The following is a 288,358-nucleotide window of genomic DNA, read 5'->3' as shown; positions in this document are numbered from 1 at the left end:
CCCTCCTACCTTGATGCGACCCTATCATTTTTGCGGCCCGAGAAAACATTTTGCACTTTAAATCGAATCACATCAACCCCTACAGTTACTCAGCAGAGGCGTCCAGAGCTTGAGTGACTAGAATATCAACCCTTGGTACATCCTTCCACTTCGAATAGCTGCATAGTAAACAGTGATAGTAAACAGATGCAAATGGCCTGGACCACTTATTCCGATTCAGGTTTTTATTTCCCAGCTAAGGGTACAAGTGGCACCCACAGAGCCATCCATGTCTGAAAGGGGAGGAATACAAGATCGGTCTGGAAAAAGTCCAACCACTGTTAATATAATGAGAATGGTTTGCACGACATCGAGGTAACCTGGCAGCCAAGGAGCGTGGACTGGAAGGCGCATGTGTGAACAATGACGACTTCACTGTATTAGTCAGTGGGGGCAGGAGACACCATTGAGTGAGCGTGTGTAACGTGTGGCCACTGCATTCAAAATGACTGAGTGAGTAGATGACGAATCTGCATCAGATTTTGCACTAAGTTGGAACATTCCTCTGCAGAAACTATTTGGATGACTCAGAAGGCCACAGGTACCGGCGGCTGGTGATTGGCAGCTTCATCACAATAATGAGCCTGTTCGTACGTCACGTCTCACGCAGAGTTTTTTGGTGAAACATCAAATCACCCAAGTAACTCAGCCCCCCTACAGCCCAGATTTGGTGCCATGTGACTTCTGGCTTTTCCCCAAATGAAAATCACCTTTGAAAGGGAAGAGATTTCAGACCATGGATGAGATTCAAGAAAATACAATGGGGCAGCTGATGGTGATTGGGAGAACTGTGTGAGGTCCCAAGGTGCCTGCTTTGAGGAAGATTAAGGCATCATTGTGCAATATTTCTTGTATCTTGTATCTTCTTCAATAAATAAACGTCTCTATTCTTCATCCCACGTGGCTGAATACTTCCTGGACAGACTCCACACTTCTGCACAAAGACAGACATCAGTTGACCATGCGTTGGCAGGCAAAGCACCGTTGTCTCTGAATGGCTGCTACTCTGGAATGAATGAAAAAACAATGGTTTGTAGGAGCTAAAAATCCTTAATTATTCATGAATAACAGTTTCAATCTTTTCTGGTAGATCAATGCTTTACCATTATATTAGGAAGTAGAACTAGTAACAATAACAGCAGCAGAAACATAAGTTGAATATTTTATGTTTATCATCTCATTTGGTCTTTACGATGACCCTTAGAGGCAAATATTATTGTTCCTATAATTTCATAAATGCAGAAATGGAACATCAGAAAGCTCAGGTGAATTGCTTAGACATTTACAGTAACCTGTGTCTTCTGATGCCCAAGTTCACTTTCCGTCTGTACGACTACGTGGCCACTCAGGCTTGGAGAGCTGGGTCACAGGCACTTGCCCCCAGCACAGGGCAGGAGGGCAATGACCAAGCAGGGCTAAGGAGCCTCAGACCCCTGGGTACTCGCCGAGGGTCTCTGAGAAGTGCCGAACTGTTCTGTGCCCTTGCTCATCTCAGAAATGGACTTGGGAGCATAACTTAGTTAACACATGTGAAGTACTTGGTCTCAGAATGGCTCGACAATTAGTTACTATTTCAAAACAGTCATGCCATCTTTTATAGCCACATAGTCTTTCTAGTTATTTAAATGAGTCCTATAGTCCTTACAATCATTATCATCATTAACAGAGAATAACAATAAAAGAAGGATAAAGTCAGCTCCAGGAAAACTCCAAAGAACACTTCTTGGTGGCTAGTAAGTTATTTGTCGTCAAGGTCCGAATTTACACTTGTGGATCCTGTGGACGCTTCCCTGACTGCAGCCCACTGAGTCGGGTGGCAACCCCCGATGTGCCACAGCTCACCTTGCTTCCCTCCCTGGTGGCCTTTACTATTCTCTATCGCGATACTATAGTTTCCTCCTCAGCATCCTTCCTCCTTCCAACAGAGCTCTTCCTATGGGCAGGAGTCCCCCAGCTTCGCACCTGGCAGAGGACAGACGCTCAGCTGATGCCATTTGTCAACACAAATTAATTAGAGATGACCACATGGCAATAATTAATTACTGCAGCTGCCCATGGGGGTGGCCTGATGATGGCTGGACCATGGGGACGGTTTTCAGTGATGTCATGTACAGGGTATTGGGTGGAAGAGAACCCAGAGAAGCAAGGAGTGCAGATAAGAAGATGCTACAAGCGCCAGGGTGATGTGGAATTCAAAACTAGCATCATGGGCAAAAGATCCAACTGACCGAAGGTGGAGTTGAACCCAGCGAGTTGGAATGACGTGGGCTTGGGGAACGAAGGGGAGGAAGCAGCTTACGTCATGGTAAGTAGGGGGACAAGGACACTGGTGGTGTTATCAACCCAACTGGGGATCAAGGGAAGTTTGCAATGGGTAATTGATCATGACAATTTCGAACATTATCATGATTTCTTTAATGCCATTAACAATTCTATACCTTTGTTTGCCAGCATTATGATGAAAGTTCACATATGGGCTTAAATATAACTAATAAGAGCAAATACTTATCCTGTATAACAACACACCGCATACAGAAAACTCTAACTTTTTCAAATCATCCTCAAAACCCAAATGGATTCCCACCCATGTACCCTTGAACTTGGAAAAGTATTTAAAGCTGTCAACAATGTTTCCATTAAAAAACATACTCCTCTTGAACTAAGTCACAGAGGTAACCGAATAGAGAGGCAGGGTTTTTTTCAATATTATCTAATGAAAAAGTAAAACTATCTAGACATTTTAGATATCACTTTCTGACTCAATTCTCCATCCCTCTGGTTTTATTGTTTGAAACAATAAAGAACTGATGGAAGGATTTTATTTGGAAATGGAAGTATGTACGTTTTACTTAAGGGAGATTACAAAGCTTTAAAATTCACCATCCGTCTATGATCAAGTACACAGAAAAAAATAGTTTTAAAATTGCCAAAACCTAACACACTAGGAAAAGGAAAGTATTCACATCAGCCTACAGAGTATTTGTTAAAAATATAATGGATTACTTATCAAGCTATTAAACAAAGTCCTTCATAATTTAATGGTTGAGAATAGACCTATTAGTAAGCAACAGGGAAATCGTCCATTATACACTCAAAACATTTATTTTGAAATCCAAAGACACAGCAAGAATCAGAAAAAATGATTAAGAAGTAGGAAAAGCAACGTGGAACCCTGGCCAATCTCTTTTCTCCACATCCGTGAGCCAATTGTGGGGAAAGAGAGCTTTCGCTGCTTTTCTTTCTGCTCTCCATAAAAGAATACATTTCACAGCTGCTTGAAGGCACGTTTCCTCAAAGCATCTGCGTAATGAGGTGGTCTGGGCAAAATAGGCCGTCGTGCTCGAACCAGGCAACTGCAGCCACGCTGCCCACAGCACCCTTGTCTGCCCGCGGCAGGTCTCAGCCACAGCCCAGCGGGGCATCCACCCACTGGCACTGGCCCCCACCTGCTCCCCGACGTGATAGGAAGTCAGGGTGTTCGCATTTCAAACACCAAGGAATGGATCGTTTGACCCCTACCCACGTGACTGGGAAGTTACTGATGGAGAGTCACCTAAGAAACCTCAGTCTTAAGGAAGCTGGACACTGCAGGGCAGAATTTGCCACAGCCTCCTCCCTGGCCCTCCTTCAGCCTTGCACGAGAGGAGGAAGCTGCTCACACCTCTGAAGGGATGCCACAGCCAGTCTCCTTAGGTTCCCGAGGCATCGCTCAGATGCTCAGTGTAGAGCCACAGGTTCTCCTGGAAAAAGAACTGGCACATGTACATGCATGACTACAGAAATGCACACATATCTGCTGCATACATAACACCCCCTTGCACATGCACCTGTATATGTGTGTGCACATATGCCCACACGTGGATACATGTCTATACTATATACACATGTGTGCACACATACACCTGAATATTTATCCACATGCATAGATATATACACACAGAGATAGTCATGCAAGCATGCATCTATATGCACATTTCCTTACATGCAACTATGCATATATTTATACACATGCTTTAGCAATGAATATACACATACTTAAGTGTACAAAGGCCTCAATGCTGACACATGTAAATATACATACATGCATGTCTTTATGCATGTATTATATATATGTATAGACACAGGCAATACACAGCTTATGAGAACCACTATTGTTTACAAAATCCCTAAATGAGAATTATTCCTCTCTTCTTGGAAGTGTAAAACTATGTGCACGGAACAGTTATTGGCCCAGATGGAGCAGAGAGTAAAATCAGGAACAGGAAAACCTCCATGGAAACCATGCATGTGGATGGTACTCAAATATTTTAAAGAAAATGGAAGTAGAGATTTGAGTTATGAATGATCAGAGCAGTATATCATATATATATATATTCATGTATATACACATATATATTTTTAAACACAGACCCCTTTGCAATCCAATGAAACCCCTTGCCCATAGAAAAAGAATGTAACACGCACAGCTCTGTGTATGAACCCAGTCTGTCCCCATCTCCATCTCCAAACGTTAAGAACCCCTGGCCTACAGATCTTGTAATTAGACTTTTCTAACTTCAATCTCCAAGGAGCACTGATTCATCAGAAAACATGAGATTTGTTCATCGTACTGACCCTCCCCTCACTTGCAATTTAGAAGTCTGTAAATTTTATTTTTATAACTTTCTAGTACTGAAATACATTCAATAGACTCAGAAATATCATATAAACTAGTAATTTTTTTAAAACCTGGGACTAGAGACTGTAGTCAAATTTCCAACTCAAATTTCAAACATTCCTTATGAAGTGGACAAGAACGAGAAGAAAGAAGCCAATGGCACACACATGAAGGCACGCAGGACCCATGCGTGAGGAGGTATTTTGTAACCTCAGCACCAAATCACAGACAGACAGACACGTTGAGACAGACACGTTGAGACTGACCTGAGTGGGCAAGTCTTAGCGCTTTGCAAAGGGAACGACGCGAATATTAGTTTTTGCAAATGCAATTCTTTTCTTTTCAGTAAAACACACCTCTTCACTTTTGAAATTTGGGTCTGATTGTACTTCAAAGCCTTCTCTCTGAGAGACTTCTAACTTGAAAGAAAAATCAAACCATTCGAGCACAAGAGAAAAAGATTCTGTGATGAGATTTGAAAAGAGCTACCAGGCAGAACCACACATTTGAGGAGAGAAATAAGGAAGGGGCACCAGCGCCTGACACTGTCAACACCACCCGTGACTGCCAATTTCAGAAGGCGACAGCAACAATCTTTAGCTTCCAGGGCCCAAACAGGGCTCTCTTGTCCAGCTCTGCAGCGCACTATACGAGTAAGAGGAACGACAGAGAAGCAACGTCTTTGGCTGCTTCAGAAAAGAGCTGCACACAGACCAGGAGAAAGGTTCGGCCCCAGAGAGGAGGTGGGCGGCATGGGGCCAGCTGGATGGATGGAGAACCCTGTGATGTGCGGGCTTGCTCTTCCCCCATCACTCCATCTCTCATCCGCAGCTCCTGCCAGACAGGTACCTGGAAAGCGAATGTGTACCCGCTACCCAGATGTAATGAAATGCAATTTAGAATTTATCTTTCTCTGACAATTATAAGAGCGATCTTCAGAGGAAACCATCCAAACACACAAGGATCCTGCTCCATCTTAGAGTTTCGTCTTTAACTAACGGTTTCGAAATTACTTGAGTGGAAAATTAAGAATGCAATACTTCACTTAAGGATGCATTAGGAACGAAGGGCGTTTGCCGTAAAACTTTCATTAAGGAAGCCAGGTACGCGTGCATTTAAAAATGCACATCAGTTTCTTAGGAATATAGGTAAAGAGATAAAGCAATCTCTTTGAATTATGTCTGGGAGCATGACTGTGTTTAGACTCCTCCGATAGATGAATTCAGGGTTTCTTATAATTGTGACTATCCAACGTTAAGTTCCAAACGCCACGGTGTCCTCCCCATGCTCTCACTTTGGGTCTGAATGATGCCTGCTTCAAAAACCATGAGGATTTTTGGGTGGAGGGAGGGCGGGAAGGTACTCTTTGTCACAGAACCACAATGGAAATGGGCAAATAAAAGGTAAAGTGTGCAAAAACCCCGATGCCTTCTAAAAGCCATAAACACCTCCAGAGCAGCACTCCTGAGTTTTAAGTGTACGATGCACACGTCAGTCACCTGGCGATCTTCTTGAAACACAGATTTGGATTCATAGGTTTGGGGAGGGGCCCGAGACTTGGCACCCCTAGCAAGCTCCAAGGAGCAAACAACGCTGCCTGTCCTCCCAACCATACTTCCCAACTCAAGGGACCAGACAAACAGGCCGCACTCAGCCTGTCCTCTGTCACATAACACACAAAGAACCCCAATCCCCAGGGGAGGCGGTGACATCGTACCTCTGTGCCTGCGAGAGAGGACATGTGATGGAGATGGAGTTATAAGTTAAGTCGTGCACTGGCACTAACGTACAACCACAGAAGTCACTCATTTGTAAAACTTGCTACTTCATTACCACCGACTGGGTTGCCTCCTGGCCATCGCTGTTTCCTGGGAAAACGAGGGTCCTTATTAAATAAGTAAGTACATCCTTGCGGCCATTCATCCATGTGCCGTTCAGCGGCTGCCCGTGGGAGAGGCAGCTGGTTAACCAACCGGTTTTTGAAAGCAGGGGCGAACACCCACATGAGTGCTCACTGGAGTCTCAGATAGAAGCCGGGGGTTCGCTCCCTTTTCTGGAGTCACGGAAGCAGCATGGCCTCCTGCAACTGGCAGCCAGTGGCTTTTCCATCAGCGACACAGGAGGAGGACGGCTGCACTGAGAAACCTCCCAAAACACTCCACTTCGACCATTTTCAAAATTACCTGCCCTAAAAATGTTCTCCGAGACTGATGAAAATGACTCTGGCCTTGTATATACGGAAGCAGGCGTAGAAACTTCCTTCGGCTTATCTCTCAGCTCGCCTCCCCTCCCCGGGACGGGGCGATGATGCCGGCAACACTGTGATGACAGCCACTGTTGTTCACAGAAAATGACATGTCCTCTCACGACTGTGTCCTTTCAGGGTTAAGTTTTACCATGGAACGTCGGTCCAATATTAACATGCCCGAGCCTGGCACACAGTAGGCACATGCACAGAGATGTTGAATTGTCAGAGAACTCCAGCCACTCGGTGAACAATTCCCCCTGAGCAAACATCAGCACGCCCCCCAGAGCGCCGTCTCAGCTCACAGCGAGTGCATGTCAGCCACGGCACTGAGCAAATCGGAGTGTTCGCTTCGAGCCTGCCTTCTCCGTGCGGGAAGCCGGGGTGGGGAATGACAACGGGCTCCTCCAGGTCCTTCGCCCCAACAGCCCGGAACTAAAAAGATGACGTGAAAATTTACTCCAGATGTATTTGTCCACGCCACAACACCACTGACCGTGGCCTGTGTGGTGATGGCATTTCATTCTTTGTGTTAAATCCATCGTGATATTGTACTGTATTTCCATCTACGATGAAACAGACGGATGGTGATTTGAGAAAATGGGGGTGCCCAGAACGTAATACCTTCCCATTGATTGGCAAACTGGCCCCCAAAGAGAACGGGGAGGGAAGCAGATCACTCCAGATTGGTAGGTGGCTGTTCTAATAAGACAGATATATAAGGCTGATCTTGGGAGACAGCAAGATGACTAGGTCCCACAGCCAGTGTGAGAATCCTAAATGTCTGCACAGAGGCCTTAACGAGGTTCGGCCAGGTGCGCAGTCCAGATGGTCTCAACCGCACACTGCTCTCTCGAGGCTGTGTCCTTGACAATGGCCCCAGCTACGGGAACGGTGGGTGGGTGCATTCCAGGTGCGGGGAGACGGAGAGGGACCTCGACTGCCCAGGTTTAGCTGGTGGGTCATCCAGCGGTCTCGTTCCCGGGATGCCCTCCACTGACACTTCAGCTTCCAGCAAAGGCACGGGGCTACCAATGTCACAGCCACGGACTCCTGGGGGGTATTCACTGGACACGCCGGGGGTTCCGTAAAAAGTGACCCACGGGCCACTGAGTGGTGGAGAAAAATAGGAGAAGTGAAAAGAAACATCAAGAAATGGCAATTTTAAAAAGGAATGAGGTAATTTTAGATGCAGGAGGCGAGGCTGATATTTAATCCTGCTGAGCCTGTTTTGTTCTGTGTCCCTGTGAAACCCAAGTGACTAGTGAGTTACAGGCCTCAATGACAGTAACAGCACAATGGAAGCAGCCGGGACCCTCCCCTCCCTTCTGTGGATGGACACGTGTCCCCACCAGCCCTGCTGGCTTGGCTTGGCACCTCCTGAGCTACCCATTCAAACGGTCATGCATAAAATGAACACAGGCCAAGGTGCCGGACATGAGGACGACCTTGACCTTGAAACACAACACCCAAACTCCGCCTCTGGTGGAGGGCTTCCCATTTCTGCTCTGACGGCCACTCCGCATGGCCTCTGTTTCTTCTCCTTCTCCTCCAGCCCCTCAAGGGGAGGGGAATCCTGGCCTGCGCTTCTCCCTGGAGACTCCAGCTGACCCTCAGGCTGACGCTGAGCCACCCTGCCAGCTCAGCTCCACGGCAACCCTGGATTCTGGAAGGACCGACAGGCCCTCCACGTCAGGAACCACATGCGGCGGGGGAGAGTGTGTTCATTTTTTCCAGGCAGCCTCTTGTCTTTGAAGGAAGAACAGCTCACTCGAAAGAAACACTGCAGAAAACCACTGTTGGAAAAAAGAGGGTTTTCCCTCCGGTTTTTTTTTTTTCATTTTGTTTTTGCCTTTGTAGTTGTCCACGTAGTGTCATTGCTTTTTTAGTTCTTAAAACAAAACTGAAAAAACAAAACAACGCAGCACATCTTCTAGATGGGGGCTGGACAAGAACTGCAATTTGAGCATGGAGAAACAGGCGCTGACTATGTGCGAAAAACTTAACTGAACTAAATGGCTGGCCCGGCTAAAATTCAGGGCTTTTGAAACACTGAGTAGCGGACAGTTTCCGCTTCACGAAGGGCCTGTGGGGACTCGGTGGCATCGCCGGGAGCAGGGGAATGATGGGCCACGTGGCAAGACAAGCAGACGCCGCTGCCATGGGACCTCTTCCACCTGCACCTGCCCTTCCTGACCGGAGGAGCCGGCCCACAGGGGACCGCACCTGCCCTCTCAGTGCCGCTGGGGGAGGCTCGGCAGGGCGACTAGGGCCTCTTCCGTGCTGGCTCCTTTACCGCACGCAGCTCGGCTAGGGAATGAGGACGGAAGTGTTGCCAGGACACCCCACGGGGCCCCCCCATAGAGTCGGGTAGCAGTAAGGGTTCTGAAAACACGTCCCTAGGGTTTCCACATACAATATCCTTCGGCGTCCGAAGAAGGGGCGAAAATCAAAGGAAGCCCATTTTACCAGCTTGAGGAATATTTTAGCGGCAATTTGAGAGGCATTGAAAAAAGTCTCATAAATAATCAGAATCAATAACCATTAAACAACATGTAACCTCCTTCTTGGTCCATATTTTAAATAATTTGTTGTCTTTTTTAAAAAAATCCTCACCTGAGGATATGCTTATTGCTTTTTTAAGGTGGGGGGGGGATGGCGGGAAGAGGGAGAGAGGGAGAGGGACAGAGAGAGAGAAAAAGAGAGAGAGATCGGTTGCCTCCCATCCACGCCCCGACCGGGGACCAAAGCCACAACCTGTGGTGTATGGGACGAAGCGCCGACCAACTGTGCCGCTGCCCAGGGCAAACCACGTGCTGTTTTGAACGTGAGCGTAACGCAGACGCCCACAGAGCTAGTTGCGATGTGATGTCTTACGGACACGGAGTCAGGAACTTCGGTGCCCATCTCAGTGCCTTTCCTTCCCTCACCTTCCCGGGTTCAGTCAAGTCCACGGTTCACCGACTGATTTGATCTAACCTGTCTTCTCTGCCTTCTCTACCCGCCCCATCTGGGCTCCAGACCCCATCACTCCTTCCAGTCTAGGACTAATGCCCCTTGTGGGCCCATTGCACCTGTGCCCCTCCTGCCTGCGGGCTCCCTTCCTCTCTTTAGGGTGTTCTGCCTTGAGGGGGTACAGGCACCATCCAACTACAGCTTTCCTCTCCCTCTGCCTTAAATCATGAATCCGGGCACCAGGCTCTGCGGGCTCCCTGGACTCAAAGGCACATTTGTGAAACCTATCAATCACTCAGTATGTGCTAATATTGGCCCTCGTTTCCATCAAAGCGCCTTTTCGAAAAGACAACCGTCTGGCGTTAGCCCCGTGCTCAAAACCTTTTATTTCAGAGGCTCTGATGCCGCTGCTCTTAGAATAAAAGGGAATAAAACCCACACTTCCTTTTAACATGGATCATAAAGCTTCTAAAGACATTTTCAACCACATTTCCTCGCCTTCGCCCACCACAATTCACGCTGTAGTCCTACGAAACGAACTTCAGGGACCCAACCCAACCTCCTGCCCCATGACTCAACGCACCACGAACCTCGCACCTTGGACCTTGAACGCACGCCCTTCTATGCTCTTAGTGGAGGGACACGACCCACGTGGGATTCATCTGGGAGCCCCCGCCATCTGCTGCGCACCTCAGTACCCGGGAGACATCCAACAGAGATGGGGGCGGGGCATTTTAATTGGACGTCAGACGTCACGGGTGTGTCCCTCTGCTGACGTTCCGTGTCTCCCAGGTACTGGAGCGCAGGGAGTCAACTGGAGCGGAGGCAGGCGACTGTAAAGGCCCAGGCTCTAACACGCACGTTAAAATCTGTCGTGAGAGGGAATGAGAGGCGTGTGAGCTGCGCTGACTGCACTGTGACTTTGAGTGATAGCCTTGTCAAAGGAAGCATGCAGAGAACCGCACAGGGTAAAACTGTAAAAGAGACCCGAGCGCTAGCAAGAAGTTTGTTTTGTTTTCAAATACTTGGTTAACTTTTGAGTTCGTTTTGGTATGTTCATATGCCTCTCTCTTTCATAGAAAAACTTCACAAGAAATGTGACAGGTGTGGAAACGTAAGGAAAGAGCTCTGTGGTGGAATACGGTGATTCTCATGTGATGTATGTCCACCACACTCATGCACACACAAGTTTTCATCAAGTGAAATAAAATTTTGCTGTAGGTCGTCTTGGTTTTCCAGATCTCCTGGACCTCAGCCTCCGCACCCCCTCCCCGGTACCCTGGGCGCATGAGCACAATTAGAAATTGTGTTTCTACCTCATGGCCTCCCCAGTCCTGGGTCCTGAGCTGCCATGTCACCCAATACCCAGGCCATGCCCACCTCTCCAGGCACACCAGTACCACCACCCTTTCCTCCATCGCAGAAGCTCCTTGCAGTCCCCAAATAGGCCTCGCTGGCTTTTGCTGGCCCAGCAGCCCTTTTGTGCAGATTTGTGGGAAAACCATTCTCTGTTGTTTGTTACGACTGGATTTCCCCTCCCCCGGCTATGGACAAAACTCAAGCCTGCAAGTCAGAGACCTCAGCCCCTGGGCACCTTGCTGAGCCAGTCCCAGGAGGAGACCCATCCAGGTTTCAAAGAACACCTGGAACAGAGGGACTGGCGAACGGGGCGCAAGATGTGAAAGGCATGGAAAACGAGGTGACTTGAGCGGTGACTTGCAATGTGACTGAGAAGCAGGAATTTCGTCCTAACAAATAAGGCAAAGGTGCAGCTTCTGGACCCAGAGCCAGAAGTCAGGGAAAGGCCTTCCAGGCTGGCTTGACGGGCAGCTGTTAAGCTAAAGATCGGGAGGCCCTGCCCTGTCTTCGTCGTGTGACACGCTGCAGGTGCCACGGCAGTGATCGTCCTGTAGTGTGTAAGCGTGTTGTTGAACATGCTGTGCCCCCGAAATGCGACAGTGTCGTGTGTCAGTTATATCCCAGTGAAGCTGGAAACCACTTTTAAAATAAAGTCCTTTGTTTCCCAGCCACACAAAGAAGAGATGCAGCGTCTTTGTATTCCTCCAGCCTGGCCTTGGTTGGACCTCAGATCCTAGGCCATGGCTCAGCCCCCCAAATCCTCAGGCTAAGCTGAATGATGGTGGGCTGAATGACCTCACTTTAGAGAGTGACAAATGAACAGGAAGGCAGCAGGTCTTTACACAGGGAGGCACAGCACGGCCTGGTGGGAAGGGGGCCGGCTTTAGGACAGACACAGTCAGGCTGTGGATGGCACAGTCAGCTTCAGTGCCTTGACTGAGATGTGTGAATGACCTGAATTTCCTGGGCCTCAGTTTGCTCATCATTAAGTGGGGACAACAATGATGATCTGGCAGAGCTTTTGGGGGGGGGTGCACATGACATACACTGAGCATTGAGCTGAGTGTCTGCAGCAGAGCGGTGTCTCCATGAACCCTGAGTTTCAGGGCTGTGACCTTCTCAAAAGGCAGAGCGTGTGACAGTGCAGTCTTCCTGGGGGGCTCCTGCAATGCCAGCTCCTGAGTCCCACAACCAACCGCTGAGCCCACTGAACCAGGACGGGGCCCCAACTCTGCACGTTAACACACTTCCCAGGCTATTCTTGTATAAGAAACTAAGACAGAACAGAAGAGGGTAGGAGGCCAGAAAGGCAGGAGGGACATGAAGCTTATTGCTGCAATTAACACCACCACCAATAAGAAGAACACCCACATGAATGACAGCAGTAACAGCAGCAGTAACAGCAGCGGTAGCTACAAAACACTGTATGCCAGATTGTTCTAAGTGTGTTACCTGCATTGTTTAATCTTCACAACAACCCCATGAAATACATCCTATTGTTATCCTCACATTTCAGATGAAGACAGGGAAGTTTAAAGAGATTGAGTCACAGCCAAGGTCACACAGTGAGTTCACAGTGAGGCTATGAACAGACCCAGGCAGGTTGTTTCCAGAGGACAAGCTCCCGGCCACCGCACTGTGACAGGAAGAGATGCCCCAGTGCTGCCGTGAGTGGGACCGTTGGCCCCAAGCATGTCATAGCAAACACAAGCCCCAGCACCACCAGCATCCCTGCTTTCGGTCTGGCCCACGCAAGCACAGTGCCTCGCACACGTCCGGCCCGATGTGGTGGCACCCACCCATTCCCACCCCTGCACCCCACCGGGGCAGGGCCAGCCCTCTGTTCTCACCCAACCACCCCAGGGCCCCTAGCACGCAAGGCCTCAAAGGCATTCTGTAGGTAGGCGTTGAGCAACCGAGTCCCCAGGGCTGGCTCAGACCCCCCACCTTCTGTAAGTTCTCCAAACCACAGGAATAAATATTTGCAAACTCATGTCTCACTCCTGGAAGCTCAAGCTCCTCATATAAACATCATCTCACCTGTAACCACAGCTCCCCTTGCTGGACTAGGAAGATCGGCAGAGGTGCCCCTGAGTCAGGTTCCTTCAGTAGTTACTGCAGACCTACTGTGAACTGGGCACCTGGCGGACAGTGTGACTCATGCTTTCCACAGGGTGCAAACAGTAGGTGCTTCATTGATATTTGATCAACTCTCAAGCTCATGTTCGGCGCCCACTGAACAGGAGATGGAACTGAGTCTCAGGTGATTTGGTAATTTACAAGACCCTTCAGGGTGCAAGTTCAAAGCCCTCTCCACCAGGTGACAGGGAGGCAGACCCACGCACAGAGGGGTCAGCGCCAAAGCACTTCAGCTCCGAGTGAATCTAACCGCAGTGGTTTACACTTTCTCTCAGCCTTGGTAGCGTGAAAAATTAATTATAAGCTAACAATACCTTACATTTGTTGTAGCACTTATTATCTCTCGGCTGGATTTCATATGAATTAATTTTAAAAGGGTATTCATTCTTTGAGAAAGGTGTCAAGTGCTTTGTTCAAATCTTCTCTCCATATGTTCTCTACTGCCTTAAATTTGCAGAAGGTAGAGAGGGAGAAACACTCAAAGTTTGACAAGGAAAACATGTAATGTAACATTTCTTCACCACATGAGCCGAGGCTCAGCTGTCAGATGCGGATAACAGACGCAGAGGGGGCGTAAGCGTCAGGACACAGGAACCCGGCTCTCCCAAAGGATGGCCAGACCTGGCGGCTCCTTGCGTGACTAGGATGCTGCAGAGCGAAGAAATGTCGCATCCGAGGGCAGGTCACGGAGGCCTGAGACCATCAGCCAGGATGGTCACCCGGCCTCAGGCCGGCCCTCTCTGCTGAAGCCAGCCACCGTGCTCTAGAAAACCCTCTGGGGGGGGGGGGCACATGCCATGGGCCCTGGGGAGGCCTCTGGGCAGCAGCCAGTGAGGGGCGGAGGCCCTCAGTCCGATGTGCACGCTGCCCGCGCTCCGGGAGTGAGCCAGGGAGCCAGTCCTTCCTAGTCCAGCCTGGAGGTGACAGAGCCCCGTAGGAGCCCGAGCTGAAGCCACCCAGCTGAACACACCCGATTCCTGCCCCCTGGAAACTGAGAGGTCATCCCTGTGGGTTGTTACAGCCGCACACTTCGTTACGGGAGTGCCCTGTTACTGGCACCACCAGGGGGCGTGTGCGCAGGGAGCAGGGCTGCGGCCTGGGCCCACCCCAGAGCCCACCGCAACCCTGACCTCAGGCTCACCTCCCGTGGCACAGTCCCACCCGGAGCCTGTACTCGGCTGCTGCCCACCCTCTGCCAGGGCCTGCTTCAATGCCACAGGATCCCTCACCGGGACGAATGAGGCGGTTAAAGGCCCTGTAGTCACCGGAGCAGGCAGACGAATGCCCCGATGTCCACCCTTCAGGTGGATGGCTTTGCCAGCTTCCTGCACACTCCTTAGGAGGCTGTCAAGGAGCCAGCAGCATTGAACTTGCCCTGCCGACAGCCATGACCTTGATAAAGAATCCCCATGTGGTCCTTCCTGCCGTTCCCTGGCTCACTTCACCCCTGTGCTCCTCTCTTTTATGGTCACACCTCAGATAAGCCACCTGCATTCAAAGCCTCGCCTTGGGCTCTTCTTGGGGGGAAACCCACACTGAATCGCCCACTGTGGCAGGATTTCAATCAGCAAGATGGTTCATGGTATGCAAAGGGCATGGGGGAGGGGAAGTAGGAGTCATGTTTAGGGGCTGACGAAGGTGTTTGGCTTGGAACAGAATTTCCCAACTTGTCAGAAAGATTTAGGTTACTTGGTACAATAATGATCCTAAGTCCCTTTTCCTAGAGAATTTGATCCCTGGGAAAGAGCCTAGGAATCTGAATTTTCAACTCCTAAGTGTCCAATGAATGTTTTTTAACGGTCAAATCTGGAGAACCATGGGTTTCTGGAAGATTGGCTTTGGGGGCAAAAGGGAACGGAACAAAGCAAATTTGGTGCCGGCAGTGAAGAATCTCGAAATGCTTCTCTGAAGAACTGGAATGTGTTCTGAAGGTAACAGGGACCCGCTGAAGGCTTCGGAGCCAAGAATTAGGGCTACGGAGTGATTGTGAAATTATCAGAGCGAGTGAGACATAAAGGGATTTCCCAAGAGTTTAGTTGAGATATGCTATCAAGAACTTGAAGGCCAATAGAGAGGTTATTGCAAGTATTCAGACAACATGGAATAGAGATTCAACTGAGAAACTTGATCGAAAAAAAAAATCAGAAAGAGCCTTTTGTGAAATAAGCCTGAAATCTGAATTAAGTAGGTTCAATGCACATTTCCTTCTGTGTGCTGCCTGCAGAGTATGTAGGGCCTCTATGCATTTTGGGAGGGGGGGGAAGACTGTAAGATACTTTTTTATTTTTTACTCTCTGTGCATTTCTTTATCATTCTTGGCATGCAGTATTAATCTCTTTCTGGTAATTAATTACCATTACATTACTATCAAAGTTATGGCATTTTCTCAGGGGAAAAAGTCTACTGCATACTTAAGAAATGGATGGTTATTTATGCAGCTAGACCACTTGGAAACATTTACATTTTTCTTTTATGATGATTAAAGCGTAATGCAAATCAAGTTTTTAGCATAGATTCCAAACATATTTTTTACGTGTATAATTGGAAGCTTGACACTTTACCTGTGTGCAAGTTTAGAATTAAAGCAGATTTTCTAATTAAATCAAAAAAGAAATTCATTACTGCCTTCAAACAAAATGTTATAACTAAGAGAAAGAAAAAAAATACCAACATCGTCTTTTTGTTGGGGAAGAATTATGCTTTTATTTTTGTTTGTCTTTGGGGCAAAAGAATTAAGCAGTAACTATCACAATATGACTATCTACAAATGTTGCTATTTGAATAACAAACCCATCTCCCTCTCTGTCTTCCCTCCACTCTTTCTCCGCCTTCTCCCTCACTCACTTTACAAGGGCTCTTGTAAGTATAGGACACAAGAATATCCCATTAACCACAGATGACATGGAACCCTTCTTCTCATGGCATGTGTCCCAAGTACGCTGTAGGAGCGTAGACGGCAGGGTATGGAGTCAACCTACCGGTTTTTATCCAGGCTGCAGCGTTTGCATGCGCCTTTGGGTAGTAAGAGTCAGTTCCAAGCTCATGGGGTATCCATACGGGTTAACCTACACGACATGGAGGAAAGAAAGGCTTTTCTTTCTTTCCTGAAAGAAAACCTGAGGCCTGACAGGACCCATATGAGGAGCGCTCTCTCTCTATTATACCTCACACCTGCCACAGAGGAATCGGGCCACCCTCCGTGATGTAGGTGGAGGTGGTGGAGGTGGTGGGTCACATCGGCTGCCCTATGGTCTCTCATGGCCACCCTGTTCACAGACTCTCCTTCACCATCTTCATGAATGATGTTAAGTCCCCATTGTCAAGAACTCATTGTGTGTATTGTCAGAAAAATGGAAGTACGTTTATCTACTACAAATGAGAAAATTTAGGTCTTGCATGGATCCCTAACCCTTGAACTGCACAGAAATAGGCTGTACCTTTCTTCTCCATCAATCCAGAGGGTGCTCTTTCCTCACTCGCCCGCTGCGATGGATGGCCAAGAGGATGCCGAAAGTAGGCAGTACTTTATTTCTTCTTCGAAAGTGTTCTTGTTTGGGGGGAGCGTGGGAACCAGGATGCCACTATTTTTGTGTCTAATTTGATTATCTTTGAACAAGGCTCAGAAGAAAGCCTCAAAAGTTTAATCAGAAGGATCTGTACCTTCTTCTAATCGTATAGAGCCGCCTAATCGTAAACATGAATGATCTCACGAACCCTCGGCTTGTCCCCAGGAGACTGACTAGTCAACCTATGAATGGAACACAGTATTAATAAGCATTTGGTGGGATTCGTGGAGGTATAGAACCTAATGGAAACCATAAGATATTCCAAAAAGGAAGATAAAGTCAAGAAAATTGAGAGACAAAGAGGGATGGAGACAAAGAGAGAGAGAGAGAGGGAGAGGGACAGAGATGACTGCACACAGTAGGAAAATGATCAGCAGAATAATTCGTTTGGGGTGCAGCATGTCATGCTCAGTTAATAACTAAAGAAAGCATCAAGCTAGCAAAATTGGGCAAACATATATTTAGGAAAGCAGCCAAAGAAATGGGTAAGACTTCACGAAGTTTGCATCACGCAACCACAGAAGATAGCTGAGCCAAGAACACAACTGGAATCCAGTCAAGCGAAGTGAAGAAGGTCACTAAGAGGAGGACGCCCACACCACTGCTGGGAGCCTCGGCAACCAGACCTCTTCTCCATAAAAACGATACAGAAATGAAAAATAAAATCAACCTTCCTCTGAGAAAGGGCAGGAGGAGGTGTAACCAGTGCCATATGGGGAATGATCCAGAGAGGAATCTGGGACGTGTGTCTGCAGTTGTCAGAGAATGAAATCTTGAGCAGGTGAAGTAGGGTTGACAATGCAAGGGATTGGATTAAGCCCCCAAATCTAAGAGATGGAAGTGTTCATCTCCTAGCTTTTGGGCTCTGAATGTGTTGACTTACTTCTACTCCACATGCTGAAAATAAGTTTGGCGAATCAACGGTCCCTGCTTCACAGAAACAAAGTCTGTGGAATAAGTCGGGGGAACACCGGGGCGCATTTTCTTAGCATCAAAAATTTGCTGGACTTCCAATGAATATCTTCCCGGCTGCATTGTCCCATAAGGGAATTGGGGTAGACAGACAGGGACATTCATAAAAAGATGGGGACAGACTAGATTGCGGGAGGTTGAGCTCCTGATGGCTATCCCTGTGCATTTGGGAAGGGAGCCGGGGATGTGAAGGGGCTGGAATAAAAATGCACCAATCCCCTCAGCCACCAGGATCAATGCCATACTAGGACTTGATGACAAAGGAAACGGTCATTTGCCACTGTCACATAAAAAGCAGTACAGAAATATCCGTGTTGCTGCTGCTTGCCAGTTTTGAGCCTATGTGTCCTACTCAGTGCTAAACTCCTATGCAAAGTGTCATTGAGTTGTCCCTACAAATATAAAAGACAATGCTCGTATAATACCAGCTTTGCAAACAAGGACAACCGGAGCTCAGGAAGTTTACTACCTTGGCCAAAGTCGTCAAGTCCATTGTGAATGGAGGCACCAGGTACAAGTCATGCCACGCTTAGCTCAAAGCTCATTCTCTTAGCTTCCCTGCTATACTCCCTCCCAACTTAATTCTGCTAAATACATGTATTAATGTGATCTGCAGTGGGTGTCTACACCGCCTGTGTCAGATTCATCTGTGATAAGCAACCCTGAAAGACCGAGGGGTAAAAAATGACCACATTCACATTCCATGAAACCGACCACCTGGAGACACGTGTGAGGAGGAGGGTGTTGTTTGGGGAAGAAAACAACGAAGAAACAAGGAAGCAGAGATAAGGGCCATTGACTTGGGGAAGCACCTTGATCTCTATGAGAATGTAAAAGAGTCCCGTATGTTTGTTACTACAGCTTTCCTCAAGTCACCTCCTCTTGGAGACCTGCTGGATGCGTACCTCTATCTCGTAGTTTCCAGGGAAAGGAGAGGAGGCGGGCCCTCAGTGGAGAGAGAAGAAGAGAGCCACCGAAGGTAGATGGAGAGAGAGGCAATGCCCACAAGGGTAGGACGGAAGGAGTCCATTTCAAACGACATTTTCTTTGAATACCGAGCCCACCATCATGACAAATTGGATTCTACTTCCAAAGAACAAATTTAATCTAGAGAAACCAAAGTTGCTGTTTTTCTTTTTTGAAGCCATGCCTGTATTGACTTCTAGACAGGTTTGGCTTGCTCTTATAATCATGGAAACCACAGGGATGGCTTATTTTATTAGCTAAAAAAGTATGAAGCACAATATCAGCGCAGGCTTCGCTGTCACTAGGAAATAAAGGGAAAGAAAAATAACAGTATTATTGGAAGAAATGTCATAGTGTGTCTCCGCTCAAAGTGGCGGTGAGCTCACCGGTTTACCTACCCTCCTTACTCAAATTCCCAATTCAAATTACCAAAACCAAATAAAAATAATCTATTTCACGACAGAAACCATAAAGGAATCAGTCAAGTTTCTGCAATTTTGAGAAAAGCTGGCCCTGGCGGCTTAGCTCAGTTGGTTAGAGCATCATCCCAATACGCCAGGGATGCAGGTTTGGTCTCTGGTTAGGGCACATATAAGAAGCAACCAATGAGCACATAGGAAAAGGAAAACCTTGTCAAGTCATTAAAGATATCCTTCTCCCCTCCTCAAAAAAAAATCTTATGGCATGTTAATTTGTTAAGGAATATAAAACTGTGAAATTAATATAAGTAAAGGATGAGGCTTTTAACTAGGAGTTATTAAAATAAACAGCCTTGTCTCTATAATTGCCTTTAAGGATACATTTTTTGAGGGACAAAGTATTACAGATGATATTTATTCATTTTTACATCCCAATATAGTGTGAAGGGAAAAAATACTTTTTCGCCTAGTTTAAAAGTTAATTACTGCTCTGTAATTATAAAGTTTGCTTGCTTTAAAAAAAAATCTATCGCTTAACTTTTAAGTTTAAAATAGCTGGATGACAGAAGTACTCATTACATCCCCCAGAGTCAGAGTCCCAGATGGTGCGGTAAAAAAGGAATAATCAATAACAATTTAGCACTCATTATGTTTATAAAAATTATAATGCAGATTCAGCTTTCGGACATATTTTCCAAAAATGCATTTATGCATAAATTTATATTTTGTTTAGTTTTAATTAAATGTTATGTTCTTTTTAAATGTAATTATCAAGGTATATTCTTCAATGTTCTAAAAACCATTCAAAGTACCATTTAAAAGGCACAAGTGACCTGGCTGGTGTAGCTCAGTGGATTGAGTGTGGGCCTGTGAACCAGAGGATCGCGGTTCAATTCCCAGTCAGGGCACATGCCTGGGTTGCAGGCCACTTCCCAGCAGGAGACACACAGGGCAACCATACATTGATATTTCTCTCCCTCTCTCCTTCCCTTCCCCTCTAAAGATAAATAAATTTTAAAAAATAAATAATAAAAGGCACAAGTGAGGGTCACTACAGGATCCAGGAGGAGAGGCCCTTAGGGCTTCATAAAGGGGCTTGCCATTGTTATGCAGATGAACGATGACCCCAATCCCCAAGAATAAAGAGAGGAATGAGGACAAAGCTGTGTCCTATAGATCACTCGGGATGGGGGATGGGATTTAGTCTGTCCACAGAAAATTATTTGTCCTGGAATCATGTGATTTGAACAAAATTTTAAAGAAGAATTCAGCTAAGAGGGCATTTTCAACTTTGAATAACTCAGATGCTTTTACTCAATTCAATAGGTGAGAGGGAGTCATGACAGTTGTTTTAACAAAAAAAGAAAAGAAAAAGTCTTGGCTGGTGTGGTTCAGTGGATTGAGCAACAGCCTGTGGACCAGAGGGTTGCAGGTTTGATTCTCAGTCAGAGTACATGCCTGAGTTGCGGGCCAGGTCCCCAGTAGGGGGCACACAAGAGGCAATCACACATTGATGTTTCTCTCCCTCTTTCTCCTTCCCTTCCCCTTGCTCTAAAAATAAATATTTTTAAAAGAAATATAAATACAGATATAGATATCTACCTATACCCATATATATCTTCACTTGAGGGATCTGTATGTGATAATGTCCTATGAAAGGTCAAAGAAAAATATTTCCTAAATGCAATACATTCAATTGAATCCTTACTCTATGCCAGTGGTTCTCAAACCACTGGTGTGTGCAGCAGAATTATCTGGAAGGCTTATCAAAACACAGATTTCTAGGAGCGGTCCCCAGAATGTCAGATTTAGTAGGTCTTCCATTTCCGTAAGTTCCCGGGTGGTGTTGGTCCGTGAACTATGCCTGGGGAACTACTGATATGAGCGCTGAGGCACACCTGACCTACCGCGTGTCATTGGGATCATGTTACACCAGAAATGGCAGAAAACCTTACAGTGGCTTGATTAGTGGGCGTTTATTTTCCTCTTATAAGTTCTAGAGGAATGTCTGGAGACCGTGGGGCTCATGCAGTTGCTAGATAATGTCACTAAAGGCCAGGCTGCTTCTACATTTCAGACCTGGTTGGTATATGCTTCTATCCTCATGGTCTCAGGATGGCTGCTGCACCTCCAGGCATCCAGTCCCTGTTCCAGGCATGAACAAGGCAAAGAATCGAGTACTCTCTCCTAGAGAAGCTTTTTATTTTTGTGTACAAGGACTATCTTCCCCAGGGATTCATATCAACATCTCAAGAACCAAGTGCGTTACAGGACTTCATCTCTCCAGCTCTAGGGGTGGATGGACAGAAAACAAAAACAAAGTACCGGCCAGCATCGTTGTCCCTGTGAACAAAGTCAGGGTTCTGCTAACAAACCTATGGTCAAGGGCATGAGGTAGGTGACTGCCAGTGTCTGCCGCAAAGGAGTGGAACAGTGAGAATGTGTAGACTTCCGAATCGATTTCTAAAGCTCCCCCATTTCCTCCAACCTCAGCTTGCATACAATTCCTCTGGGAAGCTGTACTTGACCTATAATTCTCAGATTACATCAAAGGCTACTATTATTTAACCCTATGGCCACTGCAGTAATTCCTTACTAGGTGATTCATTGAAGAACAGCATTTGGAACATGCAGGGGAGACGGAAGGGTTACTGCAGCAGTTTTGGCCTCAGGACGAGTGATGTCCAGGAGAGGAGTGATCTGCCTGGGGAAGGCGCCAGGCGAGCATGTTGGAGCCTGGGAGGGAAGTGGTGAGCGGCTTGATGCCAGGTGTGCAGGAAAAATGAACATAAGGAAGCTCTGCCCATGAGGGAAAGCCATCCATTGATCTTAGGAGAAATACTGCATCTATTAAGAACGAACAGGCGACTATTACAAGGAGCTATGAGAACATTTTTTAAAAGACAGAGTTTGGAAATTAAAAATATGACGCAGGAATAAACCATTCCATGGAGAAACTAAGGGAAAAAAAGGGGCAGAGCTTGGAGTCACAATGACGTACTCAAGAAAGCTAGAGAAAGTTGAGCACGTTTCTACGTAAGAGAGCTAAGGGGAAAAAGATCCACATTAAAAAGTTTAAGACGGGAATAAGAAAATGTCCAAGAGGCCCAGCATTCAACTAACAAGAGTTAGAAAAAGAAGAGAACGGAAATAATGAGGGAGAGAAAATAATCAAAGAATAATAGAGTACAATGTCCCTAGTTGAAAAAGAAGCTGAAGTCCACCGACCGAAAGGACGTTTTAAGGCGCCGAGTAGAAATATAATATGTGCAGAATGCCAATCACAAAGAAGATTTAAAAATATTTACACGAAAGAGAAAACAAAAGGAAACAGAAGTCTACCTTCGAAGGAACAAAATGAGACCAAGTGTCAAAATTCACTCAAACACTTCAGAGGTTGGAAGGGAATAGAATTCAATGCCTCAAAGTTCTGAGGGGAAAAGATACTGAATTCGGAATTCTATAAACATTCAAACTGATAACAGAAATTTATAGCCAACTAAATTGCCATTTGGGAGGAAGGACAGAGGACAGATGCCACCAAACCTGTAAGAATTCAAAAAGTTGTGATGGATGCCCCCGACGTTGTAAAATAGAAAACACTCAAAGAGATGCCCCCTGAGAAATCAAAGGAACTCAAAAAACTACCATAAAATATCCATTGTACTTTTTAATTTTATTATGTACATGGGTTAGTTTCATATTTTTCATAACTGCTTAATAATAAATAACTAGACAGCTATTTGCATGTAGGAAAGGCAGGAGCGTTAGAGGAACCAAGAGAAACCAGTCACAGAAACCAGGAGAGGAGACGATTTCGGACAGTGGTGGGGGGTGGCATTTTTAGAAGTCGGGGGGAGGAAACAACTGTACTCGAGGGGCTGCAGTGACTTGGGTGAGCGAGGACATTAAAAGTGGGGAAACTGAGTCTAGAGTTTTCCAGGGCGGGGTTTGAGGAAAGACAAAGGGGAAGAAGGGGAAGAGGCAAAGGGAAGCCGGTGCTGACTCTGGAAAGTGTCATCACGGACAGAAACTGACCTCGAGGGAGGCGGCGTGGGTCGGTGGAAGAGCCTCGTGGAGCTCTGGACCCCAAGGATCGTGCATTCAGACCTGACTCCACCACGTACTAGCCGGGTGGCCGTAGGGAAGGTCCACTGTGAACCTCAGTTTACTAACCTGCGAAACAGGACTAACACGGTGCTGAGAGAAGAACTAAGACACGGTGAGATTCCATTAATGAACACACAGCCACCCGCCCATCACCCACCCCCACCCCGGTGGGCCCTCAGGCGACCCTCGCTGAGGAAAGACATGTTATTCATCAGAAGCAGCCCTGCTGGGAAGCCCACTTTTGAGGATGTGAACAAGAGCATACGTAGGGAATTTGACTTTTTTTTTAGATATTATTTTTTTATTTAATTCTTGTTCAAGTACAGTTTTCTGTCTTACATTCCCAGCCCTGCCCCACCCTGTGCTCCCCACTTCCCTCCCATTTCCGCCCCCCACCTTAAGTTATTGTCCATGTGTCCTTTATACTTGTTCATGTGAGTCCATCCCCTTTTAGAAAAGAAAATGCATTTCTTCTTCAAATATAACACAAAGAGGAACGAAGGGCACAGATGCAGCTGAGTGTTGGGACGGTGGACAGACAGCAATATTGAAACAAAGGTGGGAGTGATTCGGGGGGTCCTGCAGAGAGCTGAGCTTCGAGTCCCGCAGAGAGAGGGTCGCCGTGGGTCAGGGGTGAGGACAGACTGTGTAACGCTCTCCACTCCGCACCCCAGGTGGGCGCGCCTCTCCCCTGCCCCACTCGCCATGAAATACTTCCAGCCCCTGGGGACGAGAGCAATATTTAATTCGGTCTTGCAGATTTGCGGCTTGCAGAGCCTGACAAGGGACTATTCAGTAAATGTCTGGTGAAGAGGGGAAGGAAAATGGGGGCAAAAGAGAGAAAAGCAGCTGCATGTCCAGGGACTGATCCCATTGGCACCTCCCATAGACACATGGAACAGACAATGCGCCTGTCCAGGGTGGATCGCCGCCGCCCCTCCAGACGCTCCTGTTCCCGCCCACCGCCTCTGGGAGCAAACGCCGCCCTTGCGGCTCTGCCTCACCCCAGCGTGTGCACGCCAGCGACGCCAGCACACAGACAGGGCTGGCAGAGAGCCGCACTGAGGGTCCTGGCCTCCAAGAGTGGGGAGCCAGCTCCAGACGGATGACTGTCTTCACACCCGTACTTTCAGACAGAAACCCCCCAGATGGCACAATTTCATGTTGATTCGCCACGGATTGCGTGGTCGTTCCAGGCAGAAAGCATGGAGCCCACCGGAAGGAGCTGGGAGAACAGAGTGTCCCGAGTAAAGGGACGGTCATCAGCATGGGCGCCCACGCTCTGTGGTTGCACACGTTCCGATGCCCCATGAGAACACAGCACACCTGACCTCACAATCCCCTGGTTTAAAACCCGTCAACAGCTTCCCACAGGTTTTTATGTCTTAATTGCATTTATTGGGGTGACGCTGGCTAATAAAACTGCACAGGTTTCAGGTACACAGCTCTATAACACACAATCTGCTGATACTATCGTGTGTTCACCACCCCAGTCACGTCTCCTTCCATGTTAAGATGCAACCTGTAACTGTTACCACCACCACACAGCCAGCAGTCTCCAGCAGCCCCTATACCCGGGTATTCCCAGTAGCAACTCTGGCTGAAAAACTGACCTCCCCACTGGAGCCCAGCGGCTCCTTGCCGCTCCCAGGGGCTGGGAGACGCCACTCATTCTTCCGCCTCCGCTGAAACGCTCCCTTCTACACTTGGCCTTCCCTGGTGCCCTGGCAGACCAGGTCTCCGCAGGTCACGCCCCTCCACCTGCCCAGGCCATTGTAACTAGAGTCACCTGTCCACCTGTTCAGAGGTTCTCATCTCCTCTGGATTTGCATCCTTTGAGGGGAGAGGCTGGTCTGTCTCTGTACCCCGCACCGTGTCCAGCCCCTGGATTCTCAATGGCAGCTGCGTCACCCCAAGGGGCAAAAGTCGGTTCCTCGGGGAGGTGAGAACGACCTTGCTCCGTGTATGCTTGGAGCACAGATTATAGCATAAAAACAGACACAGCCTATACTTAGTAGCATTAAAATTTCATTAGGAAAAATGTCTTACAAGGTCCCTTAGGTAGATGATAATGAACACAAAACATGAGGATGAGAAACGCTACTCAAGAACAATGCCCGGCCACAGGTGACCTGCCAGGATTCTCGAGTTTATAAATATTGAGTGAAAAAGAGTCCGGACAGAAAGAAATCATCAGTTTTGATGGGGGGGGGGGCGGAGCAAAAGGGAGACTAACCAAGCAGAGCCCCTTGTGAATCTGGGCGAAGTATCTTCACTTACTGTCCCCCCATCCCCCGACTAGGGGCAGTGGGTGGCCAGGGCGAGGCCTCTGGGGAGCATCGCGTTGCCCTTCTTGTCGCAGGTGTCTGCAGTCTTAGTGCAAAAAGAGAAACACTACAAACAGACCAAAGAAGAACTGGATCCCCCAAACGTACACAGCCTGCTGCATAACTCAGGTTTGCAAATTTGGTCAGTGAACAAGGTTGCGTTCAAGATCACTTTTTGATTTGGAGGCTGACCTTGCTCAATGTCTTTCACACAGCATTTTTTTTGTGTATTATGTCTGTTTCCTCTCACAAAAGTTCCAGGCATTATTATTATTATTCGTGTAACTCTCCCACTAGTCAGAAATCTTCACGTGAGCTATGCCTCGCTAATTACACGGGATAAAGCCTATTGAGAGAGTCTCGCACGAACCGGGCCCTCTGTGATCATTAGTCACAATCGTCGTCGTTCTGATAGGAGTGGTGTCCTTAGAGTCATTATCTTGCATCTCCCCTGCCTCTGTCTTCCACACCTGACGCTGCACTAGGCGCCGCACTAACATCTGACGAAGAAATAAAGTCAAATTCTAGCCAGGAAATGCCTCTCCTCTCCACTTTGACCCTTTCACTTTTGAAACTAATATCAGATTTTTAAAAAAAAGAAAGAGAGAGAGAGAAAGGAGGAAGGAAGGAAGGAAGGAAGGAAGGAAGGAAGGAAGGAAGGAAGGAAGGAAGGAAGGAAGGAAGGAAGGTCCAAACACTGTTTCAAAATTCTCACCCAAGGACATGCTTGTTGATTTTAGAGAGAAGGGGAGGGAGGAAGGAAGAGAGGGAGAGAAACACTGATGGGGAAACAGCAATCGGTTGCCTCTGGAACACGCCCCAACAAGGGACTAAACCCATAACCCAGATAAGTGCCTTGGCCGGGAATCAAACCCGCCACCTTTTGGTTTCCAGGACGATGCTCCAACCAACGGAGCCACACCAGCCAGGGCCACCCAGGCACTTGCGATTAACATTTTTAAGACTATGTGATACACCTAGGTTTGAGTTTCTTTTCACTTGATCTCAGATTCCACTGAATATGTATGATTCTCAAAATTAACTCAGAACTTATCACTACATTATCTCGTTTTCACCCGATGAGCATACTCCTTACCAAATCACCCTTCCTGGGTGGACACAGCCCCCTGGTAAAGTCCACACCTGACCCAGCATAGTCGTCACCGCTTATTCACCACGAGGCTGTCCTCAAAGAAGCCACCAAATGTCGATGAGGAGGGACTCGGGCCCTGGGCACTCAGAGAGCACGCAGGGTGGAACACCCATCTCAGCGCGGCCTCGGTGGGGACGAACAGCGGCGTCCGTGCCGCCTGGGCCGCGGCGACAATGCTTTTTACTTGTCACAGAGGACAGCCGACCCACGATGAAGCACGTCTGCCAGATTTCCACAGCTCCGCTCAAGCACCCAGCTCCAAAGTGCGATAATTATCCAGGAGCGCGGGACACCACCTAGAGTCCGGGAAACAGACGGTCACTTGCAGATTACACGTGACAGAAGAAAGGCACGGTGTCCGTTGTTTGTGTATAAACACAGCCTCCACACGTCCTGTTCTTAAAGCACGCACGTGAGCCCTCCAGGTGGAGGGGCCAGGCATCAGCCAGGTGGGCTCAGTGTCCCCTGCTCGGCTCCCTCACAAAAACACTATTCCCTGGAGGGACATCTATTGCCACATGGTGCAGCGGGAACGCCGAACACCGGGGACAAAGCCGCTCGCTGAGCCCCCTCCGTGCATCCGTCCTACCACGTTTAATCCTCCAACCGTCCAGTGAGGAGGAATTGCCATCCCTGTTCGGGAGACGGGCGAACCACAGCAGGAGGGACGCGGGCCGCAGATGGCCGACGTGAGCCTGGCTTCGTCTGTCTTGGGAATCGTGGGCCTAATAACTGCATTCTACGGAGCCCTCCAGGAAAAAAAAAAAAAAGGCACTGTTCCACAATGAGCAAATACAAAGAACATGTGAACACCTGGCCTGTAAACATCTTCTATTTAGTAATAGAATGTAAAGGAGGTTTAATTTGCTTCATCTCTGAAGCTTCCTCTGTCTTTGAGACATTGTCCAATGGCCCGAAACCTGGTGAAGACTATGCCGCCGTGAAGGACCACGTCGGCTGCTCCTCGGAAACACGGGGCTCCGACCCGCCTCCAACCGGCAGTGCATCGGGAGTGGATTCCCAACGTGTTTCCTCCAAGAGGCACTTTTTTTCCTTTTCTTTTATTTCACTTTTTCCATCACCGTTTATCCCCTTTATCCCCTCTTCGACCTCTACCCTTCGCCACCCCCCCCAGTCACCACCCTGCTGACCACATCCTTTCTCTCTGCTTCCCTGTTTGCGCAACCCCCCCACCCTGCCCCCATCAGCCCCCTACCAGAGCTGCCAGCCTGCTCTCTGTTTTCACAAAAGGCAACATTTTTCTTCTTTTTTACAGCCAAGTAGTGCTCCATCCGTAAACGCATCAACGCTGTTTTACCCACTCAATAAAAACGTACTTATTAAGTCTATGTCAAACAGGTGATGAAAACAAACGAACAAAATATAATTCTTACTTTTTTGGTATTTCAAAGTTCTTCCAATATGACTATCACTTACTCCTTCATATGTTGCCAATATGCAAAAGTGCCTTGCAGATGCCCAGGCAACCCTTGTTCAACTGAATTATCAAGTGTTTTAACAACCAGCTTCCATGTGAGTTAAGGCTGTAGTACTTGATTTTACAAGAACGCGAATGTAGGTTATAGAGATCTGTCTGGAATTTCAAAAAGCTTCAGTAAAAAAAAAAAAAAAACCCTGAACGTTAGAGATCACAGTTCTTGATTCACAAGTAAAAATTTACTCCAAAAGACACACTCTCCTTAAATTATACATAGTCGGCCTCTCATGATACCTCACAATATTAACCTACTGCGTTATTCGTGGGAGCCACGATTTACTGCCCACCATCACTTTCCAGCTGGTTAGCACAGAGCCAGCCTCGGGGCTGGCGGGACAGAGCCCGCATTCGGAAAGAGGAGGAGGGTGCCCGAGCTGCTGTCCTCGGAAAGAACAATGTGTTCTGTGCCGGGCACTGTGCTGGGCCTTTTCAGTCGCACACAGTCATTTCATGCTGCCACGAGCCTTTGGGAAAAGGCGCCAGCGTTATAATTAAGGTGCGGGTCTGGGGTGCAAACCTGGTCCCTGTCCTGCCTCTACCGGGCCGTGCTGTGTCCTCTGCAGCTTTGCAGGTCTGATGGCCCCTGGACTGGCATCGTCGCTGTTCCCTGGGAGCTTATCACGGAACCGCCGCAGCAGCAGACCCCAGGCTGCAGACCCCGAAGCTGCGTTTACCAGAATCACAGGCGATCCGGGCTCGGAGCGGTCTGAGAGGCACTGCCCCAGGGCCGGCTCCCAGGCTCTACCCAAGCTCTGCAATAATAATGCCTGTGCTTTATGGACATTTTTCTGTCTTTCAACAGAGATGGAAACCAAGAATCGGCTGCTGATAATCAGAAAGTTCCATGGCCAACCTAGCCGCAAGTTGTGGGGCATCTCCCCTGAGCCTGACTGTGTCTCTGTATCGGGGACAGAGACACAAACAGCAGCAAGGACAGTCCCTGCCCTTAGGGAGGCGAAGGGCCAGGGTGGGGCTCCACCATGGGACCCGCAGACAGACTCCATCCACCACCGGCCACCTGCCCTGTTATCACGGAAACGCTGCATTTTGCACTGTGTGTGTGTGGAAACATGAGCACTTCTCATGTGTAATGGTTCACAGCTCTCGTCAGATTTACAGGGTACCTAAAGCTCACCTCTTTAGTATCAGAAATAAAAATTGAAATGCACCATTAATGTTCGTGTAGAGGAAAATCACTTACAGTTTTTCACTTGAGTCAAGTGCAATGACAGGTACATATACACACATACATCACACACACGTGTTATACAGACATGGATGTGACCTTTAACTATGTCTGCTTAGCCAGTAGTCTTTATGAGGAATAACACAACAGCAATAATAGCTAATACTTATTGCAACGCTACTATGCACCAGGCAGAATTTTAAGCCCTGAATGAACGTGTGTAATCACCATGGCGATCAGTCACCTGAGGCTGTGGAAGTGCGCAAACCGCCCGAGGTCACAGAACTGAAGAAGAGAGCACCAGGGCTCAACCTGAATCAGTCTGGCTGCAGAGCCCAGGTCCCTGGCCACCACCCAGCCTAGGGATACAGGGACGTGGGCTCCATCTCCTCAGCAGAGGAAACCGTGATGCTGCTGATCAAACCTGGGGAGGAGGAGAAGGAGGGATCCGGGAGTGGTGTGTACCCAGTCCCCACAGACCTATTATAAGCTGAGCTTCGGCTGTTTAAACGGGTCACATCAATGTGCCAGACACATGTGCATACGCAGACATAGACAACATGTTTGTGTGTGTGCATAAGACAATTCTGATTACAGATGCACACATACAAGTACCCACATGCCTGTATGCACTCGGGTGAATGCATGCACAAACGCGCAAACCCACGCACGCACGATTGGTGGTCTTAACCCCGGGGGGAGAAATCATTTCCATTCCTATTTCTTTTGCTAAACTCTTCTGCACAACCCACAGTAGCCAGACCACCTGCTCTGGAGTGCTGCTCAGCCACATGTATTTAAAATGCTGGAGGGGCTCGTTAATAATTCAAACACCCGAAACCCTTCCTAACCTGCTGAAAACAGTGTCTGCAGGGCAAGAGCCCACCTAATGATAATTTTCCACAAGCCTGGGGAGTATACATTGTTTAAATGAGCTCCTCGGGTGGTTGTAGTTCTCAGCTGATTCTCATGGGGAAACCCATGCTCTTTCATGACCCTTCCCAGTTTTTAAAGTGCCTGAAATTAGCTACAATGGAATCAAAATGCAGCTTCTGGTTCAGCCAACCTGGGCTCAGGCCCGAGACTCTGCATTTCGAACCTGCTGCTGCTGCTGCTGCTAGCCTGTGAAACACACTTGGAAGAGCGAGGCCCTGGATAACTTGTTTCCACCATTATGTTCTGTACGCACCTGGGGCCTGACTCCTGTGCTCTGCACACCTAGACACCGCACCAGCTGGGGGACCAAGCCCACTTCGCAGGACAGGGGCATCCTGGGCTCCTGAGGAGCAGATGGATGGGTTTTTGGCTCTGGCGGGGATTTTATAGAAACCGAATGAAAACAGGTTATTCCCTCCAGGCAGGAGGACGGGGCCGTGTCTCTATGCCGAGGTTCCCTTTGTAGCCCGCCAGCGCGAGAACACAAAGATGATCATCTAAGTGCGAACGAGTTGTCATTAAAGAGTGATGACCCCTCTGCAAGTACAAGTAACCCCGACATCCTTATAAAGAGGTGATGGAAGACATGATGTTTTATTCATTTCAAGGCTTCATTCATTACAGTTCTTGTTTGAGGAGGCTGGGACTCCAGTGCCTTAGCTGGAGATAGGCTTTGCCACTGACTGGTGTAGCAGTTACTCCGACCTAAACATTGTGAGGCTGAATTCGCAAGGGGTAGATCTTTGTGAAGCCAAGAGGCCCTTTGTGAGTGGAATCGTGCGGACTTTCTCTTCCTGATTGTACACACGGAGGTGTGAAGTCTGGAGGCGTCCTGACAGAGCCGCCTGCTCTTTGTGCGGGGTCAGAGAACAGAAGGTAAGCAATCTAGCCCTGGCTGGCGTCGCTCAGCGGGTTGGGCACTGGCCTGCGAACCAAAAGGTTGACAGTTCGATTCCCAGTCATCGCCCATGCCTGGGTTGTGGGCCAGGTCCCCAGTGGCGGGGCGTGTGAAGAGGTGACTGATCAATGGTTCTCTCACATGTCAATGTTTTTCTTCCTCTCTTTCCCTCTCTCTAAAAAAACTAGAAAAAAATTTTTAAAGGAAGCAACCCAGTAATCACATAACCATTATCATAGCAACATATAATAGCAACCAGCAGCCACAGATATTAAAAGTGGTAAAAGCCAATGCAAATTGTTTTAAGAAAAAAATAATAATTTGTTGATTTACATAATTTTTAAATGCCTAAGTGGGTTGAGGATCTTTAATGAGTAGGAAGCGTTTTGCTTTCACGTCGCCTGCCCCCTGGTGGTGGAGACTGGCCTAGGCAGGCCGTCCTCAGGAGGAAGCCTGCGGGAACAGCCTGTCTGTTCCCGGACACTCCCAGAGGAAGCCCCCGTAACTACCGCAGATTTCCTGGGCGTCCTCTCTCAGGGGAGCAGCCTGCACCGCACGCTCATCCTTGAGCCCCTCAGTTTGGTCAGGAGATGGGAGGTGCTGATGGCGTGGGTCACATGACCACCTTGTGCCTCTGGCAGGTGAGAGTAAGGCTGGGCATTTCAAATCAACCAAATGACAGAAAGGGAAAGAAGAAAGTTAGCAGCAGCGAGAGTGGCTTATAGGGCATGTGTTCCGGTCGATGCTCGGGGCACTGCGAGATGCAGGTGCAGATACATTACGGACACGTTGTGTCCACAGAGATGTATCCTGTGTAAATGGAAAATAGAGCTGAGAGAGAGATATGTGAGTTAGCAGGATTCCTTTGCTTTCAAGAGATGGTGTCTTCATTCAAAACAAAAGAGGGGAAAAGAACAAAAGAACAGAGGAGAAATGTGTATGGGCTCACACACTCAGAAAACAGCAAGTTCTGTCTCCTGTCCAGCTGAGTCCGTAGGGCTGTGCCCCTCTCCCCGGTCGCCTCTGCACTTCGGTGGGAGGAGGTGGTCCCAGCAACTCCATGACAACATCATTCTTGCGAAGATGGGAGAGGGGGGTCTTCTTAACACAGCGTTAGTCAAATTTCCTGGAAGGACCAGGATTTGTGGGGTTACAATCTACAGCGACCTTTATACCAACCACTGCAGACATGAATCGTCCTGACTGGCAGCCTGGGGCCATGTGTTTACTCTGTCGCAGGAAACACAGGGATGTGACTATCACTTCCATCGGGTGAGCAAGGGGCAGTTACGAAACATAAAAAAGGAGAAACTGCCCCCCCAAATTTAAAAACCACCCCTGGTGTTTACTCTCCAAGAGATTATCAGCCTACTCAAAGCCAAACCACAAGGAAGAACTTCTTTTACCAGCCAAGACGGAGTAACAGGGACCAGACTGTCCCACCTAAAGCCACCGCAACCCAAACATCTAATTATCTAACGTACGAAACAACAGCTTGCACGATGCCAAACTCGGGCGACAGAGGGCTGTGATTCTCTGGAAGGTGGGAACAAGTGAGAGAAGCCTGTGACGGCCCCGGTTCTCCGGGCTGAGGGGGACCCTAATCCTGGTACAGGGGAGGCAACCTGGCTGAGGCCAGTGGACTCCCTGAGTTGAGGAATAGAGATATGAGCCAAGGAGGTGAAGGGGCCAAAGTTCACGAGACCCAAGAGCAGGGAGGAGAGGGAGGCACATGGTCAGAGGTTCTGGGATCTGCAGAGGGCCCGTCCCCAGTGGCCACCAGCCCCGGGCACGCACACTCGTGAGGACATGCTACTGAAAGGTGGGGAAGGGGTGCCTGTCTCCCTGGGTTCAGAAACTGCCTGTTCTCAGAACCCTGACCTTACTCACAGGCCCTTGGATAGAGTCCTCGCAAGGGTCTTGATTCAGGAACTGTGAAAAATTAGCCCTGGGCAAAAACAGTCCAACCATTCGTACAAATCTTAAACATCAGACTTGAACAAATCAAACTTCTCCAAGTAATTTAACTTAATGCCAGGACTGAGCTCAAGAATACACTATGTAGAAGTACAAAAATATGCAATGTCCAACGAGATAAAAATCGTCTGACATTGCTTTTTCCTTTGGGGCACATAACGCAAGGTTGTGTATTTTAATAAGTGGCATCAGAGACTTGAGGAAATAGGCCCTCGTTGTACGTTAGTCTTCCCCATTTTTCAAACCATGCTGTCCATTGTCTCTCTCACAACACCCAAAAAACAAAAATAAAATAAAACAAAGCCCATGACGCTTCGTTCCACACAGAGTTCTCTGTCTCACCCACTCTGTTTCTGACACTCGCCTGTGCATCTTGACATGACAGAATGTTCCAACTCCTTCTTCTATCAACCACTTCAGACCCCAGCTCAGGTGCCTAAACAGGACAAAAGGAAAAGTACATTCGGGAGAGAAATCCCTGGGGAAACTGGCATAGAAGAACTAAACCGGAGTAAACGGACTGGCAGAGAGCCCGTCCGTGGTACCGCTGCCTTTGTTCTGCAAGTCAGCGTGGGGGCCAGGTCCCCGTCGTCAAAAACAGAAAACCCCCTCGTTCATGTCACAGACGGCTCCTCTTAAAACCTTCAAAAAGACCAGCACCCATCAGTGAGTCTCCTTTCAGTCCATTCCAGAGAAAAGACAGGGCAGGAGCCCTTCCAATTTGTCCATTTCTATAGCGCGCGGGTGTCAAAACACTTCACACACCGTGAAAGAGGCTGACACCTGTCTCATTGTGTGTGTGTGTGTGTGTGTGTGTGTGTGTGTGTGTTTACATCCTCTTCTCTCCACCCCTCCCTTCCACACGTCTTCCCCTGAGTCATCATTTCAGTGCCTGGTGGCTTAGGGGCCCTAAATGGATAAAAGTGAAGTTTAAAATAATTAGTTAAAACCTCAACATTTTCCTGGTGATGATAAAACTAAGCTTCATGCAAGTGTTGACAAAATATTCCCCCCGGAATTAGATTCATGAACAGTGTGGGATGAGGCGGCTAATTAGCAAAGTAACGAGGGTGGGGAGGGTGTGGGGGCGGCTGCTTCCCACGTGAAGGTTCCGGAAGCGCCAGGGTGGAGTGTGTTCCCCACACACGCACACCGATGGTGGGTCTGAGAACACGTGGCGAGTGAACCTAATCGAAAGCATGCTGCCTGTCACAGGCGAGGGGCAGATCAAGACCCCGAAGATAAACTCTGGGCTTCTTTAGAAGCTCTGCATGCCAGATGTCACTTAGCTGGCATTCCATGAAGTCCACTGCGTCTCTGGGGAAGGGGACCCCCTTCACCTCCACATTAGGAGGTGACCCAGCAGGAGCGTGGGTTTGCAGCTCCCAGGAATTGGCTCGCCAGAGAAAATCAGGTTGTCTGTACAACGCGAATCTTTGCAGGCTCCCCTGGCAGGGAGACAGAAACACAATGGTGCATACGTTCCTTCCCAAAACAACTTGACCGCGGTTTCCGTGTGCTTGTCCTCACCTTGGTGCTTTACAAATGCTTGAGCCTAGGAGGGCGGCACTGTCGTTACCCACGTTTTACCCACGAGGAAACTGGGCTGCGAAGGCACAAATCTCAGCCCCACCGAGGGCAGCAACGGCTTGTGGATGCGCTACTTAACGTCGCAAACGCCAGCGTCTTCACCGATGCCACAGGCCTGGTCTGGCCCGCTAAGTCAGGTTGGTTTCCAACTGGGAACCCCAGCCTTAACCGTCCCCAGCAATACTGTCTGTGTTGAGACGCAGCCAGACTCCTCGGGGAGCCAGCTTCAGCGACCCAACCGTCAGCTCTCCCTTCCCCCAGGCCCAGAGGCAGGGAGACTCAGTCCCCGGGGTTCTGTGGAACCACAGGCGTTAAGAGAGGGACATGAGAGCCAGCCTGTGTCCCCTCCGATTCATCTGCGGAAGTCCACCCTCAACTGTGATGATGGAGTTTGGAGGTGATTAAGTGTGGATGAGGCCGTAAGGGTGCCCCTCCGGGCGGGGGTCAGCGCCTGCTGTGCCCCCCGGGCCTGGTGAGGGCAGATCAGGATCGAGGCTGCCTGCAATCAGGAAGCAGGTTCTCGCCAGACACCGAATGTGTGGCGACCTTGATCTTGGACTTGCCAGCCTCCAGACCTGTCAGAAATAAACGTCTGCTGCATGAGACCCCCGTGTGGGGTACGCTGCTGTAGCAGCCTGAACTGAACGAGAAAGACCAAGGCTCTCTCTCTTCCCTGGGGGCTGCTGAGAGAGGACCCCAAGAAGGCCTGGTGTATGACAGTCACCACCTGCAGGACAGCCTGCCTGGGCATGAGCCCAGCCTGAGAAAGGTTGGGGGGGAAGAGATGGGGGGAAGAGATGGGGGGAAGAGAGGAGAAGAGATGGGGAGGGGGTGTTAGGGTCTCCCATCTCAGCCTCCTCACTCCTCCCACCCTCCATTCGGACTGGCTGGTAACGTCGGTCCCTAATGGAACCTTATTGTCAGCCTGGGCTGCAGGCCCACTTTCTGGCTGATGGAGCATCTGCTTTTTTAATTCATTTTTTTTCTTCTTAATGCTCAGTTGTCCTTCTCATGTAACCTCTCCGTTATCTGGGACAAGTATCACCAGATCAAAGTTTGCCGATACCTTTCATTAAACTTCGGGAACTACTTCTTCCCAGAGAATTTCACCCAGCCACGGCGGTCAGGTAGTTTATGGCCTTCCCAGGGCCGGGCGTGCGGAGAGAGGAAGATGAAGGGGCACCGTAAACGAGCCATGGCCCATGGCCCTCGATGTGGGAGATGGGGCTGTCAAGGAAGAAATAGTGCGCATAAAAGTGAGAAACGGCCTTGAAGCCACGCAGAGAGTTTGTGCGGAACTTCTACCGGGGATGTGGAATGGCTCCGCGGACACTTGGAACCGGGAAGAAACGCCACGGTGTGCAAGATGCCCCCTCTGCTGATGTGCTCTTGGCTTTGAAGGTGCGTCTGTGCACACTGGGCCGCCCGAGGAGGCTGCTGAGAACCTTTGCCCATTATTTACACACCCCTCGGGGGGCGGTCAAAGTACCCCGAAGGTGTGCATTGCTCTCGGGAACCTCAAGATACAGCATACTCGTGACAGTTCCCATTGCCCTGTCTTTAGGTACCATCACTTATGGAGCACTGACCAGGCGCAGACCCTGGGTTAAACACTTTGCATCCAGGCCTCACAAACATCCGCGGAGGTGGGCAAACCAGCATTCCCTCTGACAAGTTGCCAGCAGGTTAAGATCCTCACGTCGGTTTGCTAGACTGCGCTTGGGTCCCAGTTTAACCTAAGTCTCTGACTCCAAAGTCCTTTTGGCGGAGGGGACCCACTCACACATGACATGTGTATAGCAAGGCTGTCTTTTCCTAACTCAAGCCATCCATCACCTTCTCCACACACACACACACACACACACACACACACACACACACACACTTCTCTGCTGCAAGGGCTCCGATTTTGTTTATCCTCATTCCCAGAACTCGGTGTTCTAAGGAGGAGACCCTAGACACAGCCCCGAAGCTAAGTACTGAGCTACCTGAATCTGGCAATTTCTCCTCCTTCGCTGATGGGCTTGGGAAGGGCACTAGGGCCCAAAGCTGTCACAAGACACGCAGTGAGAATCTAGGCCTGAGCTTCATGGACATGTTTCCTAAGGAAGAAGAAGAGGAGGAGGAGAGGAGATACGAGGAAAGGGCAGGCCCTTTTCCCTGCTTCCGGGCAGCGACGCAAGCTCCGGAACCGCTGCAGCAATTCTGTGATCATGAGGGAAGTGAGTTGGCCTGCCAGCGATGACAAAGCAGAAAGTCAGAAAGGATTCCAGTTCCTGATAGCATCAGTGAATGTCTGAATCAGCCAAGCTAGGAGCTGCCCCAGCTTGGGGTTTAGGATTTGAAATACAAATGCCTTCACTCACTGAGTCATGGTGAGTTGGGTCTTGTGGGACTCGCAGTCAGGCATGGTACAGATCTCCCCAATATTTCACTGCACATGTACAAGGATTCCAGTAAATAAAGTGTCCCTGGATTTACGTTCTCTGCCCTCTTCTCCTCACTTTTGATTCTCCCTATCTGCAAGGGCACGATGGCCTGTCATTCGCTAAAACTAGGGGATTTTTCCCCTACAAAAACAGAAGAACACAACAGCCCAGCCTAACACATGATGACGTGCTAGACTCTTACTCCTACGATGGCTGTGAGGAAGCAAGCTCCGTGTTGGGGACCCCCAGATGGCATGGGACTTAAGGGACCTCTAAGAGCTCACGGTGACTTCCAGTAGGCAGGGGACAGCATGCAGCCCTCAGGGCTATAGCAGCAGGAAAAAGAATTCTGCCAACGGAGTGACTTTGGCAGTGAATTCTTCCACAGCTGGGCTTCTAGACAGACCCTCAGCCCTGCCTGGCCCCTTACAGAGGACTGGGCCACACTGCGCTGGGACTCCTGTCCCCAGAAACTGCGGGGCGATGAATGTGTTCTTTAAAACCTTGGTTGGCATTTGGGCAGTGGTAGGAAACGGACACAGATTTTGGTACCTGCACAGCCTTACGGGCAAGCACCTCCTTGAACTGTGCACGGTGGGCCCTTGGCTTGCGCCCCCCAGTGCCAGCTTTCAGAGAACGTGTTTTTGTCTTGGGGAGCTGGGGAGGAGGGTTTGACAGAGCAGAGCCGTGTCTCAGCTTGCCTGATTCAGTTCACAGGAGCTGGCATTGTTGCTTTTTCTCCCTCTATAAAGCGTTAAACACAAAATGATTTAAAAATTCAGGGCTTGGTCGTGTCGAACTAATTACACTATATAGAAAGCATACTTCTCTTGGAAATCCTGGAATTCCTGAGTTTCGTCCACACCTGTTTTCACAACCCACTCGTGCATCCAGCCTGAGCAACACCAGTGCTGGCTTCTCGCCATGTCTGCAGGCCCATGGGAGAAGCCAGCCCTCAGGGGCAGCGCTCCACCGCGATCGGGACGCCCGCCACCACGGGTTCCCAGGGTTATGGTTCCTTTCCAAAGCAAAGACCCTGGGAGATCTGCAGGCAGAGAAACGTGAGCTGGATTCTGGCTGCTCCGTCACTTACCAGGCGTGTGATGTGAGAATATTACGTTTAGCCCCATGCGCCTTCTCCGGAAAATGTGGAGACTAACGATACCGACCCGGTCGGAATGTCTTAATGAAATCATGCCAGGTATGTTACTGGCACAGAAGACGCAGGCAAAAAATAAATGACAATGATAGAAAACCATCAATCAACATCAACTCTGTTAGATACTGAAGCTTTGTCACAGGGTGTGGTTCTATTACACACCTTGTACAGGTGGGAACGGCGGTCCCCGAACACAGGAAGCAGCTTGTCCAACGTTCCGTAGATCAAAGTGACACAAAGGAAGCCATCTGAGGCCACAGCCCCCTCCACCACACTCCCCTCGCCTACCCTGCCCACGCCTAACTACCAACCACCGCTCTTTGGCAAAAGTTTGGTTTCCCTGAACTTTTTATTTTAAGAATGAACCTATCTGCTAACATCAGGTACCCAGTGCTGTCAGGTTATAAGACAAGGAAAATGTGTCTCAGATTATCTTTTGAGATTACGCTGTGCAACAAGTCACACTGAGGTCCCCATGGTCCCCTAAGGTCCCCATAGGCCTTTTTTTTTAAAGAGATCTGGGCTTCTCAATTCTCTTCACTGTTCATCTCACCCGATACATTCTCTTCAAAATAAAGTTACAAAGCAGCACGGTATAAGTTGCGGGAGTCACTGGGCACTCTGACAGGCTGTCCCCGTTCTCTATGACAACAGGCACGATCCCTCCAGAAGACCACCCCTCCTGCCCTTCCTCTCGCCCCCGCTCTGGTGGCCCTCGCGAAGCCGGAAGAGGGTTTCACCCTGTGCTATATACTTACACTTGAATAAACAGGTGGGTCCTAAGTGGACTTTGAAGACCAAAACACTGCCGGCCACTGAGGTCGGGAGAGACCAAAGCCCCTGATTACGAACGGGAGTGGGCAGAGAGCCCGGTCCAGACAACGTGCATTAGTCACGAGTTCTACGTGCATCGGCACTGCCCCCTTCTGCCGCTGTGGCCCGCCGCGGCGGGGAATCGACTGACCCGCTCTGCCACGGGGCGCTGTCTGTCCTCCATCAACCACCGGGATCTTCACTGATGTCCCACGGCCTGTCTCTGGGTGGACACACAATCACAACCTCCTTTCTGTGAAGGATTTTCTGCTGTCGGAGGATAAGCAAAACGATCTACAGGTGTCACGTTGTCGAACCCCATTCAATTCTCTCCCACCTGCCCTGGAACCAAGCCCGTGGCTTCCTAATTTTGCACACCTGGACATGCCTATTAAGGGGAGATGATCGGGTATCAAACTCCACTGATCGTACAGACGGGGGAAATTTAGAGGGAGTTGAATGATTTCCCCGCCGAAATTATACTCAGAACTTGAAATGACTTTGCAGCTCAGCCCTCAGCCACCTGCCTTTTCCCAGACATCTCTGGCTTTTCAAAGACCCATCCTCCGCCTGTCTGACCAACCCCAGGACGGAGCCAGCTGGCCAACAAGGTGTCTGAACGTGCTCAGGAGAGGGCATGTTACCTAAGCTGGACCGGAGAAACTGGCACTTTCCCCAGAAATATTGGAGGAAACCACCTCACTCTTCACCTCTGGATTTAACCTTCAAGGAATTTAGCCTCGTAGTGTCCCGGCAGCCGTGCGGAAAATATCAAAGGAGAGGATGGAACCCACATGAGAAAATCCAGTGTGGAGTAACGGAAAAGGAGAAGCAAGCCACCTGTGGCAGCCTGACCTGTGCTCCCCCCACCGACCTGGGGCCCTTGGACATCTCACCCCGTTCTGTCCACTGGTGCGAACCAGTAAATTAATTTTTCTCTGTCTAGGACATGTTGGAATATTTCAACCCCTGCCACTAACGGAGAGCTAAAAGGTACAGGCCCCAATCGTTGTCAAAGGAACACGGATCATTGCCTTGTTCATTTTGAGCAAAACTAACAAAAAAAGAGGCCCCATCGTACCATAGATAGGCGTGGCTGGAAGCACGTTTTGTCAGAGGCTCCAGGACCTCCGTTCTGCCTGTTTCGTCCCCTCCCACACCCCTCATGCACGTGGCCCTGAGCAGGAGCTGAGAGCTCAGTCTATGCAGCCAAACTGCTGGATTCAAATCGGCCTCACTGCCACCGGCCCCACAGAAGGGGCCAGCCCTCTCGGCCCCCTCGCTCAGTCGCCCTCCCCGTCTGGGAAAACGGCACCCCCCTGCGGGGTGTCAGAGGGCTGTAAGCGGGCAGTCCTGAGTGGTGGCAGGACAGCGTCCGGTGAGCTCCTGAAGATAAAGGAAGGAAATGTCCGTTTTCAAACCTCCTTCAGCTGAGTGCTGTCGTGTGTCTCACAGATGTTCTGTCTGAACGGCCATCAATACATTTCAACTGTGCACAGACCAATTTTTAATTTTTTAAAAATGTACCTTCCTTTCTTCCACGCTAAGCTCCAACTGCCGTTTTGGTGAACAGACCCCCACATATGAGAACAGCTCCCACACGTGTAAAAACAGCTCATTATGATGAATGTGTTGATCCCGCTTGATCTGATATGTCAGTAAAATGAAAAACATGCTCTAACACGGAACAGGTCATTTAACGCACACGACAAGGACGTGGCAGTATCTCGCATAGCTTTAAGGCAGAACATTTTTCTTATGCTTATTTGCCATCTACATATCTTCTTTTCCCATTTTTGGCTATTATAAACAATGTTGCACCCTGGCTGGTGTGACTCAGTGGATTGAGCGCAGGCTGCAAACCACAGGGTGGCTGGTTTGATTCCCAGGCAGGACATGTGTCTGGGTTGCAGGCCAGGTCCCCAGTAGGGGGCACGTGAGAGGCAACCACACATCGATGTTTCTCTCCCTCGTCTTCTCCCTCCCTTCCCCTCTCTCTAAAAAATAAAACCTTTTTAAGGAATGTTTAAAAAACAATGTTGCTAAAACATTCACATGAAAATCTTCACATGGCCATGTTTTTTAAATTCTCTTGGGTATATACCTAAAAGTAAAAATGCTGAGTTCCATGGTAACTTGATTATTTTTTTTAGCATCTTGAGAAACTACCAACTGTTTCCAGAGTGGCAGTCCCATTTTTACCTTCCCGCCAGCGGTAGGTGAGAGTTTCACCATATTTTTTGGACCATAAGATGCGCCTAGGTTTTAAAGGAGGAAAATAGGGGGAAAAATTGAAGCAAAAAAAGTGGTAAAATATTCAATACAATAAATAACATAATATTTCACCAATGTAAATGTAAACAGAATTCAACAGCAGCCATTATTAACAACCATTATTCCTCCCGAATTTGGGGGGGAAATGGATGTGTTACAGTCCGAAAAATACGCTAATTCCTTCAGGTCCTCACCAGACCTTTTCACTGCCTGTCTTCTGATTGTCTGCTCTCTTGGTGTGTGTGATGTGGGGCCTTGCTATGCTTTTAATTTGCATTTGCCTCGTGACCAGTGATGGGGAACGTATTTTCACGTGCTTACTGCTTATTTACACATCTTCACTGCTGAAATAATCATTCAGGCGCTTTGCCCACTGTACTGTCATCTTATTACTGACTTCTAAGGGTGTGTGTGTGTGTGCATGTGTGTGTGTGTGTATTCTGGATACAGGTCCTTTAGACATTTGATTTGTAAATATTTTCTTCCAGGCTATGGGTTCTTTTATTTCACGGTCTCGATTTTTGCTCTTTGAAAGGCAAGCGTTTTGATTTTTTTTTTTAAATAAAACTCACAGGTATTTTCGTAGAAAAGACCTATAATTGAGAAAAATTACTACTTGGAAAAGATAAAGCCCAATAAAAACGCATGTTTTTGTCACAAACTCAGCTCGGGGTCACGGAGACAAAGGGAGTGAACAGGACACAGGGGCGAAGGAAGCAGCCATAAACAGTGTATGGGAACAGCCATTGGGAGCCCCAGTGTAAAATGGGTGGCAGTGCCCTTCACACACACGAAGCCCTGAGTCCGATTTAATAGCATTGTCCTACCAGCTCCCACGAGGTCTGACCCAGCTAAAACGCCAGTCTCCTTAAGTTGACCGTAAGGAGTGACGTTAATGGTGCCCATCTGGAATATGACTAAGTTGATAGAGCGAAGACAGATACTTTTGCTATATATAATGGAAATCCACTGAGACTTTCTTATTAAACCTGAAATTTATTATACAGGGAATCTTTCTAGTATTCCTTAGGTCTTTTTTTTGAAAAGTGTTGTATCAAGTTAAAAAAGACACATACGCACACATTTCTCCCCTCAAGATATTAAATTAATTCAGCCAAGACGTCGAGCTTTTGCTCTTCTAGATTATTTGAAAATTTACCCTGACAAGGAAACACACTTATTACAAATAAATGCCTGACCAATAAAAAGATTATATGTCGAGTCCAATTTATGAAAGTCTCTACAGAGAAAATGTTATTGACTTTTTAAAACTGTTTCAAATACTTCACTTATTTTCAGCAAAGCTATATATTTAAGAATAGGAACATTGAAAATAACAGAAAGGGGGTGTTTAAAAAGCACATTTAGAAAATTAACCTTTAAAACAGCTTTTTCTGAGAAGAATCATCTCAAACTAGCAACAGAGAAACAGTATGTCAACCCGTCTTTCCCTGGTACCTGGGGAGCACAGAATTAAGCCAATGTCAGTTCTGTGTAATAGGTACAGGGAGGCCGTAGAGAAGAAACTGGCCACCTAGAGGTGGCTTTATCTAGATTCTGGAAGAAGGATACGGTGCCTTAAAAAATGAAACTCAAACTGGAATTCCACTAGGAAAGTGTTAAAATGATTCCATCAATAATTGATGCACTACGATGCTGAATGAAATCCTTTATTTTAACAAAGAACCTTTGGTGTTGCATGTTAATAAAGAGTAAACATTTCTGGATGCATTATAAAATGTCATTCTGCATCGTCTTGCTTCTTCCTTTTCAAGGAGTTATTAATAAATTATCACACTCGGTTAAATTGAACGTCAGTTTATAAAGCCCCAATTACCAGAGTAATTACTCCGGGATAATCCCTGAAAATTTGCTGACCTGGAGATTCAATATTTGTCCAGAGACACAGAGTAGTGCTGTCCTCGGGCATGTCTTTCATTTATTTTTTAATATTTTATTTATTTATTTTTAGAGAGAGGGGAAGGGAAGGAGAAAGAGTGGGAGAGAAACATCCACATGTGGTTGCCTCTCATGTGCCCCCTGGTGGGAACTGGCCTGCAACCCAGGCATGTACCCTGACTGGGAATCGAACCAGCGACCCTTTGCTTCACAGGTTGAAGCTCAATGCACTGAGCTACACCAGCCAGGGCTCGGCATGTCTTTTAAATGACGGGACTTCGAAGTGAAGCCTTCCCCCATCAGACGATCGCCTCTGGAGTGGTAAACGCCACACCGAGCATTAGTCCAACTTGCCCCCATCCAATTCAGGAAGCCAACAGATACGGAAAACACTGCTCGCCTGGAAGTGTACGTGTTGCCGGTACTCAATGAGGACTAACAAAAGCATCAGGCTCAGTACTACATACAAACTCACCCTTGGGAGCAGAATTAGGTACCGGCACCGACTTCATTTCAGAGAGGAGCAGTCGGAAGCAAAGAGTAGCGGCAGCCTTCTCAGGACTCAGACCTGGTACTCGGCACCTCGGCTTTTCAAGCCTGACTCTTCACTACTACCCCATACTGTCTCCTTGTTAAAAATGTCTTTCCAAGCAAAGGCACGACTGCAATCTCATATCTGAAGCCTGAGGGGCAGAGTTTGATTCCGCATAGAGAGCGTTTCCATTCCAGAGGGGTAAATGCCACCACCCCTGGGATTGATCATGGTACAATTTCTTCCGTCCAGTGTACGAAGGAGGTCCCTGCTTGCCTGGACTCAGATACTCTCTGTGTTGCTAACACAGTGATGTTGGCTGTCATTTGACCACAACCAAAAAGGCAGACGTGCAAGACTTTTTGGACTTTAGAATTGCCAATTAGGGATCTGTGCTTCTGTGGTTTGAGTCAGAGCTAGGGTCGACTTGGTGCTGCCCCAAGCTGGCCCTGAAGCAGAAGACACACCCTCTGGCCCTCAGCCTGAATGAGGGGCCGCCCTGCCAGCCAGAGCCCTGTCTGGAGAGGCAGCTCCCACACAGACTCACACTCCGTGTTTGCACGGCCCGGGGACAGCCTGGTCTCTCACCCTCAGGGTGGCGGCCTCTGGAGAACGTGAATGCGGTGAAACAAATGTCATCATTCAACGGCTTTTGAGTTCAAGGCTTCGAACGTTTTTTAAAAATCTTTTCTTAGCAGTAAAGAAAGCTGCTTACTCTTTTATATACAAAGAATTAATCCCGTGTAAGTGGAAAAGCATACTCACAATAAAAAAAGGGTGGCAGGAAAAAAATAGTAAGTTGTCAGCAGGGTGTTATTAACTGAAAAGTTTACCCTTCCACATACATTTTTGTTACATTTTCTACACATATTTTCACTTATTTACTCAAAGAACACGTTTGTGACCCTGGTTCTACCACTTGTCACTCAGTGAATGGGTGAATGAATATCGGATGCTCGGGATACAATGGAAGGTTTATGATTTCTTAATGCCCACAGCTTAGTGGAGAACCGTGAATGAATCTGTTAACATACAGAAAAAAATGCAAACAGCATTTTAAAGTAGATATCCTAAAATCTCACCAAATGACTCAAATTAGGACAAATGTAAAGATGAATGTGAACTAATTTAAATTTATGTTTCTTAGAACTTAGATTTGCTTTTAGAATTTTATAACTTTCAACAGTCTGTAACAAGGCAATGGAGGAAAGAAAGCTAAACATTCTCAGTGCACCTTATAAAAGTTTTAGTACATGAACAGAATATAAAGTTACAGTATGGAGAAGTGTGCTATAATTCACTTTTAGTTATTGAACTCCTTTTCAATATTAATTTCCTTTACAAATCCCCCTTTTTAAAAATTGCGCCAAGATATTTCACCACAGGCCTGAAACACAGTTTCCAAAAGAAGAGATTCCAAACTGATGTGAAACCCGGGGTCTACAATCAGCCTCATCCCAGTAAGTAATCAGCACTTAAAACCCAGGACAGCGGGAGCAGAACACGTACAGTGGACAGTGTGGAGGGGACAGCTGGAGAGTATGCGACACGGATGTATCATGAAAGCGACTGCAGTTCACCACAGTGAGTGGCGTCTGGAATAGTCTCCCGAGTAACAGTCCCTTCGGCCAAACCAGAAAGGGAGTCTGTCCCTCTAGAGTTCGTAACACCCGATGGGGAAATTCAGTCAAAACCCCATCTTTGATCTCAAACGAAATACTTAGACTGACTGATGTTTTTCTCACTGAACTGATGTCGGTGTACCCCTGTGGTGAACGGCACAATAGAAACAATTGTCTCAGGTGATGAACTAACGGGAAAATGTGGATATTATTTCTTTTTTCCTGAGCAATTACTACATGTCAGGAACGATATCACAGGGGGTTATTTCATTCCGTCTACAACGTCACTCTAGCACACCACAGGCACTATTATAAACCCTGTTCTATAGTCAAGGAAACCAAGACACACAGAACTTAAATAACTTACCCAAATTGTATAGCTAATAAATTGTGGAACTGGGCTTAGCTTCTAAACAGGGTACCATATTTTACCATGTATGGTGCACACTTTTTGCTTGGATTTTCCAGGGGAAAATAGGAATATGTGTTATACTGGAGTATAATGATTACATCCCATGGGTATAATAATTGCACACACCATGCACACAAACATATGGGTGTGCATTTGATTCTAGCAAAACAAGGCAATTATAAGTACATTATTTACTTAATTTGTTAGCCTACTGAGAAGAGCTGAAAACAGGAACTTAAAATGAGGTTACTGCAATCCCGTTAGAGGGCTGTCCGGGCACCCCCAGTACGCTCCCCAGGGACATGCTTTCCAAACAAGAGCAGAGCTTCACACTGGTAAAACCCACCCCCCCCCCCCGCCCCAAAATCCAATGCTCACAGCAGAATGCCAATTTATTCTCTTCAGAGGAAAATCCAGCTGCCAAGTGCATGGTGAGTACCTGGGTTGGCAGGCTGAGAATATGTCCCCCCGGTTGTTACGCAAAGTCAAGTCTTAATCAGAAAAGTAGGTGATGGCTACTCCACGGAACAGCGCCCTTGTGTACACTGGAATTGCCCGAAGGCCATTGGTTGAGGCCTTTAGCAGATTACATACAAATCCTAACAGTGACAGGCATACAACAAACGAGAGAGCTTACTGGACCGAAGATGCCATCAGCCAGGGTTCACTCACTCATCCACTGAGCATTGCGTGAACGCCACAACATGCCAGAGACTGGCATGTCCAGTGATACACAGGACTCACTAAATCCGATAGAGATTTAACTCGGTGTCTGACAAAGACACAGCTCAATGAACCCCTTCCACCATGCAGAGCGTTTTCTTATTTCACAGCCACCGTGGAAACGGCAGTGTGCTGGGTACTTCACACACAGCAGCCTGTTCATCGCACCACCCCATGAGATAGTGTTCAAGAAAAATGGTTCATAACGTTGCAAAAATGGTAAAACAGACTCAATCTATTGCTGCAGTATGGGGACCACTCAATAAAGTTTGTGGGGGAGAGGGATCGGGCTCGATTTATTCTTTAAAAAAATGGGGATTAATAGCCAAGAACCAGAGTAGGGAAGGGGCTGGTAAATGGAAAATCACTAAAGGGTTTTCACGCTCAGTCACCCGTCTGGCAAGGACAGGCCAGGATGGGAGACTCTAGCGATAACCCCTGGGGGATGAGAATTTGGTCAGGCATCCAGGGAGCCCGTATATCAGGTAGGGAGATTCTGGCTAAACTGGTTTAGCAGGATTTTCACCCAAACTGGACTTCACAAGTGCAGAAACTGAAGCTCAAGGTTGGGCCTAGCTGGGCAGAGGACTTCAGGGAGGCTGACCAACATTTGGGCAGGGAGGTGACCTCTGTCGGTGGGTATTAAATTAACCCCCATTTCACAGATGGGAAGGCCAAGGAAAAATGTGGTTAAGTGACTAGCTTAACATTGTACAGTATAGTGGGGCCAATAAGTCACTACCGAGGCTCCTTGAAGAAGTACAGATTCTCTTGATTCCCTCCCCTGCCCCGACACCTCCCCCCATGCTGCGTCATCCTCACATAAATACACAAAACCCTTTAAGTCGGTTTCTCCCCTTGACAACGTTGTAATGAAAATGGCCAACATTTCTCAGACACGTGCTTTTACTATGCTTCTTCTGCTCATTGGCATTTTCTTTATCTAATGTATGAGATACATCAGGGGCCTAATCTGAAATGAGTTGGTGTTTTTTTCTGCCCTGACAAATAGCATGTTATTTCTATATGTTAAGAAGGCGCTATTAGTTGAATACAATTATCTGCTCACTGAAGTTGTTCTAAACAGAAATATACTCAGGTAAAATCTTCACCTCCCCCAGACTTCTGGGTCACCAGGGTGTCCCTCTCACCACGTTCTCATCTATCAAATGTAAGTGAGCATCTGCTGCATGGACACTAGTATTTTCCAGAAAGAGGTAACAGACCTGCCTGGCACTCTGCCTTGTAAGCTTTGCCTTTCCTTCTTCCTGTGTGGAATATAGATGTGATGGCAGGAGCTTCAACAGCCATGCTGACACTATGGGTGGAACCGCATGGCTGAGGAAAGCAAAGCATAAGTATCGATGCAACGTGGATCTACGCCAGCTACATGGAGCTACCACTTCACTCTTGGATTTCTTCACCAGCCCACTGAATGGGTGAGAAAAACAAATGCTCACGTGGTTCCTCTACTGAAGAAGTTTATGTTCCGTGCCTCCGAAACCAATCATAAGCTGCAGACTAACTTTCCAAGGGCAGTTACTGACGCTGTTGCCTCACTCTTGGTGAACACCTCACTGTAACAACGAAGTATTCATGGTAAACTTTATCATGGATAAAATTGCACTGAATAAAGCACAAGGTACATATTTTAAGCAATAACATGAAAAAAATAAAAACGTGACTCAGAAACTGCTTTCCTCGTTCTTTCTAGTGCTCTTTTTTTCCTCCTGGTTATTCCCCTCCCAATCACAGTGTAACAAATGACTGCCTGAGAAATGAAAGTTGCGTTCTGAATTCAGGCACCTTTGATATCGATCTGTTATTTGGAACAATAGGTGCCCTGAAAGTAGGAAAACGGAGGTGGGGGAGAAGAGTATTCTGAAATACCCAAAGAATAAAACGCCATTATACAAATGAAATCTCGGATAACTGATCCAAACTCAAAGATCCTGCATTGCTACTTTTTTCTTTATGACAAGGAGTGTGAGGTTTTCCAAATATAATACGTTCAAGTACATCCTTGGTTTTCTGAAAACCCCCTCACTACTTTTCAGTCATCTTGGCTGAAAACCAGCCACTTCCAGAAACGTAATCTTCACTTGTAACTGGTTTTTGCAGTGATGATCAAGGAGAGAAGATTGAAAAAACCCAGTGGTCCAGATTATTTGGGGCACAGGCAGTGTGAAAAATGGTCACTGGCATATAATTTCACTTTTGACAAAGAGAAAACCTAGAAGGGAAAATTCAGATGCCGAGGCCTCTGAACTGCTTTGGTCAGAGAAAAGCCGTTTAGATGGCTTGGCACCGTAACAAGCCTCAGAGTTGATTGTTTCGTTAGCAGACTGGAGTCTGCAAGAAATAGATACCCATGGCTGAGGGCATCGAGGGCTAATGAACATCCAGAGTATGAATATATAAACATTTTTATGTCGACACAGAGAAATATAAAAAGCAAGTGACACAGATTTCTAAATGTACATATTTATATGATATCAATACCTATGTCAATATACAGATAGATAGATAAAAACAGAGAGAGAGACAGAAATACACATAAAGGCGCAGCTGGCTGGCTGGCTGGCTGTCTCCGGGGAAGGGGTGGGGGTTAACGGTACAGACCAGGCGTGCACAGTGGTACTGCAACCGTACAAATGAAGTTCGGTAACTCTTGGGACCAAATCATGGGACTTCAAACCAGACAGCACTAAAAGTACAGATTTCTGAGAAGGAAATTTACATCAGAACACTCACAGAGTGTCAAGAACATACAAAGATACATAAATCAAACCAAAAATGATCTTGGTTAGTGCTACATGGGAGACAAAATGCCGATTGAATTCAAAATATCCCCAATTTAAGTGCTAATCAACACGCATGCCTATATACAAAAATGTATACATTGATTTTAACTCGAGAGGGTTTGGAAGGAGGTCCTACAGTTGCCTCGTCAGGAAATCCTAGAGTAGCGCTGTAAGATTTTCCAGGTGAAAAGAGAGCCATCCACACAACCAGCTGCCTGCCTCGCCGAGCAATCGTTTTAGCCTTTTGGGCAGGAGACTGCTCCCCAGAGAACAGACTGACGGCCTTTTTTGTTTTAGTAAAATGACCATGTGAGCACTGAGTTCCAGCAAACAGGCACAAATGACCACCGCTTACAGTCAAGGCCCAGCGTCCACGTGCAAACACTCTGCAGTGTGCTCGGGCCCCCGGTCTGCCAACACCCTTCTGCCCAGCAGAGTTTTCTAGGCCAGTGTTCCCCACCGCCAACTGGGACCCACTTAGGACACTCCCAGCTGCTTCTGCAGAAGCCTCAGCAAACCAGAACGAGGGGAGCCTGCTGGAACAAAACACAGTTCAAACTGTCCAACGCATTTCAAGACCAAGTATCAATTACGGTAGATGAAATACGCCTCGGGGCAGCCAGCCATTGGTACAAATGAATGAAAACTACATTTTATCTTCATTTTATTCTTGTGTCTGTATGAAAATAGTTAAATGAAGCAGTCCAGTCTCACACCTGCCCTTTCCATCCTCGGTTCTCACAGAAAAAAAGGTAGTCAAGAAAGTACGGGTGTGCCCACAGGCAGTGTGTCCGTCCACGATGTCGAAAAACCTGATTTGCTATTCTTGTTTTCCATTACCATCTAATTAAGGAGATCATAACTTTCTCCACTTCCATTCTTTATCACCTCTTTCCCAGGGGAAATAAAAGCCAAAGAGGAAGCATCCCACTGTGATCAGATGAGTTTATGAGTCACAGGTTAATCAGCACTCGGCTTGTCCAGCCAGTGTCTCTAATTGAAGGGACGCTGACGAGGCCCTTAATTGGAAAAGTACATAGTCCTCTAATTATAGCAACCTGCATTTTCGTAGTATTGTCTGAGTATTCGATATGTGCCAGACACTTTGCTAAGTGCTGGTAAAATAAATCGTGTTACATAACACAGCACTGTAAGGTTGGGACTGTAGATTCCTCACTTTCCCCATAAGGAACCATTCAAAGCGGCTCAGTCCCTTGTCCCCAGACACAGTAAGCAAGTGTTGGAGGCACAGCTCATACCCCGGTGTGCCTGGCTGCAGGGCCTCTGTTTTTTGTCGCTTTGCTCCCTACCCCCTTTTCTGTTTGCAGATCTGTAGACGCGATAACACTAAACATCACCATGTTCTTGAGCCAGGGACATTCAGGAAGACCAGCGACACTTCAGCTCAGAGACTTGAACCCTCAGATGTGATTGCAGCTCCAAATCTCAGAGCGCAAAAGCAAAGGCTGGAAACGAGCTGGTGGCTGGAAGGCAATGAAGCCAAGGCCAGACAGAGGCCTGGGGGCGTAGAATCCTCAGTACAGAAGTCTCTGTTGGCTGTGCCAAGGTCGCTGCTTAAAGATGTTGTCTTTCCTAATTTACTTACTCAAAACAAGGTCATTTCAAACCCCGTGTCTTCTTTGTGGTGACGAACTGATTTTTATCAGAATTTCCAACTGGACCGACCCGAGAAGGTCAATGGCAAAGAGTCCGAGGCTCTGACGACACAGGAGCTGAGACGGTGCCTGGCCAGCAGCTCTTTGGTCTTTCACTGATCACTCCCACTATTAGAGTAAGCTGGTGCTTCATCAGACAAAATCCCTTCGTGAGGCTGAAGGACTAAAAGACTCAATACCGTCTCCCATGCAATGCCTACGACGACCAAGTTTCAGTGAAGTAAAAGGCACTGGGAAAGCAAAAATGCCGTATTTTGTGTAAGAAGAATCTTAGGCACTGAATTCATTTCTTAAAACTGCCAAAGTAGGTTTGCCAGCAGTAGTTTGCCACTAAGCTAGAGGGACCGGGCTCTGTTCCCCCCCCCACCCCGAACACTGGGGAGGGCACTCCTTGCTGGGCATGCCCAGCCCCCTTTCCTGCTTGTTCCGGTGACCGGAAACATTGCCCTTTGAGGGACCGCCACTCCAGCTCTCCGGGTCCATGTGGTTTGTGCAGATTCGGCCCGACCCTGGCTGCCAGGTGGGTAAAGAAAGAGGAAGCACATGACCCATCCCTGGCCAGTCACCCTGGCATTCCATTAGCCTGGCTGACAGGTTCCAAGATGTGCGTATGACCCAGGTGAGGCCACTTTGGCACACCGGTAGGACTTTTCTGGAATTTTGGAAAAGTGACTCCGTGATAGGATGGTAGAATGCAATCCTGGAGCAGCTGGTAGCCATCTTTCCACCACAAGGAAAGAAAAGCCTAAGAAAGAAGTAGCCAACACACGTGTACTCATGTGTACACACCTACACGCACCCATACACAAAGTAAAGAGGAGAAAAAATGCGTATGATGCTATTTGAGCCCACGGTGCCTATAATGCGTGCATCTGTGTGTGTGTTCCTCTCCCATGTACACTTGTATATGAACACACACACCCCACTAATACTTTCCCTCAAGCCCTGGGGGAAAGGCCCAAAAAGAAACTAGTTCAGAGACATTTCAGTTCAGAAACAAGTTCTTCTTAGGTGAGGTTTGGGAGACCTAAAAAAAGGAATTACAAATGAAAGAAGAACAAAATCTTGTGCTTGAACATGTATTAGGAATCGGTCTCCTATTTCCACCTAGGCCAGGTATGCCAATGATTTTTAAAAAGTGACTTTCTAGAGAATACGTTTAATGTCACAAACTAACAATGTTCATTCACAGGATCAGCTGTCTTTCTCCACATGTAAGGTTATCAGAATTATATGGACACTGTAGAATTCCCATTGGTTTGCCACTTTTTTAGACTCTTGTTTCTTCTCATTTTTCTGATTGGCTGTTCTTTGCTTCCTCGAGTTCTATCCCATTGATTTGATTCTCAGCTCCATCCACTCTACTGTTGTTTCCCTGTGAACTGTTCTTTGTTTCAATTAGTGAATTCTTCATTTCTGACTAGATCTTTCTTATGCTGCTGAGGTCCTCACTAAGTCCCTTGAGCACCCTTATAACCAATGCTTTGAAATCTGCATCTGATAAATCGCTTATCTCCATTTTGTGTAGCCCTTTTTGGTGTATTGATCTGTCCTTTCATTTGGGCCACGTTTCTTTGTCTCCTCATTTTGGCAGCCTCCCTGTGTTTGTTTCTACAGATTGGATAGAGCTTCTATGACTCCATGTCTTGGGAGTTTAGCCTTATGTAGTGGGTGTCCTGTAGGGTCCAGTGGCACAGCCTCCCTTACCACCCAAGCTGGGCACTTGAGGTGCGCCCTTTGTATGGGCTGAGTACAACCTCCTATTGTAGTTGAGCTTTGGTTGCTGTTTGCAGATCAATGGGAGGGATGTACCCAGGCCAGTCTGAGACAAGAATTGGCAGTGACCACTGACCACCAACCTCCGCCCTCCATGGAGGATCAGCTGTGCAGGGGCAGGTGGTGGTGCTCCAACATGGTCTGTAGCTGTCCCCTGGGTGCGCTGGCCCTGGGGGCTTCCTGGGTGGTGCGGGCCGAGGTCAGCCTCCACCTATGTTTTGCCAGCAGCCACCCTGCCTAAGCTATAAAGCAATCTGAGATGCTGCTGCTTGTGCTGGGCTTCGAGATCCCCAGGCAAAGCCAAGCTGTGAATCTAGGCTGGTTGCTGCTAGTGCCAGGCCTGGGGCTCACGGAGGCCGGCTGTTGCTTGTTTGATAGGATTTAGAAGTTGTATGAGCCAGGACCAGACAGCCATCTGGAAAAGCAGCCTGGGTAGACCTGTTAGTTGGGTGGGGCAGAGTCTCTGGGGATCTCCAAGGTGGATCAAACAGTGTAGGCAGGTGGATGGAGTCTCAGATATAGCACCAGCTTGCCAGCTCTGTGGCTCACTGGCTCTGTGTGTGGAGGATTTAGGAAAGGAACAATGGCCTCTGCTCATCTTGATGCCCGACACTTCAGTTCCTCCCTGTGAACCACTGGTACCTTTTAAGCTGCTACCCCATCACCAGAGCCCAGAGGGAGGGAGTCAGAGTCATTAAGTTCATGTGTGGGTTCTTTAAGAGGAAATTCTTGAGACTCCAGAAGTGTCTTCCACCGACTTAATCCCCACTTGTTTTTGCAGCCAGAAGTTGTGGGGGCTTATCTTCCAGGCACTGGGTTCCTGGGCTGGGGGCCTGGTGTGGAGGCCTGGGGGCTGGGACTCCTTGCTCCAGAGATCTCTCTCCTGAGTTTTTATACATCACGTGTGGGTGAAGGACCAGCCCATTCCACATCTGAACCCCTCCTACCAGTCCAGACGGATGTGGTTTCTCTCATTCTATAGTCAGACTTCCACTCAACTCGATTTCTGAAGCTTTTGAGTGATGGTTATTCTGTGTTTTAGTTGTAATTTTGATGCGGTTCTGCAAAGAGGTGAGCCATGTCTACCTACACTGCCATCTTGAGTGGAAGTTCCCCATTAATTCTTAATTTTGCCTCTGGGGGTCAGACACATATGATTTTGGTCCTGGTTTCACCATTCTCTGACTATGCGCCCCATGCAACTTCCTGAAATTCTCTGGGCATCAGGTGCTCAAGAGAAACATGGGGATAATGGCATCTTCCTTTCTGTTCTCCCCGCAGCAGACCTTGAGACACAGCTTGAGTGCAGTTTCAAGGGAAAGAGGCTGGAGCACCGTGGGGAAATGGAGATGGGCTGTAGGAAAGGGAGGTGGCCTGGAGTGGGTGTGCTCCTGGACCCGCTGCCACGCACCATGGGCAATGGGAGCTTGGTCCCCACCGAAAGTAGTAGCACAATCGCGTCCAAATTACCCCAGCTCATGAGAGTCAATGGTCAAGGGCTGCTATCCAGGACCATTAAACCCCAGCCACATCTGGCCTGCTCTGTCCCCATGTGGCCAGCAAGACTTTCTGCAGCTGGGTGGGGGATGTGGGCATGGCTCAGCGCAAGGATGGGGCACACCAAACGGTCCAAGCGACAGGGGCATGGGTCTGAGAGCACACGCCACAGACAGAATTCCAAAGGAGGCGTTGGTGATGAATAAGGAGATGAAGCCTAACACGTACTCAGCATTCTAAGTCAAGTTCTAGCACACAGTTCGCCTCATTAAGGTAGCACAGAGAGATTTGTGGTCTGGGGTCTGCACCCATTTTCACGTGAGGCAACATCGTTTCTCCTGTGCACGCCCAGGGTGAGATCATCCTCTCTTGCCAATCACACCCAGTGAAGACAATGAGAAAACCTAAAGGGTGTCCTAAACTTTTCATCAATAACCCTATCAAAAGGTCCCCCTTGCCCTGGCTGGTGTAGCTCAGTGGATTGAGCGCGGGCCTGCGAACCAGAGGATCGCGGTTCGATTCCCAGTCGGGGCACATGCCTGGGTTGCAAGCTGGTTCCCTACAGGCCATTTCCCAGCAGGGGACGCACAAAAGGCAACCATACATTGATTTTTCTCTCCCTCTCTCCTTCCCCTCAAAAGATAAATAAATAAAGTCTTTAAAAATGTCCCCCAAGCTATAACCAAGCAACCGTTTCGAACAGTACCATCTTTCCATGCTAAGATATCAAGTTTTCCATGCTAAGATATCATGCTAAGATATCAAAACAGAGCTTCTCTGATGTGTCATTGCATCTGCCATAGGTCAGGTTTCGAGTTCAGCACGTTGGGAGATCTGAGTTCCAATTCCTTTCAACACCACACAGATTCATTGAGGACCTACTCTGTGTAAGGCAACATGCTAGGTCTTAGGGACACAGACATGAAGGTGACCCAATGCCTGTTTTCTGAAGGATTACTGAGAGTGCTATATTCTTAAAACCTTCTGGGAGGGTGGGTGATGGTACATTCTTTGCCCACAGTTTCTTCTCCTTCAGAAAGACGGACTTCCAGTGAACACAGCATTCCAGCCACACAACAACAGTATAATAATATTGATTAATTAAGAAATGAACAATTGTTTAGCTGCATTTTAAGCAAAGCTTTACCAACCACACAACGAAACATATTCTGTTATCAGAGCTCATCTCCTCAAAATCATTAAAGCCAAATGGAAAGAAAAACAAAGACATTTCTAGGCGCTCATATGTTTGCTTTTATCAGATTGAAAGGAAATAAAACTTGATATCTAAATTAAATTCTACTAAGGAAAAGGACATCTGTAGGTGATTTTGCCCATTATTTGATTTCAAAATAACCCAAAGTTTATTTCTGCTGCAAGTTAAAAACTGCCTTTAGTACTTATGGAAAAACAAAACTTAGCCAGTTATTTTTCAGTGAGTCATTTGAACTCACTGAAGGCCTCAGCGAAAGCATGGGACTGACCTCCACTGTCAGGAGAATAGAACTGAGGACAGTGCAAAACTCATGATTAAATGCATCCTTCGCTTCCAGCAAGAATCAGGGATCAGCTCTCTCAGTGATGCTCTGAACAAGCAAGAGAAGTCAAAGCCGAGAGGGACATGGCGTGGGTTGCCCGGATGCAGAGCAGAGATTCGCAGATCACAAAGACTGCGCTTCGCTCTCAGAGTTACAATCGGCCTAATTGGGCCAAGTGCTCCTGAGAGGGAGGGTGGGGGGACAACACCTTGGGGGCACCTGCCCCGCCCCAGACTCCACAGACGGTCTTTCCTCTCATCAACAGCGTGCCGGATGGACAAGAGCGCCAGCCACCTCTTCATACTAAAATGCCCAACATGTTTGACCCACATTTTTTTTTATTTAAAATGACCCACTGCCTTTATAATGACTGCAGTTGGGTTTTCTCTATCCCTTAGCAAAGCTTGATCCTCTTTGGGCACAGCCAAGAGTTGGGAAGATCATAAATTAAGGTAGAAATGGCCACAGTGAAAGGAACTCAGGGAACATAAAAAGCCACGAAGATACAGAGACGTTGTGTCTTCCAAACTAGAATCCTCCCACCGCGTGGCAGAGCCCCTGGTTGGAACCAATAAAGCTTCAAGTCCAAACGCACCCTTATATTTGCAACTAAACCCTCTGGACTTCACCCTGTGTCCTCCACCCAAACGTCCTCCCAGCTTCCCCCAATCTTCCTCCGACGCAGTGTTAGCCAGAATCCCTGCCGCTCTCCCAGATCACAGCACTTAATTTGCAGGCGGCATTGCTCACGATCACATGGACGTGAAGGGAAGAGGAAGGGCAGCCCGTAACCCGGGGCAGCATGGAGTGGGCCGCCAGGTCTGAGCACCGCTGGCCCTTCGTCCCACCCAGCGGGTGGAACCACTTCCTTGTCATCAGACCGGGACTGCTCTGTTGGGACTGCTCTGTCGTCTGCTCTTTCTCATCTGATTTGCTTTCCTCTTGGTGCTTCACGCATGCTCTCTTTAATTCCTGGATTTTTAATTTCGATCGACTAATATGCAAAAGTCCCTACACATGTTTAATCTTATAATTACAAAATCTCATAATTTACAAAATCTCTTGCCGAACAACTCTACTGAGAACCCTACATGACTGTTCTAAATCACCCAGGTATGCAAACAGTGACTCCCTATGAAACTTCTATAAAGCCGTTATCAATAGCCGTTATCAACAGCGGCTAAACTGCTCTCCTGACGTCTCATGGCGAGTAAGCTCTGGTGCTGGGGTGCAGATCCGAGCACTTCAAATTTCAAAATCCACACTCGTCATCATGACATGTCACATGGCATGGATCAGATCCCCCGATTCTAACGCAAAGGGAGATCCTAAGGAGCGTCATTCATCAGACCACAGGAAATCCTCACTTGGAAAGCCAGGCTGGGGAGCACATGAGAACAAGTACCAATCAAATTCCTGCAAGGCGATGTCTAGACGGGGCCCAGAGCTGCTGTCGTCACCTGCTCTGAACACTGTCCCCCTCCTGTTTCCAGTGGTGTGGCAGGTGGGGGACCTTTCCCACCCTGGCCCTGGTTTATTTCCAACAGGCCCTGCTGACAGAGCACAGCCCCATCTGACCGCATGGTCCCAGGGTCATCAGAGATCCAAGGTAGGGCTTTCGGATGCCCCAGAGATTCGGGAATTGGAGGTTGGAATCTTGCCTGGGCCCTGAATTGGAAGAGGGATGTACCGGTGGGTCAGGCCAGCTGTTTTCTGCCCCGCGCCTGCAGAAACACAGGTGGTCTGGCTACAGAGACCGAGAGGAACAGGCCACCTCCGCAGAGACGGGCAGAAATGAGGTGCCATTCAACTCCTGAGAGACAAAAAGATTACTTTCATTTTTATTTTATTTTTTTTTAATTTTGGTTATTTTTTTACTATTTTATTTATTTATTTAAATTTAGAGGGGAAGGAGAGAGGGAAAGAAACATCAATGTATGGTTGCCCTTTGTGCATCCCCTGCTGGGAGTTGGCCTGCAGGGAACTGGCCTGCAACCCAGGCATGTGCCCTGACTGGGAATCGAACCGCAATCCTCTGGTTCGAAGGCCTGTGCTCAATCCACTGAGCTACGCCAGCCAAGGCTACTTTCATTTTTAAATGGATAGTTTCCACTTTCAGTTCCTCAAAACTCTGCATATGTCCTGCCCGAGTTCTTAAGCTACCCTGATCTTCCCAACACAGTTACACACACACTTTGTTTTTTAAAACTTAAGTTTCACCGAGTTTTGTTACTTGGAACCAAACTTATTAATCAAAATTACTATACCAAAAATTGCAACAGAGCCAGCTGCTCAGCTGGGACCACTCAGCGCTCCTGAACTATCAATTCAGTCGACAAAGATGACACAAAGTAATCAGACACCCTACAATTTACTTGGGCACCTAGGTTGGCCACACATCCTACTGACCCTCATTTCATGATCTGAACAAACGTGTGTGCTTTGCTTGTGCTGGTCCGCAGGGGCTGAGGAGTCACAGATTGGGACCAGGAGACGATGGCACTGGGCCTCGCAGACCACAGACGAGCCATAACACTCACAGGGCCAAGATCTGATGGGTCGGAAACCTGAAATCAGAATCCAAGTCAGCCGCGGGGGTCCTGGGGCCCCACCTCTACGAGACCACGTATATGTCTGGTTCCTAAGGTCCCTGGCAGATATCTCAGGAGAGACGTGTGTTCCCTAGGGAAAAACACAAACTTCTCTCAGCCACATGTTGTTCTTCCAGCCACTAAATGGCTCAGACTGTTGCCTGATCCCTGGGTCCGAAGGTGCTGTGGTGGTCTGGAACCAGATGTTGATAAAGCTGCCCCCCCAGTAGCTGTATGAACCTCAGCGAGTTACAAAACGACCCTGAGCCTCAGTGTCCCAGTTCAGAAACAAGGGCAACAGCAGCATCCCTTTCTCAGGCTGCTGCGGAGATGCGATGAGATGATGCTTTGAAAGTGCCTGGAGGAGCCACAGGCGCCGAGTAAGCACTCATCAGAGTGAGTCATCACCACCACCTGCCCTGCTGGGAGGTCCCCACCACTTACTTTTCCATGTGGTTTGTCAGATTCAGGTGACACAAAGGACCCCCTTCCTGCCGTTCATCCATTTTTATCCGCTTACCCATCCTGTAATCAGCGGTCCCCAACCTTTTGGCCCCAGGGACCCGTTTCATAGAAGACAATTTTTTCCAGGGAGCTGGTCAGGGGGGATGATTCACACGCTTACATTCACACTCACCTCCTGCTGTGTGGCCTCATTCCCAAGGGGCCCCTGATCAGTGGCACGGGGGTGGGGGACCCCAGTTGTAAGTGATTTATTTAAGAGTTATAATCCAGTCTTTTCTCAATCTAAACCTTTACTACCAAAGGCTTTCTTTTTTGTATATGTGCTGCCGAAGCGAGCACATAGGCTTTCTTTTTTGAGTTCACTTGTTATACAGACCTTATTTCCTCCCCATTGAAATCCTTGACTCCGAGCAATTTGGGTCTCACGAGACCGAGAATCCTAGGGGACCAATATGGAAGTACCCAGGCTTTCTTGGTCTCCTTTTGAGAGGCACCTTGCCATTCAAAAAGCAGATGGGCCCCACAGACCATCTCCTGAGCAAATGTCTGATTGGATTAACCCGTTGCTGGCTCTCCAACTAACAAACATGCTGGATCCATGAGGTGTGAGGTTTGAGACCTGAGAAGGGAAACCTAAAACCACTTAGCTGTGTACAGATCAAAATAACAGCTGGGTCAGGTTGCCCTTGGGACCACAAAACAGGCCTTAGGACAGGAAGTCCCAGAGCAGAGAAAACACATCCTTTTGGAGACTAAACCTCCAAGTGGTACTGACTGTGTTCAAACTTTGTTACACAACAGCTCTCCCCCGACCCCCACTTCCCTGTGGGGGTGTCCTGTGGTTAACGATGGTACAGTTTCAGCTGCTATCCTGCAAAGCACGATAACAATGACATTTTGTGGCTTTAATCTCCAGCATATTCTCTAATTAACATGACATGTTTGGTAAGCGAGAGGATATTTTCTAAACCAAACTAGTGATACTCATTTCAGAGATCTGAAAGCCCATTCGCTTTATCTCTTTTGAATTAACTCTTTTGCTTTTTTCCTCCCCTATTGTTTCCAAAGAGAATTCATTTCTTGGAGTTGGCACAGAAGATGATGCTTCCGCCCTGTGAAAGCTCCTCTGTTTATACTCTACATCAATATCAACAGCATCTCCCTTTGGTTCTCGCCGTTCAGCATTTGTCTGCCCATGAGTGTTTATCACAGGTGCCTTGTCAAAGGCAGGAAACTATCCGGAGGAAGGAACGGACCACTGGAAGAGGGACCAAGCTCCCGGGGAAGAATTCCATTCCTGAAAAACAATGACCCAACTTCTTAACGTGGCACATCCCTCACTTCCATTTCTATTTGGACAAACATAGAAGACGGCTAAGTTCTGTTTCCATTCTGAAGCAGCTGATGTTTATGTATAGAAATAAACAGCTATCAGAGTTACATCCAGGAATAGACAATGCTGCGACCCTTGCGAAGGTCCATCTTTAAAAGATATTACCAGGCTTAGGGTCTCATCTAATTAAACAGAGTGTGTCCATGGGGCCACTTAGAAGAGTCACTGCAGGTCAGAATTTAGGGTCCGTGACAATGGCCATGAAGAATAAGGGCTCCAAAGTAGAGCCTAAATCTTGCCTAGGAATGCAGAGGAACAGAAATTCGAGAGTCTTTTTCTTCTTCTGTTATTCACGTTTCAAATATAAATATGTATTGTCAAAATAAAAATCTAATCCAGACATACAAAGTCCATTGTGCATGGCATAATGGTACTTTATATGCATTGCAATGGCTTTGAAGAGGGCACCATATTCACACTGGTGATTAGAAATGGCAACTCTAGTCTCCTATGATCTTCTTCATCCAGTTTGTTTCTGTTTGTGTTTGTTTGCTTGCTTTTTGCATTGCATACCCTACCCATAGCATCAAGTAGCTCCTGGGTCATGTGGATGAGCAGATCCGAATGCTAAGCCTTTTTCAGTCTTTCTTGGAAACTTCAGTCTTCAAGTGACTCAGAAGTGGGAGAGTGAGGTAGTAATTGTATTTGTTTTAAAGCTGAAAATTAAGACTAGCCAATGAATGCTTGAGTTTTAATATATAAAATGTGGGTAAATACCTAAGGCTCACCCCTTACTACATAACAGGTGTGCCAAGACAAAAAAAATATGGCTCAAATGAGAGAACAGATCAAAGCTCCAGAAAAAAAAAATGCAACTAAGCAACGAAGAGATAGCCAACCTATCAAATGCAGAGTTCAAGACACTGGTAATCAGGATACTCACAGAATTGACTGAGTATGGTCACAAAATAGAGGAAAAAGTGAAGGCTATGAAAAGTGAAATAAAGGAAAATGTACAGGAAACCAACAGTGATGGGAAGGAATCCTGGAATCAAATTAATGGTTTGGATCAAAAGGAAAAAATAAACATTCAACCAGAGCAGAATGAAGAAATAAGAATTTAAAAAAATAAGGAGAAGCTAGAGAACCTCCAGGACAACCTTAAACACTTCAACATCCGAATTATAGGGTTGCCAGAAGGAGAAGAGGAAGAGCAAGAAATTGAAAACTTATTTGAACAAATAATGAAGGAGAATTTCTCTAATCTGGCAAAGGAAATAAATTTCTAGGAAGTCCAGGAAGCTCAGAGACTCCCACAGAAGTTGGACCCAAGAAAGCACACACCAAGGCACATAATAATTACAGTACCCAAGATCAAAGATAAGGAGAATTTCTTAAAAGCATTAAGAGAAAAGGAGACAGTTACCTACAAAGAAGTTCCCATAAGACTGCCAGCTGATTTCTCAAAAGAAACCTTGCAGGCCAGAAGGGGCTGAAAAGAAGTATTCCAAGTCATGAAAGGCAAGGACCTACATCCAAGATTGCTCTATCCCGCAAAGCTATCATTTAGAATGGAAGGGCAGAGAAAATGCTTCCCAGATAAGATCAAGTTAAAAGAGTTCATCATCACCAAGCCATTATTACATGAAATGTTAAAGGGACTTATCTAAAAAAAGAAGAAGATAAAAAATATGAACAGTAAAATGACAACAAACACAACTTTCAACAACAGAACTTAAAAAAAGAAACAAAGAAAATGAACTAAGCAAACAACTAGAACAGGAACAGAATCACAGAAATGGAGATCACATGGAGGGTTATCAGTGGGGAAGGGGAATGGGGTAAAGGTACAGGGAACAAGTAGCATAAATGGTAGGTACCAAATAGACAGGGTGGAGGTTAAGTACAGAATAGGAAATGTAGAAACTAAAGAACTTGTATGTATGACCCTTGCACATGAACTAAGGGGAGGGGGAGTGGGGTGGGAGGGGCTGTGCAGGGCAGAGGGGAATAAAGGAGGGAAAATGGGACAACTGTAATAGCATAATCAATAACAATATACTAAAAAAAGAAAAATATTACTGCGTCATAATTAAAAAATCAAATAAAATATATATAAAAAGTGAGATCAGGAATCATAGCCTGCAAATTGCATTCTCCCACATTTGCCTAAGAATGTGGTTGGCACAACCACACACACTGCACCGTTCCTTGTAAGACTGAAAGGCTGTAAACAATGTCTATACACATCTCTGGAGAGATGGGTAGATTCACTGTGATAAATTTTTACCACACCATTACTGAACAGCAATTAAATCAATGAAATGGGGATCATTTATCAGCATAAATAAGTCTCAAAAAGGAAGTTGAGTGAATAAAGGTACAAAAATACGTTTATAAAAATATTATTTACAGTGATTTTTAACAATGAAAATACCATGTTGTCTTTTAAATATTGTCCTGAGAAACAGACGCTTGTGCTGAAATATTAAAATAACAGCTATGTAAGATACACAGCAGCTTCACAATAGGATTGGTTGGAGGTGGGGAGAAGATGCAGCACACAGAAAAGGAAATGGAATGGAGAAGGGGGTAATTGTATCCGTAGTGTTTTATTTCTTTCAAAAGTTAAGATTTTAAAAGTTGGTATCTATTATATCTAGGTAGTAGATACATAGGTGCTGATTATACCAGTATCTGTACCTTTCTCTATTTTCAGATATTTTATTATATAAATATGATTTTAAAATATTTCTATAATATACACATAAAACACCTGTACCTAAATATTTTTACAACTGCATATATTGTAAAACTACAAAGATATTATAGGTGTTCATTTGTAAATATGTAGCCGTGCATTTATAACATACTTATGATATTTTACATGTCAAATATATAACACATGCTACATGTACACTTCCAAACCAGAGGCAGTTACAGAATATATTACATGTATGTTATAATCAGCTAAGAAACAATAAGGGACGTCTCCAAAATAACATATAGCGTCCCCATACGATGTGATTCACTTCTGCATTATTGCCTATCCTTGCCTAGTCATCTATAATGTAGGTAGAATGTGGCTAAGGCAGAGCTTCCACCCTTCCAAAGTAATGATGTCTTCCTAAGAAGTTCCAGCGGAGGAAGGAGACGACAGGAGAGGGCTAATTCTGAGCTCAGCGCAGCAGCAGTGACATTGCCAACAATTAGGAACTGACGCTGATTGTGTGCTTTCCACGTGCCCGTCACTCTTGCGCCCATTGCACAGAGAAAGTGGGTCACGAAGAATGCAAGCAACTCGTCAAGTCAGACAGGGAGGCAGTGCTGCAGGTGGCGTGTGAGCCGGGCGCCCTGCCCTGGCTGCCAGGTCTGTGTTCCCAGCTGAAGAGTTACTTTGGAAACAGAAGCCAATACCCCTATATTCTCCAGTGGGGAGGGGTTTCAAACACCCATTGAGGATACTTGTTTTCCTTGGTGCTTTGAAGCTATTTTATATGAGTCATGAAAAAATAAATAGATTCGGTCTTCACAGTTCCCCTTAAACGATTCTTAAAGAAATCTGGGGGCCCTGGCTGGTGTAGCTCAGTGGATTGAGCGCGGGCCTGCGAACAATAAGATTTGCGGTTTGATTCCCAATCAGGGCACATGCCTGGGTTGCAGGCCAGTTCCCAGCTGGGGACTCACGAGAGGCAACCATACATTGATATTTCCTTCTCTCCTTCCCTTTCCCTCTAAAAATAAATAAAATTAAAAGTATTTTAAAAAAAAGAAATCTGGGGGTCTGCAGGAAAACCCGCTGCAGGAATCCTCAATATCCGGGCCATGTGGACCCTGAGACCTGCAGAAACCCTGTTTTCAAGCAAACCCATTAGCATGTAAGACCTGCCACAAGCCAAAAACAAACGGAGCCCAGCAGAGAACCCTCGGCTTGTCACACATGCTCACTGGGTGCCCACATGCCCTTCCTGCCCTGCTCAGGCTCCGCGTCCTCCAGCCTCACTTCCAGCTCCAGCCAAGCAGCCACGGCTACACCCCAAAGCCTGTTGGAGCGGCTGACAGTGTGCCGGAGACTGGTTCAAGTCTCAGGAGAAAGCCATGTTTGCAAACGTTGGCAGAGGTCATTAAGAAGGCGTGACCTCCCACTGGTCCCTGACAAGGAGAGGCTCCTCCTCCCCTTCCCTGGCCTGTGGAATGTACGTTCCACCCATGTTCGTTCCCACGGCCAGAACCATATCCAAGAACACAGCCTGATACACTGGGGACATGGCACTCCACCCGTGGCCGAACTTCACTGAGGTGTCTCTATAAACGTTTAAGATTCTGGAGGAGAGTACAGAGATCTCCTTTACGGAGCCCAAGACAAGCTTAGAATGTGAGTCCCTTGATTCTTAAATTGCCACCTGCCACCCTGGACTGGACTTTCTTGGTCTGTCTCTGGTCCTGTACCCAAGGACCAGGGTCAGATTTCACCAGGAAACTCCCCCAGGTGGTGACTGGCACCGAGTTACCTCGGGTGGAGCCCATGCCCTGAAGCAATAAAGAAAGGCAGCCGCTCTTAGCAGGTCAGTCGAGTTCGGGGACACCAGGACCACTGTCCTTCAGAAGCCCTCCCAGGTGACCGCGTCATCTTCTAATGACTGCCCATGCTGACACTCTTCTCTTCTTCCAGTCTCAGGGGACATGCCTTCTTGCCGAGTACCCCAACTTTTATTTTATCCCCTTCCCCACCCCCCGCTTTATCTCATGTCTCTCTCTGCCCTGCCAAACCTTCTGAGAACAAGAATCTGGTGGGAGTGGTCACTAACTCAACACCAACAGCCTTCCCAGCCCTAGGCCCTCGCCAGGGGGCCTTGACTAACATGGCAGGCCTTTCTCTTGACTTTCTCTCCTTGCAGATTTACGTGGATTTAGGGGGTTATTTAACCGCTCTGTGCCTCCGTCTCCCTGGATGTCAAAGAGGTACTATTAGAGCATATTGCATTAAGTAGAGGGATACATGGGGTAGTACTTAGAACAGCCTCCAGGTGGCATCTGCTGCTGGTATTCAGTGCCTGTGCCCAGGTTGCCCTGCCAGGTCCCAGTTCCTGGCAGTAAGAGACCTCTTCCCCCCTCTCCATACCGACCTCATTTTGACTGTAAATGACCTGGGTGTCCTACCTATGCCTGTCTTACAGATGTTTACGTTTAGATCAGATGACAACCTCCCATCCAAATTGAGATGGCACGGTGGCATGGTTCCCTGGCTCCACGCATGACTCGCCCGGTGCCAGAAACCCTGCTGGTGTTCCTTTCTGTCACTAGGCTGCTCGGTGCTGGGGAGTCAGTGACCAGTCCCATCAGAGTCTTGTTCTCAGAAGGCTCAGCAAAGAGAGACACAAAATAAAAGGCTGGGGTGTGTGGGCGTAACAGGCTCGGCACACTCCTCTGACGCCTCTCTGACACCCCCATGGGTCGTCTCAACCACTGATCCCAGCTCTCCAAGAGCAAGCATTTCCTACAGAGAAGGAACAAAACTGCATGTATCCCACAGACCACATCATTTAGGGCATTACATTTATTTAATCCCTCGACTTTTTTGTTAACACCCAAAACTGGGTTGCCTTGGTTTCCCTTGGTCGAGCTGAAAAACAGCCAACTATGGCTGGGTTTTCTCGTCTTTCCGAGAGGTCGGCTCTGGCTCTTCCCGAGGCAGAGCTCAGAGCCAGGTGACCTTTCTCCCAGCCCTGGGTTTTCACAGATGCAGCGTGTAAGACATCAAAAGCAGAGGAGAAAATGTAACTTGACAGTCTCTCCATGCAAAATGCTGAGGGGTACTCTGAGTTCCTTTTCAACCGTTAAGGGCTCCAGGACTCCAAACGGCCAGATCTGTGCAAAGCAGTCTTGTTAGACACTTACCTTGCCATGGTCCTTAGGGTCAAAGGAAGAGTCCAGGGAGAGGTCAGCAAAGTCAGCACCTTCCGTGACATGCTGCAAGGTACCAGGGTGAGCAGAACCATCTGAACCTTTTTCCTGGGCTGGGGGAAGGGGCAGAAGGAGGAAGTGACAAGTACATCTGTTGTCTAGAATTTATGAAGCCAGCATACTCCTAGAGAGAGCCTTGGAGTTTATTTTTCTCGTGACTGACACACGCTATAATGGTATCCTACATTTAATAGAATGCAATAGCGGAGTTCATGTAGACCTTGAATGAATTTCACCCACCAGACAAATTTCTGAAAGGGGGGGGGGAGAACAGACAAGTCCCAGAAGCATGTATTCAGCAGCTAAAACAGCCGCTAAAATAATTGAAAGAGGATATTTTTATGCATCTTGAAAGAAGTATCGAAAACTCTATGCATTATTTATTTTTTAAATGGTCTATTTTTTATGGTGTCAGCTGAAAACATTTTCTTCATACCGCTGGAAAGTAACAAGCACCACCATAAAAAGGATCTTGCACGAAATCACTCGCAGAAGGAGCAGGGAAGTCTGACTATGGTGCCTGGCTTTCAAATCCTCACCCGAAGACTGCCCTTGGGTGCCTTCACACGATCTACATTCAAGCAAACAGAACCCAAACACGAGGAATTGGAAGGACTGGCTTTCGGCCATTTGTGGTGCAACGTTGAGATTCTGCTCCTCGCCGTGTTACTGGTGTAGGCCTTGAAGAATTCCAGCTGCCACTCTCTTTGAGGGGGAAATGAAAGAGGGTGAGGAAATCTTAATATGAAGGTCAAGATGCGCAAGGAGGCGGTTGCGGCACTGTTTGGGATGTTATTAAAGTTCCTCAAAAGATGCCCAAAATAGCAGTGGCTTCAACATTCAAGTTTTGGGGGGTTTTTTAGATATATTTTATTGATTATGCTATTACAGTTGTCCCATTTCCCCCCTTCACTCCCCTCCACCCTGCACACCCCCTCCCACATTCCCCCCTTTAGTTCGTGTCCATGTGTCACAAGTTCTTTAGCTTCTACATTTCCCACACTATTCTTGCCCTCCCCCTGTCTATTTTCTACCTACCATCTATGTTACTTATTCTCTGTACCTTCTCCCCCCTTCTCCTCCTCCCACTCTCCCGTTGCTAACCCTCCATGTGATCTCCATTTCTATGGTTCTGCTCCTGATCTAGCTGTCCTCTTAGTTTGCTTTTGTTTTAGGTGTGGTTGTTAATAACTGTGAGTTTGCTGTCTTTTCACTGTTCATATTTTTTATCTTTTTTATTAGTCTCTTTAACATTTCATGTAGTTAAGGGCTTGGTGATAATGAACTCCTTGAACTTGACCTTATCTGAGGAGCACTTTATCTGCCCTTCCATTCTAAATGGAGGCCTTATTTCTCCCTTTGTGTATCCAAACGCCTTCCTATTATAAAGACACCAGTCAGGTTGGATGAGGGCCCAACCTGGGGATCTCATTTTAACTTCATCTGCTCCTCAAACAGTCACATTCTGAGGTACCAGGGGTTAGGGCTTCAACACAGAGATTTGGGGGGCCAGGAGGCACAGTTCAGCTTGGGTACAATGTAAGCACTAGACATGCATTGTTAGCCTCCCATTCTTCAGCAAAAGAAAGGACTTTTGTTTGGAATCTATTTTCTGCCACTTTGAGTCTAGCCGGATTGAGGACACTGCGTTCTGCAGGCCACAGCGCAGGTTCAGGAACTAGTTCAGCCAGACCCAGAGGAATGGGCGGGATGGAGGCTTCCTGTTTCCGGCTTGGCTTGAATCCATGAGGCTGTGCTGCAGCCCCGTTCCCGTGGTTGGGAGACACCCTGGAAAAGAGGTGAGAGGCAGGGCCTGGTGCCCCAGCCCTAGTTATAGCATCGGTCCCACTGAAGTGAGTGACGGAGCGGGAGGGAAAGTTCTATTGAGATCACGCGCATCCAAAATCGGCCCTATTTTGCTTTGTAGAATGCGCTCCCGTGTACACTACACACTCACATTTTTGCACCAAAGTTTCAGGGGGAAAAATGTTTCAATTTTTTTTAATATGGCTTTTTATTTATTTATACTTAGAAACACAACTGATTATTGTGTTCCACGGTACTGCTTTGCATATGGATATCATTATTGCTTTCTAGAGTTACACTTTAAACGCAGAAGCATAAATGAGAGAATTAAAAACATTTACATAGGTACGGAATTAATACGACCCACGTACAATGTGTGTCCTCAGAAATGTGGGCAACACTGTGCGCATTCTACGCGGCTAAATCCAGGGGCCGTGGGCCTGGACCCAGCATGCCCCTCAGACTCTGCAGCAGCATTTGTGTCCGAGTGTGAACTTGGGTGGTGTTTCTTTCCCCCTGGAGCTGAAAAAGTCCCAGACGATCTCACAGACGCTCGACATTCTGAAGATGTTGAGACTCCCTCAGTCATCACACTGACATATCCTCTCTTAGAAACAAGAGGGGGGAAAAATAACGAGGTGCCCATGACACAGGGCAAGTGTAGGCACTAGCAGTGATGCCAAACGTTCACTGCCAGAGTCACCTTGACCTCTTTGAAGCCAGGTGAGACCACAGGCCCTATCTTACTAGTAAGCAACCAGCATCCACTGACCAGACATTAAAATATTCCCATGACAGGAAGACGTCCCAACAGCCACTTCTGCTGTCCCCCACGTGATCAGCGTTTCTGTCATTCTCCTCGGAGGATTCTGCAGTTCAGAATGTAGCACCATGTTATTCTCTTACCGAGGTGACATTATAAGCAAATACATTGAGGCCAACATTCCAGAAACCTCAGGAGCAAGGACACCTCCCTTCACAATGAATAGGTAGTACTGTGCCCACATTTCTAGCCGGCTGCTTTGGAAACTTAATGAAGATGAATGTCGTTGGCATCTCCACGTGGCACCCAACAAGCAAGACAAGCAGCTTCTGCACCAGCCAAGCCCTAAGCACACACTGTAAAAGCAGGTTTACGTAGGACGCATCTTCAGCAGTCGGAACGCGGCCCGGGCACAGCCAGAGTCTCCAGGAGAGAGAGCCCCCAAAGTAGTTGGCTTCTACAGACTCGACATAGAAAATGACATTAAAATGAAATCCTAGGGTTTCTGCATAACGCATGTGCGTTAGGGAGAAAACACGCCCATTAAACTACAGCCCTCTGGAGCATGATGTCACACGTCGGCTCCTATTAAAGGGAGCAGAAGATGAATGTTCGCTCCAGGCAGCTGGAGGCCGTCCAGGAGGGACGGCGTAAATCTCTCCCTGGCACGTCTGCGTTGTAAAGGATGACTCTGGGCACCACGCAGACTTCTTCCAGTGAGAAGCTCCCCTGGGAAGTGATTCCAAGCAGTCAGTAAACATAACGTATGGACGGTCTGGTTAGCAGAGGGGGACTTGTGTGGGAGGCAAAGTCCCGATTGAAACCTGACTGAATTTTGAAACCTGACGGATACGTTGGTCTCTGGGGAGTGAGTGACCAGTCAGGCATTAAGAGTCCCCACCAGGCAAAGAGGCTGGGTAAAGAATTCAAAATAAATGAATGAATAAATAACTGGACCCACATAAGCACCCTCACTGAACACATCATTTTCTCCAGGAGTGGGGCCGGGCCGTGTGTAAGACCACCCGGGCAGCCGGGGTCACATACGCTGCCCTAGACCCAGAGCATGGGTCTCGTTATCTGTAAATCATGTTATTGACATTTTCTTTGGGGAATCCCAGACCAGATTTAAATGAAGAATGACCTCGGACCTGCCCTCCAGCACAATTTCATAAGCGCACACAGAGACAAGGCACGCACCGAGGGAAGGAAGACGGAAACCTTCTTTGGACTAAGTCCGTCCAAGGACCCCAAATCAACGCTGCAGGGTAACTTCACAATAGTGCTCAATGTGTCTCGTCCAGGGTCCCCAGACATCGGTGTGCATCTGGGCAGGCAGCCACAGCACACGCGTCTATTTTACAAGTGCACCGTCGTGAGGATGCCACAAAGCGGCCGAGGTGACTGGGAAGCAACGGGAACACTTAAAGAGTGGGGAGGGGAAGAAGAGGGACCTGAAGGCAGGAGGCGGAGAGGACACGACGGAGAAGGGAAGTGCTGAGAAAGCAGGCGGGTGGGAGATGGCGGGGCCGTGCAGGCTCCGTGAAGTGTCGTTTGGCCCCGATCCAAATTAGAACCCCCCCGGCCCGCGCCCCCGACTGGAAAGTAAGGAAGACTGCCACACTGAGTTGCAGAGACAGTGAGTATTGGACAGAAAGGTTGTTTGGATTCAGGATGAGAAACTAATGCTCCAATGTATCATTCTAAGAAAACAGAATTACCCTCATCTCCTGGATGCATTGATTGACCTTGACATCTTTTGAGAGGAGGAATTCTACATTATAGGTTTTCATATCATATTGATGACAACAGCTTTCTAGATATCGGTCTTCAGATATTAGAATGGTTACAAGAAAAGACTCGGAGGGTCTGATTTATGCAAAACTCCCAAAGACTATCTTAGCAAATCCAGAACTATTTCCGGAGCAATACTAACATCCATGATACTGATATGTTTATCAAAAACTGGGAAACTATAAGGATTTACTGTATAATATTTGATGAAGAGTGACATGGGGAGATGTCAAACTACAAAACAGCAATAAAATATTAAAACTCCCAAATTTGGAAATCATCTATAGACTCAAGTGGAAAGAAACCCCACGCGCCCTTTCACCGGGCATGACAAATGTTCTCCACACTCCACGTCTGATCTGACTCCGACTCGCCGTCTGTGCCGAGAAGGATCCTGAGTCTAAAGGGAAAAACTTGTTTCCTTTGCTCACGTCACTTCTGACACCCAACGTGTGGGTTTTTCCCCCACACTGACCACTTCTCCAGCACCCCCGGGTGTCCCACCGTTCAGTGCAATTCTGACATTACCTACCTAAAATTAACATCCAATCCCACAGTTTGAGAGCTTGATCCCAAAAGACGGCGCCCACTTCAGATGTCAGCTGCCTCTGACGGACCACCCATAAATCAGAAGTTCTTTCCTCCTCAGGTTCAATCACTTGCTACAACATCCCACAACACTACTCAGGAAGACATACTTCTATTTACCAGTCTGTGGTATAATAAAGGGTATCATAAAGGATAGAGATGAACAGCCAGAGGAAGAGGTCAAGGGCGAGGTCCGGAAGGGTCCCCAGCACAGGAGCCACAGTCCCTGTGGAGCTGGGGTGCAGTACCCTCCTGCCACCATGTGGGTGCGCCCACCTCCCTGGAAGCTCTCTGAACCCTGTGCTTTAGGAACTTTTATAGAGGCTTCACCTCAAAGTCATAACTAAGCATTGACTCCACTTCCAGCCCTGCCCCACTGTCAGGAAGAGAGGTCGGGCTGAAAGTTCCAAGCTTCTTATCATGCTTGGTCTCTCAGTGTGCACCCTGACCCTGAAGCTATTCAGGGGTCACCTCATTCAAACGAAAAAGGCTGCTATCACCCAGGAAATTTAGGAGTTCTAAGATATTCCAATCACCCCACATCACTCAGGAAATTACGAGGGTGGTAGGGGCTCTATGTCGAGATCCATGGTCAAAGTCGAATATTAGGACAAAAGATGCTCCCAGCACCTCTGTCCCTCAGGCTTCAAAGGTCAGGAGACCTGAGTCCAGAACTGGGGACAGAGAGTCTCAGCAGGAAAGAACAGAATCGTGAATATAGGGAAGGTGACACCCCACCTTATCCCCAATTACACACCTATTTGTGTTTATGATAAAGCAGCCCTTTACCTCAGAGACGGAATAATTTGCACAGCGCTGCAAACTGAAGTATTCGAAGCTCCATTACTAGATCCTAAATTTGTGATATCCTCACTCTCATCTGTACCTCATGTATGGCCTCCTACATTGATGGTCTAGTGCATTTAATACGGGTCGAAAAAGGAAAGCAACGGAATGCTTAAGGCTGCAGATGGCCCAGGATAAGCAATCTGGTAAGTTATGAAAATGTGACCCAAACAAACTGTCCAAAACATGATCTCAGTCAACAGAGTGGTTACCAAGAATGTCCCCAAGTTGTCATCATCGTGACATGGAAAATCCTCAAACCCCAGAGGAAGCTAAGAGTCCCTTTACCTTGCAGTTTCCCAAATTGCAACCCAAGGGTTGGAGAGCGGAAAGGAGGCACATTTACGTGCAGAAACATCGGACCATCAGATAATTGTGAGTCTGTGATGTGAGTCATCATTTTTGGAAATGCACGCACACACACACACACACACACACACACACACACTCTCTCTCAAAAGAGAAAACAAAAGTATTTATGCTATGCATTTTGCCATTTATACTCATTAATAAAGGGCCTAGTTTTAACGTAACAGAACTTTGTCTTTTTGGTTTGGACGTATCATTTCACAATCTGATATACTTTTTCAGTGTCATTCCATTGGAAGTCCTGGTAGTCTCGGGTCATTTGAAAATTTGAAGAGCATGGCTTTAGCCATGTTCACATTGACTCCAGGTGAAAGGCAGCTGGGAATGCTGAGCTGCCATTTAGGCCTACAGTGAGCATTTAGCAACATGAAATTAAGGGCTTTATCTCCTCCAGTAAAGCCAGTATGGACTCAGCGGTTAGTGCACGCTGCCATTGTGAAAATAATCACAACATGTGATTATCAAAGTGTGCCTTCCCTCAGCCTGGTACTGTGCATGCTGAAAGATCGGTGCCAAACATTTTCCTGCACACTCAGTATGTCCTCTATGTGTGCCATGCATCTGTTTTAATAACTTGATCTACCCATGTTTTTAAGTTTTATATTTATTTTTGTTAACTTGCAGTAGGGAGTAATTAATTCATAGCGCATCTGACCGTTTGATAACACGTTCCCACATATTTCTGTGACGGATCTCCAACGTTCCCATCTGTGGTTCCCAGAATCGGTCATTTACCACCTTTTAGAGAATTAGTACACGTGTCTGTCTCCAAATTTGATCCCTCACTCAGCCAGTGCCATCTGTTATGGATGGTAACGGCAGTTGCTCAGTCCTCATGGTATACTTCATTTAATAGTAGAGAACGCCATTGTTAAAGTCAGGAAGTGGCCTCTTATTTCAAGGTGGGCAGGCAATGGCCTCCGGGCCAACTCTGGCCCAACAAATTCTTCAGGAGGGCTCAAACTCTGAACCTTCTTAGAAATATTTTTGAATGGTTGGAAAAAATCAAAACTAGATTCACATCCCGGGGCAGATGAAAATCACATGAAATTCAAACTTCAGTGTCTGTAAATTAAGTTCTATTAGAACACAGCCACGCCCACTCATTTGCATATGTGGCTGATCCTGGGCAACCTGGGCAGCCTGAGTAGTTGCCATGGAGACCAGAAGTCTCCACGAGCCCAATGTAGTAAAAGGTTCTGGGCCTTGTCGGAAACCATTTGCCCACCCCTGCTCCTTCTGGTGTCTTTAATTCCCCTCTTCAGGATGCTTGCCGGACACTCTCAGATTGAAGATCAGGTTTCCAGGTAAAGAAGATTAAGAGGGGAGGAGGATCACGTGGCCGTGACAACAGTCAACTTCCTCACTCTGTCCCCAGCAGACAGGCCACCTCTTCCCGGTTCCTCTTGTCTGACAGACGGCTGCAACGGCTTTTCCCCTTTAGGTAATGTTTCCACCAGCCTCAAGGCACCCTGATCTTCGGCCTTCCTAAAACCAGCCGCCCCCTGCAGGTCCCTGACATTGTATCTTTTGTCTTCGACCTTGATTTCCTTCCACTCCCATCCTGTGTTCATGTCTGCGAGGAGGCCAGGAATTTACCCCTGGCAGACGCATCGGCTTTCACAGACGCTTCTTTCCCACGGGACCAGATGGTCACATATTAAATCTAAATAACCGACCACCTTCCACCAGTATGTTTTAGTGTCTCTTTTCAGGTAATGTTACTATTTGTACTCTTAAAATCTGATTTTACAAAAGCAAGGGCAAGGATTGAACTTACGGGATCCCAGGCCTCCTGTCTGTCATTCTTCATACGTGGAAGACATTCCTAGGAGGCGACACGCTGTCCTCCAGCCCCCAGCCCCAAGGTGACCTCAGACTGAGTAGGAGACTAAGCAGCCCTTGGGGTCTGGAACCAGAGCTGGGTCCCTCTCAAAGCCCGCCCACGAAGCAGAAATTTCTCCTTCAGAACTGAACACCAGCTCTTTCCTCCTGTGAAGGGACCGATACTAGGTTCTGAAAGTTGCAAAGTTTCTGAATTACACATCTAGTTCACTAAAACTCTTTATTCTCGGGAGGTTAAAAAATGTGTAGGGGAAATGCCAGGTCAGGCTCTGCTCTGTGGTCGGTGTGAATTTTAAGAATGAAAATGTAATTTGTTAGAAATACCGCCTTTATCTCTCAGTGTAAGAACATGAGAAAATGAATTCTGATAAGAGACTTCTCCTAGATTGCATGTATTTTTCCTGGTAAAGAAGAAAGAAGACATTTGAGGCAGACTTGATCCCAATTCTCAGGTCATTACTGAGAAAAGGCGTCACCCAGCTGCCCATCTGGGGAGCGTACCATCGGCTTATACAACATTCTAGAAAAAGTGAATGATAAAGCTTTCATTTTCCTTTTTTAAAAGATGTGTGATATGATTGCTAAAAGGTACATATGACAAAGATCTTAGTTGAACATCTGAACTTGCTGATATTTGACAATTTTTGTCACAAACTATAATTTCATGTTTGACTAATATTTTAGAATGATACAAGTTTTGTATGTCAATTATATCTAAGTATTTTTCTTGTTTTGTTTTCTTTTTTAACATCAGTGTGTGGTTGCCTCTTGCACGCCCCACACCAGGGACCTGGCCCACCACCCAGACACGTGCCCTGACTGGGAATCAAACTGGCAACCCTTTGGTTCTTGGCCAGTGCTCAGTCCACTGAGCCACACCAGCCAGCTATATCTAAAAAAAATTTTTTAAGAGCAAAAGATAAAATCTAAAATGACCCAAATCTGAAACACAATCAAACATAAAAATCATTACAAATGGAACTCCAGGTGAGAAATCCTGAGGACTGCAATATTGAAATAGATTTTTTAACCAGAGAAAAACTTGGAAGCTCTGCTTGCTCCCAACACTTTTCAAAAGTCCCATTTTCAATCATTAGTATTAAACAGACCCCTTCTCTGTCAGTTCAGCTACTCCAAATAACAGTTGGTGGGGTTTTTTAATGTATGAGGATTTAAGTTTATTGGGGGGCCATTTAGGGTCTTTGGAATATCCTAAAAAAGTGATAACGGGCCTCCAGGTAAATATGTATACTAATGGCAAGCACCAGGCATTCTCCCTGATCTGTGCAGAATGAGCCAAGGAACCCAAAGGCAGCTTCAGAGTCGGAACTAAAGAGGTTTGCCATGGAAATGCCCATAGTCCCCAAAAGTTACTTGGAGAGAGTTCATGGAATAAACTACAGAAGACTTAGAAAACCCTTCCGCTTCAGCAAAAGAGTAAATTGCCCAGATATACCAGGAGGAGTTCCCAAAGAAACCCCACGAAGATGAAGTCACATCATGTGCGTGCCGAACTACACAACTTAAATACACCTGCTGGACGGAAGATGGAGAGGAAGAGAGCGAACTAGAGAGAGAAAGAGAGAACAGTACAAAGAGAGAAAAGAAAGGGCTACATGAATCACAGCACCGAAAGGAACTGAAATAAAGGGGTTATATAGGAGACGATGTCGTTTACAGAAAAGACTACAAAAGGTTAGAGAGAGAAATCAAGGAAGATTGAAATACACGAGTAGAAATACCACCATGGGGTCGAATAACTCAATAATATTACAACAACCTCAACTCTATTCAGTTGTTTTTTTTAGAAATTGAGAAGCTTGTTCCAAATTTTATATGGAAATGCAAGAAACTTAGACTATTCAAATAAATATTTAAAATGGACAAAGTTAGAGAAGTTACACCAGCCGACTGCAAGGCTTACTGCCAAGCGCGAGTTCTCAAGTCAGTGCTGTACGGGCCAAGGGCAGATCAGCAGTCCTTCACTGATAACGGGTCACATGGCCATTAAGTCACCTACCCACCCACCCAGTTACCATTTACTGTAATCCGTGCGCCAAGCTGGGCATTGGCTATATTGGGTTGGCCAAATTTTCCTTCAATTTCTTCTGTACAAGGACTCTAGCAATGCTTAGTTGTCTTTAACTTCATTCAAAACTGTTTTTGTTAGATTGTGTTGGGGCAGCTATCCAATCAGCATGCATTTAAAAATGTTTTAGGGAATATAAGACAGAAAACTTTCTTATATTAAATTAGGAATTTAATATAAGAACAAGAATTAAATTTTTAAAATAAAATAAATGAAAATAACGTTTTAAAATTGGTGAACTTGGGGTCAGCCATTTTAATATTGAAGATGGAGGAAAATAGGCTACATTTTCAGCATATTATGCTTTACTATTTCAAGAAAGGTGAAAACAACTGAAGTGCAAAAAAATAATTCGTGCAGTGTATGGAGAAGGTTCTGGGGCTGATTGAACATGTCAAAAGTGATTTGCCAAGTTTCTTTTTACTCCTGACAATTTGGCCAAATAATTCCTTGCTGTGGGGTTGCCTTCTGCATTGGAAGATATTCAGCAGCGCCCCTGGCCTCTACCCACTAGAAGCCAGTTGTGGGAGACAGCTGACATACTCAACATATCCAAATCAGTAAAGTTACAGGTTAAAATGAAAAATGTGCCTTTTCATGTATGGAAAACACAAATGGAAAAAAGTGTGCCATGACCTTTTGGCCAACCCAATACAAAGAGGAACTAGACATGACCTGATGGTCAGAGTTCCCCCAGTTGAAATGGTACTTTAAACATGGACAAAATGATTAAAATACGAGTGTATATATTTCTGTGTCTAATCATTGGGTTGTTGGAATACAGAGGAAGTAAAAGAAGCGTCTTAAAGTGTGTCGAGGAAACCCAATAGGCATATAGGATGTGGATGATGGAGAGAAGGCACTTCTCAACTAGGCATGAGCACGGGCAGGGTTTTGACGGACCCCGAGACACCTGTGTTCTCGCGGCGTCTGAGAACCCTGAAACTGGCAGAAAGAAGACGAGATTAGGCAGCAGGACGAGGTTAAGACCCAGAAGTCTGCAGAGGTCCTCCAAGAAGCTTTCCGTGAGAAGGGAACTCATGTTTAGTTCGTTTTGCTTTTAGGACGAGGTGGTTAGTTCTGTGCAGAGGTAACTCAGCTGGAAATGGGGAAGAGGAACAAACTTTGCATGGAATGGTTAGAAGCAGGAAACCAGTTATTTCATTCAATGTGTAAAAATATTTCCCAGATGTATTTTCTCGCTGGAACCCTGGCGGGACAACTGATACCCACCCAGAATGCGGGACGAGTTTCTGTTTTCCTAAAATGTGTTAATGTGCCCTGCCGTCGGCAAATGGGATATTAAATAATCGATTGTATTTTTGAGATATTCGGCTGCCATGCAGCCGTCAGAAGGCGTTTCTGGACCTCATTCCCATCCGGGGCTCAGGACAGGGGATTCGTGGGTTAGCACACGGCAGCAGCCGCTTCCTCCCCCGGCTCCAGCGAGGCTCTGGTGAGCGACAGGTGCTCACTCCACCACCGATGCTTAGGGGCCAATGCCAGGGAGGAAATACTACATGGAAATGCAGAGCAGTTCAGAAAATAAGTTCCAAACTATTCCATTCGCATTTCTCATCTGCCTCTGGACTCAAGTTTTGTATTTTTTAATATGAGACCTTACATAAATAAGCACCGCAATATGAAATGTAACTTGCCACTCCCAGCCCCCACATAGGCCCTAGACAGAGCACAGGCCTGGATGTTCACATGTGAAATTTAAATAACTGAGCTTCCTGTGTGTGGCAGAACCATCGCATTCCATCTGTAAGCCTTCCAGCAAGGGTGCTGGGGGCTCATCGCTGACATCCCTCCTTAAAGGTAAGAAACGGAAGCCTAGGCCCAGTTCAGACACTTGTCCACAGTCTCACCACTAACGGAGCTGGAAGCCTGGATTACGCCTCTGTGGTCTCACTCTGAATTCATGCCTTTGATCATCTGTGGTTTTTCAGGAAAGCATTCTCCAGATTCAGCAGGGGGCTTCCCAAAGATGTAAACATTGTAGCTGGCAGAAATAAGGCAGTCAAGTCATACCTCTTGAGCCAGATGTACCCAGAAGGCGGTGCATTTATTTCTGCATTCGAAGACATGTGAGAAAAACTGGACCAGGGACCGTGCCCACAGCAAAGGCTGCACCCACCCAAAACCGGGGCTCCCATCATCCAGCATCCTCGTCAGATACCTGTTTCTAGTGTGTCAATGTTTAAAAGCTGATGTGCTTGAAAGGCTCTGAAACTGACACTGAAATGTACAGATAATGCAAATAGAGAAAAATCAATCTCGTGGCTGAGGCACGTTCTTAGTTTTAGAATACTCCAGCACAGTTCTAGAAATTCCATGAAGTCTGTGGCTCACGGGCTCCTCTGTCCAGAGTTAGCCACAAGAATACCGTTGGTCTTCTCATAACACTAATCGCTGTGTCCCCGGCGCGGTGGGCTAAATAGCGGCCCCCCAAAGTGGTAGCAGCCCAGTCCCTAGAACCTCTGGATGTATTACTTGATGTGAAAAGGGGGCTTTGCAGATGTGACTAAGCTGCAGACCTTGAGAGACCACCCTGGATTATCCAGGTGGGTCCAGTGCTGGGCCAGAGGCAAAGATAGGCAACAGCAGGAGAGGTCAGAGGAGGAGACTTGAAGACCCAAAGTTGCTGGGTGTGAAGACGGAGGAGGTGGCTGGAAGCTGAGAGAAACTAGAGAAGACAAGGAACCACATTCTCCCCTGGAGCCCCCAGAAGGAATGCAGCGGTGCCCACCCACTGATTTTAGGGTGGGCACCGCTGCGTTGTTCCAGGTCCCGAAACATGGTGCTGCTTCTAGCCACATCCAGCCGCGTGCTAGCTGGGCAAGCTCCCGAGCTGCTCTCGTCCTCGGTTTTTCCCTTTATTAGGATGGGGACACTCCTCCTCCTCCTTCACGAGATGATCATGAAGATGGACTAGGACCAGGTGGGCCTGAGACGGAATGCGTTCCCTCACCTGTCACCGTCAGCGCCCATTGGAAAGAGGCTCCCTGCCCCTCTGGGGGGCATTTCTTTCTCTTTTATAGCTGGGTTTCTGGTAAAGTGCCAACACCGAGGATGGAGACCACACTCCAGAAGTGTGTCATTCATTGGCAGTGTTTCCATGGAGTCTGCCATTTGTGTTTCGTGCGGGAAACCCTAAATCAGGGGGTCAATCTGAGTAAGCTGGAGATGGGTTTGTGCACATAAAATAATGGGAAATTAATGCTTTATGAAAAGCTGGCAGCCGAGCACTAAATATTTGCAAAGTCACAGGCCCTAACGCTTGCAGTGGGACACCACCAGGCTGCTTACTCGGGAATGCAATTGCCAAGTCTGGAAGCAGAAGCTGGAAAAAGAAGCCGTGTTTCCAAAGGTAATCCTGTTGGAGCTCGCTGCCATAGCTTCCCGCCCCTCTGGTGGTTAAACGTCTGTCCTGAATCTTGAGGAGTCATTTAGATTTCACTGCTTTTTGTCTCTGCCTCCGACTTACGGTCCCGGGGTAGCAGAAGCATAGTGACAAGCGTGGCTCCGGCGGCTGCGCCTCACACCCGGCAGAAACTGATGCACCGTCGCTGGAACTTTCTCAGTCTGCTCAGGGCGCCATCACACTTTCCTGCACACCACGCAGCAGTCACAAATAGAAATGCAGCCCAGGCTCTGTGAAATGACATTGTATCCTTCGGCTCTTCCCCCTGATAACTGTTTCTGTTATCCTATTAGCCAGATGCGGGCAGACTGTGAAGTCACCCACGCGATGCTTTGTATCTTTGCACCTTCTTTTTATGAAAAAGGTTTTTACTCCCTCTCTGGGTGTGAGGGGGAAAAATTGCATTAACCATTAAGACAACTCTGCAGCAAAAAAAATGCAAAGAGGCCACAATTTCACGCCAGGCCAGGATAATAGTATCATCTGGAAGTTGCAAACACACAATAACACCAGACAACATGGATAAGGAACTGAGGTTGCCCCACGAATGTCCTGTCAGTTGCATTCTCCTACCTTGGGCCAGACCAAAACCATGATCCACGAAAGCCTTGGACTTTAAAAGCAACGAATGTCTCCGTTTATAGGACCCGGGAAACTATCACCAGAGAATCTGATTAGGGTACAAACAAGTGTGTGCTCTCAAAAACTGCAGCCAGACACCCCAGATGCTGCAAATGCCCACCCATCAGCCCAGCCGCCCCTGAACTCCCCGGGTGCAAGATAATGAACTTGTAATTAACTGCTCTGTCCCACTTTAGGCAACGGATCACGCAGTTTAAGCACCCTCTGCTGGGACTCGACGGTCACGTGGCCTGGGGAAAACCTGACTTTGGATTGCTGTTGTTCCCCTGGGAAAACAAGTAACAGAAAGAACCACTGGAGAAGGAAAGGGCAGAGTAAGCGTCCTGCGGCCTCCCCACACCAGGTCTACACGGAATTTGCACGCACACGGCTGCCTAAGATCCGGTCCACAAGGGCGCAGTAGGAGAAACACCACGGGCCCAGGAAGGGTTGGTGTGGTTGACCCTGAGAACAGACCCCCAGTTTCTCAAGAAAGTGATAGTGAAGGGAAGCAGATTTGGAAAGGACGACAGGCACCTTTTCCCTTGCAGCAACGCGCAATCACCCCCGTGTGCACCTGCCCTCGACTGCGCAAGCACAGGCACGACTTCTCTCTTCGGTCTCAGAGAGGGTGGGGAGAGGCTGTGATTTGCCAGGAGTCAGGCCTCCCGGGTCCAGAAACGGAGCTGCCTGTCCCTGACCTGCCGTGTCGGCTCCTACATCCACACTCTGTGTCCCCGAGACTGCTTCTCCCAGCTCCAAAATGTAAGCGTTGTTGGAAACACGAGACGAACAGATTTGGGTCGTTAATTATGAAAGGGCACACAGAAATAGCAGCGATCCTTCCAAGCCTACGTGTCGCGTTTTGTTCTAAAGGCCTGGTGTGCTCAGTTAGTCCTCATTACCACCCGATACAGCAGGTTCAGCCTCCGGTTTTACCTCCTCCAGAGGAGGAGGGAAAGGGCCCTCCCACTAATCCACTAACCCTCTGCACCCAGCGCATGCCTGCATTCCCACTCCCCAGGGCCTGGCATCGTGCCATCCGAGTACCTGTTAGCTCTTTATAGCCACTCTCTCTCTCTGCCTGGGACACTGAAGGTCTTGGAAGTCACAGACTTACTTGATTCACTGAGTATTTGTCAACTCTCGTGGCTCCAAAACGCACAGTCACTTGCCACAGTCAGCACTGTTCATGGCGGACCTGGGATCCGCATCAGAGTCCATCTGAACGGGAGCCCACATCTTCGGCCAGTGTTTTAAGTTACCAACCAGACAGAGGCCTTCTCTCCCCGTGCTGCTCTGCACAGTCACGCTTTTCATCAATATGGCTGGAAACCAGTCAAGAAGCAAGGTTTCAGGAGGCCAGAGACCCACGTTCTGTTCCAACTCCTGGTGTCCTCAGTCTCACTCTTTAGCTCACTGCCTAGAATCATGTAGGACGAGAAATATACACATACATTTCTTATTCTGTCATTCGCTATTTTCGCCACCTGCCCATATGAAACCCAAGTCTGCGCGTCATAAATGGTCAGCAGACTAAAAGGGCGCGCCAAGTACGTTAGGTTTCCCTCTCGGATTCAGTCTGGGGCATCGCTTCCAGGTAATTAATACACAACGAGGGTCCGCAAACTCCCCAAATAACCTCGCGGGGACTCTGAGGGATTATGGAACAGAGGGGAAATTGAATTTCAAAAAAGAAAATAGGGAAACAGGGCTTCAAGTGCATTCGGATATTCAAGACCCTTTGATGGCCAAGAAGGGCTTCTCAATATCACTAAATATAAAAGTGCTTAAAAACCTGTCTTGAAAATACCACTCATGGCCCTGCCTCTGTGGCTCGGTTGCCTGGAGCATCATCCCCTGCACCAAAAGGTTGTGGGTTCAATTCCCAGTCAGGGCACATGCCTAGGCGGTGGGTTCAGTCCCCTGCCAGGGTACATACAGGAGGCAACCAATCAATGTCTGTCTGTCTGTCTGTCTCTCTCACATCAATGTTTCTCTCCTTTTCTCTCTCCCTTACCCTCTCTCTCTAAAATCAATAATCATATCCTCGGGTGAGGATTAAAAAGAGTACCACATATGTCTTTCTCGGTACAGTTGGCACTTAAGGGACATGTGAGCCTATAAATGGTGGTTCCTCTCAGTGCGCAGGCCCTCTCATTAGACAGTTGAGGCCCAGGAGAACCAGGCACCCAGCACTGGTCAAGAAGGTGTAGCCAACCGATTTGTAGTGGTGCCGAAGGTTCTGTGGCTGCTGGCAGTGGCATCCTTAGTTCTGGCCAAGCATCACAGTAGCCATCCAGTAAACCCGGAGCCACGTGCCAGGCACTAGGTGAAGCAGTGGACATGTGCGATCTCACGGATCAGGCCGCCGATGTTCTGGACGGACACCGCGGAACCAGAGGCAGGTTCTGTGACATTTCTTCCTGGTGACGTCTTGCCTCTGCTCTCCCGGGCAGACACACAGAGCCCTGCGATTCTGAGTGGCAGGCATCTGAAGGAGGTCTTCCTTTTCTGTCAGGATTTCTGATAAACATTTTCTAGAGGAGTGTGTTTAGTCTTAAAGATAAAGAAAGAAAAACAGGAATGACAAGACGTGCCGGCCCTGGGAAGGGTTAACTAGACCTTCTCCTAACTCACAGAGCTCTGCAGGACTCACGCACCCCCCCCCTCCACCCCCAGGGGTGAGGATGACCACAGCACTGGGGGCTGTTGCAGGAAACAGGAGGGGATGGGAGACATCCCTGCGGCCAAAACATAGACCTGACAAAGGAGAGAGGCTCAAGATGGTGCTGAAGAAGTCGGGGGAGGGGGGGTGACAACCGCAAAGGTCCTCTTAGGAACTTGGTCATCCAAGCCTTCTAGGGGCGCCAGCAGTGGCCAGTGTGGTCAAGGGACTGAAGCCCAGGACTGGGCAAGCGTCACTGCAGGACCGAGGGGAAGCTGCTCCCAAAGCCGCCTTTCACGTTGCCTCCGTCTTCTCCCCTAGTTCTCCCAGGGGATGAGTTGATACACAGGGTCCCAAAGAAACTTTGTTTGGCCGATGCCCTGGAGGAGGCTGACTCAGACCCCCATTAGGGCGGAATCAGAACTAGAGTCTGCTGAGCAAGTCTGACATGTAAAGCATTTGAATCTGGGTGAACTTGACCCAAGGACCCTCGGGTTGATCCCGTGGCTGAAAGATTTCAAACGAAGTCTCCTAAAATTTCTCCCACAGTTTTATGAAACACCCTTTAAGAGGAATCCAATATCCCCAGTAAGTTACTGCCAACTTTTAGAAGGGTCATCACCAGGATAGCAATGAGGGAGTGTCTAGGCTTGCGGGCTGGCCGATGGGATCTTGGCCAGAGGTACCTGGGGAGATCCTTGACTTGGACAAAAAAGGCTCCTCAGACTCTTAGAGAAAAAAAATAACATCAGATTAGTTCTAGGAGAATCTGAAAAATCCATTTTTGATAGAAGTTACCTTGAAGAAATCTTGATTTCAAACACATGCACACACACAGTCTATCTGAAATATCCTGTGGTCTTATTGTGAGTCACCTCTTTTATTCTTCTAAAAATACACGCAGTGCTTCATTAACACCAGCAGGCTCTCTCTCGGTTCATCTTACATGTGTGGAGAGACAGGGGTTCTGTGTAATGAGGGCGCCAGTGTTCCCCAGTGCCATCTTATAGAGCCACAGGGCCGCCTGGGACATCTAGCTATCATTGTCCCTTGTGTGGGTCCCTTCTCCAAGCATCCCCTGGCATCTCGAACATCTCCACTTCCAGGTGCCACCAAGAAAAGGGGGGCTGTGGGCACCGCTCTCTAAGATCGACACCCAGGGAGCTTCTGGGGGGGTGGGGTGGGACTCCAGGGGGCTTCTGGGCTTCCCCTTGCTCTCCCAAGTGAATTCCCTGCTTTAGAGGCAAATAAATGAAGAAACAGGGACCTGCATGCAGTGGACATTTAGCAGAAAGGGGGTTCGCGGACAGAGTCTCCAAACCTGTACAGCACACACGCACAACTCTATGTATGGATGGATGTACATATATATGTACATCTGGTTACACACATAACTTTATACACGCACATTTCCCTTTAGAAAAGTGAATAAAATGAATGAGCCTTTTAAACTGCTAAAGGTGTATTAGGTACCATCTCTACTCAAAAGCCTCAGGAAATGTCACATTTCATTCAGGACCCTCTCTCTCCAGGGTCCACAAAGTCCTATAGATTCTGGAAATCCCCACCTTTACCCCACCAGCCACCTTTTCTACCATTTCCCCTTGCCCACTTCCTTAAAGCCACACTGGATTCCTCACTGTTCCTCAAGCACGTTCCCCCCACCTCTACCACAGGCCCTTTGTACATGCTGTTCTCTGGAATGTGCTTTCCCCAAAGCACACGCCCTCAGCTCTCTGCCAAGTACTTCCATCACCCACGTTTCCCTGGGCACCCCATCTCGCTCCCTGAACTTTCCTTCCCAGCCCTGTACCACCTGACACATTTTTGATGCATCTTTTACTGCAGGTTATCTACCCCAGTCCTGATTTCTCCTGGACCGCAGAACTGCGGCTTCCTGGTCTTAGAGCCCTCATTCCTGGAACTGAGTTGGGAGGCTCTGACTTGGTGGTTGAATGAACAAGGCTGGTCTGATCCCATTGGACTACACTGCTGCCAATCACAAAGCTTAGAGCTGGAGGGACTTGGAAATGGTGACTCTTCCATTCTCCTTGCCCACCAACAAGGGGACAAGACGACACCCAACACACCACACACAGGGGCACCTGAGCCCCGAAATGCAAGTCAGGAGGAACATTGCAGTCCAGAGTGGGCAGCTCAGAGGCAAGCTGGTGGGGAAGGTTCTAGATGCCAAATCTTTACCAAGCAGGGGAGTGAGGCTGTCGGAGCTGGGGCCGCAGTGCCCAGTGAGGAGATCAAGCAAGGCCAGGCAGGTGGCAGGTGGCTGCATGCTCCTTTGTAACAGGGAACTCATTCCTGGTTCTCAGGTTTGGAATCTCTCCGGGCAGGTCAGCTGAAACCTCCAGAAAGTAGGCCCACTAATTATAACCAAACAAACAAACAACCTAGAGCCTAAATGTCAGCGTCAACCAGCTCCCTGCAGACCCGATGGAGTCTTGCAGACACAGCCCACGGCCAAGTGATTCCGGCGGTGGCCACAGCTGAAGCTCCTGGGGCAGACTGCGGCTGAGAGGAGCAGCCCGGCCGCCTGGGCCTGAACTGACCACCCAGCAGGGCCTGTTGGGAAGGGGACTTCGGTGGAGTGGTGCTCAAAGCAGGTCTCCCAGTCTGTGCCTCTCACTCAGCCCCCCATTGTTCTCGCCCACTCAGGGTCCAGGAGAAGACTTTACCCAACTTTTCATGGCGGGGCATCCAGCAGGTTTACCTGCGGCAAATGCACAACCTCGCTGTTCCAGAAATTAGAGGGGGAGAGAGGTGGAGAGGTGGGCGCCAGCAGGGGCCCAGTGGGAAGGGAAGGCCCTGTGCTGAGAGAGGGTATGTGTTCATTCCCGTGAGGGGAAGGCAGGTTCTGAAGCCACCAGGACAGGAAATGGGCCCGGGAAGAAGGAACAGAATGAGAGAAAAGATCTCGGGAAGTAAAACATCTAGAGAGGAGGAGGAGGAGCAAAGTGAGCCTGAGTAGGATGCATGGATGACATCACACTAACACCCAGTCTTGACCTCAGGGAGCCATTGCTGAGCAGGCGACCGACCTAGGGGCCGCTGTAGCTGTTTCCTGCAGCCAGAGCTGACAATGAACTCCTGGTCCACTGTCCTGGGTCAACCCTGTCTTGGGGTGGGGGTGGGGGTGGGGGCTGTTGAGAAATAAATAAAGACTATAAACCCTGCTCATCCGTTGCCCCCCACCCCTGTCTCATCTGCCCCCTCCCCAGTCCTTCACAGCCCCGGTGACTGTCCTTCACAAGCAGCCATCCACCCAGGGTGGGCATCCTTGCCCTGAGCTTCCCCGGGGTGGCCATGCTCAGAAATGGTTCCAGGTTCTCTTTCTTAAAAAACGGTCTTTCCGCAGGCGATCTGCTATCTAAATCACACATCTTGGAAAGCTGGAGTGAAAGCCACCGCTTTTCCCCCGTCCCTCCCCTCCCCGGAGACGGAGCCGTCCCCTCCCACGTGCTGCCCCAGCCACTTGCTTTCGGCTGTGCCTCGGCCTCTCCGGAGGATGCCCGCAGGGTCCGCGTGCACTCTGCGTAGCAGTCGCCACAGAAATAAATATTGTGGGCGTGGCGTGGCGTGGAGGTTCCATGGAAAGTGCCAGAGATGAATTAAAACAAGGGAGAGTGTGCACGCTGTTTTTGCTTTATTAACTATCAACTCAGGCTTAGGCAGGGATCAGAGAACCCAGCAGACAGCAGGAAACAAAAAGTTGCTCTCTCTTTGGCGTCCTTCTCCGTTTTTTTTTCTGAATGAGAACATCGCCCCCTAGTGGGGATATCTCTGTATCGCCACCAGCAACGTCAAAGGGAACCTGGAGACAATTCACAACCAAACCTGAGCGCAGAGGTGGGTCAGCGGCTGACAGAAAGAACTGTAGATAATAGAAGGAGCACAGATTTCAAATTACTTGCTGACCCCCTAGAGTCCCTTATATATGACTCGTTCCCAGGAGACCAAACCTCTTACACACCCTTCCTTGTTTCACAGCTCATCGGCCCCAAATATGGTTTCTAGGTCTTCCACTGCTCCTGGCTGCAGCTCACTCAGATTGCAGCCATATGGAACTGATTTATTTAGTTAAATGAATACTTTTTAAAATCAGTTAATGGAAACCCAGCTTCTCAGAGACCCATCCGGACCACTCCAAGCAGCTGGGATTTCTCCCTTCTCTGGCTTCCCCGTGCACCTTGGGTGATACAAAATATACAGATTGATAAAACAATCTGCTCATGGCTCTGGGTGTTCCAACTTTCTCCCCAACTAACATCGGAGCCCCCGGTCTACACCAAGGTCTCCAGCCGGATGCCACAGACACAATCCAACCTGGAGAAAGGTTTGGATTTGTGTGCGCATCGTGAAAACAAAATAAAAGCCATTGTCTCAACATTGGGAGATTTCACATAAAAATTTGGATTCCAGAATTCCTAAGACCACGGGGCAGCAGGTTCCTCTGCACACAAGGCCGTGTAGGAGACAAGCTGTGGGGCACAAAGGTGTTCCGAGCAAGTGCAAATCCTTCAGCATTTGGGGGCTGGAACATCTTCCACAGCTGCCCGAACAAACTCACTCCTCTCCAGCCACACGCCGGGTGTCCCCCACTTGCTCCTCAGCATTCCTGCCTTACGGCGTTCGCCCTCGCCGTGAGCCTTTTTACAATGCTTTTCCCCCAGACTCTCTGGGTCTGACCCACTTCGGCAGTTTTCCTCCAAATCACCTTATTGTTGTGGCCTCCTTGACCACCCTACATAAACTTACAACACCCCCCTCAGAACTCCCTACACCCACCCGTTCCTGCCTGGTTTTCTGAAAAACACTGTCAATGACAGGCCTAACCCAAATATTACCTGTTCTCCACTTCACCTGGCAGAACTCACATGCCAGGAGGGTGGAGAGTCATATCTGTTATATTTACTGCTGTATCTCCAATGTCTAAAGCACATAATAGATGTTCAATGAACTTCAGGTGGGCGAATGAATGCCTGAACGGCTGTAGGAGGCATGCCTTATGCAAGTTTGTCTCTTTCGTGTCTTGTTACAGCATCTGCTCTTTAGAAAAAAATCACAGTGGCCTGTCCAACAGTCACGAGAAACGGGGGCAACAGGGGCTTCTATGCGAGGAGATGAAGCCGGCAGGCATCTGGCATGCCACACCAGAAAGATGGCAATTGGGAGCCAGAAGGCAATCATCGGCCATGCTGGACTCTCTGGGCAAAACAGCTAGGTCTACCTAATTGTCTTTTTCACCTTTTCTTTCCATCACTTTCACACTTTCCTTCTCTTTAATGGCCGTGCCCTCCTTCAAAGTCCCATCATGCTCTGGGGTGTCTCCTGTCTTCCTACAGATTGGTCCATCTCCCTCTGCTATGCCTGCATGCTCAGTGAGCAATGTCTGTTTAAGCATCTATACACTTCTTCACTCATTCTCCAGGCATCACCTCCTCCAGGAAGCCCTCCATGACTATCCCATTGAGGATTAGGTTCCCCCTACTCTAGGTTCCCAAGCACTCAGCACTTGCCTATCACCACACCAAACTCGAATCTCTGTCCTCTCAAACTCTCCCACACAGTGCCAAGCTGCTTGAGAAAAAACACTTCCATGTCTAGTTCCCCTTATTTCCTAGAAGCAGACATCAAGGCCATTAGTCACGTTGGAGGACGGCATCAGTGGACGAATGTACACCTGTGCATCACTCTGGGCTTTGGTTGACGGAGAGGACATGCTTCCTCAATGGAGTATCATCCCTGGTTCCCCGGGGGAGGTTCAGCTTCAGGCACAAGCATGCACAGAGAGAGGACAAGAGGGAAGATGTGACTGGGAGCACCTTTGGGGGTTCTGGCAGTCTTCGCCTCCCCAAACTATCTGTACACACAGCTCAACAACACGTGGCTGTGTTTGGGACTCCACACTGCTGGTTTCCCAGTGCGAGTGCCCTGTGCACCGCTGGGCACATAGTAGGCCTCTCCCATCACAGGTGAAACAAGGAGTGTCCGGTCACCAGCGTGGCACCATGAGATCGTACCCAGTGCTTCTCTCCACAGCAGGAAAGGGGACATGATTGGGCAACCGTCCTGTCAACTGGCACCAGGATAGGAGGTATCGGGCCCCTGAGTTCTCTCTGGTCCCTCTTCGGAACTCCTGGACCAGGCGAGGGTGGCGGGGAAGGCCAACTGGTTGGAAATGGGCACATTTGATAGCAGAGAAAATCGAATCCCGAGTCTGTCTCCTGGGGGGATGACCTGCCACTTCTTCTGCTGAATCTGAAGAAGTTGATTCAAGGGACACCCCCTTTCTTCCCCCTAGGACGCTTCTTATCACAGCGGGGTCGGCCATGGGTTTGCCTCCAATTCACTCGGTGTGTTTTTCTGCATGCAATCAAAGAATATAAACTCAAAATAATCCCAGAAGATATTTGCATAGAAATTATATTTGGCACTTTTATAACATACTAGGCAATCTTCAGTGCATTCTGATGTGGCCCGGTAGAGTATAATGGGGAAATACACATTTTTCTAATCAACAGTTGCTTTTCTTTCCACAGATGAATCAGCAAGGGAGTTATAATGAGGTGGGGAGAAAAAAGGAGGAGGAGGGAAAAAAATCGCACAACAACAAAAAATAAACCAGGTCTGAAATTCTGACAGCTTCCTCCACAGAAAGGTGGCCTTGGAATTATCCCGTGTCACGCTGCTGCCCGTCCGCTTCACTTGGAGGAGGAGTTGCACAAACAGAACGAAATCAAGCGAGACCAGATGCTGGCCCACGATGGGACTGGTTGTGGGAGGGAGCACAGGGCCTCAATTAAAGTCGAATGAAAAGCATTGCTCTTTTGCAAAAGGTAGAAGCCCCCCATCTCGGGGAGAAGCCGCTTCCACAATCCCAGCGTTCAGCACAGCGAGGGAGAGCGTAAGGCTGAGCACAGCAACGGGCTGGGAGCTCACAGGCCAGGGGCAGGGGACGGAAAGTGGTACTGAGTGCCAGAGAGTATTTTCATAGGCACCTATTTCTATCACCCGCCAACGGTCACTGCCCTCCAGACAGTGCCAGCCATCTCATGGGCATTCACATCAGCGCTGGGTCAATACGCAAACCAATCAATCCTTTTCATAAAGCCCATGCCGAGAGAAATTCAGAAACGTGCCTCACGTCAGGCTGGGGCAGAAACACAGCTCCACTGACATGGAAGCCATTCCACTGTGCCTCGACCCCTCGGCTGGATGGAAGCGGGGCCCTCGCACCCACACGAGGAAGACTTGGGCGTGGCACACAGGCGGCAAGAAAGGAGCCCGATTCCTTTCCGAGGTGAGGAGGCATCTGGACCACAAAAGGGCCCTTCCTCCATGGATAGAGCCGCACTGAGGAGTATAGCATACGACTGAGTTCACATAAAGACCAATATAATCCAAGGTGGATTTTTCTTCTGACTTTAAAGGAAAGTAAAAGATCTTTATGAGCCTCTCAGAGTAGCCTGGGTTGTGGGTACTTGCACCTTCTGTGCCTGAGAAAGAAGGCAGCCCTGACAGTACCATGTGAAAATCCCATGGGCTAGAAACATCACACACACACACACTACACCAAGTCCACATGTCTGCCAGTTTTGATGCTCACAACATTTGTCAGACACGATTGAGATAAGTGCCTAACAGTTTCATTAGGGTTACATTTGGCCACACACCCTGGAGCCCCATCTACAGTGGTTTACCCAAACAGAAATTTGTCATGTGACATAGGTCCAGACATGGGCAGTCCAGGGCTGGTACAGATACTCATGGGGAGTCCTAAGGGCTCAGGCTCCTTCTAGCTTCCTCTCGGACACCCTCACCAAGTGTTTCTGCTCCTCATGGGAGTAAAATAACCATTCCACATCCAGCCATCACATCTGCATTCCAGGCAGGAAGAAGGGAGAGTGCCGAGGAGGAGAGATAAAAGCCTTCATTTCTAGCAGCTTTGTTTGCTGGGGGAAAGGAAGCCTCCATGGGAACTTCGGCCTACATCTCTCTGGCCAGGACTGGGTGCCCTGACACTGCGGACAAGTGGGAGGAATAGGTTGTTTCAGGTAGAATCCTTGCTTCCCCCAAACAGAGCCAGGGTTGTTAGTGAGAAAAAAAGTTGGGTAAAGACAATAAAAAAAAAAAGATTGAGTATCTGCTTCAACAGCCATAATTTCTATTTAAAAACTTGACTCCCCAGGCCTAAGGGATGGCCCAATCTTTGCAAACAGGACTCCATTCAGGGAAGTTTCAGCCCAGCGGGAAACTTGGAGCGTTCTTAGGTTGTCACCAGAGGCGACCCCCCAGGCCGCTGTGCCCGCCGTGAGCACCTTGGCGAGCCAAGGGGTGGATGAAATGCTGAGCTACTTGCTAATAACACACCCGCAGGAAACACTTGCCCGGGCAGAATTTATTCTCGTAAACACGGTTCCTAGTACAAACACGGAGTTGTCTTTCTAGGCCAATAGAAAGAGGTGTGTCTTTCGCACCTGCTTCCACTGGCTGCATCTCAGCCGCTCGCTGGTTTTTAGCCGAAGGGCTGGTTTCTCAGTAGAGACATCGCCGCACACCCAGCAGGCTGACTGCGCCCATCCGTGCTGACCTGGCCGAGCCGCCTGAGACTCGGCTCCTGGGTGCCTTTCCCACAGGACAGTGAGCTGCGCTGAACCCTCACTGCTAGGCACAATTCTCGGTAATTTCAAAGCACACAGTGTGTGTGGACTAAACTAATGACCGTAACTCCACATCATCTTCAGCTGTCAGCTGGGGCTCGCCAGAGACCCGGGGGCTTCCCAGGACGTGGGACTTTGCATGTCAACACTGGGAAAGTCCCGGGCAAGCTGAGACAAGTTGGTCACCACGGGAGACCTTGATATTCCATTGCCTGATGACCACCACACTGTGAGTCAGGAATCAGTCCAACCATTGCAGACATGAGGAAACCAAGGCCTGGCCAGGTACCAGTCCTTGTCCAGGTCCAAGCAGCCAACCAACAGCAGAAGGTGAGGTGACATCTTAGGGCTGCCTGTGATGTAAGAGGAAAGACCCATTTGGCCTTCATTTAGGTTCCTGGCACTGAGCTACTGAAACTGGGGGTCTCAGAGTGATAAGAGTGTGTCTGGGGTGTCTCGGTGGCTTCAGCATGGGGCTGGTTGCCAGAGACACCGAGGCATGATGAGAAAATGGGGTCTCTCATCTTCACCCCTGGACTCGGGGGATGGGAGAGGGGGTGGAGATGGAGTTCGATCACTAATGGCCAAGCACTGATGTTTAGTCAGTCACTGCCTACGTAACAAAACCTCCTCGGAAACTGCCAACTGACAGCATTGGGAAAGGGATGGTGGGCCCGTGCAGGTGCGGGGAAGGCGGTGTGCCCACAGAGGCGTGGCAGTTTCACGCCCTTACCTTCACCTTGCCTGGTGCCTCTCTCCCCTGAGGCTGGCTCCTGTCTGCATCCTTTATGATAAACTGGTAACAGTAGGTACAGCACCTTCCTAAGGCCCATGCGCTGTTCCAGCAAGCTACCGAACCTGAAAAGAGGGTCATGGAACCCTTGGTTCCTAGCCAGGGGATCAGAAGCACAGGCAGCCACCTGATGTGGGGTGGCCTTGGGGGACTGAGCCCCCCGCTACCTGTGGGGTCTGTGTTCACTCCACGTAGTCAGCCTCAGAATCGGGTTGAATTGTAGGACCCTGGGGGGTGTCAGAACCTGTTGTCGGTGCAGAAAACAATCCGCACATTGGGTGTCAGACGGGCTGTGAGTGAAAATAACGCAGACAGCCTGAGTCCGCACCCACCATGTTAACCCCCATGGGCATGACCTCCCGTTCTGCGGAGTGGCCGTGTTTTCTCCCTGCCCCTCAAGTTCTCGCCGAGCCTTGGCATCAGCAACTCTTGGTCATTGCTTAAAGGGTGACTCCACTCTGCCACTGCCGCTCAAAGAGCTATATCTCACATATTTAGATGACGTTGGATGTCATGTATCAGCTAATACACCAGCACCAAAGCGGTGTTCCATCAGTTTGGTTTTCTGTAAGAATGCTGATGAATAAGAACAAAAAATATCTAAAACATAATACAACAAATTTAAGGGAAACTTCTGCAAAGACCAGGGTCAGAGTATTTTCGGTCTTTCCAGATAACTGGGGTCAAGTTTCATCACGCCCAGCAGCCCATTAATAACACCTGGACAGAGGTACGTAGCGCTCAGTCACGTGTGTGATAAAACTTCCCGTGCCATTCTTGCTAAAGGGGACAAATGAAGGGATCAGAGCTTTAAAGCCCCCGCGTGGCTCAAGGGAAAACAAAGCAACAAAAATATCAAATGGCTAGAAGAACAACACTCACAGGAAGTCCCCTCCCACGACCCCAAGACGCCTGCTAACGGTATCAGGGAGAGCTAATAGCAATAGCTAATAAAGTCGAAGGCAACCCAGTTTAATCAGGGGGGCTTCAGTGGAAGGTCTATCACTGATTTTAGCCCATCAGCCTTTTTCTCTGTTCTTTGACCTACAAGGCACTGACACACACAGATTCTTTTCTCGTCACTTTTCCTCGGTTTCCTGACTGTTTCTCTTTCCAGTCGGTGGCTGTGGGGGACCGCACCTCTCCCCCCTAGAACCTTAGCTCGGCCTTGCTGCTAGAATATTATTGTCCTGTCTGCTTCAGGGAGACCTTCACCATCAAACACAGTCACGGCACCTGGGGGTGCAGGGGCTTGTGACGGGGCCCCCATCAGTGTTTTTGCACCTGCCGGCCAACAATTGTTAACAGGTATCCGGATGCAACCAAACTGCAAACAGCCCTCTGATGGCCTGTTTGAGGGTAAGGAGCCCTGCACTGCCCTGCCTCTCCTCCCTAGAAGCTACTGACTCCATAACCACCAGCCAAACCAGTGTAAGTCAGGTTGCACCAGACATTCTGCCCCCGCGGAGCACACTCTTGGCAACTCCATCGTGTTTATTTACTGAATGGGAGGCCCCAAAAGTCTGCAAAGTAAAGGAACTCATCGCCGGAACACTGACGAAAAATTCGCTTAGGGACCAAACTGTTCTCCCACCCCGACCCGACCTGGGCCCGCAAACCTTAATTGGCATGTCACGGAATGCACCTGTGGAAATCGCAGTCTAGCCCTGTTCCGCTCCTTCGCTGTCAACCCGCATTTCCTCCAACCAACCCGAGGACCGGAATTACACACTGGGCTTTTGTGCCTTCTGAGCCCAGTCCTGCCCATTGTTCTCTGCTCTTTTCTTCCTTCCCCAAGAAAATCACAGGGTCCTCAGAAATGTGACTGAAGTGTCTCCAGAATGCACCGTGATCCTTATCTTCAAAGCCAGCCAGCGAGGCCTCTGGCTTGAAAGTTGCGTGACAGTTAAAGGAAAGTAAATTTGCGGGCTGGCTTCCTTTGATAACCGCTCGCTTTTCTTTTTTTGTTCTGATGGTACAATTTTAAAAGGGATTCAGTGATGAGGAAAATAGTTCTGTGCTGTTTGGCTCTTGTGCAGGCTCCGTGGTGGTGCTTGGGGCCTCGGCTTCATATAGGAAGTGTGTGGCTTGTCTTCAGCAGAGGTCAATTATTCCGTGTCTGGACTGGAAGGACTTTAAATGATGAGCCACAGGCCTTGGTGGGAGCCGTGCGGGAAAGCAGGGAGGAGGCAGCTGGAACACGATCCCCAGCCCCACTCGGCCCACCTGCTCTTTAAGGACCACCTGCCACACAGGATGTGGGAGACACATACATTTCACTGGTCACTCTTATGGTGTGTGGTGTCCGCTTTAAACGTTAACCTAAGAACATTTTCACCTACTCGTTCACGGAAGTCACACAGCCCGCACTCTGGAGCCCACACACGCAGGTGTATATTGTTCTTGCCTGAACGAGAGCCACGCCACTGCACACAGCAAATATGGCTGCTTTCCTTTCACTTCTCCACGGGAGCGCTTTCTGCCCACGCCCTCGGCCTTGGGCTTGTTGACGAAGAAGGAAAGCCTGAAAGAACCAGCTGTGGGCGTCCCCGTCTTTCCTTCCTTTCCATGTCTCGCAGGGAGGGAAGGGACGTCGTGCATGAGGACAGGACGTCTGTTTGAGATACCAAGCAGCCCAAGTGCAGCGAGTTCTGGGTCAGAGGGAGAGCCTCTCGCACTGGCTGTGGAGCAGGACCTCTGCTTGCCGACAGGTGGACGTGACACACTTAACCTTGTCCTTGCTTTGGGGCTCAGGCAACGCCCATACATCATGGGTCCTCAGGAAATCTGTGTTCACAGGCATCGGGAACGCCACAGGGGACAACGAAGGGCACACTCCCACTCAGGTACCTGCTCTGCTCACACGCCTGCTCCATGGGCTGTCAGAGTTCATGTACAAACACAAGTTCAAAATAAAAATAGCAAGGATTTCAAGATGATGGCCACGGAGCTTGAAACCAGGGGTGGGGCCCGGTCAGTGGGGAGCCTGTGGGAACACACAGGTTGCACCCATGAAACCAGGTAGCGGGGCAGGCAAACACAGCTCCTGTCCACAGGGCTCTCCATAGCTCAATACTTACGTCACGGCGCCCTTCGGTCAGAAGAAATACCTAGTGGTTCCATTGAAGAAATAATTACACCCTAACAAATTAGGAGCTGTTAAAACCTACAGTAAAATCCAAGGAAAGACTAGTTTCACCTTATTCTTAAGTAACCACAAATCCTTGATAAAGGTGTGTGTCGGTTGGCACTGACCCTCCCCAAATCTGGGTGTCGGGCTAGACCCCCCCACCTCCCATTTCCTAGGCCACACTGATTTTCATGTGGTGCTTTCGCTTTTTATCACAGCAACTGCCAAACGCCTCACTTCACAAAAATGACATCGTAGACATGAATGGAGCATGATCCAATGCTGACCCTGAACAGCCTCCAGCCAGGGGTCCCCAAAGATCCACTAGGTGATGAGTATTGCCGTCTCCTGAAAAAATTCCGTGTGTCCCACAGCGCCTCTGCGGACTCACTCTGGCACCCGTGGTGCCTTGGCACCCAGTTTGGGACCTGCAGTGTGGAAGCCAAGTGCGTGGGTTCGGGAGTCATCAGCCTCACTGGGATGATCTAGGGATTACACTCAACACGCGGCAGGATTCCCAGAAAAGTTAGGGGTTCCCGTGTTCCCTGCCACGGTGACTTCACGGTACATCTGTTACCATCTCTCCTTCTATTGAACTCTGACATGATTATTGAACAAGCGCCCGCAAAGTTCAACAGCTATGTTGTTTGGTGCTATTTTGCTGGTGACATTGAGCTGGCCAAAAAGTTTATGTGGTTTTTTTCCTATAAAATGAAAGGCACATTTTTCATTTTCACCAATAACTTTATTGATCTGGATGTTTTGAGTATGTTGGCCATCTCCTGCTATTGGCTTCTAGTGGGTAGAGGCCAGGGGTGCCGCTCAAAATCTTCCAATGCATAGGACAGTCCCACAGCAAAGAGTCACTTGGTTACAATGTCAACAATGCAAAGACACTTCTCAAATCACTTCTGACACATTCGATCAGTCACAAATCCTTTTTTGCATTTCAGTTACATTCTCACCTTTCTTGAAATACTAAAGCATAATATGCCGAAAATGTTGCATACCTTCTTTCATCTTCGATATTAAAATGGCTGCACAGAAATTCACCAATTTTGAAAAATTTTTAGATGCATGCTGATAGGACAACTAACAAAATTGTTTCAGATGAAGTTCAAGGCCACTAAGCACTACTACAGCCATCAGTATGGAAAAACAAACAAACAACTAAACGAACTTTTTAGCCAACTCCCTACAAAGTTTAACAGAACAGATACAGCACACACCCTCTGGGAGGGCTATCCACAACCACAGGAAAACGCCATCAACTGTAATGAACACTGTGCAGGCACCTGTCCGAGTATTTTCAACACTTGCCACCAGGGGCTTCATCTGGTCGGGGGGAGGGGGCATGGGTCTCGGCAAGTACGCCAAGAGCCTGATATCTAGGTTGGAACCTGAAGGACCTTCCAGTTTTGCAAACTGTTTGGAGAAGGGCTAAGGGTTCCCTTCCTCCCTTCCAGGAATCACGTTAGTTTCACAGGTGACGCTAAAGCCGGGAAGCCTGCCTGGCCCTCTGGTTCCTGAGGGCAGGGGTCCTAAGAGCCGAGGGAAGCCAACCTTTCCTGGAGGGGACACGTGGCCCTGCTCTGCAGGTCCACTCAACTCTGCAGCTGTGCCCCCAAGGCAGGCATAGGTATAGAATACATAAACAACTGTGCCCAGTAAAACTCCAGTTTCACAAGCATAGGGTAGGTCAGCTTGGGGCGGGCCCCATGGACTCTTACGAGAGAGGATTTCCACATGCGCCTCATCAGTTGGGCCGGAACAAAGGAACTATCTACTGGGAAAAAAAAACCACGATTAAACCAAGTTCTTGGCCTCTTGTTCTCCCACATAAACCAGCAACAAAACACACAGGTCGGCAGAACAGAGAGATGCACGCAAGAGGACTCAGAGCCCAAAAACCATTGTTACCCAAATCCAGTGGCTTTAAATCCACCCAAGCGGCCGCTGCTTTTCAGCCGGGGAGGGAAGGCCAGAATGGCTAAGAAAATCAAGTCCGGGTTTCAATAAGGAGGGGGAAACGCGGAGAAGGGAGTGGGGGTGGGAGAGAGTCTGGTGAACTCGACGCTGCCTGCCTCCCTTCCCTCCCGCTCCCCACTCCCTCGAGCGCACGTCCTCCGCAGTCCGCCCCTCGGAGTCGTCCGCACGCAGCTCCTGGCTGGCTTTTTCTAAGAAGAGCCCTTCACGCCACTCAGAGAAACAAAGGAGGTCAAACCGAATGTCCTTCTCAGTTGTTATAGCAACAATGAAAATATTGCAGAGGCACCGAAAACGCCACTGGGGAGCCCCTTTTCCGCGTGTGACCCGCGCGGAGCGCATTTGTACCTGTGTGCCCTTCGCCGGTGGCTCCTGGTGGCTCCTGGCGGCTCCTGGCGGCTCCTGGAGGCTCCTGGAGGCTCCTGGCAGCCCCCCTTGGCCTGCTCACTCCAGCACGCTGTCTTGCTTAAGAACACCTTACCGACCGCCCTCAGGTGCCAAGTCTCACCTGATGGGAACCTCTCTCCAGTCAAGGTTTCCTAAAATAGGGTTGATTGTATGCCGCTTGCATTGGGAAAACCTGGGGACTCTGAATGCGCAGATCCACGGGGCCCACCCCAGCCCTACTGGGTGGGCGTCGTCTGCCAACATCTGATAACTAGGGGCTCAGAGAGCCGGACCTGGGGGCGCCGTATCTCATTCAGCACAGATGCAGGCCAATGGTTATCCCCGAGTCCTGCCTCAGGATGGGTGGAATCGCCGGGGCTGGAGCCGACAATCTGCTTTAAAATCAGCTGTTGACTCTCATCAGAGGATTGGCCCACTGACCTCCAATATCTAACCAAAAGGACTTGCAACCTTTACAGGAGTGGAAAGTATAGAGTTGGAGTTGGCAGTCCTCACTGAAAGCTGAAAATGGAGGCTTTTTTTTTTTCCTTCGGAACTACGGGGAAGCAGGTTTTGTTACGAATTGGTGCTTTATTCCCCTCTCAAAGTCAAGATTGTTCCCGAGAGAAATCATAATCAGGTGTGCTCTCTTCTGTGCAGGGAAGGTGGGGCCGCTGCTCCCGCAGGCGTTTCCAGGAACAACTACCGCNCGTATCTCATTCAGCACAGATGCAGGCCAATGGTTATCCCCGAGTCCTGCCTCAGGATGGGTGGAATCGCCGGGGCTGGAGCCGACAATCTGCTTTAAAATCAGCTGTTGACTCTCATCAGAGGATTGGCCCACTGACCTCCAATATCTAACCAAAAGGACTTGCAACCTTTACAGGAGTGGAAAGTATGGAGTTGGAGTTAGCAGTCCTCACTGAAAGCTGAAAATGGAGGCTTTTTTTTTTTCCTTCGGAACTACCGGGAAGCAGGTTTTGTTATGAGGTGGTGCTTTATTCCCCTCTCAAAGTCAAGATTGTTCCCAAGAGAAATCATAATCAGGTGTGCTCTCTTCTGTGCAGGGAAGGTGGGGCTGCTGCTCCCGCAGGCGTTTCCAGGAACAACTACCTACCGCACAGCCCCGCCCACCCAGAGGACTCAGCGAGTGAACTCGTGGGAAACCCGTGAACTTCAGAAACCCGGGCTGTCCTCCTGGAGGAAGCGGTTTAGCACCGGCTGCATCCTCCTGCCTCCAACGGAGCCAGAGGTCTTTTTGGCATTGGCTTGATGGTGCGAACAGAAATATGGAATTTTTCTGGAATTTTCTCCTCTATGCTCCACCCCACCTCCCACCAAAAAAAAAATTGTCCTTTTTTTTATCAGAACATAATCAAAACTGAAATGACTATGTCTGAGACACAGTCTGCAGTTTAGTCCCCAGATTTCAGTGTATTTGCAACATTGGCAAAGTATTTAGCATGTAGTTTGGATTGTGCACAAATCCGCTGCAGCTTTGAAATCCAACGCGCCCCCCCCCCCTCTTTCTCCTACTTGTGTGTTCAACACTCAGGTTAGGGACAAAGTCACTTCCAATTGTGTTTCCCCTTAGTTAACGCCAGGGATTGAAGTGTTTCCATTTCTCCTGGCCTCTACCAAAACCCTGAAACTAACAAAAGATTGTTTTTGTGGTTCTTATCATCTACAGTGTGGGCAGATTCAGCCTGCCACTTGCTTTTGCAAAATAAAGTTTTATTGGCACACAGCCATCCCCATAAATTTATTATGTATTACCTGTGGCTGCTTTAGTGATATAATAGCAAGAGAGAACATGTTCTGGCTCTTAAAAGGAAAGTTTGCTGCCCCCTAGGGTAGCACATGGTACAACGGGCTCAGGAATCAGAACGCCCTGGGCCAAGGGTGAGTCTGCCCTGGAATAGCTGTTAAAGAAACTGAACAAAGAAGCCATCAGTCTGGGTGGTGCTAATGCCTTGTTAGCCCACGTGCACAAACCAGACTGTAAGCCAGCACCAGGGCCCCGGAATGCAAGGAAATGAAGCAACGTAACAGCCGAAGCTGCAGCCAATAATAGGCTTTCTCAAGTAAGGAAACCACTCACGCTCCCGGCAAACAATGCCCTGGCTTTGCTTCCATCTGCGTCTCCCACAGCTCCCGTCCCTGAGGCCTTCCAACCATAGCAAATCCATGTACGCTCAAATAAACTCTGAAAAATAATTTTTTCAATGTGTATTTTTTCAATTTTTTTTTCAGAGAGAGGGGAAAAAGGAGGGAGAAAGAGAGGCAGAGAAACATCAGTGCAAGAGACAAACATTGACTAGTTGGATGCCTTCCATATGAGCCCCAACCGGGACCAAACCCTCAACCAACCCAGGCTTGTGCCCTGACCGGGAATGGAACCGGCGACCCTTGGGTTTGTGGGACAATGCCCAACCGGCTGAGCCACACTGGCCAAGGCTAAACTGTTAAAATTTTTAATGTGCCCCAGTTTACCTTTTAACAGAGCTAAGAGATCTTGGGCATCTTATTTAGAGTTATCAAAACTCCTGAAGGCTCAGTGTCCTCATCTGTAAAATGGGAACAATAATACTTACCTCCTAGAGCTGAGGTGGGGGTCCAGTGAGATAACACAAGTGCCTGGAGCAGAGCCTGACATAAAGGCCCTTAGAATCACCTCATTATAGAACGCACACTCTTTTTTGAGAATATGTTTCTCTTTTAAAATGTTCTAAAAGGGGTCTGACTGGTGGTTAACTACACTCAGCAACATTTCTTTACCCATTCATTAGCTTTAGACTTGCTTCAGCAATTCTGACTTCATTAAAATTATAATTATTCCTTTAATTCCATTTCCTTTATCTCCTCCTTCAACTTAATCCCTGACGTGGGCTGCCAGGGCCCTGGGACTCTCAGGGAGCCTCTTGTGAGAAGGTTTTAGAAGAGAAAGAAGATAAAACAAGAGCCAGGCAGAGTCAGGAAAATGAACAGTGGGCGAATTAGCAAACACGCGTGGGGAACCAAATCTGTGCTCCATGAATCGGAATGCACCCGGGGGAAGGAGGAGGAGCTAAACCATGTGAAAAGCAGCTAAAACACGAATGCAGGCCAGCAAAGCCATTAGCAACAAGTCATTTGCATATCCTTAATCCACTAATTAACTCTCAGCTCAGTGTAACCCTCCTTCCCCAATATTTCTGCACCGCTGTCCAGCAGTGTCTTTGGAAATCCCAAGTAACTCAGATACAGTGGGATTTGAGCCGGGCCTTTGGGGTTTCACGGGTCAATCTCTACTCTGAGAAAATGTATACTTTTTGGAAAGACCACAAATGATAAAACAAACCTATTTATGGCCCTTTCTGGGGGTTTAGTAAAAAAATGTTTTCCTAGAAAATAAAAGATAATATGTTCTGGTGAAAATCATGAATTTGGAAAGGCGTATCCCTGTGGTTGGCACTGAGAAAGCATATCCCAGTAATCAGTGTTCACTTGCCTCCTTTAGAAGGCATTCTCTCCCCAAGATAGAAGTTCATTTGTTTACCCACCTGTTCAATATGTGTTTTTCAAGCAGAGGCCGTGAGTCAGGCACAGTTCTAGGGCCTGGGAAATAGGGTCACCAGGCTTAGCAAAGAAAAACAGACCAGCCAGTCAAACTCGAAGTGAAGATACACAATGAAAACTCTTAAAAAGTGTAATGATGTTCCACGCAACACACTTACACGAAAAGATTATTCATTGCACAACTGAAATCCAAATTTAACTGGATATCCCCTGTTTGACCTGCATGCAACAGGGCCATGACCTTGGCCATGACCTTGGCAGACGCCATCCCTACGCTCTTGTGAAGCTGTGTACCCACTCCAACGTGAGGACCCCGCAAGAGTCAGTTCCCTGGTGAGGCAGCCCAGGGGACTGTGTGGCCCTGTCGCTTCCTCTGGGGGCCCATTAGCAGGTGGCACACTGGATGGGAACGGCCACCTCATTTTCTTGTCAGACGCCTCTGCAGTTCAGGTCCTTGGGGACAGGGCCTGTGTCTCTTTATCTCCAGGTATGTGGGCTCTACCTGTACAGAGCCCCGGACGAGTAGGTGCTCAGCACAGACCCGGTTAATGAACGAGGCCCACTCTGTAAATGGTCGTCCTTAGATCAAAGGCAGGCCCAACCGTGCCCAGGGCTGGAGAGGAAAAGACCTGCGTCCCTTCAGAGATACAGAAGATACGGGGGAAACCATACTTTGCCAGAATCCACACAGCACCTGGGGGAAGAATGATCTTTTCTTTTAAAACGTTTGGTGAAGGTACTTCAAACAACATAAAGGCTTTCCAAAAAGCGAAGGGGGGAAGATTGGGGAAAAAACTGTCACCGTGTAAAGAATGCCAAAGGGTCCTTTGAAAAGCAATTTCTTAACATAATAGTAAGGGGGAGCCAGAGCGTGGGTTTAACTACCTGCTGGTTTAACTGACCGGCAATACAATCAAACACAATTACCAGTCATTGACCGGAGCCGGGACACTGTGTGTTAAGGGAGGAACACCACATACACAAATAACAAGTAATGAAGAGGCCTTTTATTGTCAGTACCGACTGTCACACAACTGAAACACCGAAGGAAAGGTCACAAGAATCCACAAAAGGACAGATTCTGAGAAGTGCAAGGGACACAGGGTCTATAATAGAAAATCATTGCGTGACAGTGACTCCTTCCTGCCCAGCTGTGAAAGGGGAACAAGAAGCCGGTATCTGCAGAGCGTGTTTCAATTACACGAAGCTTGTTTTTTGTTTTTTTTTTTAACAAAAAGAAAGAACAAACAGAAAAGAGGAAGAACAGAGAGACAGGTTTTGTATTGCAGTTTCCCAATGAGAGCACAGGATGACCCAGGGCCGGAAGCTTCTCTCCTTCACCCCTCTCTCGCTGCGGGTCCCGTGACGTCCTGGGGGATCGGTGGCTGGTGTGTCCCACGAGTGTCACCAGGACAACTGGACAGTGACTGTCAGTGCTCCGATCGGTAGGCGGGAAAAGTCTCTGTTCGGTGAAGCTTCAAGGGACTGGTGACATCTTTTCCAAAGAGAAAGTGAAAAACAGTGGTTACACATCAAGAAAGCCCACAATCAGATTAGCAAGTCACCAGTGTCTAGGGAACAGAAAATAGGTAACAAAGGACCCTGACTGTTCCCAGAGGCCCTCACAGTGATATGCAAATGAGAGCCATGAGAGCCTGTGTGATTAACATGTCATTTGCATGTGGCTTTTGCAGGGAGCTATACTCGGACCACTAGGTTTCTCGTTTCCATTAACACCCAGGGCACTTAGGAAAAGTGAGGCAAAAATCACAGGACAGTGGAAACTTTTGGCTTAGGCACTCTTTGTAAACCTGACCAGAAATAAGACAGTATTATACTCATTATACCTAGGAAATCTTGCTACAAAGGACTTGTTAAAATCCACTTGGGCCTTTATGATTTCAGGTTTAGGTACCAACCAAGAAAGTGAGGAAGGCGGCCCACATGGCCACTGTCAGTCCCCGTCTGTGACACAGACAGGCAGATGGCAAACTTTCTCCACGAAGACCCAGATGTGAAAAATTGTGCATTTTGCAGACCACGTGGTCTCATGGCGGCTGTGCCGCCGGGAGCACGCAAAGACAGCCTCACTGGACGTGGATTGAACAAGTGGGTGTCCGCGTTCCCAACACACCTTTGTTGACAGACGCGGGAGAGGCTGGAAAGGCCCAGCAGGCCCGGGTTTGCTGATCCATCAGTGGGGAGAGCCCTTGATGTTACAAAAATGAGGGGTTTTACTGCCACCTCCTGGCGCAGGTTAGCAGGGGCCTAGAGACGCACACGGTGCGAGTAAAACCTACACCTGAGCAGAATGACCTGGGGTCACCGGGTGCAGGCCTAAGAGGAACCAGATGCGCGGGTCACGCTGGGTATCACGGAGACAGGACCGCAGCTAAGAGGGCGTGCCCGCCCCGCCCAATCACACCCAGAGCAGTCCAACACTGGCCCGACAGAGAAAGCAAAAGCGGAAGGCGGCCTGTGGCCCTCAAGTTTATTCTCTGACCTCTGACAGACCTCAGTCCACACCCCCTTAACGTCCTATGTAGTCCTGACCAGTGTGGCTCAGTGGGTTGAAGCACCATCCCACAAACAGGAAGGTCACCGGTTCGATTCTCAGTCAGGGCGCATGCCTGAGTTGTCCGCTGGGTCCCCAGTCGGGACTTATACTAGAGGCGACCGATCAGTGTTTCTCTTTCACATCAATGTTTCTTTTCCTCTGCTTCTCCCTCTCTTCCCCTCTCTCTAAAAATAAATAAATAAAATCTTTAAAAAAACAAAGTTCTACATAAGTTACTGTGGGTATAACACTAAAACACAAGGAAAACAAAAATCACAGATTTGGGTACTCACATACCTCAGATCTGAACCATAAGAAACTCATACGTCTAGTCACACGGTCAGTGGCACACAACAGCAGAGAATGTCAGAGAAATCCTGAATACCAAAATACCCTCCATCACCAGAAAATCGCTTCTTCCAGCCGCCCAGCCACCCAGCCACCAGGAACAGGGACTCTGTGCTCTTTCCCCCACACATGTCCGCACCAGCAATAATGAGTTTTACTACAAATGAACAGCCAGGTACGGCTTGACGAGAGCTTGATAAAATTTCCTGCAGGGAGCGGACAACATGCCACCAGTATCAACGCAAAATCCAAATCCTCGGTCAAGTGCAAAGCCCTTCTCTGTGCCATTAACTGTGGCTCCTTAGACTCCCCGAGTTTGCGAGGAAAGCGACCGAGAGCGTGCACTTGGAATCAGCCTGTAACAAAAACACTGCAGCTTCCATCTCGATGGCTGACCAAACCCCTCCACCGTGGCTTGGATGCTGTGTTTAGCTTAAAGCTGGGAAATGGACTGAAAGATTTTCTGACGTTTTCGCAGTTCACAGAAAGGGCAGGAGCTGGCACTGGCCCACAGCCCCATCCTGGCCAGACCTGTTCTGTGGCCTCTACAGGTCATAAAACTAGCTTGTCGCTATTTAAGCAACCGTGGACTTCCCCACAGAGGTGCTCACTCACCTGCTCTCTTGTAACACTGGGAGGTACCACTGGCCTATGTTCTGCCCCAGCAGGGCGGACAGGAGGTGACTGCAAATGGCCCCTGGCAACTGAGGCCGGTGGCTCACCAGGGACCCACCTCTCCCCCCACCCCACCTTGTTTCCCTCTTGGCACGTCCCCCTGGCTCAGGGGACCGGCAAGTTTGAGAGCCTGGTTTCTTCATCATCTTTTCACTTTGGCTCAGATCTTCACCGTGACTTACTTCGGTCTCAACCGCTGCAGACATGACGTCTGTGACTAGGTTGGGGTGGATATCGAAAACCCACATGTTAACACCTCCCAACTGGCCACATGCTCCCAGAACCTATCATCCTTAAAACACGTATGTAAATCACACGGGCCGGACCCAGTCCTGTGGAGGAGCTATTCCCACAGCATGGTGCATGCTGGGAGACACTCGCAGACGAGGCCCTCTGAGACAAGGAGCAGCCCTGGACCAGGCGTCAGAGCCCTGGAGTTTGGATGCCACCTCCGCCACTCCCCAGTCACGTGATCATGAGCAAATACCAACCTCCAAGCATCTCGGTTTCTGCCTTCACTGAAATAAAGTCCTGCTCTTGCCAACTCAGTCTGTTGGCAGGAAAACCAACCAGCACCCAGCTGTCTCCTAAAGCCCTTTATGTACCGGCCACATTGCCTGCCTTCTGCTCTTTAAATCTCCCCGCTTATTTCTGCCTCAGGGCCTTTGCACTTGCTGCTGTCCCCAGAGGGATTCATGTTCCCCCACTCTCAGTGTGGCTGCTCTTCTCAGACTGCCGGTCTTGGGCGAGACGAGGACAGCCCTCTGTGACCTCCTCATTTAAAGGAGTTCCTTTATGGTCCTCTGCAACCCAACAGCTCAGCTTCCCTATTCCCTACAATAAATACTTTCTTTTCAAAGTGGCGTGTGTCAAGTTTGAATTTAATTATCGACTGTGACCCTTGTTTAGACCACAAGGTCCAGGAGGGCAGAAACATGCGCATCTAATAATCCCACTCTCTCCCCATCATCTAGAACCATGCTTGGCACAAAGTAGTTGCTCAATAAACATTTACTGACAAAATAAATGAGTGAGTGGATGAATGATAGAGAGGTGAAAATCTCAGCTACTGACTATTGTACATAGGTGATCTTGGACACAGTACCAGCCCTTCAAATTTTCAGGTTCTTCACTGTAAATGGGTATGACCCACTGTCAGGTGGCTGTTCCAAGGATGACATGAGATCATGTGTCTTGAGGCCTCACGCAAAGCCTGCAACACAGTAGGTCTTCAAGAAAGGGTAGCTTTTATAAAGACACTCATCAAGAATGCCTTGTCTCCTTGTAAGGAACAAATCCAGCCCCTCACTAGTGGTACGTTTGTACAAAAAAGGAAAGAAGAGGTTTCTTAGTCAGCAAATTTGCAGATCTCTGGTTTAAACAACGTTAAACAGATTCTTTGCTGCAAGATATCTCCGAGCCTCGGGAACGTTGATTGCCACAATGAATTTTGAAAAGGAGAATTAACACACGGCATTTCCTCCAAACTTGTTAGACATCAGTACTTTTAGGAAGTAGGGGGGTGTCTGCCAGGGTTGGGATGACATAGAACACAACTGGGAAAAGATGAGTCCGCAGTTACATTATTCAAGGCATTCCCTAAAGAAATCTTGTAGATACAGTGTCAATATAACCCTTGCCAAGTGCTTCTCTCTCATAAATTTCTTCCAGTTTTCATGGTAAACCTCCTTGACATGTTGGTTCTGTGTACACCTAAGCATAGCAGGGGGGTTCTATAGGACAACGGGAAAATGGGATGAGAGAAGGGGTCAAAGTGCATTAAACACGTCTTAGCAGTCATTCCTCTCAGCCACCAAAAACTAATAATAAAACGACAACTCCAAAGTCAGCCAGCAGGGGACACCGTAAGACTAGCTTTAGGGAGGAAATGAAAAGTTTCTCAAATCAGATAAATTCTCCCATACCAAGACTACATGAAGGTGGGTGAATCAGCCAGGGCAATTACAAGCCATAAACAAACACCAGCAAAACCAGAAGAAACTACATACGATGCAGTTTCACCATGGGGCACACACAGGGCCCTGATGTAACTAGTTTTCCCTGGTTGCAGTTCCCTCCCCCACCACCAGGGGGTGGGGAAGGAAAGGAGAAAGGCAGGTAGCCTGGGTGGAACAACAAAATAGATCCACTTACCCCATTCAGGTGTCGTGTAAGTGGCCACCCCCAGTAAGCAAAACCATTTTAGACAGTCTGTGAACTATATTTTTGTAACAGAACAAATTACGGAAAAACTGTGTCCCCTGCAACACAGACCACACATCGGCACTGCCTCAAGGAACTCTGGCGACTGCACAGCCACGTCCACGATGAAAGAAATGTGGCCCTGCTCCACACAGAATACGCAGGCGAGGACCTAGCTCAGTAAAAATTGGTACAAATTAAACATAAGATACTACACATTTCCACGAATTCCTACACCAGTAACAAAAACATGTGAAAACGAATCATTGGATGAAATAACTAGTACAAACCACAAAGCAAAAAAAATAATTTGGAGGCAAAGACAACGCCATTCTCCTGCATTAACAGCTTCAAGGTCATGGCGTATTTCATGGTGTATGTTCTGCACCCGAAACAGGAATAAGGTAAGAATTCTGATTTAAAAAATGGGCGCGTTCAATGAAGATCATAGCATGCGTCAAAAAGTCAACAATTAAAGTTTTCGTCGCCTTCTTCAAAGCCGAGGACAAGATTATCCCTAAAGCCCTGTGATGGTCAGTCACGTGGCTTGATGACCCATCGCCTCTGCGGGAACCCTGTGACAGTCACCCTCATCCTCGCTGATTTCTTCCGAACCTGAACCACCACTCACTTCCCGTGACTGTCTCGTAGGTCATTACCGCCACAGTATTCATTTGGAAAACCTGAACCCACAAGAGCTTGACCCTGATTTATAGCAATCCCTCATTACTTTTGAATGACGGGTAACACCATGACAAATAATAAACCTGACGATAAAGGTTTAAACCCAAATTGTGAGGAGTTGTTCAGTTGGTAGCTGGCTATTTTTGATAGAAACAGCAGCAGGACCAACTTAAACAATGGGGGTTTCTGTTTGATGGTCTGGATCCCCCTGCCTCACTCCCCAGGGGGCGCGGTCCCTGTTTTTAGTTTGGAATGTGTGGGTTTCGACTCCCCGAGGGTCCTCCCAGACCTGTGCACCTCGTAGAGGCCCTCCCACCACGACAAGGGCTCTGTGCGTGCAGGAAAATGTGCAAATCCGGCTGCTGTTGCTGCTAAAACACTGCATCACTGTGCTGAGAAACGAGTGTGTCCAGGCATGAACGGGGTGGGGTAGTCATGGATACCTCCGGAGCACACAAACCACATGCTAACAGCAGTTAAAACATCCGCTTTCAATTTTAAAAAGACTTTTAAAATATTATTATGCAACCAGGACCCCGATAAGACCCTACTTGGCCTCGGAGTATGTCTCAGGAATATGTACTTATTTCGGCTAAGGATAGTTGGATTAGTTAAGGATTGTAACCTGAGTGTCTTCTTCATAGGACATTTTCTGTCCAAATTGTCCCGAAGAGTGTGAAGCTCTGGGTTGCCCACTAATCAATCCAGAAATCGCAACTTGGGGTAAGTGCTCAGGACTCCGAGTGCTCTGGACTCCAAGGCTCAAGCGCTCTGGGCGTGTCTTTGCAGACTTGGTGATTATTCTGGGAAACACAGCGGCTGGTCACCGCTGGTGCGCGTGGGCGAGTCTCAAAGGGCCACGCTGCATCTCAGGAATTAAGGCCATTTGCCAACTTCCTCTCTGTGACGCCTGCATCCCACTGGTTCTCAACTTTCTTTTGCGCTCAGGACAAGTGGGGTGTGAAAAGACCTTCCTTTTCTGTAAAGGTTATCTTGGTGTGTGTAGAAAGTCAAGTTGTACAGCCATTCGGTAGGTTGGGGTGAGCATAAGTTCATGTGCTTTACCTTATTATATATCAGAAGTTGCTATAACAGCAGACGGTAGTGAAATACACTTTTAAAAAAGTAAATGTACTTAAGTAGATGAGACTGAACAAGATTGAATAAACAATGTAAGGGGTATGTATGTATATGGCCAAAACTGTGATAGTGTGACTCAAACATTGTAAGTTTCTGAAGATGACATGGGACAGAGGACATCTGTGACACCCGACTCTAACCCAACTCTGGGCGTGGCCCGGTCTCAGGAGGCGAGCGCAGGTGTCGGTTGCTCCGCAATGCACTCACCCACACACCTGCATTCGGGACTTCAAGCTACTTCCGAGCTCTCCCACGTCCCCTGCCCTGCCCTAGTGACCAGAGACTGGCGTCCTGCAGAAGACACGGGAAATTCCCCTGGTGCCCTCTTCACACCACGCCTCGTGGCTGCCCCCCGCACGGCCCTGGGAGGATAAAAAAGATGCGGCTGTCCTGCCCTCCTTGGCATTGCGGCTTCTCGGAGAAGCTGGTGGTAGGTCAAGGGGCCTCGCAATTAAATACGAAACGAAAACGGTGAAAACAGCTATAAAGGGGGGTGTCCTCCGCCACATCTCAGGAGTGCCTGTCACCAGAGAGTCCCACGCTGGTTACAATCAAGTCTGGGAGGCACTGGAGAGCCATGGGGAAGAGCTCTGCGGGGGCAGAAATGCCCAGCGGGAGGGCTGGGGGACAGGCTGGGTGACCAGGGCTCGAAGCTCGCACTGCCCCCAGGACCCCTGGTTTCCGACGCCCCCACTCACTCGCTCACTCACTGCTCAGCGCGCCCGTGTCTGAATGGGGAGCAGCCGAGAGCGTGGGGGCCGCAAGGGCCTGGCGTCTAGTGCCCATGGGTGCGAAGTCCTTCCACAGGGCTGCCCCACAGGCCTCTTCACTTCCAAACGATGCCTGCACCGCTATTCCTATAGACTACCCTTTGCCACAGCACGGATGGAACTGGAGAGCATTACACTGAGTGAACTAAGCCAGGCGGTGAAAGACAAATACCATATGATCTCACCTTTAACAGGAATCTAAACAACAAAACAAACAAGCAAGCAAAATATGACCAATGACACTCAAATACAGAACAGGCTGACAGGGTCCAGAGGGGAGAGGGGAGAGAATCACAGGGGAACAGGAGAAGGACTCACATGAACAAGTATAAAGGACACATGGACCAAAACTAAGGGGGGTAGAAATGGGAGGGAGGTGGGGAGCACTGGGGGGGGGCTGCTATGGAGTAAAAGACAGAAAACTGTAAATAGTGATTAAACAATTAAAATAAATTTTTTTAAAAAAACATGAAAAGCTGCTTCTGGGTGTCTAAGAAAATGTTAGTTGAATTTTCCTGTTGGCGCCTTCTGTACCCTGGTGCTGGGACGGCGTTTTTGGAAGAGGGGCATCTTAGGATTTGCATAGAGTCACCTTGGATCGGAACCCAGGACTCCTGGCCTCAGCTTGTTCTCTCCCCCTAGACGCAGTTCCTAAATCTGAGACTCACCTGGGGGACCAGGATGGCTGGTCCACACCCTCAGAGCTCCTGACTCCTTAGGTTTGGCCAGGGGGGGGGGGGTGCGCAACAATCTGCGCTTCTCGAAAGTTCCCAAGTAATGCCGACACAGTTGGTGGTCCATCCACCAGACTATTTCTCCGAATGGACCCCCGACCTCTTGCCCAGGCCATGAAGGCATCTGTGCGGAGTGTAGATTGCTCAGCCACATCCTTCAGCTCTTAATCCCCCAGGTGCAGGCCCGAGAATCTGCATGCGAACCATTTCTCCCAGGATGTGTGATAGAGCTGGTGCCTGGGGGGTGAGACCCTGGTGCACCCCTGGCCCAGGAGCCTGGCATCCAGCAGCAGAGGGCCGACTGGAGCCCCCCTCAATCGTAGGGCGGCGGGTGCTGGCACCCTCACTCGGGCGCAGTTCTCCTCCCACACACCATGGCCCCTGCACAGTCCGGCAGCCGGCACTTACCTTGCAGGCGGTAGAGCTGGCCGGTGCTGTGCTGCCGGGTGATGTGCTGCCAGTAGGCGCTGCGAGGCACCATGGTGCTCAGCGAGGCGGCCCGCTCGCCCATCTTCATCTGCAGCTGTGTCAAGGCGAGAAAGCCGCGGGTCAGTTACCGGGGTGGAAAGAGATCGCACCGTGCACCACGGGACTCCCCATGGGTGCTCTAGACACACGGAGGCCACGTAAGTCTCCATTGCTCGGCTCCTGGTCTAGCTGCACAAACACGCAACGGAACACTCGGCAACGGCAAACCACAGGAAGGCAGGGTTAATCAACAAAGAAGGAACCCACCACTCAATCTGGGGAAAGGCCATTTTAATTGCTTGTATGAGTGTTGTGTGAGATGGTACCTGCTTAGCATTTTGCTTAGCACAGACTGGCTACAGGGGGAAAGATGGAGGATATTATTATTAATACTTAATTGCAAAGCCCATTTAAAGTTTTCTGGTTTTCTTTTTTTAAGAAAACTCCCCACTCTACACAAGTCATCAGCATGGTAGTTCTAGGAAAAATATCTGTACAGTCATTCAATACAGCCAAAATAATATGAGACTTCATACCCTGGAGACCAAAATCTTTGTAGTTGACGAGACTGAAGTTGGAAAAAAAAGGTTATAACCGTTTGCTCCAAAGATAATTTAATTTATGGCTGCATTTAGGTGTGATGATCGAACGTTTCAGTCCTTATCACAAGAACAATTACCAAAATGTGTCCCAAGAAGAATTACACAGCACTAGGTTTCATGAGGCCATTTGACTTTCTTGCACATACCCTTTCCGTTGAAAAGGGCAAGACGCTGAGAACAAAGCTAGCAGAAAAGTTCCATGCCTATTTATTTCTCTCTGTCTGTGGATGACAAGTCTCAGAACCCAAGAGCAACAAGCGAACAAACCAAAAAACCCAGCGACTCCCGCTTACATTCGACCACCTTTGCACGGATGCAAGAAAATAAAGACAGAAAAAGGACCGCACTTCCAAGGTATGCTTACCTGGCCTCCCCGCAATAGAGAGATTATATTTAATATAATAAGGGATTTACTATGAGAACCACACTTGGGAAGAAGCCATCCCTTCGAGTTGTTCGAGTTGTTCGCCACGTGCCTGTGACTACACATTTCCGCGGCGCCGCTCGCGGCGGCTGCATTTTTAGGAAGCTTATGGAAGGAGGAGGAGACGACGGCAATGTCATGTCTCATAGGGACCGTGGCAAGGCCTGGCTCCCAGCTTCTTTGTCAACCTTTTGAAAGCACAGCTTATTTGGTGAAAGAAGCATTCGCATTGTCTTTGGAGAAAAATGAAAAAGTCTTGCTTTATGCAAGAATGTCCGAATTCTTAAAGGATGAGATGACTTGGGAAGTAGATTGGATGAAAACAACGAGAGTATCCACCCTCGTTTTTCTTTATTGTTGTCGAGTAGCTCCACCTAGCGAAGGGGACAGGAACGGGGCTCATGAACGCCCCCTGGTGGAAATATAAATCAACACTACATTTCTGGAGGAGTTCAATTTGGGTAACCTGGGGTATCTGGAGAGAAGAATCATATTCTTCCTTCCCCCACTCTCCTCCTGTTTTAAAAACCTGACACACTTTTACACACTTTTTTCCTTTAAAATAAATGTAGTATTTTCACATTCAAAGAGAAAAATAAAAATTACCCCAACCACAACATGTGTAAGTAGAGGTATTTCTACCATAACGTGATAGAGACATTCTTGGGAAACCTCCCGTTTGGCAAATTGTTAGAAAAACTGGGTTATGGGGACACCACTCGAAATATACGCCCATTTATAACCACAGGCACTGTCACTTTGGGAGATAGCTTGGAGGCTGGAGGGTCACGGCGGTTATAGAAAATGCAGAAACATATTTGGGTGGCAACGCTGGCTCCCGGTCTCGGGGGTCCAGTCACCTCCAGCCACCAGGGGGCGCCCACTCTCACACCTCAGTGCTATCGAAAACACGGCTCCCAGAGCCAAAGACCCATCCCCACAGGCCACCGGGTTAAGACCTCCCTTCTCTTCAGGAGTCAGCTTGGGAATCACCTCCCTGTGACGTTTTATTGACATCTCTTCTCCCTTAATGACACCAGACGCTGCTCCCAGACACAAAGTCCCGCTCGAAGTCTGATCACTGACTGTTTTGGGGCGGCTTCTACACTAACCTGCCCCCAAGGACAGGCATGAACTCCCCCAAAGTGGGGGTTGTATCTTTAATTTCTATCCCCAGCACCTAGCTAGGGCCTCTGGAGACTTAACAAACAAAGGGTGGGTGGATGAATGAATGGATGAATGAATGAATGAACGAACGAACCCAGCCTCTGCCAGGGTGGCGGGGAATACTTCACGGAAATAAATCCTAATCAATTCAGAAAACGAGAAGCCCCCGGGAGCCCAAGGCTGATTCCTGCTGAAGCTGCAGGTCCAGGCGAAATGGACGTGGCTCTCCCTGGCCATGGACGTCGTGGTAACAAGACGCTTCCTCATTCTACTTGGTCATTCACGTGATGAGCAGAAGCGTGGCCTCGGGAAGATCCGCTTCCATGCACAGGCAGGGTGAGGGCGGCCGGTCCCCCCGGGGGCGAGCGCAGCGTGACATCTATGCATTCGATGAGCAGTGTGAGCTCAGGATCCCACCAGGGAAGAAAGACGAGCCTTCCCTGAAAGTCTAATGCCTTCTTACCCTCTAGTCCTCAAACTGTGCCCCTAACCAGCAGTGACGCACCCGGGTCTCTTCCTGACCCAGCCTACGTGAGTTCAGAAACTGCCCAGTGGCCTAAATAATCAATGGCTCTAATGGGCTGGGCTTTGAAGGCCCAGGGATCACGGCGCTGCCAGGGAAAGAAAGTAACCAGTGGGTCAGAGACCCGTTTCCCGGTTTAGGGAGCTCTCCCTGCCTGGGCTCCGTGATGTGGGACACACCCCTCCCCTTCTCTGAGCCTGGAAGTCTCCTTTCTCGCAGAACTTCCCCGTCTAATGAGACAGATAATTAAACTACACAAATAAGAGTAATCGGATTACCATAAAAAGGAATGAGGTTCGGATGTGTGCTAAGATGCCAGGAACGAAGGCCACACAGCATGTGCTTCTGTTGCATGAAATGTCCAGAAAAGGTGGGGGGGGGGGGGGTCCAGATGCAGAGAAGCTAAATCTGCGGTTGCCCAAGGCCAGGTGATGGCTGAAGGGAACGCGTTTCTGTTGGGGGTGATGAGAGCGCTCTGGAATCCAGTGTGGTGGCGCCCTCACAATTCCGAGAATACATGAAAACCTCCAAATCGTCCGGTTTAAAGGGCGCGCTGTATGTTAAGTGAAATTATCTCCATAAAATTGTCACCATAAATATAAAATCAGATAGCAGCATGTGCTGTGCAAAGGATTTTTTAAAAAGCATGACATAATATGAGTTAGTGGGTGGCTCCCAGTCCCAGGGGAAGTAACGTTTAAACGTGAGTGACCAATGACCCAAGCATGGCCCCCTGTCACCATCACTGCCAACGACACGGACAGATCCTTTGTCACACCTCCCAGCACCCACAGGGAGGGGAACGCGGATCGCCAAGTCCCTCCCCTGAGAATGGCAGGCACGTGGGACCCATCCACCCACCCTCTTGAGAGAGAAAAGTTCTCAGGGGCGCTGTGCACAGCTTCTCTGTGCTGGATGGAAAACCAGACATCCTCCCCAGAGCCACGTGCTCTCTCGGTTCCTATACTCGGGATTGGCTGACGGTTTCTGTACTCTGCATCGGGATTGGCTGACGGTTTCTGTACTCTACACCAGGATTGGCTGACGGTTTCTGTACTCTACACCAGGATTGGCTGACACGGGGAGTCTGAGACAAGGGTTGCGCAGTGCCTGGAGTCGCAGCTGCAATGCCACGCCACGTGGTCCTTCTCTGGAATCCAACTGTTTCTACAGCAGAGAATGGTGTGTTTGGAAATTGAGCAGCACGACAGGGTGGAATTGTTTGCAGCCACAGTCAGTTGTGAGCACCGTATGGCCTGTTTGCAACTCAGGTCTGGATCCATTCAGAAACGAGCTTCCGTCACCCCAATGGGAGGGTGATACCTCAAGACCTAACTCCATCCTCCGCAGACCCAAACTTCCACCAGGCTGCTAAAGTGGGGCCTCTGCTGTAGCGACTTTGCATAGGCAAATGCACTTCCCCTGGCTATTTCAAGCACAAAATGAGGGCCAAGGTGAGTTGGATGGGACAATTCAGTCCAAGAGAGAAACCGTCAAACGGGGTTCCAAAGAAATCACCATCTCAATGTGTCCGTGCTCCTACTGCGAACACAGTGATCTCATTCACACGAGCCTCCGATTTCATTGACACCCTCCACTCGGCTTCCTGAACTACGTCCACAGGGCCTGCCCACTGATTCTCCTCTGCAGATAATACCGGAGAATGTCCCTATGCTTTCTGGACCCTGAGTTGGTGGTTCTTCAACCTTAGCAAGCACAGAAACCACCTGGAGGGCTCATGACAATGCAGAGTCCTGGGCCCTACCCCTGCTCTGGGGCCGGGGGCTGGGATTTTGTATTCCTGCCAAGTTTCCAGGTGATTCCAGTCTGACTGACCCAGGGACCCCACTTTGAGAACCACTGTCCCATGTTACTCATCACCTTTGGATCGACTGTTCTGGGAATGAAGTTCCCTACTGTGGTAAGAAGAGCTTGAACTTGGCCAAGAATTGGGTTGAGGTTTGCGATCTGCCACTAATAATTGTACGACTCTAGACTAGTTATTTAACCTCCTTTACTCCTTAATATCTTGACAATGAGAAAAGGAGAGAGAAAACAATTCCTAATTGGCAACTGATTCCAAAACCATACATGACTCACAGTGGGACCCCATAAACATCAGCAATATTTATAATTAGCCCTGTGTCAATCGGAATAAATACTGTCATTAGCAAGAGCTTCTGAACAGACCGAAATATTTGATGTTGGACTGTGCTTCTGGCTTGTTGACAGAAGTTTTAACAAGTCTTCAAGCAACGACAAAAAATATTCCATACATGAAATCAAATTTAAAAAAATCTACTTAGAGAATATATTGAACCACCTGGCTCCAGTCAGTATGTGATAAGTTCAATGAATAGGCATGAATGAAACTCTTACTCTCAGCCTGGAACGACTGTAGAAACAGAAGAAAATCCTAGGTACTCCAGGGTACCCCCGGACCAAAGCCCCCCTCCCTCCGTGGGGAGTTTAGTTTCTCCAAGGCAGCTCTCTCTTTGGATCTGGTGGTATTTTGCCTGACACCTAAAAGGATGGGGGTGGGGGAGGCCCACATTTGTGTGACATGACCCATTTTTAAGACGTCTAATAAAGTATATTCCTTCTTCCTTCGTATTGATATCTTTTTGTTATGTTCAGGAAACACAGAAAAAAGCGTAAGGCAGATTTGAAATAAGCCCTATATCCACCACCCAGAGAAAACAAAGAAGCAAAGATAACTGTTAACACGTGACTATAGATCCTTCCAGTCTTTCTTCAAAGATGTGCATGTACATCACGTATTTAACACAAACTGCGTGATGGTCTCTTTTTCATCTAATAGATTCCACACGTATCTTCATCTTCCCAAGTCCTGCCCTCTTCACCCCCGTCACGTTCATGTCTGCACCCCAGACTGTCCTTTGGCTATACCACACTTTTTTTCATTCATTTCCCTCGTCATTTATTATTGACCAGGTGAGATCACAGAATGACATCCTTACCCCATCTCCTTCATCATATTTCCCCCCCTCAGCTAACCACCGTTTTTATTCCGGGACCCACTCTGTCAACCATTACCCCGAACACCGGTTTTTGAAAGATCGGGTAGATTTGTGTGTCGTGTTGTCTTTCAGGCTGACTCAGAAACTAGGTTTAAAGGCTGCTGCGTCGGACGAGGGAGGCTTGGGCGATTTCATTTTTGTTTTAAGCAAAGTGGTCTTGCTTCCACTTACTGTGCATCTGTGCCACAGACTGATCTGCAGACATTCAAAAGAAAAAGGTAGGTCTTAATTCTAAAATCAAGGGGCTGCGATCACTTCCTGGCATGTTGAGCACCCCACTGGATGGGTTTAAGTGCCATCTTGCCCCCTCTGCCGGCTCCCGAGTGCGTATCTGCAACTCCAGCTTCTCCCTGAAACCTCAGACACATGCACTCAACAACCCACTTCCCACCCCCACCCCGATGCCTGGTGGACGTCTCTCATCCCGTGTGTACAAAACCGACCTACTGCTTCTCACCCTGCAGTCCCCCAGCCTCTCCTCCTTCTATGCAGACGGTTCTTCCATTCTACCTGTTGCTCTGTTTAAAGAAGAAGAAAGGAAAACAACGCTGAGGCCACCTAGTTTATTTACTCTCTGACCTACAAAAGAGCTCGCTCATTGGCAGATTCTGTGTCTCCCGCCTTCAAAATGTACCCAAAGTCCGGCGGTTCCTACCACCTCCCCCACCACCACCCTGGCCCACATCACTCGAGGCCAACTAGATGCTGCGTGACTGAGACATCCTCGACTTGTCTTCTCACTGGTCCCCTTGCCCCACCCCCAGTCTTTCTGAAGCAGCTGCCCCGAGACCCTTTCAGGAGCACAGTCAGCATCTCACCTTTTCTCACACACTGCGGTCTTTCGGGTCCCCCGCCCCAGACCCAACTCCAACAGGCTTCTCCAAATGACATTTATAACTGTGACCGAAAGGGAAAACCAGGGGAAGCTCAAAGCAGACTAGCAATGAGTTTTCCATGAAGCTTAAACATAATTTCAAGTGTCTAACCAGAGAGAAGAATTCCAAATAGCTCATGAATAGTAAATATGTTTTGAACTGAATCTTAAAATTGTAGGTTTATTTTCACAAAATCCAGACCAAATGTCTCCCATAAAAGAGAACAGCAGTCATAGACGGTAACTTCTAGAAAGACATAAAAAGACAAAAATTGAGCATGTGTTTGTGGAACACACAATCTTTTTCTGCAACCTGACAAATAAACCTATACTTCTGAAGTGTATCAAACACCCTTGCAAAGTTCTAGCAAATGCATCTTGTCTGGCTGGGGGCTGAGAGGAATTTATGGCGATAACTACACCCATTGCATTTTGGGGGGTTCTTCTGTTTGATGAAGCAGTCTCGTTCAATCAATACAAACTGCTCAAAATGCTCATTGCTGCTCTCCGTGGCAGGAACCAATGCCTCCTGCACGGCCCCGCTGACGACGCGGAACGAGCGCTGGAATCACCATGGGGCCACCACGCTGTTCCCGAGAAGAGGTAGGCCAGTCTCAGGGGGCACAGAGGTCAGCTCGGCGACTCTGTGCCCACCTCTCCTCCTTCGACCCAGCAGGCACCATCCCCTGGAGTTAGCATAGGTTCCCGCTCCCCTGGGAAGTCCTGTGAACAGACCTGCGGATGGATACACGTAAAGAGACTGCTTGGTGGCCCGCGTAATATACGATAACGGGTTTCTGTTCTGGCACAGCGGTGCACTCGCCGAGCGAGGGGTGTAAGTCTGGCCGTGACTTTTCCTGTGCAGGCAGGGCATCGAGATGCACAGTCCTGTGCCACGCCCTCTCTAGCTCCTGCCCCATTTCTTCTGGAGACCAAGGAGCCAGATTCTCAGAGTCACTGTGGAGCCACGGTCCTCCAAGGGTGATTCCTGCACAAGTGACATCAGGTTCCCCCAAGGACCAGTTGGAAATGCAAATTCCAAGGCCCCACCCCAGACTCTGGGACGCTGGAGGTGGGGCCCAGCGACCTATGACTTTGGTACTCACTGAAGGTAGAGAGCCAAGGTCCCTTCGTGTTCCTGTCCCGTTCCCTGGCCCTGTCACCCCGCCCTGGCCCTCTTTGCCCTGTGTCCTACCACCAGGCCCCCAGCGTGCTCCTTCCTTTCAATTCCCATGGAGCACAAGTTCTGGGCCTTTTGTTCCTGTACTGACTCTTCACTTACTAACCCTGAGCCACCGAGCCTCAGTTTCCCCCTCTATGAAATGGACCTAATAACACTGTCAACAAACTAAAAAGTATTCCAGCATTTTGGAAGGCAATGTCGTGACACACATGTAAATTTTTAAAAAATTATTTACGCCCTTTGATTCAGCAATTCTACTCCTGCATGTAGACAATCCAGTTACATAAAGTTTTTAGAAACTCGGGTGAATAAAGTTCAGGAAGTCAGTTAAATAAGCAGATGTAAAGGCATGTTTACATGCTATTTGCAGTATTGTTTATTAGTGGCAAGAAAATCTGATATTCCTGTAGACAGGCTTAATAAATTAATGTTCCATCGACACCCTGAAACGCCACGCAGCCACTAGAAGGAATGAACAGGACCAAGGGTGGCCAACCAAGGTCAAGGACCAAGGTCAAGGCCCAGGTAGGAAACAGCTCCACAGCCAACTCATACCCCTTTGCTTTGATGTAAAAGTGGCCATAACAACATATATCTGTGTATCTGTGTGCCTGGAAAACTTGACTCAGAAAAACAGGGGCAGGCTCAATTTTGCCTGTGGTCTGTAGTTCATCAGCCCTTGAATCAGACCTGGGTACCACTTGACTTCCAACTATTTCCACGGGATACTGACTACTGAATAAGAAAACCAGGCGGGTGGTCTTTAAAGTGTGTAATACGGTCAGACTTTTGTAAAACCAGCAGTGACCCGCAAATACACATCGTGCGGACGTGTCTGTCTGTCTGTCTGTGTGTGTGTGTGTGTATGGAGGCGGATTTCTACACAGGGTTGTGTGGATGCAGAGGACAATGTGGAAAGATCGGTACAAACTTCTTGATACGATCCAGGACTTGCTGAAGAGGGGAAATGAGGGCAAAGACATGCACGCAAACAAATAATGAAAAGAAAAAATACCGCACTAATCGTCAGAGATGTGGTCACATTTTTACAGTCGGTTAAATTTTACAGTACATGTGTTTATGTCAAAATAAATGAAACGGGACTCAAACACCTATCCCCACCTCCAAGGACAGTTATGAAAATTAAACTAAATAAAGCGTGCAGACTCTCAGTGCAGGGCCAGATGGAACAGCCGTTCCAACTTCAATTCTCCCTCCGTTAGACTCAGTCCCCTAACGAGGTGTCCTGCCTCCAGGCTCCCTAGCGCCCCGGCCTTGCCTCTCCCTCTTTCAATGAATTCTGTACTCGGTGTTCTTCAATGCATTTATCCATTCATTCTATCCATTTATAGACGAGGCACTCTGGGCCTCGTCTATAAGCCATGCGCTCTGCCCGGGACAGAAAACCTAGAAATGAGTCAAACTTAGCTCCCCTACACCCCAGGATTCCACAGGGAATGGCCAGAGCACTGGTGCAAAGCCCAGCTTCGGTCACCGCGGCTTCTGCCTCCACAATGCTACTCCCTCCACAACAAATGGGCGGGCCTTCAGCTAGGCAAAGGGGGAGAAAATGCCATAGCACGTGCTCACAGACCTCACACCCCGCAGGACTCTTGGCACATAGTAGGCACTTTATAAAAGGGGGGCTGAATGGCTCGGTGATCGTTGAAGTGACTGGATTGACTGAATGAGCAGATCATTAAGTCCATGACGATGACCGTTCCGGTTGATTTGTATTTAGCAGATGCTGGCACATTGTCAAGAAATGAGTTATTTTACCCCACCTGACACAGCAGGTACCGATATAACCCCCTGTACGGAGGGGAGATGAATACCAAGGGTGGCGAAGAGATTTGCCCAAGGCCTCTGAGCTGGTACAAGTGCCCAGCCAGGACTTCAGATCTGGCTGCTGACTCCCCAACTTCAAGTTCATGTCACAATCTTGTGTGTTTTTCCTAGAATGTTATGAAGGTGTTACGAAGACCTTAAAGATGGGCTCCTATCCTATTTGTCATGATAAAAGGCAGTCAGATTTTATTTCCAAAGCTTAGAGAAACAACAACTGGCCAACCGTCTAGGATGTAAGGAGACAGGAACACCACCACCCCCTGGCACCCTGAGAAACAGAACTGTGCAGGAATTCGACCAGGCTCCAGGCCTTATAGCCCCAGGGCCTTCTCTCCAGTGGAAATGAACTACCTGCCCAGCGAGCTCACTCCTGGCTTCCCACTGACACCCATTCTCATGGTGCCTGATCCTGACCCCAGCGCTGACACACATTTGGCATGAAACACCCAGTGAGCTGTCTACTCTCTCCAACTCCTCTCCCCCATCTGACATGTGCTGGGAGAGCAATGGGTATTGTTACCATCAAAATGTTACCGAGATACCACAGAACAGCACTGCACTGTAGAGGACAGGAAAGAGAGTGAGAGTGCGTGCACGCGCACGCATGCAGGCTTACTTCTTAAACTTCGGGGGGGGCGGGGTGGGTGGGGAGGAGGACAAGAGAGAAAGGTTGCTTCCCGCTGGGGAAATTGCCTCAGAGACGGTGGTGGAGAGCTCTGGCTAACACGATGCCCCCGCTGTGGTCGTGGCCTCGATGCAGCAGGCGGATCGTGAGATCAGCCGTCTGGGGCCGAGTTTCCAAGGGCGGCGTTTTGCGGAGCACCAGATGCACGCAAACGCTTATTTTCATGGGGAACGAAAGTGATTTGCATGTGCTTATTCAGAGCCATCTGAATTCCCAGTCACAGGCATTAAACAAAATCACTGCTCCCTTTGCTTCTGGCAACTCTGGTGCCCCCTTGTGGAGGAAACCCTCTTCCCACCTGCACACTGAGACCCCGGTCCTCAGGGCCAGCTGCCCACACTTCTAAGCTGACTCGCCCACCCTACAGCGGGGCCTTGTTTGGGCATTGGAAGGGAACAGCCATGGGCATTCTGGCTCCACTCTTCTTGCTCACTGTGCTCACCAAACTACCTAACCGACCCCCAACTTGCTCATGCCACATGTCTTTAGAAATGGACACTTGGCCTTTGGCAAACTCCTACGAGAAAAAGTGAATCACACGGCTTGGAGGAGGGCAGGCTGGTTAAATAAGCACATTGGTATCTAATGCCTAAAAACCAGGCCCAGTGCTGGTGGCCTGCGTCTGCATGGCCCAGAACAAAGAATGATTTTTACATTTTTAAAGTTAAAAAGAAGAAAAGAGGAGAAGGAGGAAAGGAAGGAGCGGCAGCAGCAATCGTACATGGCCATGAAGTCTAGAAGACACGCCATCTGGCTCTTTTCTGAAAAGATGTGCCAGCCCTTGGTGGGGATGGGTAAATAGCTTATTTCCTGACTTCTCAAAGTAGATTAAAAATGGCACAGAACTGATTCCAGGCATCTCTCGGTCTGCCTCACCATCACCATCTCTATCTTCTCCGCCGTGATTGACGACGCAAAAACCGTAGTGCTCACCGTCGCCCATCTGGCCAATCAGAGGCTCCCTGGCCAACCAGACGCTCCCTGCTGTCACGTGAACACCTTTGCTTCAGGTCAAGACCTGCTGTCCTGCCACCATCAGGCTTTCAATCTATTTCCTGCTTCAGGAGACACCACCTTAAACATGCCCACCAGTTTTAGAGTTTCTAACCAAGACTACAACCTGTGAGCAACATTCGGCGTGTTTCCATTTCCTGTAGTAGAGGCACAGCCACCAGCTTGACGTTGACCTTGGCAATATTCCAGAGCTTACAGCTCTGGGAGGAAATTGCACAAGACAGGGCAGCGTTTCATATCCAGGTGAAAAGATTATTCCAGGTCACCACTGCACGTCGCAAGTTATTATGTTGTTATAGGGGACAGAAAGGGGCATGCGCAGAAAATTACATTTTCCCCTAAGAGGCAGGAACAAACATAGCAAATCTAAGAAGCCCGAGTTATATCTGTATTGATTGTGTCAGAATAAACAGTTCCATCTGTCTCCAATGTCTGTTACTAAATGTAGGTTAATTCCACTTAGCCTCTTTCAATGCCTAATGAATTCAGGAGGGGTGCTTGGTGGCTTAATTCAATTAGTTCGATTTTAGCCGAGAGAGTAGAGCAGGGTGGCCACAATGTGGACAGGGGGCCTGGATTTAAAGCTCAGCTGCCTCACTTCTGGCGTGGTGTCCGCACCTCAAACACTTTCCCTGTAAACACGGGATGGCTGTGCCCACGTCAATAGGGTCACGTCGACGCTTAAAAGTTAATACAAGTCTAGTGCTTAGTTAATACAGGTCTAGGGCGCAGCAGCGAGCCCGGCCTATGGGAAGTGCTCAGTAAATATGAAATACCATCACCGTCAGTAGCAGAACATGGCTTACTCTTATTCATCCTAAAAGTCAGCTAAGGCTACCTTCTCCAACAAGACGATCTTGCTCCTTAATGGAGACCCCATTTCTAGTCCCTGGAACTTGACTGAGTAAGCTTTTAGGCTCCATGACATGTATTTTTTAAAAATCATTCTCTCTTATCATGCATTTTTATGCATTCATAAAACCTTCCTCTCCCCACCAGTGGTATCCGTTCAGTTGGCCATGTGCCAGAAATTCAACTACTGTTTCTGTTTCTATAAATAGAATTACGTAGCCATGATCTTTAAAAAAAATGAAATGGAAGAAAAAGACATAGAGTGACATATAAAAGACCCTTCCAGACCTTTACGCCATCGTCCCACCCCCCAGAGCTAACCAACATGGCAGGTGCCTCTGCATCCGCCGGAAGTTGTTTGCAAAGCCTGCGCGAACGCGTCTGCTCTGCCTACTCCTGCCTCTGGCTCCTTCCTGTCCGTCACACACCATTGATACGACAAGCGTGGCTCTTCAAGCTCTCTGACGGCCTCCTACGATTCCTGTGGCATCGTGCGCCTCGATTTATCTACTTATTCCCTACTGAAGGACACTGCAGCTGTTTTTTTAGTTACGTCCGTTAGGGCAAATCAGCCCCCCAAGAATGGGAACTTTGTTGCCTTCAGAGTCATTCCGCAGCCCCTCCTGGGCAGCAGGGCTCAGCTAATACTTGTTAACCAGCAGAACGTAAGAACAAAGGCACGATGCCTGCCTGCCGTGAACACTCGTGTTCTCATCATCGTGGCTTCTGCTCGCGTATCTCCAGAGTAAATTCCCAGACGAACTGTTGCCAGGTAAAGAGAGAGGAGTATACATTTAATTTTGATAAATAAGGACAAGTTGCCCTCCAAAGAGATGGTACAAATTGAATTTACAGGACTATATTGTGGCATGATTTGAGGAATATAAATCATGTCTCCTTCTCTAAATTTTAAGCTTCTTTTAAAGATGCAAAAAGATGTATATACTTTATTTTGTATTCTCAATAAGATCTACCACATTGTTTTGCAAGGAGTAGATAGGTGTTTGTTAAAAGGGTTTTGGATAATTAATATACCAGGATATAAAAAGGGCTTAATTGAGGAAAAGGAAAAAGCTGATAATTGCTTTAAGCAATATAAAAAAGAAGAAGGAGAAAGAAAAAAATCCCAATTAACCAGAGCCCATTAACAGAAGGTTAAAAACATTTTTTTGTGGGAAGAGGAGAGGGAATATATATATGTGTGTGTGTACAAATATCTGCAGCATGCAAGAGTCTATTTCAGTGTCTGAATAGTAATAAAACTGATGCTTTGATTTCTTTGATGCCCTCTATATTTAAAAAATTGTGTAGCACATTGTACCATGTGTAGCATTTTTAAATGAGACTGAGTATAAGTTACTTTCATTTCCAGAATTGTGGAAGGCTTTCACTTGAATTCCACAAATTCATTAGCAAATATGATTTGCAAAACCAAGTTTGGAAGAAAAGCTGTCAAATGGAGCAACCAACAAAAAAAGGTGACCCCGTGAAAACAATGAAAAATTGTTCAGCTTTCACTCTCAAACCCGTGTGCAGCCAGAGGATGGGGAGATGTCACCATGGGGCTGACACATCCCCCCCCCCAGGGGATCCCCCCACCTTCCACAGCCCCAGAGAGAGGCTGCTAAATCTCAATCCTTCTCCACCACGTCGCTCTCGCTCTACAGAAATTCTAAAAACGACAGGCCCCGTCATGGAATGAGGACTATCCCACACACCGCCACTCCTTGTTCCAAAATTAGACTTTGCCATAGACACTGATCTCCAAGGTGGCAAAAATAGCGGCTGCCCCGGGGAGCCCAGAGCTGTCCCTGCTGTCTCCGGGCAGCTCCTCCAGCAAGGCAGCTGGCAGCTGGTCCACCTCATTCAACAGGGAGGCCTCCTCCAGGCCCATCCCACCCTTGTCTAGCATCCCCTCCCAAGCAAATAATAGTAATGCACTGAGTTTCAAAAGCAAAAAGGTAGGGGAGAATCATGAGCTTGCTTTCTGGTGCCAAAACTACCCAAAGGAATAGGATTTCCTGGAGCAGTGACTTTTTAAAGATATACTCTAAGTTGATATTTCTGAAAGATTTTCCGGTAACTTGGAAACACTGAGACCGTTCGCAGTGGGGATACAGCTCTCCTGGGGCTGAGGCATTCTGGCCACAGGTAGAGGCTTAGGGACCAGCGACAGCGACCCTGCATTCCTGCCTCTGACAGTGACCAGCTCTACAGCTGCAGGCGGGTGACTCAGCCACTCTGAGCATGTTGCTTCATCTACATGACAGGGGCAGGCACAGGCACCCTTTTCAGGTCAAGGGCCATGATAATAGTTTCTTGGATTGTAAGCTCCAGGGGAGTATGGACCTCACCTGTCCATCACCAAGCTATCCCACAGCACGTAACAGAGCCTCTTATGTCCTCTGTGAATGGTTCTGAATGAACAAATGAAGGAGAATAGAGGAACGAGCCCAGCTCACAGAGATACTGTGGTCACCAGAGAACAAGCGAGGACAGTGTCTGGCATATTGTAGGAAGCTTGATAAATCGTACAGGCGACTATTACCAAACAGCCTGGCATATGGCAAGTGCTCAATAAATACATGGTCGTATTAGTGAAACACTATAAAGTAGGAAAAGTATCGAAAAGATAATATCAAAGCACTAACTAAATATGATTCCAGAAGACTGCGTGTGTGAAGACAGTTAGATGGCCCTGTGACCTCCTCATCCCGGTGGCCATGCCCTCTGTGGTCCCCTTCTCTGACTGTGGCGAGGGCTTGTGACTTACTTTTAATCCACAGACATGACAGGGCTGTGTCCAAAGCCGAACGCCCCACCATTGTTGACCTGAGACTGTGGGCTCCAGGTAGGAATTACTCTTGATTTTTTTCCAGAGAAGCCACGGACTTGAGTCTGTGTAGAACACCTCCCCATCTGTACCAGTCACGGGCTCCAGGATTACCACGTGGACATTGTTGGGGGCGTTACTCAGCTGACCACAATAATAATGCTTGCTGTTATTATTGCCCATCCCATGAGCCTCCTCTCTGTGACCTCTGGGATGCAAGGTCACAAGTGCATGACCCAAACCAACTCATTCATGGCTACAACTTGAAACTGGCGTGGGTCCCACAGTGAAGGATTCTGTCTGTAGATGAAGTCAGCTCAGGTCAGGGCTTCCTAATCACGAGGCAAAGCCCAGAGGTTCACCCTCCACCGTCTTTCTCCATTAATGACCTTGACAGTCAGAGAGGCAAGCCAACAGTGGCCTACGGGCAACTCCTAGTTAGGAATACAGCCACATCTGTGTGGATCCATTTCCAGTACCCAGAAATCTCAAAACTGTAACCCAGGGAGGGTGGCCAGTTTCGTTGTTGTCATTTGCTCAATTTTAGCATGTCCTCTTTTTTCTCCCCCCACTCAGAAATTGATTCAGGTACATTCCTTTGAAGCGTTCCACAACCCCCCGGGTTAACTGCCTCGAGACCCAGATCCATTTGGAAGCTAACTCATTTCCATCTCACAGGGGCTGCCGTTGCTTTAAAATGGCATTCATTTTATAGAACTCATTTAGCATACAGCTAAATGAAGAGCAAACAACATTATTTTCCAGTTAAATCTGCAAGGGGATGGTCTGAACAAATTACTCATAATTCTGATTAATTTTTAGTGGAAGTAATGAGAAGGTTGTAAGTGGAAAACACGTGCAGGCAGAACCTGCCTTTTAAGCACACAATTTATGCTAATTGATGGCTTCACAAATAAGGAACCTCTGAAAAATCTCAGATGTTTGAAGGCATCTAATGGGTAGCTACGCAACCTTAATGCAATTACATGTTGCCTCGTAAATTCAAAGTGACTTGAAGTCAACTTCACAGCTAGCTAGCGAATATCCATCCATCCATCCAGTCAGCCAACTAGCTGTCCACCCACCCATTTACCTATCTCTATTGCAATATCCAGAATTGGTAAGCCCGTGGGGCAATGAATACCAAGCTTGCATTAGTTCAAAAAGAATATTTTTAAATAATTGGGAAGGGAAATAAAAATTTTTCACTAATTGTGAACACCGCATGAAATTTGAATAAAACTTTTCTTTGGAACATGGCCACATCCATTTGGTGCCATCTGACCTATGGTTGCCTTACCTGTTGAGTTGCAAGAGACCATCTTTGTCCACAAAGCCTACAGCCTCTACTCTCTGGCCCTCCGCAGAAAGTTTTGCTGATTCCTGCTCTAAAACCCCAGAGCTGGGCATGCACAGGTCATTGGGCTGTGTCATTGCACAGGTCATTGGGGAATAATCTAGGGCTGCTTTGGGACGGATCACATGAATAACCAGCGTGCTTTCCCCCTCTTTAAATCCAACCACACCACATGCTCATAGCATCCATTTTCAATCTTAGCATGCCAACACAGCTCCTTTCGGTTTTGCAGATTTCCTTCCAGATGGGCAACTCTCTGCACGTGTTCGCAGCCTCGGTGCATGACTTGCATTGCTCAACTGTTCTGCATTCCATTACAATTTTGTGGATTTCTTCTTCTTAAAGAAGAAAGCCGGAAATCATCATTCTCTGTAGAAGTCACAGTTCCTCACACAATGCCTTGGATGGGGTAAGTGGGCGTTTGTGGGCCCTTGTGTGGGTCTGTGTTTGTGGTGTCTTGGTGTGTGGGAGATGAGGAAGGTTAATCGAACAGAGAGGCGCAGGCATGCCTATGGGCAAGGCGGAGTCTGAGGACACGTTTTCTTGGGCCCCCAAGTTGTGATGGTTTTGCTGTTGGTTTTAACTAGAATTCATTGCCAAGAGTTACAGACGGGGAGACACTATATGCAGACTCAAACCCTTGGCTTCTCTGGGGAACAAAAATCAAGAGGTCCCCTACATGGAGCCCAGAGTCTCATATCCACAGTTGTCAGCTCTTAGGCCCTGGACATTTCACTCCAGCGTCCCCTCTTCTCTCTCTTACATGTTTTCTTTGACCTCCATTGGCAGTGGGAATCACAACTTCTGATACAGCTACAAATGTGTATCTTCAGGTAGATAACCCACACAGTTTTGTCCACAGAGGGCCATGCACACCCAAATCAACATTACTGTAACACACTCCCTATACTGGACTCCGTGATGATGTCCCCCCTAAATTCATACACTGAAATCTCCCCCTCGACGTGGAGGGTATTAGGAGGTGGAGCCCTTGGGATGTGATTAGGTCCTGAAGGCACAGTGCCCTTATAAAAGAAACCTCAAAGCAATCCCTCATCCCTTCATTCATGTGAGACAGAGAGAAAAGACCGCCAAGAAGTGGGCTGCTCAGACATAGACTCTCAAAACACCTTGATCTTGGAACGCCCAGCCTCCCCATGAGAAATGAGTTTCTGTGGTGTATAAGCCATCTGGCCTACGGTATTGGTTACAGGAGCCCAAAAGGATTAAGGCGCACACCTACAGTAACTGACTCACAGAGCAGACAAGGAGGTCACTGTGTTAGCAATTGGCTCCTTCGGGCCGCCCCAGGGTGGCATTTAATCCGAGCAAGCCGCGGTGGGGGACAAGAGTGAAGCACCTGCCTGAATAATGCCGGCTGGGGTTGGCAGCACACAGATTCCCAGGCTGCCTGTGGCACGGTACCCACCAGGTCCCAGGGAGGAAATGCCGGACGTACCATGGAATTTTTCACGCTCTGCAGCAAGCGCTCATGCTGCTCGGCGATGGCCAGGGCAGCAGAGTGGACTTTCTGGTAGATGGCCTCCCCATCTCGCGTCTGAAAGATAAATAGCCCTTCGCCAGTCTCACACATCCTGCAAAAGCAAAGACAAAGAGCGTCTGAGAGTCTGCCCCGCGGAAGTTCCATGTGCTAAGAGCCTAGTACACCCCCCAGGAAATGAGAGCCAAATCTCTTGCACAAGATGAGGATGTGCACGCCCATTTGCTAAACAAAGTTTAGGAGAGTCCAATTTCCAGTGAACGGTTATTAATATGGGCCAGGAACCAAGGGGTATCCAACCTTTTGGCATTTCTGGGCCACACTGGAAGAAGAGTTGTCCTGGGCCACATGTTAGATACACAAACACTAATGAAAAATGATAAGCAAAAAAACCCAAAAGGTTTTAAGTAACTCTATGATTTTGTGCTGGGTCGCATTCTCAGTATCATGCATTCCACAGGCCGCGGGTTGGACACCCCTGCAAGGGGAGGCTAACACGGTGCTGATTCTTTTTTTTTTCTTTTTTGGTCAAGCCAAGTAGAAAGTTCAGTTTTTAAAAAAAGGCCATTTCTTGATTTTTAGCATGATCCCCGCACTTGGCTTTACCACTCTCGAAGAGGGGGCCCATGTGACTGCCTCTCCCCCTCGGTCCAGGAATCGGAGACCCAGCAGGCCCTCCGCCACTCCGCTCAGAGGCCCGAGGACTCCCGGGCTCTGTTCTGACGTTCCTCACAGACGCTGCTCAAAGGGTTCTCTCATTTCCACAGTCATGGATTGAATGACACCCTCACTCCCACTCAACGTGGTGGATCGAATGCAGGTAAGAATTTTTTTAATGACCATGACTGTGCTCAAGTAACGTTGAGAACATCAGAGAGGTCTCCCCAGGGCAGTCCTGTGGGGTTGATCATTACTGCTACGGATTAAAAGGCAGATCACCCCCAATGCAGGCTGCCGAACCAGAACTAAATTCCATGAACAGGGGGAGGCTGGCACATGCAATTAGGCAAGGAGCAAACACAGGTGTTTAAATCGCTAAATATATTACATGTGTATACATACATGATAAATACTTACCCAATACATGTAATTACTCTAAATATTTTTTAAAACATGGGCAAAATGATATGTGAGGATATTTTTAAAGGTCTAATTTTGATATATACATACTTCGACAGCACACTAAGAGGCTTCTGCTTCTTTATTTTAAAGAACCGAATTCTTCTAAGACACAAGGCCACTCCCACTGTCTCAGCACCTCCGAAAAACTGAACACTGGCCTCAGTGCCTGAGTTTTGCTCTCGTCTGAAGAACTCTTTAGCACAACATGGAAACCAAGCACATTTTGACCCAAACCACCTTTAATCATTTTATCTAGCCCAGCCTATGCGATCAATGCAGTGAAAACAGAAAGATTCCTCCCTATCTAGTTTCCCACAGTTGGCCCAATGCCACGGCCATACGGCAGCTCTCAGCTCATATAGAGCGCGGTGTATGTGACTGAGCAACACCTGCCTCACTTGACTTTTACTGATGCGGGCTGTGGGAAAAGAAAAAAAAAACAGACAGCTCCTCCAGTGAGCTAATAATGAGAAGCACCTCATGAGGCCATTCTAACCCAATGAGGAACAACAAAGTCACAACTAACGCCTTACATTCAAGTCCTCTTTCCTTCCTGAGGGCTCGTTCCAGTGCCATCTCCACCTCATTGATGCCACCGTACAAACTGGACCGCTAATTCTGCGTGGTCTGGTGTTTTTATACCTCCTTTTTCTATCAAATATGGAAACACAACCCACAAAGAGGAGGAAGTGACCTCAATCGATTCTTTAAAAGGAAGAAGTGGCCTTCTGTTTTCCCTACGACCAAGGTTATCACTTTGTTCCTTACGTATACGCCAACCTTGGCTCTAGAAAGGATGGAGACACCTGTCGCCCAGAAGCTGTGGTAGATGATGGCTCAGCATCAAACCCTGCCAGTGTGCTTCTCAAACTCGACAACCCCGTGGCTCTGAAAGTGTTTGCAACCGCAATCCACAGTAATGAATTCCGTTTAGATTATGAGCCAGTATATCTATCTGGCTATGTATCTATTACCAACTTATAACAGGCTGGTGTTTTCTATTCTATTTTATTTTTAATGCTGGTAGAGAAATTCTTCATCTGTACTATGACCCGCCAGTTGGCAAGACCTTGTCTTTGAGGATCACTTTTATCCAGTGTCTGCTTTGGGTAAACATAATGAATCTACACTCTTCCCTTAAAGACATATGAATCTCTAAACCATTATTGTGATCAAAAACCAAGGAAATCAAAACCATTGTAGCACCAAGCGTTCTTCTTTAAAGTACATCAACAATAGACCCCATCCCCGCGTCCACTGGAGGATCTGGAAGACACCCACACTCACAGACATACACTCACACATATACATACACAATACACACAACTTGCCACTTACAGAAAGGACCAGGGGTCACAATCGCAAATCCAACCAGGGTTTAGACAAAGGTGAACGGATGAAGACGACACACTACAAGGTAGAGCGGATGGGGTGTGGCTACTGGACAAGCAACCAGTCAGCCCCAGTTAGACATTCACTCACATGAGACACATGGGCCCAATGTGGCCATAGCTTCTGATTGCCTAAGAGAACTCAGAAAACCTGATTTTTATGTGAAATAACCGGAATTCTTAATGTTGGGAACTTACTTCATTTTTTTAAGCTGTGGGGGCCCAATGTCCCTGTGAAGCCAGAAGGCCACTAGTTGAACAGCAGTTAGACCTTTCGGCCATGCTGATCAAGGTGCGTGTCCTTCGGTGGGACAGCATGATCCAGGAAGGTGACAGGGAACAAAGAGTGGACCTTAAAGCCCTGGCTGGTGTAGCTCAGTGGATTGAGCGTGGGCCTATGAACCAGACAATCGCGGTTCAATTCCTAGTCAGGGCACATGCCTGGGTTGCAGGCCAGTTTCCAGCAGGGGCCAGTTCCCTGCAGGGGATGCAGGAGAAGCAACCACACATCGATGTTTCTCTTCCTCTCTCCTTCCCTTCCCCTCTAAAGATAAATAAATAAAATATTTTTTAAAAATGGACCTTAAATGCTGTTCCCCAAGTCTCTTCTGACCTCGGCCCAGACGTTCTCTTGTTTCGTCCACTCCCTCCCAACAGATCTGGGTGCTGTTTCATAACCCACTTCCAATCCATTAAAAATGTTACTGCATGTCTTTGTCAAAATAATACAATGGGTGAACTCCCCAAGACAAATAAGAAGAAAGGAGGAAAAAAAGAAAAGAGGAAAGGCAGTGGAGAAAACCCCACATCAAAGAGGCTAATGGTCTTACGTAACCCAGCACCATCTGCGTCTCATCGCCGGAGAACGCAGCGCGGAGCAGAGAAGTCCTAAAGGTTCGCCCGTAACAGAACTGCAGATATGCGTTTTGATTTTCCGTGGTCTGGACGCCTTTCTTCCTCTTTACCCACCGACTTTGTCCTTGGATACCTTCCCAGCCTCGACAGTGGTCCCCAATGCGCCAGTACTCTTTCCTGATGGCCTTATATGACCAGAACCAGGGACCGAAACCCGGACCAGGTAAAATAGTGAGTTTAAGTTTGCCTTCTCCTATGTCCTTTTTGAAGAGAAGGAAGGATTAGGATAAAAAGAATATTGTGTTCGTATCAATGCACCGGGAGTTCTGAATTTCCAAATCATGACTGCCTGAATGGTGTGCCCATCCCCCCCAAACCGTGGATTGTGTGATTGGTCAAGAAGAAAATCAAGAGATCCAAAACTAATGAGAAGTTCACTCGTTCATGCCCAGGTGCATCACAGCAACATGGAGCGAGAGACTCGGGCTCCCAACCGTCCCTTGCCGCCTCTGTGACCAGATAGTTAACTTCTCTAAGCCTGCATTTCTTTTGGAAAGTAAATAAAGTGACAGTCGCTGTCCCCCAGTTTTCCTGAAAGTTTTAGGTGCAATTCGGAGTGTGCACAAAGCAAATCTGCACCTAATGGGCACTGCCACCGTCCCCCGGAATGTGACGTCCCTATACACGCAGCTTTTCCACCAGTGCCTAGAACAGGGCGTGGCCTCTACCAGGTGCTCAGCAAGTACCTGCAGAACAAGTTGTGAAACGGCAGGCAGCTGATAGAACAGGCAGAACTGGGCCCTTGACCCAGGCATCAGTGAGCAAGTCTTATTTAAACAGAGGACTCATCGAGACACCCCCAGGAGGGGAACAGTTTGGAAGAAAAGGCTAGGAGAACCATCCCAACAGAAATACCACACACTGAATGCCTTGAGTTGGGACAACGTCCAGGGACTCCCACCTGGTGGGGAGAGGGCGGAGGAGGGGCAGCCTCAGTGCGCAGACTGCCATCAACTGAGCGTGGAGGTCCAGGGGTAGACAGTCTTTGCTATTTTAAAGTCACCGCCTGCATGCAATGGTCCCCAAAGGCACAAAGGCCCAGTTATAGAAACTCTTTCGCTCTTTGCCAGTCCCATTTCACACCAACGCATTTTGTTTGCAAAGTACTAATAGGCTGAAATCATGAAAATCCAAAGGAAACGATCTCATACTGGGCAGTGTTCATAAGTGAACTTAGGAAGTCGGTAAGCCAGCCAGTTCCATACCACCTCACTCTGTAGATGTACACAGTGGGAGCATGTACGTGGGTGCGTACATGTGTGTGTTTAGAATATTTGGACCCTGCTGAAAGCAGGATGAACCTGATCCTCGATGTGCATGTTTAAGACACTCGTCTGTCCACCCCTGCAAAGTGGTTATGAAATCCATGCTCAATTTCCCACATGCAATTGTATGTTATAATCGAAGGAACACAGTATTGTCAGACCGACATAAAGCAACTCGTAACAGCAGCCCTGACGAGTAGAAACAAGAGTAAGGACGCGGCCGTTTTCAGGTGAAGGGGTTGAGACGTACAGACTGACAGCTACAAAACAGCCCCGAGGCCGTAAAGCACGGCTCAGGGAATGTAGTCAGTAACGTTGTCATAGCTGGGTGGGGTGCCAGGCGGGTACTAGACTTACTGGGGGTGTCACTTCGCAAATTACGCGAATGTCTAACCACCATGCGGTACACCTGAAACTACCACAAAATAATACCAAATGTAAAGTGAAAAACATTTTTAAAAAGACATGGCTTTTTCTTTGTGGTGGTTACAATTCACTAGGTTAGACAGACCTACATGCATGAGCGGCATTGAGAATAATATCGCAGTGGCACCGGTCAGAGGGGTGATTAGGCAAGAAAATGTATAGTCCAGAAGAGAGGTGGGTGTCGGCCTTAGAGAAGAAGAAAATTAGGAAGCCCCCACCTGAAAGAAACCAATCAGAAGCTCCTTGCAAAGGACACGAAATCAAGAGCAAAAACTTTAGAGGATTCACATTCTTCTGTCTGTGGAAGTGAAGTGAACTGAAGTAAGGACTCCTCCCCCACCCGTGGCTATGCTGATACCAAAGACCCCATGGCAATAAAACACACAGAGAGAAACACAAAATGGAGTAATCGAGAGGCTGGAACACAGGGAAGCATGTAGCTCAATCTGGAAGAAAACTCCGGGGAGGGGTCTGTCAGGAGCTTATAACATAGAACGGGGCTTCCTATGGCTTCCGTACTAACAATGGCAGTGTTGATGCGGTCGGATTGTTCTTCACTGTAGGGGACAGTCCCAGGCACGGTAGGATGTCTAGCAGCATCTCCAGTCTCTGCTCATTAGGTACCAAAATTGTCTCCAGACATTGAGCGGCAGCCCTGTCCCTCTTTCCGGCAATACCCTTCCTTTCTGAATTGCTCCTCTGACCACCGAAGACAAGGGCATGAGGGAGAAGATGACTTAGGCTTAAGTGGTCCCGAGGTTACACGTGCAAGGCAGCTTCTGGGTTGGGGGAACTATTCCTTCCCAAAAGAGTGTGCTCTGGTCAAGGTCAAGAGCCCATCCTACTGTGTTCCAGCCATTGGCATTATTGCCTGGTTGATCTCAATTTGAGACAAGGTGTTAGTCTGACGCTGCTAGTGCTGTGTGTGTGTGTGTGTGTGTGTGTGTGTGTGCGTCACAGCTTTGCCGTGACCAGGGTGAGGATCAAGCAGGGGCTGGCCCTTTGGGAACATCAGTCATTCAACTACAATTTCCATGTGTTTCTCAAATCTTTCTGCTACCTATTTACTACTTATTTAATCAACTAACATGTTCCCCCTCAGACAAAGGTATTGTAAATGGAACCCTCAATTCCATATTCTAAGCCCCTTTGCGCTGATGTTAATTAAAACAAGCATTAAAATGGATGTAATGCAAACAAAATAATGTTATTACATTATAATAACATTATAATAATGTTATTTATAATGTAATATAATAACACTATTATTATATTACATATAATATATGTAATATAATGGGTCCTTTTGTTAAAATCTGACCTGGAAGTGTGTTCGCTTCGTAGGGAGTCAGGTAAATTAGAAAGTGTTAGAAGAGGCGTTAAAACAGGCCAGCACCCACAGAAATGTTTCTCTGTGATTCGACCAAAGGGAGCAGAAAGGTCATGGAGAAGAACGTGACTCTGACCTCACCGTCAGAGTCACGTGTATTTAACACCATGCCCCTGTGGCCTGAAACCATGCCCATTTGGGCGCAGGTGCGGCTCCTGGAGTCCCGCTCCAGGTGGTGGGGGAGACAGGAGGGCTCCATCCCTTCCCTCATATGCTCAAATCATGACCTTGGGCACATTCCTTGACCTCTTCAAGTTTCAGAGCCCTCATTATCTCGAATGGAATGAGATCACCCAAACCCCACAGGGTGACGGGAAGCAGTATTAAAATAATGCAGACAGATAAAGACAAATGCTGTGCCATCTCACAGATACTGTGGAATCTAAAAAGTCGAACTCGGAGAAACGGAGGGTAAGAAGGTGGCTACTGGGGGGCTGGGGGCTGGGGGCTGGGGGGTGGGGGATGGGGAGAGGTGGCTCAGAGGTGCAACCTTCCAGTCAGAAGGTGAGTAAGTTCTGGGACGTGACGGAACACACGGTCACTGCCGTTCGAAAAGACAGCATTGTGTCCCGACAAGTCACCAGGACAGTGAATCTTGAATGTTCTCACCACACCGAAAAAGGGTAATGATGCGGGGAGGAAGGTGCTGACTAACCTCATTATTGTAACAATCGTTTTACGATATCCAATCTATCAAATCACATTGTACACCTTAAACATAAGCAATGTTATAGATCTCTTACATCTCGAGAAAGCTGGAAAAATACATAAATAAATAATGCACATTTAAATTCTTAAAAGAGAGCCACAAGGCAGGATGCATGGCTGAATGTCTCATTTTCCCCGAAGGGCCCGAGAAAGTCATGCTCCTCTCTAGGGGTTTCCTGTGCTAAAATCCCAGGAGCTCGGGGGGGCAGAGGGGACCTAGCCAAGCTTCCCACGGTGGCCTGTCTTGTCTGTCTGCACACCCCACACCTAGCACCGAGTCTGGCAAAGAACAGGTGCACAGTAATGAGAGATCTATTAATGATGGTCATTGGAGAGGTTATTCTGTGGAGCAGACGGGGAACTCTTCCTCCTGTTTATTTATAATCAGTGTGTGTTACTTTCATACTTCAAATCATTTGGGGGTAAGGGCTATCCAAGAACCAATGGAATACATGGCAGGAGAGTAGTTTCTGTTTTCTTGCAAAAGAAGTGATCTCACTTCTGAGCAAGCCTGTGGGTGAGACCTAGTTCATTTCCATTCAAATCGATCTACTCAACATAGCAGGAAGGACTGAGTGCTTTTTATTTGTTCATTCACTTGCAATCCTTTACTACGAATGAGTATATGCTCTGTAAAATGTTCTATATGAATGAGTATGTGCTCAGAAATCGGAGATTACTGAGGAGCCTGGAATCAAGAAGACAAATAGAGAATATTCAAAGAGTTATACCAGAATAATTGTCCTTTTAGCTGTATATTCACCAATTCGAGGGGGAGCAATTTTCCAACGAAAAGTCGTTTTCACAATTAGACTTGTTTGTAGAGCGACATGCGCAGGAAGCAAACGAGTTCTTTTTCCAAGGCTGTTCAGATGCCTTGACAGCCCCCCAAAATAAGGTTCTTCACACATTCATGCACTCCATTGAAGGAAAAGCATTTGTCGGTGTAATGTTGCTTTTCACTTATTCTTGGCACACCAAAAAGTTTCTCTTAAAACAATGTCGAAAGCTCTCCAGCTGGTAGCGAGAGTGCTCGTGTGTGCGGTTATTCAGTCCATCCTGCCCAATGCACCTGCAGGTGCTGGCCCCCCCCATCATTCGTTCTCGTAGATCAGCCAGGAGGCGCGGAGGCACGGAGGTGGGGCTGAAGCAGAGGCCCACAAACTCATTAACCAAGGGAACCTGCCGGCCACCTGCTGCCTTGCTCCGGGCAATAAACTTTTCAATGGCTCCATGGGGAACGCTGCCACAGTCAGGGTTTCAGTCACCTGGATCTCCCCATAAGCATGGGGGCGCCCTGCCTACCTCAGGGACGGCCTTCCCTGAGGGGTCCGGGCTTGGAAGTGGAAAGAAACGCACAAAAGACAAGAAAAACCTCAAAAGAAGCAATCTGTCTCAGTCCCCCCCAATACACGAATCGTTCTTTATCTCCAGGGGCAAAGAATGGCAATTCACGGTACAACTGCAGTTTTCTGAGAAGCGTGTGTTTCAACTCCGAATTTCCTGGAGGAAACAAACTGAGTTATGGTCAGATTTGCTTGTGGGGGCACTGCCGGGGGGGGGGGGCACTGCTGGGGGCAGGGGGAGAAATAACATCTAGAAAACTCAACGGACCTGTAATCACGACCCCGCTGCCTGGGAGAGACAGACCGTCCCAGCCCCATGCGCCTGCACTCCAAACTGAAAGAATAGAAGGTTCCGGCAGTAACGTGAACGAAGAAAGCGCACAGCTCAGGAGGCCCATTCACATTGCCAACGTCTCTGCCAGTCCGCTGCCCATGGGTGGACACCCCTCCTCGTGTGGAGCAGCTCAAATAACAATGGTAATATTCTGACAGGGTCACCCGAATGGTTTCGGGGGGCTCTGGATACGGAAGTCTGCCTCTCTTCCTCGGCTCTGTAGGAGTTTATTAAGTACTAGGCTCCTCAACGTGACTGGGGCAGGGGGTGGACACGCGATACAATGTACAGATGATGTATTGCAGAATTGCACACCTGGAACCTATACAAGTTTATTAACCAGTGTCACCCCCAATAAATTCAATTAAAAAAGGAAAAATAAAAGAACTACGCCGACTGCCCGCAGAATGATAATACTTTGCCTTTCCAGAAATCTATAGGGTTGGGAAGTAAGAAGATCTGAGAGTGACTCCTGAATCCACTATGTACTAGTCTCATGCCTTTGGACCAGTAATAATACTATACGGTCACCAAGTGGTTTAAATGAGTGCATGCCAAATGCTTAGTACAGTGACCTCGGTATAGTAAGGGCTCGGTATTAGTGATTATTTTCGATGGTGGATGCCCCAGCTAGGGCAGAGTTTCTCAATCGAATAACCAGACCTGATCACTCTTTCCTGTGAAGGACTGTTTGTGAGTGTAGGTGTAACAGCGTCTCTGGTCCCTCTACCCATGAGGTGCCAGTCGTGCCCCCTGCCAGAGGTGTGACAAGCACAAATGTCTCCAGACATAGCCACACAGCCCTGGGTGCCCAGTCACAGCCGGCGGAGAGCCAACGTTCTCCATCTCAGCCTCCTCCCGAGTGACGCTGCCAATCACCGGCCGTCGCTTCACTCCGTTTGCATTGGGCAATGAGTAAATGTTGTACTGGACACATCTGGTTCATTATCCTTTTAACCCTCACAGTTACTCCCCTTCTGATGGCTTCAGAACCCACTTCCTGCTTCAGGAGAACAACCTCTATTCAATTCATAGCCTGTGTGCTTTCCAGAAAGTGCTCTCAGTACAGTGCCCGACACTGTAAACCTAACGGTCAGCATACGGCAGGAATTGATCGCACTTCTCTTGGCGGATGGTATGAGATGATCCCAAAGCTTCTAGAAGCCACCATGGGGAGCAAGAGTGATGCCGTCCTAGAAGAAACAGGACTGAGAGCTGAAGCTTAAGGTCTTCACTGACCCCGAATGAAGCAGAGCCTGAAGGCATCCCTGCTCCCCGGACGTCCAGTAAAGTAATCCAGTGAATTTCTCTCCTGCTCATGGCAATGGGTTGCTACCACTGCCTATTCTGTGCCAGCATTAAGACAGGGGTGTGTTCATGTACCTTTACTCATCTCCATGGTGATCTTGTGCGATACACATATATTGTACCATGTTACAGGTGGCCAACGGGAACTCAGGAAGTTAGCTGACGCACACAGAGTCCCACGGCCAGCATGGGGTACGAATAGAATTTAATTTGGTTTTGGCCAACATCCAGTCTAGCTTATCACCCGTGCCTGTTGTTGGTCTTGAGGGGTGGGCTAAGGCCTTTGACAGCACCCCCTGTATTCTGAACAGAAACACTGGAACATCTTTGTGGAAGCAAGCCTGATATTTGGAAACAGTTCGCCCAGAGAGACTCAACCCCTGTTCCTTTCTCCTTGTGAGGCAGGGAGGAAATTGTATTAGTTAATATGAAACTGCCTTGTTTTGAACACGTCCAAAAATAGCCAAGGAAGAAATTATCTTCACTAACAAAGCGAGGCAGATATGAAAGCTTCACGCTTGGGGGAACAAGAATGATCTTATTATCCCCAGCATCTTGATGGTAACTATAAAAATCTATCTTTGTTTGAGTTTCAGGCAAAAATATAAAATAGTAATATTATCTTGTGCTTAACACTGTATCCTGCAAACCCAAGCCCTGTTCCAAAAGGAATCATAATAAAATATCAAAGATGTTACTCGGGAGAAACCCAGTGCCCTTCGAGGCCATCTACATGCATTTCTGCTTTTATCCTGCAAGGAAGTAAATCTCTACATAAATTTACAAGGGGAGTTCAGCACTTTGTCCAAGGTCAACAGCTAATAAAGAGTAGAGATCAGAGCCCAGGGTCTGTCTGACTCTTGAACCAGAGTCCCCTTTCTATATCACACTGGCTGAGAAATGAGTAAGGTCCCAAGAACACAAGCTCCCGTACTTGTCCTTCCGATCATTCAATCTCGAGTTTGCACCAGCCCCATGAAGCATGACACTGATTAAGAATGCTATTTAAACTCAAAAAATACTCTAAGTTCCTGTGCTATTTGAGGCACCGGGCTGTGTGCAATGGGTTGTGGGCTTTACAATCACCCACCTGCGGGAGTTCTTGATGAAAGACCCAAAAGGTTGGATCATAAACAAACTAAAGTCATAAAGGAAAACTCTTCCATTTTCCAAGACAGCAGCACCCCATGGCCTTTGGGCAAAGATCATTGGATAATTCTGATATTTATGTCTCCAACACATCCACACTTTTTATCCACTATTTCTTTTGCCTGAACTATTTCAGTATCTCCCCACATGTACGTCTGTACTCTGCCTCCTGTTGTTTACAAATGAGGAACATGATCGATCTCTCTCTCTCTCACACACACACACACACACACAAATATACTTGCTTAAAAAGTCTCTGGTTTCCTACATGACTTAGGAGGAATATAAAGGTCTTTTTAAAAAATCTTGGATCCTTAGAAACTCAATTAGATTTCAATATGAATTAATTAGGCTCAAGGAAGATATACACAGTAGTAAAACTTGGAATGTTAAGATAATTTCAAAAAAGTTTCAAATAGTCGTAAGATACTACTAAAGCTTACAAGTTTACTAAGGTTTTAGCCTTCAGAAATTATGATTAGAAAAGCCATACACTTTTTCTACCAGTATTCCCTATAAACAGTGAATCAAAGAACAATGGGAAAATATTCATGTTTGAATAGGTGCCGCCTGAAATGGCCTCAAACGTTCAGATCAATGCCGAGTTCCTCCCTTCATCACTATGAAACAAGAGTGGGAACGACCTGGGTTCATGGTCAACACAAAAGTCTATTATAAAGCATTTTTATACCTTGATTTCACCAGTTAGAAGGAACACACAAATAGTATCTGGGGCCCAAACAGAAAAACACGCCCACTTGCTCAAGCAAATTCTTAATTTTCTCTGTAGAGATTTTCCCTGTAAGAACAATAAATAGGTAATTGTGACTGAATCCTGCTTTCACCCTGCAAGGAAGTAATTCTGACGGAAGATCACTGCTCGGAAGACTCAGGCTTCCTTTCCCAACGCAAGGACCTTCGCAGCCTCTGGGACGCCCACTGACTGGCTTACAGTCCTTGAAATGATGCTCTGCCTGGAATTGACTTTCATTATTGAAACTAAATGGGCCAGAGAAGAGCTGCATGGGAAAGAAGAATTTAAAAACTCTCTAGAATGGTTGTAAGAGCATCACATCGATCGTATTTCTAAAAAAGCAAGTTTTTAAATAACTGGGCTTTGTTTCAAATGGCACTAACAGACTAATTTGAGGGGAAACTTACTGTCCCGCATGCAGGGGGACTAGGGTCTCTGGTATTTAGAACTTCTGTGTTTACTCTCCTTATATGAAGTACCTTATTCCTGCCCAGTCAGACACGCATTTTATTTTTTTAAGTCACAAACGGATGGTTTTCAACTTTAACGCAATGTCAGGCCATTTACAGAAGGACTTGTATTTCTCCAAATGTAGTCATTTCAATTTCTAAAATATAAAATGTATAAACAGTGTTTAAAAAAAAAAAAGAGCCTAAACTGAGGAAGGACAGTGAACCACGGATTACACTACTGATCTTTTTGTAGCTGATGACCCACCCTAACGCTGGGCAGCCTGCTCCCCCTCCCAGACTAACGCCCGAAGGACAAAGGGAAATCCCAGCAGCACTTGCTGTGCTGGGCACGTGGATGGGCTCGTCTTAGAGTTACCCTCCTCCAGCCCCAGCGCCACTCATCACACTGCGAGAAAAGCAGGTGGAACTCAACCCACCTGCAGCTTCAATTAAGTCAGTGCCCCCCCAACACACCCCTATCGATAACTGACCACAGTCAGCTCAGACGAGGAAATGTAAATAGAGTAACAATAGGGAAGTTTTCCCCAAACAAGGAGCTTAACCCAGTACATTTTTACCTCTCGAGACCTCAGTTTGTGGTCCGTGGTCAGACCGCAAAGTGAAAATTCATACCACACTCCCGAAACATCAGAATCGCTCATGGAAAAGAACGCCATGTTTACTGATATGTGAACAGTTCACAGCACGCCCTCCTAGGTTGTATGGTCATGCACAGCTCTACGGATGGGTGTGCCAGATGGATGTCCTATGTAAACCAGGGCCTCAAATGATGTGCACCTGGGGGTGGGGGTCTCCAGAGGGGGGGAAACATGGAAAAACAATCATGAAACTCACCTCCCTGCCTCAAAAGTGAACCAAGCAGCATCCCGCCCATACCGCCGCAGGGCGCTCAGCGGCCAAGAGACGAGTTTGACTCTGGGATTCTGGACGTCCCAAAGACAGATGTGCTCATATGTAATCTGCAAGGCACATTCGCCATGGACATCTAAGTTAGGGGATGGCATCAAATACACATTGAATCTCTCTGGGAGAAAAACAGAAGGTTAGTCTAAAATCCCCAGGAATAAAACATCAAAGACAATGTAGGAACACAGAGGCATTTCAACATAATTCAAGCTCACCGTCTAGCTTTTGACTGAACACTCAAAAAAGATAAACCTTCCTCCTAAGTTAACAGTCCCAGAAAATGATTTTTTTTAATGAAGACCATATTAAATCACATAATAATGAGACAGTCTGCCTGTCAACACACACTAAACACTATTTAAATGAGCAAAGACCAGTTTTAGGCTTTTTAATTTGCATAATAAAAACATGTGTATGCCAATAAAAGGCTGAGCAAGGAAACCATTAAAAACATTTCTCCCTGCCAAGTACATATTAATTACGCCCACACTTCTGTGTTCACAACGGATGCAGGTGTGAAATCATTGTCATCTGGTTTAACGATGTTAAAGTTATATTGATCAACTTGTAACTTTCATAACTAGGTGAATGAAACTATATCCCAAATTATTTAAATAAACCTCGACACTAATGCCTTGCATATAATAAACCTACAGTTTGGAAAAATTCCAATGGACACATTTGAACTAGTTTTAACAGTGAGCTGTCTTCAGCGAAACACTGGAAAGAAATACTCATTTGCTGGCTGGGGTGACTGTTAAAATTTAACTAAGATTATTCTAAATATAGCTCTTGGTTCATTACTGCAACCAAATTTTCATTTCTACAGGTATGATCATGGTATTTCTGTTATATTTTTAGAAAGTTCATTAATTTAAGATTACAGAGGCAAAAAATATTACATGAAATATGAACAGAAATATTATTACTATGGCAAACACATTTTTACCTACCCATCATTATGGTAGATTGCATACATCTGACAAAACAGTCTGGTGCTAATAACATTAATGTAATTCTAAATTAATTACTTTATAGCAGTAAAGATATCATTAGAATTTCCCATAGTTGAATTCGGTACATAGAAGTATCGAGACTGTGTTTGTGAAATGTATTCACGCATGCATTATTCAAGTTTTCTAAGTTATTTCAAACTGCCTCTAACCAAATATTTGCTGGAACAAGTAAGAAAGACTGTCACCATTAATTAAAAAGTAAGAGAGGCCATGACCGGTTTATTTGCATAACTTCTTTTACAACAGCCTTGCTCACGAATGACAACAGTCACAGTGGTGAGAGTGACCATTTCTATCACTATTAGTTGAAATTATGCAAATTGACATCGTGGAGTGCCTTACAAGACATAGCTGAGTTTCAGAAACATCCCTGGTACTTCTTTGCCAGAGGTATTCTTACTCCCATTTGACAGAAGAGGAAACGGAAGCACAGAACATTGGTACAGGAAAGGTAACTCCCAGGCGCAGCCAATTCGCGAATTCAGTTTGTAGCACCATCAGAACGCAGCTTCGCAAATTCAAATTTGTGAAAATAAGTGCTGATCGGAGCACTCTAAATTTAAAAAAAGAAATCGAAGCCCGTCATATTTTCCTCTTTATGTGTATGTGCCTGTGAGGCACTTGGGTGCGTCCTCCAAGTCGGGGTGCTTCCTGACTTAGGGACCCAGGGAAAGGCCCCGCACTGGGCTGGCTGACCTTGACACATGACCGCCTCTCCACTTCCTAGTCTGCAAAGAGGCTCCTGCGGATGAGCACGCACTTGTAGGTCTCCGTCAATAACACTCCCATGAAGGTGGGTGATGGCGGATAGGGGGCGTGCGAAATAGTCCCAGACTGCACTTGTGTCTTGAAGACACCGCTCCCAAAACGAGGGAAGGATGTTTTTTCCTAACAAGTGGAGTGCGCACCCAGGGAGAGGGTCAGCCTAATTCCGCCTCTGCCACGTTCCCAGGTGAGCAGGGTGCCCCATGGATTAAGTCAATAGGAGACAGCAAAACTCAGGGATCCGATCTGCCCTGTTACTCGCCTCAGCTATTTGGAAACAAGGAAGCGATTCTCACCTCCGGTCTCACACTGTAAACCAACACTGATTTTTGCTTAGGTGTTCATGAATATTTTGGTCATTATTACATAAAATGATTTATTCCTGGGTTGCATGTTGAGCTCAAAAAGTTGGCTCAAGTGTTTCAGTAGAAAGGTAAAAAAAAATCACAGACTTAGGTGGCTTTATACTTGATGAAATATTCATGAAGTTCAGACTCTGTTAAAAACACTGGAAGGCTTTCAATGAAAATTTTAAGTGGAAAAGGCAAGACATAAACCCATGACACAGTAAAATCTGTGCATTCTACGTCCGGGCCCAAACGTGTAGCCTAAAATCAAACACTAGCGATTGGAACTAGAGAAACTCGATAGCTCCTTTAAGCTTCAGTTTCCTCATCTGTAAAATGGGAAAGTAATGGTACTTCCATCACAGGGCTACTGAGAAAATTAAATAATCTAACACATCTTCTGCAAACACAGGCATAGAGCAGGCTCCCCCAAAATTCTAGCTGATGCTATTAATGCAGATATAGTCAGAGTATGCATCTAAAACATATAAAGAGATGAAATACACTGAAATATTAACACTGGCTTTAGGTGAAACAAAAGGTTATTTTTGCTTCTACATATATATTTTTCACAACTTGAAGCATTTTGCATAATGAAGCTATGTTGTGTTTTATTATACAGGGACAAAACGGGTTTATAAAAGAGCAAAGGAGAAAATTTTCTCTACCTACCACTCTGCTCTCTCTCAACCCCAGTAGCCAGCAAGTCGGGCTCTCCGAGGCTGATGTCATTGATCCGTGTCCCTAGGCACTCCACCTGGAGCACTTTGCACCATTCATCAGCCTCGAGATCTGCAGAAATGTCCAGAAGACGAGCCTGTAAGCCCAGCGCCCGCGTCAAAGCTGGAAGCCGAAGCCCTCCCTGCCTCACACAAACCTGATTCACAAGCAAAGGTCTTGGAGGTATCGTCACTGAAATAAATCCCTACGGCGTGTTTCTTGGTGCTCTTCGGCAATCGAGCCACGTTCTTCACGTTGTTGAGTTCTGTGACCTGAAAAAAAGTGGACAACGGCAAGTTTGAGCACGTTCCCCAAATGAGCGCTTCCCATCCACAACCCCAAACTCCGGGCAGACACACACAGGGGACACAGCTGGGCGGAAAAGCATGGATTCCTTCTGCGTTACCCTTAATACACCTTCCTACAGCTCCTGTACTTCGGAGGCCTGTGATGCGGCAAGGCTGGCTTTCATAGAGGCAGAAAGCGTGTTCTAGCTGTTTCACTTACTTTTCTACCTGCCGAAGACTGTACCTTCTCCATGGTTCTTATGTCTGTCTGCATCACGGCGAACGGCCTTTCGAATACTCGCACGGGTGAGGAAATACCCCACTGACCCCGACCGAAAGCCCATCCAGTTCCTAACTAAATTACCTCACGGTTTGCCAGCCACAGGGGGAATGTCAGGCCCCCCCAAAACGCCCCCCACTCAGCGTTCTAGTCCTAGACCCGACCCAGAGAGCTGGTCTGTGAAGTGTGCGCCCGCTCTTGGACTTCCCAGCTTCCCAGGGGCCAGGCAACCTCTGTTTTAGTTAGAGGCAGAGAACTCGGCACCGGCAACACCTTGTTCCTAGGAGCAGGGAAACACTGCCCATCAGACGCTGTCTCCTTCCTCTCTCCCACCACTTCTCGGTTCCTTTCACAAACCCCTCCCACGTGGGACACTGCTCATTGTGCTTTCCAAATGGCCGTGCCTCCTCTGGGTGCGGCCGGGTCCCCCGCCGCAGTAGAGGGGTCTGAGAACTGGCACGCCTGCCCGACAGAAGGTTTCTGTGGCTCCAGGGTAGAGTGTTTATTCACAAGATAGATAACTCTTCCCCACCTACAAGTTTCGCCTCCCCTCCCAAGAGCTCCTTGGTGTTACAGGAAAGAATGTGCCTGCCATCCCTCTTTGCCTTCAGTCATGGGGACCGTTTCTTCCACCTGTTGCTCTGAGTTCAATAAATGCCTGGCTCCAAAAGTAGGCGAGGAGCTAAATAAACAGCCTCCTAAACACTAAGGAGCAGACTAACCTCATTAGTTTGTTTCCCTGCTTTTTTTTTTACCTCTACTGGCTCTCTTTATAATGCAAATGCAAATTTCTTAGCATAAAAATCATAAAAGTTGCCATAGACCGAATGTTTGTGCCACTCCCCTGATCCATAGGTGAAATCCTACCCAACCCCCCAGCTAAGGGGATGGTGTTATTAAGAGGTGGGGCCTTGGGGAGGTGCTTAGTCATGGGGGTGGGCCCTCCTGAATGGGATTAGTGCCCTATAAAAGGGACCCAGAGAGCTCCCTGGTCCCTTCTGCCTCATGAGGACACAGCGAGAAGATGCTGTCTATGAACCAGAAAGCAAGTTCTCACCAGACACTGAAGCTGGCAGTGCCTTGACCTTGGAGTTTCCAGCCTCCAGAACTGTGAGAAATAAACGTCTATTGTTTATAAACTACCCAGTTTATGGCATTCTGTTATAGCAGCACAAATGGACTGAGACAGTGGTCCCTAACCTTTTGGCACCAGGGACTGGCTTTTCCACGGAAGGGGGCTGGGCGTTGGGAAAGGAGGAAGAGGTCAGGCAAGCTTCCCTCTCGGCCCAGTTCCTAACAGGCCATAGGCAGGTACCGGTCCACCACCCAAGGGTTAGGGACCCCTGACTAAGACACCAGTGTTCCCCCAAAGCTCGCCAAGACAGTCTCTCTGGTGGTGCAACACTACCTGTCTTATTCTCCAACTACATCAAGTCCCTGAGAGTTTATGGGATAAAACTGTTTATATTTGATTTATGTTCATGCCACTGCCCGCACACAAGCCTCTATCATTCTGCCACAGCTACTTGCTGGTCTTCCCACTCCCGTCTTAAACCCACCATCGACACAAGATCCAGATGGACTTTTCAAAGCTCACATCTGATTCGAGCATTTCTATGCATTGAACACTTCAACGACTTCCCATGGCACTTGGGACAAAAGCCCAAATCCTTAGAATGACCATCAGGTCTTTCTTTCTTTCGTTCCCTCGACTCTCCCAGCACAGAGCCTTCCCCACTCCCTCCTGGCTTTGCTCCCACTCACCTCGCAGGGCTTAGTTTAAACCTCGGTTCCCGCAGAGTCCTAAAAACAACCCCCACCCCAGCCTCATCTCTTCCCAGTCTGCAGGCTCCACCATCCAGTGACATCTTTTCCCTCAGCCCGCTGATGGCTCCACGGGCTGTGGTTCAGGGCCCATCTAGCCTGTAGAGTGAAAGTCCCACGGGCCAGGGACAGTGTGGGTGTGGCTCCCCACTGTGTCCCCCGAATCTAACACACAGCTTGTGGCAAAGCAGAAACTCTTCCAACAGGTGTGGACTTGAACAAAAGAACACACCCACCCGCAGACGGACTTACAGGGTGCTTCTCCAGAGTGAATCCTTCCCTCTCCTGCCTCTTTTTCTGGGGAAATTTCCCTCCCCCTTCAAGGTCGGCTTCCTCTGGGAAACCTGGACCGACCTTCATGTGAATTAATTGTTCCTTCCTTTCTGCTTCTGTGTATGATGCATGAAGCTGTATTCTATTATCCGCCGCTGTGATGAATCCATTTATCTCTCCAGCTCACAGCTCGAGTCACCTATCAGTGACTTGCTGACGGACTCAATCATGAAGAACAGCCACATGAGAGCCGACCAGCGCAAAGCCTGCACCGCACGCCACGCTCTTGCTCAGGCTATTCTTGTATGGCATGGCTCGTCTGATCTGCACAAAACTCTATCAGAAAGATAGCATTACCGATATTTTCAAGATGAAGAAACGGGGACTGAGAAAGGTCAAAGGCAGGTGCCCAAGTTCACGGGTCAAAAGTGGCAGAAGCCAGTGCTCAATGAGGCAATGTAACCCTGCTTCCTATGCTGTTTGGCTGTCTGAATGAAATGCTAATGACCGACTCGAAAAAATGTCCAGCACAGAGAATCTTCAGCTCCAGAAGCTATCTCCTGTTTGAGGGCCTCTTTCTTTTCCCAGGGTGGGGGTAGATACAGGACGTGGGTGCCCCAGGCTGCAGGCTGACCCCCTACAGAGTCCCTATACAAGATTGGTCTACCCTCATCTGAAACACGGTGACTCCCAAATGTGTTATGGCGTTACACATCTGTTAAGGGCCAACAGGAAAGAATAAGTCACCCAAAAGAGTTGGGAAATGCAGGAAGAACTTCGTGAGTCAGAACACAATTACCCATCTTGGAAACTGGTTCAGATAATAACAACCTGGCACCCCTGTGCAGGGGGCACCGAGTGTCCCCAGAGCTGGCAGGGTTCTGTTTCCCAGGTGGAAGGGTCTAAAGCATCAGTGTGTGTCCCTAACTAAGAGCCACCCCTTAGTGAGTGTGCCCGTGCGCACACACCCGCAACCACCCCCAAACCCACGCATACTCCTCACCTGGCGACGACCCCCATCTGTGCTAGCCCATGAGACTTCCTCAAAGTACATGGTAAAGGGGTCGTTACGAGAACTGGCATTTGCAGACATATTTACAAGTCACATAAGACTTTCATAAGACGCGTGTATTTCCACCATCCCTCCAGTTGGTAAATAAGAAAACCAAGGCAGGACCTTTTCTTCTTTAATATTCCTTTTATGAAGATATAATGTGCGCCTAAAGCATCACTCTTGAAGCAAACACAGACTTTTATGCAGTCTCAGATTCTCATTGAATAGGAATAGTGCTTTTAGTGGGGGCTACATAAGGGCACTTGGCCATCCACAGTGCCTGTGGGGTCCCCAGTACTACCTCAAAGGGTTGAACCCTCAGGGCCGAAAGCATGTACAATAGCAACTCTTTCAATTCACCTTCTACTTGAATTTCATGGCTTTTCTTTATGTCTCAGATCAGCCAGACATTATTTCCTGTCAAGCCTAAAACTTTTTAGGGAAACTCCCTCCTGGACCTCTGGATTTGGAGATTTTCATGTTCTCTCACTGTGCATACACTGTATGCGTACGACGATCTCTTTGTCTGCAGATTCACAAACACGGTGCAAAAACTTCTTCAAGGTATTACAGCGCCAAGGAGGGCACTATTTAAATACTGCTGTTCTGGAACCACATTCCTTCTTCAAGAATCTCCCTGACATCACTCATTCATTCATTCATTCATTCATTCATTCATTAAGTGTGTGGTTCAAAAAAACAACTCAGGGGACGAGCAATGGACCTACAGGCCACAGAGTCACCCAGAACATTTGCTCGGCAGAGACAGGACAGCAGATTTCAAGAGAAACTTGATAAAGGCTTGGTTCCCACTTCGTGTCCCAGAGGACACTTCTGCACAGGACCTTTAAGGTGTTCTCCCCCTCCTTTGCCCGTTTCACAATTGTTTTTCCTAAGAAAGACCATGAAGACAAATTTCAAGTTTCATGTCCAAAATCTAAAATGTGTCTGAGAATTATGATTTAATGGACAAAGGACCGGTTCTAAGAAAGGTCTTAGGTGACTTCTGGTTACACACATTTGTTATTAACGGAAGGGTTCTGATAGTTAGCCATAAATAAAAAGCCATGCTGTTATTAAAAATGGTATCTAGACAGAGTTTAAATGTTCTCACCGACCCTTTCATATAACCTCCATGCTAAGGCAAGCACAGACAAAGAGAAGCAAAATAAGTTTGGTTTGTTGTCTGGGCTGCTAGCTGCTGGTGACTGTGAAAAATAAATCTGTGATCCCTCACTGTGTAACTTTCCTTTTTCTTTTCCAAGGTCTGTTTACGCTTACTGAATCTAGCTATACCACCAAAGAACACCAGAAACAATCTGTATGGTTTACTGAAAATGTCAATATTAGAAGCATTGAAATACTTGATTTTCTCCAGAAAATTGGTGTACTCTCCAAAACCCATTGCTAGCTTCAGGCTTAATCCAATTTTGTACATCCTGGGCCACTTCGATCCTTGGACTAATTGGAAAGTCATGGAACATCATGGCTCCTAGAAAAATATACTGATAGTAAGATCACGAATACTAAATAGGAAGTTCTGTGATGCATGAGGTATGTTTCTGAACATGAGGTCGGAAGAGATTAGGTGAAGAGAAGAATCGGCAAGAATTCATTCTCTCTCTAGAATTTGGGATTGTTTAAAGTCAGACCAAAGGCAGGCTCTGCCCCTCACAGCAACCTTCCTCTCCTTCTCTAGATTGAATCATGGGTTCACAGTTGTCCATTCCCTCGGCCCTCACGACTCTTTCCCGATGACTTCGGACTTGGTCACACAACTTGCTTTGGCCAACAGAATGGGAGCTGGCACGCCGCGTCCGTGAACTGAAATGCGTGTGTAATCAGGTCAGTTCCTCTCTCCCTGAGCGTCCAGCTTCCACCCTCGCAGCACCCCCCCTCCCTTCCTGGATCTCTGAATGTGCAGGCAGATGGACCCCAAGCAGATCAGACAAACCCAGCTGCGCTCAATATACTCACATTCCACCCGGTCCCTCACGTAACAAGGGCAGGGGGTAAAAATTAGGTTGCTGTCATCTAATAAGATGTTGCAATGGTTGCCACAGAAGATGTTGGCTAACACACGCTCTGTTTGATTTCCTTTGGACCAAGAGTTTTCATAGAGTTTTTTTTTTTTTTTCTCAAATCCCGCTGTATACCAACACTGCTTCCAGCACCGAGGAGATCAGCTTTCCTAGTCAAACCCAAAATAATGCAGTAGAACACTGGTCATCAATTTTATTTGAGCAGTTGAATCATTTTTTGTTTTTTTAAGTTTTCAAAGGAAATCATACAGTGCCTCATTAAACTGAAGTAGAGCCAATCTCATCAAATGAGGGAATGGGGGGTCCCACCCGCCCCTTCGCTCCGCAGTAATAGGTGTAACTGCATTTCTCAGGAAGGAAGCCCACGCACCTCCATCAGCCACAGAACGTCGGATGGTTACCACATGATCCTGAATCCTCAGGGTGCTGCCGTAGCACCCCCAGTACTGCTATTAATCCCGTTACAAGGGTGAACAGTGAGAATCAGAGAAGAAACATTATAATTTCACAGATTGCAGGGACGGGTGGAGCCATGCCCAACACTGGAACTTCTGGCTTCTCTATACGTATATTTTTCCTAATACTACACTCCAGGACATGTGCTCCTTAAAATATTTTTTACTAAAATATTTTTAGTAAAAATACTAAAAAAAAATAAATGAATGAATAAATGATTGGGTGAATAAGAGAACAAATGAAGAGAAGTAAAGATGGCAGTGATTGTGGAGACAAACACATCACAGATATTTCTGCCCCTTGTAAACTATATCTTTAAAGGTGAAAGAAAGGAGGAACTAAGGAATGCAAATCTTAGTTCCTAAGTAAAAATCAAGTATTTGTCAACCCAAGAAAATAAAAGATCATCTGAACTAAAATCATCTTTTCTACTTGGGCCTTTAGATGTCAAAGATACCTGGCTGGCGTGGCTCAGTGGATTGAGCGCCAGCCTGCAAACAAAAAGGCTGCAAGCTCGATTCCCAGTCAGGGCACATGCCTGGGTTGCAGGCCAGGTCCCCAGGTGGGAGTGTGCAAGAGGCAACTGATGGATGTTTCTCTCATGCATTGATGTTTCTCTTCCTCTCTCTCTTACTTCCCCTCGCTCTAAAAAATAAATAAATAAAGTCTTTAAAAAATGTTGAAGAAAATTTCTCTCTCCAGAAAGCACCTGCTTTTATCTGGGTACACGTGGCACTATGGTTTATACCCAGAATTCTGCTCTAGTGAAATTCTGCTGGAGACACCCAGCACAGGAATCTAAACATCAGGTAGTCTGGGTCAAGAACATACCATGAAGGACAGAAATCTCAGGACTGCAGTCCAGAATCTTAACCTGTGTACACACCTACATAGCCACCACCCAGAGGGACAAAGGAGACATTTCGGTCAAAACCACCACTTACTGGGTCAGTACTGCCCACAGATAAATCCACTATGGTGACCTTCATCACCATTGGTTAGTCCTGCCTTTATACAAACCTTCGTATAAATGGAATCGTATTATATGTATTTTTCTGTGTCTGGACTCCTTCACCCAACACATGGCTGTGAGACTCATATTTAAGACGTCTTGGCATCTGAGTAGCAAGTAAGTGTACGACTGTGCAGGTGACCACATTTTCATTAAACTTTGTGTTTGCTTTCACATAGATAAATCTCTCACAGAAAAACGTATTACCTGATCTTAAGAAATACATTGGTGGAGTATAATACTATCCAATCTAAGCCACTGTCTTTTAATACAGGGGTTCAGACAACTGAAATGAATTTTTAGATGGACATTTTTGATAATTATTTCAGTCCTCTTTTATTCTGATTCCTTCGTGGTTCTTTTTTTTTTTAAGCAAAAATTTCAGATTTTCTTTTGTTTTCCTCCCTCTGCTTGTTGCTCCAGGAGTCTTGAGTTCATCCTTTTCCTTTCTGTGACCTTTCTTTTCCTTTTATTTTGAAGATTCTCAAATAGAAAAGCTGGAGGAATAACACTGTAACACACCATCTTACATAAGGGACTTGTGTGGATTTCGGTATGGGGGGGTGGCCCTGAAACAAATCCATGGAGGGACAGCAGTACCACATGCACCAAGCACCTAGGACTGACCATTAGGAACATTTTGCCAACTTTATTTTATCTGCCTCCTCTCTCTAAGCATATACACACGTGAGTGCCGGTGTGCGTCCATGCTCACAGGCATACGCACTTGGTTTTGGTTGAATTACTGGAAAGAAAATTGCAGGCATAGACACAACTTCTGCAAACATTTCTTACAAAGAACAAGGTTCTTAACATCACAGTGTCATTTTTCAGAGCTAAGAAAACAGGGAAGAATTTCTTGTGTCATCCCAATTTCATCCCATATTCAAGGTTCCCTGCAAGTCCCCACGTGTCTTTTCGGGCTGGGCCCACACCCTCCGCCCTCACCGATCTAGATTCCAATGACGACGCAGACGTTGCACGTCTTCTTGTATCTGAGCCACTTTGAACTTGGACGGGTCCCCACATCTTGCAAACGGCACTACCATTTTGAGAAGATTACGTCGGTCAACTGTTCCGTGTTCCGAATGTTTGCTTTCCCACGGTGCCCTTGACTTTCCTATTCCCAGCACTTCTTCTGAGGTGGAAGTTTCTAGGGAAGGTTTGGTGAGATTCAGCTAACATTTTTGTTAAGAACCCTTTGTCAGAGAGCCCGCGGGCTTCACACTGCCTCATCTCGGAAGGCTCATCATGTCTGAACGTCCCTGTATGAGCGAGGCTCTGTCAGATCCCTGGGAGGTGGCCGCCATTTCTCTCCATCACAAAGTAGCAATTCTCCTGCTGGTTTCTCAATGGTAGTTTGATATCCTGTGAATACCCTGTTCCCCAGCCATCTTTCAGGGAAATGTCTCAGCATGGAAGACTCTTACCTGCAAAGCACTATTCTTTTTAATCCAATTGGTTTGTCGCCCTGAGCCCATACAAGTATGATTGACAGATTCAAGATAAATATAAGACGCTTTCACTGCTCCCACCCATACTGCTTCTTATGAAAGCAATCTGGAAACACAGATCACAGATATCACTAGAACCACTATTATCATGTATTACTTCAAAACCTGTAGCTACAGCACGGAATCAGGTGAGCAGTTCAACTATGTAGCATTCACTCTGTCTGTTTAGCTGGTGTAAGTGCCCACCATACACCGTACGCATTCCGCCATCCTCGTCCTTGGTTTTAACGTGGATCTGTCCATCGGTGAGCTGTTGTGGACAACTGAGTAGCTCACCTGAGAAGGAAGGCACGTCACTGTGACTGTGCACAACCACCAGTCCCTTCACGGCCATGTCAGCAGGGACAGCCAGGTAGCTGTTACCACTGCAAGTTCTAAGTAGTTGGTTAGGATCTGAAGAACACCAGGCCCAGGTGAATGGACCCAGGGGGTCCATTTGGGTTATACTTCTGGAGCCTGTGGAGAAGGGTTATCGGCAACTCTTTGCTTCTGAAGCTTTTGGGGAGCACCTACATAGCATCTTATCGGGGCCTTCCAACCCTCCCCCTTGCAGTGAGGCAGCCTCCCTCCCACAGAGACTCCAGGCAGACGGGGACGGTGGTCCACCTCGCCCTTCCCGGACCAACATGAAACGACAGAAGGCCACTTTACTGGTGACGTGCTTTTGGCTTTAGCAGGTTGATTTGGTTGGATGGCCCCGCCTGAAAATCAGTCTGAACAAACTTGAGTTCGCTTTTCTCAAGACACATCACAGCCATGTGTTCCTCCCACACACTCTGAGTTCCTTGGAGAGAAACGGGTTTCTCTCAACAGCTGGAAGAAACAATCGGCACACCGACGTCTCCATACAGGTCCTGCTCATCAGCTGGACTGCTCCTCGGCACTTCCGGAGTGTTCCTGCGTGCCTCTCTGCAAAGACAGCCTACTGTGATGCCAGCGGTCACTACACTGAAGGGACGCCTCTCCAGAAATGAAGGCAGTGCCCAATTCATCGCTTCCTTATCTTAGAAAGCCTAAGTGATGTCCATTTTCTTTACATGGTCTCTTTGTCCCGGGAAGCAACATTTCTCTGTGTGTCCCCTTCTATTGTCTAGAAACACTCTTCCTCCAGCCACTGCCACGCTCAGCTAGTCACAGATTCGCCTCTCACTGATACCATTCCGGAACATGCCATGTAAAAAGGCCACACCCTCATCGCATATTTCTCACCTGCTTTAACTTCCTCCTTAGCACTGAGCAGTCACACCCATGACAGATCGGATATTTACATATGGATGTCCTTCTTCTCTGTCCCTTCCCTGAATCTCTAGGCCCAGAATGGTGCCTCGCACCGTGCAGACCCTCAATGAGCTCATGCTACATGTTCTCCTGCAGTGACAAGGAGGCCACAGCACGGCGATGCCAGTCCCGTGCCCAGGGCTGGACAAATCCCACACAGGAGCAGAGGCAGGATGGGACCCCAGGCAGGCAGACTCTTACTTACGTGCCAGATGGTGGGTTCTGTGCACTTCATAGCTATCCCATTATTTAGTTTTTCACGTTTCTCATGACTGCTCCTTGCCTGTGCCCACAGTACATACAAGAATGCTGAGGCTTCCAGTGGTTCGAGAGTTCCCGCAGCTGGCCAACAGGTGGACCGGGATCAAACACAGGTAGCCTGACTACCCTCCACCGAACCACCAACTCAACCACCAGACGCCACCAGACGAACACCCAGAAAAGGTGCCAAGAGGCAGCCACTCCTGAGTCAGGCCCTGTTATTCCTCAGGTAGTCATGAAGGACACTCAGGGCCTTGTGAGACCGAAAGACGAGTTTCTAGGCAAAGGGAACCACGACGCACAACCATGGAACTGCAGTTCATGTGATAACACACAGGGCAGGTGGGCCAGGACCAGTTCCTAAAGGGCTAGCGCCACCGCTGTGAGTACGGTGTAACCCGGGAAGTCCGAGGAACATACACTGAAGGGTTTTAAGCAGATAAATGAAAGGGCCGCGTCTGTGTTTTAGAAAGACTTTTTCATAGAGCAAGAGCTTCACCCCCTGGGACAGATTTCCGCACCCCTCTCCTCTGCATGGGTAATAGTAGCAATGTCTAGAGACATGCTAAGTTGTCACCACTGGGAGTGCTACTGGAATCCACTGGAGAGAGACCAGAGATGCTGCTAAACATCCTATAGTGCACAGGACAGCCCCCCACAATCAAAATGTTAATAGTGTTGGGGCTGAGAATCCCTGATCTAGTAAAAATGGAGAATGGACAGGCCGATGCATCATGGGACTACAGAGTGACCATCACGTGGAATTGATAAGAATGGCGCCCCCTGGAGTTAAGCAGTGAACAGCTGGCTTGGCCATCCATGGTGGCCTTAACCTTGGGAAGAATGGGAACCTGATCTGAGGACAGAGATGAGGTCTAGAGGCCAGCAGACAACCAGGCAGTTGGTGGATGGCTACTACAGCCTGGGTTGAAACTGGAGGAATGGAGAGACGGAGGAGATTTAAGAGTTACTTAATTACTATGAAGTTCCTGGTTTCTAGTTTTCTGATTATCAAAAATACCAAGTCTTATGACTTCATCAAAGAAAAAATATTCAACACTCTTCAAAATCTCTGATAAATCTTTAAGTATGCCATCCAATTAAGAACACCCAAATAAGGACCATCAAATTATTTTGGCTGTTTAAAGCCATATTCCAGATGTCTTATTCATCATAAGTGATAATATTAATTGACACAAATGTTTAACAGCCAGTGATTAACAAAGCAGCCATACTTTAAAACTTTAATTTGCTATCGATATAGTTCTGCATTAACAACTCGGAAAACAATTACAAATTACACAATTCAATTTTCCAAATGGATTATTTCGTAACTAGATAGAGAGACTGTTAAATTTCCTCTGGTGTTTCAAGAGAAGATTAAGACAATCAAATTTTTAAAAAAAACATTCCCTTGAGTAAGTGGTACATTCCTTTCACAATTATGCAATTAGTAGGCATTGTGTGGGAATTTTAAGCATGTTTCTGGTGTGCCGAAAAGTCAAAATCCATTTAAGGAATCAAGGATTGGATTTCCAATTTTTCTCCTTCTTTTGCTTATAGTAACGTACAGATGATGATTTATTTATATTTACACAGTGAAAATGAGACCGCTACCTAAAAAGGCAATTTGCTGTCTTGCTTGTTTTGTAGGCTGTATCCTCATTATTTTCCCCTTATGGGACTGAATGAATTAAGTGAGCAACTCGCTTTGTATATGCAAATTGCAAAGCTTTGCGGAAGCTTCCAATTGCTCTATTCTTTGTTTTTAAATAAAACCATTACCCTGCTCAAAATGAAGAGGCACAAGCCCCTCTAACTTTTGTAGGTTGTCTTTGAAAATAAAAGTGATATGAAAGCAATCCATTGAGGGATCCATAACGTTTCCTCAAGTAATAAAATAAATAACCAATTACACCATTCTTACTAGTATTGTTTTTATTGCAACACTTGGTTTTATACTATTATGTGCTGAAATCTCAGAGTCCTTGCAAATGGCCTAACAAACATTTCTGTGAAANCTAACTTTTGTAGGTTGTCTTTGAAAATAAAAGTGATATGAAAGCAATCCATTGAGGGATCCATAATGTTTCCTCAAGTAATAAAATAAATAACCAATTACACCATTCTTACTAGTATTGTTTTTATTGCAACACTTGGTTTTATACTATTATGTGCTGAAATCTCAGAGTCCTCACAAATGGCCTAACAAACATTTCTGTGAAAAATGTCCAGAAGATTTCTTCCATTGTGTTCCAAAGCTTTAAACTTTTCCGTATTGTCTTTCCCCAGAAGAGTACCACTGGTCTGAGACACAGCACCAGCAAGCAGGGACAGGCAAAGGAGAAGAGACACGCTCAGGTCTCCTCACCAGCTGTCACCACAAAACATTCCTCTTCATGAGCCTCCCCTCAGGACCCCGGACACAGCAGTCTGAGCAAACACTTTATAAAGGATTTCTTAAGAAAGAACCAGTCTAGACAGTGATATTCCAACCCCCAGATAGATGGTTCCATTCTTTCCCAAAATATCCACATGCCCTCGGTCACTTAAAATAAACTGGACTAGTGCCTGTCTGAGTCACAAATTTGAACTGTCTCCCTGAAGAGTGGGTCTTTATTTGTTCATGTGAAGTAACTTAAACAGTCCATTCACTGTGTCTTCCTTAAAAATAAAAAGCCACACACACCAAAAAAAAAAAAAAAAAAACCCAGCACTTAAACTGAAAAGTGTGCACCTGAACTTTATGCAGAGAATGGAATCTGGGGCCAAGGGCACTTTCCTAAGCCATCAATGGGGGTGTGATTTTGTACCACCTTTCTGGATACAATTTGGTAGTAGTTACAAAAATTAAAAGTGTGGGGATAAAAGCCTCCGATCTCACTTCTAAGGCTTCTTCTTCCAAAAAAGATGAACACAGACACATACAGATAGATGCACACGTTTTTCACTGTAGTAAAATGTGTATTAACAAAGAACTGGAAACATTTTGCCTACCAATTTGGGTATTTTTAAACAGATTAAGGTATACCAATATTAAAGGTTACTCTGGAACTGCTACATTAATGAGGTGCCATCAATAAGCCACTAATTATTGACTTAGACTTATAGTCAAAGATTGAGCGAAAGGGGATTGGCTGGTGTAATTACGGTGGCCATTCAATGTATCTCAGGACCCATGACAAGATCTGACTGTGAAAGGGATTTCTACCCAAAGTTACAGAACTCCAGACTCTTCCCCAGTATCCTGGGGAAGTCTGTAATTATGGTCTCCTTAAATAAGTACATACAGTATGTAATGAATTTCTCCATTCTTGCTCTAAAAATAGTTCTCTAGATGGGAGAGACCATATTTCTGTTTGTACAGATGGAGAAAACAGTCTGAAAATGTGCACTGGACTGACGGCGTTGTCTTCCCTGAGGAAAAGGGCCAGGGTCATGATCTTCTCTCATTTTAGTCCACACACTTCAGAGTTGTTTAAGCTGGTTACAAGGAGCATGTGTGATGTTTGCAAATCAAAGGATAAGACGATTGAAGAGCAAAACAAAACAAGAAAGAAAGAAAGGAAAAGAAAAAAGAAAGAGAGAAAGCAACCTGCAAAATATTTTAAAGGAAGGTGAATGGATGTTCATTCTTTGTCAACAGAAGCCTTGACCCGTGGTTCCCTGGGCCAACCACAATCCGTGATGCCTCTCAGAGCAGAACAACCACTGACTGATTTTTCACTAACTTGAAAAAAAACTCACCCTTTTTCATTTGGAATCATTTAAAGAGAGCTTCTGTGGGGACTTGGATCCCATTCAAATGTTTCCACACAAATTACATTTGTGGATTACATTTTCATAAATGTTTAAAAATCTGAGTCTCTTCCCAAAAGGCAAGGAAAACCAACCATTTCAGATGATTGGTCAAATAAGGGAGGAATTGAAATAATAATTTCAACTAGATGATTGCTTTATCACATTATAGGTCAAAAATGACTTACACAACTCAAGGACTTAACCCAAAGGGCTTTAAATTTAATCCAAATTAAATGAAACAATTAAGTATAAACTCAGCAAAATGTGGACAGGGTATGGAGGCTGAATATCACAAACGCTGATGAAACAACTCAAATAAATGGAATATCATGCCTCGTCCACGAACTGAGAAACTCAACAGAGAAAAAAATGTCAGTTTTCTTACAACGTGATCTGTAGGTTTACTGTAATTCTTTTCAAAAACCCTAATAAGTTTACATAGAATGTTACAGAAAGGCACTAGAAGAGCTAAAACAAAGTTTTAAAAAAGAATAAAGTAGAGAAAATCATTCTACCAACTATTAAGGATTATATCTACAACAGACAAAAATAATGATATTAGTAGAGATATTAGATACAGAGCTCAATGGAAAAGAATAGAGAATCTAGGGATAGGCCCATGCTAAAATATGCAAATGATTCTTGACAAAAGCAATTCAATGGGGAAAGAAAACTCAACAAATGGTATTGGGATAATTACAGGACCATCAGTAAAAGAATGAAACTCAATCCACATCCCATACCTTACACAAAAAATTAAACCCAAAATGATCCTGGACTTAAATGCAACACTTAAAACCATAAAACATTTAAAAGTTTTTAAACCACAGAACTGGGAGAAAATGTTCAGAATCCAAGTCCGGGCAAAGCGTGCTTAGACTTGACACCAAAAGCGTGACCCGTGGGAGTACAAATCCCCAAATGAGACCACATCAAAATTCAAACTTTTTTCCAAAAAGACCCTGTTAAAAAAATGAAAAGATAAGCTATGGAACGGGAGAAAATGTGTACAACCACAAAAAACACTAGTCCTTAAACTTTATTTAAAAACCCGTCAAACACAATAGTAAAAAGAAAAAACCTGGTTAAAAAATGGGTCCAATCCTAACAGTAGAACTCCCTAGAGCCTCTCTAACTTACCGTGGATTAGGAACCTCAAAAATGGGATGGAGAAGCTGCCGTGCCCCAACTCTGACCACAGAACCCTGGTCCTCCCAGAATTCCCCTTTGCCACACTCTCGCGTGCCCGTTCTGGGAAACAGGAGGTTTGAGAAACTGTTGGGTTCGTCCCGCTGGCCCAAGGCAAATTGAACCCTGCAATGATGACGGAGGAGCCACCTGAGTGGCCTCGGAGGTCACCTCGACACAGAGGTGAGCCATGTGCAGGATGCGCCGCGCAGCAAAGCCAGGAACCGAAAGCAGCTCTCCCACATCTGGGTCCAGCACACTTCCGCCACGCCGCTCGCCTTGGTTCGAAAACAAAGAGACAGTCTTCCCTCTACTCCGATTCCTTCCCAATCATTCCTCATTACAAAAAAAGGAAAGCCACGCCAAGAAAGGCTCAAGGTTTCTTTGAGCTCAATGCTCAACGCTGTGATGGCGAACACCTTTGATTTCCTGAATGAAAACAGTGGGCTTGTGCTTAACCAGAAGGGACTGTACAGGTGAGGTCCCTGAAGTGGTAACACAGCTGCAATTACAGTTCATCCCATTCACGGGCGTCTCCGCCAGCCGGCCGAGAGCGCTTGGGGGCGCTTCGTGCAGGAGGCGAAGAAATGAAAAATGACTTGTTCTGGGTGTGCATTATTCACGTATTTTATTTTCCAGTGTTTACACGAGAGCACCGCTGGCTACATTTGCCGTGAGGAAGGCATCGACTTTCAAAATTTTACAACCAATTTCTTGTTTTAATACTTCTAGGGAGGATCAGAGAGGCAAAACTGGCATTTTTTCCCTTAATAATATCTTTAAAAATGAAATGAAAGAAGCACTGTGTTCTCACAACTGCTACAAATCCCCTGCAGGACAGATACGTCCACTGGAGTCACACCACCTCTGTAGTGACCAAACAGCATGATGTTCAAGCCCTCATTTATTTTGGAAACGGCTTTATCTGTGGTCGAATACACTCTGAAATCTGGTCACGGCATGCTACTTACAACCCTAGGATTTTATTATCAAGATCCATNTGGTCCTCCCAGAATTCCCCTTTGCCACACTCTCGCGTGCCCGTTCTGGGAAACAGGAGGTTTGAGAAACTGTTGGGTTCGTCCCGCTGGCCCAAGGCAAATTGAACCCTGCAATGATGACGGAGGAGCCACCTGAGTGGCCTCGGAGGTCACCTCGACACAGAGGTGAGCCATGTGCAGGATGCGCCGCGCAGCAAAGCCAGGAACCGAAAGCAGCTCTCCCACATCTGAGTCCAGCACACTTCCGCCACGCCGCTCGCCTTGGTTCGAAAACAAAGAGACAGTCTTCCCTCCACTCCGATTCCTTCCCAATCATTCCTCATTATAAAAAAAGGAAAGCCACGCCAAGAAAGGCTCAAGGTTTCTTTGAGCTCAATGCTCAACGCTGTGATGGCGAACACCTTTTCATTTCCTGAATGAAAACAGTGGGCTTGTGTTTAACCAGAAGGGACTGTACAGGTGAGGTCCCTGAAGTGGTAACACAGCTGCAATTACAGTTCATCCCATTCACGGGCATCTCCGCCAGCCGGCCGAGAGCGCTTGGGGGAGCTTCGTGCAGGAGGCGAAGAAATGAAAAATGACTTGTTCTGGGTGTGCATTATTCACGTATTTTATTTTCCAGTGTTTACACGAGAGCACCGCTGGCTACATTTGCCGTGAGGAAGGCATCGACTTTCAAAATTTTACAACCAATTTCTTGTTTTAATACTTCTAGGGAGGATCAGATAGGCAAAACTGGCATTTTTTCCCTTAATAATATCTTTAAAAATGAAATGAAAGAAGCACTGTGTTCTCACAACTGCTACAAATCCCCTGCAGGACAGATATGTCCACTGGAGTCACACCACCTCTGTAGTGACCAAACAGCATGATGTACAAGCCCTCATTTATTTTGGAAACGGCTTTATCTATGGTCGAATACACTCTGAAATCTGGTCACGGCATGCTACTTACAACCCCAGGATTTTATTATCAAGATCCATAAATTACACAGCATTTAGATTTAAAAAATGCCTATCTCAAGAGTTACTCCAGCTTTTTTGTATGCCCCAGGAGATTAATACGAAATGTATCAGATCTAAAAGAATAAGAAAGATGAATGAGCTACAGGAACTCATCAAGGGCTTGGCGGCTTAATGTAGATAATTCTTCCGTTCTGATGCTTTGAACTTTGGCTAATGATTATTAGAGATGAAAGGGAATTGGCTTACCATGCTCCCCAAAGATTTACATATTAAACTCGACAGCCAGGACGGAGAAGTCGGAAACAGGGCAAGCTTGTCCTCCATCTCCCCTGGCTTGTTTCATGTTCAAGGGGGATCTTTCAATCCACTTGGACTTCCTTTGGGCCTTTCCCCAGAAAACTTCCCAATCCTGGCTTTTTCTGCCCCTACCCTCACTCCCCCATTTCCTCCAAACCAAAAACTCCTTTTCCTGGCTTCGGATGTCTCAAGTACAGATTTTCTCTGGCAAGCTAAGCAGAAGTTTGAAACAGACATTTATATATATTCCATGTCTTCTACTGATAATATTCATTGTGGCCCAACGAATACCATAAAAAGTGCATACTATGTGTTAGGTACTAATAACTAATACAGAATCACCCCTAGATCCCTCCTCTGCCCTAAAAAAAATCTCTGCCCTTAGGGACCTTATCGTATGGTAGTCACGTAGCAAAGACAATTAAGAAACAACTGAGTCAACACCTAAGTGTAAAAGAGAAAAATAAAGGGAGTTGGGGTGGGGAAGGTGTCAAAGGGTTCCATTTCAAATCATGAGGTCAAGAAATGGCTTCGCTTTGCAAGAAAAACTTAAGCAATGACTTGAACAAAGGAAGGGAATGAGCTATGTGAGTATTTGTCCAAACAGGATTCCAAGGAAAGAGTAGAACAAGCCCCAAGGTAGGATGTGCTCGGCAGACCCTGTGGGAAGCCAGGAGCCCAGGTGTCTATAGCTGAGTAAAGAGAATTGGGGAAACAACACAGATGAAGTGAAACAGGCCATGGGGAGTGAAACCATGTGAGTGTGGAGTCCACTGCAAGGACCCAGCTCAGGGCTGTGAGCTGGACTATCAGGATGTGACCGACACAGGATGTGACAGAGTCCGCAGGGCCAAGAATCAGGCAGCCTGGGGGCCTGGCCCACAGCAGCAGAGGCAAAGGTTCCAAGAAGTGCTCAGAGTCTCTCCGCCTACGGAACACAGAGCCAACGCCATTGGCCGGGGGACTGGGTTTGCAAGTTTCTGTAAAGTATTCCTTGCTTTTCCTCTTCCCTTAGGTACGGACAGGTCTGCAGGCAAAGCATGGCCTACTTCTTTGCTTTTCTACTTTCTGAAAGGCAAGTAAAGGGGACGGTGAAGAATCAGGTATTTCCAGATGTATGTGGGATTCTACCCAAACAAGGAAGTGTCATGCACAAGGACCAGACAGAACAAGAGTCTGTTCAGACTGCCATAAAAAAATCACCATAGTAACTTAGTGTATAAAGCAAGGTGTCAACGTGGGCCCTTAATAAGATGTGGCAAAGCCACCACTGTTGAAGAATTTGCATGAAAGGAGAGATTATCCACTTTCCCTCACTTAGCCACGTTTCTGTGCTCCTGGGTCCACCAGTTGCACATAAATGGCAAGTAGCCCCCTGGTAAATTCTCACCAAATGCAGATAAGAATCTCCGATATGGAAAACCCAAAACAATTAAAATGTTCTATCATAACAATAAACCTGGTCCCTCCACAGTCCAAAGAGTAGTATTTTCCCAAAACAGGAACAGCCAGAGACTTGGGGAAGGAGGTGTTACCCATGGCCTTTCCCGCATTTTCATGAAAATAGAAAATACACGGGCTGCCCCGTAACAAAGACCAAGAAGACACTGCCAAGTGGAGGGAGAGATGTGGCTAATCCGTGAGTCCACTCAGTAAGCACACCTGGTATTGACCTGAACTGTCTACTGTTGGAGGGTGCCTGGTAACACACAATGACTAGTTTTAGTGAGGAAGTCTCACCACTACCACTGCTGCTAAGGAAACGGAAATCCGAATGAAATTTAGTCATCAAACTTAGAGAAATAAACTAGTGGCACTTCCACGTCCTCCACCAATCCCCCGTTTTCCAGCTTCCCCGCAGCCCCCACCCCAATCTCCCCTCCCCAAGCTCTGCACCGGGCACTGTGCTAGGTTCCATGCGATCCAGTCCTTACCCTCGGGGGCTTTGATGTTGGAATAGGGTCTACCATGCACCTTGAAAACGTACAAAACAACAGGGTAAGTTCTTAATACTGGAGATCAGAGAAGAACAACAAATAGTAGGAGACCACTAACATGACTTCACATCAGGCAATTATTATTATTATTATTTGCATTTCTAACTGTTGCTCAAGTGCAGTTGTCTCCATTCCCCCCACCAGTCCCCCCGACCCTGCCCTCAATCTGTCCCCCCCCTTTGGCTTTGTCCACGCGTCCTTTATACATGTTCCTTGACAACACTTCCCTTTTTTCCCCGTTTCACCCTCCCTGCTCCCCTCTCACTATTGTCAGTTTGTTCTTTATCTCAATGTCTCTGGTTGTATTTTGCTTGCTTGTTTGTTTTGCTGATCAGGTTCCACTTATAGGCGAGATCAGACGGTATTGGTCTTTCACCTACTTTACTTAGCATGATGCTCTCCAGGTCCATCCGTGCCGCCGTGAATGTCAGTAGCCAATTATTTCCAACAATTAGCAAGTAGATATTATTTTAGAGCTGTTTTGTGCTTGGAAAAAGAAAGATCTGTGCTTTGGTCAAATAATCTAGACAGGTTTCCAGCCTCAATGAACTTGGGTTACCCACCTATGAAGAGATGTCTGGAAAGCTAGAGCAGTGGAGTCTTACCTTATGGTAACATCTAAAATACGCAGCTCGTTCATCGGAAAATTTCTCCAGTCTCTTTGGACCTTTGCTGGAGGCTTTCTTGAATACTAACCAGCATCGCTGATAAATCTGAAAGAAAGTATGAAGACTGCGTTCAGCTTCACTACTCACTCAGATATGATGTAATGACATTTGCATGCAAATGTTTTCCTTTGGATAGGTTCACCTGAGAAACATTCAGAAGCCATAAATGTGATGGTGCCTGGGGAAATCAAATTTGAAAAAACCAAAAGTGTTTCCACAGGAGTGTATTATGTCATTCTGACAATTACTGAAATGAAAAAAAAAAATGATTTGAAGGCAAATTTCTTCATGTTTTGATAACACTATCAGTAGGAATGTTTAACAGAAAGTCCCAGAGACAAAAACCTCAAATCATTTCAAATAATACAGGCCTTCGTGGCACAGGCTCTGCTTTTAAATGCAATTACATCTGGGAGCCCCGGGTCCAAGGCTTCCTTGGTGGTCTGAGGAAGAGACAGCCTCTGCATGTCAACTCCAAAATAGCCAGCGGCATCAGTACAATAACATAGTAATTAAAATCGACTCTTTGGCTTTCCTTTTGCGTAGTCACTGATTCATCAAGGGCTACGCCATGGAGACAAAAATGGAGACGTCATTAAATGGAGAAGGCTCTTAAACTAATGATGTTGGAATCATTGAGCATCCATGGGGGAAAAACAGACGCTTTCACCAGAAACACCTACCTTACATATGATTAACTCAAAATGGGCTTAAATATAAAATGAAACTCTAAAACTTTCAGGGGCAAAAAGGAGAAACTGTTTGGGATTATGGTCTGGGCGAGAGTTCTTCCACTTCATGCCAAAAGCATAGTCCACAAAAGCAAACTTCCCAAACTGTGCACGTCACCAGAACTTACAGCGTTGGCTACGTGAAAACCTGTTAAGGGGACGAGAAGAGAGCCACAGACTGGGAGAAAATATCTGCAAGCCTCGTTATCTGCAAAGGATTTGTATCCAGAATATACAAAGATCTCTCAAATTCCAACAGTAAAGAAACAATCCAATTACAAAATGGACCAAAAGAGACATAAACAGACATTTCATTGAAGAGGAGACTCAGATGACTGAGTAGTTCGTGGAAAGATGTTCAACGTCATTAGCTGTCAGGGAAATGTTAACTAAAACCACAATGAGACACCATTACACACCAATCCGATTGGCTAAAATAAACAAGAATAACAATGATAGCAGCCCCAAAGGCTGATAGGGGTACAGAGAAATCGGACCCCTCATACCTCGCTGGTGGACAAGTCAGCTGGTACAGCCACTCTGAAACAGTTTGGCCATTTCTCCCAAAATCTAAACAAGCAACACAGACAGCAGTTGCAATCTCAGGAATCAACCCCAGAGAAAAGCAAACTTCCCACAAAATAAATTTGAGCACGAATGAATGTTCAGACCAGCTTCACGTGTATCAGCACAAAACTGGAAACAACCCACATGTCCTTCAATGGGGAAATGGCTAAGCAAAAATCCCTATCACGAGATATTACTTAGCTATGTAAACGAGTGAACTATTAATACTACAACAGTTCAAGTGAGCCTGCAGAGAATTATGCTGAGTGGCGGTGAAAACAAACCCAAAAGGTTACATACTGTATAACTTCATTTACAGCATTCTTGAAATGATGAAACTATAGGAAGCAGTTAGTAGTTATCAGGTAGGGATGGAAGTGGGCAGGAGGGTGTGTCTATAAAGGTAACACAGGGAATCCTTTGGGTGACGAATTGGCCTGTATTTTGATAGTATTGATGCCAATATCTTGTTTACAATATAGCATTGTAACCTCAAAGATGTTATCACCAGGGAAACTGGGTAAAAATACAGAATCTATGTGCAATATGTCTTATAACCGAATGTGAATCTATAACTACTTCAAAATAAAGCACTTAAAATTTTTTAATGGAAAAAATGTCGAGATATTTACCGAAGAGCTTAAAATGACAGCCTAATCTAACGACAGCCATCTACCCACTTCACCGTTTTACCGTTTCTACAGTCAGACCGCAGTCTAAGTAACCGCATACACCAAGTAACTTTAAGAATTCAACTTGCAAGAATCATTGGAAAGAGTTCCAGCGTCCCTTTCAGGATGGAGAGTCAGCCATGAAAATGAACGTTCTCGGGACTGTGGTTGGCACATAGAAGTCTCACCGACTTCTCTTTTATGTCTGAATAGCAGATGAGACACCTCGCTGCCTTAAAACTTGACAACCACTGGATTACTGTAATTACAGCGAGAATGACTGTCACTCGGATTGTTCAAATAAAAGGTGCAGAAAATAGGTTTCTCACTGTTGTTCTATGATTGGCAACCACTTTCTTTTGTATACAGCCCGGAAAATGTGTTAGAAATTGAGCGTGCCAAAGGCATGCAAGAAATACACCACTACAAAAGAAAATTATCATCACCGAATTAGACAGTTAAAATTTGCTAGTTATGCCTCAACTTTCAGATCCAATCTTGAATGATAGCATTTCTGACTCTTTTCGTTGATGTTCATTTTCTTTACAATTGAACCAGTATTTATCTGGGGTATGTCCAAAGGCTGTTTGTTAAACACAGGCTGAAGATTCCTCAACTTCAGCATGTCTAATGACTGCCATCTAATCCGTCTGTATGAAGTTTAGGGGATTTTTGTTTCTCACTTTTCTTGTTTTTCTTTTGTTTTTATTAAGCAGTAGGGGAAAAGGTGCAATGTTACAATCAAATAACTGCAAGCACAAATACCACAAAAATCCACAGGCAATGTTGCTTGGAACTATTGGCTGGTAAGTCAACATGGAATAGATGGAAAGAAACTGGCCGGCTCTCACAGTTGTCCCAACATCACTCCCATTGACTGTTAAGTGTGCATATTCCTAAAGATGAGCCAGGTCCACTGAATCAGGGCCTCTTGGGGTGCAGCCAGACAAAGTTACTCTTGAACTCATTCCCCAAGTATTCTCGTTTGCAATTTGCAAGCCAACCCACAAATATGCATAAGGACTTTCAGACAATACAGCGCTTCCCATTGGGACTGCCCACAAAGAAGTCCCCAGCCAGCGCTCCAGAGTGAGGGCCCACGAGGGGTGTGCTTTCCAATCAGTGGCCTCCGTGGCAGGGTGGGGGGCTGTCTGGAGTTTGAGAGACACACGGAGGGCGAAACTCTCATCTGCTCAGGAGAGTAAACTCGCCATTTCCACCACCATGCACTTTCTGTCCTGAGAACACGAGAAAAGCCATGTAGCACCAGAGGATTCAAAACTTACCAGAACTATCTCAGTACTGTTCAGCGGAAATGCAACAGGGGGACTTGGGACTCCGACCGTGGGAAGGTGCGGAGACTAGCTAGGTTAACACTGACGTTGTGAAAGGTGAAAAGAAAGCCATGTTGAGAACGACATTCACTGAACAGCTAAGGACAGTACTTTTCTTAAAACCCATTCATTCAGCCATTTCCTCCATATTTTAAACAACATATCTGCATACCATCTATACTGTTTTCTATTAACAACTTCCCATAAACTTTTTAACTAATTTTTTTAATTTAAGGTGGAAACTTCTTTCCTAGCCACAATAGGAAACAGGAATTTCAATGGCCATAAAGAATAGGCAATCCAATGATAAACATACTGTTAGATAATTTGATGACAGAATGATTCTCACGTTAAGAAATCTCACCTCCTCCTACGCATCAGGGGTTCTCAGTCTTGGCACTATTGACCTTGCAGGCAAGATCATGTTTTGTAGGGCGGGACTGTCCTGTGTACTGTAGGACATTTAGTAGCGGTCCAGCCAGCCCCCAACCACAGAAATCCCAGGAGCAAGCTCCCCCAAATTCAGCCAACAACCAACACTGTCTCCAGACATTCCCAAGTGCCCCCTGGCATGCAAAGTAAGAAACACTGCTGAAGATGAATGCCCACTAATCTGAGATTGCACATGTCAAGAACATGAGGATTTAGGACTATTTTCAAAGCCCCAGATTCGGATGAGTCAATCCACACCAGCCACCGTGGAAGCTAGAATAGATCAACTCATCAGCCAGTTGTGACAACCTGGACAGGCACCCACCAGATTTAGGAGTTAGTTACATGAAAATGGTCTTCAGTGTGCCTTTTGTAGCCCGTAGTGCTGGCTTTATGACACCTCACTTTCAGCCTTAAATTGCCACTGCCCCTTCATTGATTTGACTATTTTTTTCACTGTCTTTCCTTTCTTTAAAACTTGATATCCTTCATCATTGCTTAGCTCTGCTTTCAAGTGCCTGACACTTTTTGCGAACACCTTTTCCTAACAAAGAATATTCTGGTCAATTCACCAAGATTTCCAGTTCAAAAAAGCAGCTAAAACAGCTGAGAACTTGTTTACAGGTCCTAACCGTACCAGCAGCCTCTTCCAATGTCCTGAACAAAGGAGTCACGAGTTAAACTTCCGGAGGGCCCAGGGGCAGTCATGAAGAAAACAGAAAGCAAAATTAGATCACAAAATTCCTGTTAAAAGAAAATTATATACTGCCTCTATGTAAGCTCAAGAAAAGGGGAAAGCTAACTAAGATGTGACCACTTAGGTCTTTCGACCTACGGTAAGAGTCAGCAAGCTTTTTCCGTAAGGAGCCAGATGACCAATATCTTAGTCTCCGATGGCGTAGGTCTTTGTAGCAACCACTAAACTCATGAAAGCACCTATAGAATACATGTGTGTGGGAATGCTGTGGCTCTCTTCCAATAAAGCTTTATTTGAAAACCAGGCAGTGGACCAGGCAAGGGCCACATGCCACCATTTGCCACTCTGTGGTCTCCAGTCACATTCCTCCACTGTTTAAACTCCGGTCGCCTGCTGGCGAACATAACACTTTGTCAAGTCCCTCCTGGGGGGGAAAGAGGAAGAAACATGCCCCAGGGGGAAATCCCTGTAGGTTCCACATCATCCCACAAGTCAAAATTTCACTTCAATCAAATTACATTAAAGTGTTGGCCTGATGCCTTTGTAGCCCTCCGCCATTTTTCTGGTCGCCCTGCCCACGGGGAGGAATGCCTGCTCTACCACGAACACAGACACCTCCCTAAGCACCCTCACAGGCAGAGATTTAGCACTCCATCTCTGCCCTTGGCTACAATTAGCTTTTTATAGCTTCCTTATTCTACGAAGTCACTGGGCGCTTGGAAGAAAGGGACTATGAGGGCTGTTTTCCATTTGGCCGGCCCCCCTTTCCGTAATCACAGCGACTTTCTCTTCTTTTCTGAGCATTATCCCCTAAAGATACGTCCTCAGCCACAGCATGCTAAGGCGGCCTCATTTCTCATTCTCTAACCTTGTTTTCACCTACCCTCCTAAACAAATCAAATCTCCTTCTCCTCCAGGACTTTAATATCAGCGCCTGGCAGGGGCTACAGTGCAGGGCAGAAGGCGCAGCCTGCTGGGTGCGGTGCCTCAGTTACCCCTTCCAACAACCCTAAGGGGCTATTATTCTCTTCCCCCACCCCTCCTCTGATTTACAAGGAGGAAATACAGCCGCAGGGAGGTCATTCAAGGGCAGGAAGCCGGTAGAAATGAGCCAGGGTTTCAGCCTGGGCTTGCCTGGCTCTGGAGAACAAGCTCTCCCCATCACCCCAGGATTTCTCCAGAAGAGTTGGACTCCTAGGGATGCACAGATGCACGCTGAGGACCGAGCTGCCTGTAGGACGTTTATTTGCATTCTTCACACGCTCTAAAAAGAGACATTTAGCTGTGACCATACGCTCTGTCATCTGGAAGACAACTGAACAGCAGAGCTACTTCCAGTGTGACAATTGCACGTGTGATTTTTTTTCATCCTCAGAGGAATAGAGACAGAGAGAGGGAGAGACAGAAATGGAGACAGAGAGAGGGAGAGACACCTCAGTGTGAGAGAGAAACACGGATCCCTTGCCTCCTGGACACACCCTGACCAGGGACGGATCCCTCAGCCTAGGCAGGTGCCCTGAACGGCGACCACAACATTTGGGGGCCGGATGATACTTCCGCTGGCTGAGCCGGGGCTGTGATTTTGAGTTCACTGGCACCGAGCACCCGCCTAGAGGGATAGTTTTTCATGAAGGATTTCTGAAAGTGGGATCCAAAGACCCTAGTCCAGGATGCCAGGTGCCATGGTAGTGTAGCAGTCTGCAAGAAGTGTTTGCACTTAAAAAAAACTCCACACGCTCTGTCTTTAAGTGACAAAGTAGTCATCACCCTTCACGGAAGTCCAGAAACCCAAATGTGCTCAGCATTTCTAACTACACGGGAAGCATCTCCTGCAACTTCTCAGCTTCGCTTGGCCTCCCTTGCCCCTTGAACTGTCAGCCTCTCGTTCCTACTAGTTACAACCACAGAGGAGTCTGGGTCCCGGCTCCCGCCTCCCACCCCCACTGCCTGGGGCTGACCTGTGACTTTCCCAGGAACACACAACCCCACCTCCACCACTGATGCAAGCCAGAGGCGCCAGCTGCCTGCCCAGAGTCTTGGGGTTCTTCGGTTGCTTTTTTTAGACCCACAGCCACAGAAAATGGCACAAACATGCAATCTGGAAGTATAAGGGGAAGAGACCTTAACCAAGGAGAAACAGGGGGTAAAAATGAGCCCAGAAGACAACCGTCCCTCCATCTGCCATCATCTGCACACTTTTCCCTTCCCAACTTAAGAATTTGACCTGGTTGATCTCTGGAACCGAGAAGTGTATAACTTTCTGGCTCTTGGAGTGACTCTGTCATTATGGGACGGCAGACAGTGACAGATGAAGAATATAAAAGGAAAGGTCCCTGGGCACCCTTGAATCGTAACTTGTAGGCTGCTACCAACTCCACTTACCAAAATAACGAGCTGGTTTGGAATCTGTACTGGAAAAAAAATCATTTTAATGAGCAAACAACATGATTCCATGCCTATCATTTACATTGCATACCTTTCATTTGCAAGGCCAGGAATGCTAATTTGAAGACAGTTTCGCGCTAGGTAGCAAAGGTAACATTTTAAATTCACTGCAGAAAAATAATACCAGAAAGAAAAAATGGGATAATGAATCACAAAATAAAAATTTTATAAAGAAGATAAAAAATCCGTAAAAGCCCCCCTAGGCAATAAATTGGCCATGTCAGGCTTTTGCTAATGGTGAAGTAAATGAGGACAACCTTTCTAGAGGCAGAATTATGTCTACCCTTTGACCTGGAAATATTAATTCTGGGAACATCCCCTCGAGGAAATAATTAAGGAGCTATGCAAACATGTTAGAATGGGACTCGTCAGCATGGAAACTGGAAACACCGAATGTTTCGGGGGACTGGTTTAATTAACTATGGCATACCTGTAAACCGGCAATTGCTATCATTAAAGATGATATTATTAAAGAATATTTACATCATAGAAAATGCGACTAGTAAAAAAATAATAAATAATAAAAAAGGAAATGCTATTAGTGAATTATTAAGTATAAAAAGTGGGCTATCCTGCTTTTTAACATTTCTGCTCCATCACAGATGCACACTCAGTAGACATGGTTCAGTTGCTCAGACAAAGATTGTGAGCTGCGGTACATTTGATCCTTCCACCCCTGCCCCTCACACCCACACACACACCCCCTCCCACGCTCACAAGGAAAAATATCTGGGCTTTGACGGGGAGCTCTGCGTGCTACAACACACAGGTCCAAGGGGGTCCGCCTCCAGATTGTCGGAGATATTCTCCACTCTAGACTGTTAACTCATAAAAACGCACGGTGCTTCCCATCCATGAAGACAAAAGTCCTGTCCCAAAATTTTGGTAGGGGCTGCCTCGACTCCCCCCCCCCCGCTCCCCCCCTCCCCACCCCGGCAGGTGCACTGCTTCTGCCTCGGCTGGCACAGTTCACACACGGTGCGCCCTCTACAGATCACCCCTTGAACTGGTACTATTCTGCTTTGTTCTCCCATTGAATGAATGAGTGCAGTAGAATCTTGAACGCGTTCATTTTATATCTTTATGCCACATTTTACTTGATGTTGAAGATTATCTCCCAACGCAACACATCAACCACTGAATCCTGTGTGTTTTACCATCTAACGAGGCCCGAAGCATCTTCTCATCTTTCCTGGGGACTGCCACGGACTCTCAGTCACCATCTCCTAAACTGCGGGCAGAGTTCCCCCGCTTTCCTGCTGGCCGCATTTCACTCCACGTCCTGCAGGACATGTGGGGTAATCTTCAACGTCTGACCACATCAATCCACTGTTCAAAACATTTCTGGGGCTGCCTTCTGCCTTCAGGCTAAAAGCCAAAGCCACAAGAAGACATTCCCCAACCTGCAAGAACCTGTCCCTCCCTACTGCCTCGGCCTTATTCCCTGGCTTTCCTCATTTGTATATTCCTCCCTTACAAATACACAAGCATGCGTAATTTAGCGATGATCAAGCAAAGAATATGTTACTGTGCAAAATTCTCGTGGAATCGGTGTCTCACGTCATACGTATTATATACTATGTACGATAGTCTTACAATAAAGTAAGCTAGAGAAAAGAAAACATCATCAAAAGAAAATCATAAGGAAAATGCCTTTGCAGGTATTTATTGGAAAACAACTGCTTCCAAGTGGACCCAGGCAGTCCCAACCCGTGACATCCAAGGGTCAACTGTGCAAGATTTTATCAGACTCATAAAGTGAATAATAATACTGTCTTCCCCTGCAGCTGTTTGTGAGAATGGGGTGAATCAGTGCATTTAAAGAACTTACATCCCTTGCAAAGCACTCATAGTGGGTGGCGGCTCCTACCATTCAACTACTTGGCGACCTGCAGGCAATGAAGGACAATACACCTTTTGATTCCTTCATTCACTCATTCATTTTGCAAATATTTACGGAACATCTAGTGGGTACTAGGTCCTGCTCCAAGCAGGGAGGAAGTGGCAGTGTGCAAAGCAAAGTTCCCAGATTCATTTTGTCATGTACAGAAACAGACAAGCAATTCTCCAGCCCCTGGCACAGTGCCTGGCATGTGGAGATAATGACGGTGGGCATACTTGCGGAACACAGTCATTTGGTCACGCACACTCAGGAAGTCTTTGGTGCAATTAAAAAAGAAATGATCTCACTGTGGCTTCCAAAGGGACCCCCGAATCAGTCTTTGGGTGATCCCCAAACCAAAATCACCAAGACTCAGTCCCAGTTCCGTAGCCGGGCCCTGTGTAATCTGACCCCTGCCTACTAGCCAGGCCTCTTCTCCCACCCGTGTCTGCTTTGCTCGTGACACAGCAGCCTCCAAAATACTCCAGGCTCCTCTGATGAGAATGAAGGAGTTTGCCGGTAGCCCGTCCCCACTGCTGCTCACAGGGCAGCCTCCTTTCCATCCTTCACATCCCAGGTGAACCTTCTCTATCAATGAGCTATGGTTGTAGAACATCGCCCTGGAGCTCGGCAACCCCACACAGCAATCGCTGATCACTTCCCACGATGATGATCGATAAGGAGGCAGCTCTGCTGACCCGACCTGGTCTCTCCATCACGGCTGGGCTCCTGCATGCCTGAGCAGTCAAGTCTCGGCCGTCTTGAGTTCGTCTTGAGTGGGCCTGAGGATGGCTCAGCTCTGCACCACGGGGCATATTCTCACAGGGCGAGTAGAAGGCAGAGAGAAGCAGCAGAAAGATTGTTTGTGCCCTGTATTCCTTCACAGTGGAGGTGGTCTCCTTACCACACTAGGTGAGGGTCAAAGTCCTACTCTCCACTTGACCTCCTCTGACATCACCCCAGCCGGGAAAGGGGTTGGCCCCACATCACGGCTGGGTGAGGGTGCAGGTCCAGGCTCCCCCCTCCTGGTCTCCTCTGACACCATGTTAGGGAGGGCTAATGACCAGCGGGCGGGGATGAAAGTCCTGGCCCCCTACTTGCACTTCATGGATAGACACTGCCTTGGTGGTGGAGTGACACCCTGGCCCATTTACAAGGGATCAGAATACACCAGACCCGAAATATGCTGCTTTGGCACAAGGATGACTTCAAGCTGAAGGCAGCTGAGAAACAGCAAGCATGGAAAAAGCTCTCTTCCCTCCCCTTTCTGCCTAAATGCAAGGCATATCTATTTCCCTTTAACAGTGTGACACGAACTTGTATCCATAAAGGTGCTTCCTCTCTCACACCAGGAAGAACAGAGATGGAGCAAAGATGAGCCTAGGTAACAAACCGTACTAAGCAACCCTGATCTACTAGCCATTTCCTGGACACTTCCCCATAACGTACCACCCCCAGGAGCTCAAACCCCCAGACCTTTGTCTGGTCTCCTCACCCCAAGGTTTCACCCTTTGTTGAAATGGTATATATGACCCTGCACCTCACCAGTGTTTGGGTTGTCACATCTTTTCTGTGAAGTCCCCGTGAATGTAAAAGTATCAGTGAAATGCGTGCACCTTTTCTCCTAGGCTGTCTTCTGTCAGTTTGATTTGCAATGCCAAGGCACAGCACCGAAGGGGGTAGGGAGAACTATTCTACTCACTGCAGAGTCACAAATGTGGAAGTCCAGGTTCCTTACTCAGCCTTTCCTGGCAGGTGTGGCCTGGGCGGGGCTTTGCTGACGTAAGCCGTCACTTTATGCATTGCTAGGCTGCCTCATCTCCCGGTAGGTTGGTCAGGAAAAGAGATTTTCTTGGGACTTTCTTGGTACCCACTGGCATTTCCAGGTTGCTGGCTTCTTTAGCCCCACGTCCGAGATAAATGGGGCCAAAAGGAAACCCAGGGAAGTCACCGCCGTGTTGTTCCTCCGGTCCTAAGGCCCCAAGTCAGTCTGCTTCTCTCTACCTGTCAGAGTTTTCAGGGTCTGATTTACATTAATATATATGCCCGACCCTATATAATTTATACATAATGCCCAGGAATTTTTAGTTGTACGTAGCAGAAAGAACAGGGGGAAGGTATGTCTAGTCACTAGTCCTAGAATCAGAAGTCTGTAAATGCTTTCATAAGCCTCTATGTATGTCAAGTATGCTAATAATAGTCATCTCACATGGTCAAGGCCGGAGTCAGGGCAGGGCCGGACAATCAAGTTTCAGGGTCAAGCTCAGGGAGGTCACTGAAGCCATCAATGCACTCACAATCTGCCATGATGTCACCTCCTCAGAGACACCGCCCCAGCTACCAAATCTAATATACCTGCAACTCCCACACATGAACTCAAAATCGATACCTGAGGTTATCTTGCTCATTTATTTGGCTGCGTATTTGCTTTCCCTTCCTCCTCAGAATATTAAAAAAATCGTATTTTACCTTAATCACCTTGAATCCTCATGACCTAGGAGAGCATTAGAGTCTTCACTTCTTTATCTTTGAATGACTGAGTGAATAAATTAATGGGAGAAATTCATCCTCAGAACTCATGAGATTTCCAGAATTTCATATTTTTTGCCCTTGGATATCAAAGTGACTCGGAATGGGTCTGACATTTCCAGACAAGCCTTAACATCTTTATACAAGATTTCAATTAAAAAAAAACCAAGATATGTAGAGTACAAACATTCAAATTATATTGAGAGTCATTCTTTAGGAAGAAACAATTATGAAACCACATTTTTCTTTAAAAGCACGTTCCACAAAACGCCATTTACCACACCATGGGGAACGCCTTCCATAGCTATCTGTCAGGCCAGCGTTTTAAAACATCAGTGGGTTTTTGTTCTAAACCCACAGAACCTCAAGATGACTGTATTTCCCTATAAACTCAAATAAATGCATCCCTATCATTAGAAACAGGCTCTGACCACACTGGCAAGACATCGATCTGCAGTGGCAAATGGAAGGAGAAGGAAGTCGGGTAGAGGGAAGGGAAGGGGAGGGGAGGGAAGGGGAGGGGAGGGGAGGGGAGGGGAGGGGAGGGGAGGGAGATGGGAAGAAGGGGGGTGGGGGGAGGGAGAGGAAAAGGGGGAGGAGGGGGAGGGGGGAGGACAGGGAGGAGGAGGAGAACAAGAAGGAGAAGAAGAGCCCAGATTAGAGAGTTTCACTTAAAACGCGTGTTCTGAAGCTGAGTCCCAGGAACAGTTACAGAAAGCACCCGTGCAGCGCGGCGGCCCGCCACACCTCCGTATATTAATAAATGGCAACGCTGAGGGAGAATCATTCTGCGAGAAGGCTCAGTGCAGAAAATGAGAATGCCACTCTCAAAGAACGGAAGAAAAATGAATTCCACGGTTGAGAAAGCACTCTTTTAAACACACACACACGGAAGGAACAGATGTTCCCAGAAAAGGGCAGAAGGGTGAGGAATCATAGTCACGCTGTAAAAAATTCTAAGCCAAGAATGCAAGAGAAGAAACCTGGGTGGCCTCGGAGGAACCGGTGGCAGATTTTCATGGGCAATTTGCAGCGAAGAAGCAGAGTTTCGAAAATCATCCTTGTCATGCAGAGAGGTTGGAAGTGACAGTGCCTGCAGGTCAGGTGCCTGTTCGATCTTGGTTTGGGGGAGTTTTGATTTGTTTGGTTTTATTGAAGGATGAGCAGAATTCTGCACTGGCAACACATTCACTACTAGGTCGGCCAAAAAGTCTGTACCGGTTTTCCCGTAAATAAAAGACGCATTTTTTCATGATCAACAATAACTTTGTTGATTTCGATATTTTGAGTATGTCCGCTATCTCCCTCAGGGTATAAAATATTGGTTGTTCTCAATTAATGTCTCAATGTGATCGCTATCAACTCCAGCTGGCCCACCAGACTGTAGAGCGTCGTCCAGAGAGAAATCTCCAGCACGAAACTTCGCAAACTCCTTTTGACACGTTCCATCAGTCACAGCACCTTCTCCATACACGGCACTAATCTTTTTTCTTTTTTGCATTTCAGTTGCATTTTTAATGTTCTTGAAGTAGTAAGCCATACTATACCTTAAATGTTGCATATTTTCTTCCACCTTCATTATTAAAATGACTCTACAAAAATGCACCAATTTTGATAAGTTTTTTAATGCATGCTGATATGACAGCTGTCACAATACCATCTAACAAAAGTGTTTTGAATGAAGAATGCTAATAGAGCCATCGTATGGGAAACCGAGCAAACATTTTGGCTGACCCAATATTCTGTGTCGTATCAATTAACTAATATATCGTGGGGTCAACACTTGAAACCAGGTCTGTCTGCTCCCCAGACCAAGCTCACCACCCTGAGCACAAATCCCCGATGTCAGAACAAAAGCAAATCTTCAGGGACACGTGTGTTTTGCTCATGGGTGGTCCAGCCACACTGGCAAGCTCCCTCAGAATTCATTTCTCAGGACCTAAATTTACTCCTGACGATAAAATGACTTTACAAAGTCATCAGCAACATACTAACAAACAATGAGACAATTATCAAAAAGAAGAGGCCCTGGCTGGTGTAGCTCAGTGGATTGAGCATGGGTCTGCGAACCAGAGGATCACGGTTCGATTCCCAGTCAGGGCACATGCCTGGGTTGCAGGCTGGTTCCCTGCAGGTCAACTCCCAGCAGGGGCTGCACGAAAGGCAACCATACATTGATGTTTCTTTCCCTCTCCTTCCCCTCTAAAGATAAATAAATAAATAAAATCTTTTAAAAAAAGGAGAGAGATTATAATACAGCAGCAGCTCACAGACATTTTAAATGCTGTTTAAAAACAGCATTTTTGGGAACATATGATTTCTGAAGTTATAGAATCAATCCAAAAATCAAGTTTTCGTCGTTTAATTTTGACATTTCTGGAGACACAAGGTAATAATTTATCTTGTGAAATAAATCGAATATAAAACAAGAATCAAGAGTAAAAATATGATTTGTCCTATCATATATTCTGGTATTAAGAGAAGAGTTCCCCGAGCTCTAAAAATGGGAAGGCGGGGATAAAATCGAGGTTAATGAAAACATCATCAGTCTGACTTTCAGCAAATACTTTCATCTGTGAAACGGTGGTAATAGCAGTTACTACACAGGCTTGTGTGGAAGGTACCCAACAGTTAGCAAGGGCTCAGAAAAGGCTAATTATTATTTTATTCTTTAAATACACCTTTCCTAACTGCATGTTTTTTTATATTCTTATTACTCTTCATATTAATTTAATTACAAAAGGTTAGCCAAAGCATATACTACTCCCAGTTAGATCAATGGTTCTGAACTCTGGGGGTGACTTTGCCTCCAGGGGACATTTGACAATGTTTAGAGATAATGTTGACTTGTCACCACTGGGGCATTGCTGTTGGTGTCTAGTAGTTAGAAGCCAGGGATGCACCCCCATTGCAAAGAAACGTCTGGCCCAAACTGTGAACAGTGTCAAAGTGGAGAAAAAGAAGACGCTAGATAAAGAAAAGTCTACTAGAAATTAAAGCTTTTATCCCACATTCAAAAGGGCTAATTGATCAAAGTCGGGTCTGTCTGATGAGGCAACACACACTCAAGGGGCTTTAAAAGGCAGTAAAACCTAGTACCTGTCATGCTGGAAGCCAAACATCAAGATGACCGAACATTTCTGCTGACAGAATGCTTCAGGGTCAGGCAGCCACAAATCCCAGCAAGGTGAGACGCACCCCTAGTCCCAGGACAAGATGTTCAAGTCAGGTGACAGCCATCAGCTCTGGGCTAGGAGGTCTAGACAGAGTCTGAGGAAATGCCACTCCGACGGCAGGTCTCAGAGCCCCCTGGAATCTGGCCCAAAACTGAGCCTGGATAGAAAAATTATTGTCAACGGTGATGTGGAAAACCAGAGGAAGAGGGTATGGGGAGGATTAACCAGCAGGGAAAGAAACACAGCAAGGGCTGGGACAGCCTTGCACGCAGCCGCCCTGCACACGAAGTCCCAAGTCTGCATGTGACTTAGAGGTTTTCTGCTAAGTGGGGCCCACAGCCGCCTACAGGGCCTCTCCTTTGCTAAAGTCCCCTCCTCTTGCCCCTGGCTGCAATGCCTGTATGTGGGGCAGTCGTCCTACTTCAAACCCTTCCACCTGGTGACCTCTTGCACATGTCATGTTACTTCTTCTAGCTGGCCTTCTTCCTGTCACCCCCATGCCATAGGCATGCAGACCACAGAGAGACACATATTGTACAACAGAAGTCAGCAATGTGGCCTCAGGAGCCGACCTGTCCGGACTCAACTCTTGATTCCAAACTACATGCTGTGTGGCCCTAGGCAAGTTAATAACCTCTCTGAACATCATGGGAAAACTGCAAGAGAAGCTACCTCGTTGGGCTGTCAAGAGGATCAAATGAGTTACGTCATTTAAAGCACTAGAGCAGTGCCTGACACACAAACATTCAATGAATGATAGACACTCTTGCTAAAATGCAATCTCCAGGAGCAGAGGAGGAAAGTCGTCTCTGTTCATTGTTATTCGATTCTCAACTCTTTCACAGTGCTTGCCAACTGCAGGGACTCGATAGATAATTGCTAAATAAATGAAATGTCAGAGGCCCCTCTTTGTACACCCAGGGCCCCTTAACCTTCCCCCATGAAATACAAACTACACTCTGATAATTTAATTGTCTCTCTCTAGACTCTCCGTTCCGTGAGGGTCTCTAATTACAGTAACCGGATCTTGATGAGCAGACAGCAAACGCTTTCAAATGCAATGAAGACGTGGCTAACTTAACATTGTTACATAATCTTAAAGCCTCAACTTATTTCCCTGTATCCCTTTGCTACTTGGTTAAATTTGTTTTCTAAATGCTCTCTCATTCTGGGGTGGAAAAAATCTATTTCTACTCAGTTCCACCTTCCCCTGGCATTGAGTTTGATTTTGTTCTTAGCATGCCACTTTATTCCCAGTTTCCATTCTGCAAAAGCAACAAAAGGCCCTTTGGGGACAGCATCCCCCTTAGCGACCACTGGAGCAAACACCATGTAATGACCCCAGTGTGAGAGGTCTGCTCTTGGCTTTGTGTTTCGCAGTGGCTACGGGGACAACACATGCCCCCTTTGTGTGAGCAGCGAGCCAAAGGCCGCTTTCTTGGGAAGAGCCAAGGAACTGCAGGTGGAAAGATGCTTCGTGACATTCTAAGCACTAGAGTAAAAGTAGACAATTAAAATGTATCTGCATTCCTGAGACCACAAGAGAACTAACCCTTCCTGGGGACTAATCTAAAATGAAATTCTTAAAGCCGCCACACCCAAGGAAAAGGCAAGTTCTGAACCACATACCCGGAGGTTTGCCCCTGTGAAACACATCTCACTCAAAGACTAAATCCCTGTGTCCAGGCACGTTGCTCCTGCTTTCAGTTTGGGAGAGAAATCTTAATGAAAGACATTCCCTGGATTGTCTTTTCTGTTGAAAGTACGATTACTTCAGCATCCCGGTCACTTCTCTACAGAAACCTCAGCTATTCTGAATCACTTCTTAGTAAAATAAAAGACTAGGCGAGCTGTACCCTTATAAACATTGTCCATGACAAATAAAACCCCATTATTTTATAGATATTACTTTTTCTGCGGTAAGCAATTAATCTTCAAACTTCTCTCCCTCTGAATGAGAAATTGCACCTGCCTTTCACACAGGTGCTGAGAAAGAAAAAAAGGAAAAAGGCTGCTTTCTGATGCTAGAGGCCCACTGTCCTCGCTAGGAGTCCATGTGTACAAAGAGTGATCTAATCCCGAAAGACAGAGAGGCTCCAGGTATTTCCAGAAAACATGGTTTAATTTCATTATACGGTTCTTGGAGGCATCCGGCAACTGGACATCTTTTGTGTGTCTTCAAGCTTTTGTTGTTTTTCTTTTTTTTTTTTAACCAAGCATACTTGGTTCCTGCCAGATGCTCATTTGATTTCTAATCAAACCATGCGTGTGCAGCCAGAAAGGTTCAAATTCTGAGGAGATGGTCATTTCTTGTAATGTTCTTAACCCCTGACCCGTCAGCTTCCCCAATTCTTTCACTTGCCATCTGGCATCCGTGGCAGCCAGAGGTGGATCGAAGGGAACAAATACATTTCTCCCCTGAATATTCCCCAGTTAGAACACCATGGATCCTGGCACCAGGCTGATGCTGGCCCCACTTGAGGTCTTTGCCCGTCACGATGCAGAGAAAGGACACCCCTCAGGCCAAAAGCGCTCTGGGCCCAGCCTACCTTGATCCGACATCATCACTAGGGGAAGGAGAACACTCAGATTGGCCACCATGAAATCTGATCTGACCTCACCAAACCTAGAAGAGAGGAATGCGGGAGAAGGTTGGAAAACTTCTGGTTTGCTTTGCGGCAGGTTTCTGGGCTGGAGATCAGAGTGGAGATCAGAGAAGACCGAACTTGAATAAAGAGGAGCAGCCAGATGGAAAGAGTAGAGCGTAGCGAGGGAACGAGGGCACGTGGTGAGAGCAGAAGGAAAACAAGGGAGGCTGGAGCTGGGAACTGCCACGAGGAAACATCGCCCACTCACGTGCCCACAATGAAAATAAAAAAGTGACTTGTTTCTGAGTGTTTGGCCCCAAATCTGCAGGCGAACCTTCCAAACAAGTTGAATCACCAAGTGGGAAGCACTTGCAAGACTCACTACAGTGTCTGTACTCACAGTGAAGATGAAAGAGTTGCCTACATTATCCACATGACTGCCTGAATTTTTTTATTGTTGTCCAGGTACATACAGTTTTCTGCCTTATCCTCCAACTCCAGCCCAACCCCCCAGCCCTCCCCACCGCCCTCCCCACCTCCCTCCCGTTTCTACCCCCACCCTGTATTGTCCATGTGTCTTTTATAACTGTTCCTATAAACCCTTCCCCTTCTCCCCTGAAATTCCCTTCCCTCTCCCTTATGGTCCCTGCCAGCCTGTTCTCTATTTCAGTGTCTTTGGTTATATTTTCCTTGTTTGCTTGGTTTGTTGTTTAGGTTCCTGAACAAATTAAAGGTGAGATCATATGGTATTTGTCTTTCACTGCCTGGCTTATTTCACTCAGCATAATGTTCTCCAGTTCCATCCATGCTATTGCAAAGGGTAGGAGCTCCCTCTTTCTTTCTGCTGCATAGAATTCCATTGTGTAAATGTACCATAGTTTTTTGATCCATTCATTTACTGATGGGCACCTAGGTTGCTTCCAGCACTTGGCTATTGTAAATTGTGCTGCTATGAACACTGGGGTGCATAGGTTCTTCTGGATTGGCTGAATTATTATAATAATTTTTAGGTTGCAAAAATAGGCAGCACAATTTTTAAGCAGTCCTCCTGCGAATGGATACTCATGGTCGGTGTCCGAGTAGAAGGAACCGCCACTCTGGGTTTCTCCATAAATGTAGCCGACTGAACTCTCCCAACCAGGGATGGTGGCCTCCACGTTGCAGAGGAAGGAACTCTCGAGAAGTTAAAGAACAGGGTTTGACATCTGGAAGCTCAATCTGCGTCTAGATTTCTCCATTCCTCACCTCTCACAAAGAGGCCCGGCAATGACATAAGCCCTGAAGAATTAAAATAATGAAACAAAAACATAATGCTTTACCTGCGCTTGGGGGCATCTCGGTGAATGTTTTCTCTGAGTGCCTCTCCCCACATAAGGGTATGCCCACCCCACTCTGTCTCCTGTGTGATGCTGGGCAGATTAGCTCCCCAACTGCCGAGTCTCTGACTCCCCACGGGACAGTGAAGGAAGAAGAGCCAGCCCCTTCCTTGGCCCTCTGCGCACAGTGACAGGCAGGGCTCGGGTTCCAGGGGTCTGTTTCATGGTGACAGGCGGCCCTAAAAGCAGCAAAGTTTGGGCTTCTGGGCGCTGCAGGGCGTCCAGAGGGCCAGTCCCGTGAGGTCTCACCGCATCCTGAGGCAAACACTGACCAGCAAGTATTTGCTGACGTTAGCAAATGGACCGGACCCGTGTAGGAGAAGCACAGGGCGGAGAGACAAACACCCTGGTCACATCTTCACTGCAGGAAGCAGCCCTCCATTTCTTCCTGCTTTGGCATGAAGCCTCTCCCCTTCCCTGGTCCTGGACTCCCCTTCACAATGCCTCATCCATTCAGCCTCCACCAGCTCAAAATGGGAGACACTGAGTTGGGTTCCACCTGGGAGGTGCAGGGGTCACGGTTACGAGGTGAGCAGGGTGAGCCATGGCTAACCCAGTCCACAAGCCGTTGGCCACACGGTTTTTCAAGGCTGCTATGCCGGACCTTAGCACAGCTACATCTAAATGCTTCAATTCTGCAGCCACAAAAAATGGGGCCCCTGATGCTGACCTTAAACAATTATGTAATTAACAGTTGCAACATTTTTATTGGCGTTTTGAAGTGAAGTGCCCTCAAAGAGGCCACGGTTGAGGAAAGTGTAGAAAATATTTACTGAGCACCTATTACATGCCAGGCACATTTCTTGTACTCTTCCAGGCTTATCAGGGTTCCATTAGCTGAGGTACTTTGGCTTGTGGTGAATGGAAAACCCACTCAGCCTTGCCTAAGAAAAGGGCGGTTTATTTTCAAGAGAAGCTCAGGGAACTTTCCACTGTCTGAGTGTCACGAAGGACTCACACTCAAAGCAGAAAGCTCTTCGGTTCTGGTTCTCCCTCTTTCTTCAGTTCTGATTCTCACGGGGCACGAGTTCACTCCTCTCTGACTCTGTCTGTGGTCTTCCTCCATGAACTTCTGAATCCATAAATGCTCGATTTAATTCAATTAAGCAACTCATTCAGCAAATACCGATTATCGACGATGCATCAGGCGCTGTTCCCGGTGCTGAGTTTACCCCTGGCGGGTGCGGAGAGACCATCAGCATCTAAGCACAACATTCCACAGGCACACGGGAATGAGAATAAGTAATCTGTGTTTCACTTCTGCCCCTGGTTCCTGGCACAGAGCTCTGAAACCCCCCGGAAGTACTGAGTGACAGGATGAAGTTGTAGGAGCATCTTTTCTTATTCGAAATGAGCTCCTTTCAACCATGAGTTCAGCCCGATGAGGTGACTCTTGATGGGCCAGAGGAACCAACCACGTGCTCAGAGGGTGAAACTCACAGCTGCGCCCTCACTCCCAGGAAAGGAGAGGGGCTGGAGACTGAGTTCAATCATCAGTGGCCAGTGATTTAGTCAACTGTGCCTGTGTAATGGAACCCCTGGCCAGATCATCAAATCTCCACGAACCCCCCTGGATGGCAGGGTTCAAGGGCTTCAGGATCAGTAAACACATCCAGGTGCTGAGAGGGTGGCAGGCCTGGGGAGGGCATGGGAGGTCCCCAAAGACCCTCCTCTGTGTTCCATTTGGCCGTCCCTGAGTTGTAGCTTTTAAACAATGTGGTAAATGCGAGTAAAGCAGTTTCCTGAGCACCGTGAGTTGTTCTAGCAAATTACTGAACCCGAGGAGGGAGTCGTGGGGCCCCCGATTCTGTAGCCAGCAGGCAGAAGTGTGGGTAGCCAGGGCACTTCCTCTGCGGCTGGGATCTGAATCAGGGCAGCCTTGTGGGACTGAGTCGGTTGCCAGGGGAGTCTGTGCCAACTCCAGGAATCCTATCACAGCTGACCTGAACTGTGGGGCAGCCAGCTGTTGTTAGAGAACTGGAGAACTGACATGGAGAAAGATACACATATGTGGTGTCAGAGTCGTGTCAGAAAAGACACCATAGCTGGAAATAAGGCACATGAAGCCAGAGGTGAAGGACGGGTCCAAGTGGAGAAGACACATGCTGTTCAGAGGTTGCTCACAGAAAGTCCCTCTGAAAGGTACTATTCAACCAGAGGACCAGGCTGTGTAAGGGAGCAAGCTGAGCCGCAGGCAGGGAAAGAACATTACGGGGAGATGATAAGCGCAAAGGCCCTGAGACAGTGTGCCTGCCGCAGTTAAGGAAAAGCCAAGCAGTCCACAGAGAGAGTGGACACGTGGTCGTGTGAGCAGCGATGCGGGCTCTTGGTTCCTGAGTTCTGCAAAGAAAGAATTCAGAGCCAAGAACTCAAGCAAAGAGGAAGTTTATTTAGCAGTCAAGAGAAGCGAGACTCTCAGAGAGCTGCCCTGGCCTTTCAGAAAGATGGTCACGCAGACAGAAGAAGTGAGCCAGCTGGGCTGTGTGGGCTCAGGAAACAAGATATAGAGGGGAAAAAAGGGCCTGTGGAGAAAGCGAAAAGTACACACCTGAGGAAAGAAAGAGGGGATGGTGTGGGGATGCTCCAGGGAGAGTTCACAGGGGGCCCTTTGTCTTAAGGGTTTTTATCTGTTTTCTGAAGGCAGGAGTTTAAAGGGGAGGATCTCGATAGAATATTCATCAGCTTTTCAGGTGTGTCCTTTCAGGGTTGTGGTCCCTACTGACTGGTCGATGCCAGGGCACAGGCCGCTGCTTCTGATGTCGGCCATGGTGTCACCTCACCTGGTTTTGCTGCTTTTCCAGGCCTGGAGCTGAAACACAACTGAGGCCTAGATAGTACCTCTTGTTTGACCGAAACCCTGTCTCTGTGGTCAACAGCCCCAAGGCTTTGCTTCCAGGTTAGCGACGCTGTTGTGTGAGGGAGAGGCAGGCAGGTAAGTCAGGGTGCTGGACGGGGGCCGTCAGAATGAGCCTTCTGCCTCAGTTTCCCCACTCCACTTGTCAAGGGGTTTCCCCCGCGCAGACCCTGCCTGAGTAGGAGAGAAGACCGGAGAAGGAGCCAAAGGCACAATCCAGTGAAACTCCAGAGGCCACGGATGGACTCCGGGTTCCATTGGGGTAAGATCCGAGACGAGTAGAGTTTTGAGCAGAGCAGTGGCCTGTTCTCATTTATAGTATCAAAGCTCACCCCAACCAAAGATGGGCAAGGGTAAGAGCGAGGAAACAGGTTAGAAAGCTACAGTAACCGTCCAGGTGATAATACATGGAGTTTTAACCTGCACTGATAAAAAAAAAAAGGTGCAAAGAACTAAATCCACAATGCAGTTTGAACACAGAACCAGCAGACTTTGCTCGGGAACTACCAAAGAAATGTGAGAGAAAGAGAAGTCAAGGATGACTGCAGGTTGACAGGCCTGGCTACTAAAATGATGGAGTCGCCATTCGCTGAGACAGGAAAGACTTTATGAAGGATGTATTTGGGGAGCTGGATTAGGAATCCTACTAAGACACATCTGATCCTGTCAATGGGAAGAGGGGGCACCCAATGACATGGACGTTGCAGCAAGTGTCCAGGGTTCAGCAGAAGCTGTAAGTCAAGGGGCATCAGCAGGCAAGTATGCACATCCTACAGAAGTTAAAACACACTTGATTTTTCAAGGACCAAAATGCTAAGATAACAGTATTCTCTCCCCTGATAATTTGAAATGAGGTGTTACTAAATGCCTACAAATCAGATTCTCCACAGCTAATATGCAATTTCTAATGCATCGCCTCTCCTTGAAGCCAAAACAAGCATCAGTTCAAAGATAAAATCAGACAAATTGGTTATCTCATAGCAGAGAGCCAGATTCACAAATACAGTTATTGAACGCATCATTCACTTTCAAACGAGCTGGTGAAAAACGTGTTTAAACAACCCATTTCTCTTTCTTAACTGAATCACAAGAGGATACTGTTACCGATGTAATGATATTTGTTTAAAATACAAGCTACTTATTTGGGAGGAAAAGAGGTCAAGTCATATTCGAACTCAAAACTTGGACCTAAATGAAAAATTCGTGTCTGCCTTTCAGTGGATATTATTACAGAAATCTCGTCATGTCCTCGTCTTTAAGGTAGGAACACTGATAACTTCTGTTTCTCTATAGTGGCGAATATATAGTGTATTTCACTTCAGGATGGTTTTAATGTTAAAAAATACTAGAAATGAAATAAAGGTTATCATTTATCATTCAAAATAGATGTAATGTTAACTAAGTATCTGGTATTTATATAGCATTTACTATTGGGATGAATGCTAAACGTTTAACATATATCATGGCCTTACTTTGCTTCACGGAATTCCTACCCAACAGCATTTGATCCCTGCCAGAATCCGCACCAATGCCTGTCATGCGGGTGAAGAAACTGAGGGCAGGTTTACCCACGTGTGTTTACCGAATGCCACTAAAATGTTGACAAGAGACACAGAAGGGGTTAGAACTTAAAGCTACTACACGCAGCGAATTAACATCGCACCTAGGGTATGAAGTTGTATGTAAATCAAACCAGCCTGTTAAATCTCTAGGGATTTTTGTACACCGCAACGTATATTTTCAAATTCTCAAATAAATAAAAGAAATGGAAAGATTATTATAGGACATAAAACATGAGCCAGTCTGATATGTTGTACTTAGAAGTGAAGGCAAGGCTGAAAAGGAACTTGATAATGTGTAGAATTTTGTGGAACTCTCTGCTGGCAGAGAGTTTGTAGAACCAGAATGGCTTTCCGAGAAAAACCTGTTTTAAATTCAGCGTTACAGAATAAAAGCAAAGATGTTAAAGACTTAATTGAAGGTTTAGAAGTGGGTTCTAAACTTACCCTGCCAATTCTTTGAGGGCAGAAACTAAATCTCAAATCTATAGTTCTCAATCGAAGAAAAACTTCAATCTTTAGCATTGAGACCTTGTAATACCAGAAATATAAATTTGTCTTCATTCTTATTTCCTAGTACAGAGCTCCTAAAAGCTTTGTAATTTCCTGAGTGACAGAGGTGACGGGAGCCTGTTTTGCTATTTACAGTAAGTCCCCTTCAACCATACCTGAGTGTAGGCTGCCAAGGTGACTCCTGGTGGCCCCTAGAGAGCTTCAGGATGGAGGCTGGTCCACCCTGAACCAACCGGGTGATTATTAAAGAGCTGCAACTTTCAGAACTTTAGCCCCACGTCCTGACATCGGGGAGGTGAGCGGAGCCAAAGATCCATTAATCACAGTGACCAATGATTTCATCCATCACACCTACATAACGGATCCTGCACAAAAATCCTACACAAAAGAGCTCCGAGACCCTCGGGCTTTGTGACTGCATCCACCTGCCGGGATGGTGGCACACCTCAACTCCACAGGGACACAGCCTCCTGGACTCAGGATCCTTCCAGACCTCGTCATGTGGCCGGCAGCTCAACTGTATCCTTTACAGAATCCTTTACAATAAGCCAGTAATAGAAGGAGAGCATTTCCTCCAGCTCTGTGAGCTGTTTGAGCAAATCATTGAATAGAAGAAGGGAGTCGTGGGAACCCCAATTTGTAGCCAAGGTGCACGGATGGGAAACCTGGAGGACCCACTACTTGTGACTGGCATCCGAAAGCGGGGTAGTTGTGCGGGTGAGCACTTGAACCGTGGGGTCTGCAGTAACTCCCAGTGGTCAGTTCCAGCACCGAATTGTACTGAAGGGCACCAGTGAGCACCCAAAGTGCTGGCGAGCAGGTTGGTGTAGGGAAACCCCACACCTACTGGGTGTCGGAAATGTTTTGTGAGTGGAAACTGATCACAGTTAGTAGTAAGCGCCCATCTAGGAACCGAATAGAGGAATGCACAAGTAAACACCTACGTTCATTCTTTCATCCTTTATTGCTGGGTTAGCTGTTGGGGCTGTGGTGAGCCACACACCTGGGCACAAGCCACCTCCGTTGGCATCCCGTCTGTACCACTTGGAAAACCCGAGTTTTTGTGAAAATAAAGCTCTTAGCATGGACGTTAGAGGAGGTAGAACTCAGACACAACGGCACACTCGACCAGAACCCAGGAAGCCAATTAAATGTCTCTAACACCGGAGTAGTTCCGAAGGGTTCAATTTAGACCATGTCTTCCCTCCCCCATGCCGTTCCATCTGCTGCACAGGCCTCTTTAAACGAAGGAGGGTGGTGGAGGCTCTCACACACGCTGCCTCCTAAGAGGCCGGCATCTCAACAACACTGCTCGGTTCCTTTCAGACTGAATTAGAACCTTAATTTGAATAAAATCAACCCCCACATCATATTCAAATCCGTGGATTTTTTTTTCTTACAGTAATTAAATATGTATCTGCAGCTGACAAGGAGCGCTCCACATGGGCATTTAAATATAGCTCCTCTCCCCACTCTAACAGGGTTATGTAACGAGACACACTTCGGCCCGCTTAAGGAATTACAGACGGGGAAATGAGAACTCGGGCACCGGGTTCCGAGATGCTGCCTACCTGCAGCCTCAGGGTGCGTGACACACTGCGAGGAAGCGTGTCACTGTCCCACACGCCTGGCTGTGGGCGTCCCCTGTCCACTTTAGAGAACCAGAAGGTATGGAGAGTGCCCGGGACTGCTGTCGGCTGATGCATTACTCAATTACCGAGGCGTCAAGAACGGCAGAAAAGCGTGCTGAGCGTCCACCCCGCCTCCTGAGAAAGCGGGATGGCTGCCAGCAACCTGAGGACTCTGTGTTACTGGCACACTTCTCTGGGCGGCATCTCAGGACGCGCGGGACCTGTCCTGGTGGTGCCCCTTCAGTGGACCCACACCTCCCTTCCTCAGCGGCCCACGTGAGAAACCGTTTGTGTCCCGGGTAAATAAGTCAACCTCCCAAAATGAGTTAAGCAACAGGGAACACGAGCTCAAAACTCCACAAATTTGCATCCCAAGTGACATCGGCAGAATGTTCCCGCATTGTAAGATCTCAAAGTAAGATTTAGTAACCCGAAGCACCACAATATACATGGTATACCACACCCCCCCAAAAAAATGCCCAGGTCCTAATGCCCTGACCTGTGAAGATGTTGCCTGGAAACATGGCCAAAGGTACTCGACAGGTGTCAGCAAGCCAAGGAGTCTGATACGGGGAGGTCACCCTGGAGTCTCTGGGCGGGCGCAATGTCATCCCACGAGGGCGAAGTCAGAAAGGGGATGCGACGAGGGAAACAGGTGGCAGTGATAAATTTTGAAGATGAAGGAAGAAGCTGTGAATCAAGAAGTGCAGGCAGGCACTAGAATCTGAAAAAGCCAAGGAAACAATTTCCCCCGAATCCTCCGGAATAAGCGCAGCTCTGCGGACATCTCATGTTAGCCCGCACGGCTCGGCTCAGACGTCCGACCTCCAAAACCGTAAGAGAAGAAATTCGTGTTCTTTCCAACCCCTAAGTATTCAATTAGTTGTTTCAGCAGCAACGTGAAAGTAACACAAGTGTTACTATTTTTTTAAAAGGTACCCTTTGAGACAAGTAGTTTTGCCATTTCCATTTTGGAAAACTGAACCCATCTATAAGTAATGAGTTTGAACACTGAACCAGAATTAGTGTAACTTAAAATTCTTTCCAATTATAAAAAAATGCAGTAACGTATTTGTCCTGCATTTATTTGTTCATGTATAACACACTCATTTATTTGCTCAATGTGTTCTTTCCCTCGTTCAACAGCGCTTATGGAGAGCATAGCCTGAACCAGAGTAGACCAAGGACGAATGTGAAAAGGCCCGCCCCTGCCCTCTGGATGTTCCCAGTCTAAATGGGGGGACACGTGTCGACAACTTCAGTCTGGTGTCACAAATCACATGATGGGAACGTGGGTACAGAGGGTACAGACATGATCTCGCCACGTCAGCATCTGTGTATGTATAGGCATATGCTCCATTTGTTGTCTCCTTCATTTTTAAAATGGCAAGGAATTCCACAATGTACACACTGAACAGTAGTTTGACCCCTCCTCCACCGATGGACACAGACGCTGTTTTTCACTGATGCCACCAGAAACCATGACGCAGCGTCAGCCTACTGTACTTCTGCTTAAATACACATGTATCTCTCTCGGTAGGTAAATGCAAGTTGTTGCAGAAGACTATGGATAAGATATTACTTACATAAAATAACACAGATACCAGATAACTGTATTCCCAGGGAATATATTTATGCAAATGCTAGAAATCACCTGGACTTGCACTAGGCAAATTTATAACAGTGGTTATCCATGGTAAGAAATTAAAGGTAGGAGGATGTTACCAAGGGACACCAGCCTTGGCATTTATTTGTAATGTTTTAACTTCCTGTCACAAAAATGTGCTATGCCTTATTCACATCATGAAATAAAACATTACAGCAGCTTCTGTTCCCAAATCAATGTCCCCAAATCAGACGGCAGAGCTACCAACTGGGTGGACATCAAGGAAGAGCCAGACAAACAGAAAGGAGAAGGACTAGGGATCCCAGCACGGGCGTCAAGAGAGCACACAGGGGTAAAACCAGAAAGGGCTGGGCCCTCGAGCCATCCCACCTGAGTGGTCTTCCCGAGAGAGACCCCGAAGGACACCGAGTAGACAAAACAAGGTCACCGTCTCTCTGAAAGGTCAGACGGTAGCTGGCTTTCCTTAAAACATCCCACGCCTACTGAATATCCCAAACTGGGGGGCACTGACCCAGCCTGCAAAATCACTTTGTTCAAGGTTCAGCATCCTTCCGCTTCTAGAAGACTGGGATTTGCTAAACATTTAATAAACAGGGAAGGAATGTTGTGGGGGAGGGGCCTTGCTTGTCTCACTCACCATGTTATTTTGACTACATGTGCTGGGCTCAGAGATGGCAACTAATAAATCTTCCTTAAGTGAGACAAGGCTAGGTTTGCAACGTCACACAGTACTAATGGTTCCATTAACTTGAACTGAATTTCCCCTCAGTCGTCTTCTTTACAGGTCACAGAGAGAGACAGAGGGAGACAGAGGGAGGTGAGGAGGGAGACAGAAAGGAGACACAAGCTGCCCTTGAACGTTGAAAGGCACAATGACTCCTACGATTAGTCCACAACCCTACCACCCCCATAGGACTCCGCAAAGTTCGATATTCTACAAGTTAGTTCATTACGAACCTAGGCCTCCTCAGTAAAAACAGGCAATAGCTCCAACTGGATTTTTACCCTATCCATGGTTTATTGTTTCCCGCTAGGTTAAAAAAAAAAAAGCAGAATTAAGAGGAGTAAGATCAATTTAAATCCAGTTATAACTAACCCATATCTCAGAGCCTGAAGTCAAGGTCGTAGAACTCTAAGGTTACTTAGGCTCTTTGTCATACACTGAACTGTATCCTCCCCAAGTTCACGCATGGAAGCCGCAGGCCCCCGTGTAACTATATTTGGAGACAGGGCCTCTAAGGAGGTCATTCCAGTCAAATGAGGTTATAAGACCTAGGACTCCCCAGCCTCCAGAAGTGTGAGAAAATAACTTTCTGTTGTTTAAGCCTGTCTGCACATTCTGTTTTGCTAGCCTGGGAGGGAAGGAAGGAAGCAAGCAAGCAAGGGAGGGAGGGAGGGAGGGAAGAAGAGAAGAAGAAAGGGAAGGAGGAAGGGAGGGAGGAAGGGAATGTTTTCATAATTCAACTCCTACAAAGTTGACTTGGACTCACTACGCTTCACATAAACTACTCAGACAAACAAAGACAGAGTAGAAGACGATTTCTTTGAACCAGCAGTCCCTCACCGTCTCAGACACAGACCTAGTGTCACATGTTCCCTCCGGCATCAGCTTTATGTGACCTCAAGCCCCAAAGAGACACCTTATTTTTCATTCATTTCTCCCATTGCTCTCTCTGACTACCCTTCTGTAGCCAAAAAATTTTTTTAAAAAAGCAAACTTCCCTTACACAGCTAGTGAGGCTGTTGTTACTAGGCAACCCCCATATGTTTTAAAATAACTTGAAGTTTTTCAGCAAAAGGAAAGAGAATATTTCAAGCCCTGTTAAGCTTCAGATTTTTAAAGCATGCCTGCACCAAAGCTAGGAGCAGAGATCCGCTGTCACTTCTGGAACCCCTAGAATCCCATTTGTGTCTGAAATCCCAGGGACGGCCTGGGCTCCTCGAGGCTCCTGACACATCTGACAAGTGGAGAAGTCGAGTGAGTCCTCAGCTGCACGCCGTCCTGCGGGGAGGAGGGCGGCACAGAATTATTCAGAACAACAAAAGAGCAGGAAGATTCAAGTTGACATCTGTCAACCCTGGAGATGTGACTTCTCTTGGGGAGAAACTTCTTTCTGCATCTCCAAAAGGAGCCCTGTATTCAAAGTGTGTGTCTTGTTAACTGGGGCAGTTACAGCGTGAGAGGGTAAAAGACTCAAGTCATCGGAACCCCCTACCCCTACCGACCCCTGGGCTCTTCCCTTGAATCTCACCCTGCAGTGAACAGTGCATTGGAAAAGTTTGGGCGGGCCACCCAACCCGTTCAGAAGTCATCACAGCCTCAGAGTCCAGATGGGGGTGGGGGTCATCCCAAGGTCATGCAAACCATAAAAACAGATCCCTCTGAAAGCTTGTCCTCTGCTGAAAAGCCACTACCAAATAAGGGTCCACAGCTTTCCCCCACCCCAGGGGTGTCCAACCTGTAGCCCGAGGGCGACGTGCAGCCCAGGCTGGCTGTGAATGTGGCCCAACACAAAATCATAAACTCACTTGAAACATGATGAGATTTTTTTGTGATCACATGTCATAATGTATTTACTGTGCAGCCCAAGACAACTCTGCTTCTTCCAGTGTGGCCCACAGATGCCAAAAGGTTGGACGCCCCTGGAAAATGTAATCAGCCCCCAATTTGAGTCCCGTGTCTCCAATGTATTCATAATTCTTCTCCGTAAAAATGAATGCATTTCCTTTTTGTACTATTCTCTACAAGACAAAGAATAATTCGTCAACATCAGCTGTTTAAAGTCCCTTCACATATTTGAAAGCTACTAATTGGCCAACTGACGGGCCACCTGCCCCAACGTGAACAATCCCAGTGTCCTTCCCCTTCCTCTGAAGGCCATGTTCATTCTCCAGCCCTTTTTTTGACTCTCTTCAGGGCTGCCTCCGACCTCTCCACAGTCCGCTGAATGAATAAATGAACTCAATGAATGGCCAGTTGCAAAATGGCAGCCTGCGAGTGGATGAAGGAGTCTTTGCCCACAGGGCATTTTTTAAAAAATAAATGAACCCATATTTCATAATCAAGTTTCACACAAAATTGGATTTCCTGCTGTGCTTCAGTAACTGGAAGACGTAACCAAGCTGGATCCCCGGGCTGGTTATGAAACAGGGGGAACGTGATTTTACTGAGAAGCCTGACCGGCCTCTTTCACTTCTTTGGGTTGGCAGCTCGTCCCAAGGGCCTCGGAGGTGGTGACTTTTTTGGATGTTTTCAACAACTGCAGCTCAGTGTAGAGTACCTACTATGTGTCCATCATCTAGAATAAATATTTGTTGATCATCTCTCCGTCAAATGCCCGTGAATCCCATAATTCTCACAATAGCCCTGTTGGCTAGGTACCTTTCTAGGACTGAGGTTCTCAGAGTAGGTGACTCAGTTAGAACGTGGAGTGGCAGGGATGGGACTTGAACATGGGTTTCTGAAACGGAAGCACCTATGTCCTCTACACCAAGCCATCTCTCCGACTAGGAGTCAAGTATTTGTGGGTGGTATGGAAGTGAAAGGGGCAGAGACAGAGAGGTCACGATAAAGGATGATGTTAGTTCATTCCCAGGGCTAGGGGATTAGCCCACAGCTAGTTAGTAGTTAGTGATAAGAACAGGGATTAGATTTCCCAAACCCTGGCCTCCTTTTTTTACTTCAGATGCTGACCTGTTTTAAGATCGGGAACAAAGATTTTAAATAACTTCTTTGCTCTTTGTCAAATCAAATGATGATTTCTGTAATTACCAAAATTGGGTAGAGTTATGAACATGTCCTAGAAGGCAGAGTTTTTGCTTCCTTGTTCACTTACCTTCTTATTTCATCCCATTTCACCTACCAATGCAACATACACTCATTATCAAAAATCAATGTATAGTTCTCTAGCAGCAGCTGCTTTGCTATGGGGCAAACCCTGGTGAACAGCACTGAAAGGGAGCGGAGCCTTCATAGCAAATTTCTTTTTTAAAAAAGAGTATTCTTTTCAATAGTTAAGTGTGGGGTTTTGATTTTAAAAAAATACTATTACAAACGCTATGCTTTTTCAGCAAGCCCGTGTTTTTACCGCCTGAGGGTCCCAGAGGTAAAGAATCCGGAGCCCATACCCAGAGCATCTGCTTCTGTTACTATTACTGATTAGTGTATAGGGCACAATGAACTTCCCAAAGTGACCCCCAAATGAAGGAATTCACAATCCAGATTTTTAAAAAACAGCAACCGTCTGGGTCGGTGGGTTCCTTTTGAGTTTCTGTGATCACCATTCGGTGTCACAATGGGCTGAGTTGATCCAATGTGTCACAATACTTAGGGGACAGTAGAAAATATAAAATACTGAGTACGGTTGGCTGTTTTCCCTTGAAGATGATGAATCTTTTTTTCCCTTTATTCTCTGAATAAGCATATTTTGCAGGGAAAACAAGTGTAAGGGGAAAGAGAAGAAAAGTACAAAAGAACATGTCCTGAAGGTACATAGGTGAGACGACTTATTTATCCAGGAACCTGGTGGGTTTCTTCTGTTTGCTTGTGGCATCCGTCACTCCTACGAGGAAACAGCACCTCATACGTCCTCCATGAGCCCATCTCCCTGTCAATGTGGGTAAGGGGACCCAGCCTCAGGTTCAAGTGCACAGCCTCGTTCTCCTGAGCCAACTCGCCTCCCCATCACCTGGGCCACAGGATCAGTTCGATGATGGACATGTGACCTAATTCTGGCCAACGAGAGCCAGGCTCAAAACATGTCTTCAACTGTTTCTGTGCCACTGGGTATGAATCTGAATGGGTGAGAATTTTGAAACTGCTACGATCATCTTGTAAGCTCAAGAAGAACACTGCCCAAGAAAGAATCGGTTCCCATCCATGTCATCTGGCCTCCTGAGACAAGTCATCCTTCAACCTACATGCACTTTGGGGTCTTTCAATCCTACAAGCCAACCTTTCTTTTAAGTTGATTTTCTGCCATTTGCGTGTAACTGATAAAAATTCCACCTATGACTCCTTACCTGACGTGGGGCAACAATGACCAAGACCAAGACTCTAGCTATTAAATTCCCCAAGGAACTATGGGTAACCCACTAACATAATGGGAAATCCAGTTTTTAAGTTATCAGACACCTGCTGTTCTTTCACTCTACTTTCTTTGGCTTCACCCTTTGGTGAGGCCAGAGGAAATACTGGTTCTGTGAGCACAGAGAGGTTAGACAAGCTACTCCACCACCTCCCTACACCTAAATGTCTTCATTAGCAAAGTAATGTCAGTGACTAGCTTTCACTGACCTACTATGTGCCAAGCACTACAGGCTCCTGCTTAATATGGCCGCTCTACATAATCGTTACTAGTGTTATTATCATTCAAAAGAAGGGGAAATACAAGCCTGCAGGAGTTAGGCCTATGGGGGAGGCAGCATTCACACCCAGGAAACGGACGACTTCCGTCCCCAAAGTGATGCTACCTAGCTCACAAGGTCATGGTAAGGCTTGGTGGAAACGTTTAGCTCAGGATGGAGCACATGGAAATCACTCACTAAATGGTAACTGTTCCTATGACTGATACTGGTGTCACTGTTGAAGGAGGAGTCTGGTGGCTCTGACTGTCATCAAACCCAACCGCCATTCTGCACCATCAAGCTGAGCACAATGAGCAGACCATGTTGACAAAGCCAGCCTTGCTGGGCCCCCAGCTCATTCCCATTCTAAGGGCGATGCTTTCAAGTCCAGAAGCCCAGAGGTGGGATCAGGTGGCTGAATCTGTACACAGGGTGTGCTCCCAACGGCCAAGCAGGGATAGTCATTCTGGTCCAGCAAACCCACAAAGCCAGGCAGACTTCCAATCCAGCATGACCCTGGGCAATGGACATGAACTCCAGCCAAGCAGAGGGAGATGGACTAACTGGATTCTGGCAGATGAGGGAGGAGAAATATTCTCTCTCAAACTAGGCCATGGGATTTTGTGTCCAGTCCATTTTGAAAGCCCTCATGTAATCTTCCTGACTTCCAGTCAAGAAGGAGGCATAAGTAAACATGGCTCACCTCCTTGCACAACCACACCAAAATTACAACTAAAGTGTACAACAACCATCACTGAGGATCATCATAAATCAAGTTAAATGGAAATCTGACAACTACAGAATAAAAGAAACCACGTCCATGTAGACTGGTAGGAGAGGTGGAGACACAGAACAGGCTGGTCCCACACGCACATGTGCGGGGTCAGAGTTTGTGAGGGATATCTTGGGAGCAAGGAGTCCCAGCCCCACAGCAAGCCCCCGAGCCCAGGGTTCCAGTGCCAGGAAAATAAGTCACCATAACTTCTGATTGCAAAAACAAGTGGGGATTGAGTCCCAAGCAGGTCCCCTTAAAGAGCCTACACACAGACTTACTCAGACTCACTCCCCCTGAGCTCCAACAATGAGGGAACAGCTTTAAAGGCACCCGTGTGCATATAGGGAGAAACTGAAGTGCCTGGCATCAAGGCAAAAGCTGGGGGACAGCTTCCTCCCAGACAGAAAGGCAGGCAGAGGCATTTCCCCTTTCCTGAGCCCTTCCACCAACAGAGCCACAGAGCCCACAGGCAGGTGCCATATCTGAGACTCCATCAACTAGGTAACATTGTTTGCCCCACCCTGGAGATCCCCAAATCAGGGCCCACCCAAGTGGCTTTTCCTTATGGATTGCTGGTCTTGGCTCATGCTTCACAACTTCCTAAATCCTCTCAAACAAGCAACAGCCAGCCTCAGTAAGCTCCCAGCCCCCATACCCCTTGCTAAGTGGCCCCAGGCCTGGGAATAACAGCAACCAGCCTATGTTCTCAGCTTGTCTTTGCCTGTGAATCTCCAACCTCAGCACAAGTAGCAGCCATCTCAGATTGCTTTATAGCTCAGGCAGGGATGGTCCCTGGCAAAACACAGATGGGTGCTGACCTTAACCTTCATGACCCAGGAAACCCCAGTGGNCAGAGGCATTTCCCCTTTCCTGAGCCCTTCCACCAACAGAGCCACAGAGCCCACAGGCAGGTGCCATATCTGAGACTCCATCAACTAGGTAACATTGTTTGCCCCACCCTGGAGATCCCCAAATCAGGGCCCACCCAAGTGGCTTTTCCTTATGGATTGCTGGTCTTGGCTCATGCTTCACAACTTCCTAAATCCTCTCAAACAAGCAACAGCCAGCCTCAGTAAGCCCCCAGCCCCCATACCCCTTGCTAAGTGGCCCCAGGCCTGGGAATAACAGCAACCAGCCTATATTCTCAGCTTGTCTTAGCCTGGGAATCTCCAACCTCAGCACAAGTAGCAGCCATCTCAGATTGCTTTATAGCTCAGGCAGGGATGGTCCCTGGCAAAACACAGATGGGTGCTGACCTTAACCTGCATGACCCAGGAAACCCCAGTGGATAACCACCACCCTGCCCCTGCACAGCTGATCCTCCACGGAGGGTGGAGGTTGGTGGTCAGTGGTCACAGCCATCCTTGAAGCTAACTGATGTGGGTAAGTCCCTCCCATTGACTTGCCAACAGCAATCAAGGCTCAACTACAAGAGAAGGGTGTACTCAGCCTGCATGGAGGGTTCACCTCAAGTACCCAGCTTAGGAGATAGGGGAGGATGTGCCACTGGACACCTACTACATTAGTCCATGCTACCAAGACAGGGAGTCATAGTAGTTCTCCCTAATACAGAGAAACACAGGGAGGCTGCCAAAATGAGACAAAGAGACACAGCCCAAATGAAAGAACAGATCAAAACTCCAGAAAAAGAACTAAACAAAATGGAGATAAGCCATCTATCCGATGCAGAGTTCAAACACTGGTTAAAAGAATGCTAAGGAACTTAGTGAGGACCTCAGCAGCATAAAAAAGATCCTGTCAGAAATGAAGGATACACTAATTGAAATAAAGAATAATTCACAGGGAAACAACAGTAGAGTGGATGAAGCCGTGAATCAAATCAATGGTATAGGACATAAGGAAGCAAAGAACAGCCAGTCATAAAAACAAGAAGAAACAAGAATCTAAAAAAGTGAGGATAGTATAAGCAGCTTCTGAAACAACTCCAAGGTCCAACGTTCACATCATACAGGTGCCAGAAGGAGAAAAGTAACAGCAAGAAATTGGAAATCTATTTGAAAAAATAGTGAAAGACAACTTCCCTAGTTTGGTGAAGGAAATAGACATGCAAGTCCAGGAAGCACACAGAGTCCCAAACAAGACGGATGCAAAGAGGCCCACTCAAAGACATCATAATTAAAATGCTAAAGGTTAAAAATAAAGAGAATCTTAAAAGTGGCAAGAGAAAAGAGGTTAGTTACCTACAAGGAAGTTCCCATAAGACTGTCAGCTGATTTCTCAAAGGAAACTTTGCAGGCTAGAAGGGACTGGCAAGAAATATTCAAAGACAAGAAAAGCAGGGACCTACAGCCAAGATTGCTCTACCCAGCAGAGCTACCATTTGGAATTGAAGGGCGGATAGCTTCCCAGATAAGAAAAAACTAAAGGAATTCACCATCACCAAACCATTATTATATGAAATGTTACAGGGACTTACTTAAGAAAAAGAAGATCAAAACTGTGAACAAAAAAATGGCAATAAATACATATCTATCAACACAGCCAAATCTAAAAAACAAACCAAGCAAACAAGAAAAACAGAGACAGGATCCTGAATACCAAGAGCATTTTGATGGTTGCCAGATGGAAAGGGGAGTGTGGGGAAATGGGTGAAGAGGTGGGGGAGTTAAGAAGTACAAATAGGTAGTTAAAGAATAGCCATGGGGATGTGAAGTACAGTATAGGAAATGCAGTAGCCAAAGAACTTACACACATGACCCATGGACATGAACAATGGGGGGGGAACTGCCTGAAGGAATGGGGGGTGCTGGGTGGCAGGGGGACAAGGGGGAAAACTCAGGACAACTGTAATAGCAGAATCAATAAAATATAATTTAAAAAATAAAATCATATTTTCCTAAAAAAAAAGAAAGAAAGCCCACATTCTATTTCTCTCAATGTTCCAACAATATTTATTGTCTGCTCTTCCAATTAGCCATCACTATAAAGTCATTTTCTCAGTCTACATTTCTGGCTGCGGTTTAAACACATCAGCAGTAAAACACCTCTCTTAACCATGACTAGAAATTGAACATGAAAGGGCTATTTTTTCTTTAATTCTAATAAGAAGCTATAAATTAAATAAGACCAAACTTGTAAAGGGCTGTTTCAAAAATATTAGGTTACTTCATGTACATATACTTTAAGATGAAGCATAAAATGTGACTGTTAATTATTGAGCATTTGTGGGAAGAGAAACAGCCCCTTCCACAGCCAGCTAGCCTAATTAACCAAGAAAGAGAGAGAAGAACCTACAACAAAGAAAAAGAAATAACACGGTTTTTCATAGCAGCATTGTTTCTAGGAAAGTTTGTGCAAATGAGCAAAAATGCGATAAAAGAAAATGTTCATTGGTTATTTTACAAAGAGTGCCCACACTCTTGTCCAAAAGCTTCTGGCAGACATTTTTGTCTCAGTGTAACTGGACGGTTTTTGTTGGATCAAGCCCAGGCGGAATTTTCCTTTTGCAGAGGTGGAAGGAGGGGTCAGGGTGAGCTGGTGTGCATCGGGTGGAATGCAATTTCTCTTTGTGATCAAAGCTATGGTCTTCACTAGCAGGAGTTTTCAACTTACAAAATTTAACAAGAGAAAGTGGGAGGAGGGGCAAGAAGAACCTTCTAGCCAATCATAAACGTTTCTGTAACCACCTTGCTTTAAATCCTTTGTCTGTACTTGCTTCGTATGTGTTGAAGACAAATAGGATGAGACACTGACAACAAAGAGCTTTCCAAAATGCTGGATGCCCTCTCTAGCTTAAAACCCCCCAACAGCTTCCCATCCCTTACAGAAATAGATCAAAATCCTTCCTGCAGCCTATGAGCTCTCAGGATCTAACTCCAGAAAGAGCTCTGGACCGCCGCCCTGCCCACCTGCCTACTTCCACTCACCTGCGGACATGTGCAGTCACTGCCTCTCCCCACGGGAGTCACAGTTTGTTTTATCTTCTCACCTCTGCCCAGGTAATTCCCTCTGCCTAGAACAGTCATTTCCAAAATAAGATGCAGTGAAGTAAAGAAAAAAATATAGTAAAACTTGTATGTACTTCTGTATGCAGCTGGAATAAGTAAGAAAACAGGTTTACTAAAACATGATACTGTAATATATGGGTTAATAGTAGATCCCATGTGTAATGGATAATGAAATATAAAGGTGTTAGCAGTGGCTTTTTCTTAATTAAATGAGTTATGTGATCAGGGAAGTGTGAAGAATATGGGTATAAAACACCCTGTGTGTCTTCCAGTCCCAGCTCAACCCTACTTTGCCTGATTGAGTCCTCTTTATGACACAGTTCTCCAGGCCACCCTTGACCTTCCAGAGCCAGACTGGATGTATCTCTGACGGCTTTTTGCTTCCATTCTTGCCTCTTAACACTCCACTCTCATCACTCCCCACTTACCCCCTCCCACTGCTTCTCAACACACTTAGAGTTCGCCCACCCCCCTCTTCCTGTGCTCTCAGTTCCTACAAGATCTGGCCCCATGTGGGCCTCCAACCTCATATGACTACTTCATGGTTCTCTGGGACCTGGACCACTGGCCTTGTCCGTTTGTCCTGGGTTACCACAGGAAGCCCATTCTGTCCTAAGCTCTTGGCCCGGTTCTGTTACACAGAAAGGCCTCCCACAATTCTGCACGGCCGAGGCCTGCTGGTCACAAGGTCCCACTTTCCCTGNTACCCCCTCCCACTGCTTCTCAACACACTTAGAGTTCGCCCACCCCCCTCTTCCTGTGCTCTCAGTTCCTACAAGATCTGGCCCCATGTGGGCCTCCAACCTCATATGACTACTTCATGGCTCTCTGGGACCTGGACCCACTGGCCTTGTCCGTTTGTCCTGGGTTGCCACAGGAAGCCCGTTCTGTCCTAAGCTCTTGGACCGGTTCTGTTACACAGAAAGGCCTCCCACAATTCTGCATGGCCGAGGCCTGCTGGTCACAAGGTCCCACTTTCCCTGACCACTCAAGGGAATGCAGACACCTGGTCACTCCAGACCCGAGATGCCCATTGTCCACAAGTGGCTTTCGAACCCCTGAAATGTGTCTGGACTAAAATGAAACGTGCTGTCATAAGTAAAAGGCCACATTTTTGAAGACTTAGTACAAAAAGGAATGTGAAATGTCTTATTAATCATTTTTGTATCCTATGTTAAAAGGATAAAAAGTTGGACACATTGGATTAAATAAAGTAGGTTACTATTAATTACACCTATTTCATTTTATTTTTTTAATGTGCCTTCCACAAAATTTCCAACTGCTTACATGGCTCATATGTGCAGCTCGCGATGTATTTCTGCTGGACAGAGTGGCTCTGAAGTCTACCTGACTCTCCCCGGAAGTCTTAGCTCAGCCCAGCACTTCCATTCATGTGCAGTCGATTCCTGGCCCTGGCCCCTCAGGAGCTCACCGAAGGCAGGGCGTCTTCAGGGGTCTTACACTCCACCATCCATGCCATCCAAGCTCCCGGCATAGTGCAAATACCAACAAACACTAGTGAAATGAATGATTTTATAGCACCTTTCCTACTAAGCAAGTATTTACTGAGCACTTGGATGAATTACAAAAAAGTTAACACTGTTTTTTATGGAGAGATTAAGTGAACTACACATGACTAATTTCACAGAAATGGTGGTTCAGACCCTGGACAAGTCCCTGTGACTTCTCCAGCGCTGCACTGTCCCCTACCAGGGCACACACCATAAACCTACAAGCGTTCATCTGTCCCCCGATCAGCACAGCGAACACAGGGACGAGAACTCACTGCCTTTGTTTCTGCGGTGCTAACACATCGTAGGCATTGAATGTGCATGTAGAATGAGTCCTCTGTAACATCACTAAGGGCGATGATAACAATGAACATGACTGACTATTGACCCCATGTGGCAGGCACTGTTCTAAGAGACGGTGGCCGGACTGAGCAAATGGAAGGAGAGAGTTGGGCCAAACTTTCAGAGCAAATCCAGCTAATTTGGGGACCACAATTGACCTTGGTAACTTGCGCACTGCCACTTTTCTGGGTCACTTTGCAAGTGTTTCACCTGATGGGGCAAAATCACATTAAATGTTTCAGGGTCATGGTCCTAGTGAACTGGATAAATTGTACAATCAAACAATTTTGTGTAGGACAATTATATAAAGCAGGGAAGCAGAGGTCATACCTCTTGAAGCTGGTTTATAAAGGTTTGTCTGCGGAAGCTAGCCTCTTGACAGGTTCCAGGTCTTCAGCTACGTGAGGATTTTTCCAGGGAAGAATAAAGCCATCTGCTAACCGTGTCAGTGCGGTTGGTTGTGACACGGAGGTGGAAATACAGAAGGATCGACAGCAATTATCTGGGCTCTGTGAATCCGTATATTGAGTTCGGACTAATGACAGTAGCGTCATTAATAGCCAGAGACATCAGGCAAAGCAGTACACGCACACACGGGGGGTCAGTGAACACTAGTGGCCTGACGAAATGCTGCTCCTCTCCCCCACTGTTCACCCCGAGTCAGGTCCCCTGGCCTCCTTGCTGATCCTCGCACAGGCCCAATACACACAGCCTTGGACCATTTGCCCTTTTATACCCCTTTCATTCTGCCTGGAACCCTCCTCACGGGTCCACATGGCTTCACACCCTTCCTTTGCGTCCTTGCATAAAAGTACACGCAGGTGAGATGACTATGTACGGTGACGGGTGGGCACTGGAAATCGGGGCCAAACACTTTGGAAAGTGCATGACTGTCCAACCCCTATGCTGCACACCTGAAACGAATACGAAATAATGTCGAAAGTCGACTGTAAATGAAAAGTTCCTTAAATGCAAAAAAAAGTATATGTGGGAAAAATGAGGCACATGCATAAAATATGTGTAAACATATCTGCATACATGCATGTGTAATGTTGGTACATGCCTGAAACAGTGAAAAAGTATATAAATAACTGTAATACTGAGTGTCTATTTGAATAATATTAGGATGGCTCTGGGAAGAGGAATGAAAGAATCTTTGCTGTGCACCCTAGTTTACTATTATCCATTGAATTTTGAGCCATGCGAATATCTGTAAAATTTTTTAAATCAGATAGCATAAAAACATTACAGCAATACAAAATTACTGATTGACTGCCCTTATCATGAATATATATGCCGGCTTATTTTGATTCATCAGTTATCTGTTAGTAGCCAGTACTCAGTAAAAAAGGTGCTGAACAATGCGTATATGGAATACATAAACCCGCAAACGAATGGAAGTGTAGGAAATAGCTGAAACTATAAGAATAATTAAGTTTCAGGTTTAGTGATTATTACGCAGGTCCCGATGGCTAATGTGGTCTGACACTGCTCTGCAGATATCACTAAGAGCCAGAGGACAGAAGGGACACACGCTCTCTTTATTAACTTTCCCAGCTTTGAGGTAGGTACAGCAGGCTTGACCAACACAGCGAGTATAATTAGTCAAGGACATAAGCCACAAAACCAAATTCCAGGCTCTCCACTCTTAGTAAGTACAGAGCGAGTCAACTGCATTCAAGCATTACCCGAGGAACTAAAATTTGCTCAAAACTCAGAAACAGATACCACGGGTCCTCTTCCCCCCTTCGGAACAAATGAAACCACACGCTCACTGGAGTCATCCGGCAGCACTGATTAATGTGCTGAAGACAGCCCCGCTCGCCGCTGCAAAGAGCATATTTAATTTTCTCTGGTTGTAATGAAATTTCTAAATTATTTCAAGAATTTACAGAGGGTCTAAATCATGGTAGTCACAAAATATTGTGTATATCTTCGTGCTAAGGGCTGAAATACACTGAAGACTGTAGGTATAACTTTGTTTTATTGCTTAGTTTGGGATCTGAAGCCAGACTCTGGGCCACAAAACAAACAGAACCCGGCTTCCTCTGTGACACGAGGCCAGCTTCTCATCTGAAACACTGGTCTTGGCCCCGCGGACCTCGCTGACAATGCCGTAAATTGTCACGGCCCTCGGGGAAGTTAACTCAAGATGCGTAGCAAGGGTCATAAAAATATTCAAACTCTCTAGCCTAATAATCCCATCCATTGCTAGGGATCAATCCAAAATACTGTCAACCTTATAAGCCAGAGCGTTATTTGAAATTAAAAACAACTTCATTGGTTTAACTGTCAAGTAAATCACGGGCCTAGTCAGTGGAGGAGCATCACAGACTTCAAGAAAATTATGGCTTTAAAAATTCTGTAGCCATTTGAGAAAATGTTTACAACATCACACAATACATTTTCAACAAGAGATGTGACATAGTAAATACGTAGTAGAGAGCATGTGAAATTTTAGACAGGTAGAGAAAAATGGAAAGCGGTATACTAAAATACACATTATTAGCATCAGTATGGTCTTTGCTGTTTTCTGGGTCCAGCGTTCAAATTTAGTGTGCCATCTTAAATGAGATACTCCCCGTTATTCAAATCGTTCTAAAGAGTCTATTTCTTGAACCTAGCTTTATTCTATGAGCCTATTTTCTGAAAGGCAACCCTACAGTAGGAATTCAAGGTATTTTCGGGGGACCTGATAAAGCAGCTTATGATAATATCAGAGGAGGCCACCCTACCGTTGTAATTCAAGATGTCCAGTTAGTCCTGTTACCAACATGCAAATTACAAGGACTAGAGTCAGGGACCTGCATGAGCACAAGAGAGACAGAGCAGAGAAGGACTCTGAACACCCCTCCGGTTCATAGCATCACAGTCTTGGGTCGATCCTGCATCTTCTCCAAGCTCCAACCCTCTCATCTATGAAAATAAGGGCCATGATGGTCCATCACAGGGGAGTGAGTCAGAATCAAACCCAGAGTTAACTATTCTGCTCTACGGCCACTTAGTCAGGTGCTGTGGCTCACCACAGACACACAGGTGTCTGGTTTGTGAATGACTCACTCTCTCTGTGCCTTCATGTTACTAATGTACTTGGTCCTTTTGAATTGGCCAAGGAGGCAACAGAAGTGGTTACCCCCACTCGGCCATCATTCCACTGAGGTTGGCTCCAAAGGACCACAGTAACTGCGGCAGAGGCAGACTGTCCCTAGAAGCGGTCTGTGTATAGCACCTGATCCCACACACATTCCGGTCCATGCACCGCAGAGACTCCTGCGTCTGTAGGCACCAGTGTCGATGTGCGTACAAGAATTAGCATGGACGTTGGTACCCACAGAGCAAATTCTCCTCTGTCCTTCACCATTCCTGTGGTTCTGGACACCTTCTAACTGCTGGGCCTAAATTGTTGAGGCTCCTGAAACTTTAAATGACACTAATAACATGTGCCTTAGAAAACTGAGATGGCCTGTAAGAATCCTTACCCTCCCCCCAAAGGGTGGAGTCAATCAGTGACTAAATGTTGTCCCGAGAGTTCAATGAAGAATGAATTGGATGTGCTCAAGGTTTGTCTCACTTAAACGTGTGGCCTTGGCCAAGTCACATCTCTGCTTTGATTCTCACTTTCTTTATCCACAACATGAGGTCACTCACAGTAACTAATCCCCCTCTGAATGTATATAGTGCTTTGCCTAATGGCACCAGCTACTAAATGCCCTACTGTGATTCACCCAGACTCGGTATTCTGATTCACAGAGCCCGGATAATTGCCGTCGATCCTTCTATATTCCCACCCCCACATCACAACTAACCGCACCGACATGGTCAGCAGATGGCTTTACTCATCCACGGAAAAATCCTCACGCAGCTGAAGAGATGGAACCTGTCAAATGCTAGCTTTTGCAGATAAACCTTTACAAACCAGCTTCAAGAGGTATGACCTCTCCTTTTCCACTTTATATAATTGTCCTACACGAAAAAGGTTGATTGTACAGTTTATACAGGTCACTAGGACCATGACCCTGAAACATTTAATGTGATTTCTGCTCCATCCAGGAATATACCAGCCCTTGCAAAGGGACACAGAAAAACCACCGGCTTGATTTGCTTTGAAAATTTGACCCAGCCTCCCTCTGCCATTTGCTAATCTGACCACCGTCTCTCGTGACTGAAACTTCCACATTTAACTCTTTGAGCATATAAATCCACAACCCATCTTTCTCTCTTGACAAGCTGGAACTGCTGCCGCTTCCCTGATAAACTTAATATGATATGTACACCCTGGCTGGCATAGCTCAGTGGATTGAGCATGGGCCTGCGAACCACACGATCGCGGTTCGATTCCCAGGCAGGGCACATGCCTGGGTTGCAGGCCAGTTCCCAGCAGAGGACTCACAAGAGGCAACCACACATTGATACTTCTCTCCTTCCCTTCCCCTCTAAAGACAAATAAGTAAAATCTTTTTTAAAAAGTTTAAAAAAATATGATACGTACAAAGACCATCCCATCCTCTAACTTACAACAGGGAGAGAGACGTGTTGCTAACACCCTGAGCTCTCAATGTTCTTAATCAAAACAACATCAGTGACCAGAGAGGAGAGGGGAGGGAATTTCAGGGGAAAAGGGAAGGGTTTGCAGAAACAAGTATGAAGGACACATGGACAAAAACTGGGGGTGGGGTGGGGTGGGGGATGGGAGGGAGGTGGAGAGGGATGGCGGAGTGGGCTGGGATGGGGGTAAAAGGCAGAAAACTGTACTTCAACAATTAAAATTTGAAAAAATAATGGTCACTCAAGGAAAATGTATTTCGTTCTAGGACAATGTTTTCGAGAACGTATCATGATTTTGCTAAGATGCACCTGCCATGTACCTCTGCTACAAAGGTGAAGGGATAAGTGGACGAACAGTTTATAGATGGAGGCCCGTGACCTGCTGCTCTCCTAAGTCCCAACGGATACGCAGGAAAGATGGGTGACATAACTGGACCATGTTTTTCAGGAAGACACGATGTACAAGCATAACCCTTGTCATACAGAGAATGGATTTTCAACTTTTATCTCCCAAGTGCTGTTCTTTCTCTGTAGCCAATTAGGGTCATATTTTTTTTTGTTTTTGTTTTACAAAATGTATGAATGCTCATTATAAAACAGATAGATAAACAGATACATTAAAAAGCATAAAAATGCAAATGAACCCACACCTTGCCCCACCTCCACCAATCCCACTTCTTAGAAGAAAGCAGTTATTGTATAATAGTTACTACCAGCACCTTCCTCGTTTGCATTTTTCTGTACCCATTCAGAAATATACACACGCACACTTTTACGCCAAAGCGCGTCTTCTTTGCGTCACTTGCTTTTTTCACACTTCACAATACACACCAGGACCCTTCCGAGAGGAGAGAGCAGTGAAGTGACGTAGGCGAGAGCAAATCCCAAGGCTTCCCATCCATCAGGGGGTGACTTTTCACCTCACGACAGACTCCTCCCTTTCCAAGCTGCCCTTTACCAGCCCCGTGATTATGAGTTTGGAAACAGTCAATGAATGCAAGCCTCTTTACACCAGCTGCTGTAGCCCGGGCCACCCATGAGGCAGCTCCCCTGTACTTTGGTTTGCGGTGTTGGCTCACGGGTCCCTTTGTTCCTGATGGCTTCCTGGCTTATGAATCCAGGCGAACAACCAGCCCAGGGCTCCAAATGCAGGAGTCACCTAGAGACTATGAAATGAACCGCCAATTATTTTATTTAATTTTCACACCATCCCTATGACACTGGATCCATAACTATTGACACCGGCTTCACTGAGAAAACAAATTAGGAGAGGCTAAGTGACTTCTCCAAAATCACAGTGTCCATGGCCTAGAAAGACCTGTCTGCCACCTCTCACAGTGGCTTATGCTGTTAGTCACCAGGCTGCCCAGGTCACAACGTAAAACTTAAACGTCTAGGGTGTGAGAACCTTGGAGGAGCCATGACAGTCCCTCCATCAGGAAAATACAGGGATCAGAAAAAGCATATTGAATCTCTAATCACTGTACATTTATTGATTCTGACACTACTTTCTCTTTTTTTTCTGCTTTCAAAACTTGAATGGATATTAATCTTTTCATATGTTACCCTTTACATTTAGTATAATTTTCACTTACATGCCTTTCTAGGTCCAAGGATAGTAAGAAATGTTTTCAATAACCTTTATATTCTCCTTGTTAGTCATTTCTCCCACTTATATACCCATTCTTTGCTCAACTGGCATCTTTAAAAGATAAAATGAAAAGCAGCTAATTTTTAATTCGCTATGCCTAATGCCCATCTCAAACCACAATTACAAATTCCCTGAAATGAATGACCTTAACCTGCAGACGCTGACTCATTATATGAATTAATATTAGAATAATTAGTCTAACAGAAGGATTTCTTCATCTTTGACATATTCAACTTCACCTATCTCTGAAAAATAAGCTTCAAAGTTAAAAACCAGCAAAATGTCCAATCTCCTTCCTACTCACTTTGTCCACTTTATCCTGTGTTCATCTCTCCCCAATGGATTGAACTTTAGAAATCTATTTCTGTAGGATAAAGAACTTTTTCAGTCCCACATACAAAACTGTCGATCTCATTAAAAAGCAGACCAGCAGCCCTGGGAAATGTGCTTCTTTCTAAATCTTTAATCATTATCAAGCATCTACCAATCATTATACCTTCTGTATCTCCATTTATTTGTACAAGTATTCCCCAGAAATTTGCAGCCGTCCACTGAAATCAACAGTTCTGGGGAAAAAAACGAATTGCCCCCTCTCAGAGAGTGGGGTACTGGCTGGCCCGGTGCCCCGTTCAGGATTAAAGTGGAATCAAATCCGAAACGTCTCGTCTCCCTCTGGCTGTAACAAGCTATCCCATAATCCCGCCATGGTCAGTGTGAACAGGTACTCGGGGGAAAGAACTTGTCATTGGGCCTTTCAAGCAAAAACAGCTAAAGCAATATGCACATAAATCTTGCCGACTGTTTACTTGGAGAAAAACATGGTTAATACTAATAATTTACCAACTACAAATTCAATGTCATGAACCGGTTGAGGTATTTCCTTAATTCTGTCATGAGATGGATCTATTCAAGAGACGGCGGCATTGTGACAACATGGTAAATGAAATAAGCCACCAAACTTCCATTTTACGAAAGTTAAACTAGAGAACTATTTTAGTTTTGAGGACACTGGGTAAAATACAGGGGAAACCAGGGCTGACAAGCCAAAAAAAACCTCTTTCTGCAAAAGGCAAAGGCCGCAGATCTGCAATTACAAATCAGGTTGTCTCGAGTCGAATTTCCCAGGGAGTGGATTCTAAGAAGGAGCCTGGCATTCAGTGGGGAAATGTGGGGCGCAACAGCGAGGGTGGAGCACGGGGCGGGGGTGGTGGGGCAGGTCGGCTGTAAGGCACTCTCAGCATTGCCCTGAGGCCCCCCCACCCCCTGCAGGACCTGGGACGCCTGCAGAGTTGTCCCATACAGAGGCAGTCACTGCGGGCAGGCCGTGCCACAGGGTGGGGCTAGGCTTTAGCCAGGTAGCTGTCCTCAGCAGCAGCTGGGGGGCCGTGCCACAGGGTGGGGCTAGGCTTTAGCCAGGTAGCTGTCCTCAGCAGCAGCTGGGGGCTCGGGTGCAAGATGTCACCTACCTACCGGACCCCTGTCACTCTGGCTGCGGGGAGGGAGGGAGCTGCAGGCCCGGAACAGTGGGGAGGGGACCTGGGAGGCTCCAGTGCCCACCATGCAGGTCTAGTCCAATTCCCGTCAACCTTTCCACAGGGAGGCTAAAAGGTCAGGCCCCCAGGAAAGGTTAAATAATCCCAGATGATGATGACGGGACAAAATTAGGGTCCTGCTCAGGTATCTAAGTGGGATATTGACAGGGACTGGGGGGGGTGGGTATGGACTGTTCAGCCCTCCTTTCCCAGAAGCTCTACTGATCAGTGAGGCAGAACAATAAAGGTAAGAGCTGGGAGGAATTCATTGATTCATTCATTCATTCATTCAACTAAGAGTTATTAATCTCCCACCATACGGGAAGAGCACGAAGCAAGCCAAGAACAACCTGAGCCCCTGTGGAGCTCACAGACTAGTGAGGGTAAAACCATCAAAACTTTACTCTCAGAACGTATTATTTAAAACAGCCATGAGCGTTATAAAGAAACACAGGGCAGGACTATCCAACTCTCTCCAATGCTGGAAATCGTCTATATCGATGCTGCCCAAAATGGCAGCTACTAAGGAAAGGTGGCTATTGAATGCTGGAAATACAGCCAGTGTAACTGAGGAACTGGACTGTTTGTTTTCTATTTCAATTTAACTAAATTCGGCGGTCTACATGTGGCACGTGACTCCTCCCCGCTTTACAGGGGGATGGTGTCGGGGCAGCATCTCGGGGACAGTGACAACCCAGCTGGGCTTTGCTGGGTGAGAAGGAAGCAGAAGAAAGAGGAAGGCATGAAAAGGCACGTGGAAAGCCCGAGACAAAGGGAAGCGCTGGGCCGACCGAGGAACTAAAGGGACTCTGTTTGGCTTGGGCACTGATCTGTGGGCGCAGCGACCAGCGCACTGATTTGGGGGTTCCCTGGTTCCAACAGTGACTTGGGCGGCGTGTCTTGAAGACACTGCGGAACGTTTCTGTGTAAGGGGAAGGCATTAGGGGGCTTTAAAGAAGAGAGAGGACAGGGTTGGGTTTGAGGATTTCAGATGACCAATGTGCTCCAAACAGAATAGATTTGGAAGTAGGGGACTGAGCCAGGAAACAGAGGCAGGAGATCACCCCGAAAGGCCGGTCTCTCTCTCTCTCACACACATGCACACACACACACACTGTGTACACTTATGCAGTAACATCTCTACACAAATACGCAAGAATCTGCTTGAATGGCTATGCCTGGGGAATAAGACAAGTCTGAGGTAGGAGGGAAGTTTCCTCTTCATTGCCTCCTTTTTTTGTTTGATTTTTGGATTTTTAAATTTCTTCACCATGTGCATGTAAGGCAAAGAACTTGTTAAAAAGAACTGGGGGTATCTGTGTGTGTGTGCGTGTGTCTGTGTGTGTAGCCATGTTTTTTTGTAGGTAGTGTGGGCCTTTTTTTGTTGTTTGGTTTCTTTTTCTTTCCCTAGAAACTCAATTCTGCCTTTGGAAATCCAAAGTAATGAGTCTAAAAAGCCATCTGTTCTTGTTTGGGGTCTGACACAAGTCACCGCATCAGCGCGGAATCCAAAGTTTTCTCTGCCATTTGCCACTCGGGAGGCCAATGGTAGGGCACAGAGGAGACCCACCTGGGACTAAAGAGACTATTTTGCGCGCTTGGCAAGCTTCTCACATCCACAGTCACACGTTGGGCTCAGAGGCAGCCAGGTGGTGAGGAGGGAGGTCAGACATTTCCAACTCCACTCTGCCACCACAGAAGCTGAGGTGTGAGGGGTTCAGGGACACGCTCTGGTCACAGCAGATGGCCAGCAGCAGGCCTGGGGGACAATCAGGCCCTTCTCATTCCAGCCAGGTTTCTCTTGCCCACATGTTTGGCCCAGCCCAAGGACTGCAGTGGGGATAATGCAGAGGGCCGCAAACAAAAATCACACAAAGGATTTCCACCAAACTCTTGGCATTTTATGGGGTTTCTGAATATGTACACACATGATACTCAAGCTAAGGTTAGTGCCTGGCTCATAATTTCGTATGCAATACGTTATCTCGAGGTTTCATTCTGTTATTTAAATGTTAATTGAGCACTTACTATGTACCCAGGCACGATTCTAGCCACTGAAGAGAATTCAGCTGTGACAAATGACAACAAAAACAGAAAAGGAATTTATGCTCTCAATGATCAGAGGAGAGTAAAAAAAAATAAAGAACGAAAGAACTGAAAGAACCATTATAGTGGTGAGGAATGAGTTTGAATGAAACAAAAAGGGGGATGAAACAAGCCACCTGTACCAGGGTGGTCAGGGTCTGGGGAGGCGACCTTGGAGCTGGTAACTGAGCTGAGGGCCAGCCACGGAAGAGCATTAAAGATGAAGGGAAGAGTCAAGTGCAAAAGATGTGAATGAAAAAGCAGTTGTCCTGTCAGGGTCAGGAGCTAGAGTAGCCGAAGCTTATGGGGTAAGGAAGAGTGTGGGAGCCCGCCAGGCCGCAGGGGACCAAGGACAGAGCCCCCACTGTGAAAATGGTGGAGGGACTTGGTTTCTGGTCCCTGGAGCTGGCGGGTATCTTGACATCTTCCGGACCTTCTCCTTCTCAGACTTGAAGGAAAGAACAAGATCTTGGCATATGCGTCATGTTCCAAGGAAGTGATAGTAATGAGGACACTGTTATCTTTGGGCTCATGTTCTCAGGATATGAGAACATCTTGCCCTCTTGATAGCCTTCGGGAGTGTACAAACTTTTGTAAAACAGCACTGTTCTCAGGCCACTGCAGTTCTGCATATAAGCCAGCAGTTCCTTGAATAAATTTGCCATTTGCCAGCAGAGCACTTGGACCTCTCCATTCTTTTAATTAATTAAGTCCATCGCCTCACCTCGCGACCACCCTTGCTGCCGCGGGCGGCAGCAGAAGAGTGGGGCTCAAGACTCGAACTGAGCAAGGCCTCGTGGTTCTTAACGTCCAGAAGTACCCTAACTGGGATCTTCAGGAATTGCATCCAGCCAGCAGTTACTAGATCAATATTTCCCTCTCCCAGCTACACCGACCTGCAGCATCTTACAAGGCTGGCCAAGCTGATAAAAATATTGGTTGGGCTACACTAGTCAGTATGTATTTATTAGTGTCCAATACATATATCTTTTTTAACCTAACATATGTTGCTCAAATTTTCAATATTATCATTTTATTTTTAGGAAAAAAATAATAGTCACAGTTAACATAGGATTTATCATATCTTCTAGATCAACGATTTCTATATAGTATTTCCAAGCAAAGTGGTTCTTTTAAGAAAGTAAATAACCTTCTAGGAGTTTCCGAATCCTTAATNCCGACCTGCAGCATCTTACAAGGCTGGCCAAGCTGATAAAAATATTGGTTGGGCTACACTAGTCAGTATGTATTTATTAGTGTCCAATACATATATCTTTTTTAACCTAACATATGTTGCTCAAATTTTCAATATTATCATTTTATTTTTAGGAAAAAAATAATAGTCACAGTTAACATAGGATTTATCGTATCTTCTAGATCAACAATTTCTATATAGCATTTCCAAGCAAAGTGGTTCTTTTAAGAAAGTAAATAACCTTCTAGGAGTTTCCGAATCCTTAATAACTACTTTTAAGTTGAGTAAATATCATTCTCAAAACAAAATAAAGAAAAGACTGAGGACTAAAAAGATGCTAATTATAAAATAGCCAAGAACTCAGTCTCACACGTGAGAAAATCTATATAGAAAGGGTCCATTTCTCGTTTACTAGGTTAGCAAGACCTTAAGCTCTCAAAGCTCACGTTTCCATGATGAGAGGATGCAGGCGTTCTCAGAGGTCCTGGGTGAAGAACACCCTCCCTGCACGGGAGTGCACGCTGGGCGGTGACCCCACTTCTGGGGACTTATTCAGTCTCACCAGCTGGGTGAAATGGCAAGTGATCAGCAAGGGGAACAGAAAAGAATGACCCAGATGTTCCAGAAAAGAGAGAGCTCGAAGTCAAATTCAGGTTCTGCTGCGTATCAGCTGTGTGACTTGGACAAAAAAAAAAACTTAGTGACTCAGTTTTGGGATCTGTAAAGTGGGTATAAGAACAGCTCATGCACATATTTAATAATAAAAAAGAAAGGAAAGGCGAGAGAATGAATAAATAAGCAATTAATTATATGACATCTGGTCTACCCACACACTGAATGCCATCTTATCATTGAAAAGCATGGTAGGTTGTTAAATAAGAAAACCACGGGACAGAAGAGTATGTAATTTTACATTATGTGCACACACACTCATACACAGGGCACTCACACACAAAACTTTCAGTTCATAGGCTAATTTCTGGAAGACATCATTCACAGTGGTTACTTCCAGGGAACGAAACAAGGTGGACAAAGATGAACCAAAATCTTATCGCTCTATGTATAAACCATGAACCTTCAGATTTTGTACCAAGTGTACATATGGCCTAGTCCCAAAGGCATCAAATAAAATTTATTTTTAAGGAGGTCAATCAAAACCTTCAACATTATTTGCTGTATTCCCCAATACTGAATTTGCAGGTTTCATACCAATGCAAAATTCTAGAACATTCTACCACTCGGGAATAGAATGGTCTACTTTTTGTTGTTGTACAACAAAATCAGCTGGACACAAGCAGTTGTCTATTTGTCCTCTTGCATTGGACTATCCCCTTGTGTTATTCTGACCCGCAGTAAAAGCATTCATTCATTCAATCAGCAAATACTAAGCACTGAACTGTGAGCTAAAAGCTGAGATACAGCAGTGAACAAGCTAGCCAAGGTCTTGGGTCTCATAGAACTTAGCATCCTTTGGGGGGGGTGGTGGGAACAGAAGCAAAAAAAAAAAAAGACTATGAAGAAAAATATCTGGCACAAAAATAAGAAAATTAATTTCAAAGGTCCTACATATACTGTGATATTAGAATGAGGTTCTGGTGGGGTGTAAGGAGAAGACCTTAGGTGTGGCAGTCAGGACAGGTCATTTTGAAGCCGGAAGTAAAAAGCTCAAATCTGGATACAAAAGGAAACCACCAGCTAGGAGAAAATCAGAGAGGAGAGAGAGCCAATGGCTGGAGACCTCCCCAGCGGCAAAGTCTCTAGAGAAACACGTCTTTCAGATCTCGCTTCAACACTGCACTTTGCCTATGAATTAAGACCAGACCAGTGTCAGAACATCTAGCTTTGGGGCCACTGGTTGGTGAATTACAATCCATGCTCAAATGCGGTTCTTTTGCAAATGAGCCCAAATATCTGCATGTCGGCAGATACCAACCTGACAACCGGAAGAAATTGTTCACGTGAAGAGTCCATTTTGCTAGGGGATTCACAAGATATGATTTCTTAAATGCATTCTAAATAAATTTATTGTATGGAGCTAATGGGTGGCATTAAGATAATGAAATGCATTTTAAGAATTCAATTGCTTTCCTAAACAGCGAAACTTATGTTAAGTAAAAGCTGTGAATTGAAAGCAGTGTTTTAATTTATTTCAGTGAGTCCATTCACAAGACAGGCTAATTTCTCTTTCTATTAACCACTGAAGCACTCACAGTATATATAAATGAAGGGAAGATAACATAAAGATTTAGGCAAATTTGAGATAAGTTTCGAGTCTGGGGGCTGGGAAGTGCCGTAAACATATTCCCTATCATGACATCGGATGGAAGCCCCTTAAAAGGATGGTATTGAATACATAGAATATTTTTTCTTAGGGCCCATATATCTGAAAAAGATTAATATGCAGAATATATGTTTTTTAAAAGCTCTCGAAATTCAACAGTTAAAAAGCAATCCAATAGAAAATGGGCAGAAACCATGAACAGGCATTTGACCAAAATGTAAATACGGGTGGCAAATAAGCCTGTGAAAGATGCTCCACATCACTACCCAGGAGGGGCCTGCAGATAACACCACAAGGAGGTATCAATACACACACCTCAGAATGTCTAAAAGGAAGAACAGTAACAATACCAAAAATTGGTGATGCCCAGTTCTGGCAAGGACACAGAGAAGGTGGACCACTCACACGCTGCAGGTGTGAATGTGACAAACAGTTTCCACTCTGAAAAACAGCCTGATGGTCTCTTAAAAAAAAAAAAACAGACAAGCAACTGCCAATATAATCCACCAACTGCTCTCCCCGGCATTTCCCCAGAGGACTTACTGACCAAAGGGAAGGTCTTGTTCAAACCACGGGGAGAAATTGCGGAGGAAGGAGGTGACAGTTGGAACAGAAAAGGATTCTAAAGCTTTGGCGGTGAGTGGAGACCACAGCGCGATCATCCGTTCCCAGGCCTTTGCGGGGCTGCACTCACAGGGAGCTGGGCGAGTCCTGTCTTCAGGTTCACGGTCCAGGTCCTTCCTTGGGCAGGAGGGCACCAGCTGGCACAAATGCAGTGGGGCCACTACACATGTCTCATTAGCACTTTAGGTCTCCACCCGGAGGGGGTGTTTTTTACTATTACAAAGAGCAAAGGTGACTGGAAGGACCACCGTAAGAGCGACTGCTCAAGCATCGTCTGAAGGACTTCCCCGTAGCCTGAATGCATCTTTCTGAGGTTGAACGCACCCCGAGCCCTGCGGTTCTGCTGGTGGGGGGACAGCATGCTGTTCTGCTGACTCTGTGGTCGGATCCAAGCCCCTGTCACCTTCTTGCAAGTTGCCTCCTACCGAGTTGTGAACACTTACATTCACACGGACACCTGTACACAATGTTTATATCAGCATTACTCAGAAGAGCCCCAACCTGGAAGCCACCCCAAATGTCTTCTAACAGATGAATGACTGAACAAATCATGGTATGTCCACACCGTGGAATACTACATAGCACTGAAAAAGGAATGGGCTGCTGGAACTGTGACCGTTCCACGGTGAGGACAAAACACCAGGCCCCAGAAGTTACATAGTGTATGGTTCTATTTACACAATATTCTTGAAATGACAGGATTGTAGAAATGAAAACAGAGTACTGGTCATCAGGGATTTAGGGCTGTGGGAGTGGAGGCAGGAGGAACACCTCCAAGGCGCATGAAGAAGGACACAGTGGAAGGGGGGTGTTCTGTGTCTGCCTGGAGCGAAGTCAGCCTCCTGGCTGGGATACCGTGCTACGTAGGTGGGAAAGATGTCCCCGCTGCAGGACACTGGGTAAAGAACATGAAATATCTCTTTGTATTACTCCTGACAACTGCATTATTACCTAAAATTGTTTTCAACCTTAATTTTGAAAAATGAGACAGTGGTCCCTAGCCTTCTGGACGATGCCAGAGCGTGGGCAGTGAGAGGGCCTCAGCAGGGAAGCCCAGAGCTCTCTAAGAAGCTGATAAAAACTGTGAAGTGTCACCCGAGGAAAATCACCTGCGTCCTCTCCCTGGAGTCCATTTGAGGGACTCCACTCAGGAACATAAAACTCACAGCTCACATTTATGTTCTCTGGGATCCAGGGCATGAACAGAGGCTGAGAACACCAGTAAAAGAAAAAACAGTCCCCAGCCTGCTCTACAAAATCAGCTTCCACATACTCATCCAAAATTTAGCCATCGGCGTTGTAGAAAGCTTATTTGAACGTCGCCATTCACGTATGTCTGTGGTGCTTCTGCACTCACAATTTCATTCCGAAATTCTCAGAGACAGCGGCTGGCCGAGGGGAGGCATCAGAAGCTCCTCCTGCCTTAGAATCTCTAAAGGTTTATTTCCACCCAACTGGAACCAACATCCTAGAGTAAGAGGAAAATCAAATGTGCCTCTCCCCGTCCCACAAACACAGAACAGGGAGAGACCTGCAGATACACTTCACGTGACGACGTGACCTTTTACTAAGACTAGTTCACCCTAAAGCATAGCACACATATTGATCTCGAGTGAACAAGTCCAAAATTAGAGTGTTAATTCCTTGAGGATGTTGACCATAACCCGTCTTATTTAGGGTGATTTATCACAAGCTTCGCACTAGTGGGCACTCCATAAATATTTGATGAATGATTAAAATGAAAGCAAATATATCCCAAATGAGAATTAAATTCTTAAAATACCAAACATAATGACTCCCTGACAAAAATGGCCAAATTGCTTGAAGATAAACATTTCTAGTCATCTAACAAATATAATTAAAAAAACCACATTGGCAGTTTGTGGGGAAAATCATCACATCAGTAATTTGGTTTATGTCTACACACACAGTCCCTAAATTGGCCATTCTTTGCTTAAATGGGTTTTGGGGATGATGATTAAAGGCCGACTTTATGCATAATTAATCACGCCATCCACATGGACCACTGAATGAAGATGACTGAAATACCAGCTGGAAAACACTTCTCACGACAAAACTGGCGAAGTTGATTCAAATTGGGCCCAAATACTGTGTAGTCTTGACTTAGGCTTCTATACACAGTCCCTACATTTCATGACTGGCGAAGTTACCCCCAAAGTCTCTTTCTCTTCAGGAGAAAAACCACAGTTGATACATCTTACTGAATGGCTGTGTGTGTGTATATACTTCTGTGCTGATGGTATATAATAACATTATTCTAGTTCTATGATTTTCTATGATGTGATGACTGTAACTTTCTCATGGTCTCCTAAAACATGCCGACTCCTGATCACCTCTAAACCCAAAAGCCCTAAGTGAAATCACGGAGCCTCTTTGTAGCTGAAACAGAGAAACAAATGGTAAGAAAATGCATCTTCCTAATAACTGGCCATTTACTGACCAATTCTTCAAGTCCGTTCTCTGCCACCCAGAAAGAACTGCCCCCTTCCCCGCCCTGCCCCCTGCTCCCCCTCACCCCGGCAAGTGAACAGAAATAATCTCCTAGTCAACGGGCTCACTCAGAGCAAAGCCAATGGAGATGATCGCTTTCTGGTCTTGATGCCTTTGCCATTTATCTTCAGGGAGCACGAGAAATCTTCCCGTGACAAATATCCCCGTATCTAGCACCCGTGCCAAGCCATATTTGTGCTTGCCCTTTCATTGTCTCATGTATATTAAGTTTGTTTTCCCAGCAAGTTCTTTGGGGATGAGAGCTAGCGCAGGAGGGGCACCTATGTGTCCCCCTCTCCTGGAGTTGGGGGGCAGTTACGAGTGAGAGCAGCCATAAACATTCATTGGGTTTCCACGTATCAAGCACCGTGGTCAGCCTTCCTACAAATGTGATCTATGAGGTGGGTATTCCGAGTCTCCCTACGTTTACCGAAGACGGAGGCTTACAAATACGTGAATAACTCATCAAAAGTCACATGACCGGTTGCTGAATTGAGATTTTAACACGGTCTCAGGTCAAAGAATATGCTTTGAAACTAGTCCGTGGTGATGGGTTTGTGCATTCCTTGCTCTTCACCATGTGCCGGCTCTGTGCTTGAGGGTTCAGCTCTACTGTAAATAAAAGATAGAGAGTTCCCAGCCTTCACGGAGCCTCACAGGCTATTTGGGGGACGCAGACAATCAACAAATAAAACATACAGATATGTAGGGGGTGATACGTCTAGAGAGAAAAAAAGAAAGGGATATAGGGGGAGGGGGAGTAAAAATAGGGTGTCTGGAAGGCTTCACGGAGAAGGTGGCATTTGAGGAGCGTCTGAAGGAGGTGAGGGAGGGAGCCAGGAGGAGGCAGCTGGGGGGCACCTTTCCAAGGCCAAGGAACAGCAGTAGCAAAGGACCAAGTTAGCACAGGACCTCGGAGCCCCCTGTAAATATTTTACTCCGAATTGCATGGGCCGGGGAGACAGGTTGGGAGGTTGTTGCGCTATTACAGAGAGGGGTGACGGCACTTGGCCAGGGCGGAACAAGGAATGTAGAAGAGAGAGTCGGATTCTACGTGTGTTTCAGAGACAGAACCCCCAAAAGTCTCCTGATGAATGATTTGCGATTGAGAGAACAGGGAGGAGAGAGACAGGGCAGGGAGCTTGGCTGGCTGGCTGGCTGGCTCGATTTTTCTCAGGGCAACTAAAACGTTGGGACCTCTAGTGGCTGAGATGCAGACTCCTGTGGACGCTGGATAAACAATCAAGGGTTAGGAAGCGTCACGTGTGAAGCGTCCCTTAGACAGCCCGAGGGCGAAGGGCCAGACAGGAGACCAGGGCCTCGGTAGATGGGGGTCGAGGGACGTCACTCGCAGGTGGGGCCGTCGAGGCGAGGGACTGCACGCAGATAAAAAGCCTGAATTTCAACTCTGAGGTCTGGATTTTGGACAAGCCATAGCAAGTATTGATTGGGACATTCTCTCTGTCCGTAAAGGAAGAAGCCAAGCGAGGATAAAACGCGCCATCTAAGCCACAAGCCGGGTCAGGTTAATGGGGCGCAAATTGCCTGACTCTCCACCACCTTGGGATACAATTCTAGGTCCGTTTGTGGATCAGCCAAGTACTTGTAGACAGCTGCTCCTTCTCCCACCCCACCGCCCCTCCCCCAAATAGTAACATGGACATTCCTGAACGAACCCTGTACCAGGGCACAGCCTGAGACTTCCATGAACCGGCGAGGAGTAAGCTGGAGGATGAAGATGTGAAGACACTGAGACTTTTGAGTTACAGGAGTTGAATGTTATTAAGCTTTTAGGTGTTTGAAGAAAAAAGTCAACGCGTACTTGATTGCTTAATCACGTAAACTGTTCAGGAGCTCAGCTAAAGGTCAGCACTCAGCCACCGCCCGTCTGAATGGGGATGGTCTTCGAATGTTTCCTCTCTCGTTACAACAAAATCGCTTAAGTGTATACGATTTGTAAAAGCGTCATCCAATGAGAATGTCTCCAGCTGCATAAACATTCCACACTTCAGAACATAAAAATAAAGGAATCAATAATCCCTCTACCCTTCCACTGATTCTAACTCCTCTCTGATTACACCAGAGATGATCCAGTCAGCATTGATGCTGCGTGCTTTCATTGCATTTCCATAGGTAGTATCTGATTTAACGCTCCCAACGTAACTAATGTCCATTGTACAGATTTGAAAACTGAGGCCAAGAAAGGTCAAGGGTCATAGCGCTAACAAGTCATAGCAACAGAATTCATGCTCTCCTCTTTTTCCAAATCCAAGGGAGCGTTTCTCAGCACAACAGCTGCTTGCCACAAAATGTTGTTTTCTTGTTTAATTATAAACCCTCCCAAACGTGGTTCTAAGGCACAGACACTTGTCTGGATTCCATTAATAAAACCATTATGTCATATTAGTTCCTAAAGAGGCTTATGAATTGCAGAGTCATCCATTTGCTCTGTAACTCAATGCCTAGTTCAATGAGCACTTACTTGGAACCAGACACTGAGCCCTGCCTCTCTCTGAGACTTACACCTGTGGCGCGCTGTCCCAGGCCACCTGCAGCCCGGAGGAACACCATTCCCACGTCCCACTTTGGACAGAGGGTCCCTGCACTGACCCCGAAGCAGTTTTCCCCTTTATTGGGAAAGCAACATCCATTCAAAACTCCAGTTCGCACTGTTTTCTGGCAACGATACAATTGGTCTCCTTGGTGCGTGTAGACAAATTACAGCGCGAGAACTCTTTTAACAAATTAACTGATGGTGAAACCAACCTCACCAAAGAAGACCAGATTTCTCTGACGATATTTTTGACCTTTTTCTCCCCATGAGCAGTACCCACCACCCAGCCGATGGTCTAGAATCGATCCGAGCGTGAACACTGACAAAATGAACAAATCCTGGGGAAGTGTACTGCTCTCTGGCATCCAAAACACACTAAAATATAAAATGAATGCCAACTATCTTTCCTTTCCTTCTGCCTCAAAGATCTGTCCACAAACATTGGCACACGCAGAGGACCGTACTGTGTCAGCTGCAGTAGTATGGAGAAATAATCTCATTACCATAAGCTAGAAAGTTGTGGTAACTAGTCTTTCAAATACATCACCATGTGTCACAATTTGGCATAAACTCCGATGCTGATGAATAATTCACACTTTGTACATTAATAATGCATGTCCTCTCCCTATGGGAATGCTCCCTAACACAAAATGGATGCCTCTTAACAATCTCCTCAATTGACACGATGGAGTAAGTCTAAAATTGGAATGGTGTATGTGTTTGTTTAATGCTGCCTTTACTATTGTAACACTCTGACTTGCCCATAAGGTTATCAAAAATATAGGTCCTATTAATTCTTGTCCTCTGCATGACAGTCTTTCAGCTCAGTACCCCAACCACAGTTGATCCTGATGATAAGAACATTTGCAAAGCACAAACTGAAATCAAGGAAACTTAGGGCTGAGAGGGATTGATTAGTTCTGCTACATTTCCCCCTAATTATGTAATTATATCGTCACAATAACAGAGAACATAGTTGCTAAAATATGGTAACCAGCAGGGAAAGAAAGAAAGAGAGAGAGAGAGAGAGAGAAAGGAAGAAAGAGAGAAAGGAAGGAAGAGAGAAAGAGAGAGAGAAAGAGAGAGAAGGAGGGGAGAGACCAAAACAAACCAGGCAGGAGTTTTTAATAATTACGGATGCTCCCCATCACCAGGTTTTCCTCCTTAGCCGTTTCCCACGGTAAAATTTCTGTTCGACGTTCAGTAAAATTACCTGGCACACAAAGGAAGTCCAAAGACCGAAGGAGACAAAGGTGCCAGGACCTGTCTGCAGAGAGAGACAGCACTACCCCCCCCCCCCCGCGGGGCTGCCCACATAACNAGCTCCACCCCCCCCCCCCCCGCGGGGCTGCCCACATCACCACTGACGTTCATGGTCATTTCAGACACGACTAAAGTAACTTTCCTCCCCCACCTCTGGCCAAAGGCACACAGCAAACAAACACTTGACAGCACCAACACTCGACACACGGCAAAGAGAAATGAGGTCGTTTGGAATTTTTTTTTAAAAAAGAAATCATTCCAGGATCTTCCCCCTCCCTCAAGGATTCCTTCACGGTCCCTCAAGCCCGGAGAGCAGCAGAATGGGGGCTTTCTGAAATGCCATGGGTGACGAGGAAAGGGGGGAAGAGGGGGAGTTTTGACAGAAGCCACCCCTGTGCCATCGTCTGTCCCCTACAGGTACCCTCAGATTCATTCATTCTTTCCTTTAGCACATCTTTAGGGAAGCACTCGCCCGTGCCAGGGACCCTGTCCCTCCCTGAACAATCTCTCAGCGGGTTCCAGTGTGTATTCCAGCCTCAGAAATCCACCGCCCGGACTAAGGACAGGGGAAAATTGAGATTTGGGCGTCTACCCTCCGCGGGCCTTGCCGGGGGCTACCCACGCCGCCTCTCCCAACACCTGGGGCAGAGGCGGGTCCCTGTGCAGGACCGAGAGTCCAAAGGGGGCAGAAACCTCCCCGGGGGCAGAGGGTCCTCGACCTTGTTCACACCGAGGGTGTCTGCCCTCTTTGTCCGCCAGCTGATCCATCCCCTGGAAAAGTTAAGTTGGCGGCGAGTGGGAAGACGGGCACCGGGGGCATCCGGCAGGCTTCGCGCCCGCCCGGGCTGTCAGCGCTAACTCCCATGGCTACCGGGAAATATTTATTTCGAGTGCATGGGCTCCGGCGGTTCTTGGAGCCAAACACGCGGCCACCATCAGAAAGCCAAGTCCTCCGAGAGACAAAGATAGATCCGCGACATACCTAGACCTGGCCTCTCAGGGGTCAGGGGCAGCCCCCGGAGGTGTGGATTCCGGTGGAGGGAGCCGCCGCGCAATCCCCATTCACCAGCGCGCGGCCCGAGACCTTCTCCTCCCTCCGGAGATGCTGGCTAAGAAGGAAGACAATTGAACCGGCGCACAGAGAAAAGGGGGATTCACACTCACCCCTAGGCGTCTGCTCCGGATCCTCACGTAGCCTTGCTTCACTATGTCATTAAAATTGGAAGCCATCCCGGTCCGCCGGTGACCCCCTCACCCGAGCGCACGCACCCTGAGAGGCGTTGGGGAGGGTGGAGGGCAGGGTCCAGGGAAGGCGTGGGGGCGGGGAGAAAGTTGAAGAGGTGTCGCTGCTTCCGCTGCGGCTCTGCCAGGCTTCAGAAGGCGCGCATCACTTTGCCTGTCCCCCCAACCCTGGAAGTGGGCGGCTTGCAGCCACTTTGGGGGAGCGCAGAGAGCGCAGCGCCGAGGCGAGGCTGGAGCGCCGGCGTCAGCTGACTCATCAGCCAGCCTGCCAGGAGGAGGAGCGGCGGCTGCCCAGGGATCCAGCCCTGCCTCCTCCCAGGCCCGGGAGGAGGAGGAAGAGGAGGGAGGGGGGGTCCAAGAGGAGGAGCCCTGCAGGTCCTTGCACTAGGAGTGGCCACCCACCGGCCGACACACTTGAATGTGCTCTCCCAGGCCCCCCACCCACCTGGCCCGGCCCACCTCCCCAAGTGATTGGACCTCCGGCGTGCTCCCCCGGCGCCCCGGCGCCTCACATACAGCCTGCCGGTGGAACGCTCCTTCTCTACTTGCGCTGCCGGCTTATTTTAGAAGGAGAGGAAATTTCACTTTTTCCCAGCCGCCGCCTACCCCACCTCTGCCTTCAGCACCGTCTCTTCCCTGAGAAGGGATGATTTTTACATCTGTGGTGTGTTTATCTGGGGAGGTGGTGTTGCCATGGTTTGCCTTGACCTTGGCTTGTGAGGGCAGGAGTTTTGCCTTGGCTCCAGCCGCACGCTCCCTCGGGTGTCCTCGGCACCCTGCACCCAGTCCTCGGTGATACCACGTGCCCCGCTTGCATTGTTTGAACCCATCTTGCTCACCGGAACCTAAGTTTCCAGGGGTTAGCCTGGGTTTCGCGCGCACCCCCAAAGGCTGGCCCAGAGCAGGAGCCCCATAAATCCTTAGTGCCACCTCCAAACTTCCCCTGTGCCTTCCGAGGTAGGTCGCGCGCAGTGTAAATAACTACTAGACCCATATTTATGCCTCCAGAGCCTGGCAAGAGCTCATCCTCATCACCATTATGGGACACGGTCTGCAGAATAAATTAAAGGGGGACCAGCCCTTGCACTCACCTGACTGTACTACCTTCCTTGGGTTGGATTTACGGGGCACCAGGGTGCTAATCCTGTTAAAGGAACAATGAGATAGACACCAGCATCCATATTTTACAGACACTGAAACTCAGATGAAGGAAGAGATTCGCCCCAGTCCCACAGGGCTAGGGCTGAAAGGAGGGAACTCTGGCCCGTACCCCCTCCAAACAGCAGGTGACACAGGGGAGGGAGGTGACTCGTTGGTTTCGGAGGAAAAGCTTTCTAATCACGGCACTAGCCCCACAAGCAAGCACAGCATCCGAAATAGGACAAACCCTGGTACCTGGAGGTCACCAAACCAAGGCTGGGTGACCTTTGGTCAGAGCTATTACGAGGAAAATTCATTTAGTTAGTGGACTGTTTCACCTGCTGACCCTTGAAGGCCTCCCTACTCTAAGAGTGTCTCTTTTCTCCCCAGGAACACGAAATTTAGTCACCTTGGGTTTCATGGGTATCAGTTTAAGAAGAGGAAGACCCAAGCATGTGTCACAGGAGAATTGAGAGTAAATCAGGACGAGCAAAAAGCAAGCTCCCTGCCAGGGACGCTCCTTCGGCCACGTCGTAAACCAGCGGCTCAGTCGTCGGGTTGGCATTCGATGCACAGGATGTTTTGAGTTTAAATCTCTCACCCAGAGAGGATGGCATGATGAGAAAAATCATGCAGAGAATTCTTTTTGAAGGCTTAGAACTTAAAAAAAAAATACTGTCCATGCTTGCCACGAAGCAGACCTGTCCACGGGAGGCAGCTGTCCACCCCATCGCTCGTGGCCTAAACTCCCAGCATCACAGAAACACAGCAAGGGGAGCTTGGCGCCAGGAGGCTGAAGGGCTTGGCACAGGGTGACGCCGATAGTTATAGAGACTGTGAAACTGGCCCTTGGTAGTTCGTGTTGAGTGTAATCAACATCCATAAATAATTGAGCTGGAAGCGAGGACATTGGAATCCAACTAGATACGAAGGGACAAGAGACTTTTCCAACCACAAAACTGAATACAGTATGTGGTTCTATTTGTTTTTCAGGGAGGTCAAACCAATAGGCATGCAACATACACAGACTGTGCTGTGCAATTCAGGGGGTGGTTTGAAGCTGCTGGGAGCCACGGTCACGTGGACGCTGCTTTCTCTCTGCACTCCACTCCCTCTCCCCTTCCTGAGAAGTGGCAGTGATGGACCCGCCGGCCTCAGGCTGAGCTTCCTCTCTCCCCAGGACAGTCTGCCCACCTGGGTTGTTTCATGAGAGAGAAACAAGCTCATATCCCACTGAAGTCATTGCACTTCGGGGTCCAGTTGTTATCCCAGCCTCACACGTGCTTCCATAACACAATAGGTTTGTGGGCGGCAGAATAAGGGGGTTCAAATGGTGTCTTTGGGCTTCAGTGGTTTGCTTCTCTTTATGTCTTGTTCCTGCTGCTCTGCTGTGGCCTCCACTCTCGCAGCTCCCGGGACCCAGGGAGACTGCATCCCAGCCACACCCAGAGTGAATCGTTGCCCAAGAAATCAGCAAAGGTAGCTCAATAAAGTCTTCCTCACACAGGGTAGGTTGTGTGTCTGGACCAGTCGGCATGTGGGAGGAAGGTGACGGGCAAGGCTGCACCCCAGTCCTGGGAGCTGAGGGCAACAGAAAGCAAACCCCCCTTCCTCTTGAAGCCCACTACCATTTTGTCACGTGGCCATGCCTATCCTCCAGGGCACGTGGGGAAGGCAGTCCCCATTCTGGCACGGCTGTATTTCTGAAAGAACAACACGGAATTGGCATGGGGCAGGTCAGTTAGCGCTTTCCACCTTCCCAGTGCCATTCTGGGAGTCTGTAATGGCACATGCCAAAAAAAAAAGTAATTCCTTTTTTGCTTAAACCAGCTCAGACTGAGGTATCCTGTCCATTGTGACCAGAGGAGTCCTGTGGAAGGCACCGTAGTCCTGGGGTTTGAAGTCTCAAGCCTCTCAAGTAAACTCTATCCAGATGTGCCTGTGAGGCCCAGATTGCCTGAGAAAATTCCGAAATTGTCTGGGGCATTTTCCCGTAAAACCATAGGCTAACAGAGGAGAACATGACCTCAGCCAACTGGGCCAGCCTCTGTCATTTGGGATTCACTGCTCCTCCAACTCTGAGGGATTCTGGTAAAGTGAGTGTGGACAGGCCGTTACCTTGCCCAGCACAGGCCGAGACACCTGACCAAGTCCTGCCACTCGGCACATGCCACCCTTGGACACAGGGATTGCACAGGGACGGATGTGCGACCTCGAAGACCCACTCGAAATCTTCCCTGGGATGGAGAGATGAAAACACTGAGATGCGCAGCTGGCCCTGGCCACCTCGTCTCCAGCGTGAGAGCCTAGCTGAGAACAAAGCCAAGAAAGGAGAACGTGGGACTGGAGACAGAGCTAGAAATGCAACCACCCCCAAATCCCAAACTACCTTTCGTACTTCCCAGTGACACAGTCTACTGGGGTTTTGTCTTGTTTATTTGGCCCCATTTAATTTGGGTGACAGAACACACCCCCAGGGCTGGGACTAGGGCAAGAGGCGCTCGGGGGGCAGAGGGTTAGAAGGCACCCACCAGTCTCAGGGCTGCATCAGCACCGAGCCTCCGTCTGCAGGGCCCTGGTGGTGAGTGCTTCTCCACGCTGTGCACCGGAAGCGCCTCGCCCTGGTGCTGGCCCTGACACTGACCTGGCTCGGTCAGCCCGGGCTGCTGGAACAGAGTTCCACAGAGATCAATCTCCTACTGAGAAGATTAATTTGTTACCGAGATGTCCGACATCAAGATGCCAGAAGATTCCTCTTCCACACTTGCAGACAGCCACCACTCACTCTGGAGGGAGGGGGCCCTCCGCTCTCTCTTCCTCTTGCAGTAAGGGCACCAACCCCATCACGAGGACCCCACCCTCATGACCCCACCTGACCTTATCACCTTCCAGAGGCTCCACCTCCCAACATCATCACATCAGGGTCAGAGCTTCAACACATCAGTGTTGAAGGTACACAAATGTTCAGTCCACAGTCCTACCCTTTCGAAGAACACGTTAGTTGAAATGAAATCCGTGTGAGTTCAAAACAGAGAACAGAGAGTCGAACTCCTCTCTGGCATCTTGTTGATATGAAACAAAACTATGTCCTGAAATAGGATTTTGTGATCACGGCGTCGCAAGGCCAGACACTGACTCAAAGCCTGCCTCCTCTGAGTATTCCAGGCGGAAATCCACTCTGGCTTCAGGTGGGAAAGACTCGTGCCTTCCCTTCTGCATCCCATTCAGCCAATTGTTACTACTATTATTGTTATGGTTGTTATTATTATCATTATTATTATTATTATTATTTAGCTCTTCAGGAGAGAAAATCGCGTGCAAAAATCCAGAAGCTTCTACCTTTTCCGGAGCAGGTGGTGGGCTCCCCAGCTTCACCAAAGGAAGCTGTATTTTCACCAAGGAGCACAAAGTACCCAGGCTGCGGCTGCTGCGGCACGTGGCCAACACCTTTGCCAAAAATAGCTTGAGCCTTGGCCCCGTGGCTCACGGCTCTCGGCGGGAGAGTCACAGAAACATATGCGGCCCTTCCTCGGGCAGGGTGGGACAGCGCTGATGGAAAGGATGGACCGTCACTAAGGAGAAGGGTTGTCTGCTGTGTGGCTGGGTCTCCCTCCACCCATCCTCACCCAGCTAAAGAAGGATGGCTTGGGAGATGGATCCAAAGCCAGGTGGGGTGGGGGAGGGGGGGCAGGACCTGGGCTTAGGGCTGCTTTGGTCACTCCCTGCCCCCTTGCTTCCTTCCTGCTTCAACAGATAGGATGGAGCATCTGCTATGGGCCGTGATTGTCCCCACGGAGCTCAGATCCCAGCGGGAGACAGGAAACACAAACAAGCAAATAAGCGATTTAAATAGCTACAGATGGTGGTGAGAAGGAAATGGGTGATGTGCTGTGTGGGAAGTAGGAAGACTGCTCTGAGGAGGGGAAGTTGAGCTGAGACTGAGAAGGTGAGAAGTGAGGTGGACTCTTGGGGCAAGTGCATTCCAGCTGGGGACAAGATCACTCAAAAGCCAGGACCCATCGCTAGCCAAGTTCAAGGGGCTGAGGGAAGGAAGGTCCCTGTGCCTTAAGCCCAGCAGAGGAAGAGGTGTGGAGAACAGTCCTGGAGACAGAATGGGACAATGTCACCCAGGTCCTAGCAGGCCACAGCGAAAGGACTGCCCTCTATTCAAAAGCAGGAAATCACGCAGAAACATCCGATTTATATTTTAAAATATTAATTCTGTCTGGTGAATAAAAAAATAAATTAGAAGGAACTGGACTGGAAACGATGATAGCANGCCAAGTTCAAGGGGCTGAGGGAAGGAAGGTCCCTGTGCCTTAAGCCCAGCAGAGGAAGAGGTGTGGAGAACAGTCCTGGAGACAGAATGGGACAATGTCACCCAGGTCCTAGCAGGCCACAGCGAAAGGACTGCCCTCTATTCAAAAGCAGGAAATCATGCAGAAACATCCGATTTATATTTTAAAATATTAATTCTGTCTGGTGAATAAAAAAATAAATTAGAAGGAACTGGACTGGAAACGATGATGCCATACAAAAATGCACCTCTAAAAACCTTCACCCGAAAATCTTTAAGAGAAATGAAGCTTGTAAATTTATAACGATGGGTATAATTGTTTTGAAGCATAAGTGGTGAAATCTATTAAAACATTTAAAACTTTGATAACTGCTCACCCTCAGTCCTCACTGAGTCCCACTCTGGGAATGTACCCAAAGGCGCAGACATTTAGTTACCGGAATACTCCCTGCACTGTAGTTTATGATGGTGTGTCTATTTATCTTAATGTGATGCATACACCTTAGTGCCACACATACATCTTCACATAGTACATGCATCTAAGCATTTTCTTCACATGGAAGCATGTACATGCAGGGAACCAAATATTCAGCTCGGATCCATGGGGCTCAGTCCTGCCCCATTAAACTCCTTTTCTCATTAAAAAGTTCTTTCTCTAAACCTGAGTGAAGTCTCCATAAAACTTGGGCTTTTTGGCAACTAGTAGGTAATAAAGAATCCGTGTTAACTCGATAGCCATATAAATGGAATATTGACCACGTGCAGTTTACCCTGGGCCCTGGTTCCACCGTGGGAGTGCAGCGAGTAGGTTGCGGGGGGGTGGGCTTCTTCTCCATTTTCAGCTCTGCCTTCTCTTCCAAGTAAGAGCTCCAGGCTCTGGACAGGCTCTGGTTCAGGCTCTGGACCCACCGGGGCTGGAGTCTGGAGGGAAAGGAGAAGATAGAGCCAGGGAAGTTTCGCCTGCTCCAGGTTTTGCCAGGTTTTGCATGTGCTCTAGAGCAACAGGTATACACATGCCCACTCTTTGCTCAAGCAGCTTTTGTGGATTCATGAGAAACGCAACTGCCCAGAGCTCCACCTGCAGTCCTGTTCTCCGTATGGCTACTCTTCACTGCCCAGAACACGCTGGGGATCCCAGGGATCCAGGCCTCTCCCGGGCTCCCCTGCCCGTCCCTGGCGGGCCTCTTGGCCGATCTTCAATAAGACAATCCCTATGTGCTCCCTCTGAGTGTTCCACTGGCCAGAGGAAAAACTCCCTCAGCCTCGCCCCATCGACAAAGGGCCAGCTCATTCCAGGGGACCTCCAAGAGTCAAGGCAACTGGTCAACCCCAGGGCACCACCTTTAAACTGTTAAGGAGTAGGTCAGGCACCAGTCCGTGTCCCCACACCTGTGGGGACACATGTCTTCTGAGTGATTCTGTTCAATGTCACTCCCCTGCTGCAAGGTAAGGGGTAGCTCCCTCCTCCCTGCCTCAGGGGCGGAACACTTCTCCACCGAGATGCATCGTTCTTCAGGCTCCTGAGTCACAACCCCTTATTTAGGCTGAAGTTGCATGTTCCGCCAATGCGGACAAAATGGGTTTGAATGACCCTTTTTTGCACTCTGCACAGATGGGTCAGCACCTTGCTTCACAACATTTTCTAAAGGTTTCTCCACCCCGGGCTTTTGAGGCTTCCGCTGAAATTGAGTCAACCGGAAGAGTCATGCTTCCCATTCTGTTAAAAACCGTTAAAACAGATGTAAAAGATGTCACTTCTTATTTGTTCATTCAACGGATACTATTTGAGCCAGGCTTGCGAGGCAGCGAGGGGTCAAAGGGGCAGATGGGAAGAAACCAACTGGACTCTGCCCTCGGGCTGTCCCTCTCGGAAGCGCAGGAGGTTAATAAAATACTCAGAAGTGTGGGATTGGGCACGAAAGAAAGTCACCTGATGTCAGGATGAGGGGAGAGGACCTGACCCCTTTGGAAGGCGGGGGCAGGTGAAGAAATTAAGGAGAAGGCAGTATTACGTGGGGGAGGGGCGGGGAGCAGCATGCTTGTCCCAGACAAGACAGCGTATGTTACATTTGGAACAGAAAGGCCAGAGTGCCTGGAATTTAAAGACTCAGGAGATGGTAGTGGGTGATGAGGTCGGAGAGAATGAAAGGGTTCCTTCTATACTGATAGGTGCGTTATAAATGACCTGTGCCATATGGTGCAGGGGTTTTTTTTTAAAGGAGGATTTTTATAAATATTTTAAAAACCCAGGTTGACTATCTCTAAAGCTAAAACATTAGCAGCAATTGTTAGCTGTTAACAGGAGTATTGGGGATGTTCATTTTTGTCCCGTGCTCTTAAAAAGAAATCCCAATGCGATTAAAAAAAATAGATAGATCATTTCTTTCTGCATGGGTGGACCTCATGTCTTACCTTTCATAACCAAAGACACAAAGGCAAACACAAACCTCTGGTGAACTTGGCTGGAATGTGAATTTTACAAGCCTGGGCTCATTAGTCTCTCCCAGAAACGGGACTTTCTTCTCTGATGAGAAGAGGCCCCCCTCTCCAGAGGTCAGTGCAAAGCAACCCAGGAAAATCTTGGTCGGCATGCGAGAAAGAGACCAGAGGGAAGTAATCAGATGACAAAGGGACTGGCCTTCCACGGAGCCCTTTGTCAAGGCAGACAGGTGTGTGCGCGCTGGTTGTGACAATGAGATTAGAAGTCAATGTTCCGGAGGTCTTCTCAGGGCTGGTCCTGGGTTGACTGCGTGACTTGGAGCAGGTCATTAATTTCTCCTGCCTTGTCACCTGGTCTGGAAAACAGAGATAAATGGGGCCAGCCTTCCTGGTGCAGTCTGGTGCGGTCTCTGGGTGAAATGCGTGAAGAGGGCAAGTGTTTGGTCCCAAGCGTTCTGCCGACGTTAATTAATCCTCTCGGTTAGGCCCCCCAAGCCCTGTAATATCATCCCCTTTCACCACAGAGGGACCTGACGCAGAAAGACTGAATGACTTGTCCAAAGACACTGATGGAACCAGCGGCAGAATGGGGATGGGTGGTCGACAGCGTTGACATTCAGAGAGGAAACACTGCAGCGTCACTCAACTCACAATTAAATTGCATCGGGAGTGTTTTCATGCTGAAAACATAGTTTCCATGTTGATGAATTACGAGGCAAGGAAAACCAGACACATTTACAATGAGAGATGACAGGAAGATCCATTTGTAATGTTAGGCACACCTCTCTTAGACTGGGGACTATATGAGCCTCCCTCACACATCGACTTCGCTTTAACCTCATTGGCCAGAGCTGAGTCCCACAACCTTGACCTTGCAGCTCAGTGGGGAGGCGGGAAAGCATGGGCGTCAAGGAAGGCAGCCGCGAGCTAAGGTGGGGGTCCATGGCACAGACTGGGGACCTGGTTAGACAGAACCCAGGAGGATGAAGTGACCAGTTAGAAAGCCCCTGGGGGACACCTAGCAGCCTCTAACCAACACACCGAATCTGAACACGGCAGAGAACAAGTTCATAGTCTTCCCCACATCATCCCCTCCTAGTATTTCCTATGACATCAGTGAGCAGGTTTTTAGCTGGAGATAGCATAAAGCGCAGCCCCCAGGATCTCAGAACAAAGGCAGTTATTGCTGCAGTTTGGGGAGTCTACGATGCCATTCATTTTGCGATGCATAACCATTTCACACACTGGTTAGGAAGGGACGTTACCACCGGCCTCCCTTTTCAAGTCCACGACCAACCACAACCATTTAGCAAGCTTTGCTGGGGTGTAGCTGACATCCAACAAACTGCACATAATGAAATGTAGAATTTCCTAAGTTCAGACACACAGATACACCTACAAGAAACCAACACCATGGTCAAGGTCATGACTGTATCCATCAGCTCTCCCCATTTGCAATCTCACCCCACCAGACTGCAACAGTAACCATTTTGCCATATATCAGTGTATCGAATCAAGCCTTGTATACCTTAAACTGACACAATGTCAGGTTCAGGTGTCAACTGTATCTCAATAAACCTGGGGATGGGGGGAAGTTGTTTCTACTTCCTGTCTCCTCAGTTTGCAGAGACCTGGACAGGCTGATACACACAGACCTAGTCCATTACACTGCTGACTCCCAGTCCACTGTATGACAATAACACATTTTATTTCTCCTTCCTCCACTGATGGAAGTTAAACCATTTCCATGTTATTCCATTGCAAGCAATAGACGTTCAATTGTTATGCCTAAAATATGCAATAAGAGCACCACTGTGTTCCTTTCTAAAACGTATCGAAAATCACTGTCAGTCATTGACAACATCAGAATTCTTGAAGAATATAGGTACTTAGGGGCTTTCTAAAATGAAATTTAAAAAAAAATGAAATCAAATAACTCCAGAGACTTTCTAAGGAGCCAACGCAATAAAAATAGTCTGTTTTTGTTGAAAGTCTGTGGGGAGAATAAAAAGTAAACTAACATATTTTAAAGATTGTTTTTGATTTCCCCTGTAAGCTTCAAAATTTAACTCTCACATCAGTCTATTTAAATAACTGGGAACGTACAACTGTCAATGAGGGAAGCAAGGACATGTAGGACACTGTGTTAGTGTTTTAGCTCAAAGGAAGACAACACTTAGTCTTCTGAAATGACGTGGACGAGATCACAATTCACACCTGTCTATGCAGTAAAACCCACACCCCATCTGTGGCCTCAGGGTCAGACCAGGGCAGGGACCCTCATCCACCCCCGACTCCGCCCACCTCGTGCACAGCCCCCGCCTTCTCGCTGGCCCTGAAGTGCGCCCCACTCCCTCGCTCCCTCCTTCGCGGTTCAGCGTTTGCTCATTCCTCTTTCCCGCACACCTCCCTCAGCTTCTCACAACTGCCTCCCAGGGGCCGTGCAGTGTGGGCCTCCCCTGATGCTCCTCCCTGGGAGGAGCCTTGCTTGCCCCCTGACCCTCCCAACCAGGTCACTAGCCCTCATCAAACTGCTTTATTTTCTTTTTCAAAACACTTCTCCCAAATTGAAATTATGTTGCTTAGTAATGTGTTACCGTGTTGCCTGTCTCTTCCTCACCCCTGTTTAGACTGAACTCCAGCAGGGACCTTTCTGAGTAGCCCATCAGAAGCAGCAGGGCCTGGCAGGATGCTCAACATTGCTGGAAGGAAAGTGGGGGGAGGGAAGGAGGGAGGGAGGGAAGGAAGAAGGGAGGGAGGGAGGGAGGGGAGGGGCGGAAAGGAGAGAGGAAAAAAGAAAGAGATGAAAGCTACACAGACAATGCCTGCAGGCTATTATTTGATGTTACATGGGTCCTGAGATGTTGAACAAATAGTAGTACCCTAAAATGATGAGATTCCTTTACAACATTAATCATTTGTGCTTTGAATGCTAATGTCTTCCATTAGTGTGATGTTCCCTGTTCATGTTTCTGCGATGGTCTGAGACGTCCCTGCCCAGTCCTCATTGTAAAGTATGTTCATTTTCAATTATTCTACAATTAAATGCATGTGTTCACTGGATAGTTTAACCCATTTTCATTTTTAACGTATCTTGGTATGTTTGGCCTTCTTCCTGCCCTCTTACTTTTTAGTTTCTGATTTTATGCTCGTTTTATGATTTATCTTCCCCCCCTTTTTTATATGAAAGCTATGTTTTCTATCTAAGTGTTGATAATTCTGCTGTTGAAACAAAATGTTGCTGACAACGGTTACCATGCAATCAATGTGCCAACAGCTACCCTACTCTGTTATGCGGAGAAATTCTTGCCCAGAAAAATAAAGTTGCCAGTAACTTGCTTGTTTGTTGTAGGAACTTGCTGGGAACACCCATTTGTCTGAACAATAGACTATTCACCTTGTTCTTTTCGGTGCAGGGAACAATAGCCCCTTCTTCCTACGAAACAACAGACTGCTCACGCGGATTCATCGAATTATTATTTATTCTTTAAAGATTCACTTCAAAGTGTTCACCTCTCCAAGTCCACTCAGTCTCACCTAGTCCGTCACAAACTTTACCAAATCCCAGGGAGGTCCCCACATGGACAGTGGCACCTTAAATCGGGACACAGAGAGCCCACTTTTGGCTCTTTCCTTTGGGGATGCCCCGGAGGGACACGCTGTCCCACCTTCCTGAAGTGGACCCTCAGCTTGGCTTTGATCTGCCGCTGTTTTCTGGTGATCTCCCTGGGGAGTCAGCCCACGACACACCGTCTTATTTTCATTCCCCCAGCAGGTAATTTCACAGTTCTATGAACACATGTAAATCGATTGTTCATGTTTATGTCAAAAAATGTGGAAGTCTAACTTTTTGTAGAACATACAAAACTAAGCAATTTTTTGTTTCCCCTAGACCCTGCCCACTTTTCAAGCTTCTTTGTTTGTGAGGGTGGAGGATTATACTGATAAAGATGGCCATGGTATTGCATCACCCTTTCCCGCTCGAGAATATTTTTGACATCTGTATTAGGTTCTATACGTATATCAATAGCTATGATGGGGAACTCAGCATTCTGTCTTGTACAAGCCTCACCCTACCTCTTCTAGTACCTGTTATATAGAGCCTACACAAACTGAGATATTTAACCCATACATTTAGAAGGTATTGCTTTCTGCACCTTCTCATTTAAGAATTGTTTTTGAAATGTGTGTTTATTTATTCTTGCTCTCACGTTTAACGAAAGCCTACTATTCAATCACATTTCTCTCGATCACTGCCCATTTTTTATACTGCCATTTTCCTTCTCTGAAATTCTTTGATATATGTTTAAGAGTAGCAGGAAGGTTCATTTTTGGGAAGAGTCCTTAACTATCCTTCCAAGTTAAATGCAAGTCAGATGAAGTCCGCAAAATTCAGCCGGATATCATTGTAAGCACCTCGACCAGTGTAAATTTGAGAATGCAGTTTTAAAAATGAGGTCACCAAACTGGCAAGTCTTTATCCTGGGGTAGAGATTGTGTTTCTATGTCTTTAAAATTCCACCAAATTCGTAAGTCCAATGTAGCAAGTCCGAGGGGAGGAAGAGGAAGCAAATCAGTATGAAATCAAGGATTAACTTGGGTGAGAGTTACAGAATCTGTGAAGAGACATATGGATTAATAAACGTGTACAACATGAATTGACCATATCTTAGAGTTATGGAGACATGGTAAGGAGCCTGAAATAGACCTCACTGGGTCCCAGCAGGGCGGTCACTGAAAATCCTGTGGATGGAATCTGTGGCCATGAATAAATCCATTTAATTGGAATGATAACTATATTCCTTAAATGTGACTACATTTCTTAAACATTAAAATTAAGTATAAAAATGTTGAGAGTAGCAAAACTATAGTATATTTTTCTGTAAACAATAAATTATATACACTTTATGTTACACAGTTGAAACATCTTAAGAAAACGAAAGCTTCAAAATTTTATAAGGTTATACATTAGTATATAAAAAAGTTATGGCAACTACTCAGGAAAGTTGTTTTTATTAGTTTAGTCTCTTGAAGTACTTAAATAAAGGAAATACATTAAATTTGTCATAGGCGTTAAAAATATTGAGGTGTTTAAGCTTTTAAAGGAAGTTTGTTTGGTTTTTTTGGTCAAAGATTCCTTAAAAGTTATTGCTAACATCTGCTGAATTTGAAAATGGAATAATAATAGATTTGTGAGTAGCATTTAAAGCATAAGAAACAGCTAGCATTTTTGTATAACTGTGATGGTTAATAAATTGAATACTAACTTTTTGAAAACTTTCTGAATAGTATTTTTTCCATGTACGACCCTCCTGTGGGGGCATTAAAAAAATCTCACATAAATATCTCCTTTCTTTCACGTTGCTTCATCAGGCATTTATTTAAACCTGAAACAGAGCTTTGTCAAGTGTCTATTATAACCCACGCTCGAGTAAGACACTGGGGATACATTTGGACATGGAGGAGGATTACTAACAATATATTCACACAGACCTGTATTTTTAGATTTTTATACATTTTGTAAGAGATGTTCACACCCTATCAAGGTAACATGCTGTTTTCCTCCCCCACTAACTTCCTGCTTGCCATACTTCCCTTTTATCAAGTGGTGTTAACGCGGTCGTGGCCACCCCTGGGTAAGAGGAAAATGAATTTGGGGTGTGCTGATGTGGGTTTTAGTGGGATAAACGTGCGCCATTCACAGCCATTGACGTGTTCCGATTCAGCGTTTGCCGACTGGTCTGGTGTCGGAACTGCTTCTCAAGAGATCCCCGGGGCCTGCGGGGTGGACCCTCCGGGCCTCGTGCCACCGGACACAAAGACGGCAATGGTGTCTCAACAGCGCTGCGCTCCTGACCTCACAAGCATGTGGCCTGGGGAAGAAAGACAACCCTCGGAAGTTTCAGAGCAGGTGACAGTGTCCAGGAAACCCCGACACCAATGACCTGCAACATGGAAAAGCTCTCGGACCATCTAGTTTACACAACAGTAAACACACCGAATGTTTTTATTCCTGGTTGGATGGGAATAACACAGACTGCAGAAATCTTGAACTGATAATGTCCAACACACACACACACACACACACACACCCGAGTGGCAGCCTTTCTGAATCTCGGCCCGTCTGACGCCTCACATCCTGGTGAAGTCTCATGTACTCAGACAAAACAGCTCACTGATAGGCACAGAAAGTACAGTTTATCTGGTGGAGGTTCAAATTGTCATCACCCCTGCCCTGCGCAAAAAACAAACAAACCAGTTTTTGTCTTTGCTTGCCATTCGTCACAGCATGCCTCTATTCCAGATAATTTGTGCTGTTTCGACTTTTCCTTTGAGCCAATTACAACAGCAGCCTGGACCTCTCCCGTGAGCAAAATAAAATCACCAGGTTCACTTTGATATCTATATGTAGGTCATGATTTTACGTCTCCCTGAAAATCATCTTTCTGTGGTGGGCCAGGAGGGAAGGTGGGAGCTAGCCTGCCTTTTGTTTCCTTAGAGACAACTTAATTTTTCCCTCTAGATACTTGTTATTTTTCTCTATCCTTGAAGATGCAAAATGTCACCATAGATAAAGGGTGAATTAAAAGGTATTGTCGACAACCTCTAATTTATGACAAGTCAAAATCATTGTGTTCGTCTTAACTGTTTGTGAACTCTGGTTTTAGTGGAATTTGTAGATGTTATTAAATATTGCTCAAATCACAACAAACTCTTGATTTTTCACAGGAAAGCATGAAATCATCTTTAGAGGCAGACAAAGCCTGGGAGACATCATACAGAGCCACATTCCTGCCAGTTACTTTATTTCATGCCCATTGGGGCCTACGTTGATCCATTCTAATGACATTTTGATTATCTGAAATTTTAAGGATAAATGTTAAAAACTCTGATGTAGACTATGGTGTTATTTTGATCTAAGATTCATTCCCCGGAAAGATGACATGAGTGGCAGTAATACTGACAACGATGTCTCTGTGTCTTGTAATGATACAGTTTATGGCAATCTTAGGGTTAAAGTATCACACGCTGGGCATGCTCAGACGCCAAGGTGAAACAAAGAGAAATGCTTATTTTTAGAAAATCAATGCATGGCTTCATACCTGCTATTTCTCCTCATCAATGGTTTCTTTTTTTTTCTCAAAATTCCCCTTTATAAAAAAAAAAGAAGCTATTTGCTTTATTTCTGTGACTCCCATGACAACTGGAAAGGCGTCAAGACGGAATGAATGCTACAGCTAGGAGTGACTGGAATTCAAGTTTGGGCCGTAAATTCTCCTGACATTATACCCTAGACTGTGGACCCCTCCTTCCCACCAGAGTTAACGTCCTTTAAAAGTGTAGACATATCACAGCCCTGTCTGGAAAAGTTTCCTTTAGGACAAAGTCCACAGGACAATTTAAGTGAAAAAAAACCCATTACATGTACCTTAACATGATACTAAACTAAAATGAAGGTAAATAAATACCTTATGTTAAATGTATTTCATTATAAGAAAAGATGGAGCCCTGGCTGGTGTAGCTCAGTGGATTGAGTGTGGGCCTGCAAACCAAAGGATCACGGTTCGAGTCCCAGTCAGGGCACATGCCTGGGTTGCAGGCCAGTTCCCAGCACAAGAGGCAACTATACATTGATATTTCTCTCCCTCTCTCCTCCCCTTCCCCTCTAAAGATAAATAAATAAAATAAACATTTTAAAAAAAGAAGCCCTGGCTGGTGTAGCTTAGTGGATTGAGCGTGGGCCTGCGAACCAGACAATCGTGGTTCGATTCCCAGTCAGGGCACATGCCTGGGTTGCAGGCCAGTTCCCAGCAAGGGACACACCAGAGGCAACCATACATTGCTATTTCTCTCCCTCTTGCCTTCCCCTCTAAAGATAAATAAATAAAATCTTTAAAAAAAATAAGAAATGAAAAAAATAAAAAAACAAAAAAAATTTTTTTAAACAGAAAAGATGGAAGGATCTACACAAAACACCAAAAGCTATCTCTAGCTGTTGAGACGAAAGGTGATTTTAATCTTCCTGTTCACACTTTTCTACACTTTTTAAGTTTTATGTAACACTTTAAGTTTTATATAAGAAACTGATGCTAATTTAAGTTGAGAAAAAATAGTTATAAGGAAACAAAAAACAAATTGGGAATCTGGAATGGTGGTGTGCAAACTCTCTGGGGTGGTGCACAATGAAAATATTCCTGACACTGCCCCCGCCGCCCTCTCCTTGTCCCGTTTCCCACACCCATGGCAGAGTCTATGCTCCAGCCTCACAGAGAAAATAATAAGGACTCTACACCCCTCAGCCTCTGCCCCGTTATCCTCCTTCCTTGTGCTGTTTCTGCCTCTAGGAAACCTTCCCTGATGTCTTTCAACAGTTGTATCCACAGCCTTTTGTAGCCAGAGCATCAGTTGTATCCACGCCTTTTGCAAATACCCCTCCAGGGGAACTCAACATAGCGCAGCTATTTCTTTCTTTGTTTTCTTCCCCTCACCTGAGGGTTCTCGGATGGTAGGGATCGTACCTGGCGTATCTGCACCTCTGGCGCCCCTGCCTGGCATCTAATGGGCTCTGTATTTGTTGCATAAACAAGTGAATGAGCAAACAAAACCTGGAACGAGATTATGGGCTTGTGTTTTTCCCATTTCACGCGAGCTTTACTTCTTGAGAGGCCTGAAACGACTCCCTCCACCCTCCACAAAATGACTGTCTGGACTGACATTCTTTTCTACAAGTTCGGTAACAAAGCCAAATATGGGTGGGCTGCGCTGGTGACGGCTTCCTTTTCTGCCAGAAGGAACACCCCTATGCATCTGTGGGCAGAAACTGGGTTTCTGGTCAGAAAAGTCCAGTCTACATGTAAAGGAAGCAATTTCTGAAACTTATCGCAGAATCACATCTAGGGAAGGAATTATCATCTTTTCGTGTGCATCTCACTTGTTCTGAAGTTATTATTTTGGCAGAAAAAAAAATGCCTTGGGGAGCCCAGCTCCTATAAAAAGGAAGTTGGCTGAGTCTAGAATGAAAGAATTCTGGTCTCCAGAAGGCTGCCCATGAATACGCCCTCATCTTTTGGCTTAGTCTGGAAGTGATATGTTTAAGAATCACAGAGTAGTTTTCCCTCAAAGGACTTGAATCTCATTATCTTCCCTCAGCATCCCTATAAAGAAGGCAATCTTATCATCATAAAGCAAATAAGAACGTAAAATTCTGATGCCGTGGTTGAATTGCATCCCCGCCGGAATATATGTTGAAGTCCTAACCCCCGGTACCTCAGAATGTGAACTTATTTGGAAAGAAGGTCACTGTGGATGTAATTAGTAAAGTGAGTCCAAGTGAGAAGACTGGGCTCTTCGTCCCATACGACTGGTGGCTTTGTAAGAAGAAGAGAGGAGACTGGGAAACAGAGACACACGGTGGTGAGGCGGCGTGACAAGGGGGCGGAGAGTGGAGCGATGCATCCATACGCCACGGAATGTTCCAGATTGCCGGCAAACACCAGAAGCTAGGGGAGGCCAGGAGGTATTTTCCCCTGGGGTCTTCAGACAGAATATGGTCCTGCCAACACCTTCATCCCAGACGTCTGGTCTCCAGAGCTATGAGACAAACTCTTCTGTAGTTTCAAGACACCCAGTGTGTGGTGCTTCGTTATAGCAGCCCTAGGGGACTGGTACATGCGGATGGATTCGACCCATTTCCCAGGATTTTGCAAAAAAGTTACTGGTGGAAATAGGACTAAGTCCACACCTTCTGTCCCCTGAGTCGGTCGGTGGTCAAGTTGGAGACAATTGCAACTCCTTAGTTACATAACTCTCTTAGTTTGTCTCCAAAGCTTGGCCAGGACCGTTGAGTTGTCAACTGTAGAAGGAGGCACATGAATTTGCAAAGAAATAAACTTGTGTTTGCCTTCATTTTCCATTTAACCTCTTGCCAGGTTGGTCTGGGAGTCAAGAACAAACCCAGCAGGGGTTAAACTAGGCTATGATTTTGCATTGTCTTTCATGTAGTCATTTATCCGTCCCGACGTAGCATGAAGTCAGGATTTCTGCTTATCGACCTTTCAGTAAAAGCAAGCCCGACCGCTCGGTTAGAAGCTAACCGCTAAGAACAATTACCTTAAATGGCACTGCATTTCACATCATCAAGAGACTTGGCCTTGTGGATGTCCTTTTTTAAGTGGCCACTTGTTACCTAAAAGAAAGAGAATGGACATGAGAACAAACGATGAGCTAAAATGAATAGAATGTATGGATTCGAAAGAGGAATTCACGTGAACGCCTGTCGGTGACCAGCTGGCGATGCTCACCGAGAGCAAACGTGTGACATGGGAGGCAGAGGGGGTCGCTGTTAGTACGAGTCCCGCCTTCAGTTTTAAAATTCTGGCTCTACCGTTTGCCAGCCTTAAGATGCAGGGTGCGTCGCATTCGTCTCCATAGGGTTCTACTTCCCGAAACATCAGGGGCAAAAGGAGTTTCTCCTTTCCAGGAGTGTTGTAAGCACTACGAGTTCTCAGTATCCAAATACAAGAGAGAAAAATGTGGATGGTACTCTGACCCTCGTCCATGCCCAGAACTAATCATCACCAGAATTGGCTGACATCAATCCTGACCCATGAAAGCTCACCAAGCACCACCCTTCGAATAGGGTGCCCAAGTGGCCTTGGGCAACAAAGCAGACCCCCAGAATGAAAGGCAAGCCCTCCCTCAACCCCCGGCTTCTGGAAGTCCACCAACCCTTGAACTTCACACACCACCCGAACCCTGAAAAGGTCAGCTCTCTCTCTGCTTGTTTGGAGGGAGACTTAATCAAAACTCTTCCCCCTTCTTAGCCAATCAGAAATTCAGCTTTTTACTTCGGAAAATGAGTGGTGGCTTCTTCCCTCAATACCATGAAGATTAAATCATTGACAATGGGGCAGGGCAAAACCAGGGTTAGTTGTGAGTATGCAAAACACAGGTTATTCTTATATTATTATTTATTAATTACTTCCCTATGAACAGCTGCAAACCTACTTTTTCCCCACCCTGCGTACACATGGGTACCTTGGACATTGCCTGGTGGGGGGTAAGCAGTAGATACGTGTTCATTATAGTTATTAAAAACAGTGGCGGCCCGACCTACCAGATGGGCCCGCGGGAAGGTGAGGCCATCCAGAAACTAAGTATTAAAACCAAGCATTCAGGAATCGCAAACACCTGAGTTCAAAACCATGCTGCCACCTAATAACTATTTATAATAAATGGCAAGCAAATGACCCTCTCTACGAGAGGCTGGCAAACTATAGCCAGCTAAATCCAGCCTGCTGCTTGTGTTGGTCACAGAATTTTACTAGCATGCAGCCACACCTGGGTGCTTGTGTCATAGCTGCGGCTGCTTTTCAGTCACACGGTGGGCCGAGGACTTGTAAGTTGCAACAGAGACCGTCCAGCCAACGGAGCGCCCAGTATTTACTGTCTGGCCCTGCTCGATGAGCCCTGAGAGCCACGTGTAGAAGTGATGTCATCACGGTAAGTCCTTCACGGGGCTGCTGTGAATGTTAAATGGAAGTGCACAGAAAATCACTGGGCTGAGTAAGGATCAGAAACCAGCCTAGGTACTTAGTGGGGGAAGGCTACCGTTTTTTGTTTTTATTTTTTATTCTTAATTCAGTTTGCCTTCTTTTCAGCGGGGCATGACTCTCCTGCTGGGTCACAGACCTCACCCATTGTCCTTTCTCTCAAATCAGGTTGACTTCAAACAGTGTCGACCTGCCCAGCTCCTGGAACATTGAAACCCGAACGCCCCATTGGACACAGGAGCCATGGCTCAATGCCTTTCTTCCAAGGGATCACTGCGCTCTCATGAGCTGTCCTGGGGTTTAAGGATGCACCTAAGTATGTTCCTGCCAAGAGAACAAACTGCACGGGGTGGGTGCGTTACTCACGTGCTTTCATGAACCGCTGACCCCGGTGTGTGCGTGGCACCGTTCACGCACTGGAGAAAGAGGAGTTACTTTGAGCAGAGTCGAGGAGACGAGGCTCCACAGAGCAACTGTGCTGGAGCCGAGCTGGTCGTGGAAACGCTGGAGAAAGGCAGGCCGGGCAGGGTAAAGCTGGGTGAGTCTGCTCGTTCAGTGAGAGGCAGTGAGACGAGAGCAGCTGAGGCCGACAGACCGAGGGCGGGACACAAAATGAGGACACAGCCAGGCGAGGTGGGGGTCATGCCAGGCCGTGAGGGCTACAGGGAACAAGCTTTTTCCCCCCGGAAGGCGTGAGAAACTGCTGAGGAGTTTAAGAATCTCTGTGGTCTGGTTGCCTTTCTTCATAGACACCTCCCCCCCCCACCCCCACCCCACCGGCTGCTCTTGGAGACGGATAGTCAGTGAGTGAATGGTGGTGGCCAGTCTTCCCTGTTCATTACGAAAAAGTCAGCAAGGGAGGGGGTTAACAACTTCTGGAACCAGGAGGCCCAGAGAGGTTCATCAGAGCCTCTAGTGTGGTGAGTGCGGGGGGGTCCTTCGCTGTTGGGGACCAGAGTCGACAAAGGAAACACGGCAACCAAGGGATGAGCCGATCTGAAGTGGTGGCGGGTGGCAAATGTCCTGGAAGAGTCTGCCATGCAATTATTTAATTAAACTCTTGAGCGTCTAGCCAGAAATACCCAGATCTATGTGCAAACGTGTGGGCATCTTAAAGGCTCTGGTTTGAAAGACAAAGAATCCTTTGTTCTTTGAGTTTGGTGAATTTGGTCAGGGTGGGACAGGCTTTGAAAACCCTTCGCCCAGGCACTGTCTCTGGAACTCAGTCACTTGGACAGCCCGGGGCTTCTTGGCAAAGTCTGGACAGGTAATTGGTCTACTCCATTTTGACTTATTTTCCCAGTGCTTTCATTCAGTTAATACTATCTTGACTACTACATGTTTTCAGATGCTTGCAACATGTCTTAGGGACACCACAGTACGTCTTATCCTCACAGACCCCTGTAGTGACCCATATCAGCCGCCGTAAACGAGTAAACGCAGGAGAAGGGCTTAGGGCTGTGCTTCCCCCTCAGTGACTGTTAGCTGCAGAATCACCCCATCGTGGGCATTACTATCGCTGTCCCCATGACTCTCGTACCCATTGCTAGTGCAATTGATGAACAAGGAAGCTGAGGCTCAGAGAAATAGTGAAGTCACCATTTCAAGGCTGGACAGCAGGGCAAGGCCTGCAATCCCGGGGTCAGACTTCAGAGCCATCCTGCAAACCAGCAGATCTACAATCAGGATCTGGTTGCAACTATATTGTTATTTGGTTAATACTTGAACCAGATGCCTGTAGGATCCATCCACGATGGGCCTTTAAGATTTCCTAGGAACAAATGCACACACAGCTGTCCCTATGAAAGCACACATTCACGGTTCTAGGTACACTCGGACCCCTAATAAAATTACAATAATAGAATCTGTGTGTGATACATGTGCTGTCTGTCAAGTGAAAAAAAAAGAAGTTAATTTTAACCCTTTTAAACATATATTACAGACCTAATAGTGTAAAGTAATTCTCAATGGAACATAGTCTATGATTATGAATCTAATTTAGAACCATAAGTGTCCTAATGTTGCCATCGTCACACCAGTAGGCGTGGTACTTTATGTGCAAAAGCCAGGAGCACTTTCCAAAGATGTTTTCTGATTGATGCACCAGAGTTAAATTTTTTTCATTCATTTCTGCCTATGTCAGGTGTTTCTGGAATAAGGTCCCGGGAAAGCCAAAGAGAAAAAGAAAGAATTATCCCCATAGGAACATATGCAGAAATTAAAAACCTGCAAATTGCTGTCAACATGGTGACTATTAATAAAAGGAGGAAAAGAACCTGAGAGCAAGCAGACTGTGCTGAATCCTGGGCTGCGTCACCCACGGAGAAGCAGGGCACTCATTGTGCTGCTTTGGCATTTCTGTGACAGGTTCCAGGCATGCGGACAGCTTCTCTCCACGCCCCTCCGGCTCCAGCCGGCTGGCACTGCTCGCCGGGAAGAGCCTCTAGTCGTTCTGTTCTTCAGTGATTCGGGAAGGCGCAGGGCTTGAGTCCGATTACAAAATAATTCCCACGGGCCCTCTCTTGTGCTCTTTGTTTAAAGTTCACTGACGCGGAGTTCTTTGCCAAATTAATTGGCAGGCTCTGCCCCCATCGCCCACCCAGGCTCATTGTTCCTCCCGGGAAAGCATCTACCAAGCCACCACTTGCTTCGTCGTGATGTGGGGCCTCCTTGTCCAGTACCCTGGTCTGAATGCCAGGCGGTAACCGGGGCAGAGGTACAACCAAAGGCAATAGCTCCCCCTTTCCTCAGTCGCAGAGCCCCGGTTTTATTTTCATGCCTGGCAGAGGTCCTCCAGGAAAAAAGGAAGTAGATGCCAATCCAGGAGTGGCCGTGGGACCCAGGTGGCCACGGGGCCAGCTCTGGACAATAAGCTATAAACAAAAACAACCCCTGGAGGCCCCTGAGAAAGTGAGGTACCTGTGTCCACCCCCCTCAAAAGAAACGCTCTGCACCACTCCCCCTTGCTTTGCAAATTTGGGGATAAGATCATCCTGCTCAGAAGAGGGAAGCCCGTCTTGTAACTGTGAGTGGGAAGCGTAGAGAACCGCAGGAAGACTAACCTGGAGCCTGACACCATTGAGCCACTGAAACATCACGAGCAAATCCCCTTGTGCCCGCGCTCTGTTTTATGTGACAATGAAACATTCCTTTCAGACCCTGAAAAGTGGATTTTCCCTTACTCACAACCAAGAGCATTCCACATTCTTACACCAGTACTGTGATATTTTTAAGCAGCCCTTTGCCTTTTTCTGAAACAGTCTGAGGGGTAGCGTGGCTCTTAGACAATGATGGCTGTGTTTCCACTGGGGAGAGCTACGGGCCTGGTGTGCGTGTGTGGGCAGGGGCGGCGGGTGGGTGATAGGCAGTTGCCATTGGCCTCCAGCATTCCTGCCCATTTTTGCTGGGTGTGTCAAGAAGTCAAGGCCCCAGCTGCCCTTCCCCAAGGTCACTTTTCCAGACTCTGTTGACAACCGGCAGTTTTTGGGGAGGTGGTAACATCTCCCCCAGATAGGAAGCAGGCTCGCTTACAGCTCACTGCGCTCACTACAGGGTCCCCAGTCCACACCCTTATCACAAAGCAACAAGGTCATTGGCTTTAGATCTGTCGGGCTCCGCCCTTACCTGAGGACCTGTCCCTACTCCAGGTGTGTCTCTGATACTGAAACAATGGGAAGCTGGTCTCCAAGCCGGGTCCAGGAGCAATCTCTATTAACTCCATCAAAACCCACATATGTCATGAAAGACAGCATGTCTGGGAATCTCGTTCTGGGGCTGAACTATCTTTTATCATTTACAATGACTAACCAACAGGTGGGGTACCTCCACTGATCATTTGAGGGTATTTATAACTTCCCCAAATCAACTTTCTATCAACTAGGACACTACTGAGCTGGATATGGGTGTTGAGCAGGGAGGGGGTATAAGCGTGGATTACTTTTTATTAATTTAAAGTAGTCTATTAATCAACACTTTTATATTATTGCAACGTTTACTTTCTCCTCAACCACTGGGTTCAAATGAGGACATCTCAGATAGTGGAGACCTTCATACATAAAGGGGATAATATGGAACTGTTTTTAACTTGCTTTGTTCACTTAATAATGTATCGGGGGTACTTCCCATATTATTAGCTATTCTTATGCAACATCCTTGTAAGTGCATATATAATATTCCACTGTGGGGACACACTGTATTACCCCCATACACTACTGGACACTTGGACTCTAAAAATTATTATGAATGCTGTACTCTATATGTTTTTGGTTCAGTATCTGCACATGTCCTTAACTATTTGTGATAATAAATTTCTAGGAGGGGGACTGTCACCCTGAAGGACTGATATATACTAGGAAAAATTTTAAGTAAGTCATTTTTAACAAGTATTCCCCAAGAGATTGCTTCCCCCTTCCTCGGCATCATCTGAAAATGTGATGTGTCTGCATTGAACTTGACTCCCTGCCTTTGTACCCATTGGCTCTCCCATCCCAATTCTATGCATTGTCAGTATTGAAAAGTGAAGCCCCTTTGGCCAGCTCCCCTCCTGCAAACGTTTTTCCTCCTTGTACTGTTCTGTGTTTCTCCGCCTCCTGCTTCCGAAACCTTGCGCTCCTTGGGAAACCACACACCTGGTTACGAGACTCCCCTCTAGTTCCTCAGCCTACCTCCTCCTCCTCGTCCTCTCGGTCCCCTGGTGTCACCTGAGCTCTTCCTCTCCTCTGAGGACACTGCTTTTCTGTAACCACTGAAGGTGGGTTACACTTTCTTCCATGACCTAGTTTCCGACGGGCAAGGGATGGCTCAGCCTTCTCCGAGCTTCTGTCTGCCCCTCCATAGCCAGCACATCACAGCCTGGTGTAAAAACTCTCTCCCCTTTGAGTGTCGAGGTACCCTGGTGTCTGTCTGACGTTCTTGCCTCCTCCCTCTGTGGATGCCCATGGCTCATATACCAGTCAGAACAGTCTCTTTAAAATACAGAAGTCAGATCATGTTGTTCTTTGCCCCAAATCACCTAAGCATCCCCAATAGACACAGCAAAATCGTAAATCCTTACCATGCCCTACAAGGCCCTAAGTATCTGTGCTCCACGCTCATGCCTTGCCAGCACATGACAAACCCAGGGCTTATTGGTCACCCTTCCACCCTCCCGCAGGGTTTGGTTGGAGCATCATCTCATCGCAGGCGCTTTCTCCAGCAGCATGTCTAAAACAGGCTGGGTCTCCCACCCAAAGTCACTCCCGAGCCCCTATCCCCACTTGGTTCTTCTTCCTAGTCTCCCTCCCACACCCGTGGCAGGCACGAAATGGCACGCCTCCCCGAAAGGAGGGGCCTGTTCTGCTTTGCTTCATGGTGCTAATCCGTAGTCTTTAGATTTGGGCACATAAGAAGTGCTGAGTCAGTATTTGTTGAGCGAACGAAGGAAGGGATGAGCATCGTTTGGTCCTCACTCACACGTTTTCTGACGTTCCCTCTTTCTCTGTTATAGTGTAATTATCTCTGTTTTCCCATCTTGCTGAACTGAGTACAAACTCCCTGGAGGCAGGGGCTCACCCTGTTTTTCTCCGTCTCACATCGCCGCGGGAAGGACTTGTTAGGGGATGGAGGCTCGGGAAAATATCTGTTGAACCAGATGCTCCCCTCTTTCAGACCCTTTTCTATCTCCCCACTTTTTCAGACAGGAAACACAGGCCCAAAGGAGTGCAGAGAATTCCCCGAGCTAGCCAGTGGCTGAGCCATGACTTTAACTCACATATTTTTACCCAAAGGCTTGTTCTTTTTTTTTTTTTCCCTTTAATTCGTTTCTTCCGGCTAAGGGCCTATCCTCATCTTGAATGGATAAACACATACAGAAGCTCCCGGCACCACGCACATGCTGTGAAGTTATGCTTGCGACCTTGGGACCCTTAATTTGTCAAACGTTTGGAAGAAAAATATGCTGCTCTAATTATATAGAATGCAGACAGCGCTTCGAAAACTTACAAGCTATGCCATTTAGTAAAGTGGAACGTGAAACGATCATGCTGTATAGAGTGACCTTATTCTTATTTTTTTAAGGCACAGTTTTGCGAATCTTCCTTTGAAAGGCGTGAAACAGGCTGCCTACACGTTCTTGAAGATAAGAAAAACTAAAGTAAGCCCAATAAGCACGTTAAAATAATTCTAACCATCAATTATAAAAGTGGGCCTTTCTAATTCTAGGCCACATTTAGCATTTGGGACTGAGTTATTGCTGCTTATATAAGTTGCAGCTCTAACTAAACCCAAATATACACTAGCTGGGTTTTGCCCATTTCCACATGTCTAATTATATTGTAATAGTCTCAGCGGTACCCACTGCAAGCGTTGGAACCCTGATGATTCAAAAATAATCTACAGGGAAACTTCCGGAAGTGAGGGGGGAAATGTGAATGAGGACACGACCTAGTATCAAAGCCAAAGATCCTGAGGACCAAATTATCGCCAACCGATGAGATTCTTTCTTTTTTAACGAAATTTCCGGAAGGGACGCAGAGTTCCCAGTTCTGCCGCTTCTTCCACGGGATGCACACGGACCAGAGGCCACAGCAGGGAGACATTCTGTAACGACCCCCACTGCACCCCAGAGCGTGGGGTGAAGAGAGAATCACTGAGTCAGTTCATTAGTTCCACATGTATTGAGGGAGCCGTGAATCAGACCAAACGAAGGTCGCGCCTTTACAGAGTTCATGTTCAAGTTGTGATGAAGAGTGATTATGACACCTACTCAAACGGTCTTTAAAAATAAGCGCGGTGAGAATCTGAAACAGTGGAAGGAGCACGTCTGCCTGAAGTACAAGTACAAACCCCTTAATGTTTCCCAGAACCTCGGGAAAGAAATGAACTCAGGCATTAAACATTTTAGAAAACAGTATGCCTCTATCTTAGTGTGCGTCAGAAAAATACCCCTTCTCCATTTAAGTCAGTGACATATTATTTATGAAATACATGATAGATCTATAAAGACATATAAAAAGACATACTAATAGGTATTTATTATATATTGTATGTTCACATACATATTTAAAGAGAGAAGAGAGGTTTTTTCATTAAAAAGTAATAAAATAGAACATGTGTGTGTGATACACGACATGGCAAAAACTGTGAAAACGACTCCTGACCAAAATTTCACAAATTTCACCGATTTCTTCAGAAGGTGATTTTAACCCACATTATTCTTAGTGAAGATGGGTAAATCTTGATATTAAAAAAATTACTTATCTATAGAATGTCTTATCAAACACATGAATTTATTCACACACACACATATAATCAAAGAACTAATGGTGCAATAACAATAATATTGATTGTTTGGGGGTTTTTTACATTTCAGGCATCGCACTAAGCATTTCATGTACCGTGTATTATTTGATATGCACAACAAAATTATGAGAGAGATAACATTGAAGGGATTGGATCAGTTGTCACACATCATTTGGTGTATTTGCCTGCTGACTTTCAGTTGAGTTGTGGGCTATCAGAAAACCTCCGGCTCTGTCTGCTTCACTCCTGATGACCCCATGGGGCCCGAAGCATAGCTGGCACCCAGTAAATATCTCTTAAACAAGCAGTGAGTCAGTGGACAAATGACTAAGTGTCCACCACAGGGGTATGGACCATGTGCTCTGAGCACACCAAGGGGCTCATTTTTATACAGCTGCCCCTTTAAGACCATGAAGGAAGCTGCAACACACAGGTTGTAGAGACTCTGTATTTCAAATCTACCCTGCTTTGAAGGAGAAGCCTTTCTCTCTGAAATGTCCTCACTGACAGAAGACATATATCTGGCTGCTTATTTACCTGGAAGACAAACCACGGTGCTAAGTCTTAGGGTCTCCTTCTTCTTCGAGATGCGCCTGGTCTCTCCACCTTCCTGAAACCTCTCCTGCATTTGTATTCATCCTCTAAGAGAGAGAATTAAAATTCCGGTTCTACGGCACAGGCCCAGATCTTTTGGCCTCAGGATGAACCCTTTGGTTCTCCAGGTTCGCAGTATGTCCTGGAGTCTATGTAGGTGTGGACTGGTGTGGCTTCTGGCTGCAGTTTTTCCTCCTGGGACTTGGACTGTCTCCTCTTCCATTTAGCTGTGACTAAGCTAAAATGGTGCCCGTGGCATTTAGGGAGAATTTAGAGTCTGAACGCACTCACCTGACAAGCTCCCTAGCCTCGCACCTCCTGACAGAGCCCGTTTCCTCAACATTAAAATTTAATACAAGCATTTCTGCTCTTTTCAATTTGCTCTTTAAAAATGTAAGCATTCCTACAGTCCGGCTCTCTTTAAACAATCCTTTCTGGTCACAAAGCACGTCATGTGAACCCTGCAACTTCCTTTTTGGCTTTGGAATACCGAGGTCACGGGTGCTTTGAAATTTCTGTCATTAGGCATAAACAGGCAAGGGCCTTGTACTGAGTTTCAGTGTAAGGCACATACTCAGTTGAGTTGCGTGAACACCTCCTGGGGAAAAGCACTCAGCAGGAGACGGTAAGGGCAAGTCAAGCGCTCAGCGCTGCTCCTTCCCGAGGCTTGACTACTCCACTAGAGACCCCACTAAGGCAAAGGCTGGGATGTGAATCATTTTCAACGTTGAGGGTTTTCCCGTCTCTGTCCCCAATAGATGCGCATTTTTGTTGGTGGGTTGGTTTATTTTTACTGGCCACCGTCCATTCTCTTTTCTTTAGTAAGAGCCTGTCTTTTTGTCCTTTGAAATGAAAGCCTCCTTTACTCCGTATGGTGTGTGTAGGATTCAATCTATTGACGTTGCTCCAAAGGTATTCATCTGAGTGAGCCATGGCCAATTGGGACACTTCTTCCACCCCTTGGTTCTGGAATACACAAAAACCAGATCTATAAGACAACCTTAAGATTGTGATGAAATCATTATAAAAAGAAATTCTCTTTATAATGCTATTGCTATTCTGATTTATTTATTTACATTATTTATTTATTGATATTAGGTAGATTTATTCACTTATATTATGCATATTTAGAATTGCTGGAGGCCATTTTGTAACAATGAATCAAGAGCCTGACTGAAGTCAAAATAGAAGACAGCAAAGGGAAGAGATACAGGGAGATCCCTAATGACAAAGTCTGAGCACCTGGATGCAGCCATGCCTGAAGATTACCCTCAAGTTTTCTGTTACATCAGCCAATAAATTATTACTGAAGATAGTTTGAGCCATCTTTTTGACTTTTGGAACTGCCAGCATATTGACAAAAATAAACATAATTGTCTGATCATCACTAGCCCAAATTTGAGAATCCAGAAATAGACCAGGCAATTCTCCCATGAAGTGCTTGCTCTAAACAAAGATTTTCATGGTGTCCGTCCAGAGCCAAGGGATTTCTTAGGAAACTCCATGAAGAACTTAGGCTTTTTAGAAAGCTCTAGTCTTATAAGAAAGATCTAAAAAGATGTTGTCCATTTACCTTCTGTGCTGCATTCTTGATGGACATTCAAAAGAGAAATACTAGTTGAGAAGTAGTAATTTTCAATGGATCCAATCCGTATGCAATTCTACTTATTGTCTTTGCATTTTTCAACACATTCCTGCTGCAGGTTCAAGTCACCTTTGCCAGCAGACCAGACTGGAACGTTGATGTAGCGCCAACAGGGGCCTACTTTTTGCCAGCGTGGCCAGATCACCACCTGGGGCAAAGGAAATCGGATTGCTTTGCACAGAATCATCTGGGTCCCAGTTGTGGACGTGGTACAGAGTCTGTGAGGGTAAAAATATATCCAGGAGCTTGTCTCTCCTTAAATCACCCACATTCTTGGGACACAGAGGAAATGGGGAGGAAAAAACCCACCTACAAATGACAAATGATCAACACTGCTTGCTTGCTGGCTAAGTGAAGCTGACTAATTAATCTATTGCCTCTGAAATGATTTCAGGGTGTTATAGAATGAGCTTGCCTATATTTCACATTTTCTAGGACATAAGGCAATAAATTCTAAGCATGCTCCATTGCCCTGTACTAAGTTACTCACATCATCGTCACTCTAGTTGATGACCGATCAAATCATCAGGTGACCACGATCGAGGCTGGAAGCATTTTTTTTTTTTTTTGCCAAAGCTTATGCATTGCAAAATGTTTTTGTAGTGGGAAGAGTCAAGGAAATGCACAGTTGGACGTTCAGTCAAATAGCAACATTTGATTTATTTAGTCAGAGCATGTTATTTGGAACCTGTGTAATTTGCATGTGCTTCTTTCTAAGGAAGCCAAGAACAATCATCTTTTAAACCCCATTTATCTCCATAATTTCCCGGGGTGGAGAACAGACAGGATGGATCGGCAAACCTCACCCAAGTTTATCACGCTTTGCAAATGAAGATCTCACAGCCCAAAAAGTTGAATTTGTTTACCTCAAGGTGCTCACACACAAAATTGGAATATCAAGACCATATTGATTCTCTCCCTCCCCACTGGATTTCAAAAACCTGGAAGCAGACATGAAGCTAAACCTACTGGTTGCCGGGGCCATTCCCAAACAACCCCCCTCCCCTCACGCCCATGTCAACCCTTGGACCAGAGATTTCTCAACATCCACGGGCCTCCATCTGGGCTACACCTGGAGGGGACCCAACACACGGGGACCTCTGCCCCCAAGACCTTCTTAGTTGGTGGGATAGACAGAGAGTTACACATGTCATAGTTTTGGTACTCTCTCGAACACGGTTTCTTCTTCATTTTTTGAATAAACAAAAATAAAAACAAAAGTGAATTAAAAAAGCCAGCAGCCCCCATCTGCTCCTCTAATTCTAAACCCTGAAGCAATATTGTGGACAAAATTAGCATGAAACCTTCCCCACCATTCCTTTAATGCTGTGTAAACTTGTACAAACCTGTGTAGGCTTCCTCGTTCATTTTCTGGATGGAATCACACTATGTTATGTATAATGCAACCTGTTTTTTTGTTTGTTTCATATCATAAATGTCCCTGTAAGGGTATACAGAGAAATAGGACTTTTTATTTTTTAATTTATTATTTTTTAAAATTCTCATCTGAGAATATGCTTGTTGATTTTAGAAAGAGGTGAAGAAAGGACGGAGAAAGAGAGAGAGAAACATCCACCAGCTGCCTCTCGTATGTGCCCGGGTTGGAGACCAAACCCACAACCTAGGCATGTGCCCTGATCAGGAATCAAACCAATGACCTTCCAGTTTATGGGACGATGCCCAACCAACTGAGCCACACCAGCCAGGGTGAAAGTAAAACCTTTTAAACAACTGTATAATATTCTATTTGCAGATGTACCATCCTTTATTGTTGACAAACATTTTGGTTATTTTTCTTCCTCCAGAGGTTTTTCTCATTTTTTTTGTCTTCCCCACCCCCTGCTCTCCTTCTCTTTTTCGGATTCTTCTTTTTTATTTTGGTCACCCCACCAAAGAAATGTGCAAGGAATGCCTTTGTACTTTTGTTTCCGCTTACGTTTTCTCACTTCTACAGAAAAGACTCAGGAAAGTGGAATTCTTGAGACGAAACTATACTTCGAATTTTAACATCAGTGTATACAATTGTAACTTCATCTGAAGTTTCTTGTCCTTTTGTTAAAATGGTCGCATTGTAGTCAACTTTTCTGTTTATATTTACATTTCCTTGTATTGGTTTTGATGATAATAGGGGCCTGTTGGAACAGTCCTGTGATTTTTTAAAATATTGTTTATGATGCTAGCAAATGCATCAGCACTTAACTATGGCCCAGACTCTGTCCTAAAAGCTTTATGGCCGTCAACTCACCTGCTTTTGCAACCATCTATGTGCCATTAACGCCCCGTTTGCAGAGAAGGAAACGGAACCAGAGGCTAAGTAATCTGCCGACAGGTACACGGGTCAGAAGTGAAAGCGCCAGGGTTTGGCCATGAGGAGGCTCCTCCACCGCACTGTTCTACCTTCCAGGAAGCAAAGAGAGGGCCTAGGATCTAGAGGCAGACGACCTTGGGTGTGACCATGGCCTCTGCTCCTTACTAGTCTCATAGCCTTGAGACAGTCTTTATGATTTCTGAGTCTCAGTTTTCTCATCTTTGAAATGGGTCTAATTTCAACCCCTTGGAGGGGCTGTCATGAGAACCAAATGAGGTAATGTTCATAGAGTGGCTAAAAAACCCCAAGCTCTTTTTTCCTCTCATACGCTCTCTCCCCTTCCTTTCCTTCATCATTTCCTCTTGTTCTTTCTTTGTATCTGTAGCCCCTCGCTCAGTGTCTGGCCTGCAATATTTTTTTTAAAAAGATGGTATTTGTCTTCTTTCTTTTTCTTGTTGACATCTGCTCTCAACCTACTGCTTTGTCACCTACAAAGCATGCAATCATTAAAGGTTAAGTTTAGCAAACTTTGATCTCACATTCAAATCACTCAAGAAAACGTTTCAAATATGTATTTATGTGTGCGTACCCCCTAGTCCTGGAGAGTGTACTGGTGTGGTTCTTTCTGAGCATCAAGTCCTTCCAAATTTTCCCAGCTGGTTGTAACACAGAGTTGGAATCAAGGACTATTGATCTGATGGGAAAGACTGTCGTCGTAACCATTCTGACGCACAGCGGCTCTTCGAGCTGAGGCACAGCTGAGTTACTCACCTGGAGGACCCATCAGAACACAAACTGCTGGGCCCCACCCCCAGAGAGTCCGTTCCAGCCGGCCTGGAGAGGGAGCCCAGACTGGCATGCACATCCGGTTCCTAGGGGAGGCTTAGCCTGCCAGGCAGGGGACCATATTTTGAAAACCACTGTGCTCCGTTTTCAGTGAGAGAGAAGGACACCTCACCTTCCAGGGACTCCGTGGGGGAATCTCAAGTTGGATAGGAGCCTATTCTGCGTTGCCATAGCACCTAATATACACTTAGCTCCTATTTCCATCATAACATTAGCATCTTTGTCCCTTTTCCAAACTAGGCTGAATGCTTCTCTAGTACAGAAACCACAAGGTTTTTATTCTTATAACTCCAAGGTTGGCCTAGGTTACTGACAGAGTAGGTACTCAGAAAAAGTGAATGAGCCCCAGCTGATATGAAAAACTAAAGGGTCGCCAGTTCAATTCCCAGTCAGGGTACATGCCTGGGTTGCAGGCCAGGTCCCCAGTAGGGGATGTGCGAAAGGCAACCACACATTGATGTGTCTCTCCCTCTCTTTCTCCCTCCATTCCCCTCTCTCTAAAAATAAACAAAATCTTTAAAAGAAAAGAAAATGTCGCATGGATCTCTACCTACAGGTAGAAGTCAAGGAAGTCTATTTAATATATCATCAAATATTACCTCACTTGTATGCAGTACACTCACTGAACTTCCTGAACTCAATTAGGGAGGCTCATGCAGTGAAGAAAATAAAAATACCTGGTCCTGCATCACTTTTATCCAATCGCTAGTAGTCCTAAAATAAAGTCATAGCCTTCCACCTTTGGCTGGCCTTTTTCCATAATGAAAGTCAATTTCCCTTCCCCGCAACAGCCATATTCAATTACTCCATAATCCTCGTTTCCCCCACCCACCTCCTTTTAGTTTAGCAGGTGTTTAATAGCACATAATTATATCTTACTACTGTTTGGGATAAGGAACATAGGAATTCAATTTGCATTTTAGGGATAATTTGAAAACATGAAAACTAATTATCTGCAATCAGATTTGGCCAAATGGAGTAGGCTGGCTGTCATTTGACAATAAACTCTGGCAGTTAATCTGAATAAATCAAAAATTGGGGTGTGAATTCATTTATCCATGGATTGTTTTGGGTAATATTCTTAATAAGGACCCTTTTTTTGCCTGCCCATTCTATTCTTATCTTCTTTTGGGGATCCTCTCTCCCCACTGGTAGGTGGTGTTGGTAGTAGGGTAATCCTAAGGGTTGACTCTTTCTAAGAAAACTTTGTCACCTAGAAGGCATGTGGGAAAAGTACCTTCTTGGCAGGGGAAGGGGACGTGGTTGTAAATAAACCTCCACCCTCACGTGCTCCTTCCCAGGAGAAGAATATGTTTCTGGCACGTGGAACCAGGTAGTTCCGAAGAGGTGATTGCTCACCTTTGCACAGCCTTCGTTCCAGGTTATTCCCAAATCCGGTGTAACAAGCTCCCTTTCACTCGATGAGTCCTCCTACGTTACGGCCCCTGTGCTGTTCCAATAAGTTCTCTTTCCTCTAATTTGCCATGTTTGGTGTCTGCGGCTTGCAGCCTCGAAACTCCTGCACATATAGCTGCAATAAAAACACCCCTTTCCTTACTGCTTCCCGCATGCTCACTCTTCGACTCAAGTCCACTCGTTGTCATTAGCTGGGACTTTGCTTCCACGTCTCACATTTCAGTGAAGTGTTTTCAGCTCTTTCTGTTCTTTCTTCAGCTTTTTCCTTTTAAATAAAAGCCCCCACCTGAATTTTTGGGGGTTTATTTTCTTCATCGGTTACACCACTACATATAAGCCTTGGGTGTTACATTCAAAGCTCGTGGGCCATACTATGTTTTAATAAGAACAACTGTTCTTTTCTTTAGATTGTAAAGCATATTCTGTGCTGTATAGGAAATACAGTTCTTATTTCTCGAGAGCAAACTCCAGTGAAAAATATCCGTGTCACCAGAATTCAGCAGCATCTGACACATACTCGAGGCATCTTTTCTGAAGAGACTAAGTATTATTTCAAATAAGGATATTTGAAGGGATGTGAAAGCCCAGTGAAACCAACCCTTTATTTAGAAAGTGAGGTGAGAAGTTGTCGAGTTGCTTGTTAGAGATGCCCAAAACCAGCCTCATAAGAAATCCAAGTTGGGTTCAGACATATTTGGACACCACACACATCACTTAAAACCGTAGAGACTAAGTTCCCTCAAATTTATAATGGGGATCATGACATCTATCTCTTTAAGGCACAAAGGCTTAGCAGAGCCAATCACACAAGTGCTAAATAAATAATGCTGTTATCATTACTGCAATGAAGGCTTGAATCTTTCTGGTAGTCAGCGCCTCAGCTCAGTTTCCTTAATGCACTGCCGCATTTTTCCCAAGTGAGAATTAGTAACTAGTTTATGACTGATGTCTTCATTAAACACTTCATCTTAGAAAAGTTGGTGGTTCTTAGAAATATGGAAAAACTACGTACCCAGGAAAATCAAAGCACACGTGGCCACTTCCAAATCATACCGCCTGCTGAGTTACTGTAGGAGCTTGTATTTAAAGACACCAGTGGCTACTCATCGACTTTAAGGCTGGGGAGAGAGAGAAGGTATCCATTTTCTCCAGATTTGGGATAAAATAAATATCTTCTAGTTTATATGAGATCAAATAGACCAGGCGTCAGCAAAGCACGGCCCGCGGATCGGTCTGCTCTGGCCCCTGTTTCTGTAAAGCCCTATGGGAACACCACCGCCACCCACCTGTGGTTGCTGTCTCACTACAACGACAAAGCGGAGTTGTTGGGACAGAAACCACATGGGCTGCAAATGCCGAAACCGGTCCAACTGCCCCCTTTCTGAAAGAGTGCGCTGATTTACTGACTTCATGAAACCTCCAAAGACACAAGCTTCAATTTCTGTGAAACATTGCAACCCCTGATTGAACACGGTTGCCTCTTCCCTGGGTCTGCCTCCCGCTTCTCACAGGGCGCGGACAGCAGTTACTGCGTCGTCGGACTCACACATCTACAAGTCGATCGCTCTAGTCCTGGTCACCTGTATCACAAAGGTTGGAGAAGAATAAGTCGATCTGCAAACAGGAATAAGCAGAGAGAATGTGTTTGGGTTTGGGGTACTTCCCTGGGAGGCAATGCTGGTCAAAGCCATCATACACATGGACCACAAAACGCAGAGACTGGTAAAAGCCAGGCCGTGGAAGAACGGGGCAAGTCAGAAAAGCCGGCCTTAAGTCCACCTTGGCCCACGGGGGTTCCACGGGACGGTGGCTACTTCACTATGGTTGCAAGCACAAGCCACTCACTGGAAGGACTATTTAGATGCTCATCGCAAGGGTAGGACAGCTGGAAAAGGGACTGTTCCCTGCTGCGGTGGGACAGAAACAACCTCCGGGGCTAGCAACACGGAGGACGAGTTTTAATGGGAGCAGCAGCACCTAGGGGGACAAAGGAAAGGTCCAATGCCAAAAGCGAGAAAAGGGGAGATCTGTAGGTCAACACACTAAAGGTTAATTCACCCGAGGTTCAATTTCCTGAATGGGCAGCCTGCCCCAGACTAGGAGGTGAAGTCACATAATAAGTTGAGTAGCATCTACAGCAATTAGTTTGACCCACAGCCTAGAAAAGGAGGCTCCCCCTCCCCGGGAGTGTGACAGTGTCCCCAGTGGGGCAGTGAGTGCTCAGGCAGAGTCCTAGTGGCCTGTCAGTCTCCCTGTGGGCGTGGCCTTGACGATCACAGGGAAGACAAGTCCAGGAGTTTGTCCCCTCAAGTTTACGAGGGTTGTACTGAAGTACGATGACGGAGCAGGCACACCAGGGGAGGAAGTGCCCACCACTGAAAGACAGAACCCCCCCTACCGCCCCCCACCCCGCCCAGGGTGGGGAAACAGCCCTGGCCCACTCCTGGTAAAACATAAAGCTGTAGGGGGGAAAGAAACGAAAAGGCTGCTAAAATCATCCCGTGGGTCACCAACAGCCATCCACTGTAATTGCTAATGAGATTGGCTTGCGGGGGGCCATTTCTGTGCAGTGATGGGAGACACCCCCGCCCCACTCTGGTGAGTCCCCGGGACCCTCGGGAGGGCAACTGGAGCAACCCGGGCCGAGAATTCCAGCAGCTCTCTACGTGGCCACTTGCACTTCCTGCTTGAAATCCTATTGCCTGCGTCCTGGGGGACACTGCTTGGCGAATCACATCAGAGAGGGCTCCCTAAAGGCCCCGTCAGTCCATCCCTCTCTGGCTGAAGGTGACAGTGCTGCCCTGCTTTTCGGTTGAGCCCCTGTATGGCCCTGCACACACCTGTTTTCCAGAGGCGCTCATCCTTCGCAGCCCTAGGAGTCGAAGGGCCAGCCTGGCCCCAACACTCTCAGTCAGGAGCTACGAGGCCACCACGCCGAGAGGCGGCCAAGCAGCCAGGCCAGCCTGCAACCTTTTACAGGGTCCCTGCATCCTGAGGCAGTAAGTATGACACTCTCCTTGGGTCAGGCCCAGTCGATGCTTCTCATCATAACAAGACAAATGGAACTCACGCTGGAGGGTGGAATCCTTTGTTTCCACGCCTCCCTCATCAGCCAGCCTCTAAAGCCAGCTGAGCTGGGCGTGCGGGCAAGGGACACAGGACGAGCACTCCCCTCTAATGAAACACTCTGAACACGGTGAACTGACTTAGGCCAGTAACTGTTGAGGCCATGGACATCGTAGTCCAGGAGTGGTCCTTAAGAGCTCCAGGATGCCTCCTTCCTACCCAAGTTCAATGTCAACATACGGCCAGTGCTTCTGTTGAATAAACATTGCTTCTGCGCCAGCCATGTACTGAATCTTTACAACAATCTTAGAAATTAGTGATGTTAACACCCTCATTTTACAGGTGAGGAGGCGAGGGTTAGGCAGGTGAGTAGCTGACCTAAGATCACTCAGCCAATAAGCAAAGCAATAACGATGCCTGGCTCCTGACCACGATGCTATACACACCCAGCCTCCCCAAAGGTTTTTGTCAAAAGGCTATTGATAGTGAGTGTCATAATCCCTGGGATTAGCAAACGATGGGCCTCTGACCCAATCTGGCGTACCAACTAACACAGCTCGGGAGCTAAGTATGGTTTTTATATTTCAAATGGTTGGGAAAAAAGTCAAAAGAAGAACGTGACCCACGTAAATTACACACAGCTGAAATTTCAGTGACTGTGAATAAAGTTTTATTGAAAGACAGCAATTCTCATCTGTTTACCTATAGTGTGTGCCTGCTTTTCTGAGACCAGAGCAGACAGACGCGAGGAGTTAAGATAGAGACTGCATGGCCGGAGAACCCTAAAATACTGCCTCTCTGGTTCTTTACGGAAAGTGTGCAGACCCCCACCCTCATCTGTCCTATGGGGTACAGCTCACCCTCAAAGCCACAGTGGACTATTTACACCAGACAGAGCTTAAGTGAAAAAAAACATTTTTTCAGGAGTGATTCAATTGAAGTAACCATCTTTTGTCTTTCTTAAACTAACAAAAACTGTAGGAGCCATAGGTGTCCATTGTTTGAATCACAGGTAGAGATCCATTCTCTCACCTGAGGTTTAAAAATAGCCCTGGCTTCTGTTCAAAGTCAAGGTGAACAGCGATGCTCTGATGTGCAGTGGCTGTGAGAGGAGACGGTATGTCTCCACTCCTGCTGACGGTTTTCATTAAATGTATGGGGGTCGTAGTGGTTAACGAAAGTATACAAGTGCAGAGTTCTACATCGCCTGTATACTACCTTTCGTGTTCAGCACCCAAACCCAAATCTCCCTCCACCACCATAAATTTCGCCCCCCTTACCCTTCTCTGCACCCCCCTCCACCTTCCCCCGATAACCACTGCACCGTTGCCAGTATCTCAGAGTTTTTATTCGTTTGTCTCGTTCGTTCATGTGCTGCTTTCAGTTTTAGATTCCACAAGAGTGAAATCATATGGTTCTTGACGTCATCCATCGGACTTACTTTGCTTAGCACGATATTCTCCAGACCCATCCATGTTGTCGCACGTTGCAGCGTTTCATCTTTTGGGATGGCTGAGACCGCTGATTGGGTCCGGAAGATGGGGTATTTGCACACGACGGAACGCTACTCACACTTGCTCACTGAAGCTTTGTCCAACAGCACAATTAGGGGAAAAACTTCATGAACAGGTACAATAACGAGACTGACTCACTACAGCAACAGCCGCCGCCACCAATGTGACCGCCGGGTGCCATACCGATATTTTATGGCAAAGGTAAAAATCGATCTTAAAAATGACCGAACCGAGTTGCGGCTTTTCGTATTTTTCCATGTGTTTCCACAGAAAAACGGCTTAACCCCTGAAGTCTGAATCGTTAAGAAAGCCGTCCACACGTAGAGAGCCTTGCAATAGAGGTTGGCATACCCCACGGGGGCACCCCTTCGAATACTCCCTACTTTGGGTTTTTTTCTCACATCATTTCTGTTAACAGACTTGCTAGTGTTATGCCTCATTACCTAAGAGCCGATTCACTTTGTGGAGTGAATTGCCGAGGATCAGCAGCAAATGCGAGCTAAGGTTTTAATGAATAGGAGTTGATGGGTTTCCTCTTCCAGATGCGCATGTTCCCAGTTTGATTCGGCCACTTCGGTGACCGTGACCCTCCTTCACTCCTGTGTCAGATGGCGTCCCTCGGCAAAGTCCTGCTTTCTTCTTTAAATCGGCCCTGCATTTTTTAAAAGTTAACTTCTAGTTATTAGTGTATTTTCTTTTTTTTTTGTATTGTTGCCGTGATATGATCTTATAAAGCATCACATTATTTAACTGACCATTTTCAGCACATGGAAAAGCTACTGATTCTTTGTGAATTCACTTCAGTGGCCATTTTCTGAACTTATTGTGAGTTCAGTTTTTTTTTTAAACTTGGGTTTTTAGAAAGAGGAATGAATCTGAAAGTAATCACAATTTTGTCATCTCTTTTCTAATATTTGTAACTGTATTTCTTTTCCTTTTCCTATTATAAATATGGATATCCTTAAAATTGGTCTTTGTTACTGATAGCCTAACTTTATGGACTTTGATAGTAATCTATGTTCTTTTTTTAAAAGTGATGCTGTATGTAAATAAATTAATAAATTCTGATCTGCAAAGTTGTGCTGAAGTCCTTTTTCTGTGCCTTGAAAAATCTAATTTCATAGGATTATTGGATAAGTAAAACATGATTTATGAATACATCTAGCCTATGATCTAGTAATTCTACTGTGCTATACTTACCCAAGAAAAAATGAAAGCATATACTCACATACAGGTTTGTATCAATGCACGTCGCAACTTTATTTATAATAATCCTAAACTGAAATGACCTAAATGCATGTATACTGGCAGGAAGATAGATAAACCAACTCATATAATAGGATCCTAGTCAGCAATGAAAAAGAAATAAACCATTGTTACCTGCAATCATACGTATGAATCTAAAAATAATTTTTCTTGCCGAATAGAAAAAGTCAGACACAAAAAGTACATGTAGCGTGATTCCACTGATAGAAAGTTCTAGAACAGGAGAAGCTCATCCCAGAGATGGAAGCCAGACAGTGATGCTCTTGGCAGGAAGCAGTGGGAAGGCGGTGACTGGCAGGGTAGGGGCACACGGGAGCTTCTGAGCGTCATGGAAACAGCTCATACCTTGAGAAGCTGAGAGGTCTGTGCGTTATATGAATGTACACATTGAAATCTACCCTTAAGATCTGTGCATTTTGTAATACCTATGGTTCACAAAAATAACATGAAGCTGCATACATGTAACATATTTCCTCTGTGTTAGCTACTGCTGTTAACGATGGTGCAGTCACTTGCTAATATGTGTATCATATAATGTATATCACAAACGTTGTTATATAGACTATGTATGTATATATACCATGTTAATTTAATCACATTCTAACCCTCTAAAATATATGCATTGTGACTTTATATTACCAAATCACCTAAGTTCACCAGCAGCCTGCATAGTTTCACTGAGCTTTACAGACATTGAAGAAAATGCCTGATATCGTATAAAACACAAATCAACAGCATAATGAATTGAAAGCCACACAATCTACTTTTCCATAAGATCAGCAGGAGCCTGGTTATCTGAATATTCTTAACTGAGTATTCTTTTTATAAAATCTTATTAGTTAACTAAATGGCACATAAGTGTTGTTCCCTGTTTTAGCATCCAGGTGGCCCTGATTTCAGTGGAGGCTTAGGCGATAAAGCTGGGGGGTCTGGAAGAGAGAGCTCCTTCATCAGCAAAGGGTGGCCACCATGGGCACCTGGGCAGGGACAGGGCTGACAGGTGTGCCTGGAGGTGGCATTTGCCATCCCGGACTGAAATAGTTAAAACCTATAAAATCATTCAAATCCAAGTACAAAAATCTGCTCAACAGAATTTAATCTTTCTTCGATGTCTGAAAAGAAACTTAAAGATATAAGGCCATAAGTTCACCACTATGACCATCCGCTGTTGGACCAACTAAAATTTTCTGTTTGGTTGAGTTCTGGGTAATCAAGTATTTATTGTATATCAGATGACTGTGTGTGCTTACATAAAAGCACCTTTAATTGAGAAATTATACACAGCAAGCAACATACTCCCCCCGCCCATTTTAGACAGCATCTGGTGCCCTTCTCTGAGATTTCAGTAACATGAGGCAAGACTTCTATGAAACGATAGGCATTCTAATCATCAGACTGAGTCCCCGGACATCACTCTGAGCCTTAATGAGCATTACTTTATCTGCCAGCAACAGCAGGAGAATAGATTTCTCACTCCCCACACTGGCAACAGTTTGAATTCCAGATGTTGGGGGCTGCTCAGCCAGCCTGCGGCACCTCCACACAATTCTTAACAGATAGTTCTGCCTTCGCGGCTTCGGGGAAGAAAAAGAAAGAGAGTTGGCAAATCCGCAATGCCATCTTTTCAAGCAAAAGAAGAAGGAAAAATGACCTGCCTGTTTACTAAGCTATTGGTTACAATTTCCATCATCTTTGCTCTGTGTTTCAGGCTCATGAATCACTGGGGAGAGAAGGGAAGAAAGGGACTGAATCCACAAAGCCCCAACGGAAATCTAGCATTTGGTTTTCCGACTTCAAGCCGTCAAATGGAAAGCTCCACTCTCGTATGGCTCCCCGGAGAGGATTTGACAGGGCTCAGTTGTTTATCTCTGGGAGCCGCACGTCTGCTACAACGGGGCCCGCTTTATCAGAAGGCTCGTCTGCTTTTCTTTTCAGAAATCCACCCCAACACAGAGCCGGCTTGACGCATTAATCAAATCCCACCTCCTCTCGCTCTCTCTCTCTCTCTCTCTCTCTCCCTGGCTCACTCTTTGGGGTTGAAATGATAGATTAAAAAATCTTCTCTGCCGAACACAGCTTTGCCCAGTACTAAGAAGCTGCTGGAAAGGGATCAAATATTATTGTGCCCAATCCTCGCCTGTGAGAGGTCATGAAATACACCTTCTCAGTAAGGTAATGACAAGGAAGACACAGGAGCTTGAAAGACAAGCCAGCTGGTCGTAGACTTGGCTCTGACACTGATTGAATGACCCAGAGATGTGCCGTAGGTTCAGCTTTGGAGCTCTGGTGTTGGAGACCCTGGGATTATTAGCCCAGCTCCGTCATAGCGGCTGTGTTAGCCCGGCCACAGTTCCCTCCCCTGTGAGTGGAGGATACGCCATGCCTGCCTCCTAGGACCACCATCAGGACCAAGCAAGATCACTCCTGGGGGTGCTTGCTTGCTCAGTGCCTGACCAAGAGTCAGCACAGGGTAAATACTAGCCTCTCTTTCTAGAAGCTGAGCATGTGCACATGGATGTCAACCTTATTTTCCAGAGAAGGTGGCTTCTGGGAACCCCGCGGAACCTCTTCAGTGATTAGTGAGGTTGGGGTGGGGACGGTGCACGGTCAGTGGGAGGCTCCCAAGACCTTCTCGAAAAGGAAGGGGTACTTCTGATGGAGAGAACCGGGGACAAATCGAGGGTGGAGGTGACCTGACAACAACCGCTATTACTCATAATAAATAGCAACAATCACTAAGGGCCTGTCGTTGCACCAAACATCAAGTTTGGCGCTTTTACAGGAATTACCTTGTTTACTTCTCCAAAAACCTCCTCCTCATCCCCCCTTGGAGGGTCAAGGAAAAAGAGGCAGTGCCTCTGTAACCGGGAAGCCCAGTGTTTGAGCGGGTCACTGGCCATGAGGCTGGACCCCCATTTGCTTCGCTCAACCGCCTCCCTCCGGCAGCCTGACTTTGCACGGCCAAGACCAGGTTTCACTGACTCCAAAGACACATGTTCCCCACGTTGGATCGTCTTGGAAATGCGGATGCGTTTTACATTCCGCAGCACGCCGTGGGGTTCTTGGTATTGCTCTTCCTTTCCTGGTGCCACATAAATAACAGATGTCACGGGCATCTCAGGTTTGATGAGGCGTGATGGCGTGTTGGCGGGGAGCTGGGACGGTGGGACCCGGCAGGGGAGTCAGTACGCTCCGCTCCGAAGCACAGAGGCCTGAGCTGGCTGGCCGTACTTGGCAACAGGGACTGTTGGGGGGATTGCTGGGCCCTGGCAAGAGGGCGGCCAGGAAGGCAGAACTGAGCGGCAACAGGGCATCCTGGCATGCCTCGGTGCCTCCCTGAAGGTGACCGTGGGAGCCCAGGAGGCATTTCTCCGTTGTCCTAGGGTGGGGTCCCGTAAGCACTTTGTGAAGACAGGAGGTGGCTTCAGGGGCAAGTGTCTTGCAGGGCCCTGCCTGAAGGAGAATTGTCTCAACCTTCAGCCCAACTTCCAAATGCCATTGAGGAGCAAAAAAGCTGTTCATGATGAACTGCAATTAGAACTTCAACGCCACTTACTAGGAACGCAATGTCAGATCCTAACAGCCGCTGACTTTCACAAATAAGAAAGCGCTGGGTAAATCAGGCTGGAACTTTACCAACTTTTCCCCTTTTGCAAAAATCCTACCCCTGACAACCATCCAACCATGGATGGATCGTGGTATTTGAACTTCTGTGCACACGTCTGGACCAGCCTGTGCTGGAAGCTGCCAGACCCCGGACAGCCCATCTACAGGAGAAGGGTCACGAGATTTCACTGCTGTGTCTAGTGCAGTTAGGGTCGAGCGTTTATATTTTTAAATGCATAGTATTTCGTCATAATTTACTTTGCTCATATTTCCTTTTTGTTATAGTTACAGTATTATATCTATTTCATGTGTATATTTAGGTTATGTTAATTACGAATTTAATGCCATAACAATAAGGGTATTTTGCAAATATTTCTTACAAAAGCTGGCGAGGGGGGTGCGTCTACATGGTTAAAATCAAGCTTTGGGCAGTGGACAAAGACTCAGATGTGAGAGGCATGGAGAGGGTTGAAAGGATCTCTGGCAGATTTTAGAAATTCTGAAAAAATATTAGGAATAAAACAAGAATCACCCATAAGTTAATCACTCAGAAATAAGCATTGCTGGTATTTTCGTCCCTTTGCTCATATCCACATAAGGTTTTTTAAACCTTGGGGTGGCATTGTTTTGGGGATTCCTTCCTACATTTTTAGATTCGTGGGCTATACCATCTCCTTTCAGATGACTCAACTCCGCTCTTGTACCACCAAAGCTGCTGCAGACACAGCCCAGGGGCACCGACCTTTTGGTATCTCTGGGCCACACACTGAATACACAAACACTAACAAAGACTGATCAGCAAAAAAAAAAAAAAAAAAAAGTTTTTAGTGAATTTATGATTTTGCGTCGGGCCTCATTCACAGCCATCCTGGGCCACACACAGCCCGTGGGCCACAAGTTGGACACCCCTGATTGTAAACCAGTGAGCATGGCTATGTTCAAGTAACTCTTTATCTAGCTTTGCGCAGTGGCAGTATCGTAGCCAATGAGGTTTATCCGAGGCGCGATTATTGCTAATTGAAAACTTTTCCCAAGTAACTCTTTATCTATAAATGCTGAAATTTGAATTTCACATCATTCTCACATGTCACACAGTACTGTTCTTTTCTTTTAACTACTTGAAAATGTAAAAAAAAAATTTATTTTAGGTCACTGTCCATAAAAAATAGGCAACGGGCTAGCTTGTGTTCCGGGGCCATGGTGGGCCAGCCCCTGCCACAGGCGTTTTCTCTACCATGGGTAGCAGCGGGAAGGCTCTGGGCAGAGGAACAGTGTGACCTGACTGAGACTGAAACAGAATGGCTCTGCCTTTTGTGTTCAGAGGAGGAGGCAGGGGCTGAGAGCAGGGACTGGAGCTCAGAGACTTGTTAAGACACTTGGCACACACAAAATATCAGCTATATTTTTTATTACGGTTCTTGTGGTTGGAATTACCGCTGCTTATTCCAAACACGTGTTTGCAATTTCCACGAATGCACAACGAGCCCTCGTGATCTCAGCCCATTGTTGCAGGGTTTAAAATAGACACGTGCTCTCGAGGAATGTATCGATAGATCAACAAGCTACAAGGCAGCCGTCTCGTTTATGTTTATATTTCAGGGCACGGAGAAGGAGTTATCATCAAGGAAGGGAGCTTATCGCTTGTTTTGCATGTACTTTTTATCTCTGGCTTAAAGGCAGTGCTCTGTGGTCATGTTATTAATATCATTGCATTTGCATTTAACTCAAAATCAAAGATGACACAAGACTCCTAATTGTTTGAAAATGCCTTGCCCTTCTGCTTCCTATCTCCTGAGCATCTTCTTGATTCTGGATTTTGTATTGGAAACAGGGGGAGCTGTTACCAACACGGATGATGTATAACTGAATGATTTCTGTCTGAAGACAGAATTTACCACAGAGCTATAAAAATGGTGCGTTTAGGGCAGGCTGTCAAGGAATGATGAATACTTCCAACTGGCTATCATTTCTTTTAGTCTTCACACTCAAGCAGGCCATTCATCTGAAATTGCTGCCCCCTCAACAACTGTCACTTGCTCTGTCCAGGGACCAAGACATCTTCTTCAGAATGGGGAAATATGACCAGATTAGGTTTCTGCCTTAGTGCACAGGTTGTGAGAGATTGTGTGTGTGTGGGGGGGGGGGGGGGCACCCCATGAATGAGCATGGGGCCGTTGCTGGGCAATTTAGTGATGTAACATTTCATCAGTGCATTGATGTGGTAAATGACTTATGCTTCTGTCCCAATGTACCAAGAATTGAAAAATGCTCATAAAAATTGAGCCTATGGTCATGAACATTATTTTCACATCCACTGTAAGTGAAGAAAAAGAATCAAATATGTTATCTGAATACACTACTTCCATGAAGAATTTTACTAATAAGGACTAAAAGACTTATCGCAAATAAACAATTAAGAAAAGCAGGCACTATTTTCTCACCACCCCCCTGTGTTCTTTATTTGTGTGTGTGTGTGTGTGTGTGTGTTTAGGAGTTATAAGCCAAAAAACTGTCATCATCCCATTATTACTGAGTGTCTCACGGGCACAGTCCCCATAGCAGGCACTATGACCAAGAATAAATTGACAAGAATGGGTATGCACCAGAATAAGTGTCCAACTTAACTGTTTTTCTAATCCAAATGCAAGAAAATTCATAAGAAACAAATTGTAAGGTAAACCAGTTTCCTTACTGAAATACGATAAAAAGCAATGACAACAATAATAATAAAATTAAGTTACAGGTTCATTTCTACCCGTGAACTCCTCTAAAATGTGGTGCATTTACTAGCTGTCCAGTGATACAGAAATGAGTGATTATATGATTCTAACCCAGGATTTTCCCGAAAGAATCACATCTCAATTATTTCTGCCGAAAGAGCAGTAAAAATATTCTGAGTCAAAGACACTCGAACGCCACGCTTTTCTACAGATGCTGGATTTCAGTCAGGTTTCTTTTTGTCGTAATGTCTTAGCTGTTTAACATGCTCAATAAAATATTAGAGTGAGCACCCTTCCCCTACCACAGGATGGCTAGTTGCCTGGGAGAGATGCAAAGGAGCAGTCTGGCTGAAAACATCCCAGGAGAAGAGACGTGGTGTAGATAGTTCACTAGGTGAGGATTTTAACTCAAGAAGGCATCTAACTCTGGTCATAGGGGAGTTACTGGCATTGGAATTACCCTTCAGGAAACTGGACAAAACGCAGAAATAACTGTTTCAGACACTGACAACTGTCAGCGAAGGACTGTGATTCCTACAAAACACAAAGAAAGGGAACCCTGCTAATGCCTCATGTCTCTGCATACAGTCACCCTCTAGCCTGAGTTCAAGGACAGAGAAGGCAAAGCAGGGCAGGGTTCCCTTTCCATCCTCTCACTGAGCTGCAGAGACAGAGACTGGAATTCACGGCAGCTGAGGCTGCTGGAAGGCACAGGGTAGAGTTTCCCAAAAGAGAGAGCTATGGGGAAAAAGAACTCCAGATGTCTATCTGCACAGGGCTCTTCTCTGACTTACAAGTTGTACAAGTGTAGACCCAAACTCTGAGGCTGAGCAAAAATGACTAGAAGCTAAGGAAGATCAGAGCTCACCCAAGTACCCACCGACCCGGTGGTCTTTGTTCACTACCAGGAACGTGGAGTAGCGTCCCCAGAAGGGCCACACCTTAGTGGTATGGCTAAACCTGTCCTGTAGCTACACTGTCAACGACATAAAAAAGACTCGGATACACCAAGCTGATCTGCAGTTTCCTTCATTGCCTGCCATTACCGAGGTTAACACTTCATAAAAGAAGACCACAAAATCCAAATGTCTTCAAAGAAGAAGACATTTAGCAACGGGAGAGTCACGCCATCCTGAATTCAATCAAATATCATTAGGCCAAAAAGCAGGATTATATGACTTCCAATTAGCAGAAAAATAAATCAATGCGAACCGAACCAGAAATGACAAAAAAGATAGAATATGCCGACAAGATATTAAGACTGCTATTGTAGATATACTTCAGTATTTTTTTAATGTTAACATATTTTGGGGACAAATGAGACATAAGAAAGAAACCCAATGGAACTTTTGAAATAAATAAATTACTAGATGAGATTAAGAGAATATGAGATGTAGCCCCGGCTGGTGTAGCTCAGTGGATTGAGTGCCAGCCTGAGAACCAAAGGGCCGTGGGTTCAATTCCCAGTCAAGGCACACACCTGGGTTGCAGGCCAGGTCCCCAGTTGGGTGCATGAGAGAGGCAACCACACATTAATGTTTCTCCCTCCTTTCCCCTCTCTCCAAAAAAGAAATAAATAAAATCTTTTAAAAAGAGAGAGAGAATATGAGATATGACAGGAAGACAAGAATCAGGGAACTTGAATTATACCTGGATCACACCTCACCATAAATTGGTATTTTATATTCTCTACTCTCAGCATCTTGTAGGCAGCATAACTACATTGCACTGTATTTAAGTGATGCCAGTTAATCTGTAGACAATAAATAGTTAAAATACGTCTCACTTTACACAACGCCATGTTAGCATATCTTTTTCTCAATATAGCAGATTTGCACCCTAAAAACATCAGGTAGTCCAGAGATGTAGGGTCCCCAAACTCACTTTCCCCACTAGCCCCCGGGCCTGAATCGGCACTGAGCACAGAGCCGTTTTCTACAGCTGTGTGCCGACTCGAATTGATCCGAACCTCGCCCCGACCGGAAGATGACGCACTGCCGTCCAAGAATAGATTTTTCATCTGATGTGGTAGCATGGGTTCCAGCGCAGGAACAGCTTATTATTGTTTGTGATGAATAGCAATAAATCATTCTCAAGTTGAGAAAGAAACAGAGCATTCTAGGAGGCAGGGTACTATTTTTAAAAGTCCTCACTTCTTCAAGCCACCCCACTTTCATACCATTGGGAATCAACCTTACGAGAAATGGCGTCTCCCTCCCCCACCCCGTGAATCCGAGCTCATCCCGGCCATCTCCAGCCAACAGAGTACAACGGTATTTACGGTGTGTGAGTTCTGAGATACGGACTCGAGGGGCCCCTATACACCTCTGCTCCTCCTAGGAGCCGTGCCTCCATCACATGAGCAGCCTGGACCAATCCACTGCAAGACGGCAGATCACACAGAAGGGAGCCCAGTTGCTTTGGCCAAGGCCATTCTGGACCAACGTTGGGCCAGCAAACTCCTGTGCATCTGACAGAGCCCATGTAATCAGCCAAGCCACCCACTTGGTCTGGAGTGGACACAGCAGTCAGCTACAATCAGTCAAGTCCCACGGAAAACAGGTAGCGGACCCACAGACTCAGAGCAAATACCAAATCCAATTGAGTCATTGCCTTCGGGGGAGGGGAGTTGTTATACAGCAGAAGCTAACTGACTTATAGATACGTCACGGAACTGATAACATTTAATGCCTTCTAACGTAATGATTTCTAATATGACATAATTACTTATTATGTCAAGTTTTCGTAGCTGCTCAAAAGAAATGAGGGAAGATATGGCAGAATAAATCTTTCCAATTATTTTCTTTTCAATGACATTTAATAATGTTAGCACACGATGATTGGAAATTATCTTGTGTTTTTCTCCCTGCTGGCTATTTGCATAACATTATAAGCAATGTTCCTTGTGTCTGGGGATTAGTGGTACTGATGCGCCATAAATGCTTCAGAATCTTCCAAGTTTAGGCCTGAAAACTTGGCATCTTGCAACACAAAAGACACATTTTCTCGACCAAGAGGCTTTTTTTCTGAATAGCAACTCTGAGAAACGTTTTGGTGTTTTTTTTTTTTTACTTGCATCTCGTTACTACGACAACAGTCCCACAAGGCTCTTTAGCTCAAGTTCATTCTTTTAATTAGCAGACTGAGATTCCTCCTCCTCCCCAACCTCTTCCCCTAGGAAAATTTTCCAAACATCCTGGCTGTTCTCCTTCCTTTGGGTGTTTGCACAAAGCCAGGAGGGATTTGCTAATTAGAATAGCTTAGTGTTTGGTGATGGCTTTTGTAATTTTGAAAGAGCCTTTGTAGAATAGATTTTTCCTAAGAGGTGTTTTTCTCTCCAGAGGGACAAGCCCATGGTGAATATCTGTAAAACAACCCTCATTCCTGGAAAAAAGGAATTCGGAGCGGGCCCCTGATGGGGAGCCAGGTATTCATGTCGACAAGATGGGGTTACAAGCGTGGCATCACAGTGAACTGGGGTGTTCTTCCTTAAATCCATGTTACTCTTATTAATTCACCTAACACATTTTGGGGGCATAGTCCAAATATGTCACCAAACATAACGGTGATCAATTATGATAAACTATGTTGTCATTGACTATAAACTACACACCCAGCAAGCATCGGAATGCTTGCTGGGAAGACAGCTTACTTACCAGCCCGGATTTTCTTTCCTGGCCTCTAGAATGGGTATAGCCTTACTATTGTATTGCCACCACCACATTGTGTGAGAGCCCAGTGAGGCAGTGAATCACGCAAACCCGCTGGGGTTGCAGTTTGCCTGAGTCCCAGAGCGCCTACTCTGGAGTCTATTGTTCGCAGGTAACATGAAGCCTAGAAGTGATCAGTCGCTGGTGTTATTTTGGTGGCTCCACATGACAAGGTCTCTTGGATTTACCCTCAGAGACAAAACACAGCTGCTGTGGTTCCTGCCATGACACCTGCATTCACAGCAAGAAGTGAGGAACAGCCAGACCATGATACCACGTTTATAGGTAAAGTCGAAGCTTTACAAAATGACTTCAGATTAGGTTGGATGGGCCAGACTGCATCCCGGGGCCACAGCCAGCTACACCCAAGGCTGTGAACATAGGTACTTAGTTTTCTCACCTTCTGTAGAGGAGGGGGTTGAAATAGGTGTTGGATCTGGCAACCTAGTGTGTTGGCCACAAACCCTCAACTCAAGCATGGAATAGACTAAGTACTCAGTACCAGCTGCTGTGTGTTCTCCTGAAGTTCTAGACACCAAAGGATTTTCTAGAAGGAGTGGACCAATACAGCCAGGAAACTGAATTTCCTTTGATCCAATCAATTTAGGATTAGGCAGCGATTTTCTTGGATGGAGGGTAACTTCTCAGAGGTTTTTAAATAAAAAGTCAGCTATATCCAGGTCGCATCAGAAAATGCCATTTACAAGAGCAGAAGCAATCCTCAGTAGAGATGAAGGGATTGTAACCTGCAGACTGAGGACTCTGTGAAAATTTTAAGAATATAGTGGAATGCTAACGATGTCCCCAGTGACCTTTGCAATTTCATGTTTTCATTTAAAGAACAACACCCCCTCTGAATAAGCACGAGGACATTCTTAATCACACAGATGATGTCTGCATTAGTCAGGTTCGAACAAGAGATGCCGCTATAACAAACCCTTCTAAATCTCAGTGATTACCCTGACCAAGCCTCATTTCTCACTGCAGGGCCATGGGCTGGCCCAGTGATGGAGGCCCCTTCAGTGACATGGAAATGATGTCAAAACATGTTCCCCATGACCCCAGCTGAGAAAGGGCACTTGGAGTGCTGTACTCTGGTTCTTACTGCTTCCACTCACGTTTGAGCACCTCCATCGCCACACCTAGCCTCAGGCACGTGGGAACGTGCACTCTTCCTGTCTGTTTCAGAAATGGGGCAGGAGTTGGACAGGTGGTAGTAACGTCTGTGACTGTTCTTGCGTATCTGAGGGCTCCACCACATTGCAGCTCCAAAGTATGAATGCATGAATGAGCTGAGGTCAAGTTATGCTACTGCAATTTAATCTCTCTTCTACAACAAGAAGGAGAGAGTGGGCCTACTATGTATATGGCCCACTCATACCAATGGATGGTATAAAAATGCCATGATACACTGAGGAAATGAGCAGTTCAAGTAGAGAAAAATGATGGGAGAACAGAGTCCTTGCGTGACATCGACTGTAGAACCACATGAAACTCGGAAACACTGGGTTCTGGTGGTCAGCACATTTTTACTCAATGAGCAGAAATTTGGACTCAGCGATAAAACACCTGTTATTAACTTAACAGTTGGTGTTTTCAACTTTGGCTTTATTGGTTTTACAGTTTTATTTGAAATTAACTTGTAAATTCATTGTGGCTTTATAGTTGAATATGAGAAATAAAAGTACAATTGTCATCGTTTTGCTTGTTTTTTAAATAACATTATAATACAAGTGATTTAAGCCAAAACAGGGTCTACGAGAATATTTTCCCTATAAGTGGTGCCTGAACTTTATAGAAATTGAGCCTTTCTATCTAACTTATTAGAAAATGACTCAACTAAATGACTCACCCAACTAAAGTCACCTGGATACACTGAAAATCCCTGTTTGATGATACAATCGAAGGTCTCCCGTTGTGTCATGTGCAAAGCACAAGCTACAAAGATTATTAACCGAGGAAAGTTGAACAAGTTTTCCAACTTCTCTGAGTACAATTGCCAGCATCCCTAAGATGGGAGTCTCAACACACTGCTCACCTCAGATGGGGCAAGGCTTCAGTGAGCTAACATACATAGTCCCTGGCACATTGAGAGCATTGTACCAATGGTATCGGCCATTATTACTGTTGTTGCTCTTGTCACAAGTTCAGAGAGGAACAAAACCTGTCGACAACCTTTTCCTTGGATGAGTTGGAACAACAGCTCACAGATGGATGAACCCCATACCCTCGCCCCCAAGAAATACACCACCTAGATGTGTCTGCCCCAAATAAATCAACTTAGCCCAAACTGAAGTGGAAACCTGGCAATTTTCCAAGGCACTTAATTAGAGGACTGAGTCCAGTCATATAATTAACATGCAACATTCAAAAGCAATAATCATTATAGGAGTAGAGATATTAGCCCAGGGAATTACAGAGAAAGTATAACAGTCCTTTTGATGTCTCTGAAAGTTGGTCTCCAGATCAGATCTCCATAACTCTAGACACAATTTATTATCGAGCAAAGCCACCATAGTCAAAGACTTTCACTTCACTGATTTCTTAAAATTTGTTTGGTCCCCGTTTCCCTTCGAGGGGTCTCATGGAGCTGTGAGAACAAAATGCTATGAAGCAAAAAATAAGGGTTCAAAGGATGGACTCTGGGTAATGTGTTTTTCGTGGTTGCTGGGCTTGGGATTTGCATGTTTGTCCATCTGTTTTGCTGGAAACAGTTTTCTATATATCTTCCTTCTGGAGCCACTAAGATGCATAATTCCACTTAGGTATATAAATATTTATAACCTGGTGTGCAGAACACAGCAATAATATAACGTAGGAGCATTTTTAAAAACAGCAATGACTTTAATTTGAGGTTGGCAATTAGAATTTTCAAAACACAGAGGCTATGAATATATGAGTACCTAAATGGATCTCCAATGAACCATCTTTCATAAACATATGCATCTTTTATGCTTTGTAAACACCAAAAGCCTTGAAAAGCAATTGCTCAACAAATAATTTTTAATGCCACTTTCTCATTACAACAGCCCAAAGTCATAAGGTAACAGTTGACTAATGAATTTCCTTCTCAGGTTAGAATTTTAAATGAAACTTTCCACGTCAGGAATTTTGCTCACATCATTGAAATTCAAATTGTGTTATGCATAACTACAGCCTTCAAAAAAAGTAATTGGTAATAAGTGTAGCAAATGCCTTGTATTATTCCCAACCTAATTTTCAAATCTGATTTTCCAATGCGAACAAGCCAGAGCAACAGCCAATCACGCAGCTAACTGCTGTGAAATACAAAGGCAGCCTTCCACTGATTTATTTTGTAATCTGGTTTGGTTTTATTTACCTCTGATGCACTGAAAACATTAAAACGTATTCATTTTTATAAAAGTTAGTGATAAACAGAGTCTTCATTTGGGAACTGTAGAGTCAGAAGGGTCTGCCTTCCTTTCTTGAGCAGCGATAAAATGTTTATCCATAGGCTGAAAGTAGGGAGGTAACCTCTAATGTCAGGAGGAGACCCGTCCTCCCCGATGGAGACAGGAGCCAAGTCCCAGTTAATCTCTAAGAAAAGGAGCAAGTAGAATTTAACTCAGTATTTCTATTTCTCCCTTGAAATTGATGAAACCTAATCAACTAGATATTCTAATTGTATTGTGCCTAAACATTTCTGTTTTCCTTGGTCACATGGGCAGACTCCAAATTCCTTTTTCCCCCCACCCCCCCTCATTTGACTTCAATCAGAATTTTCAAAAATCAGTTGGGGAAGATCCATTGCTAACAATGAAACACTCAAAAGCCTATTTCTGCTTGGGTTCCTCTGTGTAAATGAAAAAAAATTCACCAATTTTTCCATCCAACGCTATTTTAAAACAGCCAATTCGTAATGAGTTCCATTGAGAGACTGCCAGTCAAGTAAGTCTCGTCTTCAGCATGTCCCACTTAGCAGGGCCAGGTTTGTGTCCAGAGGCGCAGAGAATGTTTACAGGTTATGAAACTACCAGTCCAGGTCATGCTTCCAAAACCCCATTTATTCCCATCCAAATGCTGGACAACCATGCTTTAACCAGAATCTTCTGTGTTGTCAGCAGACAGTGCAGTTGTTGGGGTGCTTACCACATTGTATCAGAGACTTTGTGTGTGTATTGGGTGGGGGTGGGCAAATAAAAGACAGAACAGATCACTGGATTTGAGAGAGAAAGAAGAAAACCCCTTTTGTGGCCTTAAAGGCCATGCTGTGGGCTTTGAATTCTCAAAGGATGAAATGCCAGGAAGAGTTTTGACTAGAAGAACATCTTGAGCTGAAGAATCCTACAAAAAGAACTTAATGCACATGAGGCACATAAAATATATATATATATATATATATATATATATATATATAGCATACGTGTATTGTGTATATACCATGCATATATTGATATATTTAAAATTCTTTTTTTATTATTGTTCAAGTACGGTAGTCTCCATTTTCCCGCCACCACTTCCCCCACCTCCCACACTCAATCCTACCCCCCTTTGGCTTTGTCCATGGGTCTATAATACATGTTTCTTGATGACCCTTCCTCTTCTTTCCCCCATTATCCCTTCCCCCACCCCTCTGGTTACTGTCATTTTTTTCTGTATTCCAATGTCTCTAGCTATATTTTGCTTTCTTGTTTTGTTGATTAGGCTCCACTTATAGGTGAGATAATGTGTTACTTGTCTTTTACCACCTGGCTTATTTCACTTAGTATAATGCTCTCCAGTTCCATCCATGCTATCACAAGGGGTAGGAACTCCTTCTTTCTTTCTGCTGCATAGTATTCCATTGTGTGAATGTACCACAATTTTTTGATCCACTCATTTACTGGTGGGTACTTTGGCTGTTTCCAGTATTTGGCTATTGTAAATAGCACTGCTATGAACATTGGGGTACATAGGTTTTTTAAATAGGTGTGTCAGGATTTTTAGGGTATAACCCCAGTAGTGGAATTGCCAGGTAAAAAGGCAGTTCCATTTTTAGTTTCCTGAGGAAATTCCATACTGTTTTCCACAGTGGCTGCACCAGTCTGCATTCCCACCAACAGTGCACTAGGGTTCCCTTTTCTCCACATCCTCACCAGCAGTTTGTTGATTTGTTAATGATGTCCATTCTGACCAGTGTGAGGCAGTATCTCATTGTGGTTTTAACTGGCATCTCTCTGATGGCTAGTGATGCCAAGCTTCCTTTTATATGTCTCTGGGCCTTCCTTATGTCCTCCTTGGAGAAGTGTCTGTTCAGGTCCTTTGCCCGTTTTTTAATTGGGTTGTTTATCTTCCCGGAGTAGAGTTCTATGAATTCTTTATATATTTTGGAGATCAAACCCTTGTTCAAGGTAGCACTGGCAAATATACTTTTCCATATGGTTGGCTCCCTTCTTCAGCCCTGCAGAAGTTTTTATTTTGATGAAGTCTCATTCGTTTATACTTTCCTTTATGTCCCTTGCTCTAGGGGATATATTGGTGAAAATATTGCTGCGTAGAATATCTGACACTTTCCCACCTATGTTCCACTCTAGGACTTTGATGGTGTTGCAACTTATATCTAAGTCTTTTATCCATATTGAGTTTATTTTGGTGTATAGTGTAATTAAGTGGTTGAGTTTCTTTTTCTTTCTTTCTTTCTTTTTTTTTTGCATGTAGCTATCCAGATCTCCTGAAACCATTTGTTGAAGAGGCTATTTTTACTCCATTTTATGCTTCTGCCCCCTTTGTTGAATATTACTTGACCACAGAGACATGGGTTTATTTTGGGGCTCTCTATTCTGTTCTATTGATCTATGTGTCTGTTCTTATGTGAGTACCAGACAGTTTGATGACAGTGGCCTTGTAATATAGTTTGATGTCAGGTATTGTGATCTCTCCTATTTCATTCTCCTTTCTCAAAATTGCTGCACCTATTCGGGGTTGCTTATGGTTCCATATAAATTTTTGATGATATATTTAAAATTCTTAAGCTTCCTTTGCCCAAGCAAAAGTTTTACTTGGTTTTTCCAAGAAAAAAAAAAAGGATTGATCTGTTAGTTTGAGATAATCAGGATGAGAAGCAGTTGGGAGCTGGATGTACATTGATGCAAGAGATTTTCGGTGAAAATTATTCGTGCATCAGATCCTGAGTCATGAGCTGCCGCAGGCTTTGTAAATATTGCCTGCCAAAATGCTTCTTCCTGGTCTGACAGCAAAATGTCAAGTCGTCAATAAAGAGGAAGGAGTGAGGCCAAACTGAGGAGGACAAAGATAAGAAATCTCTTGTTCCATTCATGTGGCACTACTTGGGTGCCATGATGCACGCTGGATCTCCTGCTTTTAGGGAAAGAGGACAAGCAGAGTTCCATTTAACTGACCAAAAAAAAATCCCCAATTTACACATACCAGAATTACCAGCTTATTTCCATGCACTAGGGAAGCTTTTTAAAATCCCGAATAAATTGTCGATAGGCCTAGCCCACTGCTAACATCAAAATAACTCAAACTAATTGTTTGCTAAGAGCAAATTTATAATTATACTCGATGCCCACATTTTCCTTTGCCATCTGTAATTATATTTCACTCAAGTAGTGGCTAGTCTTCCAAAATACAGCCTCTCTCACACTGTGGAAGACAGAACCACCATGGACAATTTCCTAGAAAATCTCATTTCATCCTGGTAGTTGTGCTAATGAATAATTTACATACTAATGTTAATTGGATGAATTAATAATTTTTCCCATATGGCAAGATTATTATTAAAATTGTTCATCCTTAAGGACACTGGCCCATTTCTTTGCAGTTCTAACCAGCAGGGCCTTTGAAAGGCCATCAATTTGTACCTCTCATCTCCTCTAGTTCTGCTACCCATTAAAAATAAATTCCAGCACGTTTTTCCCTCTGCACATTTGCATGTAAATTAGAGCCCTCTTTTAGGAGTAGAAAATTTCTTTCTTTTTATTCTCATTTACTGGCCTGTTAATAGGGTTCTGCATATTTGTTTCTCAATTCACAGCTCCACTCATTAAAAATAAAATCCTTTGAACATTACTTGGCTGAAGATAACTTGAGAGAAATCTGTAGAAATAGTTTAAGTTTTTAAAAGATCATTTACTTTGATTAGGGGAAACATATGGAGGCAGTTTAGAACATTCTTTTTTAAAATAAAAATTCAGGAATGAAAATGAAAACCTACCTATTGACATGCAAATCGGTTCCATTATTGCTGGTACCTATTTTTCCTTAGGACTCTATTAATTCCATTAGTCTTTTCACTGTCTCCTAGAGTCACTCCGATACAGGAGAGGGGCATGAGAACTACATCAATTAACCAAAGTCAAACGAAGTTAAGTCAGGGGGCTGCCATCGGATGCCTGACACAGAACTCAGCTGACCAGAGAGGGAAGCCCACCATGGAGCATCTGGGAACAAAGACAATTCCTGCAAAGACTGCTGAATGGCCACGTGCCCATACCTTATTGTTTACCCGTACTGTAAAACAAAAACGCACGACCACGAAGTGTGCCTTGTAAAGTTTAAAGTTATTCCCAACCTTTTCCACTCTCTATTTCTCCATACCAGCAATTTTTCGTAGAAACTACAAATGTAGAAGCTCAGCCTCTAGAGATGGTGGGGGCCTCTCTTTTTCTCCCATGAGGAGAGTCTGCTACTCATGGAGTGACTTTTTCCCCCTTGTTCCCTCCGCTCAGTAAAACCTGCTCTGCCACTTTAACCTTTAACCTTGGCTCATGTCTTGGATTCTTTCCTGCACAAAGCCAAAAACCCTCTTGGCTCGGGACACAAGTCTCCACTAGGGACTTGGCCCTTTGGCAACAATTTTGGGTTTTTTTTATCCTCACCTGAGAATATGCTTATTGATTTTAAAGAGGAGGAAGAGGGCAGGGGAGAGAGGAAGAGAGAGAGAAAGGGAGAGAAACATGGATGTGAGAAGCATGGATGGGATGCCTCCTAAATGCACTCTGACTGGGGATCGAACCCACAACCCAGGCGTGTGCCCTGACCAGGAATTGAACCCACAATCCCCTGGTGTGCAGGATGATGCTCCAACCAACTGAGCCACCTGGCCAGGGCCCAACATCAATTCCAAAAAGAGTTTAGTACATTAAGGTCTATCCATCTTTCAATCCTTATAATGAATAAATGATTTCTTGACAAGCAAATTAGAAAAATGAGATAATTTCTAAAAAGAAAAGGTACTACAAAGGGGCGTGTGCTAAATATCCAATGTGAAAGGTCTCTTGGATGTTGGTTTCCGAGGGTGACTTACCATTGGAATGAACTGGAGAGCTTCCCCAGCAGTGCCCAGCTCTGCCCCTTGCCTGCATTTTCTGAGCCGGACACTCTGGAGGAAAGCCCAGGAAACCATGTTTCAAAGAGCTACCCAAGATCACCGAGGGCCATCTAGACCCACCCCTGCCCAGGAGCCCCAGGTCCAGAAATTCACAGGAGGCAGAATCTCACGTTCTTCAGAAATGGTGAAGGAGGTCTTTGTAAGTGAGATTGGATCGGGCCAAGGTCTTGAGAAAGATGGCGAGGCGGAGAAGAATCAGGAAGACAGCCTGGGTAGCGAGGCCTGTCTGAGCAGAGGCACTGTGGCCATGGGCATGCAAGGCCATCCAAGGCCATGCAAGGCCTGGCACCCTCAGCTGGCCCAGGCTGGGGAAATGGGGAAGCCAGCAGGGTACGGGGTAGGCCTCGCGTTTGTAAATCCTTCCAGGGCAAACACCGTAAGAGGGGCTCAAAGTTATGTGAGAAGTATTCAATCCTATCTTCTCTACTCTACAAGAATTTTCATTTGTTACCTCGACTCTTCCCCAAATTAAGTTACAAAGTCACTGGTCACGTAGCCCAATGTCCATTGAAAAAAGCCATGCAGCCCTGGCTGGTGTAGCTCAGTGGACTGAGCCTGGGCCTGTGAACCAAAGGATCACGGTTCAATTCCCAGTCAGTCAGGGCACATGCCTGGGTTGCAGGCCAGTTCCCGGCACGGGACGCACAAGAGGCAACCACACATTGATATTTCTCTCCCTCTCTCCTTCCCGTACCCTCTAAAAATAAATTTTAAAAAAATTTTAAAAAGCCATGCAATCCTCTCAGTTAAAACATTTTAAACATGTTTTAATACATGTATAATCATTTATTACATATGACATACATGTGATAATATACTAATATTATACTATATTATACCTGTATGCTGCACAACCTGAATGGAATATAGAATTTTTTAACTAATGAGGACCAACATAACAACACCTTAATAACTGTAAATTCACATATATATATGTGTGTGTGTATATATATATATATATATATATATATATATATATATATATATATACGTTCATGGTAAAACAGCGATTTTGTCCCAACCAGAAAGTGACCCTAACTTCTGCCTCATTTTGCTCTATGGCATTGCTCCACACAGGACCGTGCTCACTAAACAACAGTTATTGTCACCATGTAGAATTTATTTCCGTTGCCTACCCCACAGGGTTGCTTCACACACTAATGAAAAAATTCTGCACAGATGCAATGAGCTCTTCCTATTTCTAGTGGAATCTGGGTTAATTGGGATCTTCATCATAGTCAGTGCATTGGAGTTCCAGAAGAGGACTCATTAAAAACGTTCCAAAGCAGGATATTTGCTTGAGACGGTCTCCTGGGACCGCGATTCTCCACCCTGACCCTGCGGCCCAGCAAAAGCCTTCTAGAAAGAGAAACAGGTTTGAGGCTCCCCGCCAAAGATCTCGTTACCCAGTTTTCACAGCCCAACTGAACCATGTGACTTAACTCTTTTTGAAAGAATGAAAATAATTTCATAAATCACTTATTTCCAAGAAGTGACTCTGACAGAGTCTTAAAAAGTTAAATTTTTAAAACCCAAACCCCAGAGCCCGGTTTCTCAAATCGAGCGCTGTGTTCATTCTCCGTGGCAGGGTGGTGGCGGGGGGGAGGGTGTTTAGCAGCATCCCTGGCCTGTCCCCTCTAAAAGCCCATCGCATACCCTGCCTCTTGCCCAGCGCTGACAACCAAAAAGAACTCTAGATGTTGCTGAATGCCCTGGTGGGGATGGGAGGGGGATTGGGGAACGAGGGGGGTTGTCCTTGGCCGAGAACCACTGACCTGGAGCCACACTTTGAAATCATTATTTATAAGGCGTTCTATGAGACAGGCTATCAACTATTCCCCCTGATAATGGGGGGCAGGGGTGGTAGGGAAGGACATGGCTTTATTGTCAACATAATGTGGTGCTACATTTTCATGTTGGCCGGACACCTGCATTTATAATTCTTTATACAACATGTGAATGACATAGCACCCTATCACACACTGCTCTACCTGGGATGTAGCCGCTTCAAATCAATCTGACACACCGTTTATAGTCACATTCCTAGATACCGAATGCTGGCTACTGCCAGGCACCATGCAAGGGTATTTTATAGGCACGGCCATGCTCAGTCATTGCATTCGGTGTGATGGAGCTGCCGTTAGCCCCGCTGCAGAGCAGGGGAAGTGACCTGTAGAGAGACTCAGTCATGTGTGCAAAGTCACACGGATGAGGCAGGGCGGACCCAGGGCCTCGGTCTCAAGACTCTCCGGTTCCAAGGCCAGTCTTAACTATTATGCTGTATTACTTAGTGGAGGCACAACTTAGCCATGACATGCGACTCCACAGATAAATAGAGGGGACAGGAGTTCATGTCTGTTTGTTCCATAAACAAGCAGTTATGGGGTGCTTGCTATGTGCTGCCATGGCGGGGGCTTGCCTCTGTGTTGCCGATGGGGGTGCTTCCACCACAGTGCAGCATCTGCCGCCTTGTCCGCCCTGTGTCCCAACTCCGCCTCAAGTTTGCAAAGCTCAAACTAATCCCGTAAGTATGAAGACATGACCACATCTCGCCTTAGTAACCATTACCACTAGGATCCTGAAAACGTTCATATTATCATTAAATAGAATGAGTGCACAAGAGGCTGAAGAACATTTTGCCCAACTAGCATTACGCAAACCTTGAGAATGGTCTCTTGTGCAGACGAGTTGAAGTGTAAGCTCTGAGTAACAGATTTGTCCCTGCTCCCTAAGTGACTTCTGTCCCATTCAGCGTTGGGTGGAAACATCACTGCCTTTCTAAATGAGGATGGACACACGGAATGTTTGTTTCCTGAGATGAGCCCCGGCACAGAAGTCTGGAGCAAATGAGAACATTTCCTACATAAAGAACAGGGCCTCACTCCTCTGCAGGCAAACCTCCTCGGACGTCAGCGGTAGGCTGGGAACAAAAGACTAAACTGCGGATGACAAATCTCAAGTAATTACTTAGCCAATGGCATGGGATGTGATTAAGTTCTGGTGCTCAGAAGGCAGATGACGACAGGAGCTTCAACTTGCCCATCCAGTGGCAAACCTGCCGAGGAAAAAGAAATAGGGGAAAGGGAGGGGGGGGAGGCAGGGACAAGGAAGGAGGGAGGAGGGAGGAGGGAGGGAGGGAGCAGGAAGAGAGGGTATGTAGAGAGAGGGGGAGGGGGAGGAGGAGCGAGCAGCACAAGGCAGCTCTACATCCAGGTTCCCTGGAAATACGGTTTAACAGACTGCTAACACACAAAAGAAAAAGCCAGCTAGATGCTTTGCAAAAGCTTTGTCAACAGATTCAAACCTGTTTAGGGACTCCAAGGTGGTGAAAGGGTGGGGAGAGATGCCCTAGCCCTATTTGTAGAACAATGTGTATTTGCATATTTATTACTGAATTCAAATGTCTTTCCCTGGCATTTCCNGGAGCTTCGACTTGCCCATCCAGTGGCAAACCTGCCGAGGAAAAAGAAATAGGGGAAAGGGAGAAGGGGGGGGGGAGGCAGGGACAAGGAAGGAGGGAGGAGGGAGGGAGGGAGCAGGAAGAGAGGGTATGTAGAGAGAGGGGGAGGGGGAGGAGGAGTGAGCAGCACAAGGCAGCTCTACATCCAGGTTCCCTGGAAATATGGTTTAACAGATTGCTAACACACAAAAGAAAAAGCCAGCTAGATGCTTTGAAAAAGCTTTGTCAACAGATTCAAACCTGTTTAGGGACCCCAAGGTGGTGAAAGGGTGGGGAGAGATGCCCTAGCCCTATTTGTAGAACAATGTGTATTTGCATATTTATTACTGAATTCAAATGTCTTTCCCTGGCATTTCCTAACATTTACAGACAGAGCAGACGTAGGAACAGTGGGAAGGCTATTTGTTTCTCGCTCATAGTCGGCAACTCCGTTTGGGGGGGGAAAGGGTCCAGCTTTCGAGAGCAAGCAGCTTGCCTTCATCGTGACTGCTCCAGGCAAGGTGGGCTGTCAGCTGCGAGCACATCTCGTGCCGCTTGGCAGGTGGGTGGGAAAAGCAGCTATGCCGTCACTTCCTTGGATGTTTTCTGAATAACCCTGTCCCCATGCCAATGTGGTGAGTGGTCCAGTATGTCAGAAAACTGCCTCCACGATTTGCCTCTGGGAAACCACAGCACATACTCCTATGGTTCAAGGCTCCGAAAGCCCCACAGTAAAGAGAGGAACTTGACTTTTGTTCATTGAGATTTTCCCAGTCCTGTGGGAACACCACACATTTTCCCGGTGACCCATTTTGTTACATCTTATGGCAGAGTGTGCTACGGAAACGTTTTAGGAAATTGTGGGTTATGTGATTTGCTCTGGTTTCAGATCACTCGTATTCTTTTTCTAAAAGATTTTCTTTCTTTATTTTTAGAAGAGAAGGGAGGGAGGAAGAGAAGGAAAGAAATGTCGATCAGCTGCCTCTCCTAGAGCCCCCACCAGGGACCAAACCCACAAACCAGGCATGTGCCCTGACCAGGTATTGAACCAGTGACCTTATGCTTTGCAGAATGATGCCCAACCAACGGAGCCACACCGGTCAGGGCATGACTATTGTGTTCTTAAGACCTAACCAAGTAGTTAGGTGTAGACAATTAAACAAACATAATTATTAAGCTGCTTTAAGTGTGTTAGAGAGTATTTGTTCTCATGAACAGAAGCAAGTCAGAATCATGTAAACAGGTTAGTTGCCAAGCCCAACAGTTACAATTT

At 46.7% G+C, this 288,358-nt stretch overlaps 1 protein-coding gene and 1 pseudogene across 2 annotated transcripts; one reads left to right on the top strand and one right to left on the bottom strand.

The window, feature by feature from the left end:
- Positions 1-102,829: 102,829 nt before the first annotated feature.
- Positions 102,830-226,182, bottom strand: DOK5 (docking protein 5). Of its 2 annotated transcripts, none has more exons than XM_037059940.1 (8): positions 225,819-226,179; positions 165,797-165,904; positions 145,819-145,933; positions 145,614-145,733; positions 142,742-142,931; positions 129,285-129,420; positions 111,363-111,477; positions 102,830-103,339 (listed from the first exon to the last, which is right to left on the bottom strand). In XM_037059940.1, the coding sequence occupies exons 1-8, from the start codon at positions 225,882-225,884 to the stop codon at positions 103,275-103,277; spliced, it is 915 nt and encodes a 304-aa protein (XP_036915835.1). In that variant the 5' UTR covers positions 225,885-226,179; the 3' UTR covers positions 102,830-103,274. The 2 variants fall into 2 exon arrangements, with proteins under 2 accessions (XP_036915835.1, XP_036915836.1); XM_037059941.1 differs by lacking the exon at positions 102,830-103,339 and adding an exon at positions 125,990-126,052 and having other exon boundaries at positions 111,399-111,477; positions 225,819-226,182.
- A 43,637-nt stretch (positions 226,183-269,819) lies between these two features.
- Positions 269,820-269,950, top strand: LOC118996631 (uncharacterized; annotated as a pseudogene).
- The last annotated feature ends 18,408 nt before the right edge of the window (positions 269,951-288,358 follow it).

This window comes from Sturnira hondurensis, unplaced genomic scaffold, assembly GCF_014824575.4.
Source record: "Sturnira hondurensis isolate 20B ecotype Veracruz unplaced genomic scaffold, ASM1482457v3 Scaffold0011378, whole genome shotgun sequence".
NCBI lineage: Eukaryota > Metazoa > Chordata > Mammalia > Chiroptera > Phyllostomidae > Sturnira > Sturnira hondurensis.
The sequence above is the reverse complement of the archived record's forward strand: the minus strand, read 5'-3'. Positions and strand labels throughout refer to the sequence as shown.

Excerpts from the sequence above, each read along its gene's own strand:
- DOK5 (XM_037059940.1), bottom strand. The coding sequence starts at position 225,884 with ATGGCTTCCAATTTTAATGACATAGTGAAGCAAGGCTACGTGAGGATC. Across the intron at positions 145,934-165,796 it reads ATTTTAGATGTTACCATAAG|GTCACAGAACTCAACAACGT; the intron begins GTAAGACTCCAC and ends ACTTTTTTTCAG. Across the intron at positions 129,421-142,741 it reads TTCACTTTTGAGGCAGGGAG|GATGTGTGAGACTGGCGAAG; the intron begins GTGAGTTTCATG and ends TTGCTTTTGCAG.